Source organism: Ciconia boyciana, chromosome 19 (assembly GCF_034638445.1).
Source record: "Ciconia boyciana chromosome 19, ASM3463844v1, whole genome shotgun sequence".
NCBI classification, from domain to species: domain Eukaryota; kingdom Metazoa; phylum Chordata; class Aves; order Ciconiiformes; family Ciconiidae; genus Ciconia; species Ciconia boyciana.
In genome coordinates, this window is record NC_132952.1 from 3191054 (window position 1) to 3426614 (window position 235561).

Genomic DNA, 235561 nt, shown 5'->3' on the forward strand with positions numbered 1-235561 from the left:
TCACAGAGCCTAAAACAGTACGATGCAAAATAGTAATTCTCCATGTTTTGATTGCTTTGCCAGATACAGGGCAGCAAAATGGAAGTTTGCAGCTACAGCTGTGGATTTAGGTCAGAACAGAAAGGACTTTTGTAGTTCTGCTTGTCCAGAATTGCTTCTAGAATAAAATGATAGTGCCATCTGTGTTCTTCTGTAGATCTTGCACGTGAAAAACTTGCTTACCTAATGCAGTCACAAGTCTGCCTCATTTTACTGACAGCAGAATGCATGGGTCTGGATAAGTGTTAAATACTAGGACGCATTTTTCCCACATGAAATTACATTAATACCTAAAGTGCCTTTTTTTTTTTTTAATTGTTTGACTTACTTAACTCTGCCATTGTATAGGTAACATGTACTGCAAGGCATTACTGTAGCACAAACAAAAGCATTTATCAGCCATGCTGGACATCCAGATGTGTAAGAAAGATGTCTGGATTTTATTTTACAAGATGTGCTTTTTCTTTGAAGTTTAAATAGCTTAGCATCTAGATTTCCCACTTTTAAATGACTTCTGGAAAGTTAGACCATCATCTCAAACGCAGATTATCTGAGTGTCCAGGTCAGAGAAATGCAGTGTAAGTCTGGGTTTGACCTACAGTGACACCCAACGTTCCAAGGGGTTGTCCAGGTTTTACCTCAAACAGCAGAATTATGTGATGTAAGAACAGTCTTGAGGGCTGTTCTGCCACTCATGAGGCATGTGTCTAACAGAATTATTCAGTCCTGTCCTCTACAGGACTGTTTTCTGTTCCTGCACATAAGTAATGGTTTTGTAAGCAAGGGCCCATGAAGAGCGTGGGTGGAATCAATTTATTGCACTTCTCCAGAATTATGGTGAAATAACTCTTATGCCAATAACCTTTATTTTACATTTCTTCAGTAGCAACTCCAGCAAGAAAACAAAGTTGGTCAGGGTAGGCAGAGAACAAGTTGTACAGTTCTCAGTAAAATATAGGTAATATCTGTGCTAATGGGCTGAAGCAAAGTATTTCTGCCTCAGCATATCACTGCATGGGTTATGGGTTTTTTTTTTTTAAATACTACCTGCATTGTTGGTGGGTTGTTCAATCTTTATTGGAGTGTGAAGGTGAACAGCATTTTTATAAAGACTTGAGCAAAGAGGCATGAAAAAGCATTGTCTTTCCTGAATTGTACTGGCTGTGTGCTAAAGACAGTGGGCAGGGGGAGAAAGCTCTGTTACTGTCTCTCATCAGCAAATTTTTTCCTCCCCAGCTTCTGCAATTTGAAGACTGAATCTGCTTTCGTTCCTGCAGCAGTCATACTTCCTCCAGTGAAACCAGGCTAAGTGTGGTAAGCGTACTGTCCTCATAAGGCTCAGAATCCAAAGAACTTGGCCGAGTTTGGTAGATGGAACTGTTACATTGTCTTGTCTGCTTACAGCTTGTGTTTGAGTTCTTAACAATTTGAGTGAAAGCTGGAGACTTGCACTTACTTTCCACAGCCTCTGTAAACTATTTTTGAGTGTGGCTCCTGGAATCTGAAAGTTACATTTGTTCACCGAGTAATAATGTCGGTAGTGCCAATAGCAAAAGGAAGTCCACAGTAAGAGTTCTGAAATTATATAAAAATAGTTGGGTTACAGCAATAAATAACATCATTTGTGCTTTTAAAAAACCCGAAGTTCTGATTCAGTGTGTTTTGGAATGCTAAATGAGGCAATATGCTTCTTTCAGCTACGTCTGTACATCACTCCTTGTGATCAGCACTGTGTGTGTTGGCCTTGTCTGTAGATGAGTGAGCAGCTTCAGCCACCGTACTCAAGAGGAGCACAGTATCAGGAACAGTATTGTAACATACTAGAACAACCTAAGCCAGTTGTGGTCCATGGTACTCATACACATCTAGGCTAGTGGGTACACTCTTCAAAGGTTTAAATAATGTTCTGTTTAATCATCAATCACCAACAGTCAAAAGATCAGGTTAAGCACAGTCCAAAAGAAATACACAAATTGGATCCATTATCTACTGTGGCTCCCTCACCCTGAGGGAGTGTGGGTGTACTGTCAGACTCTCAGTACTGTCAGACTACTTGACAGTAGGTCAAGGGTGTCCTGTCAAACTACTTTTCAGGTGTTTGCATGTCAGCTCCTTATATAATTGTTACAAAACTGAAGTATTCAAGCCATTCTCCTGTAAATCCTCAACACAGAGCTGTGAACTACTTTTTATTTTCCTTCCCCACCTACTTAGCATCTTTAGCAGCTAGATACTTGCTGCATGAAAAAAGAATTTTACAGGGGAAAGAAGCAGGGAGTCTTGGTAGCAGAGTCCAACAGGACTGACATGTTAAAGCACTGTTGAGCCAATGCACTTGTTGAATTCCTTATTTTACTTGAAAATTATACAGAGAAATATCCAAAAGTGATGCATTAAATCAATCAGTCTCATTTGTGTAATGGACCTTTACAGATTTTTGATTTCCAGTCACATTGACCAATACCACGTTTTCTCCTTTGACAATAATCCTCTGCCTTTCACTTTATAGGAGTTGAGAATTGGTTTAATTCTAACCTTCAGTTTAAAAATATTCTTGTAGGCCTTCATGAAAGGATATTAAAAGGTAAACTAAGTTGAAAGTAAAGCTATAGTGAGTCAAAGGTTTACAAAAGAACGCTTTCAGAATGTAGGTGACTCAGCAGTTTAGGGAAGTTGTCTATTCCCACTTAAACCTTGCACAGCAAAACGCTGTAGTGCATGCGGATGTTCAGTGCCAGTTGCTGAACTGTCTCCAGGGAGCAAACATGAAAATGAGATTTCCTCGTTGCTGTGATTAAAGGTATGTAAGTACACTCATTCCTCAGTCTTCAGCTTTGTTAAAGCTGATGAGACAAATACTGATTTGATGTGCAACATTTGAAAAAGCGTGTTATTTTTATTATTTCAAAAAGTTTGATTTTGAAGAGGTTGTCATGAAGACAAATGATGCAGTGATTCCCTGTCCCCCCCACCCCCTGGCATTTCTAATGCTAGCAGAATTCCACACTAACCAGCCAACTATATACACTTACTCAATCCGAGTGAAGCGAAAAACTGAAGTTAAAGATTCCAATTTCCAAGGCTGCTCACTTGAGGTATTTTAAAAACAACTTAGAAGCAGGGGCCTTCAGAGGTGCAGACTTTGCTTGGAGTGCTGTATTCAGAACAGAATCAGCTTCTTGTTTTCCAGTATTTTGAAAATGTAATTTAATTAGTGAGCCCTTGCTGCAATATTTAACAAAATGCAATTTTTGTTAAAAATGAGGATGAAATTTCAGTGGAACACTAGGTATACGTGCATTTAGCTGTACTAGTGATTTAAGAAAAAAAAAACAACCAACAACAACCAACCCCAAACAATGCACCCTAATCACCGTGTTAAAGCTCCAAGCCACAGGCTATCTGTGCTCCAACAGCTGCAATTAACTCTTAGTTTTATTTTCTTTTTTAAACGTTTATCTACATTCCTGCACTGTGAAAATCAGCTTTCACAAGCAAAAAAGAGAGAGAGAGTGGCTAGTTTTCAGGTAGTGCAGTAAGACTCAGTATAGCTCCTTTAATTTCTTTACACAGTAAACAGACTTCTATTTATTTATACCAACACCCCAGTCTGTACTTTCTTATTTACATGAAACACTTTTACATATATACATGTTAGCAAAATACAGGGCTTCTCCCAGAACCAAATACATTTCAGCTATATCTTTGTTGTACAACTAATGTTTAAAAAAAAAAGCCCTCCTCACTTGTTTTCTTACACACAATGATTCCATTTAGCTAAATACTAAAAGCGTATTTATTTCCTTCCCATGTAGTCCTTTCTCTAGTTACAGAACTCCATCGGCTCCAGACTGATACTTGCAATTCACTCTGGCAGTAGTGAAGAGGTTTCAAGAGTCCAGCTCTAATTGGTCTTGATTTTCACTGAGTCTTAACATCAGCTGTTGTTCATAATAAAGGCTCTTTGCATAGTTTATTTCTTGAGACAGCTTTACTGCAAGAACTTCAGATTTCACTTTCACCTGCAAAAAGAAATGTGATATTTCTTAACATTTTTCTGAAATGACTGCTGTCATTTAAAGCACAATGTATTTATTTTTTATTACTTCACTAACTGAAGGGATTAGGTTTGAAGTCTCCTGTAAGGAACAGAAATGTTTCAGTGGAGGTTTCTTCTCAGTGCTGAGGCTGAAGTAAGGAGGGAGAGACAGGTAAATAGAGAGAGGTATTTTAGCATGAGAGCAGAAACATTTGCAATATTTGGAGTTATTTCCTTTGCTTCCCCTCCCACCTTTTATCTGGCTTGTCTGTTTGGAATGTAAACTGACTTGGGTCAGGGGTGAGCTTGTAACCTTGTCTGTAAAACAGAGCCCTGAGCAACTACTGTAATGAAGCAAAAAACCCCTGTAATGGGTTTTAGAAGTGAGAGTTCTGATTAACTTCTACGTGCATGACATAAACACTCTTTCCAATCTTCGATACTTTGCAGTAAAAAAATACTATGTATAGGAGGAGAAGAGAAGACTAGAGTAAATAGACAACAAAGTACTTAAAGTTTCAGGTATGTATTGTAAAGTTAAAAGCCCTTCTCAGGTAAGTTACTATAACTTTTCAGCCTGCAGGAATATTTTAGATTTTGCCTTCAGCTTTTCTCAGGAGTTTAGGGAGCAAGTTCTGCTGTTGCCTAAACCTTTTCAGCAGCAGCTCTTTTCACTGCTGACAGAACAAAGTTTTCATTGTTAGGCAGCACAGGAAACCAAACACTTTCAGCACTAGTACACGCATAAAGGGGAAAAGAAACCCCCGCACGAATTAAACAATAGGTGCTAGACCCTTACCATTGGTTTTTGTTGTGACGGGCCTGGCATTGCCACACCACTACTTGTATTAATAGCTTTCTTCGTCAACTGTATATACACGTTCTCATGGTCTTTTGAAACAAGGCAGTGGTAGAGATCATCATACTTGACTTCTAGGAAGATGGCCTCGCGGTCTGTGTAATCACCACTCTTCAGGAAATAAACAGCTTTAGATGAAATGAGAACACAATAGCTGTCTATGTTCTCCACTGCTATGAAGCTGCAAAAAAGAAAAGAAGAATTACTCACTTGAAGCTAAAAATAGTAACAAATGTCTTCACCTGTTATGTTTTGAGTGACCTTTAGAAGTCTTTCAGAAAAATTAATAGTGTAACATGTACAATTCATCTGTATTTAATTTAAACTGTTCTAAAGATCAAGCTGATGAAGTACCCTCTCACCCAGTTACAAAGATCACGCTGTAAATCAAATATTAGCGCTAAATGCCTGGCTTCTAGCTTTGGACATTAAAAGGGCATATAAAAATATCCTCTAACAAGGGCTGAAGAAGAGTAATTTCCTTGCATTGGCACGCTGCAAGTCCTAATACTTAAGTTTAATTGTAAGTTCAGTTCCACTGCCGAGACGTGAATGGCTTGCAGACATCTATGACAAGAGCATTATCCTTCTATGCACTGTAAACCTACTGTGCTTCCTTCTACCATGTACCTCCCTTGCCTTTGGAAACAAAAAAACAAGTTTAACCTGCTGCCTGGATCAGTAGCTAGAAAAGAGAAATTAGCTGTTTAACACTGGGGTGAAAGGTTAAGCAGCAAGCAGGTTTCCCCAGGGAGATTAGTCCGAGTGATGAATAGTGGAGGTAGAAAAGAGTGAGTTACGAATATTGAGCATTATGATGGCTGAAAAGGTTGATGTGTAAAAAAACAGCAGTAAGGAATGAGAAAGTGAAATAGATATATTTCACACACAAACGCTTCTCTTCCACTTCTGGTTTACTACTGAAATGAACCTCATTAGGGGTTTTTTTAAATGCTGAAAAATTCAGAACATTAAATATTAAATCATAACTAAGAAAGAGTGCTAAATGCTCTGTCAGCAACCCACAGCAGTAGAAGCCTATCTGTAAAACTAAGATTCTCCCACTGTCAGGTAGGTTCAAAGTTACTGTTTTCTGAACCGTTGCTTGTACAAATCTGTCTGCTGCGGTCCTAATACGTTCTGCAAAATGCACCACTGTCTTTGAAATCAATGAAGATTGTCGGTACTAAGAGTTTTTCAGGTAGATCAGAAAAGCTTACCATCTCCAAAACTACTGTCGGCTCTACCATTTAAGTCACACGTTGCACAAATTATTCTGACCTATATCCAAATAAGCCCATAGCTATTAATGGAATTTTAATAGCCAAAAATATTTCAAAAGGTCAGATCACGGTTTCTTTTTGTGGTATAAAAGAGTAATTCCAGTAATTTCCTAATAGTCCTTTGAAATATGGTATTCTGCACTGAACTTGTCGTTTTCCCTGCCCTACGTCTCCTAGCCGTGTCAGCTGTGACAAATGCCCTTGCTTCCATAAACTTGAGAAAGGCATACACGCTTATTCAAGTTAACAACTTACGTTTTCATTTAAATGCTGAGAAGAGCACTGCCATTCTAATTAAAAAAAGGCCTGTAATGTACTTTGCCCAGCTCTAACCTTGGATGAAACTACAGGATGGGATCATTGAATTGTGTTCCTTTAAGTAAAACAAAACGGACAAAAATGTGTATTTCAGCTTAAAAAAACCTAGGTGAAAGAGAAGGTTAACAAACACCGTTAGTGAAATTAGCAGTTGCCCCTCAGAGTTCAAACACTTCTGGGTTAAGGTTTTGCCTTTGGAACAAGCTTTAAGTAGGATGGAGAGGGGTATTTTTTATGAAGTGTCATAGAAAACTTAACTTAATTTTAAAATAGAGCAGCATTATAGCTTGCAGAATAATAGTCTTGTTCCTTAGGACAGGCACATAAAAGCAAGTACAGTGTTTGACAGAGATCCTAGCTTTGACTCAGGTCAGACTTCCACTAGAAGCGGAACCAGAGGAAACCTGCTGTTACATTGGCTTGGCTTTGCTTCTTTTCCAGCTGGGAAAGAAGATTAACAGGCGATTATCAGAAACCCCTCATAGTGTATCACTGTCCTTAGCAATTGTCCCAGCAAAGCTGAGAAACTGGAGAAGGTTTTGTATACCCACAAAAGCAGAACAGCTGTTTTCCTGATGTATGGTATTACAGCCCGCTGTATGGGGGACAGCGTGGAGACCTGAAGCACTAACGGCTACCATAAAGTTCAGTGGAAGCAACTGGGTAATCAGGCTAGGGGTTTGTATTTTCTCCATAATAACAACATTAAATATGTAATTTTCCACACAAGATCTTTACTGGTGTCATGTATGTATTTTGAGGAATGGAAAGAGAGGTCAGTGATTTAATGGTGAAGCACAGAAACATTAGCTAATTTGTAGTTCAAGTTCTACATTTTGTTCTAAGCTTGAGTCATGCATCATTACCCATTTTCTCTTGCCAGCTGTTAATTTCTTCTCTGTGTCTAGTTCTCAGAATGCCTATTTAACCTTTTAAGATACTACTTCAAGATACTACTACTTTTTTTTTTAAACCCATACGTCTACACTATTAAGAAGATCTCAGATTAATAAAATGAAAAATTAAATGAAACATGATCCAGTAGAACAAAGTAGAAGCAACCAGATCTCTGGAGAATTTGTGGGTTTCTTAACAACATCAGGAAGTAATTACACAATATTTTCCAGAAGTGAAACAGTGAGCCTAACTGGAAAAAAATGTGGAAACATTTAGTTAGAACAGTAGAGCAAGGTATTAAACCCCCTTTTATGGATTTAAGTCTGAAGGAAAATATGCAAATAATCAGGTCTTTAAATGTGTTTCTGATTAGGATACTAGGATAAAAGTCAGAGGCATAATTTTGTATGTATTTTCCATGACAAAAAATGCTGTTTTCTTGTTGAATGATGTTCTAATGGTGAAAGCCACAGTGAATGAAACAAATGTGCCTTGATGACAAAAGCCCGCTGATCTGCTTATAGGATACACTTGCAAAAAGTCGACAGTTCTTTTTTTTTGGTCACAAACTGCTCCCTTTCACTTCTCCCTACCTAAGAGACAGACTGTATATGCATAAAGACCCTTAAATGAGATGAAAACAGGATAACGAGAGTGTAAGATCACAGTACAGGCAAGTGGCAGACTACAAACTTCCTCCCAGGCAGCTGAACCTAGAGTTAGTTGCACATGGCTGTCAGAGCCTGACTGTTGACACCGGTGAAGTTAAGATACCCTGCTGAATTGGGACCTCCCTCTAGGAGCTTCACCATCAACAGCTTTAACTGTTCTGCCTTGGCAGATACTCTGATGGATAATGGATGCAAAACACAGTATCTTACGCTCTCCACTGAGAAGAGCTGTTCAGGTAACTGTGGTCGAGATCGGGTTAAGAAATGAATTATGCCTTAAGACCCCAGTCCAACCAACTGACATCTCCTGTACAAACAAATGTACAGTATCTTGCCATGCGTTCTCGCTGTATGTGGATTTTTTCATACTCGCAAACCTGACCACTAGTAACACGTATACACACTCTTTTCACTTGCTTTCATGAACCCATATCCAAGGCATTCAAACGTAGATGCGCCTTTAGTGTATTACCCATACAAATTATTCAATATTGACTTTTCTGGGGGGAAAAAAACAAACTTTGCAGGTTACTTTGGTCATTAGCTGTTAACAGCCATAGCTTGGGAATAACATGTACCACAGGCATCCAAGTTAGCTTCTCTCACATTGAAACCAGAGCCACCTCAGAGCACAGTCTGTGCAGGTCAGTGGTGATTCACATATTGCTGTCCCAGAATCACTAACCACTCTCCTAGGCTTTGGGCTGTGAGAACTAGACTAGGTAAGGGAAGAGATACTAGTTCTGCCTGTGTGCATGTTACAGAGGAAGAAGAGTACAGGGCACTTGTTGATAAAACATGCACTTGTTTTATCAATGTACATGGAGGGTTGGACATGTATGATGCATGTCAAATGGACTAATGATTACTTAGAAACTTACTGAGATTTCATCTTTTTTAATGATAGAAGGGGACCAGGGACATTAATAGGAGTAGGAGTCAACAAACCAAGCCAAGTGTGTGGTTCTTCCACAGCCTGTATGTGATGTGCGATTGATGGCAGTTAGCCACAAGTGAACCAAAGGAGCCCTGGGGCACCTGCAGTGCTGTCTGTACACAGCCGGTGGACAGGCCGCTGTGGAAGTCATCAAGTGCTCATGCTGTGCTGCTAATCAGTACCGAGAGAAAACAAATGGAATGTGTGTGTGCACGCATGCACGCGTGTGTGTAAAGTGGTTTTAGTCCCTTTTCCCCGACGACATGAAGATACAACGGCAGCAAACAGAACTACTTCAAGTAACTGTGTAGTCAGTACTTACAACTCATCCTGGATGTTGTCAGTCAGTTTGAACAGCTGCTCCTGGCCTTCTGCTTGACTTTCTAAATAGCGGGGCAAGAGCCCTTGAGGTCCTCTACAGCAGCGTGGCCTTCTCACTCTCTCTGCTTGTGTCCTACATGCAAAAATAGACGCAGAAAAATGACTTAGTGCAACAGCAGTGCTTTTCCTTCCACTTAAACCTGTCAATACACAAAGTTTTAGTTATTTCGAAATATAAGGTGCGACAAAGCCTTTAAAAATACAAGGTCTTCACAAATACAGCATATAGGTTCTGTAATACTTGATCTGGAGGACATGGTGCCTATTCATATCGTTCTACATTTCAAAGAAATTTCTGCCAGTTTTCTTCTACAATTAAGGGGCAGTGTGCTAAATGAATAGGAAGAAGCAACCTGAACCGAGCATACTGTCCACAGATTTTGGGATCTGTTTTTATCTGCAGAGTTTTACTGATTCAACTGTTTCTTCTCCCTTCCCTACAGAAAATAAAGAGTGCATCAACCTAGATAGAGCAGTGTCAGTAGTTTGCAAATTGAAGGCTTATGGAAATAGGAACATGCAGTTAAGACAAAAGAAAAAGGCACGGTTAATTAGGGTTTCTGTTAATTAGAGTTTCCGTAGTAGGGTTTAGCATACTTTACCTTTCTTGAGCGTCTGTTAAAAAATGACAATAATAAAAGACACACACGTGTGGCCTGACAGACATCAGAGGTTGATACTGGCCACAGTGCTAAAGAACTGCAGGCGAGGTACCTCCCTTAGCAGTATTTTGTTAAAAAATAATATTCTGAATTCCTCTAAGCTTTTGGAACGCCCTACCCCTGAAGAATTGTGTTACAGGCTGCCTAGCCCTGCTTCATTCTCTGTCCTTTCCCAACAGCATCACCCTGGGTCTGCTGCATGCTTTTTCATAATCTCTTTAGGCTACTGCTGTTAGCAATTTTCCAAGCCAAATGCACCATTTTTGATTAGTGCTCTCTACTTCCCATCTTGATGCCCCGTAAAGATCCCGTGCAATGAACTGCTTCTATCCTTTTTGATCAAAGACAGGAAAAATGTCCCATGTAACAACGCACTTTCTTTTTAAGCTGCTTGGCAACAGCACACAAGAGTACTTGCCTTCTAAGCTTTGCTTTCTGCAGATGTTTTCTCTGGAGCCTTGTTTCTTTGTTACCTTTCCCTTTCAGCAGTCCTGTCCCAGGCCTGAAACCCATGCACCCTTTTAAAATTTGTTTTCCTTCGAGTCTTTGACACCCTTGCCTTTTAATGGTGACAGACGTGGTTTTTTGCCCCTTTCCTTCTTGGCTGCAGTAAATGTTACTGGAACAGAATCTCTTGCATGTCATTCATGACTTGGCATCATCTTTGCTGCTCTCCCATAGGGTGACTGGCCTTGTCACTGGCAACGTATTTTGCAAACAAGGTATAGAAGCCAAAGATAATGGCTTTCCAGCACAGCAGAGAAAAACATCAGCCAGTTTATATTTGTAATACATTATGACTCTCTGGTAAGTTCTGATTTTGTTCATGAGATTATTACATCCCTGACCTGCCTAACAAATTACAGCGGCTCAGAAGTAGCGCTTATCGCTGATCCTCTTTGAGAGAAACTTCAGGAGAGACAAAAAGCTCTTGACTTCACTTCAGCTGAACTATGGTTATGCTAAGATGCAAAGTCAGTTTGTCAGCAGGGAGGATGAAATGAAGAGTGGAAATTCTCCAACTAAAAGAATGCGAAACAGAGCAGGGGCTTAAGAAACCATAACAAATATTCTCATTAATAGTGCCAGTAAAACGTTATCAGTCAAATTTTCAGTTTTACCTCTGCTGACAGATGTTCTCACTGCTTTACCTGTTCTGCTGCACTGCTTTTGGTTTTGGTTAGATATTCATTAGTTAATTACAGTGTTATGCATCCAAGCTAAAAAATGCTGGTATGAAAATTGCCATTTGCCATGTAAAGATACTTAGTTTTCCTCATTTGCAACATCTTAAAACTGTATTCTTCCATTAGTAGCATTCCTCTGAATCAGAATAACCTGAACGCTAGGTAAATAGATGACTTCCACAAGCTATGTAGGATTTAAAATTATTCCACTGACTAACAGCTGTATGCAGTGGTTAGAACTTCACTATTCAGTACTACGACTCATGAGCAAGTCACCTCTCCTGCCCCTTAGATTTTTTAGATATAAACAGGATTTGTCTGTACCAGATACAGTTACTCGACAGTATTGATACCTTTCTGAACCTATGCCAAAGGTGAAATAAGTGCCTGCTTTTACCTATTAGAGTCTTACAAAGTAGTAAACAAACGTATGCGTTTGCCTTCATGAAATGCAAAATGTTGAGGCAAAGTTCCAAATAAATTAAAGGGTTCCAACCGGTGTGATTCCCATCTTGCTGTCTGTCCTACTTCCTGACTTCCAAAAGCAGTAAAAGGGCAAAATGTCACTTATCCAATAAGCCCCCATTGGCTGTTAAACCTCTCTACAGCACCTGTAGCTTCTATTGACAAGTTGAAAGAGTGAATGTCCAAAGCTTCATGTGCAGTTTTTAATTAACTATTGGCCAATCACTAACTTTTTATGTAGGCAGTTTCTTGTTACGCATTCAGGAAAGTTAGATAACCATCCATATGGGAGTGAGCAACAACACTGCATAATAGTTTTTACATTAACCATCTTTCAGATAAACGTCTAACTGTGCTATTTTCTCTAATATTCTGTAGTACCGCGAGAAGAGGTATCTGAAGCACTGCAAGCAATACTACTGTAAATGAAGAAAGAATAGGGCCTTTTATCAGACCTATTCCGTCCACAGAAACCAGAACATCAGCAAATGCTGGTTTCTAATGTCTGGCTTAGAAGCAGGTCAGAGAGAAAGTACTAGTACTACAAAAGTACTAGGCACCCGAATGACCTTCTGGAAGGCTTGGTAATTTCTGAGTTGTGGGTTTGGTTGTGGGTTGTTCTTAGGTTTTGTTTTTGTTCTTAAGTGGAAGAAGTACTTCAGAGTACAGTGCTTACTGTCCCTGTGCTCCTCCACGCTAAACTGTTCATCCTGGTGATAAAAGATAATTCTCATCTTGGTGATAAGAAGGTCAGCTGCTTTTCAACTAAGTGCCACTAGAGCTAGCATAAATTGCATTCATTTAGTCCATCAGCCCCTTGGCAAACTGGTCTGTTTGGTCTGGACAGCTTAAAACATTCCACACGACTTGATTTTTTAATCTAAAAATTTGTTCTACTGTCTCAAGTTACATTCTGTAAATAATAAGCAATGCTGATGAAATACAAAAAGCTGAAGATTTGTAAAGCAGAATGAACAGTGGTGTGCCCACATCTGTGTTACATTAAACATGCACTCAACAGATTTGCTGATTCTTTTTTAATAAGCACACAAAGGCAATACAAGAGAGAAATGCCCTCACGTCTCCTAGTCGCAGCAGGGAAGAGTGCTGCTGAATGAAGACACAAAGAGATTGGAAATGGTGTCAGAAGGTTGAGGCACACACTCCAGTTCTTCACTGTTCAGACAAAGCTGAACACTGGAGAATCTCCTTTCAGATGGCTGTATGCACACTAAGAACAGTTAGCAGTGTTAATTGGTTGGCTTTTGCTTAACAGTTCACAGAATTATTGTGATTCAGTTTTCCAGTTTTAAGCCAGAAGTTTTGTCACCAAACGGATCACCAACCCACTGATGTAAGGAAGTTGTTCAGGTATTACTGGTGATCGTTATTTACCAACAGATTGGAAAAAACCTACAAGAGACATCACATGTTTTGCAGAATTCCTTTTAGCCTTGTTCCTTCACTATGCATTTACCCCTGTCAGGTTTACACTATCAGGTATGTAGATGGGGTTCTTGCTGAGGTGCACAAATATACAGTGTTTTTGAGAGCCGTAACTGTTACTCACCTTTGAGGGTCTTTTGGACCTAAAAAATTTCCCTGAAGTGTACCTAGATTGCTTTGACAAAAACATTTAAAAAAATAAAAATCGGAAGGTAACGGAACTTTGTATATCAACAGATAGTCTGTGAAAACAAAACATTGCACTTCTGAAACTATATACAAATAAGAGTGTGTGTGGTTTTGCTATTCCATCTTTCAGTTTCCTCAGTATCACACCTAGAATTATTATTCAGAACAAAACAACTTAAGGAAATTTAGCAACTTCTGAGAGAAAAAAAAGGCAACAAGAAAAAATCCTACGACTGACACGGCAATCACTACAACTTTTCATTTAAAAGGTGTATCTGTGGGATTTCTAATCTGTCCTCTTGGTAAGAGAGCAGCACTGGCAACTACAGACCTGTTCAAAAAGCCCAACTTGAGCACATACGCAGATTTTGATCCACAACTGGAAGAGCGCAAGGACACCCCAAGTCCTGCACAAACAGCTCTAAGTGCCAGGAGATGCAATTCTGGCGTCTGAAACCAGTATTTGATGGAAGAGGCTCTTCACAGAGACTTCGCCCGCTGTACAGCCTGTCTGCCACCAAAACCCCAAGTCATTCTCACTGACAAACACCGGTGTGCATGTCAGCCCTCCAAAGAGATCTCTGGCCACAGGGCTCTCCCCCACACTCTAGTAATAATTTTCTTCAGCTAGACCCAGTTCTTGCTGCCAAAACTTCCAGCAACTGTCATCAATGTGTCGCATTCATAAAGGTTTTCCAGTTTAACAACCTCATCATTCCAACTCATTTAAAGCGGTAAGTTACTGGTTCTGGTATAGCTCAAATTCTGTCAGTCTTTCCACTGTAAACTTGTTTTTTCAGGTTTGCATAAAATTTATTGATAAAAGCCTGCTCTGGGCTGTAACTTGGCATACTGACTTTCAGCCTGGGAACAATTTTTATCCCCTTGAAATAATTATAAAACAACCTTAGTTCAAACCAAGGAAAATTGGCAGGTAGTATAAGCCTATGAAACAATTCAATTGCTGCTAGTATTTTGGAGAAATAATATCAAACCTGTTACTTGGCTCCAGAAAAAGTCTGCTTCATAAATACAGGGAGTGCTTTGTCTAAGGAGGCTTTAGTGCATGTCAGACATTAAGAAGTGACTTAATCTGATAAGTTAGAGGAATAGCCTTACATCTTCTATCATAAAATATGCAACAACTAAAATACCTGCTACAGTTGCTCGAGTTGAAGACTGAATTGCACCTGCAGCCATCCGTAAGTATCGTCATCCCAGGCTCATACTTTCCACAAAAGGCAGAACGAAGACAGTACTTGTCTCTCAGGCGTGTAATGGGAGGACACAGTGTGAAGCATGCTCAGAAGTGCCACAGTCAATTAAATGCTGAACAATCTATACCTTAAAGACTATCCTAAAAGTTCAGCCATCACAGCAACAAGCTACAGATGATGCAGTCATACCACAGGATCATAAGGATAAAAAAAAGAAAAGAAAGGTATGCCATTCCTGAGATGGTCTGCATTGCATATCACACCTTTGCAAAATACTAAAAATCCAGTATTTCCATGATTATTTTCCTCATTGATGTACTTCCTTTGTAGTTTGTTTCAAATGTTGAACCCTTGCAATAAGCAGGAATGTCCTGAGCATAAGGTGACAGACAACATTATTTTTTATGTGCTAGTTCTCTGCGTCTGAGAACATCAAGTGACTCGGGCCCAATTTCAGAAAAACCTGTGGCAATTTAGCTTTCATGTTCCGTTGTGACTCTGCTGGCAGCTGGCAATGCTGTACTGCAAGGGGCAAGTACAGCTGCCTCCTTCCCAGAGCTGGGCTTTGGGGGTGCAGTTCCCAGTAGGCAGATAATTTCTTGAAGACCTGATGCCTGAACCCAGAGATTTGGCAGAGCTCTGTGATGGAATTCATTCACCGATTCAGACACAGATGCTTTTAAGGTGTGTTAAAAATGCACACGCAGTGCAGTCAGTCTGAGCGTTGGATTTGGCATTAGAATGTCTCAGTTAGATGCAAGAATGTGTAAAATCATGAGCCAGACAGCTCCCTGCTGACTGCATATCTCAGGAAGCTTATATGCACCGTTTATTCCAGCAAACGCATGGAATATATTGTGCTTGTTAAATGTGTTCCCAAAATGCTAGTTTCAGGCAGAAACATGCAAATAAATAGTGCCTAGGGTTAAAACCTCCCACTTACAGTCAAATCCCTCCTCTTTTGAGGGATCTATCAGCTCAGATGCTGAAGACCTTTATCTGACCCAATATACTTTTAGGAGAACTACAGCATGCTGAAGAAGCAACTGTTTATCATGTAGGCTGTTCCTGCCGACTTCTTAGAGATGGAGCTCTTCTCCCCCCTTCCCCTTTCTTTTGTATACGAGATCAAAACCAAATTGAAAACTATTCATTGGTCCTGTGACTGTATACAACTTCTCACTTCCTTGTGAACTTGGAGCCTGAAGAAGAGCTTAATTAAGACACTGAGAATCACTTCTTTAAGAACAGCAGAGCAGCAGATGTACTCGCCCAAATGGCACGTTCTTACGACATCCATATTACAAATCCAAGATCTGTGTAAGCTGTATGTGCCTGTGTACAAGACAACTGCATGGCACTTACACCAGTCACACTGCGCATCAACCAGCGTTCAACCTGTGGCACTTGCTCCACCTCTGACTGCAATAGCTGTGCCGCTGACGAACGCTTTTTCAAGCTCTTTGATATCATCAAGCTTAAGAGGTTAACAAAATGTAACACTGCCATCTCAGTTTCCAGTTCCTCCCAGACTCTTCCTGTACTGATCGCAGAGTGATGACTAGAGTTGTCACCTTCAAGTTTCCTGTCTCACAAATGTGTTGAAAAATGCTCCCATTCACCTTCTGATTCAGTGTAAAAGATACAGTTCTTAGCAGGGACTTCTTGCAAACACCGATCTGAAAAACACGAGCTGAACATGCCTTAGCGAAGATTAAAGTGCCCAGGGCCATGACATTGCTAGGCCTCGGGGCACAGTGCGAGGTCTTAAAAGCTGTGCAGTCTGCTGACAGGCAGGGCAGCGTAGCAGATGGAGCATTAGTCTTATTTCTGTGCTCACTTTATAATGGTCCCATCAAACACCATCAGTGCTGGCTAAGCACTGCCCATTTGTTGCAAATGCAAACATGGTCACCTTACTTTGAGTGGAACAGAAATGTCTCCATATTGTACTCCTATCCTTCTGGGAAAGCAAATCCTCTTTGGGGCAGAAAGCAAACGCGGAGCCCCTGCCAGCATTAGCTGCTAGGCGTGCATGAAGAACTATGCAAGGTGAACGGTGAGGACCATATGTGTTGTCTCTTCAGACCCTCCTTTATATACTTTCCAGTTAGTACAACTAGCTGCAACAGGCACAGCAAAGTCTCCTACCACAAACTTCACCTAACAAAAAGCTACTCAGAAAGTTTGTTTTGATTTTTAAAGTTAGCAGTTGCAAGAACAATTGAACTGGCTGTACTTACAAAACTGATAAAGAGCGTTCCACATGTTAACAGCAACATTAGGTGAAAAAATTATCTATAAAAATACCAGCCACATGCTAAATGAGGTGACATCAAGGCAATAAATAGCTCCATCTGTATGAAAGAGTTTGTAGAACAACCCAGAACACATCTCTGAACAAAAAAGTAACTAACTATGGATAAAGCAGTACCGAAAACAAAGTGGGTTGGATTTTTTTTTGTTAAAAAAAAAAAAAGGTCAGTTTTACATAATTTTTCTCAGATCACTTTATAAATCTGCTGCACATCAGAAATCAGACACACATGTATTTTTTCCAAGTAAAGAAAGTCGAAGGTTTACATTTTTAATAGCAGTGTGACTATTTCTGAATGGCAGCAGTATATATTACATGCAGTGTGAGAGGGTTAAACAGGACAGCCTCAACTCTTTATAAACTTTTGCCCTCTGGATATGTACTCATTGGCTGCTGTACAAGACTTGAGCTGTATTACACGCCTTCACGATATGGTTCAACTGTCGGTCAGGCTCGGGGCCTGGCAGTAGGCCAGACCGCAATCAATGGGACACAAACCTCCCCCTTTCAGATCATCACGAAGGCTCATATTATCTCCTTTTTGTCGTGCTGGTTAAATTTATGGAGCAGAACCCCGAAGCTGCATTCCTTGGCTTGGGCCGGCCCACGCGGGCCTCCCTTTGTTTGGTACTGTAAGCGAGGCGTGCTTTGGAGGATTGCAGGGTTGTTAGTTCAGGCACTGACTGTTTGCTCATGACTGAAATGAAAAGAGTTCAGTGGAAGGGCAAAAGGACAGCACAAGTGTAAAACCCCATCCCAGCAGGCCCCGGGCTCCCCTCTACAGGCTCTGGACTAGGGCTGAACAGAAAACCTCGCTGTTAATGACAAAGGAAAAAATCTGTCTAGTAACAGGTAAACAGCCTAGCGGTACACTAGCACGGACCTCGCCACAGGGTCCCTTGCTTTCAAGTAAGCCTGTAATTACTACATAAATATGCACCTCGGCTAACCTGGCTCAAAATACTGCTTGGAAGTAGTACTAGTTTTAAAGCAATGTCGTATCTTTTAATTTGAAAAGAAAACCCATCAGCACAAACAGTACTACCTGTCCAGCCGCACGGTGTAAGATTTCTGCTATTTTAATCCTGTGGAGTAACCTCAGAGAACCTGATGCCATGTTATTTAGGCTTGGGAGGAAGACACAGGACGTAATTCTAGTAAGACACAAAACTACTGAAAATGCAGTATGCAGAGGAGAGAAGATTGTCATTTTGTATATAACGGGCATTTCCTACACCTTTATATTTGGTCTCAGAATGGAAAAAGTCCACCTTTGGGTATGCTCAGGTACTCTCTACTCAGTGCTTTATTACCGTGGTAATTAAAGGCCACTTCTTGATAAAGGTCACAGAATTAAGGATGTAAAGAAACCTTTAACGTGCTCTCAAGGCAAAATCATCTGGAGTGAAAGCAAATGGAAAGACAACTTGAAAGGTGGTATTCCAAAGACACGCAAGAGAAACAAATACATACACGGAAAAACACAAGAACTCTTACTGATTATGTACGTAACGTAAGGTACCCATGTACTTATTCTTCGGTACAGAAATATCTGTGCTCGCCTTCATCGCTATTATGACTAGTAAAACTTATTCCCAGAAAGCTGCCCTAGACCTGCTGTACCAGACTTCACCCCTTTGGCACAGGCAGCACGTATTTCAGGACATGAGGTCATACAGCCAGCCACCGCACTGGCCAGCAGCTCATGCCATTGGTGCTTTAGAAATAAGTAAATAAACAAATGCTATATTCCTATTGCCTTACACCAGTTTCATCTTTCCTACTATTTTTATGAACTGAAAATATTAGTAAGAGGGCCAAAAAGATATTATAAAAACCCACAGAATGTGTATTAAATTTTTTTCAATTCTGGGGATCAAGTCCGACTGGTTTAATGCAGTCTGATCATTTGTCCTGGTACATTCCAACAGACACGTCTGTTTTGAATAAAGCTTTCCTTCGTTTCTGGTGCGCATACGCTTTCGACTTATCCCACCTAATTCTAAGCAAGTAGATTTGTGAATGGAAATTGTGAATACTTTATTGCCTGGTCTTCGATGACTTTTTAGTTTGTTCTGTTGATGCTAACGCACAAATATAATTTTTTCCGGTTTTTCAAAGTCTGTTCAGTTCCATTCTAGGAGATGCCATTGCAGACTAGTTAAATCTGCAGCTCTCTGTACTTGTTTCAACCCAGGAAAACTCTCACACAGAATCCACTGAGACCACAGCCTCAGTTCGCAGAGTGCTTGCTGAATAAGGAAGCATCTAAAAACCCCATGAATGCCAGAAAACTTACAACACAGTAAAAGGTGTTCCTTTTACTTTTTGGCCTTGGTGTCCAAAAGCTTTTGCTGAAATATAAGATAATTAGACAAAATATGCAGGCGCTAGAAATACCAGTATTTCCTAAGGAAATAAAAATTTCTCCCTGTCTAGATGCATTCCTTGTGGTTAATAGCTAAATACTGTGAAGTGGGCACGCAGTATACGAATTCCATTTTGTGGAACAAATGCAGTCCTCTTAATCGTCACTTAAAGTGTAAGTAGTAGAATAAATCTGTGGTAAATCCAGCAAAGGATTTATCAGCTCTTTTCAGAAGGAAGTTCATAATTGCTTGAATTTCTGATGGACTTTGCCAGGCCTACGTGACAGTGCCTTGGATTTAACCTAAGTGGAAAGCGTTGGTTACCTATTGCAAACGCCTGCCTGTCCCGAAAAGCAGCAGCTTCCCCATGCCTTCAGAAGTGTCGCATTTGAAAGGGAGCAGGTGTTGCACCCGCGATGTCCATTTTCAGCCACCTCTCAGAATCACAGAGGTTGGAAAAGACCTTTAAGATCATGGAGTCCAACCGTAAACCTAACACTGCCGAGCCCACCACTACACCGTGTCCCTAAGCACCTCATCCAAACGCCTTTTAAATCCCTCCAGGGATGGTGACTCTCCTTTCGCACCAGACTGGCCTAACACAACGTAATGCCTTTTCCTACAAACTCGCACCCTTTCCAAACCAGTTACTGTACACAATGAAACCAAGCCCAGTCTGGTTCCTGTTCTGAACCTGGCCATAGCAGCAGTCTTTGGTTTAATGCACAAGCCACCCAAGTTTCACTCGCTGCAGTACCCTGTAACCAGTGACGGAAACACACTTGCCTCTAGTTGTATCTTACCAAGGCGCTAGTAAATATTTTGGTTTTGTGGAGGCTATCACAGCAAGAACTCTCTATTCATTTTTTCAAAATTATTTGTTGCTAATAACGAGTGAACATCCGAAGAAAAACATAATTTCACAGTTTATGCTCGGCTAACTGCTCAGCATTATTTGCTTTAATTTTCTGTTTTCACTCATCTGTCCTCCCCTCGCGATGTTCCTTTCCAGTGCCCCATCCCTTTCTGTCCCTTAACCAACAGTCTGAATGCATCCAGGGTCTCTTTCTGCCCTCAAATGTCAAGCTAAACACTGATGTTTTAGTGCAAAATCCTTCTTGCTTACAAAATAGACGCTGGTATTTAGAATGACAGTTCAGTCCCTCATAAAGTCTCCCTTTTTAATGATAACAGACACGTTACCAATGGTGAAAGCCAGTGACCACACAGTTTTCTTAAACCAGGCTTTTGTTCGGTTTTAACAGTAGGAATATATCCTGTCATGGCAAAGCAAAAAGGCTTTAAACAAACTAAGTTACACAAGTTTTAACTAAAGGCTTAGCACTCCCTTCTGGAATTTAAACCATCTAGAACTTCTCTGCTAGTATGTAGGGTGCATAAAAAGCCAGAAGTAAAATGCAAAGGGGAGCTCTAGTGAACAGCCTCAGCACCTTCAACCCTTGGGCCTGACAAAGTGTCTTTTATAAAATAGCTAAGGTGTTTGTTTTCGAGTTTTCCTATCTCAGACCCTGCTCCTCGAAGTCTAGCTCGTAAGCTCCAGAGGCTATTCAGATGTATGTAAAATGTAAGACCTGTATGATTAAACATAGCCTAATGCAAGCCAGTAATTGCTTTATTTTTTTCTAAAACCTGTCACTTAAAAACATTCACATACAGCAGATGTGAAAGTAACCACATCTATACAATATTAATGAAGTATTAGGTTGCTACTGTAGGTCCAAACACTGTGGTTTTTTTCTTCCCCTCCTTCCAAATAGTTAAATTCAGTAAAGTTCAAAAAAGGGGATAAAGACAATCGACTGTAAAGACAACTGATTTCACAAATACTCCAAATCTAAATGGTATCTAGTAGTGCAGATACCTAGCGATAACATCCTGGAAACATTGTTCAGGCGTAAAGCAAGGTACTTGCAGTAATGCATAAAAAGGCGTTAAGAGTTTGGGTTTACAGCAGGGGCCAATCTATGTCCATGCAACCCTCTGAAAAGGAAAGGGAGAGGGATATGTTAGCGCAGAGTTTGGATTCTCCGTATCAGCTGGACTTCTGTAGGAAAGCTAACAGTGCTTTCCTACAAGGAACAATGTGGGAACACAGGAAACTGCGACATTTTTATACATGCAGCTCTAAAATTACAGACTCTGCAATAAAATATGATTAAGCAAACTGAGTGTTTTAAAGGTTCATCTTCCTTCTACTATATCCTGTGGATTAAAAAATCATGAAAACTACACGCATCAGAGTTATTTTCTTCAACCACACATACCAAATTCTGCTTTATTGTGAACAACAGAGGCTGTGCTCCCAAGTAATTATCCTTCAGCTCTTTGTCCTAGCGGGGGAAGGCAAAGGGAAGAACTGTGAGGTGCCCAGCCTGTCAGTGCTGGAGGAGGGCACAGAAAAAAAAGAAGAAAAAGCTGTCCCCCCATATTTCTCTCTCACACAGAGAAGTTCTTGGGCTTAACTCTACTATCCTTTATTTCTAAAGTCAGACCACTGTGAAAATTATATTTTTATTTCCTGAAATAATAAGTTTTATTAACTAAAGACTGACTTCTTTAGGATTAGTCACTGTATGAGTACGTAGAGATTCAGAAGTGCAGCGAAAGGGGGGACGGCAGCGCACTCCATCCTCAATTCTCATGATTTTAGGCACTCCTGAAGAGTAACCACATGCCTCAACTGCTTGAATTCCTTCCAGAGAGCTTTAAGGGGAAGTAGGCCGGTGGAGTGAATACACAAAGCAATCTTGACAGGATTCCACTCACAGTCAAATATAATCATTACTTGAGACTTTTCTGACAAAAAGCCCTGTTAGGTTCTTGATGTACAGCATGTGAGACTTACTTCTGTGTAGTCTAGGGAAGACTGCACTTCTCCTACCCTGAGTCATTCCTTTGGAAAATAATTCTGAGTAAGAGCAAGGAAAAAAAAATAAAAATCATTCTTACAGAAAGCTGTAGAAAAGAAAACCATAGCCACAACTACAAGCCAGGAGTGTCTCATGGCAGTAAGAAGCACTCTCTGAATAGGCAAAAGGAAGAGAGAACCATTTTCTGTTCATTCTTAAGGGTAGCTTCATTTATTTAGAAATCATTTTAGGTCTTAGATGGTGGATTATTGTCTCTTTCTAGTTAAGAAACTAAAATAGCTGATGTGCATTTTCAGAAAAAAAATTAAGGTTTCGAGATGAAATCATCCATGCTGAAGAGGTAAAGGGCTGCAGTTTGAAGAACTACTTCCCCCACAAGAAAATCTACAGTCGCATATGCAACAAGCAAGAGTAGACACTGGAAGAACAGAACAGGATCTCCAACAGAACTACACAAAGATACCGGTGGAAAATTAAAACCCAACAGAAGAGTGCTGAGCAGGTGAGACTGGTAACACAAAATGATTAAAGCAGGGAGAAGTGTCTGCTGAGGTGCTGCAGAATGTGTGGGCACAAAACCAGGCTTTCTTAACTTCAAGGATCTAGTAAAAGCAGCATGTAAAATTATATTTGGAGAGGACAAACTGAGAGGCGTTTAAAACTCCAGTGAGGACAGTGAGGCACTAAAGAACCTGAAGAGGTCAGAAATATGGCAGGAAATGAAATGGGATTCAACCTACAAAATTGCAACCTGGTTCATCTGGGGAGAAATAATCCAGAACACAAATATTAAATGACAAGGAGATACTTGCAAAGCAGTAAAATAAAACAAAACATTAAAAAAAAAAACTCTTGGGGGGGGAATAGCAAGCAGAAAACTGGATATCAATTTGCAATGTGATATGGCAGTAAAACCAGCCAACACAATTTTGGATGACTTGCAGAGCACAGCTTGTCACAGAGCAGGGATATGACGGTCCCTTTTCACACAATACTGATGGGAACTTACAGACTGGGGGGATTTCAGAGTAACTCAACAACAGCAATGGAAGAGTCTGGATAGACTAATGACAGCAGAATGTAAACCCATAAAATCAAGTTCAGCAGCAACTGAAGACGGGAGGTAGGGCTAGCGCTGAGGAAAAGCCAATGTTTACAGCCATTTAACAGTGCCACAGGAGTAAAATGGACAAGTTTGCTCAAAAGAAAACAGATGATTTGAGAGAACAGTTCATTATAAAGACCTGTTATCCCACTGGGCAAAAAAGAGGATATGAAGGAAATCACACTGCCCAAGTCATTTACCGATTAGACCAATAAATCAACTGAACTGTCCTGTCTGCAACATTTCCACATTTCCACAACACAGTGAATACTAGCCAGTAAATGTATTCTCTCTCTGGCTTCCAGGAAAATCTTAGGTAGGACTTACCAGGAGAACAGCAACGTCTCCTTCCCCAGAGTCGTGGCCCATACACGACTGACATTACTGTAAAGACTCTTGAAGTCAGATCTAGATCAAGTCCAAGGTCAGGACGGAATGTGGGACACATACAGAGGGTGTTAAGGTTCAAGCAATATTTATCTTTAAAACTTGAGAACCTGGAGAATATACTCTTTGCAGCATATTAGCTGAGTTGCTGTTCCATACAAGTAGGTATATATTTTCTACTACTACTTCTCAGTGTCACTGATACTCACACTCTCAAGTCCACTGCTTTTGACCTTACAATCGAAATCATAGCGAACAGAGATGGGTGCATAAAGGAAAAAAAAATAAAATCACCCGCTGTTGACATTGTCTCAAACTTTGCAACCTCACTGCACGTTTCCAAGTGATGGCAAGAAAAGTGGTGAACAAAAGAACAACTAGCGCAAGCTGCTTCTTTCCAGGTGAAGTACATTTAAAATAATCAAATATTTACATAATAATTTTCTGTGACCATTAATGGCTCGCCAGTCTCAAACTATTAACTAATACAGTCTAGTTCCCTGACAGAATTCATTAGAATTGGGTAGGTCATGAGGTTATCTCCTTCTAAGTCTCACATTCTGACTATCAGAAAAGAACACAAACCCTTGCAACAACCGTTCAAGAATAATCTTCAACTTGCACTGACCTGGCAGAAGCCTGAGAGAAAGCCATAATGGCAGTTTCCTGCACTACTTGTGAAGTTAGACACACATCTAAATATAAATGTTCTTTACTTGTGCTGCACTAGGACTTAAAACACGTTTCTAGGAGAGAGCTTTCCAAGCGTATCTAGAGACATAACAGCTTTCCTGTTCTGAACTGGTCTTTAAGACTTTTGGCAGTATATGACAAATATGGAAATAATCAGAACTCTTGTATGTGACACTAGAGTACTTGGAACACATAAAACCCACTCAAAAAAAAGGTATCAAGGCACAGACATTTACTGTTTATAAATTAGATGTATGCTGCATTGTGAACAACTATTTTATGCTCTCCTCTGCATTAAAATTTGAAAGTATTAAGGCAGCTTTATTCATAAATAACAAGCGTAATAAATTATATTATTACATAATAAGTTCTAAGATTAGCCTTAAAAAAGTCCATCCTAAAGTCAGAGTTAAAAAATATCTTCTTGTACTTTAAACACATCACTTCTGAAACTACCACCGTAAGCTATGAGCCATCGTCTGCATCTCAGCTGCGTTAAGTTTGTCTCCATTTTCCAAACACAGGGTTTGTGCTGGCTGCATGAGTCCCAATACAAATCAATACATTTTGAAGCCAAAAGAGACTTATGTCCATGTAGCCTGAGCACAGTAACGCAAGCTACAGAGTCCTCCTCCGTGTTCTTATTCAATTCAGTGACTTTGCTGGAATTAGAACATGCCTTTTAGGGAAACCTACAACCTCAGTTAAAATTCCTCATCTCACTCAAAACTGATCCAACGGTTGAAGTCAAGCAGCTTAAATTCAGGGCTTTTTAAAAACTGAACCATGTAATTAGAGAACTGCAAGGGGCCTATAATTTACGGTTATGTATCATGCTATTTAAATGCAACTGTAATTAACTGGTTGACTCAACTTCGCACCAATACTGGAAACTCACATATAGGCTGTCAGTCTCAAGATAAGGTCAAGATGGCTCTCGCCACGCTTATTAACTCACATCCTTCAGTTGTTCAGAACTACACTTGAGATCAGTTACTGCCATAAACTTATATTCATCAGGGTTAGCTGTTTTTGTGTACTTAGCTTGGAAGAGCCTACATGGCCCAGCGTGCTTAAACAGAATATTCAACTGGAGCCAGCAGCTTGGGTTTGGAACACTGTTCTATTTTGATTCCAAACCACGCATATTTGAACGGTTAACAAATGCGGCAGGGGGATATTGGTACACAGCAGTCTAAAAAATGTACAAATCCTTTGTTGTTGTTTTTTTTTTTTTTAAATACACCTGAAAGAACAATTTGGTTGCTTCATTATATAAGCACATTAAAAAAAACCTTTACCAAAGAAGACATGAGTGCAAGGTTGCTTATAGGTATGTTTTTGGGGTTTTTTTTCCCCTCCTACATTATCTACATATTTTCAAGTACATTTGTTTATCTAAAATAAGTTTTGATCAGATTTTGTAGACTGGAGAAGTGTAAGTGAGAAAGGTTCTTCTTTTTGTTTGGGGTTTTTTTTCCCCTTGTAGAAGGTTGCTGGGTTGGAAACTTTTTGCAGAGTGTATGTAAACACTAAAATAATTCCACAGTGCTTGTCTATGACAATAGTATTTCAGAATCTAGTGGAAGCAAAAACGTGGTTCAGCTCATCTGTCTTAACCTCATCCCTTAATTGACAGTTAACAAGTTAAAGGGAAATATGTCACATAGGCAAACAGAAGCTAGAGATAAGGTTGGTTGGAGGCCCTCTCCCAGTTGCTATCTTGTTTGTCAGCTGTTGATAACATCATCACTACTGTGCATAGGCTGTCATGGAAGTATGTCAAAACATGAATTTTAAGTATATGTGTATCGTGAAACAAACTATAATAAAAACACAGGTCAGCTGGTAAGCCAGCTAACAGTACAGCCAGGTATGTTTCTCCCCACCTTTAAATAAATCAACCTGTACAGTCACAAAATGAAGACACATACACAACAAAAGAGTAGATGTGTTTTCTCAGGGATGCACTTAGAGTTCTCATGTAATTTTATGTATGCATATGTACTTATCAAATGGTAATCCTTGACCTCTTGGTTTTACAGATCAAGCTAAGTACCAAATACATAAGGCATACGTGTAAACACTTCCATTTTCACAACCAAGTACACCTAGGTTCACTCTTCAAAGTTTCCTGCACCTCACTCACACTTCATCAAGCTTATTGTTCTTTACTGAAACACTGATGGTAGACACTTCAGGATGCCAAGCATGACATAATAAAACACAGGAAATGGAAAAGCCAAATGGGAAGACAAAACAACGAGAAAACCCAACATTTTGCAAACATTTTTCTCTAAGCTTTCTGCCAATAAATTTACTTAGGATTTTCTTTCACTTCTTCAGCACACAGGATCTCACGTACATACAACAGGACTTCTTGGCATAGTGCTATCATATAAAAAGTAAACTCTTGGCCACAAAGAGTAAAAAGAATCTTCTCTCAGAGCAGCCTTTTTAGAACTTACCCCTCTCCCTCTTCCCCATTCATAGTCGGTGCTAATGAACATTCATTTACTTTAAACATAATCATTATTTTGTAGAGACCACATTACGTTAGTATCTGAACACAGGAAGCAAGCTAAAGTATCCGTCCTGATGTGATGACACTTAACATCCACATACGTATGGGTAAACAGATAAGCACGTGGACATATATCCACACTTTTTGCGAGAAAGAACTATTGTACAAAATGAAAATTAGAAGATAATGACACTATATTGATGCCAGAACTCTTCAAACCTTTGAAGAATTGTTCTTCTACACAGCTAAAAGGAAGCTGGAGGTAGAGCAGGGAGAAGAACTCTTCCATTTCAACCCTGCATAAGGATGCCATGGTGGAAGTTTAATCTCATTATATATAGCCTTTTAAAAATTTTGCTTTAATCTAATGCTGTAGCTTAATAATTCCCATTTTACATTGCAGCTTTTCCGTGCAAATTTCACTCCTGTACTGTAACAGGAGTTATAGTAACCACATCAACAAATGCCACCTATTAAAGAAAAAGCAAATGGAATGAAACGGGCTACACCACTAATAATAGCTCATAGTAAACTTGATTAAATTATTGTTTCTTTGGGTAAGGAAAGATGATCAGATTAGAAATTGCAGCAGGTTGCAATGCACTTTTACAGCATTATTGCACTTTTACAGCATTATTGTTTGGAAATAGAAACTGCTTACTGACCTGGGGCCACTTAGAGTGGCAGTGTCCCTGACTGCCTGTGCAGTTTCCGATGCGAAATCCAGAGCCCCAGCCACAGGTTTGGTTACCGTGCCGACCAGCCCTTTCCCAAGGCCTGATATGAAACCACTGACGCCTCCTTCAGTTTTCACACCTTCAACTGTTGAAGTTATTACACTTGTCAATCCTCCAATGATACCTAGCAAAGACAAGAACAGCAAGGTAGGCAAACAGAAGTATTGCCTCCAAGAATGACAGAACCTTGTCACAGCTGATGCTGTCTGCCTAAATGATTTACTGTCAAGCTTGATAGAAATGTATGCTGCAGTTAATGTAATACAAAAACTGTTTCACAACTGATTACATTACAACTTTATACTTTGTATATGTAGTATACACACGCATGTGCACAGACAGTACTATCCCACAGAAAAATATTTCATTCATTATTAAATATGTTTATTTTTAAATGTGTCTATACTGTTTTATTTCCCAGCTGTATTTACACAAACAGTCCTCATCTATTCCTGAGGTGAAGCGGTTACTTACAGTGTGACAAAATTCTATTACCATAAAAGCTTATACAATTTGAGACAGAAAATCAAAAAGTGCATTTCTCCACCGGAAAAAGTCAATTATTTTAAACTGGCTTTGTGTGATTTTAACTGTGATGCTGCCAACAGACATTTCTGCGCACATTTCCGTTGCTGAGAATCTGAATGCTGTGAAGAAATCAAGAACCTACTGAGGCTTCAAAAGACTTGGAACAGTTCATGTCATCTGAGAACACACTTTATAGAGTTCACATGTCCACAATTAGAGTATCACAATTTTTAGTCAGCTGGCTTAAGGACTCATTTAAAAATGCTTACCACCATTTGGCTCTTCAGCTTTCAGCAGCCAGGTACTCTTTTAAGGTCTGTAATCGAAGTACAGACCAGGCAGCATCTTAACTTTCAAACTCGAGAAGCACGAAATATTTAAATCGCTTCTCTTGAGTAACTGTAATTCATGGTTAATTCCTACATTTCAACAGAGATGATTTAACAGTTATTCGCTTTTTTGAAAAAATGTAATGGCAAGCATTTAAAAACTCCACAGAATTAAACTAAAACAGTCCCACTAGTTACTGGATCATACAAGACAATGAAGTGCTTTTATAACTGACTTTTCAGCAAAGACTGACATATTTCAGATTTCCTGCATTTCTACCAATATAATTTATATCAGCCTTTACAGCACACTGGTGAGAGAGAAACCTCTCTCATGACCCATTTAAATACCTACAGTGTCTCTTTATGACAAAAGTCCAGCATATAGACTTTTGCTCAGCATAGAAAAGATTGTCGTTTTAGTGAAAGCCAGATTATCTTTACACAGGCTGCAACAGTTGCACTAGAAGACTGACATTTAAACAAACTGAGTCAAGATGATGCAAAATATAAATATTTGATTTAAACTTGGCTTGTATTGATTTAACTTTCTGCAACAGATAAATCATGAACTAAATTGATGTGAGATTCTGGCCAAATTAAGACTTGTCCACTGCCTTTTACACAAATTCATTTCTGTAGTTCTTAGCAGACTTAAAAAAACCAAAACAAAACCACAAAATAACCCAACTGGTGAAATGTTACTTTAAACTGATGTACTGATTCTGAGGAAACTCAGGTTTCTGGAACTGAAAGCAAACATAAGAAAGCTACAACCCAACCATACTAATTTTTGTTTTAATGTCTGGCCCTCAGAAAGACTGTTTGCATGGGTATTTTATGACTCTGCAAAGAAACTGAAGTTTTGGATGACCTTTCTTTGAAATTTCATTTTAATTTGCGAAAAAGCTTTTACTTACAGTTACATGTGAAAAGACCTTATTCTTAAACGTAGTTTCTGTCAACTTAAAAATCAAACCATCCCCCTACCCCAACATGCAAGCATTCAAATTCAAATACAAAGCCTATGATAGCTCCACTTCCCTGGCTTCAAATAATCGCCCAAGAGTAATACAAACTGTTCTTTTCAATCTGATCATTACTTTTAGAGAGAAATGAGTTAAAATTACAGCTAAAGGTTACCATGTGCAAGTCCATGGATTCCAGCTACAAGATGTTCTCCACTAGTTGCAGCGTGATATCGAATGTATTCTCGTTCGGTTTGATGTCTGTTATCCATCGTCTTTCCCAAACCATCTGACAAGGTCCCAGCAAACTGTAAGAGAGCAACCTTTTCTGTTATTTAAAGATCAAAAGGTCTTTCTCTTATGTAGATTTACTGAAGAAAATTCCTAGATTCTGTTTGTGAAATACAGATTTATACGACTCATTTTGTTCCACATAGGCAGTCACTCCAGCTTTTTTGCCACGAAGAAAGCTCTGAAGTATGTTAACCTGTGCTTTCCATTGGTGCAACTTAAATCCTGAGGCGACAGTCAAAAACCAAGTAGGTGCCCAACTGCAGTGGTCGAGCCAAAATAAATGAAGTCTGTGAAAGATGTACCAAAAGAAGTGCCAGTGACCCAACTGTAACCTTTCAAAAACTCACAAGAATGTTATTTAGATACAAAGCTTTTCTTCTGCAAAGATATGTGAAAAGCTTCAAGGCAAATATGCCTGTCATGAAACTAAAACATTTGCAAGAGTTAATTAAATTCTTTTTAGTAACACAACGTAGAAACGGCTCTACTGTGAACAGAGCTGGCGGGGGAGCCGCGCCTTGTTCATGGCAGCACATGGGGTGATCCGCTGAAAGATGGCTGTGTTGATAAGCGTCCACAGGTACTCCACGCTGTAAAACAAAAGTCTAAGGGGAACCCTGAATGTGTTTGTGTGGAGCACTTTTACTCCTTACACTTCCCTTCAACAGTATGGGGGAAGACGTGAGACGCGCTTACAGATAAAAGAGGATATCTAAGTCCAAACAGGATTTGTTCTGAGAAATCTGACCATTACTGAGTACCAGTCAATGAAAAAGCACCAAATAAAAGTGATCTGTTGTGATCTGTTGACCTTTAGTTTGACGTAATCAGATATAAAACAGAAGCTTGGTGGAGGGAGGGAGGCAAGAAAAGGAGGCAAAAACCCTGATACCTTACATCGTATTCAGGATTTTATTACAGAAAAGGACTCCTAGCAGGCATTTTCCTGGGATAAGCTCCAAAAACTAGCTATTTTTTGGTTATGTGTAGTTGTTCATCTTCTGTACCTCCCTCAACTAGCATCAGCATTCTTACAATCTTCTCCTTTCAATAAATGAACTTTTTTCTTCCCCCCAAAGGAAAGATAATTTAATGCTTTGTTGTGTCTTAGACTAGGGCTGGGAAGTGTACCAGGTGCCACAGGAATGTCAGAGATACTCGGTGGCTGCAGCAACGGTGAAATCATTGCTGTCCTGCATGATTACAGCTCCTCTATGACAAGTACTTCATTGTTTAAGAACTGTATATGGACACTGCCCTTTCCGTTGCTCAGCTTAGCTTTGTTGCATGTACTATCTCCTTTGCATCCATATTAGTTATGTTAAAAAAGCCTATGCGATTCAAGTGTGCAGCAGAAGACAACTAAGACCTGGTGTGAAATTCTGATTCTAATACGCTAAAGATTAAAGAAGAAACAGACAAACAGTTAATTCATGTGCTTGATGCAATGATCAAGTTCCCTTCCTTTTTCTGTCACTTTTTCCAAGGCTGCATTTCTTTTTCACTAATGACATGATTTCCTAGTTTTAGATACTTCTTTCCAGCTCAAAGACAAACTAGTCCAGTGGCTCCAATTACCTAAACAAGTAGACTTTAACAACGTGAATGAAAATTAAATCCCATGACCCTTCTTGTGACTTGATCACATGGACACTAAACAGAGCATAGTGATCAGGGACTGAATTACTCCTGACCTCTTTGTGAACTTAAATGTAGATGTTTTGTTTTTTTTTAAATTAGCCTAGAAATACAAACCAACCTGAAGCTATCTATTAACCGTGTTTCAGGTTGGTTTTTTTCCTGGACAAATACTTTGCTTTAAGAGGATTAGAGTAGTTGCTATAAAAATTAAAAGGCTCAATAGGCCTTCAAAATTCAAACCTCATTAAGACATCTGTCAAGGCCTGAAAATAATTTTTCAAGAACACATTTTGAAAGTTACCTCAGTGCATGATCGGACAACCAGCCAGCAGGAGTAAACCAATTTACTAATATTGATCAAAATTAGTAAGCACTCCTTACAACTTTGGCTTCCCCCCACCCTGTCCAAATGGGCCACCTCCACTATACCAGCTTTCCCAGTAAAGACAATCCAGTCTTTCCTCAGATCTTCCTTCCTTTGTGAAGCACAATCTGACACCTAATAGTAACAATTCTGTTTTAGTGTATAGAAAGAATTTTAATGTAATAATAAATTATTCTCTTTAAGGAGGAAAAAAGAAAAAAAAAATCACATGCACACAGTTTAAAAGTCATACTCCATTAACTGTAAAACCAAAGTTAAACAGGGACTTTTTTGTTCGTGTTATTTAGAAAATAACACTGAATTACAGCTGTAAGTAGAACAACTTAAGGATTCTAATGTACCAAATGTACCATGGAACGTCTCCATTTTGCCCTGTCACCTGACTCAGGTGACAAAATCTAAACTCAACACACATTCATTCCAGAACATGAACTTCATGCTGAATTACTTTTTGACATGCCTCCTCCCCCGCCTCCCCAGGTACTGTTTGTTTTCTGGACTCATTTAGCAAAGACTGAAGCCAAACTTTTGTAGTCATCTGTACCATTTGTACCTAAAACAAGGGGTTACCTCAACAAGCACAAGTGAATAGGTCCCTTCTGAACCATTTCCAGGTGGGGACCACTGCAGCACTCTTCCTGCTCCGAGGTACAGAACGTAACGCGACTAAGTCTGCCAATCAGAGCTAAAATGCCACTGAGGATAAAACAACTGAGACGTTTTACAGGCATCAGCAAGTCACGTTAAGGTCTGCCAGGCAAGCGAGCCACTCACCATTTTCTGCTGTGAAGTTTAGACTCTTATTTGCAATAAAGATTCAGACCGTAGTGTCAGCATTATCCCGGTTCCTGATCTGAACAAGACCTACATCATCTCTCGTATTACCCAATACAGGTAATACCACGTGAGTGAAATAGCTGCTGAGTATCAGAAATTTTTAACCATCCTTTTCTGTGCACCTCAGAAATACTTTCCCTGAAATGGTTTCTGAAGCCTGTTTCAGCAAAGAGAATCGTACCTACCTATATAAAAAGGAAAAATAAAGATTTCTAACATAAAAAAAACCCCAACCAACCAACCAACCACAAACCTGCACAACACCTTATGCCCAGTCTGTGTAGATTATCATCACTGTACTAAGAAGTTATTTCAGGATCAGAAACTTGAGTAAGCGTCACGAATTGAAGCAGTTTAAGTCCAGCTTAAACTTTAAAGGGAGATTTGAACAAGTTAAAGCACAAAAGCAGACTTGCCTGTTTCCCCCCCAATATCTTGCTTTTAGATGCCTCCTTTGAGAAGTGCAATATTAGATACTGCGATTCAGATATTAAGACTTGTGGAAAAGCAGTGATGGTGTCTTATTGAGCTGTTAACCCGGTCATGCAGAAAATAGTCTCCAGATAAACAAAGGTGACAACAAAAGTGTGATCCACCCTTGTCTTCCTTAGCTTTTGTTAATAAGGTGTGACCTGATAACTTCAAAGCCTACTTAAGACCATGTAAATGCCAACATAACTGAATACAACAGTCTGTGGAACAAACATAAAATGAATCAAGGGACTTCTAAAAACCAGTCCCTTTCCTTCTCCATCCTAATTTTCATAATGAGTTCTTTGTCTACTTGCCGATGAAAAAAAAGAAATTAATAACTTGGTCTTTTATCTCTGCATTTTTCCCCATTTCAGATATCCTTTTCCTTGAAACAGAATTGCAACACAATACATCAGTATCAGCTAAGGTAAGTTACCTGCTTCCTAACCAAAAGGCACCGCAGCGTTACTGAATGAAGCCAGTCTACACATTAGGTACGTGTAAGAAGCCGGGTATTTTACTTGTCAACCTGGCATCTCCAAACAAAGCAAAGTACGGGTCTTCCACACTACTAATTAAAAAGTCTGTCATTTCAGGTACTAAAAATATTTCAATTTATCATTAATATGCATTGCTTAGTCCTCTGCCTTATTCATTCTGCCTGGACAGAAAAAGGAGCACCTCTCCAAAAAGTCATCTGAACATTCGTCCACCTTCACCCACAGATACCCTCTTTCTCCTCCGACTCTTTTTGTCCCCGAAGCAGATGGCACTTCCTGCATTTCCCCTCTATGGAGGGGAAATTTTGACCTTTTCTCCCAGGTCTACGTTCTACAGACACTTGATCCCTGGTTTTCATCCTACACCGGTTCATGTATGATGTGAAGCTACCAACTGGTAATATACTGCAAGCAGAGAACATGACCCACTGCACTTCATTAACTTAAGCCTATATGGTCTAACATAAACCAATCCTCCTGAGGAGGGTGAAATACAACAACTTTCACATGTCCCTCCAAATGCCAGGACATTATGCTACTGTGAACACTATCTTTGGAACAACATGTAAACCACTCTCAGCACTTCCCGATTACTGAAAATGTTATTACACTCCCATAAGCCTGGGGCACACTGGCCTTAGCCGCCTCCTCTGTAGATTCAAGTACAGTTGATTCATCGTTTCTTGTTTTATGTTTACATAGTGTCACCAATCAATATTAACTACCTACCACGATCTGCAAAAGCAGTTGATAGAGTATCTGTACAAGAAAGTAATCTACTCATGGTTTGGTGTGTTTGTTCGTCTTTCTTTTACAAGGCCCAATACTTAAGGAAGTTTTGCCACAAAAACTTTTACCACTGACCACGTATCCTTTGCTGTTTCAAGCAATGGAAGAAAACAACAACACCCCTATACAGAGTTTGTGAATCAAAGCTGGTGCCAAACAATAAGGCTTATGGGGCACCAGGAGAATTCAAAGCACATGAAAACTAATTCTAGACTTTGTACTGCATGTTCCCTCTAAGCCAGATGTATGAAGCACACAGCATGGAAATAAGTTTTAAGTAATCTTTTAAAGTCTTTTTAAGCTCTTGGCACTGCCTGGTTCTCTAAGGACATCCCAAAAGGATAAACAGACAATTATGACTTTAGTCCAAACATTCCATTGTAATTCCAGCATCAGAGTATGGTACATTTACAAATATTATTGACTGAGCAAAGCAGAACATTTGAAGATGGAATTTTAAGGGAGAAAGTGATGAAATTAAATACAGGTCAGTTCTAACTTCTGTGCAAACCTCACAACAAACTGCATTTAAATTAGAAATCACAGGGTTTACTCAGTTCTCATCTTTGCTTGGCAGAACTCCTTTAAAAAGGAGTTCTTTGTTGAACTCCATTCAACTCTTGCCCCAAACCACCATCTTTTAAAGAAACCTTGACCACCACACACCAATGAAGTCCATACTTTTATCTCCAATTTAAAAAGCTGGTTCTCAGAGACGAAAGCACAAATTTGAGTATGTTATTTCAGCAAGGTAGAAGAGAGTATTTAACATTTATTTAAGTTAGAAAGTTTAACGTAAACTGTGAATTATGTCATCTTCAGTTCTTACACACACTCTTACATTTTCCAAAACAGGAAAATCCCTAGTGATGATGATTAAAAGTCATTCCACAGTTTCAACAGTAACTCCCCTAAATATAATTAACTGTCCACGTGAAAAAGAAGAGCTGCTTATCGCAGGAAACAAAGGCTGTATAGGTAAAGAACCAACAGTGATTATCAGATTTCTGAATGTGAGTTCTGTTAAATACATTCTTCCTTACAGCCCTAAGCAGGAACACTGGTTTTGGAACTTTGTCGTGTGTCGTCCCCCCCCGTCCGTCGTTCCCCGCCCCCCCCCCCCGCTACCTCGACATTTACCTTCTTTCTGAGGTACTACCAACAGAAACAACAGGCATCACAGCACAGACGGCTTGAAAGGAATAAACATCTCCGATCAGTGCATACTGTGAACCTAACAGTAAAACCCTAATACACACACATACAGTAAATATTAGCTGGAAAATACTGACACCCCTCTGCCCCGAAATATATATTCTTATATAGTACAAAATGTTTTACGCAGAACATTATTTTCACAAGTTTTAAAAAACACACTAATAAGCAGTCTTTTTAGCATGAAACGATGATCTGATTCTTTAGCTATTATCTAAATAAATTTAAAAGAAATTGTCAATGCATTTTATATATATGTAAAACAGTTGACATAAATCAGCTATAAATTATATAATAAACTCAAGTAGATTGATAGCATTAGAAACTAGAGGCTACCTTCTTTTGAGTTGTTTTTGTTTTTTAAAAAACCCCGCATCCACTCCCTTCCCTGCTGAACAGAAGTTTTGGAAGTACTGTTCAGCCAAGTGATTAAATACAATGGACTATGTCTAAACATTTAATACATAGCTGTAAGTTTAATCCCTTGTGGTTACTTGCCTTCTAGCAATATCATTAAAAATCACCTTTATTTCATACATCTCCCCAACCTGTTACAGGTATTTTAGAGGAAGCCAATTTTTACGCTGACTTCCGACAGTAAAATACAGCAGTTCAAAATTAAGCATTTATTTTGCTATATGAAGGCAAAAATCTTCACAGTGTACATGTTATAGGCTAAGCAGACATATATACATGCTGCTAGGATTTGTTATGGTTAAAAAAAAGTTTTAGAGCAGTTAGCTATCCTCAGATCTTGGTGTTATTCCTTTGAAAGTGTAAAAATAAAAAAGACATGCAGTATTCTTGGATATACATAATGGCTAGGTGCAGTGGGACAGATAAACTTGTCTAGTAAATTCTTCAGCCTAAGTTTCCTTGCTTTTATTGCAATGTATTAAATCTCAATCTTGAGGCATTTCTGTGACTTACCATAACAGTAACTTTTAGAGCAGCTTCTTTACTAATCGATACATGCATTGTTATGGAATGGAAGCACTAGATACTTAATTTTACAGACTGGACATCAGTAAGCAGACAGACAATACAGCTTCCTCCTTTCACATCACTGTGGTCAACTGTGCATTATACTTTGACTAAAAAAGGAAATGCTTTAAGTATTTGAAAAAATAGCAGGTGTTTATTTGTCAGATTTAAAAGTCCTAGCTATCTGAAGTTGTTCCACAAAATACTTTTACATGGCTTCTGTCAGTCTCTTAAGAATTACTCAGATACTTAAGCAGGACAGTTTGTGAATTCAGTTAAATTTATACGCCATGTACTTTTACACTTTCCTTTACACATTAATACATACCCAGGTCAACTGGTAAATACAGAAAGGATGGTCCAGGCCGAGCCCAAAACGCATTTATAACCAAGTCAAATTGCACAGAGAGAAACGTGTAATGGAACTATGAACAGAACTGACACAGTCTTAATTTAGAAAATACTAAATCAGCGAAATGCTATAATCAGCTTCTCATTTTAAGAGACACGTCAACTTTGACCCTCCCTAAATTACTGACAACCAAGAGGAGGCATCGGCTTTTCCCACTGAACAAACATACGCTTCTTGAGATGCCGTGCAGCGTTCTCCACCCCTGTTTACGTCACAGAAGCCAAGTAAAGGAGCTTTAATTAGCTCACATCCCATCGTTAACTGAGCTTCCTAATGCATCCTGACAAGGGCACGCTGGCCGGGCGATCTGTGGAGCCCCCCGATGCGGGGCCTGCCTGGCTGCCGGATGAGCCGGGTACCCGGGGCAGCCCCCGCCGGCTCCATCGCGCAGAGCCCGGCGGGTCGGGCCGCTTCCCCGGGGACCTCCCGGGAAGCTGCGCCAGCAGGTGCCCCTTGGCAATAGTTTTGTGTTACAGGGTTGAATGAGTGATCCCTGCAGGAACTGCCGGCTGTTTTCGCAGACACAGAAGGCAGTCAAAAGTCCACAGCATGAACTTGGAATGACCCCAATTGCAGAGTCACTGGCGGGTTCATCTGGAGGACAACTGCGCTTTATTAAACAACTAATACTCTTAACAGATAATTCCCCTCCCCCAACTTTAACTCTTACACAGCTTTTGGGTCTTCCTGTTTGTTTATTTTTTGGGAATGGAATCATTTGCCCTCTTACACCCCCGTCCTGAAAAACCCCTCTATATACTGAAAACTTGAGAAAAAGCCTGAAGAGATCTAGTCCAGTTCCTTGAGTTAATACGTAACAACAGTGTATTCAGAGGGCAGCAGACCAAGTTTGCTTTTTAACATCATCTTTACCAACTCTGTTGATTTTTATTTTCCTAGGGCATTTCCTTCAGGCCATACACCCCAGCAGTCACCCTCCTTCCACTCACTTTCATCATCTGCCACAGCCACCTGTGACCACGCTTCGGATCTGAAAGCACCTCCTATTTAAGAACCCACAGGTTTTCTGTGCTCCATTAGATTTTTGAAGGAAACCGAATGCAAACACATTAATTCAGCCTGCCATCATGTGTGCAGTCTAAATGGCGAACAACTCTTTGAGAGATGACGCGGTCGGATCTGTTGAACTGATGCCAATCATCTATTGTTACGGCTTCAGAAGATACCTTGGCCATCTCCCGTGGGCATAAAAATATTGCAGGGATACACAGCCAAGGAATTCCAAGTTTAAATCTGTACTATTGAACATACTCTACACAACTATAGAACTTTATATACACAGTAGGGAGGTGTAGTTAGCCTTTTGTCAAGACTGAAGTCATTAATTTCAAACCCACACCCCATTCTTTCTCCTTCAGATGCTAATTGTGATATATGGGATATATGTGCCTGTTCTCACGACATGCTAACCATTCAAAACTGGAGGTTAAGATCAAATTTCATTTCATGTCTATGATAAATGTTTATTTCTAATTTCACAGTTGGTGCTTTTGGCAACATTTTGCATACCACATTTTAAATTCTCCTTTTTTCACTTAATTCCCCAATGAGTCAGCAAAACAGGAACATTGTATTTTATTCTGCAAGAAAATCAGCTGGTAAACCCCTTCAAAATAAAGCTCTAGAGCAGGTGTAAAACTTAAAGCTTTCTAACCCCCTTTTTCTTTTAATTGTCAAGATGGTCACTTGTAGATTTCTAAATACAGCTAAGCAGCTCACCATTTGCAGTTGTTGCACTGTTGCAGGACTCTCACTGTTGACTGAATAATTTCTCCTGAAAAAGGCTCATTCAAAGCTACCACCAATGTGTCAGTTTGATTCTGAATGTGCACACTTAAGACATCAAGTCCAGATTAAAACAGTTCTTCCCATAGAATACATCACCACTTTTGTTTGATGTTACCCATGCCCATTACTCCACATAAAAATATGCTGTAGTCAAAGCAGGTTCACAAACACTTTGTGTAAGAAGCTTTGTAAAAGAAAGGCTGAATTTAACCTGAATTGCAAAGAAAACTTTCCACCGGGATGGTGGCCGCACACATTTTATCCCATGGTACAAATGAAAAACAGGAAGAACAAAATAATGCTTCAAACTTCTCAAAGACGATCCTTTATCCCAAAACCTCTTTCAAAGGTACTGATCACAGATACCAGATGTTCTGCACATAAAAAGTGACACTTTCCATAGCTTTTGATTGTCACTAATTGGCCATAAAGCTTGCTGTCTTTTAAAACTACTAGGAAATGGCCTCATCTATAATGCTCCTCCCAGCACTGAAAAGTTCTGCCTGGGAATTTCAATTATTTGCCATCTCTCGATATGCATTTTCATACAGATTCTCACTGCTCGGCACTTGAACCTGCACATGAACTGCTGATCTCTGAATGAAATGCAAGTTAAACTGAAGATGATCTGCAGTGCCACCTGGATGCATTACCTGAAGTAGCCCCTACACAATACTAGGGAAGACACAAGGAGAAAAATCTTAAGATTACACTGAAGAAAACACAGGGAAAGCTACATTTGACCTGAACTGTATAAATAACTTCTACGAATAGAAAAAACTATTTATGGCAATCGCTGCTAGATCCCACAACCTCAATACCTAGACTACCCTTGTAAAGGATGACCGTCAGCTTTCCCAAAGTAAACCCCAAATTCAAACCTGTGACGTTGCCCAGAAAGACGACATGTATTCCAGCCTTCCTCATTTTTATCCAGTATGAGAGTGCCAGTAATCATACACATTCTGCTGTTAATAGTTAAACAGATGAGTAGGGAATCAAAAGAAAATTGTGAAAATATAGAATGGTAGGAAACTCAGAACCCGAATGCCACTATGATCTTTCTATGTTACCAGTTGATTATTTTGTTTAATACTCTCCTGAGGAAAACACCACCATGTACTTCTTTCCCAGCCTTCACATACAAAGGCTTTTGTCAGAAGTTCCCTGTCACCAAGATATGATTCTTTTTTTCAGCTACTTGAATTGCGTTTTGAGCTAATATTCCTAGAACTACTGAACCACAGTGTCTCCAAAGATGCGAGAATGCCAGTTGTTCTTGCTTCTGAATGGTATCAAGTAAGAGTGGTTGGTTACATAAACTAAGAAACTTTAAACAAAAGGGAACCATCAGCTTTGATCGCTTTAGAAACATTTCCGTCTGTTCCTGGGTAGAACCTGCTTAAATTGTACCTACCTTCTGTGCTCTGCTATATCCACTTATCTTATTTATTGCCAGTTTTGTTAAAGTTAACATTCATACAAGTCAAACACTTGTTCATGATTTGTTTTTAAATAATCCCTTTATTACTTCCTCTTCATTTTCCATTCAGTTATCTTTATTTTTCTGTCACTGCCAACCACTTGAGATTCTGCTTTGATTTACCTTACAATGAGGGTTAAAACTCCTGTTTCCCTTTGTGTTCCTTTCATGCTCCTTTTCTACAAATGCCTCCATGTCAAACACTCACCTGGAACAATATTTGTATCCTTACTAGTCTTACAGTTTTCTTACCCGGTTCCAACACCCTACCTCTTTTCCTATCTCTATTAAGCACTTCAACACCTCTGCAACCACTCTGAACTGAATTAAAATAAATATATGGAATGAAAGTCCAGGGCAGAAGTTCATTTGTGCCTCTTCCTCAGCCATAAAAGAAAACACACACCCACCATACAATTTGTTGCAAGTCCTCTATACTTAAGTTTTGGCGTCTCAAGTGCCTGCTCCCAGGCTTAAGGAACCCTGCCTCTGGGAACTCTGCAAGCTTCCACAAAAACCTAACAAGGAAATGCGGCCATGGCTGATGGTTTACCTTTCCTTAAGAAGCCTAATTAAATTTCTCACTGGAAACGTCAAAGTTCAATATGAAAATTAAGCTCTTTCAAGAAGGTCATTAAATTAGTTTTTTCGGGAGGAAGGGAGGGACACAACAATTATTTCCATCCAATATATATATCTATATCTATATATATCTATATATATATCTCCAGAAACTAAGCCTACCTGCAGAGTCATAACAACTACATTACTATGTGCTCATAATTCATAAAAGATAACAGAATTCCTTGTAAGGGTTGAAAGAATCAGACAAATTCAATACAGTATTGACAAGCTGATTAATCTTTGCAATCTTTTACTACCAGGAATTCCATTATGTCAGCACAACACCTCTTTGCCAGTAATATACAGCCACGCTTAATTTTCCATTTGGAGAACACAAGCTACAGAACATTTTTGTTCAGATGCTAATTCACTGTTCAGTATTCATTTCTAATCGGAGCACCTCTGAAACAGGAATAATTTAGGATTTAGTACTATCATGCCTAACGGGGGAAATAAAGTGTGGATGCCAAGAATGCAAGACGTTTCTACGCATATGGCAACTATAGAAGTCTCCATTCAGAAGGAATGAAATTCCCTCAGGTGTCTATATTTAGGATCAAAGAACTTTTAAAATACAGAACTTAGAGTCTCCAAGGGATAAAAACTACAAAACTGTCTGTAGTGAACTTTATTTAACCTAAGGTTTTGTGCCAACTTAAATACACTGCAGCTCTCCACTTGAAAGAAGGCATTACCCACTGCGTGTTCTGAAATGCATGGAAAAGCCATTACAGGGATAATCAACACAACTATAAAATAGAAAAGCAATAAAATGACAAAACCAGATACAACTCAAATAGCTTACTTTTCAATTCAGTCAAGCAGTGTTACTTTTAAAGTGATGATTATAGTATTAAAGTTTGTTTATCTATCTACTCACACCTTAAAAGCTAACTCATCTTAAAATCTAGGCTAGATTTTTATTTAAGACACTTTCAAAGTCAGGTAGTCAGAACAACCAAAATGGCTATTATCAGTTTCTATACAGAACACGGGCTCATCTAGTTTGGGCTGCATTAGTTACCAGCTCCACAGAGTAAGCTGCAAAGATGAGGACCTCTGTGGCACAGCTAATTCAGGTGAAAATTTATTCAGTGAAAATATACTTTAACATACTTTCCCTACAGAGCGCACCAGTAGCAAGATGAAAATGATCTATTGTTTCAGTCATGTTTTTCTCGAGTAACTGGAATTATTTCCCCCCCCCCATTTTTTTCTTTACCAAAACTTCACATATCCGAGACACAATCATAAGGCATATACATGGTAGAGTAGAAAGGAGTAAAAGATGAAGTTCTACGCTGTACCATGTACATAATACGTCACAAATTGTACTTGAAATGTTAACTTTTTTCATCATATGGACATTCCTGGCTTAGTTTTCTAGCAGATTTAGATGCCTAAAAGCAGTGCAAGATACAGGAAAGAATTCATCCTGATTATATGAGCCTTTTTTACTGTTGTCTTCTATGTAGCAGAATTAAGATCCATCCTTTGGAAGGAGGATTAATCAAGGAGTTCCATGATGGACTATTAAGCCTTCCTAAAGGATAGAATTCTCTCCTCGTTCTGAGAGGACAAATACATAATCCATATAAAAAGTTTTTAAAAGAGAACTGTGTGAGACTTGCATCACAGACATTTTGGATGTATCAAGGAGAAGAAAAAAAATACCTGGGAAGACAGATAAATAGTACATGGGGTGATTTTCAAAGGTATAAATGGGAAGCAGGCACTCAGCTCCTGTTGAATTTTGAAAGGAGTTCAGCATACAACTGCCCTTCTGCCTTTGAAAATCTTCCTTCACAAAACCCTTGGTTACAAATGACTCCAAAGTTCAAAGAATGACCTTGCCCTTGTGGGAAACGTAGGAAGGCTCGTGCCTTTTAAAGAAAGATTTATGAGACTGTTGCTGCAGATGTGACTGCAGTGAGGAAACAACACTTTATAGAAAGGAAACTCTAAAGAAACATACTCTATTGGGTGGAGTGGATGGGTCACAAGAGACTAGAACCACGAGTAGAAAGTATGGACAAAAATACTTATTTGCACAGATGGATACTGCCTTACAGAAGCTCAGTAAGTCTTCTACCAGATTGCTTGGATAAGCTTGTATTTGCAGTGCTGATAATCACAGAATCACCTAGGATGGGATCAAGACAGGAATATCAACAACATGGTGTTTTGTTTGAATTTCATGAAATTGTCCAAAATGGGCTAATGCTGGCAACAAGATAATTATGATAGAGGAGGTGTATGTCATCTTTCCTCATGGTTCAACTATCTGGGTTAGATATGCTCACAGCTATGCACTTGGTGATGGACTGGGGATCTCCATGGCAGTTTAACTAGGTTTATAACATTAGTCTTGAGCTATCTGTAATTATGCAAACTCTACATTTCACCTTTCTCATCTTCTGAATTACCTTTTCCCACTAATGCAGGGAAAAAAGTACATTTCCTTGTATACAAATGAGCGGAATAGGTTGTGAAAGGATGAATCACGATAATGTACATGTACAAACCTACCAGTTTGGAAAATAAAAATAATAGGAAGGAAAGAATTTTCACAAAAACAAATTTTAACAACACGTCCTTATGTGAAGAAAGCATTATTCCAATTCTACCCATGATCACAAAATTCACTTACAGTACATGTTTACACACCATGTATGTAATGAAAAATATTTCAAGGGTTTTTTTATCCAAGCGAACATAATATTTATTCAGTATCAAGCACAGTATCAACCATGATCAAAACCACTTCCTATTTTTGGCTGCTGTGTCAGATCATACCTCTCTCAGACACTAAAGACAGTTGTTTTCACTGATAACACCGATATAATTGAACTCTCTCAAGAACAAAAAGAATGTTCACCACGCAGAGACTTTGGAATTACACTAAAGATAAATGTGTAGCAATCTAGGAATTCCTTAGTTTGTTGCTATGTGGCATAGAAAAAGAAAAAACAAACTCAAGAATTAGCATAATAATTGATATTCACATCAGCTTAATCACTTTCCAAAAATAAAAGTTAATTCCTGTTATACTAAATAAACCCTTAAATACTCCAAATTCCTATAACGCTCGCTCTCTATATATATATTCTATACATAATAAAACTTTGTTCATTTGCACGTAGGAGATGACACCACACTTGAGCAACATTTTAGTTCTCACTCTAGTTAACTACTGTATTCAATCTGCAAAATATATGTATATCTATCATAAGGCCTTGAGTGGTTTCACTGACTCCTGCAGGGTTTCTGGTGTCCCTGAAGTGTATATATAAAGCGTTTAAAAAAAAAAACCCTACACTTCAAACACAATTTTTACAAAACAAACAGGACATAAAGCAATTTAGAGATGGTAAATAATTCTATTTGACTTGTTTCCTGACTGTTTTTTGCTTATTGTTTTAGCAAACTTTAATATCACAGTTATTACCTTTGCAGCAGAGTTTGACACTCCATGTGTGACATTTCTTATGAGACCACCAACATTGCCGTACTTTATAAGTCCAGTAACGCCTTCTGAAAAATCATTCAATAGACCCATAGGGTTGCCAAGGAAATCCACAGAACCTAGAATCCTTGCTGCCTGACTAAGCAGCTCCTGTAAAATCAACAGGAAGAATGAAATATCACTTATGGATCATGTTAACACCAGCAAGGTTCACTAAAAGGAAAAAAAAAAAAAGTCCCACCCACAACAAAAGCATATACAAAACCAGACAGTTTTAGTGAAGAAATGAACAGTTTTAGTGAAGAAATGAACACACAAATACTGGTAAGATCAACAATAGTTTCATCTTAAAATGCAGTGTATTCTGAGAAGCATTGTGATGCTATTTTTCCGTATACCAAAGCAGCAATACAGCACTAACACTTAAGTAAATAATAAAGAAAGGAGTTCCCACACCCTCAGTAGAGAACTCATCAATCAAGAGAAGTTCGGCCTTTGTCACAATAAAATCTGTATGACACTTACCTCTTGGAAGTGTTTCAGAATGTCATTAATGATAAATTCCCGAGTTTCATATGGATGGACCCTAGTGAAAGGATCCAGATTAATCACAGCATCTTCAAATCGGATTAGAGGAAATCCCAGTGTGCTTTTCAATGCCTAATTAAATAAAAGATATTGCTACTTTTAATTTTTCTCTCTACTTCTCATTCACAGCACCCAAATGAATTAATCTTTAAGTGGGTAACAAACCAAAATTATCTGAAGCTGCTGGAGTAGTTTACCACTGCCATGCAGACACTTTGATATAGAGGGCCATCACTACGTAAACCTCTTACCTGTAAGCATCATCAATTATTAGAACTGCATTTCTTGAGTAACTAGTTAGTCATTAAACACTCTTCCTGATGCAATCTGTTTCCTACACTTGATAGGAATATTTCAAAACAAAATGTATTTAATATTCCATGCTTAGCACTTTGCTATAACTGCTCTAATATCCAATCAAAACAAACCCTAAATGAATTTCCTTGATATGTAGTGAAGATAAAACTGGGTATTTTCCACCCTGCTGAAGTTCTATGAACGGATTAAGTGTCAGGATGAGCTGGAATAACATACATAATTTCCTACAAGCCTGAGGCTCATTTCTTAACATCATTCGGTGTACTCAATTTCTTTAAACCAGTTTTTTCAATTATTTTCAAGGAAGAAAACTGAGACAATAATTAGCCCATGGGCCATCTGTAATCTGTACGAGCTATACATAAAAAAACCATACTTAAAGTGGGCAAGCTATGCATCTATATATACACACACATAAATAAAATAATTTTGGAAAAAGTAACAAGAAAACTAATCTTTTAAGAAAGAAAGAGATCGCTTCTATTTCAGGTCTTGATAATGGCATCTGCACAGTCACCAACATCAGAAAATCTGAAGAAGGCAAGAAGCCCGATACTCGTGTTGTATCTTTCTAGATTAATCACTAAAGCATACTTGGTAGTAAGTAATATGAGTTCTTCTGCCATCTGCAGGCAATTAAGGTAAATTACAGGTCTGATTTAAGTTTGCAAGTAAGAAAGGACCTATTTATTTTTTCAGTAAATGGATGACTAACTAGAGTAGTCTTCATTATTCACTTGGGTAGGAAGTAATTTCCTGTTTAACTATCAGATATTATATAAGGCAACTTTGTTAATACTGGTACCTAATAAAAATAATCTGTCTACACCAAATTACCAGACAGCAATGTCCAAGCCAGAAACATTAGAGGTAGTTAGAAAAACTTCTACAAAGGCTCTACTGTGATTACTCTCTCCCTCCTACCCTGAACTCTCCTGTGCTACAAAACTGAATGGAACTCTTTCTGTGAAAGTTAATATACAGAATACAGTGAGTGACTGTTATCATTGGGGGGGGGGGGAATGTATACGCCAAGTTTTCTCTTGGGAACAATGCTGGTGGCTGCCAAGACATATCCATCTGCAATCATATACCAAAGGTGGTAGGAAATCCAAACAGAACAGTGCACATTACTAGTTTCTTAAAGGCACTCATCACTAACACTGTTTTCTCTAAGTTTGAGATAATCGGATGATAAACATTTTCGTGTTGAAGCTAAAGTGCAAACACATTCAAGACACTGCTGATGTTGCTGAATGGTAAGGAATATTCCAGCTAGCTATTGAATTGTCCTCTTTTGGACAAGGAATTGCTAAAAGCAATACAAGCATGCAGGACTGATGATATGCTGGGTCATCTTGGTAAGGCTCCATGATATACACCCATTCCACAAAACTAAACTTCCTTAAAAGCTTGCACATATGCCCATAATATCAAGGGCACAAAAAAGCCTGGTCAGTGTCTCAATTTTGTTTTTTGCACACACAAATTGAATAGGGAGCAGCTCAGTTCCTCCACAGCGGGGAGGGTTTTTTATGGTTGGTTTGGTTGGTTTTGTTTCAACTCCCCCATCTTGGAGGAAATTAGTTGTATTAGCTCAGAGGGAACTGAAATATTGCTGACTGTTGCTGCCTTAGTATGTCCAGGAAGGTCCCAACACACAAGTTGGGAACACTGGACAAGACTATCTTCTTGCTATAATTTGGAATCCCTGGTTCACTTGAACGACATGTATTACCACATGAAAAGGACCGGATTTTCTACCTAAGTCCATACTCAATCTGAATTCACTTTAATATTCAACCAAATTGCACAGTGCTCATGCAAACCCTCCAGTTCGAGTGAGACAACCTTTTTTGGATGAAAACACTCAGAGTCGTCCTGTATCTCTGCTCCCTAAGTTAAGTAACTTCTGACTTTTCTTCACCCTCACCTCAGCCCTCCCATATGATAGTCATTCCCTTTAAGCCTCTTTACACTACCATTAATGTAACTAAGATCCTTTGTAAAGTAGTGAGTTAGTAGGTGAAGTTGGCTGTGCTTCAACTGAAATTACAAAAATGAAAGAATATTACAGAAGAGACTGGAAATTATGCAAATTAAAAACCAGAAGTTATTGGAACTTCTATCATTTGTAACTTAAACAATGGAAGAGTAAATGGAAATTAACAGTAGTAAGTTAAAGCTTCTGTTCCCTTTTCCTCCTGCAATACAATCTCTTTACTTGGAAGCACACTCTGTGAATGCATTGGCGTACCTTGAGATCCAAAGGTAGCTTGTTGGAAGTGAAGACACTCAACTTTATTTGAGGCACGCTAATTTTCAGATTTTCAAAGTAGTATCGCTTTTGTCCTCCACCTTGTTCAACAACCTTTTCATGTAGGTTTTCGTCATACTTTTCAACTTCTGCATCCAGACAAAACACAGGAATCAGAATAGATGATATATAAATACATATGGAGTTATGAATGCATACTCTTTACAGAGTTAATAGTTTCTCTGTACAAATAAAAAGTATGTGCAACTGCTAGTGTAGCCAGCAAAATTACTCATGCCTTGTGACATGAAGTTGACCTTTGAGGTTCAAGAATTTTTTTTTCAGATCTGCCTGCATCTCTAAAACCTGAGTGTGTTTGTAGCTAGATTAAAAAAAAAAAGTCATCCAAATTTAAGTTATTTGAGCTTTTGATCTCGCTTCTAATTTATGTTTGTCAGCATACAGAAGCAAGGCGATACAAACATAACTATGCAATGTTTCCTACTGTGTAGTCATGGTCTTACAATATGTTTTCCTCTCTCTACTTTCTCTATACTTCCTTACATGCTCAACTATCAATATAACGTACAAAGCAAGCAAAGCTGACAATCTTTTCAATTGTCGCTACAGAATGGACAAAATGCCTACCTGGAAAACATTCAATTAATCAATTTATGTACAGAGTGAGCCAAATCTTGTTGACACTAACAGGATCACATGTTATTTGTAAGGGCATCTTGGTGGCGTGAGAAGGTAGGGGGAAAGACGAAAGATGACAAAGTCTTATGAACTCAGGTTGAACAATTAAACATGTTGAATGTAAATGACAAAATAATTTTTGTCTGATTCTTGGATGACATCATCAGCACTAGTGGATAAACTATGAAGAGTATACAGTGAGTAAGAAAACAAAAAATCAGCAAAAGCATCAGGGTAAACCACAACAAAGGACAGATCAGTAAACAGCATAAGAGCAAAACTCAAAATCTTTACTTCTTGTTCATCACTACAAATCTAAGTGTTTAAGTCCTCTGTAAAACTGGGAAACTTAATACTTTATTTTTTCAGAGACAATTCAGAAGATACTGTGGATTAGCAAGACACAGCACTCTTGAGCATCGTCGGTAGGCTTGCCCACATTTGGAATCATGCCAAAAATAGTTTTTCCTGCAACAGTTATTTTATTATATAACCCTACACACCCTACTGCATAATAAAAGTTACTTTTTCAATTGCCACTCCAAAACAGACATTTCAGAAAGTTTCCAAAGTACAGATAAACCCTAAAATAGAAGGATTAGAACAACATCTATGAGATTAGAAGATTCAAGAACTCTGTCTTGCCTCACTGAATGGAAGAAAACTTATATTACAATTAAAGACAGGGGTATGGATGCCACAACTAAAAGGTCAGCCAGCCAAAATTTTCCTCCAGTTAAGCAAGAGGAACTGCCCAAGGAACAAATGAACAGAGATCCCATTTCTAGCCCTGGGTTTAAATAAACAAACATTACTAAACAAAGTGGTTTGCTAAATTAATAACACAATTTCTTTTATCCCAATCTAGATGAAGCCAGATGTAGGAACTTAAGATGAATACTAAACTCCTTCCCATAGAGCCTCAGCTCAGCTCAGTCACCGTGTAGTGGACAACAGCATGTTACATGGGTCACTACCTGAATACTGTAACAAGCACAATACACACGAACAGCTTTATATGAGCCATTGAGAAATTAGCTTTCTGTTCAACAGTGGAAGTTTCCAAGCAGCTAAGAGTTTGCTAGGTGTTTTGAACTTATTTTATATGCAAAGATCACAATAACTCTGTATACTGTAAAACTGGTCTTTGTAATTTTATACTATACCTGATTCAGACTGATCATAGCCAAAGAAACTCAACAGCTTCAGAAGTAGTTTCTCCTCAATTTGAACTGTGAACTTTCGAGCAGTGATCATCAGATGCTACAAAGATAAACAAGTCTCAGTTTACAGTATTAACGCTAGAAATATGATCCATGTAAGCCATTAAATTGGACAATGTGTTGTACTTCAACAGAATATTTTCACTGGAATGGATTCGTAGTAAGATTCCCACCTTCAAAATGTCTTTGGTAGTTTTCTTCACTTAAAGTTACCTACAACTAGTGATGCCTGTTTCAAGTTTTTGGAAGGTATTGTGCTTCATTACCTAATACTAACACTTCAGAATCTGATACTTAGCCGTTTTCCAACACCGAAATCAGCTGTTTTTCAAAATAGCGTCAAAATACATGGGTAAAGATTCCAAGTGAGAAAATAGGTCTTGATAACCAACTCAGTTTTGCCCTCACAATGCATACCACAGCTGGTGGATAAATTTCCAAACATCAACAGCTGCAGTACACAGATCAGGGTTTATGCTGCAAGATAACAGCTTACCAGAGAGAAGTAATAACCTTGTACACAACTCATGAAAAGCATAGCATAGATATTCTGGTTCACTATGCTACAATGGTACCTATCAATTCTGAGGTGAGAATAACTGGCTTGAAAAGTAAAGTCACAGACATGAACCGACAGGGGTCTGGCCTAATTTGTTATATTTTTGAACATATTATCCTGTTCATCACTGTAGTGTAGCTGTAAACACCATACACATGAGAAGGTGGATATAGCATCCTTTAAGCCTCACTGTTAATTCAACAAAGTGTATTTCACAAATTATTTATTTCAGATTATTAGTAAAAATTAGGAACAGGAAGGGTCATTTAAACAGAGTAACACCTGCATGGCACAATCAAAAGATTATGGTTTACCTTGTATATATCAGTCAGTGCATTTTTACTGGGAAATTTCATTGCATTTACTTGCACAGCAGGACCAGTCTCCATGGGTTCATTTTCACTCATCTTAGGCGTCAGAAAGAGCATAAAAGGCTGTGTGGTGCCAATAAGCTGGTTGTCCACCTACAGAGTGGACAAGACAGACAAAAAAAATCTGAACAGGTGACAATAAACAGCAAAATTGATCCTCTTTAAATGAGGACTTAAAATCTTTCAGAAATACATGGTCCCTGAGCCAGGGAGATACTGAATATACTTGGTTATTGATCACCACTGAGACCACACCAAAAAAATACTCAGAAATGTCCTCCATTAAAAAAATGGTTATAGCTACCAACAAACAAAACCTATAACAAAATTGCTATGTTCTCTGTGATTTTTTTTCCTTTTTCAAAAAACACAGCCAAAAATATTAAACAACAGCAGAGTTAAGCTACCCCTGCACTGAAGTTTGCCTGATGCATTTAAGTATCCATTTATCTCATGTAATCTACATCACTACCCACAATTCCCCTTCCAAGGAAATCCTACATATTGGGAACAGAATTCTAGTAATTTAGAGGAGTTTTTTAGTAGAATAAAAACAGTCTTTACGGTCTTCAGTTTAACTTGTGAATTCTGAATTTCAAAGACTGAACTGAAAACAAAGGTAAAGCCAAAACTCTGCAAAGTCACAAACAAAATCTAGTTGGAAAAAAACGAGAGGTTTATATTTGTCTTACTTGTCTACGATTCTATGATTTAGAACGCTGCGGTACTACCAGCATTAGGACTCCTGCTTTCAATGTCTGCTTTTTTGTTATGTAATGACAAAGAACCAACAACCAGGAAGGGAGAAGCAAAATAAAGAAGATTCTCACTTGCCTAATAGAAATCAATGGCATGATATATAATATATCATTGTCTCAACTGTTACTAAGTAGAAAACAATGAAAAAAGGAAACATTGATGCTAATCGAAACTTCTATGATACTTAGGAATTGAAATCTCAGTAACAGCTCTAAATGTTTTTCAAACCTATTATGACAACAAAAAATGCAGAAAACCCATAAGCACATAAATTTGCTTCAAAATGGCAAATACCTGTATGTCTTGCACACTGAGCTCCAGCACCTGACTTGTTGACAGTTGTGTGTAGTGGACATTAATTCTTGTGAGGCTTGCAAATACTAGCTCTTCAGGAACTTTGTTGACCAAAGACAATCCTATTCCACCTTCCAGTTTCACAAGCACCTGAAAAAAGAACATTTGAAGAGAAAAAAAAAACCCAACACACTAACAAACCAACACTGAAAAATACCTGTGATACTGAATACATACTTCCGCAAAGAAGTTACTTTTTTAGACTCATCTCCAGAGAGGCTGAACAGCTCATTGATGATTAGTCTTCCAATAAAGAGGTGTTAAGACACATAAACTCAACTTATAAGAATGAGGAGATTTAGCAGGAAAATCTACAAGTTCGTGACAAGCTGAATATGAGCCAGCTGAATATGAGCCAGCAGTGTGCCCAGGTGGCCAAGAAAGACAACGGCATCCTGGCTTGTATCAGCCATAGCGTGGCCAGCAGGACCAGGGCAGTGACCGTGTCCCTGTACTCGGCACTGATGAGGCTGCACCTCAAATGCTGTGTTCAGTGTTGGGCCCCTCACTCCAAGAGAGACATTGAGGGGCTGGAGCGTGTCCAGAGAAGGGCAACGGAGCTGGGGAAGGGTCTGGAGCACAAGGCTGATGGGGAGCGGCTGAGGGACCTGGGGTTGTTCAGCCTGGAGAAAAGGAGGCTGAGGGGAGACCTTATCGCTCTCTACAACTGCCTGAAAGGAGGCTGTAGAGAGGTGGGGGTCAGTCTCTTCTCCCAAGTCATAGGACAAGAAGAAATGGCCTCAAGTTGCACCAGGGGAGGTTTACGTTGGATATTAGAAAAAATTTCTTCACCGAAAGAGTTGTCAAGCATTGGAACAGGCTGCCCAGGGAAGTGGTGGAGCCACCATCCCTGGAGGTATTTAAAAGCCGTTTGGATGAGGTGCTTAGGGACATGGTGTAGTGGTGGACTTGGCAGTGCTAGGTTAACGGTTGGACTTGATGATCTTAAAAGGTCTTTTCCAACCTAAACGATTCTGTGATTCTATGGCGAAAAGCTAAAGAACAACCCCTCTGACCTCCCTTCTAAAATCTAGAAAGGAAACTGATAAATAAAATAGTTAATAAATAGTTGCAATATCTTACTTCTAATTCCTGCTCTGTATCTGGATTTTTTAACTTGCGTAGATCTTGTTCTGTAACTGGAAGTTCATCTCCTTCACTGGATAAACGATCATTTCTACGTTGGTTAAAATCCGATATCTGATAAACAAATAAATTACTACAATGATCACTTTCCTATTTATAAATAACAGCTATATTGTCCTACCTTAGATTTTTTTTTTTTTTTTAATAAGCACAATGAAAACTTTTTTTGTAATTATTTCTGGCTTATGATATTCCCCTCCTCCTTCATGCCATTATAAAGTTAACTTTTTGTAAGACTTTAGAGATGCAATGCATAAAAAGGTATTTCAAGTACAAGCAAATAATGAAACTGGATTCTAGTTAATGAAGGACCTTCACCTGTAGAACTCTAGTTGGCCCATCTGGGATGACTCTAACAGCTAGTACTCCTGACCCAGGCCTCATCTTCTGGTTTATGAACTGCTGTTCAGGTGGAACTGGCCCCAAAAGTTCAAGTGAAGTATCAGGACCAAGAACAACTTCTGCTCCATCATGAAGACCTAGTATTCCTCCCTTTGCCTGGAGAAAGAAGTAAGAGTGAGGAAAAAAAAAAAAAAGTGATAGGTAAAGGCTTCAGTTAACTATTTACATGCATTAATTTAGAAACGTATTTTACTTTCTTCTCCTTACACAGCTGTCAGTAGTAGAAGAAAGTCATTCGAGACTCCATCCCAGACCGAGTAGTCTGGGTGTGAGGGAAATTAACACATTTCTTACTCTTTAGAGCTAAAAGAAAAGCAGTCCAGCAGCATTTTACTTGATATTACTAAAGCTTCTGGGAACTCATGTTTAATCTGCTTGGCAGCTAGAAGAAACAGCTGAGATCAATAATTAAGTATTCCCACTGCATGTTCAGAAACTGAAGCTATCATATCATGATCGAACATGGGAAGTCCTTCCTGAAAATATTTTCAAAATGATAGAAAGCTTTTTAAAAGATGAACTCTGGATCTGCAGATGGGAATGTAAACCCTTACTGAGTCAACATCTTAAAAACAGCAACGCAGGGCTTTTTGGTTGATTCAAACTGACAAGTAGTAACTTAACTAAACTACAGTAATCTGATCACAAAATGATCAATGCAACATCATGGGACTAAGTAAAATATTTCTCTCTAGGTCTGTTTTTTGGTATTAAAATTGAAACATAGCATTAAAGGTGGCAAAGGAACACTATATTGCTGCTGTCCTTACTGTATCTATTCTGGAGGCTGGAACCCTCTTCTACGGCTACTACATTCCTTTAAAATTAATCAGAACAGAACCACAAATACAGTCTTAAAAGGTTATTGTGAAGCCTTAGGAGTATTTTCCATACTTTTTCTTCTTCGCTTACATCAGAACAAGCATCTGAAACTTCAAAATTGGTTTCTGCAGGATATTTCTAGTTTCACAGAGGACACAGACCATCCTGCTATTACAGAGTGAGCAAAATGACCAAGATGCTGGTTTTCTGTCATTGCTGTTCTGTTTTAAAATGAAGAAATATCTGAAGCATTACAAGGAATTTAGAAACAAGAAAAGGCAGGGGCGGGGGAGATATCTCCAATAGAACATGATGGTGTCCTATTTGTCCTATTTGCAGGATTTTCAAAGTGATATTATCATTCGGTACCTTACAGAACCATTCCAGATTCATTGTGGGCATAACTCACTTTCATCACACAGCTAACATATTCACTATGGAGGTACTTTTTCCACTGAATTGAGGTTGATAACCATTGACATAGCTGGCACAATTTATTTTTAAAAATAAAACATTAGAAATAATTATTTATTACAAACATACTGCTATTTCAACAATATGCAGGATAACTTACTCAAATTTGGTTGTAAGCAATGGATAAATATGGCTGAAATACTAAAAAAAAAATAATCAAAATTCTTTTGACATTTAGTTCTAGAATTTGTAAAAGCAATCCAGGTTTCTGTGCCTACAAATTCTAACATCAGCAGGCAGTATTATCAAATAGTTTGCAAGTGTTAGCTGTCTGCAGGCCAGAGTTTCCTGGAACGCAAAGAAAGAGCAAACAGTTCAAATGGCTTTTAAAATTCTTACTACTAAAATGTTAGAACCCTGATTCTGAGAAGCGCTGGTCATACACAAATCTTGACTTTCATCAGTGACACTAATTGACACAACGTGTGAGAATATCTCAAGGCCCTATTTATCACTATACTGTTAATTTTCAACAATGATGTACTATTAATTTTCTAATTATTTACTTTCAAATTAGTAGTTTAATTATTTGAAATTGATAAGAACATTCAAACATGAATTTAAACCACACAAGCTGTTTGTGCAAGTCTGGTTTCCTCTGTATTCTGAACTTTGGCCTCAAAGCTTTTAGCTCACTTCCATACTAAGCCCAAATGACTCTGCCATCTATATTAGCAACAGTCAAAACAAGTTCAACATATAACCAGTACTGACCTGGACAACAAGTCCATGAATACCACAGGTCAACTTTCCATCACGAAAACTCCAGGTCTGGGTCGTACTGCGCCGTCGATCAGGCTTTCTCAACATCAGGGGCTCGTACCTGCAATGAAAGCATGCCACCCAATACTTAGAGGATTCCAGCTTCTCAGTTTTACTCTTGAGATGTGCTAATAGCGAACACTTACTCTAATTTTGTTCAAGCTCATCTTCCTAATCTCACTTCTGAAGTGCTCTTTTAACAATCTGCTGCTGAAAATACATTAGCCATGCTTTTAAAAATAATTCCAAGTCACAAAAGTGACCATGAGGTCTGTTCACAAAGACAGATAAAATCTAGCTCTTCCACATGCCTTCAGAATCATTTATTTCCTCATTCAGAGAATATCATGTTAAGTATGCTTTCAAAGACATGGTTAGAATCTACATCAGTTTCCTGAGAAATTGTATTTGCAATACCTGTTATCCGTGACAGCTGCCAGACCTGCAATATCTAAAATCATACAAGAGTCCACAGACCGAGGAGAAGGTTTATGGGGGTTATGAGGAACTGAAGAACCTTCATGGCAAAGCATTCCTGTGCCCATCATTCTCCAAAGCTGGGATCGTTTTCCTGGCTCCTGTTGCATAAAAATTCAACATTTAAATGAACACAGCAGTACAGAGCAAATATGTCTGTTCTGTTTTGCTGTCAGATGCTTTGAATTATAATTCTTGGAATGACTTGTGTAACTTCAGAGGCCCGAATTAGAAACTAGTTTGTATAAAAACTTCTAATTCAACTCTGATATTCAATGAATATGCATCCTACATTAGCATTGTTAGATGCAGAGCTGTACTTACAAGCTATTTTTAATCTCAACAATATTTAAATACAGTTTCTATTTCTTAAGAGCTCCAGAAATAGAAGACTTAGCTTACAATGCAACCAAAAAGGAAGCATGCCCTACCTTGTAACTTCATTAGAACCTCCAACATACAACTACCACGCTTGGTTGTTTCAGAGGCATTTACAATGTTCCTTACTACTTTTATTCCAGTTCTCTTTTCTGTCACCCTTATCCCCATATAATGGGAGCACCACCATAATTCAAGCAACCTGAATTGCAATAACCTGTCGCTTTCAGTGGAGTATGTCTCCACCCTTTAAAAGTTGCCATGAAAATGTTTTTATTTCTTCCTTCTCCCAGCACATGGTTTTACTTCAGCGCATAGCAACAGCATTTTAATAAAATCAAATGTGTCTCGGTACCTTCTTTTTCAGTACAACTCGTTGAGTCTTTGGAGAAACATCAAGGACAAGCTCTGCATATGCAGCATCCTTATTCGAAGCAACGGGTCTTACACCTGGCTCCTGTAAACTAGAACACCAAGAAAACATCATCGTGTTTATTCAGAATAGCGGTTTCCTCTGTTGACTGAATTAGATCTGTACCAAAATCCAATCCAGGAACTTTACGCTTCCAATATAGCCAATCAGACAAAAATTTATATTGGGTTTTCTCCCTCTTGTTATTTTTGGAATTACCAGTGTAAAAAGTCAATTTGAGCACATTCTTAAAAGGGGCTTTGATTTCTCACTGCAACTAGGAACTTCACAGGCAAATAAGATGAATTCCAAAGAAAGTTTTCTAACTTATATTGAGGAAAGCAAAGCATGTATCAACCTCCCGTAGCTGTTTTCAACAGCATATAAACTAGTGCAAGTTTAAAATTCACAGGCATGTCATAAATAGGTATGTCCTGTAGTCAAGTGTTCTTAATCTACCAAATGAAATTAAGCCCCCAGACGTGACCCTAAACATCCCTGCTCTTCTAAGATCAGACAGTGGGGTCACAGCACATGCCGTATGCTAAATCTTTCTCACTATGTGACAAAATAAACAATGGCAAGCTGCATCTATAAAGCTAACGACCAAACAAGCTAAGATACACAGCTTACCGACTGCCAGACTCAACTTCTGACTTTTGGCATTTCTTCTGCTAGCTACAAGGTTGACACAAGTTTAGCTGCATTTGAAAAACTTTCAAACAGCAACCATTAAGAGAATATTAACGTAAAGCCTAAAGAACACCGTGAACACTCAAAATATTTTCACATAATATATAAAGAATTACCCTGAGAAAGTATATGTAGCAGCAATATAAATGAAGTTTTCATAGTAAAGCTGCTTGCTATCTTGGAAGTCATTCATGCTACAGATGATTTCTGAGGAGCCTGCCCCTTTAACTGTCAGCATTATAAAGGGTGGTAGAATAGGTTCATCCCATGCATAATCCAGAGAGGTCATGGGCTTCACTTCAGTGTATAGTCTTGGCTCGACAACACTGTGCTGATTAAAAACAACTGGGACCTGTAACAGTTATGAAAGAGGATTTAGTTTCACAATGGAATTGTTAATCAGATTTTTTGCTATTGATTTGTTCATTTTTCAGGAGTTGATCACGGAAACATGTTCAGCTCACTTCCCCCCCCTACCCCCCGCAATAGTTTCATATGCATTTTCTTCCATTCGAGCCTCAATTAAAAATAGTCTCAAAGGGATGAGAAATGTCATCTTTGCTTTTATCTGTCATCCGTGGTTCAAAATGTCTTTAGTCCTATGGTAGCATCTCAAACCCTCCTAATCAAAATTAAGAGACTTGCCCAGTTTTAACAGTTCAGTACCAAAATACAGAATTAGAACCAATAACTATTAAGAGCTCTGTCTCCTGCTTTGATCACAAGACAGTCAGTAAGTTACTGTAAAATACGCAAAGTAAATTCTCCAATTTTTATAATCACTGACACGGAAGCCCAAAGACAGAGAGAAAGCACGTGGCAGCAGTAGCCCAAATTCTTTTTACAGGTTGTTCAAGTGCTGAAAATAACACAGAACAGATTACAAACTATCACCCTAGCACAAATTTCTCATCAGTAATAATGCTCTTCCTTGTAAGACTTACAATGCACTCATGAAAGCCACAGTGTCAGCATTATTATTTGAACAAGATGAAGTAGTTGAGTACTACCAATTTTTACTTAAACTTCAGAAAATTGCAGTTATTATATACAAATACCTCTTGCTACACACACTTCCATTTTATTTCATTACGCAAGCTAGTCAGCTCCCTCTTGTAACAAATATAAAAGAACTTGTACTTCTCTTTTCTTACTAAAAAAAATAAAAGCAAAAAAAAGTTATTTTTTGCTCTTTTACCTTGGAAAAATTGTCTATGCGGAAAGGTGGTGGTAACTGATCTGTGTCACTGAACGCAATGCGATATGTGGCTCCTTGAAGAGTAATTTCTACTCTTAAAAAGTAACATTTTCCCAGGGTGTCCCTGAACAAGAAGAAACAAGTGCAAGAGAGGTAGGCTTCTGATCTGCATTACCTGCAGTCATAAGTGTTAAACAGCTGCTTCTATTAAAAAATTGAAGTATGCTACAGAAGATTTATCTATAATAGCTACCTCATATTAATATGGAACGAGTTGTTTTTGTTGACCTCAAAGCCCCCAGACCAGATGCAGTTTGGGACATCCATTAGTCTCACACATAACAGTTGATCATAATCGTTACGTGGCCAGTGGAACACGACGCTGGAACCAGGAAGTGTGGAGATATAGCCATCAGGATTGGATGTTCCCTAGTAATAGAAATTGGTAAATACATATCCTACAGGTATTAAAAAAATACAGTATTAATCTATATACCTCTCAAATATGAACACAGCAATTATTCTGTTAGGTGAATGCTGGTATTAGAATAATGAGAAAGATCCTCATAACCAGCCAACAATACTTTCCAGTATAATGTTTGTGTTCTTTTTGGTTAGAAGGATGCTGTGACTAACTACAGGTATTGTAATAACAAGTAACAAAAAGGAAGCATCTTACCCGACCTCTGGCAAATTCCCGCTGAACAAAGGCAAGCTTGTAGGTTGATTTATTGTCTAATAGGTACCGGGGCGCAAATGTTACCATGCATGTATCAATGTAACGGCCTCTGCCTTTTTTAACATCAATACCTAGTAATAAAAACAAATAAAACATAAAGCTATTATTTACAAGAGAAAACAAAAGACATCTGCCACAATATATTTCACATAACAAAAGTTCTTTTTCTTGGGTTCCTAAGATGCGCTGTTTTTGCCATACCACTGCCATATTTTGAAACGTTATTTTAAACAGTAAACATAATTTTATGCCATCTGTTACCCTCTGTTACTCAAGTACAATTTAGAGATCATAAGCACTGAAGATAAAAAAACCCCACACTATTTCCAATCACAAGTAAATCAATGCAAGTCATTATTCTACTTCTAAATATATGAAAAATTCCTCAAAAATCAACTTCCAAACTGTCATTTAATTAAAAACTAAAAGCTTCCAAGGAAATTGTACTTCATGTACACTAGGAGCACAAGGAAGACAGAAGTTGCACTCCTCCAATCAGCCTACGGAGGCACCACAAAGCAAAAACCACAGAAGTAGCACATGGCTGAACGGTTACAGTATATAGACACTCAATCAAAGACAGTAATGCGGTGGGATTTCAAATGTACTTGGAAGTAACATACAGGGGGAATAAAGACACAGGAACAGAAAGAACAGTTTGTAAATGCAGTTATTAACACTCAATGATATGTAAAAACAAAAATAACTGAAAACTGATTTTTAAGCTACTGAAGTTCAAAATAAAGACATAAAAATACTTAGAACACTATTTTTTGTTTAATAATTTTCTCTGGACCCCCAAAACCCTTTAACAATCTATGTTTCCCTGCTGTAATTGTTTTGTTTCTGGTGTCACTGACATCACATCTTACCAAGTTCTACGATAGTTCTCAAATGTTCCTATCAACACATACCAATGTTATAAATGAGGCCTGGCCGGTTCCCATGTTGGATCACTTTAAGGGCTCTGACACCACTACCACCATCCAGGGAGAAACCCTGGCACCAGCCAGGCATACCTTCAGGATGGATTCCTTTTCCAACCCGCATTGTACAACTAAGGGTAAGAAGAAAACACAAAAGATTTACTCATTTAAATGAAGGATCAGATATCAACATGATGCTGATGATCAAACACATACCCAGACACAAAAACAACACCTGTGTTTTAATATAAAAGCATTAGAAGCCATGATAAATCTCTTCTTGAGTAATTCATTCTGCATTTCTACCATAAGCTCTTTTAACATACTGGTCAAGATTCAGTGACCATTTCTTGTAAAAGGCTGGGTAATTTTCAGACTGATTAACCACAACAACATTTATGTGTCTTTTTTCTTTGAAAGAAAAAGAAAAAAAAATTTGGAATAAGTTTTTCTGATAAGTTTAACTGTTGTCCATTTGAGCAAAAATCCCAGAACGTTTCAGATAAATTTACTTTAAAGCATGTTCTTTTTTCTTATTTTCATGGAAAAAGCAAGTTCTCTCCATGATGCCAGTTAAAGTAGCTGAAAAGTTTCCTTTCCAAAATCCTGCCATTTCCTTTTAGATCAGAATCACAATAGGCCTGCTGCATGTGGACTTCCTACTAAGTGACTGCTACTACTTCTCTATTAACATTCAGAGTTTAGAATTAGGGGTTTGGAGTGGTTTTTTTTAGTGGTAACAAAGTAATTTATACAACTCAGTACGTCTCTTCAAAAAGGTTTTTGATTTTCTTACAAAAGAAGCATGAGTTCAAAACATGTAAAATAAAACCAAAGCACCCTGCAGACACAACAGAATTAACCAACCAAGGAGCTTTCAGTAGGAAATGTCTAAAGGTCCAGTATGCTTATTTTAGTATTTAGAAAGTTAGTAACTTAACAGGTCATCTTAATAGGGAAAGACTTTTCCTATCTGATATTCATACTAGTATATAAGCACCCAATCTTCTGCTAATTACTTTAATACTTTGTAAGGTTCCTCCTTGTCTGCTCTTCTTGTGGTATTACTTACAGGTTTGGCTGTTCTTTATCAGCATAACAGAACAGAAGTGGGCTGAGGCTTCTGGCAAGCTCATGCTCTTCAAACTGACCTGCAGCATCTGTTCTTGCATTATCTTGTCTGAAGATAAGTGGTAATCCTTTAAGTAAATACAAAAACTGAGTGTCAAACTACACTTCACCTTTGCACAAATTATGGTAAAGAGTGGTAAAAACTACTTCAAATTAAGGAACAACCTAAAATATTTCAGTTGTAATATTAGCCACTAGTCTGCAGGCATTCTCCCTCTCATTTTCCGTCTAACCTGTTTAACGGCTAGACCTATTAACAGCTGCAAGCCATGGAGTCTGGTCCATGCAGAAAAGGAGTTCTTGTAGCTCTGAAAGTGCCAATGGATGTTAACACAGAATAACTGCAATTTAGACCTGTTGCTTTCTCAAGACATTTCAGTCTTTGAAAACCACAATTTTAACAGTGATCCAACCTATGTTGGCTTATTGAGAGGTACAATAGCTCCTGTTTGAAAATCTGCAATATAGCAACTAAAATGTCTAAGTTATCTGCTCTAACTTTCATCAAACAACAGCTGCTGGCACTGTAAAAAAAAAAAAAAAAAGAAATCCTGCAACTTTCATTCCTCTTAAGCAGTGTTTAAAAGCACTATTTGGCTAGAAAGCAAATCAAAACACTGCATGAAATCTTATTTCCTAGTTCATTATTACAGCTATGAAAGAAAATACTGTAAACTTACCTGTTTTGTTGATTAACCAATACGGTGCTGAAATTAGTATTTTTAGAGAACCTTCAGCACGACATACAATCCTTATGGTCAAATTTAGCAGTCGTTTGTTGACATCATACAATCGCATTCGCACCATATAGTTTTGTGTCCCAGGAGGAATCAACAGCTCCTTGCAGACTGGGAAGTTTTCTAGCAATACCCCTACGAAAATAAAAGAAAACAGAACCAAACATCACCTACACAGAAACATTAGTTTCTGATAAGTATACAGGCTGGTGTTTCATATGGCTTGATCTTTCTGAATATTTCATATAGCTTACCCAGATTAACTTTTACATCTGCCCAGTGTAGTAACCTCTGACCTCATGAAGAAATGCCTCAATTTAAGTCACAAGCAGCAAAAAAAGTTCTGTAAAGAACCCTGCTTAGGGCCAATTACTGCCTTAGGCACCAGAAGTCCAGCCAGTGTTTAATAATTCCATACGTACTCTCAACACCAACTTTTTCTGTCAGAAAGAAAACAGCAACACCACCCAAAACATCGTTGGGAACTTATCTGATCTATTCCCTTCTTTATCACTGCTCTCTCCAGTTTCCACTCTCAGGAAAATAAGAAAAGAGCTAAATAAGGAACAGAGCAAGACAGCTGACAGATTTGGGGGAATGATGGCAATACTAGTATATTTTTTGGACGCGTGCACTTGGTTATTAATGATAAGAAACCCTGCAACCCGATGAAATAATCATATAAATGTTTTCAGTTTTTTAATTTTTCTATTATTGCACCATAGTTCCTTGTACAAGCAACAGTTATATTGAGGTACTCCTCCAGGAGGATCAAAAAGTGGTATCTGAAAAAGAACCTTACCAAGCTCAATGTTCTGAGATGTATCAGCTGTGTGCAATGCTGCCTCTTTGCCAGGTTTTAAGGTCCCATTAATTGGCATTCCTTTAACATAGAACTCAAGTTCACAAGGTAGCAAGTTACAGATTACCACCGTTGGCAAGAGATAAATAGTATGCCCAGGCTGTCTGAAAATCTGTTTAGCACTGTCAGAAAATATGTTGGAAGGCATGTAATCCGGATAATTTTCTTTCTTTATAGCCACACAAAACCTGTGAAGGCAGACATATATGAGAAGTCAATGAACTCGATGGAGTAACTGAACCCAGCCTTTGTGTATTGCACTAAATCCCACAACATGCTGTAACTTCAGGACTGATAGCAAAAACAGCATTTAGAATTGTTCTCCACATAATCACTTTAGAGTTCGACTGTAAGGTATTTTGTATTTATGCCTAACATTAAGACAACAGGAGTTTCCTGATTTTAAGCAAAGAATTAATTTAGTCACTCAAGAAAACTCATCTGTTCAGAGACCTAACAGAAAATTGCTTTTACAGATTACCAACTTTAAAAACAACTTCCATAAACTCACAGAAACATCTTATCAACTATTACTAAAATGAGATTTTCACTATTAAAGTAAACTATAATCATGTTCTTAAACATAAATGCCGAACATGTCCTTCTTCCCAGCAGATATATCCTTGCTTTGGCCACCTGATACTTCAGTTTTTCATTATTTAAGGTAAAAAAATGAGTCAGTAAACCTTCATTTTAAATAATTTGTTAATTTTCCTCCCTGTGATACATTCAAAAACAGCATATTAAGAAATGAACTATGGAACTGACACAGAGCAGTAACTATATAGTATGCAAAGGTCATTTCCTGAAACAACTTCCATAATGTCTATCCTAGTATTTCCTAAATTCACAGCATCCCTAAATCCATCACTATCAGGTAAATTCAAAATTCCATTAAGCCCTCACTATGCAGCGACATTTTTGGGCTTAGAACAGAGTACAGGACATTCAGGACAAAGAATAAGTATTTGTGAACACACTATGGCAAAGCACTCCTTATTCTCAGTGAGACAGACTAGATAATTTAACGTTAAGTCCACATTCTATTTTCTTACCTTTTCTTTTTTACAATAAATATTAATAGTGTGCCTACTTTGTATTCTCAGACATTTGCTAACAGGCCCTGTCAAAGGGGCTTCAAGGAGCCCAGCAAAAATACAGCAGTTATGCTTCAATGCTTTCTCATTATTCAACAGACCAAACAAAACATCCCATTAACTGCAGAAGCTTTCATCTCTCTAAGTATTTTCTTTCCTGTTATTCACTTTCACAGTATCTCATTTATCAGAAAAAGGTAACACAGCTTACAAAGAAATAATTAGGTCTTAATTACCTGAAAAATCGGCTATTTTCAGACTCCATTGAATGACACTCTCGCTTGCTGCTGCATACTTCTGCTGTCTTCTGAACATTAGTCCAATGAATTGGAGTCTTACAAAAAAAGACTCCTATTCCTTTTGGCCTGGCTTGCAAACGCCAAGATGTAAGATGTAATGGAACAGCAAAGGAATCTCCTGGCATAACTGCTGGAAGAACTACAGGTTCTGCAACCAGATAAGAAAATACACATATATCAAAACAGGCCCCTTTACTGAAAAGCATAAAATTTTCAAATAGCAAGTCTCAAATTTTTGAAGAAACATGTTCCGTTTTAACATAAAACACTAGCTACTTTATGTAAGTTTCAAACACCAACCTGTTGTTTTAAGCCCTGTTAACAATCTGGCAGTAGACAAATTTAGGTGTGCAAATCTGAAACTGGAAACAGACTAACAACTTGCTGGAATTCAAATTCTTTTTCCTTGGAGGCTTTAGTGAAAATGCTTATTTCAAAAAGACTTCATTCATTACATTTTGGGTACATTATCAGCATATCACTACATTTCTAGACTGCACCTTTGCATGCTAACACCTGAACCTTTCTAGACTACTGCTAAAAGGTACAACATGCTACGTACAGAAATAAGATTCAGTCTTTACAGAGTCTCAGCTTTCCCTGTTTACCTGAACAATAAGGAAAAATCCTACTAGGTTCTCTAGCTTACCCTGCTGATCATTTTCTTCTTAGCCATTAGATTAGCCATTTCCCTTCCAGGGAGGTATACTTTGTTGTCAACATCAGAGGCAGTGGTGAATCTTCTCAGGGAGGAAGCTAAAGATTCCCCATAGTATGGAAGGAATATACTTACTGTCAGGGGCAGAAGGACTATCTAGTCTTAGTTCCATTGGTGTTTCTAGCTTGTTCTTCACAATCAAGGCTGAGCGCACTGTTATCACTTTCCGAGCGCTACCTTCCATGGTAACTTCAAATACCACACGAACTGGAGGCAATGAAGAAAACTGGAAGATATTTAAAAGCATTAAAAAGCTCAGGTAATGATTATACCTAGAAGAGGGACACCTCAATTTTGAAACAGTAACTGCTGGAGTAAAAACTTGTCAACTGAGTCCAACCACGTGGAACACCTAAGGTATATATAGTTTCATAATAATGATTTATAATCCTGTACCCCCTCCTCAAAACACAATAAAATTAACTATGAAAAAGCAATTCTAAATACTACTAACTCCATTATCTTTTTAAAAATGATGCAAGTTCAAATAAGAGCAACACAGACCCTAAAAGAACACTTTATACGCTACCTCACTATTACATTATTTTATAAATTAATGGAGTTTGAATTCCAAGCCTCATATAATTAAGTCACTCATCATTCCTATCTGTCAAAACTGAAAAATAAGGTGTAACTTTCTTAAAATATTCGTACTTTCTTCACTCTTAGCTGCCCTTCTACTGTGGTGTTTTATCCCCTACATTACACTAAGTCATTGCCACTTCGATCCTGAAAACCACATTTTATATGGGCTCACATGCTGGAATTCACACACTGCAATTTAAGACCCATTCTTCAAACAACCATTTACAGGGGTGAGGAATGGTAAGTCATGTTAAATACTTGTTCTGATTTGCAAGTTCGTTTTGTTTGCTTGACTTTTGTTTCCTTTCTATTGAAAAGGCTCTAGAAGGATGGAAAAGCCAGTTCACTTGTAGAATTATGCTAGTCTTATTTAAGTAGCTCTCAAAAAAATGGAAATATATACTCACGTAGACTTGTGGATGTATTATATTTGTTCTACTTATTGGGCTTCCAAGCTGGGAGAAAAGTAAACAAGAAAGTTAAAATTGTTCAACTTTTAAGATATTACTCTCAGTTGTAATACGGAACATTACTACAGAAGAATAAACTAAATACTTTAATCCCTTTGTGTTTCTGATCTTCAATACAGCTTGGAAAACATGTCAGAACTATATCAGCAAAACCTGTTGTAATACTGCTTTAAAAAGAAACAAAGCTGAAGGAAGAAGGTTTGTTGAAAAAAAATTTAAAAAGCTACAGAAGATATTCCTGAACAGCAATTCTCATTAATTTGCATCCTTTTCCTTCAAGAATCAAGTTAGAGAGAGAGATTATGCTTTTTATGCTTCAATATGAAAACATCAGAAACGATTCAAATAACAGACTACTGGCTCTTGTCAGTAGTATCATGAAATAAAATTATAATCCTATTTTATACCAAAAAGTTCTCAACTTCCAGTTTCTCCAGTGCTCAACAATTTTCAGTAGCTACTCTCAAAACTTAACTAGTTTTGAAATCCACAAGATCATTTTTATTATTAAGCCTCAACAGCCAGCCTGCTGATTATTAGAATTGCATTCTTCCTTCATGACAAGTATATTTTGTCTAAGCAGCTACGTATTTCAACAATCTCTAGACTTACAGGAAATTGCCAGTGTGGTTTATTTTAAGTAAATTAAACACATGAAAAGCATTCCTGCAATAGAAGAAATAAAAGTAGCTGCTGAAATGCTGTACTGATTTAAAGCTCAATCTCCATGAGTCCACGACACTGTCACTAATATATTAGTTCTGTCATTGGAAGCTCTGACTGCTAAGCACAGACTAACTGCTGACTAGTCTGTGTTTTTGTTATGCATAAAACTGCCAGTTAGGCAGCATCTCCCAGCATCTCCAAACTCTACCAATCCAAGCTAACTGGAAAGATGACAATCAGACAACAACAGCTGCTTTGAGATCAAAATCTTGGAGACATCATTACTCTCAAATTACACATTCTATTAAAACTAACACTCCAAATCAGAACTTACAGTAGAAGAGGATGAGTTCTTATCTGGTGCAGCATATCGGAAGAACGTTCCAACTTTGTCTACAGATACTGGACTGACTTCTTCCCAGCCATTTACTCTCACTTGCAACTGATGAATTCTTAGATCATGTGTGTGCCTACCAGGTTAGATAAAGTTAAATTACTATTAAGCATTATTATACAGTGTAAATGCCAAACAGTTCAAACCAAGAACATCCTCTGGATTCTGAATAAAGAATCTCACTGAAGCATTTAAAAAAAAGTCTCAAGAGTTTTTCCATTTCATGGATAAAGACAGACCTTATTTTACATCTGTTCAATTGTTCCACTTTCCCTAATGAACATACAGAAGTACAACTATGTCATACAAGCAAAAATAAAAGCATGCTATGTATTTGTTAACAAGTTCTTCTAGTTCTTAATCTTGATAACGCTTATGCTCAACAACCAACGCACCCCCCACCCCGCAGTCCTTTAGAATAAAGGACATACGATTTGTAATTGAGGCCCCCGAGTCTTTCTAAAAGCTCATAATGATCTAACTCACATCTAGGAACGGCTGCCACCAGTAGCAATATATTCTGTTTACTAGACAACTGGTAATTTCACTCTATACATGAGTTTTAAATATTTAAAAACAAAACATTAACAGGAGATTTAAGAAAATATCCACTTTCTATTTAATATCTGCTAGTGTCCTCACAACTATGATCCTATGTGTTCCACATATGACTGTGTCAAAACACATCTCACAGCCTGGTCCCTTCACCTGTGTCTGAGTTTTCCTCTGGCTTCAAATTCAAATGGAATCTCTTCCCCGGTGATCACTTCTTGCCATTCACTGACATTATGGGCATCATCCAGCAATGTCCCGTTTTCCTCAGGAACAACACCTGGACTCCCACTGTGAGACAGTGCAGCCCTGTAAAGAGAATCACATCATTTTACAGAACGACAAAATAACTACTTCAAGTAACAAGTGCTTTTTCATCTGTCTCAGTCTACAGAAGTCCTGCAGTAAACACATATACATCATGAATGTATCTGACTGGTTTTCAAATTCTCTTAGGTCTCTTGAAAAAAAATAATCTTTTTCTTAGTAGTACAACTATCTCGCTGTCAAAGAAAAGGCTCTTAACTAAGAAAGTCTGGGAGTTGCCTATGTTTCTCTGCAAGAAAACAAAAGCACTGAAAACGATAGGGTTTGGCTGGCATGTTAGAGAAGCCAGACAAATATTGTCAAAGTGATCCCACAACAGCTTCTTACCGGGTAGGTGTTGTAGTTAGGGTAGCAAACCACAGAGTGCATCCAGTATGATTTCTTAGAGCAAATGGGACAAACGGCTGCCTACGTTTCGGAGTCTTCATTTCAGCTATAAAACAGAATAAAGATTTGCCTAAATGCTTATGAGAGAAGCATTCATCAGATGCTAATGTAGAATGAGACACAATGGCTGGAGAACCACAACCTGCACTAACTAAAGAGAAACGGATCAAAGAAACAGGATAACAGATTACTAAAAACATTTAAAAATTTAGTAACTATTATAGAAATGGTACAAAGCAAACAGAAAGTCTTCCCCTACATCAAGCCCCCCAGGAACTGGGCTTAATCTTCATGTTCTTTTGTTTCTTCATACCAAGTCTTACAAAATACTATGCCTCCAGTTATAACTAACATGTAGAAAACCTAACTAAAAACCCAGTAATCAGTAACTTTTCATGTACTTCCAAATGCTCATAAAGTATTAAACACATATTCACTTATAATTAAGATTTATGCTCTGTTTAACATGATGAATACAGGATTATCCGGTACCCTCTTTAAATGGGACTTTTATCCTCAAAGACTGAACAAGTAGAAATATTTTCCTATACAAGAGAAAGCCTAGTAAAAAAAAATAAAATAATTTCAATGCAAACAAAGGCAATCTGGTTTTGTTAAAAAGCTGGGACAGCAAAGCCCCAGAACAAGAAACTTCACCTACCATGTCTGACTTTTTGCAAGTATGCATTACTAACAAGCACACAAGTGATACTCTCGTCTTCCATACTGCAGTACATCATACCTGTGAAAATACTTACTGTGTTTGGACAGAAAAAAAAACCCCTGTCAAATTCCAGTAACTACTTAAAAAGGAAGATAAATGGCTGCTCCCTAAACACATACATCTTTTTGTATGAGAGAAGTAGAAAGAAGGCACACACAATAAATCAGCTGCTTAAAGAAAAGTTAAGACAGAAGTGAAATCTACTGCACAGAATTTATCTGCAGTCACTCCAAAGGCTGACTGATATCAAGTTAAAGTACTTCATGTTCTGAGACCCGTTCTTCCCACTACTACATGTGTCTAAGAATAACTTAAGCAGAGGTTTACAGAGGCAAGAAGGGATAGCGTGGGGTGGGTAGGTAAGTTTTTGAAGGAGTTATTGATGATCACATACAACTTTCTTCCAAATCAATGACAACAAATTCCTATATACCTTACGTTGTCACTGGAGACATAAATCTGATCCCTCTAAAGCTTACAGAGAAAGTTCTTTCCAATTAAATTGCAAGAAGATGAAATTCTTGAAAATGAAAACTCTGATTTTTGCCAACTGCAAATAAAACAATCTTTTTAGTGTTGAGCTTGACTTTATACAATTTTTTGGCTAGCTCAGGTTCTACAAAATTACAGACCAGAAGCCAAATAAACTTTTACTCTGGCATTTAATCGATTGCCAATTTATTTTTTGAGACTTTTAAAAAAGAATTTTTGGGACTATGGCCTGCTTTTCAAAAGAAAACATAAGGTAAAAGTTGTGTTTTGGGACTACTGCCTGAAAATAAAGTTTACCATTACAAGGAGGTTTTTTTCATAATTCGTTTAGTCATTTAACTGCAACACCCACTAAAAGCCAAGCAATACATATTAAGAGGTTTTGTTGTTTGTTTGGTTTTTTCCACACACAAAAAAAACCTTCCTGAAAAATACCTCAGAAAAATAAATTGTTCTATCATTTTCTGGGGGTTTTTGGTGGGTTGTTTTTTTTTAATCTATGAACTGTCTGCAACCACTCAGAGAAAATGTTTCTAACAGGCAGTTTGAATGGGCCACAGATGTCGATTTATAGAAAGCTTTCTCTCCTCCCATTCAGCAACTTTTCTACAGGGGCAACATATTTATCAAGTGTGCTGTTTTGTCTTCCATAATGTCACAAATCTTAAAAAAAAAATATCTTAATTGTTTTGCCCAAAGACTGTACTGTCAAATACAAAATAAACAAATTAACAGGATATTTATGAGGAATGCCTTACTTCCTAAGGCTTACTGAAAACAGATTGTTCCTTCTGAAGGCATCTTAAAGTTTTAAGTAGCTAAATGGACATGCTGCATTCAAGCATAAGTATGTATATCAAACATATACTGTTGGATATTTTTAGAATATAAAAATCTTGTGATTTTATTACACTATTTTTAATCATAGTATACCGTCTCTCTAGAAAAGGGACACTGAATAGTCAACAATTCATATAACCTTCCTCAAAAAGACAGTCTTCCTACATAGGATTAGTTATACTTCTCCTTTCTTTCCTGAAGGACCCAGAGAGGAACACAAGAGAAAGACAGGATGAAATACTAAGTTAAGCAGCTTAAAAGCAAAGTAGCTGTTATGTCATTTGAGTTTGGGTTTTTTGTTTGTTTAAATATAGAGGCCAATCTACCAGCAAGTAACACATACAACACAGTACTTATTGTAAAAGACCCTTCCAAAGAAGAAGAAAACCTTTTTGTCTCTCTCTGCTATACAGTACCTCTAGCATAGATTTGATGCTCTAGGTTAGTCAAACTGGCTGTACTCCTAGTTCTAAGGTAGACAAGAGGAAGGCCTGGCAGACAGGAAAGACAAAGTTAGCAGGTAAGAAAAAACACACAAGTACAGGTAGACTCTTCCCCATCATGCATCAGGACAGACAGACAGCTGGCATCATGCAATCTGTGTATGAGTCTCTACCCATTTGCTTACACTAAGTTGGCATTTGAATTGCTCAAATTTCTTCCAGAACTAACACTGGGAGAAAAGAAGCTGAAAAGACCTGCCACATATCAAGGGCTATTACTTAGAGAATTGTTTCACAAATATAACAGCATTTTTTCCAGCAACTCAGTCATTTAGGTCTTAGGGAGTACAGAAAGAAAAAGATCACCTCTGAACTGCACACACCCTAAACTCAATACTCTTATTTAATCTTTGCCAGAACAGTCACTTATTAACTGAGAAAGTATGACAAAAAAAAGAAAGCAGACCTAGCAGTGCAAAGTTCTCACTCAAAGCTAAGTAGCCAGGAAGGTTTTTGTTTAAAGAATTGAACAGAAAATAGCATTTTTGTCTTTTTTGCCAAATATCTCTAACAATTCATTGTATGCTATGAAGACCAAATACTTATGTTTGTAGTACATTAGACAGATGACTGTGTACGTCAAACTGTTTCAAATAAAGTGTGATTAATGAGTATCATACTCTGCCCAAAACCTGGTGGATCCACTGAAGAACCCGTCCAGTCTTCTGAACTGATTACATTCACTTCTTTGTCCTGTTTACAGTAATCTTCCATCCATGACTGTTTGGTACATGTGTATTGTTCTAGAGGAATATAAGCATAGACAGTAAATGTCTCCAGGGTGGCAGTAAACTAAGTAATTGAAAAGTATGTTAAAATCATAACATTAAAGTTACTCCACTTCAATGGCAAAAGTTTTACTTCACTGCTTTTTCTACGAGCCTCTTACATAAGTTAAAGACAACAGGTCATGAAATCACAGCATTGTCTTCAAAACAAAATTTTTTTATATTCTTAAGATTTTTTTTTTTTTTTTAAACTTTCAGTGGAATTCCATGTTCTTAAGATACTCCCATGGCAATGTAAGAGCTCTCCCTGAGGAGGCAATTAACCTTAAATTTTTTCATGTTAGAAGGAGTTTCTAATTTGTTTTTCTTTTTAAGAGGTACATGCACATTCCCGCATAAATATCAAGACACGAACAGAGTCGTCTGGCACAGTATTAATCATAAACTAGCCTTACTACTTGTTATCACCAGTTAAAAAGCATCATGGGAACTCTTAGGAACCACTGATTTGCATCTTTGCCTCCCACCTTGCTTCCTCTTTCTGCCAGCCCCACAGGCCTTGTGGGAGAAAGGAATGAATATTCAAGGAACAAGAAAGGCTCTTCTGTTACATTTGCAAGCTCAGCCATTTACATTTTTTTATTATGACCCTCAAATTATTCAGATTTGTATACAGAATAAGCAACAATATTTCTGGGAAATGCACACAATCATAGTCTTACAACACAGAAGCTTATATGAAGTTTGAGTTAATGATGAACAAATATTTTGATTTCCTGAGGTGGGAATTGATAGCTCAGGTTTTCAGAGACTGCAGAACTGAAATGGGTAGCTCCCCACTATACCTGTCAATGTATTGAAACATGACGAGTTTATCAAAATATTTTAAAGTACTGTAAAGTATGGAAAGCTTTAGATGAAAGCCTGTTTCTGATCAAAAATAAATTTTAAGTATTGAACATATGAATTTGAACATATGAACATATCAAACATATGAATCTGATAGAATTCATATGACCAGAGAAAAAATTCCTACTAACCTCTAAAATATGTAGCTCATGTCTTTACACTTTCACAGTATCTGATAAAATACAGGCTGCCTAAATGGACACCTGTGTACAATATCATGTGACATATCTAGGGACTTGTGCCAAAACTCCCTCTCTCCTTCTATGGGACCCCAGCAGGACTCAATTAGAAATGTCTGTCATTTTCAGTACGGTGAAAATTAGACTGTATAATGATGCTCTCAGAGAATGCTCCTACATACCTATGAAGACAGACGTAATGTTTATATCCAAACGGCGTTTAGCCTTTACTTCCAGCTTCAGTCGGGAAGGGTGGAGGCGGCTCGAAGCTTGCTGTTGCCAAGAAACTGAACACGGCCATGGCTCAATAAATGGCTCCCAGCCTGAGAACAAACAGAAAATGTCACGTGTATTACACATTTGAAGGCCACATTGAAATGCTGTTTACATACCTAAGTATTTAATAATGCAACTTTAATAATGAGATCCTTTACTTTCAATCTGCGTTCAAGATGAACTTGTAAGCCTACAGATGTAATTTACTAGCTAATACAAAGTTGCTCCAGCTCCTCCATTTGAAGCAGTGTATACTCTACATAGGGCCTTGCAGAAATATCTTAATTCCAAGGAAAGCATTAGAAGGCAATTACAGATTCATATTGAAGTTAGCTGGACCTAAGTTCTCTGAAATAGTTTTGAAAATTAGTTTCACACCATAAGTTGGCCTGCTATTCAGTATCACAAAAGACAAAGGTCTAAAAGCTATTTAAAAAAACCCCACCTTACCTATTTTTAAAAAACAAAAACACTACCTTGTTATTGACAGGTAATTCCTGAGGTTGTGGCCACCAATTTTATAACTGAAAATTTAGTTTCTCAATTCAGAGAAAACACACAACTAGATTATGTCTTTTGTCAGTGGCTGACCTGTATTGAGGCATAACTTGCTTTTTTATATCTAAAGTATAAATTATGATGGTGTTCTTATGTTAATCCATTGTCTTCAGCCTAACCGCCTACCCTCATGCACTTTTCCTCCCTGAAATAAATAACAAATTGAATGCATCAAAACAATTCAATACTAAAAAAAGAGAAGTGAATACAGAGACAGCAAGTTACGTAACTGTCATGGTCTTAGATAACCTTTTTATGCAATTACATTTGCAAACTTCAATGAAACTTTCATATCAGCAATCTCTCTACTTTCCACATCCCTCCATCCAATACCAGTTAGGATATCTTGTCTGGGATCAAATGTTGTCGCATACACATACACACGATCACAAAAGTCAACCTTTTACACTCCCTTATATGCATTTCACGTTGGGTGAATTTCAGGCTACTGTAGTAGGCAAGGCTGTTTTCCTGAACATAAAGAAACAACAAACCCGCCAGTATTTCACCTGAAAGCTCACGATTGTAATAATCTCCAGAGAGGGTAAAATGAGCGTAGCCTTCAGGGTTGGCTCTCAAATGTTGGAGAAAATTCAAACCTGCAAAAAAAAAAGTGAATGTTATACTAATGCAAAACAATCAAGTTTCCTGATTTTGTGAACTGTTAAGTAAGCAATAGAAGGTTTTGTCTTGTCTTATAAATTGAAATGGTACAAAAAGCATATCGTAAATACTTTTCAAATAACATTTATAGACAGCCATGCTTTACAACACAGAGCCTCCCTAGGGTTCTGTTCAGGACAGATTCCATTTGTTATGTGATGTATTAAGGGGAAACCAGAATCTTAACCCTACAAAGACCATAATCTTAGAAACAAAACTTAAAACAAACAAAACCTAAAAAAAAAACTAAAAAAAGAACCCCCAAAAAACCCAAACCCCACACAACAACCACCACCACCACCACCGAAACACCATCAGCTGAAATTTCACAAGTCCTAAGAAATGAGCATGGTGCTGAACATACACAGTAACTGACAGTAATTTTATGTAAATCACTCAGCAAAACAAGATACCAACCTGAAAAGGTTAACTCAGCAAGGGGAACATCACAGTCCATGCAGTCATCAATAAAGCAAATGCATATACTTTCTGCTTTTATTTCCACTCCAGAGATGAACTGAAAAGGCACAATCCCCTGGCTATCTCGACCAGAAGAGGTCAGGGAAACCGATTTCAAAGGTTCAGCATTCTTAAATAACCAACTCGCTGCTTTTTTCAAGTCACCTTAGATAAAACCAAACCACCAGTCAATCATCATCTACTTTCTCAATGAAATGTACTTATTTAAAAAACATATGGAAGCAAACTAATTCCCTCTCTCTTAAGAAGTATAGCAAGACACCAACAGTACCTTGAATGTGTTCTATTTAATAACATAAATATGAGAAGATTATAAATACATTGGTATTTTCTAAGAATAAGAAATGTGTTTTGAAGTTTGCAAACCAAGTGGCAATGTAATATAAATCTATATTAATACCATGAATGCCTCTAAATAAGGTAGGAAACATGACAGTGCTAAAGAAAAAGAATCACTTGTGTTAAAGCTTCATCTTCTTTTCATGTATTGCATGTAGAAGTAGGTAAAATACATGATTCAAAGAGGGAGAGACGAAAAGACGTACTCTAAAGAGAAAGAGATGGATAATAGCAAGAAATGGGTATACCATAAAAGGAAAAAACAAAACAAAACAAAAAACCACCAACGAACCAACCCAAACCCCCAAACAAAAATGCACTCAAACACCCCACACATGACATCCCAAAAGGGAAGAAGAATCTTTGGGGAGTGGGTTCTACACAGTAGTAGAACAGAAAAATGAGAATGCTTAAGATTATATGCCAACACAGAGCCAAAGGAAAGAAGAGAAGTACTGCCTGTGCATCAGCTACCTCACAGCCTGAAAGTTTTTACTTAATCGGAAGCTAGGTAATACGAACAATCTGCAAGGCCAGCTAAGAATATTTGAGGTTACCTTGGCAGATCAAAAGAGCTTTACGACAATCTTCCATACTGAATCCCAACTCCTGGAGGCGAGCCAGCTGTACCTCTGTAATTGAACAGTTAATCAACCATAAACCCTTGACAGTTACCTACTTGTTTTCATTTCTAAAATTAAGAGATATCTGTATGAAAAATGGGGTTTTGTTTCTTTAAGATTGCAACTGTAGAAAAAGCATATGATTCGGCACTGCTTTTACAAAACAAACCCGAAAAGCAACCCCCCAACCCATAATGTTTACATTCTCGAATATATGGGCTATTTTTATTCTCCTACAGGAAGCCAACGTACTCCATGAATTTCAGTTGGGACTAAGTTTTTTTTTTTTTAAACCAACCCTTCATTCAGAACACAATTACTTATTTACTTTGAACTCCCACAAGGCTCTCAACTGCAGTAGCAGAGAAAAAAGCCTTTTTCACTAGTGTGTATTTCCTCATTGTTGTCAGGCAGCGGTTCCGACCACACACAATTTTTAGTTTGTAAAAAAGCAATGTCACCAAAACAAAAGATTGCTAGATATGAAGAGATAACTGGCAATTATGATGCTTTCCATTTCACTATCAGTTTAATGAGTTTGAAGAGATTGACCCTCTCCTCCTTTAAAAGTTGGCTACCTAAGTACTCTATCATGATGATTTACAACGACAAGCAATGCTAAATAAAACTTACTATAAAACAACCCACTGTCATACTACAAGCAGAAAAAACCAAAAACAAATCTACTTTTTTTTTTATAGTATCATCAGTATAATGCCATCATCAGATAATTCAAATCAATTAAGGGTTTTACGTGATGCAGATATCAACATATTTTGTGGTTAGCGTATAATCTAGCTTCACACTGCAGAAACCTTCTTTAGATATTAAAAATGGCTTCACTCCAACAGTTAAAAACATACCAAGAACAGGATCCAACACACGTTTGGATATCTCTCTGTTTTCATGTGTCAAGGAGGAATTCTCATTCACCAGTGCCAAACTAGAAGGATTAGCAGTATTTTCAGCAATCGATACAGTCGAGTCAGGCATAGCTGCACTAGTCTGTTGAGGAATTGACTTTGCAATTGCCAAGAACAGTTGAACATCATTGTATGACAGTCTGATATCCAGCGCTTGCAACTGAATCTAAAGGAAAAATTAAAAAATAAGATTCAGTTACCCTTTCCCACATATTTTTCTTGTATACTTTGGATATTAACAAAGCTTTTCCCAAAGGAAGACAAAATTTAATATTAAAATATGATGACCACATTGTTTTAAAGCTCCAGTACTAAAATTACCAAACTTGTTATTATTTACTAAAAACCATTAAAAGCATTATAGATTATATCTATACGCAGTATGTATTATGCATTAAAAGCATATATCAAGAAAAAAAATTTCCTTTGGTATAAGGGTAAAAAGAAGTCTCTAAACAGATTTCCCCTCTAATAAACACTAACGAGATACAGAAAATAAACCTTTTTCTTTCAGTTATTAGTAACTATCTAACACGTCTACATTATCAGCCCACTTTTTTCCCCCACTATTAATCTCTATAGTATATCCCAGAAATAAATCCTTTGTTACCACTAGGACCACTTTCTGCATGCTTGTTTCTTTGCCTTTTCCACTTCAGGAAAAATTTATCTTATTCTTTTCTTACTCATTTGAAAGTATTCTACTGAATCCTTGGGCATTAAAAAAATCTGTGCAAGATCATGATCTAGTATTCTCTACTGCATATAGTTTTATTCAGGCCTTTAATATTACCTCTAGAATAGGAGGAAAATCCTCACTATTGAAAGCATCCAACAGTCCTGAACCACTTGGGTAGGAAGCATTCCCAACAAGCTCCATCTGAATTTGTACTGGATCAATAATTGACAGTGCGGTCTCTTGCTCATTTCCTAACCGGCATGAAAAAACCTAAAAATTAAAAATGGTTTTAAAAGAATTAGGAACCAAGGGAACAGGCCTGGCAAGACCCTCTAAATCAAAGACTGACTCTCTATCACAAAACATGAACTATAGTCAAACTGTTCCCTACAGATAATTCCTTTGTCAACTTTAAGACAGCAGAGATTTCAAAATCTTTCCAGACAATTTATTCCAGTGCCCAGCTATGCCGTAAATTCAGGAAAAGAGATTCTGATATGCAACCAAATATTCCCTTTACTGCTAAGCTTAACTCTACTACTCCTCCTACCACAGATGTGGAAAACACTTTGTTCTTCGGTCTACAATAACCGTTTAGGATTTACCACATCTCTGCACAGCCTGTTCTTCTGAGCAAGTTCTTTTAAACTTTCCCAATATATTATGTACCCCTCAATTCTGAGTGTTTTTGTTGCTCTCCTCTCAATTGTTCAGAGCTTCTTCAGCTCTGTTTCCCCAAGACTGGAGGCCACAGCACTCCAGCTGTGGTCCTGCTCTGCTGAAGAAGATGCAAGGATCACTTTACATACTCAAAATTCCTACTCGCAAAAGACCCCCTACCTGCATGTTCCAATGGCCTGATACTGCTTGTTCACCTCAAGTCAGTTATGACTACAGCTTGCAGGCCTTTGCTGACCACGTGAACTTCTGTCTACCCAGTCACTTCTCAGCTTTCAATTAATTTGCCAGTTTATGGCTGGAAGCTAGGTTAGTAACTAACAATATTTTGAGATTATAGTCAAGTGTTTCAATGTCTTAACAGGAACAATATAAAACCATTCATAAAACTGCTGGAGAATGAAAGCATTTGATGAGGAACTAACAATCTTCAAAAATCATCTGTGGACTACTCCTGTTGTATATATATTTATAGTAAAGTATCTTCACAAGCTTCTCTAATTTTACATGTTTTACAAAAGCAAATTTATTTCTTCTTACCTCAATGCCAAACAAACTACCAGAGAAAGGACGATCTAACAACTTGGGCTTGTAAGTGAGAACAGTAGTCCCCTTCAAAATAATTGCATTGGTATCGAAACAAGACATGTCTTCAACAACCACAAATTCAGTTCCTTAACAAAACAAAATGACAAATATAAACAAGGCAATTGGAAATACCATTAAGGTATTTTAAGCATTTGTAGCAGGTTTCTTGATTTTCTGTCCTTTAAAGGACCTTTTTTTTCCACTAGCCCAACATAGCTTTTAATCAGAAAAGCTCCTAAAAAAGCACCAGAGAAGAATACACTTACCTGTCACGTTAACCTTAACTTCCAGCTGTTTTTCTGTAGACACACGTAGCGATGAACGTTTTGTAACTACTCCACTTTTCACTGTTTTTGGAACTACAGCTGTTTCACTGCTATAAGTGCGTTGCCGGGAAGAAGGGTGATTTTCTCGCTTTTTGCTGTCTCCAGGAGTATATAAAAAGTCATGAACAAGTAACAACCAGTCAAATATTAGAAATACACGAAGATTGTTCAGAACAACTGTGAAACTGGAGGAATCCTTAGTAGACCTTTTAAGAAGAGAGAAGCATACATATGAACTTTAAGTCTTGCGTATATTTAAAATTATGCAGAAAACTATCAGTATCTAACACATAAGAACTATATGGAACTTTACATGGATACACTTAGTTTACAGAGTGTCTGGCCTTTAAAATACATATATATGTATATATATTTAAATAGATTGAATTTCATCAAGCTGCTGTACCCACAGAAACCCCACAGATCTTAACTGCATGAATTCTAAGCTGTAGTGACACAAAAGATGAATTGAAAAAATCTATGCAACAAGAAATTAACTTATAAAAGCTCCTTTAATACATTTACTTTATTGATACTAATTTGCAAAGTCTCAAATTTTAAAATGGATCTTTTTATTATTATTTTACATCTGTTCAGTATCAAACCTAACGTACCACGTGTGAAATTTAGACCTGGCTCCATAACCCTCAGATTAGACATTCAATGTGTTTCCTCTCACACTCTGACAGCATTTTGCAGCACAGGAAGCTTCTCTGTCATTTAGAAAAAATGCTAGCCTTACTGAACTTTTAGGATCACATTTTAAATATCTGGCTAGGAGGGATAAAAGTGTTTGGCTTCATGATCTGGAATACCAATTATATTTGGTCATGCTAACTGGAAAATAATCTATGTGCTTAAATACCATGAAACAATTTTATATCCAACACATTCTGAACTATAAAATCTCTAAAGAACTGTAACTCCTTTGTGAGAAGCAGCCTGCCTGCATTGCTTCCAATAGTAAAAGCCTTTAACCCTCCCTGGCTCTCCAGGATATTTCCAAAAGGCACGAGCCAGTATAACACTATCATTGAGCTCTGCAAAAGCTTACATCTAGTGCCAAGGATGCTCTCACCAGTAAAAACATAACACATGCTTATGTGGCTAAAATTTAAAAGCACAACAGTTGGGAACAAAATTCCTGAAACTATCACTCATAAACCAGATTAGGCTATGCTGTGCAAACTAACCTCCAATCTAGGCAGATACTGGATCAACAGTTACATGAAAACCTTCCTGTCCCCCCCGCCTTGGTAAATCCCGTGGCATTTTAGTTTTTATTCAAATCAAAATCTGGTTGTCTTTCTGAACACAAACTTATTAAGTACTTAAAACCATCATGCATTATCCAAATCTATACAACAAATTTCTCTCGATTGCCTGAAGTTTGTTTGTTTGTTTTTTATGAACAAATGTCTTCAAGATTTGCTGTTGGACTAAAACAGTCCACAGATCTTTTTCTACATTACTCCTGCAACTGCTTCAAAAGGTATCATACTTATAAAAGAGTTAGAAAGCTGAGTTTGGTCAGTCAGCCTGATCAAAAGTGAAAGCAACATCGCTAGTCATCTCACTTCACCATCTTTCTTGTTAGTTAACATCCCTCAACAAAACACCATGCTGATACAGGTAAATACTGACATTATACTTTATACTCCCGTCGTCAATATGAAATGAGAACGAAACAGATATCCACTGTGATGCCTTTAAGCATTCCAAGAGGTTTGGACAAGGAAAAATAAACAGGGTAGGATAGAATACAGAAGAGAATGTGGAGATTGTTTTTTGAAAGAGGTGCCATTTCTGTATTTATTTGATTCTCTCAGAAAGGCAAGTGTGACACCTACTGGAAAACAGCTTTTGTGCAACATATATTAAAAATTCTACAATACGGTTTTATGCAAACATACAAGTGATAGGCCAGACTTAGCAAGCTTCAAGCACTACTGATTTTAGTAGGCCAGAACGTCATCCAATACATTACACATTCAAACCGAAATTTCTTTTATTGCAACAATGGGGGGGAATCCAACAACCTTCAGTTAATTAATAACTGCAGATTTCAATCTATCAAGCATCACTGACCACCCCAAAAATGTCTTCACATCTAAATACAATGCCAGCAAGTTTATCTACATTAATAACAGCTGTACTAAAAACAAGACAATCCTGGTCGACTATGTCATTATTAAAAACAAACAAACAAACAAACCAACCCCAGAATTACCAACCTGAAGTGCAATTCAATCTGGATTGCTCCTGGACTACTAGTATTCTTTGATGACTGAAAGATGCAATTGAACACATTGGGCGTGCCTACAGCAGACTTCTGTCCAGCATAACGTGTGTCAAATGCCATCATGGAATGAGAAACCAAATTTACAGACTTTGTTCCATTTGAAGAGCTTTCAAAAAGCAACTTGGATTTCTTAAAATCAAACCTAGGAGAATAAAAAGCAAAGCAATACATTTAAGAGTCTTGTAGCTCATTTATTTCTAGAAGCCACTTCTTTTAAAAGTATGCATAGTATACTGCTGGTATCTTTTATTTACACATTTTCTAAACAATTATAATCACATCTCATGTCACAGAGATAGAAAGTAGATCTATACTGTATGTAATAATATTTTCCAGTGATACAGAAACTTCTGGATTAACAAAAAACTAAAACAACATAGCAGAAATCTGTTTTTTTTACAATTACCTCTCAACATTTTCTTAATTAGAACACCATTTGTCTTGGGCAAGTGAACTGATTACTCAACTGTGATTTCAAGGACAACTTGAAAGACACAGATGGTACCTTTTGAACAGTGTCATTCCCTTTCATCTTTCAGATCAGCTGAAATGCTCAATTTGGACTCTAATTAAGAAATTATATTTCATTGCATTATTAACCCATAATTTCATGTATTATGCTAATTCCTGTCCTATAATCTCTCAGATGAGCACAGAATTTAGGATAAGGTATTCAGTAACAAAACAAAATTCATACCTGGCTAAAGAGGTGCATCCATCTTTTCCTTTTGGATCCATCAGTTCCAGACTCACATTAACCATGTCAATGAGGAACGACATAGAAGTATACACTTCTCCACTCAAAACTGTCTGAAAGTGGAAAACACCAACATTCTTTATAAGAGCACCTGTTTAACTTTCATTCCTGAATTTTATTTCAGACAAATGCAAAGAGCTGTTGTGTTTCTCCTTCAGAGTTTCATTAACCATTGCTGGGCAAAAAAGTTACGTTTCGCAACAGTGCAGCTTTCAACTTGAAAAATGTCTATTAACCATTTTCACTCTACTGTTCTATAGCTTCTTTGTTCTCAACCAAAATGTTGCTGTTGTCATCCTCCCAAAAAACCAAACAGCCAACAATTCTTTCAAACTGTTTCAGGTAACTTCTATTATTAAATCAGGTTTGTAGTTTCTGAAACTTTTTTTTTTTAAATAGCTTTAGGTGAAAAGCCTGACATGAAGAGCATACTTGTATTAGGAGAACGTTACCCATTCTTTCCTCTGATCCTAAAGAGAATCCTAGATGCTTCCTAGCAATTTTTCGCCCTGCTGTGGTCACATTTGCTTCTTAAGCAAAGATTAGTCATGCAACATAGACAATGCTTAGAAGCCCCACAAGATCAAGAGAAAACATGGTATTCAACAACTTCCCTTCCCAGTAATAAGGATAAATATTGATTATTTCCAGGTGCTGCCCACATTCTTCCTGAAAGGATAGTGTTTGACAACAGCCAAACAGGCAATACTTGAGAATCTGCTTAAAGAAAAAAAAGAAAAAAAAAAAGAAAAAAGCTCAGCTCTAAAGCTTTTATCACTTGGGACACCATGGGAAAGGAATCATCGCCCTGCATGTGATTACAGGATAATCTTCATGTCCTTCCAAAAAGCTCCACTCAAATGGAAAAATCTTAAGCTTGTTAATGTACCAGTAATATACTGCAATAGCAGCTCAGCTTAAATACTTTGGGGGGGAGAAAAAAAAAGTAGAGTTTTTGTAGATTTAACTCTTCCCCACTGATACATTTCAGCAGACCCAAAATGAACTAACAGATACAAGCAATGATGGCTGTTTCTCACACGTCCCTTCTGAAGGTTAGAATCTCGGAAACATGAAGCAATCGTAAGAGCAAGCCACAACGGTAAGCTGAGACAAACCTGAATTCACAGGAGTATCTACAGACAAAAAGGTTCCTTTGCTGTCTGTCTACCTAAATTTTTTTATTATTATTATTTTTTTTAATATACCAATCCACCTGGTAAACTACAAGAAAATAACAGATATTTAGCCTAATCAGCAAAACCCCCAGACATTTCAAGACAGAATTTCAACTGTATATAGCTCCTCTTACATGAATTCTTGGATCCTGCAAGTCATAAGGCCTCATGAACTCTTCTATAGGCTCCCCAAGGTTGTTCTCCAGCAGTCCACGTATCAGTTTATACTTATTCAAATCCAGAGAGCAATGGACTGATGACAGATTGCCGTGGATCGATATGTCTGCAACTGCATGACTTAACTCTCTACAACAAAGGAAAACACCTCAGTATTTCAAGGTGGTATAACACAGCAGGCAATACTTCTAAAACACAATAAAAGGCATCTAAAACACTGGCTTTAGACCAACAGCATAAAGTGAAACTGTTTAGATAAACTCACTTGTCTAAGTTTCTCTCTACTTGTAACTTCAGTCTGAAAGGTTCTGTTAATAGGCTTCCTCCTGTCTGCCTCACAAAGTAAGATGGAAAGCTCAAGTCCACGCTTGTATCTTCCACAGCCTTTGAATACCCTCTCTGATATCTTTCCGCAGCAAATATGTCCATGTCCTGCAGATCAACCACAATGCAGTCTAAGAGGCAGATGTGATCCTCTGCAAGCGCACAGGAGATAACATTAAAAAAGAAAAAAAAGAATCTGTACAAAACTAATGCAACTTGCTTTAAAAAGAAATCTAGTTTCTCCTGGAAGTTATTATGATTTTTTTTATTATTATTCACACTTATCAATACCTGTAACTACCAGATACCAAGCTCATTCACAGGTAAATCTAAACTCTTAATTAAAGTCAAACTATACTCCTTATATGTATGCAATATGCACCTCAAAACACGCCCAAATTGCAGGATTGTTCTTCCAGAAACTGAGCTACAATTCCCTAATCTTTTAAGCTGCAAAAATCAACCCTGAAACCAAGAAGTAATTTCTTTTTAAATCTACCATCTTTAGACCCAGAGCCTTACTTTTTCAGTGTCACATAAGACACAAGCAAAAATGCACTGCGTTATTTTACAATGAAAAAGAAGAGCTATAAGGGGTTTCTACTATTTATCACATACCTGGGCTGTCAGGGTTTGGTACAACAGGTAGCTTTGATTGTTGCCCTTGTTGCTTACTCAGTGTATTCAGCATAGGCTCACTCTTCAGCCTAGAAATGTTTGTTCCTGACGATTTTTTCATGAACAACCCTTCCATCGCTACTTTTGATTCATCAGCACTTGTTGTTTTCTTCATGCTATGTTTCGGGGTTCCCACAGGAGATGAAAATTGAACTGAATCCTGCTAATGAAAGAAATTTTGTAATTAACAATAAATTTTTAATTTAAATTCTAAGGAACCAATACACCAAGGTTTAAGCTGCAACAAATTCCTGTCAAAAACCTAGTATTTTATTTGAATGCCAGTATCTTTTACTGTAGAAAGACCGCCAAACTTTTTTCCTATAACCTTAACAGATTAAAACATTTTCTTTTAAAAAAAGTTTATTTCAGCAACATTTTAAAAAAAGCTGTGAAATCTGTTCAATGAGAAATTAATTCTAAACCAGTGGTTTTTGCACAAAACCAAAAAAAACCCCCATGTAAATGAAATTAATACAAAATAGAGGAGTAAGACTGTCAAGATATTAAGCATTTCTGTAGAATAAAGATTGTTAAATATTTAAGCTGTTTTTCAGAACATCTTCAGATGATAAAAACAACATATGCCGTTATTTCTGCAAGATCACATCAGCAACTTAGTATTTTATTAGACTATGTGAACAAGCACTTCTATACATGAAGTTATCATTTTATGCACTTTAAATACTTCAGTCATCATACTGAAATGTGTCCCCAAATTTTTCTGCAGTAGCTAAGTTTAAGATAGAATAAATCCCTACCCTTGTTAAAATTCCCACAGGTGAAAAAAGAAAAGCTCATTCATATTGATGTATAACATTTTAGACATTTCCCCACCACCACATATCCAGTGGAAATCTTTTCCACCTTCATGATGCTGTCTAGCATCAAAAAACGGCAAAGGGTATAGTTCGCTAGTACATTAGTCACATCAACATTAGGAATTTGTTCTCCCAAAAACATATGTCTGGTGGAACAGGTTTACACACCACCTTAATACTCCGAAGCCAATTTCAGGGTTCATGTAGTCTGTCCTGATTTAAGTTTATTAACCTCATGTTTCAAATCTACTCAGCTTCACATGCCCTAGCAGATAGCAATCATCTGTCTTTAGTGATCCACTTGCCCCTTACTCTGGGATTGCTCACTTTACCCGTGACTGCAGTATTGTTACGATCACTGTCCACCTTCTTTCTGTATCTCGCTTCTGATGTCACTGTACAATCCTTACCCATAAACTTTCATTTCTCATTTTAATTATTAATCTTACTTGCCTTACGTGGGTTTTAAATATTATTTATTGGAAAAATTCATTGCAGCCATGATCAAGGATTTTAAGATTAAAAATTTGAAGCCATTAACATTTAACTTTCTACTGTAAAGACAAGACTGAAAAGTACATGCAAAGAAAAGTCATCACATCATCTAGAAATCTATGAATTTATGCAATAAATCCAAATTAATAGCTCCTCAGACATGCATAAAGAGCACACCACAACAAATTTAAATCCAATTCTTACAGAATTCAGCAGAGGCTTTAGAACAGAAACATTACTTTTAACATATAAAGGAACTTTTAAAGTGCTAAATTCCACAAGAAAATTTCATTTTTTTTAATGAATGAGCAGCACCTGAACACTTCTATAAAGATGTGAAATACCTCAAATAAAACTGGATCCTTGTATGCATTGCCTTGTAAAATCAGATCCTCAAAAATAAACATAGGACAGAGAAAAAAATGAAAACAAAACAAAACAAACCCCCAAAATCCCACCTGATCCCATTTCAAACCCCCAAATTTCTACAGTGCTACATAACACAGTATTTTTAAGTTGAAATAAAATTACTATGCACACATCCTTTCTTTTAACTTCTAACATTAATTTAGGAATCTACCATTTACAAACCTTTAAATACATCAGCACACTAGAGTACAGAAGACAACTCAATATTACAGTCTAATGTTTCCTTACAGTAAAGACACTGGTAGGTATAAATCAGAGGGAGGTAACAGACACACCACAAAACTGCTGCAGCAATTTAGTCCACCTAATTTCTATGCCCCTTTAAAATGGGGTTAGGGGGTTCCCAGAACAATTACCCACTTTCTTGCATAGGTTAGATATAGAAAGCCATCCAAGATGGATCTTCCTTACCCCAAATTTTGTAGCTGCACCTCTCAACAGCAACATCAACTATATCCTGTCCTGCACCTAGCCTTATTGTTCAAGCATTCACTGGAAACCCTTTCATTAGGTTTAATGAAAGCAACTACACACACTCAGTCTCATTAAGAGCAGAAAAAAAAAGAAGAATTAAAACCAGTTCTGTTCTCCAGTGTGTTCCAACAAGTCTCAGCCAATACAGATCTCCATTTTCTGCTACTCACGCTTTTGAAATTTTGTTTCGCAAAGAGTTGAAGAAGCCACTAAAGAGGGTTAGCTGAAAGCCCATTATGCTCCCACGTTCAGGTGTGCACCCAGCTAGGTCCTGCTTCCTAACAAGCCCAGTTCTAGTGAGTTCCACAGAACAGTCTCCCCTCTGCCCTGAAGGTCTCCAAAAGCAAGCCCAGGTGCAGGCACAGAGGGAGCAGCTGGGTACAATCAGCAGCAGGCCAGATCCAGAGGACTACCCAGCACACTGCCATGGACTGTTTCGCTACTAGTAGTACAAAGCATATATATATAAAGTAAAATGTAAGAATCATTTTCCTTTTTGATATAGAGATAAAATGCACAAGAAGTAGAAAAACCACAAGCTGCTAAATTAAGTAATGCTCTTACCTTGTTCTTTAGTGAAAAAGTACCCGGCATACCCGCAAACAGAAATCTGTTCTTGACTTTCAGTTTTCCAAGATTAGCCACAATAAGACTATTGGACTTTGAACTTTCAGGTATAAGCAGAACAGGAGCACCAGCCTCAATATCCAGAAGAACTCGGGAAGCTCGCTGTGCTTTATCTCTTACCTGGGAATTGCAAAAATTAATTTAAAAAAAAAAAATTTAAAAAATACAGGAAGTGGATGATTATTTCACACGGATTAGTACTGAATTCAGGAACACTATTCCTTGATTTACAAAATTAAGATGTGATAAAATTTTATTAAAAAAAAAAAGAACTCAAACTCTTGTTTTAGGTGGAGAATAAAGGCTAGGTAAAAAAGGACTGTGATGCAAACAGCGCACACCTGTGCAACAGGTGTAGCAATCAGGAGTGAAGCACACTGTCACCACCGAACTAAGAGGCATAACAGACACTACTCAGCTCACTACTTACTGAAAAGATTACTTAAGAAAAAAATTATTTGCAAAAGGAAAAAAAAAATTTAGAACAGATGTTTCAAAATCAGATTCAAACTTCCCAACTGATGCACAATGAAGCATTTTAATATATGCAAGTATCAACTGTCTTTCTTCCAATTACGAGAAGCGACTTTTTAAACAAGGCTATTACTATTAACTACATTCACAACTCCCACATTAGGTTTTGAGCAAAATAGGCTATGACTGTCATGACTATTTATATACTCTATTGTGTAGAAGTTCAGCATCTCATTTTCTCAGTCTACCAGCCATTACACTCAATCAAAGACATACACCTGAGTAGAACAGAAGGACTTCTCACTTGGTTCTCCTTATTCAGGTATTACCACTACCTGGTGAACAGTGGAGAAAAAGGCAAGATAAAATCTTGAGCCCTTTTTGTCCAGCATCGCAAAGATAGGAAAACACCTGTATCAGTGCATGTGGCAGGATCCAGGTGACAAAGTTTTAAGTAATGTGCAAATCTGGTATTCTACACTTTCAAATAGCAGCAGGATGGTCCTAAATAAGGTCTTTTAAGTACAAGATGAGTATGAGCAATCTCCACTAACATCAGAACTCTAAAACCTCCCATTCATTTCAACTCACTGAGTTGATGCTTTAACATACATTTTATACTGCATTTCAACTTCCAAAAGTAGGCTATGAAAGAACAGAAAAAACCCAGACATACTGTTTGTCCTTCAATTGCTGCTCTTTGCCGCCCCAAGACATCCTGAAGCTGAGTAAAATGTTGGATGAAAGACACCACTTCTGCCTGGAAACGCTGAGTATGTACATACTGAACAGATGCCATGCGTAGAGTGACACGAATATCACACTCCCTCTGTAGCAATGGATCTGGCCTCCCGTATCTATGATAAAGGTTGAAAGTAAAATTTAGCTATCTTTGCTACATTTTACAAATAGTGCTATTCATTTTTTTGCATTCAAAATAATAATATAGAGGATTTAACTGATGATCACAGTATATAAATTAAAAATATTTCAATTATAGATATGAAAAACTGGTTTTATATTAATTATTTCTAAATTACATATATTTAAGTGCTACTGAGTTTTAATTAAGCAAACAGGAAAATTCTGCATTTGGAATGTACCTCTAATATCCACATCTAACAGATACACCTTTGGTGATTTTATACATCTGAGCAGTGTCTTATAAGGTAAGTACTCTACTGCATAATAATATGTAGATTCAACTCTGAATCAGTGTGCTGTTACATTTGAAATTAATTCCATAACATTACTGGGATAATTTCTAATCTGATTAATTCTAGTGGGTGGAGGAGGGGGTGGAAAAGCATGAAACATCACAGGATAAGAACTATTGCTTTACACAAAGCAGAAGAACTTCAAGACTACACTATCACAAAAGAAAACCCTTAATTCCAAAATTAAGGAGCAACGGAAAATCTATTTCATCAGTTGAAAACCTCTTCCAACTTTTAAAAAACAACTACTATTTTATCTAGAAACAAACTATCACCCAAATACTTTCAAGAACAGCTTTAGAGGGAAATAAAAAACTACTTTTCCTGATAAGCCATGTACATTGCAGTGCAAAGAAAAGCTAAAACTCATAAGTTTATGACTGAAAATGTTCAAAGTCTCATTTACAAGCATCCAAAGCAGAATCATGCAGACCTGACAGCTGTGGGTTTTTAGGGTTTTGGTTTGGTTTTTTTGGGGGTGGGGTGTTAATGGTGTTAATATCAAGTAACAAGAAGTTTAAATTCATACTTATAGACTTGGAAAATTAGTGCCTCTTCACCACTTGTAGTGAAACGTTCTCTGTAAAATTCTCCATGAGCTGTAAGATCACTTAAGGACAGACTTCCAATACTTCCTTGCAGGGCTAAATCTCCCTCTGCAAAACAAAACACAGTCAATTAGGATCCTCAAACACAGATAAGTTACTGAAACCAAAATGTTTCTATTAGTGGGATAAACTCATTACAAGTAATTAAATAAATCACATTCAATTAAACATCAAACCTCATGTTCAAAGAAAATTGCATCTTTCTGCTACAAAGTTTGTATTAACCCAAACGTAACTCTATGCTTTACATAAATAATGTGATCACACCACTTTGATTTCTGAAAACTTAGATAGAACTCTTTTCTTCTCTAAAACAGTAATATACACTATTGTTCTGCTCTGTGAAAGTAAAGTATTAAAATCCTAGCCAATCTCAGCAAAAATGATCAAGGGTTCGACAACTGGGGGGGATGCGAGGATTTAAAATCAAGCCTGGAAAAGCAGAGGAAGAAGCAGTGGGAAGAGAATGTGCATCTTCCCCAGGAAACAAACACACAAAAGACCCAATGAACACCAAAATAAAAGCATTTCAAATCACAACTCCAGTGCACACCTCCTTTTATTTTAAACTGCATACAACCTTAGCCTTCCAATCTACTCACCAATCACTTCCAAGTGAGCTGCAAGTTTTGATACACTGGCTTTAGCAAGCTCACTAGTTGTCTTATTCAGTACTAATGATAAAGAATGGACCTGGTCAAACAAAAAGGAACAGGTTGGTGTTAAACAGTATGACTTCATAGCTGGAACGTCTTGTTAGTTTTTTTCAAGACAATTGCACTGTAACACATAAATAGCAAACAAGAATTATCTGATTGGGAGACACTGGAGGAAAGTAACCTTTTTACTTCCTTGTTTGCACATTAACGGGTCTCCCAAGCAACTTAGAACTATCAGGTCATCAACAAATCCTAGCACTTTTATCTTCGTCCTTTTCTCTTTCAAGATTTGTCATTTTTAAGTTAGACTGCAGGACCTCTGGGCAAAGACTATCTATATATACATATTTTTTTTTTAAAAAATACATGTTTATACATATATATGTATAGACACACATATATATTTATAAAAGTATATGCTTCTTTTTTTTTAAATAAACTCCATAGTACCTAGACCAGCACAGTGCTAATTTCAGTATGTCAGGTCTTTAATATTGAAGCAACCTTATTATTTAAGGTATCACAGACATTTAGACTGTGCCCTGTGTTATCCCAGGGACATAACAGTCACTGCCCACAAGACTTACACTTTCCTTAGACTCTCAGGCACAGAGCAGACTGGATGGGGCTGGGGGAGTGGGTGTCAAACTCTACCCCTGAGAGCTCCACTGGATGAACATGGAGCACTCTACTTCAGCCTCCCTTCAAGTGGCATACACGTGTCTAAGGAGGGTCACAGAGCAAGGGAGACAACCATTTTGCAAATGTTCCGCTTTTCTCTAACTTCTGCACTTTTTTAACTACATCTACACACACTTCAAATCTACTGTTTCTGAATTTATGCACATTCTCCACTAGAATAGAAAACATTTGATTTAAATGTCACCTTAAGTTTCTATAAACCAGACGTTTTATGACAGACAATCCAATTACTATTTTGCATCTCAAGTATACCTTCAGATCCAGCTTAGTGTTTACAGGCTCTTGGGCTTGACAAGCTGACAAGGTATTTATTTCTGATTTGATTGTTTGCTGAGTATCTTCAGGTTGCAGCTTCATAGCATGGTTATCAGCAGTGGATCCAATCCCAAAGAAATCCAGTATCACTACCCAAGTTTGCAAAGTTATTAAGACATCTAGACAATTAAAATCAACATCTACACTACGGTTAATTTTGTTATAGTGAGAAGAAAATTCAGGATGTTTCCTATCCACTAGAAATATATTGATATGAACTAATGAATCATCAAAGTTACTTTTTCCACAGGGCAACTTGGATCTGTCTGCTGTTGGAGAAGGAGGTGGAGTCAGAGGATACTCAGAATCAGCATCTTCTTTTTGCTTCTTACGGGAGGCACAAACTGGTCTTTGGTATAGCTGAAAGACATTAGGTGCTTCTTCCATATGGGAAGGTAGGGAACGTGGCATATCTGGATATTCTACGTTGGATACCGAGGGACAAGACTGTGAAAGATATTCCTTATGTGCTAAACTGGATGGCTTGGGTGCTCCACGGGACACCATGAGATTCTTATACATAGAGTCTGGGTTTTTTTCCAGAAGATCTTCCATTAGCAGAGAACGCAAGGCAATCTGAACAGACAAAGTCTGAGGATGATCTTTAGCAAACTCAACATCAAAATCCTGAAACTTAAGGCTGACAAGGCCTTGTGCACCAAGTGTAAGATCACCACTTAACTGAACCTGGAGCTCTGAGATATGAAAGTTTGCTTGAATCTGAGTAAAAGATTTTGTTTCCCTGATAGCTAACGACTTGTTTTGAACAGAATTAAAACTAGAATGGCTGAATAAGCCATTTTCCTTCCGTTCACTTGAGAATTCTGTGCCCGTACTATGAAGTGATGCTGAAGGAGAAGTATGACAAGTTGAAGATACAGAAGTGGATTGAAATTTGTTCAAGTCTTCACTGTAAATTATATTATCCAGAGTCTGAAGGACTTGTTCATAGACATGTTTTGCTAACACCACCTACAATGTAGAAAAAAGAAACAATCATCACATTAGAGCTCTCTGTATTAATAAGATCAGTACATATATTTTAAAACTCACAAGTGGAAAGACTGTGGAATTTCAAACCAGACAAATTTTAAGTTTGTCCACGAGTAAAAAATAATCCAGAACAAAGTACAATGCAAACTTGAGCAAAACAATTCTTCTGTATTAGCTCTGTAAGATGACACAATCTGGAAACATACAGGATAGGATCCTAGAATAGGATACCTTGTATTCCTAGGCAAAAAGTATCCACACAGAGTTAGTTAAAAATAAGTCAGCATACAAACTAGCCTTAATTTACCATGCTGAGATTATACCGTAATATATGGAAAAAACATTCTACTTAGCCATCATCGCTTGCCTCCTTACCTGAAACTTAGAAGTTTCAGTTTCCTCTATTTAAAATCTCTGCTCCTGCAGAGATTTTTTCAAGATATTAGCATTTTAATTCTTAGTTTCTACTAGAACTGCAAATAAACATATTTGGACAGTGATGCATTTATTTTTCCTTCTGTGATACGTGTTCAAGGTAAGTAAAAGTTAGATTAAATTTTGGTCGTTGTTATTATGACTTAAGACTGTCTCTTCTAACCACATGTATACGGATCTGATTTCTAAACTACCAACATGTTAAACCTGAAGATATTTGCCTGAAGAATACTTATCTTCTGTGCAGGGAAATACTTTTATATTGATAGTGGAAATACTACATTACTATACCTGAAGAGGGTTCACAAATTTCCCTTCAATCTTCATAATGCTTGATATTCCAAATTCTTCATTACTCAGAGGAAAAGTTAAATCCAAATCTCTTTCTAGTGGTATCTTTTCCAATTTAAACTGGATGGTGGTGTTATTCAGAATGTGGAAAGCTGTTAAGAGAAAGTGAAATTAAAACAACATTATATGAAGTGAACTAATTATCCTATAAAGACTGTACAGCAATGCTAAATAAGTACATATGGCTATGGTTTGTTAAATTTCTGCCGGAAAGGCACTATTCAGTTTTTGCTTAGGAGACTAAAAATGGATATAAATAAAATAACATGTCAATTGTAATTAAAATTGAGCAGTATATTTCAGGAGGATGGGTGAGACAGAATAGACAATCAGACCTATGGTCAATACACATTTTTAGTACCATCTACTACTCATATTAAAATAATTAAGAGTCCTCTGATTAACATACCATGGCCTTTATGTAATGATTCAAAGAAGTCATGACGAGTAAAATGGGATTCTTCCTGACTACTAATACTGGCAGGACCTGAAGAAGAATGCAGCCCATGAGATATTTCACTTGCAGGCTCCTTCTTGCTTGTAAATTGACTGCTATTTAAAGAATACATTTTAATATCTTTAATTTCAACTTGCAGTCTATCACTTGTAGATTTGTCTTCTCCTGGTACAAAATTCTGAATAGATATTTGTCCTAGATGACCTACCAGCAGTTCAGAGCTACCAGGCTTTCGAGGTATTGAGACAATCGGTGATTCAATATTTACATTTAATATAAGCTTAATAGTATCAGTTTTGAGAGGCTGTGATCCAAATGCATAGCCTTCATTATCTTCTAAGTTGGCAACATCTCTTGACCGTGGTGTCGTATCAAACAAAGAAACCATTTCACTGTATTCAGCAGTTTTAGTTGCCAAGACTGTAGTAACTTTTGAAGCTGCACTTTTCAGCATGCTGCGGAAATTCTCTTCCAATTCATCCATTGACAAAGTTAGTTCTTTCAAAAATTTAGCTGAGTGGTTGTAGTGTAAGGAGGCCATTTTGAGGTTGAGAGAACATTCCTCTTTTGACTTTTCTGTGAAAGTGAAACTTAAAGCATCTGGAAGGCTATTTCCATCATCAAGCCTAAAGAATAAAGATTCAAAGTAATCTACATCACCAATGAGATTTTCATACCTTACTGTATTCCCTATGCTGACAACATACTGGTTCTTAACACTATCTTGTGTTAGGTCCGTAAGGTGAAGGCAACCAAGAGAGCCATTTACATCAAACTTACTACACATGGAGACATTTACTTTGGTGCCACCAATACTGGCTGTTGCAATTTTTCTCCCATATTTTTCTCCATTTGTCATGCCAACTGTCCTGAGGAGGAGTATATTTAACCAGTGAATATCAACTGCTACCTCTGTATTCTGTACATAAGTAGACTGGAAGGTTTCCTGCTCCCTCCAATCTCTTTCCAAGTCAGTTATTAAAGGCTGAGGACTACAATCTTCTTTCTCCTTCGGGAAAGATTTCTGGAGAAACCCAATCAGTTCAACAATAGTCTCTGGATTAAGGATGATATCCAGGTTGTTCACCTGTACAGAGATCACCTGAAGACTGCTATCCAAATTCATTGATGGGCATTCTGCACTCACAAACTGATACTCTAATTTTATCAGGGACTCTTGATCTTTTCCATTGTTACCAGATGAAATATTTGAGGCTGTAGTGCATCTCTCTGCCAAACTAGCTACATCAATGGGACGCGCATCATATGGTCCATAAACTGGGGACTGAGCTCTGCTGTCTCGAAGACTTCCTGTTGGCACATCAAAACTCAGATTCTTATGAGAAGCCATCAAAAGATCAAAATCCGTTCCATATGTTTGCATAGTATCAACCAGTAACAGGCCATGAACAGTCAGGGACACTTCTGCATCATACGGCCTTTTCACAAAATGGGCATTGGTGCCAAAAACCTTGAGTACAGAGATGTATCGTCCATTACTTTCAACACCCAACTGCATACAGTTTACTTTGAATTCAGCCAAAAGCAGCTGAGATTCAACAAGAACTTCCCTGGTATGTTGCTCCAGCATTACAACACTCTGTGTTAGATTCATTACAGAATCATGCAAACTGCCAAGCTGCTCTACCTCAGCAAAAATCTTGTCTTTCCCTAGATGTAGTGCATCAGAAGACTTAGTTTCAGATGTACTCAGCTGTGTACAACAGTTCTTCAAAGCCGATATTTTGTCTTCATTGATATGAATTTTCAAGTCTGGCAGAGTGCCAGACAAGACAGCTCCTGGGTATTTTGGGTCAGACGTGTATATCAACCTGCGCTCCAATTGCAGGTGAACATTGAATTTTTCTACCACATGAGTTGGACCCACATCACTATCTTGAACATGTTTCCAATTGTCTTTCACTCGGCCCACCATGATCTGAAGGTCCATAAATGAAAGTGTGTATCTCTCATACATTTTTTTACTCATTAAGTGTGCTTGTAGCTGCTCTTCACTTATTTCTACTCCAGTAAATTCAGACATTTTGATGCCACTATTAGTGTTAGATTCTGGTGGTGGAGTATTGGGAGGAGTTGCAAGAGGTGTTTTATATTCCTCATCACTCAATTCATTGACTTCTGAAGAAAAAGTATCTGCGCTCCTTTTAGATTCTTCTGTGGATTAAAAAAATAACAGTAAACAAACAAATAAACAAAAGTATTCTCCTCCCTCCTTGGATGTTTCCCATCATTACCTGATCATCCTGTCTGAAGTTGTATTTAAAAAAAACCACAAAGCATATCCGGTACTGTCCTTGCCTCCTTCCACTGTCACCTTTTTTTCTCAACAGGAAATCTACTACACTTCTTTTACATGCATGCAGATGTCAGTCACAATGCATTATAGAATCTATTAAAAGACACTATTGTCTCATTTTTTAACCCACTTACTATTACTACAAGATTTACTTTTCACCAAGTTGTTAAAAAAAAAATCCATTACTCTGCCTATGCAATTCTTTAAATCCTCAAAACCAACTGAAAGGGAAGAGCTACTTAATTACAATATATTTATGATCAGAAGTTTTTGTCCAATTAACTTTACTGCTTAATATTAACTTTCATTTTATTATCATAAGAAAAGGATTTCTTCTACTTCACAAAGCAGGAACACCTCCCAAAACTTTCCTGTACTTTTTTACCTTTATTTTTTTCCTTTTTTTTTTTTTTTAAGCTCAAGCTACTCTAAACAGCCCAATGCCCCAATTTCACAGGGAAATACAAATCAATCTTGCATAAACAATTTGTGTTCTTTTTCTAGTTTGCCATAAGACAGAATTTACTAAAAAGGAAGCTACTGAAACCTTGCAGAGATTAGTTGGTGCTAGAAAAGATTAAATCATTCAAAGACATCCAGAGTAAAAACATTCCACTGTAGACAATTTTGGGCTTGACACCTCAACTTTCCACTGCACCACAAAACAGCTCATCCTACAGCTGTACTGTTTAAAAAAGGAAATGAATACCACATAGCTATCTCTTCCAATTTTTTTTAACATATCCTCACATACCATACAGTTCAGCTAGATTTTAAGTAGGTCTAATGTTATTTACAAGTTCCACTGTACTTTCTTTTCAATTTTCCTGCACTGTTTTCTTAGTGGAAGAGGAAAGCAGCAATGACTTGTTTAAGAAGCAATGATCTTAACTTTTGATACAAAGGACACCAATTTCCCTTTCACTTTTATTCAGCTAGCTACAGACACATGTCCTAAGAACAAAGATGCATATGACTCCAGAATTGGAGGACTTACTCAAAGCATACTTTCACTGGGAGCACTGTCCCAAAAAAGCATTCAACAGCTAAATCTTCTATCACTCAGCCAAAATCGTATCTATGGTAAAGTGCCTGGCACACTAGCTTCACGCATGTTCACAGCCATCAAGAGGTGCAAGATATCACAGGGGAGCGTTTAATTTAAATGTTAATCCCAGAACAACCCCAAACCCCCAACAAAACCAAAATAACCTCCCCCCCCCCCCCCCCTTTTTAAAACTGTATATCAATCTTAATTAAAAATTTATCGATAATAGCAGAATTATTATGTGAAACTCTATGCATATATAGGGGAAATAACCTTAAGCCTTCTCTACTTTCAACACAGACTAAAGAGTTTCTGGGAGAAGGTGGAAAGAAAAGGAAAGCTGCAATAATTCTAGATCATACCTTGAGAATTGGTAAGTAATATTCTTCCCAGATCTACAACAACTAACACTGGATCCACAAATTTGAAATCATCAGGAAAGATCACCTGAGGGGCAGAAATATCAAGGCACACAGTCCAGCTTTTGCTGTTTTCCTGAAAGTTAAGAAGAAAAATATAATAGCCCATAAGAAATAGTTTCCCCTCACATACAAAAAAAGCCACGTCAAACAAATCAATCTAGTTAGCCACTTTTCCACCCGAAGAGCTAACTTTCACAAACTTCAGCCATACTCAAGTTTGGTAGCTTGTTAAACCACAGACTCCCATTACTATCAATGAAGAGACATATTCAGTGGGTAAAACATCCCATGCTAAGGTAGATGCAATAAATCCCTCTCCAGGGAGACTTCCCATCTCTAAGCTGAGGAGACTAAGTCTACCTGCATAGCTAAGAGAAGGCATCTACCTTCTACACGACACTGGATCAGAAAAATCCTTGTCAAGGCTATCCATAAATACAACATGCGCTAGACTGTTTTATCAAACATCAAACTATTACTTTTTCAGAACAAATATTTTTTCATTTCACTGAAAACAATATAAAACAACTATCTTGCATCAATATAGCTAACTCCAAAGCTAGGGATTTATGATACTGATACATATACTAATATTACTTGAAAACTGAAGAATGAGCAAAAAACAAATAAAGGTGGAACTATTTTTTAATTTATAAAATAATCTTTAAGTAAGTTACACACAAATTGAATAAGTTTGATGTAACAGAGCTCCAACACACACTGAAGCCAACAAGCTGGCATGAAGTCATCTCAGTCAAGAACAGAAAAGTACTATTCTGCCGTTAATCACAACAGGTCTGCACCACAAAAATGGATTGTTTGACAGCAAAAGGAATACTACAGTATCACATGTAAAACTCCCCACTTTCTTAAAAAGAACACCACACAAACGAACAACAAAAAAATCCCACTCTTTAGAGCTTCAAGTCCTAAAACATATGGCAAAAAAGCCTACATAAACATTTTGGGGGCAAAAACTTACAATGAAGTCTCCTACTAGTAAACGATCAATAGTTTGCCTGATTTCAGCTTTCGTCTGCATTTTCAGTTTGTTGTACTGTCTTCTGGCAGCTTCAGCCACTCTTGCCTCTAACTCAGACTGATATCCGAAACCTGCACAAGAGATACAAAACCGACTAGGTATAATTTTGTTCATCTGTTATTGAATCAAGGAAAAAAAAAAAAAGAAAAGAGAGAAAAAAAATATATATTTTAAATTTTAGCAGTAAAATATAGGACAGGAAAACATAGCAGTTGAAAGCCACTGGCTGCACCTACACACCAGGCTGCTTCACAGAAAAAAGGAAGTGTCTAAGCACAAAAAAATCCCACCAAAAAAACATGTTTCCCAAACCTTTTTCTGGTCTTTATTTGACAGTCCTTCAACCCGAGTTACTACATTTGAGGGAGATAGAAAAGGTGGTAAGTGTGGCAACAGAGGAAATTCTGACTAAATGTCAAGAAGTTTGTGGAATGTGTAGGCAGTCTTTGTTTGTTTGTTTGTTTTCCTAGTTTGTTTTAAACTTTACCACTAACATTTATGGAATATTCTCATCTAGTGAGAAAAGATAAGTATCATCCACACCTTTATGCTAGGTAACTTAAATCTTTTGGTATTTGCCAAAATCAACAGAAAAAGAATTGGTACTTTAAGAACATTTTAATGTTCCTTATTCTCACTTCTCATCTCCTCAGAAATTGAACTTTAACAACTAAAATTGCAAAGGCAGTCAGTCACTTTATAATGTTACAGGCTCAGGTACTAGACTCCTAAATCTTGCTGTCCTTAGAAGCTTAGGGAAGCAGTATGTTCAACATCTAAAAAACAAGGTACCTCAAGCAGCTGTAACAAAGGTCAGACTGAATTTAACCACCAGAAGAGATACAACAGGAATTAAAACACAATTTCCCCTGTATCATTACTATAGAAAATATTCTGCTTTTAACTGTCCTCTCAAAAAACCTGTTGCTCTCCATCAATTTCCAGGAGAGATTACCGAAACAGGCCTCCTTATTTATGCATTTTAATTTAGGCAGCATGAACATCCACCATGTGGTAGAGTAGCAACTTGCAATTTTAAAGTCGAAGTTTCAGGAGCCTGCCCAAGCAAAATCCCTGATTCAATTAAACAAACAAACAAACAAACAAACAAACAAAATCATCCAGAGAAGACTCAGAGTATTGCTTAATTTGAAGTGGAGATTATTTGATTAGTGCTTTATATTTCTAAGAATGAAAATAAATAAAAATCAAAGATAAGAAAAGATATAATACCACCAAAAAAAACCCCCAACCCCACCAAAAAAACACATTAAAGGTTAACCTGAGGTATGAACCCTTCCCTTGTAGAAGAAGTCAGCTACTTTCTTAATGGCTTGTGGATTGTAAATAATATTTAGAGGTCTGGTACTGACTTCCAGGCGCCTCTCAAAATTGCTGTGGACAGGATTTCTTTCGTAAAGCATCTCAAACACTGGGGCATCAGGATCTGCAACTGAATAAAAAATGAGTTACGAAAAGCAGTTGTAAAAAAAACCAAAACAAACAAATGGACAAAAGCAAAAAACAAACCCCAAAGAATTTAGTAACTAATTGTTAAGTGGTACTACTATGAAAGTAATACCTGTCTGAAAATTATTCAGCAACAGAAAAGCAAGTGATATGATCAACTTCTACAATAAACCAAATTCAACATGGGATCCTAATGTTGAACTCCTAACAATTTTTTTCCTTTTTTTAAACCAAGACAAAGAGCAAGTGCAATTCCCATTGTCTTGAAATACATTTTTTTTCTTACTCTCTTTAAAGTCAACTTGCACCCTTATGTCTGAACAAAGCTTCTATGATTTTATCTTTACTATTTCCAAAAAGCACTTGCATGAATTCAAATTCTAGGCACTCAGTTTTGAAATTCCTGGTTTGTAGGAATTCTCTCATATGCTTGTTATCATCAAACATAAAATGAAATCTTTACCAGTGTTCTGATTAGTCATTTCTGAGGACAAACTTTGGAGTCCAAAGGAAGACATGCAGCCAACCTCCTTTTGCTGATAAGAATTTAAAAGAAAAAGATTGTTTAGATAAAATCAACCAAGCCACCTGATATAAGCATAAAAGTCTTTTCTGTATTAGTCTTGTGGTCACTTTGTAAGTGAATTATACATATAGTCTGAGATTATTATATGCATTTTTTTCCCTGATGTAGTCAAACAAGAGAAGGAAGTATGACTAAGAAGCTAACGCTATCTATTCATGTAGCAGATAGACTGAAGTCTGAAGTGCCAATTTCAGACAGTTCTCTATAAATTACAAAGTACAAAATACATGGGAAATTCTCATGGAATTAGGTTCAAATTTTGTTTGCTCAGAAGATATATTTGAAACCTTTTCAGCAATTCATTAGGAAGAAAAAAAAAAGTTCTGTATTTGTGTTTTTACTGTAACAGTATACAGGTGAAATAAAACCTTACTTGGACCAAAGAGCTTTATGAAAAAGAACAATCACTGATTAAGCAGCAATGCTGATCGTTCCAAAAATCAAATCTTGTTCAACAACTTGTCTTCTTCCCAACACATATAACTGTGATGTTAAAGTCACAAGCAAACAGAGCAAACAATGAAGAGTTCTACGAATGATGTTTGGAAAGGGAGGGGAAAAGTAAGTTCAACAAGTAGAAATTTTTCTTCAAGACTTTTGTGTTCTCTTTCTGGCATAAGACACAAACCAAGAAAAACATGTGTTGAGCTTTGGAATATAACTATTTTCACACACACTTATGCATCCTACATAGTAACTTAAAGAGCTTTTTTTCACCTACAGGATTTGGGAAAACAAGAACAGGAAATATGGTCCCTTCTGTTGCCAAATCCCTCAGAAAAAGACCACCAAGCTGAACTTTGAGAAGGGAAGAATTTCTGCGAGGAAGGGATTCTGCTAAGATCTTTACACCTGGAATACAAATACAAAAAATGCTTTTATTTCTTTTAGTACGCAGCATAGGTTATATTTAAATTTTACAGATAACAAATATCATCCAACAAACAAGTCTTTTGGAAGTGCTTAAATATATTTATTTCTACTAAAAAAATTAAACATGGCAATTTGGAATACATTACAATGATTGTGAAGCATGTATTTCTATAGTTGTCTTCCTTTCACACGTAACAACGTCTAAAATTAGACTTCTGTGTTGAAATCACTCACACATCTGGAGAGAAACTTAGTTTCACTTGATACATCAATTTCCGCAAGCTGTTTTCATATTTTCATTCTGAACTTTGTTTCGGTATAGTAATTTAAAGAATTAAAAACAAAAATCAAAGGAATGTCTGAAGGCAGACAAAGCTCTGGTCTTTTTTGAGAAAGAACAGAAATTGACTTAATACCTGAAAACTCCAGCTGCATAAAAGCAGTCTCCTCAGCATGCACTACCTTCTTCTCCTTATGCAACAGAGTAAAAGAGCCACCCTGCAACTGTAGATTTAATTTAGCAAAAACATGATCTCTCTTTGTAAAGGTATTCATGCTAGAAGCATCCGCAGCAGGATCAAAAAATTCATCTGCACCTAATTAAAAAAAAACAACAAAACACAAAACAACGCATTAAGTAAGTCAAGTTTCTGGAAGGCTACTGAAGAACAAAAAGGTTTCCCTGAATTTGAAAACAAAGATTTCCCCAGCTCTAGGGAAGAAAAATAGAAACAAAAAATAAAGCAGACATACCTTCTTCCTTAAGAAAAGTGAATATTCTCTTTTATTTCAATTAAGGTAATGTAAACCTAAATTTACGAAGACCCCAACAAACCAGCACTGTTAATGTTATATCCAGTCACAGAACGCTACGTGACCCCCACCCACCTGAACAGAAAGAGTCACAAAGCTCTTTACCATAAATACCTATAATAGTGGAAGCAAATGTATTCCATGTATCGCTTTAGAAATAAGCAGGTACACCAGGTACTGAGATTTTTTAACAGGTTATTAAGCTTTAGACAGGCTCTGCTGCCTAGGTACCTCAGTTGATACATGTAACCTTTTAACAGTACAGAACCAAAGAGCTGTTTCTGTTCACCTTTACCAGCTATCTAACCATGGTAGCGTTAACAGCCTTAAAAAGAAACAGAAACCCCGATATTTCCATACCTAGCATGTCTTCTGGATTCCACTGTTCCTTTGGGTCTGGCAGCAGCCCTTCAAAAGGTTCACCTTCGTATGTTTGCTGAGCATACCCATACCAACCTCCCCAACCAGGAAACCAAGACTGAAGATACTGCAGCATTCCAGTTCTACTGCCATGTGCAGATTCTGCTGTAGGGGAACCTCCAGGGGAATCGGGCAGCGGCTCTTTAACACTCTATGTTTGAACATTGAAGACATACGCATTACTGCTGGTAAGTGAAAGAATATCACAACTGTACAAAAACATCACAATAAAAATACAATTCCATCTACTATTTACTCAGCACTCTTCAGTAAACCAGCAGTGGTATTTTCAATCAATACTTAGCCTATTAGGAGAGCAGCAGCAAAGAAATAACAAACATATCATCAGTTAACTGCTGCACATTCATATATGAAGCCATATGGCACTATTTAAATCTTAGTCTAGAAACACTAAACCAAGTAAGAAGTCATTAGACACCATAAAACATAGCTCTAAATTTTAGCAACTGTATTTGAAAGATAGACGACATAGTACTGTTACAGAGATTAGTCCATATTCTATGAAGTGTGCTCAGAAAGCCATTCACATGAGGCTTACTTCTGCGATATATTTATTCTGCGAAAATACTCATTATAGGCCCTTATTTCCACTTTTTGGTTTTAAGATTAAAAGTACTTGCCCTAGGAATTCTGGCAAGGATACTATTGAGGAAGATCATCATATGACTAAACAAAAGATTTCACTGTGCCAATAACACAACAGTAAAAACTGCAGGAACTTAGCATTGTTTGCAATTTTAGCATTAATGCCACATTTCTAAATCAAAGCTAATACATGCTAACACTCTCCAGCAGAACAGAACACAATACCTCAGAATAAATCACTTGAAGATTCCAAATATTACCCTGTGTGTAGAGTGTTCCTCACCTCAGCTAGGTCATGAAATTTATCATGAACTATCTCATACAGTATCTTCAACTCTTCGTAAGTTTGCTCATCCTCAATACGATGCATTTCTGCCTGCAAAGACAAAAAAGGTAAAGTAACTGCACTAAAAGGATATAGCACCTTGTTCACAAACACGTCAAACATCTCTGCACTGAGTAAGTTAGAGATTTATAGAAAAAACTAACATGGCATTAACGATAGTATCCAAGTGCCTAAGCACAGGAAAATGAACAGAAGTCATGTGGGCAACCGTAACGCTGACATTCCTCCATATTACAAATAAAGTTTATTTGCATTGTAAAATACATTATTTTAACACTTTTCATGGCAAAAATTCCTTGCCCAACGATATCCTCCTATCATGCATCAGAAGCCAGGTTTGCAGCACAAAATTTAAGCCATGGAAAATAACCAGATTTAACAGAATGCCTAGCTTAGCCAGGAGCAAAAAAAGCTTCTGTCTCAAGTAAGGAAGGTAGAGGAAATGAATTGCATAAATTAGGACATTGTCGTATTCATATTCAGTTACTTAGGCATGTTGTCTTTTAGCCTCCACTGATTATGAAGTTGTGGAAGCTTATGATTCACCCAAGTCTAAAAAATATATCATGGAACAAGAAAGCAAAAGACATTTTCCTAGTCCAATGGCATTGCCCTTGTTACATTTCACAGCTCTGCTGAAGACAATACAAGCTGTATGAAAGTAAAAGTCTCCTGCTTTGCCAGGCACTATAAAATTTCCAGTACATTGCCCTACTCCTGCAGTTCATGTGTAAGTAACACAAGTAAGGATTACATACAACTTAAGGTATCAATAGAATCACACCTGTAATTACGACAGGTGAGCTACATGGTGCCCTGAACTGATTTAACGAAAAAGTCCCAATACACCTAAAGATAAAAAGCACCTAATTCTAGTTCACAGGTTTTTTTCTTTCTGAAGTAGGACACAGGTTCATTGTTAGGGGCACTTTCCCTCTAAATTCTTCATCCTAAAATCAACTGTGGACAACAAAAACAAAAAAACAACAAACCCCAAACACACTGTCAACTAGCCACAATTTTTCCCAAATTATCTACCCAACCATATGGGTGACCTGACACACTTCTGATATTTAAATACTTTTTGAGTCTATAGAGAACAGGACTTAAGAAAGCATGTCACCGACTGACATGAGCATTCTATGCGAGTTAATGATATTTTTGGTGAAAACCAGTTACAGCTCAAAAAAAAGACAGCTTTTTGCATAGCAAGACAAAAACACAAGAACCCTGCTGCACACACACCTCCCACAAGCCCAGGTTTTAAGCATTAAAAACTCAGTTGTGGTCAAAAGACAGTCTGTTCAGTGAAAATGGCCTGCAGCAGAACTAAAGATGTTTCTAAACTAGAACAGATTTTAAATTTGAGAAGATGAAACGAATCAAATGTAAGATGATTAATCAACACTGTAGAAAACTCAAATCTAAATACCTGCTCTGCAGTAGACAGTGGTTCCCCCTTCAACTTGCTATAATACATGTCAGTGTAAGATACTGCATCTTGGGCCCGATGTAATGCGAACTCCCAGGTAGAACGTTGTCTCTGCTCCCTGATCTCCGAAAGATTAGCATTCAAAGCAAAGATCCACCATTCTCGGCAGCTGAAACATTTTTAAATTACTGTATTACCAATATTTTAAAAAAAACCCACAAGTGCATGTCAAACTGGTGAAAGATCCAGGAGAGGTTCAGTGAAAAAACAGAGGGCAACTGGTCAGAAAAAGCATCAGTATTAGAGACAGCATATATGGGCTAGTTCTACAAATTGTGTAGGACAGTGGTCTGCAAAGTCCCAACCACTTTAGTGGGATTTAGTATAGCTGTTATGTATCAGGGATAGACAAAATGTTGAGTTACATAGACCTCTGGTCTGAACTGACACCATCTTTCTTATTTATCAATAAAAGAAACTTAATAGGAGCTCTTTGCACAAAGAAAATTTCAGAACTCCACAGTGTGCGCATGGGGGTACAACTGCCAACTTAACTTCAGTTCTTGGAAGCTGTGAAAGAAGGATTTAAAGCCTCAGGTAAGAATAATTTTATTTAAAGTTTGAATTACATCTGAATATTTAAAACTGATTTATGAGGTAGGGGAACAAAACATGAAAACTGAAACTCTAATATATGGTTATTATCTACCTTTTTATATTTGTCTTCATTCTAGTCTCCCCACTACAGTTTTTAGTATCATATTAACAACACCACATATGTAGATATACTTACTTCTCAGTTACTGTAACCTTTGGTCTCCACTTCCTGAATTTAAGCTGGCGTTCCTTCCTAGCCAGTTCCTTTAAAAATCCCATGATCTGCCGATACTGCATCTTTTAGTAAAACAACACACAGATCAATTAGGCAATATTGGAGTGCTTTCCAAAGCAAAGGGGAGGAAAAACCAGAACAAAAAATTAACCACAGGCTTAGTTATCTGCATCAATGGCCTGCATATGGCTTCAGAATTAAGATTAATGTTAATCACAACTCATAATTTGGTTCTGTAGTGTCACATATCTTCTCCCAGTAGCTAGTAGTTAATATGTGACATTCAGTTTACAGGCTTCCTTATTTACAAACACACAGAATGAAATCTCCTTCCATGTCCGATTATCAACCTAACATCAGCTGCTATTGTACATTCTATAGACTAAAAAACACCATATGCATCCCCCTATTACTACAATAAACAAACAAGAATGTAATTTTTTTGCAATAATCAGTTGCAGTAAAATAATTAAATAATTTGGAATGTTTGGTTTTAAAACAAACAACTTCTTTAGTATATCCCTTTCAGTTGCCTCTAAAATTAAATCTTTAAGACAGTATTATTATGCTACAATAATTGGTATTTAAGCTGTTACAAACACTACCACAGTTTTATGACCCTTACAGGTATTTCACTGTTTGAATCAGCAACTGTTTTCTTAGAGATAGATAATTCAAGATGGCATTTTACCAGCAGAATCTTCAGAAGCACTAACATACAAACAACAGTTGCAGCAGGTGGGAAGGAAAAAATACACTCTATGTCAAACTACCCATTTGAATTTGTAGACATTGGGATAACCAAAACATAAAGGAATATCTTCTTTAATCAGTCATTTTGTTAGAAACTGACATAAAGTAGTGTGCAATACAGCATACAGATACCCAAGCAATCTTGAAGACTAACTAGTTTGGACAGCCAACGCAGACTAACATAGTTAACAGCACACAGTTCATGACGGCCTCATTTTCCCTGCTTCTCAACAGTCTCTGTTTCAGATATTGAGAGTTAAATGAAGATGGTTGGTATTCACCTGTGAAAGCTTCAAGGGTATAGTCTCAAGCTGAATGTCACACTCAAGCCGTGGAGTCTGGCGTGATCTTAAAGGCTCCTTAGAACAATTTCGCTTAAGAAGAGCAGAAGTGCATACAGGTTCCATGATGTAATTATGATCACGACTTTCCATACTTCTATCCATTGCTTCCTGTGGGTTACAAGCAAATTTATTCTATAAGAAATGAGTGTACAATACTTATTAGGATGCACTGGTTTCATATACTAGACTACGCTTTATAATATGCCAGTCCATTAAAAAAACCTCTTGAACACGCTCTCTCTTCAAAGGTAAACCAAGGTATTTCACAGCACAGCCTTTGTGGGTTGCACATGTATCCTATCATTATAGCATGAAACCATAAACTTCTGTTGCTCTTAAAAGCACCAGATCCAATAAATTCTAAGTCAATTAGGTCTGCAATATAGAAAGGAGACTAACAACAACAACAAAAATCTCTCTTTCCTATGCAATATCTCTCTCTCGTACCTGTAGCTGACCAGGAGGCAGGTCACCCAATAAAGTGCAGTTGGTATCCCAATAAACACTGAAGTCAGCAACATCCAACTGTTTTTTCCGCATCAGCTTCTCTACCTGAAGCAGAAAAAGTGGAATAAAGTCAAGATCACACACCACATGCCATGTAGTTTTTAGTTCTACATACTCAATAAACACTATGAAATGCCCAGAGTCAATTTATTACAATAACCATAACATTATTAAAATTCCACACTTTTTACTAAATATTTACGAGCACCCATAAAATACAGCATCACATCTTAGCTGCCATGAGTTCTTGTACAAAAAGTTATACTTACTGGCTCAAATACTGCGTTTTGCATCGATACATTTTTGATGCATATGCCAAATGCAAATGGCTGCAAAGGATTTGTGACACCATCTTCAAACCTCAAATGGACATCCTGAATTTTTAACTAGACAGAAAAAAAACATTACTAGAGACAACTATTTACATCATTAGATTGGACAGCAATACTATTCATTAATACTGAAGCAATTTAATATTTAATTTCTGCAATTCTTCAACAAATTTCTGGTAGTTATTTGGAGCTTATAAAAATCCTATTCCTCACTTCTGGTTTTGTACTCTCTGGTTCCGTCTTCTCAAATATCACTAGTCCCTGTCCTCCTCCCCAAAAACAACCAGCCACCTTCCCAAGACAGTGTATTTTATTTTGCTATCCTACTATTATTCTCCATTTTAAAGGCAAATGTGCAGTGGCCAACCGAAGACTCAAATTTGTTTTATGTACTGGAATCATCAGCGTGGACCAGAATTACAAACCAGTAACAATACAAGGTGACCCGAACTAATTTTATATTGGCAAAACCTTTGAGAGCACTGAGTTACTGTGGTTTCTCAGAGAATGTAGAGTCCAGGACTGAGGAAAGCATAGATACTCTCGCCTTGAGCTCCTGCACCAAATACATTCTTCTCAAACATATCAGGAAAAGCAAGCAGTCTGAGCTATCTTGCTTCTAAATTGCCTCTAGTGAGTTGAAATGCAACCAAATAATATAGTCAGTCCATCTGCACATGAGGAAAAAGGATAGTCCTTTCATGTAGGCAAGCAGACAAACTTCAGCAAGTAATACATAGAAAGCTGCTGCTTCTTAAACACAAATGATTAATGATGTAAATGTTGCTAAAATGTCATTAACTACATTAGGACTTCCAAAGAGAAAAAGCAACAGAGTGTAACAGCCATACTTTTGAGTCATTTTGATACTTAGGAGGCATATGGCAGATTTTTATTAATAGTAGAAAAAGAATAATTAAAGAACTTGAGAGACAAGTCAAATAATCAAATCATAGACCAGCAGAAACTCTGAGATTTGTATCTTTACAAATTATCTTTTTATCAAAACAAATCACGCTCTGCTACTTCATAAGCAATTCAGTATTTCAGTGGGTTTATAACTAAAAGAATTAAAATGTGAGCAAAAACCATCAGACTTCATGCAAATTCATTATCCACCTACTGTTACAAACCAAAAAAACCTGATGTTTTCCCCTTGGTAAAAGCAGGATGGAGGGTTTTTGCTTTCCAGAAGTCCCCATCAGGACTAGTTTAAGACTGAGGTTATGAAAGTTCAGTCTGAAAAGGGACTGTCCTCTGCCAAACATCTACCTTTGATTTACGTATTTCTTTTCTGAGGACTACACAATGGGAAGCACAGTGGGCACAGGTAATTCTTAACAAGTGGGAAAAGCTCTACAACGCAAAGGCTTACTTCAATGTTTTCTACAATTCTTGTGACTACAGATGCAGTAACTGAGTACCAGTAAGATTCCCCTTTCTGTTGTCGTTCTTTCTAAAAGAGAAAATAGGGATAAGCATTAACCACCACTGTAACAACTGGTCAGGAAACAATATACCTTGTTATACTGAAATTACTGTGAACAGGGCGAAAGAGAAAAAAAACCCAACAATTTCAGTATCTCCAATATATGTGGGACACACAACATGACAGGGGTGGGGTGGGGCAGAAATTGCACAATGTGAGCATGTATGAATCAAATTCTAACTTAGTTTCCTATACATTTGTTCTCCCACTTTTTAGGTGACTTAAATGCAATCCATCTACTGTAGCAGTTTCTTCACCATGAAAGACAAGTGTGACTCACTTTCCATTTTTCTTCAAGGGCTAGAAGAAGGGCTTTCTTGTGTTCTCTTTCTTGCAACTTCTCCCTTTCCTCATCAAAATCTTCTTTTTTTTCTGGTGCACCAATTAAGTGCAGTTTTGAGACAGATATCACCCATGGATCCACATGTGGGCGATAAAAAGGTATCTGTAGTGTTATTTTGCCAATGAAACCTAGATATACAGAACAGAGATGCTATCAGATTCTGTGTAAACGTATTTTATCATCCTTGGAAAACCTGCAAGAAAAAGTGGTAAGAAACAAACTCTTACTAAAAGTAAGAAACAAACAAGCTAAAATAGAACTGGATTACCTGAAAACCAGGTTACCTCATTTGTTCAAGCTTCTGACTCACAGGTAAAGGTTCTTCTAAAATATGTGGTACTTCCTGTTTATAAATATTTGTCCTGCACACACAAGCAAAATACAAACCTGCCTTTACTTCAAATGGTAATTCCAGTTCCTTCAAGGCATCTTTCTTTAGCGGCAAGTTTTCCAATTCAACAGCGCCTATACAAAGCAGAAAAAGAGATGTCTGTTAAACAAAGTTATGTTAAAGAATGCCAGCTTGAACATTATAAGCCTAAAATGACTAGCATCATGTTTTAAAGGAAAAAAAAAAACAAATAGGATTTCATGAGAACAGCCAACCTACCACTTCAAGTTGCGTTACAACTGTAATGATTATTTAATATAGTTGCTAATTTTCCAATGCCATATGCTCAAACTATTTGATGAGGTCATCTAGAAGTGATCTTCTGCAAGGTTTAGATCTGAACTTTATTGTAACCAAGGAGAAAGCTTCTACTCTGTCTTTTCAAAGAAGATACTTCAAGTATTTTCTCAGTATTACAAAAAGCATGCACAAAAAAGCTTTGAAGTGTTATAAAATATTCTCTCCAAAAATAGCAGATAATAGCAGCAAAAGGTAAATTAGAAAGCATTGATTTGAGGACTCTGTAAAAGTACAAGACTCGTGAACAGAACATGACGTCACATGACATAAACCATAAGTCTTAATTACAGGGTAGTAACTACTAGCACCAAAACATAAGAAGTAAAGACTACAGAATACCTCCTGCCACAGTCCCTCAATAGGAAAGTTACTGAACAGTATTAAGAAAAATTACATTCAAATATTATATAAATTAAACATGCTGATAAGATATGCTAAGCTTACTTTTGAAAGTTTCATATGAACTGGTTTAACAGTGTTGATAAAAAGCAACACAGATAGGAACAAAAGAGAATTTACTATTCATTGTAAAGTGCTAGCACAAAACTCTATACTAAAAGGGTTTATATAAACGTTAAACACAGTATTAAGCGATTGTTTCTATTCCACCTTCCAGTTATCACAAAAACATAGCACTTTTTTTTTTAAATCACAGTATGAAAACACTATAGAAAATACCACAAAGCCTCACCTTTTAGAAGAGCAACTGAAAGTTGGTCTGTGTTCAGGTTATTGACATATTTGCCCAAATAGGTGTTGAGGACCCAGGCTACCAATCCTTCCAACATGACTGTCCTAGAAGAGGGCAACTAATGTTTTTCTGTCATTTTCTAGATTTCTGTTCCATAATTAGTCTCGCTCTGAAAGAAAAAACATGAAGAAAATGATTGTCTGAAACATACTCTCAGCAGAGCTGACATACTGCTATCACTGTAATTCTTACTGTAATCAATCTAAAAAGCAGTAAAAACACTAAGCTTGATTTCCACCTTAAAAAAATGCTTTATGCTATGTCCTTTAAGTCTCAAATCAGAGTTTCATATAGAGCTTTGATGACTACAGACCACTCCCATTTGCGAATTAAGTTCATCTTTCCATCCTTTGTCTAATTAAAACACTGCATTTTGTTGCAATAATCAAGAAGGCCAATCTACAATCCTCTTCCAGAAAAGAGAAGACTAAAATTCCACATTGATCTGAAGCAGCTCTGCACCGGCCTCCTCAACTTCTGCTGCCAGTATTTTCTTCAAGTTGCCAGCATTCTGGTTTGGGAAGCCTGGTCTAAAGTAACAGCCCAGAGCCTTCGACTGTATTTCTGTAGAATTCTTATGTGACATCTGTGAAACAACTCACCCTACCCAAACCCCTTTTTTTGGAAGAGCGTGTATGTGGGAAGTAATCAGATACAAGTCCCATAAATAGCTCATCAACAGTTACTCTAAGAGGTTTTCCAAGTGATAGCATAGATTACTGCATCAACGAGGGGAAAAAAGCTACATTAGAAAAGCAACACTGGTCAAACACATGAACATTTCCCTTCATACTCTTCTCCAACCATTTCTGTTTCCGCTTAGGTGGTAATCAGACCATTAAAACCCCTACGTCCCTGTTCAAGTTTTTAACCAGTGAATTGCAAAACTACTATTAGCTTCTGCAAGGGCAGGATCAAATATGTTATTATAGTAAGGAAAAAAGCATGCAGGCCATATCTTCTGGTTAGAATGCAGTAAATATATCAGTTCTGTGTTTAGAAAAGTCTCCCAACCCCACATCCCTCCCTAAGCCAGTATAGTAAGATTGAGTGCTACAGAGCAGAAAAGCAAGATATGTCAGACTTATTTACATCTGACAATAGACGAAAACAACTTCAAGAGTTACATTTTAAATTTTATATTAAGATGCAGGGTTTTCCCATAATGAGTTTTGTTTTATTTTAGGCACCCCCATTTAAGCCTTTATTTCTTTAAAAAACAAGCCAGTGAAAATATGTAACTAATACAGTTAAATAAAATAACCAGAATTAAGCAAATAATGAAAGGCTTTTTCAAAAGGCTGAAAAGTCTGTCATGCAGAATGCAACACAAACATCATAAATAAGACAGGAAGTTACATTTAAATAAAGCATATCTTCATGTTAAACACGTTTAACATTTTTATCTTTGCAAAATTTGTCAATGTTTTTCAAAAGTAATAGTATCATTCCACATAATAAAGACCAAGCATTCGTACAAATGGGGCCACCATCTTATCTTATAGATTTTTATTCTAATAAAATTGACAAGAAAGCTGACGTTCAAACAAAAGCAAATACAGTAACTCTTGTCATGTTACCCCTAAAAAACATAAGTAAATAAAAAAATAAATCTACAGGTGTTAGGAGCCAAATCAGAGGAAAGATCTTGAAGAAACATTCAGAAGCACAGAAGAGGTTAGCATCCCAGAGACTGAAAACCTCCAGTGCATGAACAATTCCATGCCTGAAGTCATCACAAGAACTGTAAATAAAGCAAATCACCTCCTTAACCTAAACTCGTGGAACATAAACAACTATTGAGGAATCTTTCAAGTGTTTTAAGGCTTTTACATTTATAACTTTCTAGTCCACTGCTGTGCCACGGGAAAGAAAAACAAAACACTTCTTTTCTGTGACAGTGTTTTTATTCTCTTAACATACATAGTAGAAAACGAACAGTAAGCACTCAACAGGGTGAGAATCACAGTCCAAACCTGGACCTCACTCAAAGCTGGCTCACTTTTTCTGGAAAAAGATGTAATTTTTCCAACAGGGAGGACGAGCCAGGCCCCGAATTGAGGAGTGGGGCCTGGCTCAGCTGGCCAGGGGCTGCGGGCAGCGCAAAGGCTGCGGGCAAGGAGGGAAGACAGCTGGGACGATGTCGCCTGTCAGTGCCAGGGAGAAGGGGGGCATTTTACTCAGCGCCCGGTGACACAGAAAAAGGGCGGGGAGCAGCCTTCAGGACGCTCTCCCGTCTCTCTCTCCACGCAAGCAAACACATCGTGGGAGGAAGAGATACGCAAGAGAGGAGACCTGTTGGCACGGAACGCCTGTCGGAGTCGAAGCGAAAGGTCACCTTGCCCAGAGGCGGCCGGAGCGAGCTCCGAGGAAGCCACGGAGAGGCCGGGGGCAAACGGCCTGCACCACGCGGGGAAGGCGCCCGAGGGGCACGCTCGAGGCCCGGCCACGGGGCCGAGGGCGGAGGCGCCACGCAGAGCCCCGGCGGGGGACCGCGCTCCCCTCCCCGGCCCCGAGGCGCAGGGACAAGGGGCTGCGCCGCTGCCCCTCGCCCCCCCCGGGGCCGGGACGGCGGGGCGGAGCCCTGCGAGGGGCGTGAGGCAGGGAGGGGCCCCTCAGGGCCGGGCCCGCGCCATGCAGCCGCGGTCGAGGTCGGAGCGGAGGCTGACGGAGGAGGAAGCGACAGCCGGGGCCCGGGGCCGCCGTCGCGGCGCCGCCCCGCCTCCCCAGCCCGCCGGTACCCACCTGGGCTCCCGGTGGCGGCCGCCTCCTCGATGGTGCGCGGGGTCGGCGGACCGCCCGCCAATCGATCGCGAGCCAACCGACGGGGGGACGCCTGGGTAGGGGAGCGCCGAGCTATCGATGTGCGCCTCCCTCGCCTCTTCGAGGCGGAGCCGGCCCGACCGGCGGCGGGGCGGGCGGGGCCGGTCTCGCTCCGCGCCGCCTGCAGGGGCGCCCGGGGAGCGCTGCCCCGCCGGCCGCGGCGCCGGGGGACGCGAAGGTCCCGCCAGCGGGAGCGCGGGCCGCCGGCGTCTGCGCGCCTGGGGCCCGCCCTGGCAGGGCCCGCCCGGGAGCCCCGGCCAGAAGCGTTTGTGGGGCCGGGGTCCTGACGCGGGGCCCCTCACAGCCGCGGTCGTGTCGAGTAGGTGGCAGTACGCAAAGTCTTCTGGCTCTTAAAAGCGTCAAAGGTCCATTTGCCCGGACTGGAGGGCAAGATGACGACTCTGTTCATCTAGGCTGAAGGCACAGCGGTGTTTGTTGAGAGAGTCCGCTTCAGCGTAGTGCCTGTGCACGGGCTGCCGTGGAGCACTCCTCTTTTGATTAGGCGGGAACAAGAGGAAATAAAATTGCTTGGAAAGCAGCAGCTTAACCTATGGAATGAAAGAACCCGCTCTAAAAATCAGAATTTTGTTTAATGGAGAGGTCAGGAAACTTGAACATATATGTAATTATAAAAATACAGGCTGGGTTGGTTTTTTTTACTTTTCATAAGCAAATGCAAGCACATTTTTCCTACTTCAACATATAACTTGGATTTTCCTTCTGTCACACAGCTCCATAATTTGGAAACCCAGTAAATTAACTGCTGTAGCGAGATCCTCCTTTTTAACATTTAAAAACTTCTTCAAAAACCTTCCCCTGCTTCTTCACTGCGGTCCCAATATGGGGAGCTAACAGACAAGACATGAAAACACTCAGTACAGTGCAAGAGGTTCAAAGCGCTGTATAAAATTAGGTTCTTTTCTTGCCTAAATCCTTCAGTTTTGTAATAGTTTCAGTGTGCCCATTTTCAAAGTCTTTTCTGAAAATCACTTTCAAGTACAAGTTTAATACACAGTTGTTAAAGGTTTCTTCATAGTAGAAGTAAAGACCTGTTTGGCAGTTCTCAGTTCCGGAGACAATGTCAGTAAACTTCATAGCTTTTGTGGAAGTTTAAAATTTGTATTTTAAAATCTGTATCTCTTCTGCAGCTGTAGAATAAATGCTATTGCAAAATATCCTTTTTCAGTCTAAGGCCTCAGAAATAACTACTGCATTTAGTTGCTCTTGAGGTAGAAGAGATCAGTGGAAGGGAGGTGCAATGATCATCTAGTCCAACCGTATGTTTTTATGGCATAAAAGAAGAAAGTTATGCCTACTGTATGACTTCACTCAAATGTAATTCAGACACTGCATTGCAAATTCTGGTTGAATACACACGCCACAATTGCTGGTTAAGCCACACATGTAAAATATAATGGGAAATGGGATCCTAAAAATCGACTTCCAAAACCAAAAGACTCCCACTTGACTCAAGGAGAACCTCTACTGATTTTCTGTAAGAGGTGGTTGGGTCTTCAGTGTCAAGCAAGAAGTGAAGGAGAACAGGATTTTCTGGTTCTGAGGTTTGAGTCAATTCCACTTTTTACAGATTATGCTATGCAATCATCAAGAGAGTGCCCTTTTGCTGAGGTCAATGGGCATGAGCTATCTGGCGTACATAGTTACATGGATCTTCTCTAATATTCACTGGAACGTAAGGAAAAATACTTTAGGTTTATGGTTAACCTCAAAAATGAGGTCAGAATCAATCAGGGAACCATATTAAATCAGCCAGGACACAAAGATGACAAACTTTAGAGCTGTCAATAAAAGGAACTTCCTACTTCCTACTACAAGATAACAACTATTTAATCTAGATTTTCTTTTCTAAAATAAAATGAACTATGTACAGCTAATGAAATGCTATTGTTTAGACATAATAGTTGTAATCTAGTAAAAAAAGCTCCTGTAAAAGATTTCACTCCTTGATATGCTTAAGGATGATTTGAGAAGTTTGGTCCAATAATGAGCAAAAGCAAACTGTAATAATAAAAGAAATATCTGGGAGGATGAGGGAAAGTATGTCCATAAAGATATGGGATAGGAAATTGAATGCAATAGTTTTAAAATTAAAATCAAATGGATAATTCATTAGCATTGAATGAGTGATAATTTAACTCCAGTCTCTTAATTATGACATGGCTGGTCACAGCCATGATCTTGACAGGTGGCATACCTGAACCCAAATTATCATCACAAGAAGTCTCAGCAGAAAAAAATCAACAGCATAAAGTTAGAACAATGTTCCTTTTCAAATCTGGTGAAGGTCTCTAAGGTATCACAGAAAAAAGGGAGGAGTTGGCCATTTGGTTTAAAAGAAAAAGCATTCACATTTTTTTAAACTGCAAAGATCATCCTTCGACTCTCAAAGCTGACAAAAGAGATTAAAAACCTCAAAAGCATCAATGTCTATATTTGTCTGAAATTTCAAGTCTCTGTAGGAATGCTACATTTAACATAATGTTTATTTTAGAAGATAAGGAGTTGTTTGATTAATTTTATCAGTCAATCAGTACAAGATCTGTAATTTCCTTTAACTGGTTTTCATCCCCGCATCTTGAATACCCAGAGGAAACTTCTTTTCTTCTGGAAGTAACTCTTGAAGTAAGTCATCCTCATTTTCCACTGAGATCTGAATTTCAGTTTCTTTTTTCAAGGGGTTTTCTTCTTTTGAAAGGGGAATTCCTTCCCCTGTTGGGGAATAATAGGGAGCGTTTCCATAATCCATGCTAGTTGAACTAGTCTGTTCTGGGAACTGGGAACTGCAGTCTGGACTACACACTTTAACAATACAAGTCACATTCACCTGCGTTCCTCCGTTACCAGAATGTTCTGTCAAATAAACAGAAAACACATTAAACATGGAAGAATGAAACCCAGAACAGGACAGTTGGATTCTTTATCCAGTTTTTGACTTAAAGTTAAAATAGACACTAAATATCTTCTTGCTTCACTTCATTTAGGTAAGCTGGGGGAGTTGGTTCTGTAATGTTTTAGGGTTTTTATGGTACCATAAAATCCACATGTCATCCCAGAAATAAAAAAGCCATAAAAATTAATAGAGCCCTGGATCACAGCCAACTCCCTACCCATCTGTTCCCATTTCCAATGCTTTTGACAACGTTCTTTTGTTACTGCTCCCTTTGGCTCTTACTCCCACTCACAGGCAAGTGCCTACCGTCACGCTGATCCCCTAGTCTGCAAATAATTTTTTCTCAATTCAGCACACTCTCTTTACTGTCTCAGGCTGACAACTTAAAACAATCGCTTTTTTCTTTTCAAAAGTTACTCTCTCTGCTGAACGTGGGTCTGATGTTTTATCCTGCCATTTAAACTTCGGCTAAAAAGACTCATAATTGATAATCAAAGTTCAAGAGGTTCTGGATCATTCCGATACATTCTTACCTGAACTTGCAGAGTTGTGTCTGTCTCCACTGTGAAGCTTACAGCCTTCTGCAGCTGAATGTTGCTGCTGAAATCCTTCTGTTTCTTTCTTTTCATTGTTCTTGTTACTTATTACACTGACTCTTGCAGACCCAGTTGGATTATTCAGGGAGCTACTGCTGGACCCAGAAGTTTCCAAGAGATGCTGTTCCTCCTGTTCAGAACTGCTTGAATTTTGTGATCCTGTATTTCTCACTTTTTTGTCACACTGCTTTTCTGTAGGGGAAAAAGGCTGGAACATTTGCAGAGAAATGCAAAACATTAATCTTTTTAAAAAACACTAACAAAGAACTGGTCAGTACTTAGGCAGCTAAAGAAACCACTGATAATTGCCATTTGCATAGGGATGACTGTAAGTAAAATTCATACCACCTCATTAGGCGTTCAAGAAAATGAACCTGTCTCCTGAAGGTACCCACAGTGCTTCCCTGATTACCTAGGGAACAAAGGCTCTAATGTCTGGTCTTCTGAACCACACCTGTGTTTTATGGCTAATATAGCCTAACATAAAGCGAGGACGGTACATTATGTAGGTTACGTAAGGTACATCTTACACACCAAACCACCCCATTCTCACTCCAGTTGTCTTTCTGCTGTGCAGTTTTCTTCTCCTTGCAATTAGATATGACTGCATGATTTCTATATAACTTTTAAAGAAATGCAAAAGATGGAAAGGAAGGAGTGCCACTCACCGAATCTGCTTCTGTAGTTGGTGGAGAATATACAAGGGCTGCAAGTGAGCAAAGACACTAGACATTAGCACCTAGATTTGTTTCAGCTGCAAAAGTTGTTCTCTTAACTAGTCTGAATGATATCCTCTGCTGCTGGAATAAACTCCAAATGTACATTTTTCACACAGTGTTTGAAAATGTTGAAAACTATATTGTATTAGTTTTGTAAGGTGACTTAAATTTAGCCAGAAAGCAAAGACGATCCTCTGCATGAATTAATAATTTTTCTAGTATCGTGTCAGTGAGAAAAGGTATTGATGACAATAAACTACGGTCATGACTGTTTAATGATAACATTTGATAATGTCTAATATTTAAATTATGAAGTACAAAGTATTTTACAAGCTCCAGTAGGAGTACAACTGTTGTACAGTTGTCCAGCTCCACTGGGATGTTGTATGTTTAGACAATTATCTAAAAACTGAGGAACAAGGGAGATTTGAATGGGACATTTGCCTCACTGTATCGAGACGAATTTCACCCCATGTGATTTAATAAAGATACTTTTACTTTAAATACATATGGAATTCCTGGAGTATTTTTTCAAATTCTATTTTTTCTGTAGCTGCAAACCTTATGTGATCAAGCTGATTTGCATGAGTTTTCTCTTAGTCTCTCTTTTATTGACCTTTGAACCCTTTGGCCAATTTCACCCCAATGTAACAGAGGAATGGTGTCAAAAGCTCCTCAGGGTTTCATGAAGCTATAGGTTGCCAGCTAGTGAGGCAGAAACCTGTAAATCATCGCCTTGTCCCCTTGAAAAAAAAATAAATTCATACATTATTAGACACCAACAAATCTTGTTAGTGATACTTCATCCATATCCAACCATGAGAAAAGCTTCAGAGAGAGCTAGTGTCTTCTAAGACACTAACATCAGTCAACCAGTAGGCTCAAATTAGTAGGAAATAAGGTTTCTAATATTTACAGATCTGCTTGTTTTCACTTCATGAATCTTACCTTTTTTTTTGGAGACTAAGCAATACCCCAAAATAGTTATTATCAGGACCAATAACAATGGTCCTGCTACTGATCCTGAAAATAAATTAAAAAGATAAATTATTTAGCAGGTTGATCTGACAAAGGATGTAATTAGAAAGAGGTAGTTTTGTAGTTTCTGTCCATGGCTACAAAAGCTAAATTTGCAAGTATCAGGTGTGTCTGACATTCACATTTGATGCCTCTGTTGTTGGATACCAAGGTCTCATTTCAGCCTCCACCACTTCATAAAATTGAATTTTCCTGTCCTGAAAAGTGAGGACAGACTTTTGGCCTCAGTCACAAAAGATATCTCTCTAGGCTAGCAACAGCTTGTTAAATACAAGGCCAGGCAGTCCAGAATGCTTCTAAACATATATGCCTTCAGGATAGGTTGTGAACAGGAGAGAATACATCCCCACTTGTGAATGCTATAAGGAATTCTTGTCTTTATAGGACCTTCCTGTCTATAAGGACTGTCCTGTCCTTATAGACTTCCTGTGAAAGGCTGCCAGTAGGCTCCAAAGACCTCTCACCAGGAGGTTTATGAAGTCAAGCTTGCCTCAGTCCAGAATCTAAGATACAACCTTTTCTACCAGCTCCTTCATAGTAGCAATTCTCAGGAAATGCCTTGTATAATCTAGTTTGGGGATTTTTAGAAACATTTCCAGAATTACAAGGACTGTAGAATGCACTGGGGTAGCGCAGATGCAGAGGTAAATATTATGCAACTCACTACAAGCAGTGTCATGCTGAATTAATTCAGCTGTTCTGAGGTTCTGCTTGGGTACAGGTAATCGGTCTTAGAATGAAACTAAGAACTAAATATAAAACTTGCTTCCTAGCCAGACAAAAATGACTTTAAATAAGTTAATAGCTCACCGATGATGTGAGACATGTCAGGCACAGAGTCTAAGATGACAGGTCGAGTTATTATTTCAGGTTTGTCAGAAGCCGAGCTTTGGGTCAGGAGCGGGTTCAAAACAGTGTGAGGTAGAACTGTGGCAACTGCTGTTCCTGAGTCACTGCAAACAGTGTCATTCACGCTGTTTCCAGGAACAGCCACTGATTTACAACTGCAAGAAACAAAAAGAAAAGTTGGTAAAGAAAGCAACCCTGTGCACAGTTAAGGTTGCTATTAGGCAGAAACACTGGCTTACACTGTATGTGGTATACAGCTGGTATCATAAGATTCCTCATGTGAAAAAGTGCCAGGAGGACAAGGTTTACATTCTGTATCTGTGCTATCTGTCCCTTTGAAGAAACAGAAAAACTCCAGTTAGTCATCGAGTGAGGAACAAGAATGAATAATCAAGGTCTGTGGTACAGATCCTGGAAGTGATACAGAGGCAGTACACAAAATACAGTCTTTAATTGTCACAGAAGAGATTAATTTGAAACACCCAACCCAAACACAAATCAGAAGATTAATCGGCTGTTAGTTTGGTGCCCTTGATAGTTGGTCTTTTTCAAAGACTGTAAAAACCCACCAAAAGGTTAAAATGTGGTACTGTGGACAGACCTGAGCTTTTTCACTTGTCCCTGACAGGCTGACCACCTAGTCCATTCTGTTGGAGATCTGTATCTTTTCAAATCATTCTTAATTTCTTAAAAATATGCAGTGTTCCACCTCTTTGAATATTATTTATCATCTTAAGACAGCTACGTTATCAGTGATGACCTTCATCATCTAATAAAGACAGATTAATTCTGCAGGACAGCGTAGAGTCATCATTACTTACCATAACCAAAATTCAACCTGAAGCCCTGTTTCAAGGATTTAAGCAGGAATTAAGTGGTCTTGAATCCGAGTCACTTGTATGGAAGAAATCACACGGTAGAGCAAAACAAAGGAAGATTAAGTTGGATTGGGGAACTTTATGATATATGGTAGTAACAGATTGCAACATGTGTCCTTTTGGATATGCCTCTTGAGAATACTGTTGCTCTAGTTACTGCCTACTTGCTAAGATAATGCTTGCACTAAAAAGAATGCATAACTGTAGGGAATTAAAAGACAATATTCCTGTAATTTACTGAGTTGGAGGCAGATTCAGAAATAGTTATGGACTATTGGTGCAAAAAATAACCCTCTTCATACAGTAAAACTATTTTGTGTGTAGTGTTCAGAATTAAATTACCTCTTCTGGAAACTCGGTAACCTTTTCCACATTTTTTATGCACTTTACATATTTTGCAGTACTCATATATTTTTGAAATGCAGTACTCATTGGGTGGGCAGCTGCAGATTCTGTCCTGTGACTTAGTGCATGTTTGATTCTGCACAAACCCTGTTTTTAAAACAAGAATAAAGCAAGATGTCATTAGCAACATTTAAAATCATAGCCTGCAATGTTTCAAGTGAATATGAGGTGACATATCACAAACCGAAGACAATTTTGCAGCTTCTGGCTAGTATACCATCATAAAACAAATATGTTGTATGCCCCAACATCTACATTTTCAGAAGAGTTTCCTCTCTCTCTCTCTAGGAAAGGACAAATTTGCATCCGTAGAATTCACACTTGACACTCTGTACCTGCAGTTGCATTGTATTGTATCATAATCATAAATATGCACGTTTGTGTTACCTGTGCTCATCACTGCAGTATCTGCAGGCCATACTAAATTTGCAGTCTATACAGATCATGCAACTGTATTTGAAGTGATTGGAGACCTTACTACAGACATTTTCATACTGTAATTAACCAGCTTCATCAGATTATCTATTTAGGTGAGACCAAAGGTCCTTTAAACAACTTAGACTGTATCCTTAATTGCCAGTGAGTCAAGTAGATAATTTTCTACACCCGTTTCTGTTAGAAATGATGGGCAACAGTATGACTGAATTTGTTAATGCACATGATCTATTAGACTAATGTACAGATGTTGGTACAATGTACTACTTTATATACTGGTAAGCTGCTTTAACGAACTGAACCAGCATGCTCTCACTGACTATGCTCCTTTGCAAAAGAAATAAAAACAATATAGGAATATCACAGCATGTGTTTCCTGTTGTCAGTTCAGCAGACAAACCGAGGAATGACTAGATGCTGAAAATGTAATTATCCATTTACCCCTGTGCAAGTCAGGTCTTAAGCTCCCTTGGATGGAGAGTATAAGCAGGAAGTTATTCTACTGATGACATTTGTACCTATTTTAGTGATGCAGTGCTTTAGTTTCCAAGAATGTAAGATTGGTGTCACATTTTTAGGACTTAGAAAGAAAAAGGGGCAGGGCCCCCTGCAAGACTTTTCCCTGATTCTTTTCCCCAAATCTTCTGAGTACCAAAAGCATGAGAATGGGACTATACAAGTGATAGATAAAACCTCCTAGTTTTCTTAGGAGAAAAGACTAGGTTAAACCAAGCCCACTCTTCGAGCAGGCTGTTAAAGTCACAAATGCCTCTTTAATAATTCAAGTCTACCTTTCCTGCAGGGTGGTGAGCAGGCAAAGCACTGAGGAGACCGATTCCAGATTGCTGTATACGTGTTAGGTCTACAGGGGCTGCACTTTGTGTCCACACTGTGACTGCAGCTCTCTGTCTTATATTCACCTATTGAAAAAAACAAAACAAAACAAAACAGAGAAAGCATCTCATTGGAAAAGATCTCTAGAAATTGTTTAAGGTAAGTTTCATTCTTAGCTGTAGTAACCCTTTCCCTTCACTGCCGCTATCAGATTGGTAACTTAAACCAAGAAAATATTGATTTAAAGGAGGACTACGCGTATACACAGAGAAACTCTGATTTCTTTTATGTTATTCATGTTTGACCCCTTTTCCTACATTCAGTTCAGCAAATTCCAGCCATGTTCAAAACAAGGCGACCTCAATCGTGAACAAAACCCCTAGCATATACTTAGATGCAGCTACCACGGTACATAAAACAACCTTTTTACCCTCACAGAAGCTGTGTTTTATGGTGAAACAGGATGGTGTTTCATGCTGAAAGTCAGGCACGTGCTAGAATGATGTGTCTGGGTGAGGCCCTTACGACCTTTACAAGCAGCAAGTGAAGAAAGCATAATAATGTATTACCACAAACAGACCCAAATTAGAACTTAACCACTCATGTCCCACTGAAGGGACATGAGCTGACTCTTTCTCCTTCACCTCTTCAGCCAGCCCTAACATTGTCAGCCAGCCCTACCAGATCGAAGCAACAAGTTTCTGAAGCCACTGGCATTCCAGACAAAATCAAAAGCTATCAGAGGTAGTTTCTCCAATGCTTCTCATCAACAACAGCATTCAGTACAGTGGTGGGAATAAGTAAATATGAGCTCCAACATATCCATTTTGGAGAAAGGAAAACACCTCAGTTGCCATTTCCCCCTTGCTTGAAAGGAGAAGATAAAAGTCAATGTCTCATATCCTGTACAGAAATATCCTGGAAAATACACTCAGAAAGCAGGAGTAATACTGAGAAAGCCTTTGGAGCTGCTTGGAGAATCTCTGTTCTCCAAAAGAAGGGGCCCTGGAGGTGAGCCATAGAAATTATTTCCAAAGACTTTGTTTTTCCATGTACTTACTTGAACCTTAAAATTCTGCCTCCCACATCCTGCTAATGATTTAGGCTTCAATTTTGATAAATTATGGTTAAAAAAAATTCAAATGCATAGTAATAAAAAGAAAGATTTCAGAATTCCTACAACTTGTTGCCCACAGTGTGTTGTTCTGAAAAATTAAAATTAAGGAGAAATAGACTGAACAGTACATACCACAACACAAAAAGGTTTTACCTATGAATTATCATCTTTCATCCGTTGTGTTTTTAACAAAGGAAGCTTGACAGATCTATCTAGACATTTTCGGTTAATTCAAGCAACTGTGGCTGCTTCAGCATATACTGATTTCCTGCTTCAGCTTCCGGATCTCTCTGACAGAAACTCAGCATTTATGGAGACAAATTTTGTTTGCTCAGCATGTAATGAGACAAATAGGCAGTTTTTTGCTGTGTCTGATATAACAGTGTAATGACAACTTATTGCAAAAACGCTATTATTAAAATACCCAAACAGCATTACTACCCCCCAAAAAACCCCAAACCCACATAGCCACCTTTCTGCAGTGAACAACTTCTGCTAACAAAAGATCACTAATAATTATCACTGGAGTGTAAGACATGACACCTCAAAGCAGACAGTTTCTGTAGCCTTGTACCCAGTCTCTGATAGTGGCGTGCAGTGTCTGATTTGCAGTAAATGACAACAAAACTCCCTTAATGAGCAATTATAGATTAACCTGTCAAATGGAAAGACCCTTACATAAGTGATATTATCAAAGTACAGAAACTAAGCTCTTCCTCATGCCCTGTTTTACAATACATTCGTTATTAGTGGGCTTGGGTCTGACGTGTGTTGTCTAATTTTTGTAATTCCCTTAGTGAGCTGTTGCTCCCTCCCCCAAACGATGACTTAAAAATACTTTAATCAAAACACCATGCAAAGATGTGCTTACAAAAGCTAAGCACAAAGCCGTGCTTATGAGAGCTCAGCTGCCTACCTCCTGATAAGCCCCAGCCAGGTTAACCTTGTAACAGGATTCCAATTCTGATGAACAGTGTGTCTCTTTTGCAGATATTTTTGCAGTCACAGCTTTTTATTGTCTTCCAGCTAGACAACAGCAAAATTTCGATGCTCTTAAGATGGATAAATAATCAAAACGTACTATGCTCATCTGAAAATTGACTGAATTTGGCTGTGTAAAGTAATAGTTTGAATTATAACCTACCTGGAGGGCACTGGCTGCAACATTTGTTAAGTTCTTCTTCATAGAATTCAGTGCTGGGATCTTTGCATTGTGCAAACTGTGGTGTATAAGGCAATGAATATTCCTAGGAGAAATTAAAGGAAAATCATTAATCACAAGTTCATTCTGACCCTAGAGTCAGAAGATTCAAGGGAGACAAACACTTAAAGATCAGTGCAATTATAATCACCTTCCTTTCCAAGACACTGATGTAGGCCTGATGAAACACAAAGCAGCAGATGCTAAAAAGTTGAAGGAGAACGCACAGCTTATAAGCTACTTGAGACCATTTAGAGGTTCCTCTGTTTTTCAAAGATCTGCCACAATGAATAAAGTGATTTCTCCTGGTTTTATGTTCAAAAGAATGCAATGGAACTATGGGATTAGCATCACACCTGGTCACTACTGCATCCCCTAAACCAAAGGGCTAAGTACCTATTCTCAGTTGCCATGATTCAAACAACCTTTGACAAAACACCAGTGAAACCTAAATTCTTACCTGTAGGTTTGTGGGGAGAAGCATTTTCTGCAAAGTGGCTATGTTAAAAATGATACGTTCTTACTTAGTAGGTCTACTCCCTATACACATTTAGAGCCCTATCTGAAAACTAGAAGATTGACTTTGCTACTCATTAATTCCCTCAGGCCTCCTGAGCTGGTGGAAGAGGGAGCTGTAGGTCTAGCACTACTGCAATGCTTGAATGAAAACAGAATGTTTTAATCAGTGGGTGCAAAGGACACAGGACACCAAGTTCAATTCTCTGTTGTGCTTATGTTCCTTATGCCCTCACTTACACCCATGCAATATCCAGGCAAGATAACCCGTCCCTTCAGTCAAAGACCCTGCACTATTAGGACTGTTTCACCACAGGAAAGGAAAAAAGGCTTTTATCATTCCAGATACTTTGTGATTCCTTTCTGAATGAGAAAGGCCTTGATGTTTTGAGAACGATGTCTCCAAAAACTGCACTGCTGCTTCTGAAAAGGAGTGACTGGCTACAAGACTTAAAAATAAAAAACCTACCTCATATGGCAGGTCAAATGCATAAGAAACAGTCATGAAATACAGTGTACCTAATTTTCAGCTCATACCAATCAACACAGCTCAGTGACTTCAATGAACAAGTGTCAAAATATTTGAGGACCTGCCATCTGCTTTCAAAGGGAAAAATATACTCACTCAAAAGAAAAAGGCTAATGTTAGGTAGCACAAGCGTAGGAGTTTCCTGCTAGATCAGAAAGATGCTGTTCAAAAAGTATGTGACACTGCTCAATTTTCTGCAGTCTGAAGAGACTGCTCCATGTATAATCTACATACATTTAGAGAAGTACTTTAAAAGTTTTATTAAAAAGAGAAATCAAAACAGGAACAAGCTCCTTGGAGGCCGGTAATGAAAATATCCTTCCTCCTTGCTGAAAAAACATGTTGATTATCTATTGTATCTTCACATTACTGACAAGGTTGACTAACACTTCCCACTCTCAACAATTACTTAAAAGGAACCCAAGATTTTCTAATGCAGCTTGTTGAAATATTTTACCTCTTATCTAGCTGTATATCAGAAACAGGATTTCACCCATCTACTCAATGGTCAGTGTCAAAAAGAACCTTTCCTGAGAATGTGAAGGCAGAGAAGGGCCTTCTTGAGTTTCAATATTCATTCCAGAAAAGAAAAAAGGAAAGCAAACTATTTAAGTAGAAGTTTCACCACTCCTATTTAAAACACTATGAAAGCTGGTAACACTGACCAGACATCAGGACAATTCCGATCTCTTCTGATCAGTCAGTGGAGTTAAAGACTCAAAACCAGGGAGACTGGGGATGGGTTTCACCAATACCAGACCCATTCTCTCACAGCCAGATCAACGAGAAACAGTCAAATTGCAAATTGAAGAACAAACTTGTAAAGGTGCTTTTAACAAGCTAGAAACTGTGGTGGGGTGGGGAAGGATGACAAAAAACCCAAAAAAATCATTCTCCTTAAACACTAGAGCAGGTGAAGTAAGAAACAGCTGCTGAGCACAAGCTGCATTTTTCAAATTCTGCTCTTTGTCTTTTGATGAAAAGAAAGCCAGTTTTGCAGGAACCATGCTGCAGCCTCAAATATCAGCCTCAAATATCACCAAAATCTACTTTGGCCTCTGTTTTTGCTTTCCAGTTAAGAAGGCTTATTTAAAGGGGGCTTGCACAAGGATTGAAGACTTTGAAGCAGAACCAGGAGGCTGGCTTCAGCATTACCAGTTCCATCATTATTAATGAGAATAATATCCATAATAATTCAAAAAGAAAACCAAGGCTTTTCAATACCTTCTAGGTTCAGTAATAACTGTTAACGCTGGACTTGGTATTACACCCTCATAGGATGGGCAACAATAAACCATACCATCTGCAAATGTGAACTGACACTAAAATCTAATGAAGGAGAAGAAAAGGGCTCTGCTCTCAAAAGTATTTTTTGTTAAGTTACTTTCTTGTTTATTAAAAGAAGAAAGATCAAGATCGTACATTTTGTAGTGACTATGATCAACTTCATTAAAACAAGCACTTGAGAGTCTTTTTAAAACATAAAACTTCACTGCAAGAGCAGACACAGGAAAAAAAAAAAAAGGGAGAAATACAATAAACCGCATCACAAATTATCCTGCTGGTGAGGCTTCCTGGCAAAAAATGTTCTTATCTCATTCTCTGCATTGTCTGTTGTAAATATTGCCCTGTGAGTTAAAGACACAGGAAAACCTGTTGGTTGATGGGTTCACATCTATTTCTCTTAAGTTGTGCTTGAAAGGATATGTCTACTGTCTGATACAATCTCCCTGAAATTTTATCTGATGAGCTGTGGCTCTCAGTGACATACAATTGACAATTTCTTGCCAACTGGTCCTCAAAGAACATTATGGGAAACTAAAAGGGACTTGTAACTCACTTAGATACAATTTACATACACACATGAACTCAGCTTTGTTTGAACTGGAAGGATGCCATTAATTTTAGTAGTTACTTCCAATGTAAACTAGTTTAATTAAAGCTGTCAAGGCCAGCAGTCAAACCTCCTACTATGTCAGAGGAAGTGTAGGCCTCTTACTAGGTATAAAACTCTCTTGGATTTCTTGGCTACAAGAAGACCCCACTTTTTCTAGCCGTCTCACCAATTTTAAGGTCTGAGTTGGGCAGAACAATATTTGCTGCCCAAAACAAAACCCTCTGGCATCCAGATCCATTGGCTATTGTGGGCTGAAAGACTGATGAGCAGGGGCCAGATTCTATTCCACAATCTTTACATTTTGTTACTGTTTGTATCTCTCATAAGTCCTTATTTTGTCTTCTGCTTTTACTGTGATTCAATGTTCTGCAAACCGATTGCGTGACGGAAAACCTGATGCTGCATCTTTTGCGTTATAGCCTTAGAACTTCTCACGTTAGGTAGTAGTGTCTAATGGCAGAAGACTTTTAAGACACTTATACGGACAAAATGAAGGCTTTGGAAGACTTAATTTAATTTGACAGGTACAAGTAGAAGTAAAATGCCTACCTATCTAGCAGCAGAGGCACAAACATCATTAAACATGAAATTTAGTCTAGCTCTATGCACATCAATCAAATTAAGCAATATATTTTGGCATAGAAACGGGTAAACTATGCTTGCCTTTGACTACACAACTCACTAGGGAGATTTTTGCAATGCCTTTGTATTAAGCAATAACTAAGAAGTTACACACAAAAAGTCAATGACTCAAGACTCTCTCCAGAGTCCTTGCATCGTCTGAATCATTTTCCCATCTGCACCACAAACATCCAGTAGAGAGGTGACCTAATTTGTCACTGGAAAGGAGCGAGCTAACAGCAGCCTCCATACCGAGAGGTTAGTACAGACTCTTCTAAATACGTATGCACAAGCACAGTTGTTTCCAAGATTCCCTATATCCTACCCACTGGAAGATAAAACTAGCGGAGAACATGCTTGTATCTCACGATTTTCAGGCCTGCAGCTGTATCTGTGCCATGTGGAGCAGCACTAATGAAAGGAAAGGGCCTGAGGGCTGTCCCCTCCCACAGTCGTACAGAGGCCAACCACAACTGAGACCCTAATGTCTGTACCAGAGCTGAGCCTGAGTCATGAACTACAAAACAAGATTTGCATTCAGACTTCTTCAAAATTAGAAGGGCTTAATCCAATGCACCAACCTGGCTCTACCTATTGGTGAGGAAGTCCAGGTCTCAACTACTCACAGGATGTCACTATGTAATGCATTCCCCCTATGTGCTGAATATTAATTATAATGAACATAATTTCCTTGAATTCCTGCCTTACAGCTTGTTCCTGTATTCTTAGACTTAATGTGTAATTAAATTTAAGTATCTTCAATAATAGAAATAAAACATACTAATATAATGGATGAATATATATATTAATCCATTCACATAACATTCATTTTCACTCAAGGAGGACATTTAAAAAAAGGTATTTAAACATATATTTTAATCCTAACTCACATGTCTACATTTTTATTGATCTCCTTTTCATACAGTTGCCTTCTTCAAACTCAAGCTGTCAAACAAAGGAGTCTGAACAGGAACCACATCTGGCGTATAACGTTCCTTTACGCATATGAAACCACAATGAAGTCACCAAGGACTCTGACGTAAAAATCTGTTGCTATGGAAAGGACTTGAGGTAAAGAGGTAATGTTTGCTGAGCTACCAAACCTGCTGAAGACAGGAAAAAACAGAATTCTGTTCAAAATATTTAAACTGGTCATTTACAAAAACATTTCTATTGAAGATTAGTTATCAGATAACAGCAAGTCTCACCAAAATCAGCTGGAGTTGTATCAGGCTGTACCAACTATACTTAAACCATAAAGCTTCTCTTAAAGCTGCTTTCCTGCAAAAATCTCGCTAAGATTACGGGTCCATTATGTGAATTGTTCTCCCGTCCTATATTGTACTTTACTTCTGTAAAGCAGGAGTCCTTGCATAGCCACAAACAGATTTACAACTCCACATTCCCCCTCCCTGAGAAAACTGTATCTTTTTGCTTACTGTTAGGGATTCTACCTCATTGCCACTCACCACCGTAATATGAAAACATTTTCCCAGAATGAGATAGCAGAAGGCTGCATAGAATATGGAAGCTATTCACAACAGGCAAAAATTATAGAAGCAGGTCAAAGTTTGTAGGAAGACATAGTATATTTTATTATACATGTGTTTGGAAAAACACACACATTTTCAGGAATACCAGCTCTTCTGTTTCAAAACTTCAGGCTTATGTATCCGAAAGTTGGTCTGTTTTCCCAAAGGTTGCCCTAATAAAAGATATTATCCACTAAATCAAGATCTGACACTTACAGTAATGAGCACTGTCAAAGCTGATGAGCCTTAAAACCTACAGTTTCCCTGTGGAAAGCAAAGATATTCAGGCAAACAAGGAGTGAAAGCAAGAGGAATAACAGATTGCAGGCCTGAGGGGCAGGAAGACAGGTTGTATCTTTATCACTTGTCAGAGAAGGGCAGTGATGAGCAAGTTCCCAAGGAAGGATCAGCAAGTCAGGATTGGCGACATTAGGTTTGACCTTACGTGGAGACATCCTGGAAGATGTGCCTAAGGGAGACAGGGCAATACCTAACACTGAGAGCAGAGCAGGAAAGGAGAAGCTGTGTGAGCCCTAAGTGTAAAGATGGCAGATGAAGAACCTTCCCAAGATGCCCCAGGTGTACCAGCCAAAAACACTGCCAGCGAGGATAACTCTTTCTACCTAGGCCAAATGCCAGAATTGGCATTTTTCTATTCTTTTGAAACAAATAATTTTCTTGGGATGGTTGCTTGTATCACAGATGGCTTTTGCAATGCTCTGTTAAGACTTTCAGTCATCGTGAACTTTGATGCAACAATCACAAGCGTGGGTATGTACAACAGCAAAGCTGCAGGTCACCCCCAGCCCTCCTAGCTCTGACCATAAAAAAGCAGAGACATCTGAGCAGTCTGCTCAGTTTTATTTCAGGATTTTTCCACAAGATCTCGTTTATGCTTGTCCTTTTGCAGTTCAGAGTGTGTGCACGGTTATCAACACACCTTCCATGTACCAGCAGCATTCCCCTACAACCAGTCAGCAGCATCCAGAGGATCTCTGCACGCATCAGCATCTACACTGCAGAGCACACGGCGCTGCTCAGCAAAGGACAGTTACTTAGGTTTGAGGCTATTGGGAAAGTTTCTATTAAAAATATCTGGTGACTGAGTTGTTCGAAATGGCAAAAATTATGTTCAGTTCCTGTGAGTAACACAAGGGCTTAGGCTAGAATCTTTCAGATAATTTCAGCTGAATGAGAAAAAACAAGAAAAAGTGTCACTCAAGAACTATTGCTTTGCCAGTTTCCTCTCCCTCAAAACTAAAATACGTTTTCTTTAACTGACCACTTTTAAAAATTTATATAAGAGGCAGGGTTTTTTCCAGCTCTGTGGCAGATGTGGTATTTCTGAAACTACTGCTTTTGTTTTCTAATTTATATATGGACTTTTCTTTGGTTTGTCACAATGCAAAAAGTGATGCTGAAAATTTTCTTCATGATTTCCATTATTACGTTTAGGGTGAGAGGAGAGTTCATTCCTTTTGAATCAAAGCTCTTTGCTCAACAAGAAGCATGACAAAACTTTACACTTAAATTTTGGTGATAAGGTCTGTCTGCTACAATTCTGAGACTCTCCCTTCTTTACCTGCTCTACCCTATCCACTCCAAGGTGTTCAGTGAATCAGGTTCAAAATACAGTCACCTTACAAACAAGGGCTGTATTCAAAAAGAGTGAGAAGCAGTTAAAAATATTAATTTAATATACTATCAACCCCCTATAGCACCCAGTACTCCTTAAAACACCACTGTGTAATTCCAGGTTCAATATACATTCTGACATCCTCACCTAGTTTCACTGAACCTTTGTCTTACCAGGGCTAAATTAATATGATTAAATAAACATGTAAATAACACACACATCCCATGAAAAAGCAATGACCTGGACATCTCAGCAGCATTTCCATATTCATCTTCACAATCCAGGACACTTTGAAATCAGATAGAAAAATGCTAATAATATACCAGTACAGCATACACACAAAGTCAAAGAGATCCCATCAAGCTCTTTGGTTTAAACAGTTAAAAGCATACATTGCCAAATAGTGCTACAGCTGGATGTAAGAGAACAGTCACAGCTGCATCACATCAGGTCTTATAAATTAAAGGGCTTTTCTATGTAAATAGGGAATAGTTTTAGGGATCCAACAGAGCACAACAAGGTCTTCCTGTTTAAACAATGGTGTAAAACGCATACAGATTTACACACTGCACTTGCCAGGACACTCACAGTTTTTGCAACTATTCAAACAAGCCTGAAAAATCAACCCGTTTCCAGTGAAAATCCAGGAAAAACGATTAGTCATTGCTTTAGGAAGCCAGGAAATAACAACGACATAGCCAAAGGGAGCAGGACGAGCTTTAAAGAAGTCCCAGAGTGGGATTTGAGGCTCCTGTAGAGATCGCACCGAGTTCAGTACGAGCAGAGGGAGACAGGTAACTCGAGGGACTGCAAGCACAACAGTAAAGCGATGCCCGCTTGCATTACCTCCGCAAGCATAACAGTAAAACGATGCCCGCTCGCATTACACCTTGCGTGGCACCAGGCGCACTCCCGCTTTGCAGCCCCTACAGCCACAGAAGCCGCTGGAGCCCGCAGAGCGGCGGACCGACCCCCCGCCTCCCCTCGGCAGGGCACCGCAGGGGCTGCCCGCGGCCCCGCACTCACCCGGCCGCCCGCGGCGTGGAGCAGCGCGGCGAGGAGCGCCCAGCCCGGCCCCATCCCGCCGCCGAGTGAGGCCGCCGCGTGAGGCCGCCGAGTGAGGCCGCCGGCGGGCGCGGGGCGGAGCTGGCGGCTGCCCGGCAGCGCCCGGGCCCGGCCCGGGGGCACCGCCCCAAGGCAGGCGGCGGCGGCGCGGGGACGGGGCCGGGGAGCTGCGTCGGATGCGGGTCTGACCGCCGCTCCCCGGCTGAGATAGCGGTGACGCCTGCGGCCGGACGCGAAGGTTACTTCAGGGATCTTGGAAGAGGCTCTCGGCAGGCGCAAAGGGGCTCTTCAGCCGCGTTTGTGCTCCTCTAGCCCCAAAATACCAACTTGCCTCTCGCAGCTTCCGAGCGGTCGCTAACAGCCACCCTGCCGCTGCACCCTGTTCGCTCCTGTCTGTACACGCTACTGGGATGGTATAGAGAGGCCTCGATGTAAATTCAGACCTGCTCTGCTCTTGAGAAAAACTCCACTCGACTAATGGCTTTGCAAGTTTTGAACGTGTCTCTTGCAAAAATATCTTTTCTGCAACTGATACATGTACTGAAATTATCGACAACGAAACGCTGACATATCAGACAAGAAAAGTGGGGCTATGGCTTAAAATCCATGTAATTTTTAATTCAAACATTACCAGCATTATTAAACTAACCATAATACATCTAGCGGGTTGCAATGCATACAATTCATCTAGAAAGCTGTTCCAGTAAAAAAGATTAATTTATATACAAAGCTGAAATATACAATTACCTGTCATTCCAGAACATCCTTGAACAACCTCAGCCAGGTGAACATGGTTATTCACAGTGTGTGGATACACAAATTGGTGTTCTCTGCAATGAAGCAGAAGTTCCTGTATTTTTCTAGAATGAAGCATATGCACTGGAAAACAATGAACTACCCTGATGGGAAGTGAGGAAAGGGTAACCAGTATTTGTCCTACACAGTTTTTTCTTCTTCCTTGCATTGCTATTTTATGTCAGTACTTGGTGACTTGACTATCTGTTGCACAACGAGCACTTAAACCAAAAAATGTTAATTCCGTTTCCTTCTTCACCTCACGTCACTGCCACTAACATGGCAATACTGACAACCAAAAGAAATTTCGATCTGAGCATTAGGAGCAGCTTATCTTCTGAATGAAATAAAACAAATACAAACACAGAAGTACACAGAAAGGATTTACTAATCGCCTCTCTAGCAAGACTCAGTAGACGAACTAAAATACATAGTGGTAGCAGTTGTTTTTAGAAACTATTTTATGTTCTGGACTTGCAGAGAAGAGTGGAATTCAGGAAGTAAATACTGGAACTAACAACACTTGAAATTACAGCCAGTTTCCAAATGTAACTACAGGTAGATTATCCACTGATCAAAGTCAGTGACTAGATCCCATAATGCTGAGATTCTCCTACTTCATCTCTAGGGCTGTGGTTCTAGAAAAGTATGAATTTGTCTGGATTTATTTCTTCAGTCACAAAATCTTGGTAACATACCCTCTCTTATATTGTGAGGCTTAATCGACAAACAAGATCCAGTGGACCTACTACATGGAGATTTTCAAAAAGCCAGCACCTACTACATGGAGATTTTCAAAAAGCCAGTGGGCCTACTACATGGAGATTTTCAAATGAGGTTTCACACCTAAGGTGGTGGAAAAACAAAGTTGTCACAGGATTGGAGGAAAGGTCATTTTACAGGTTTGCTAAAAGGTTACAGGATACAAAAGTTATGGCTGTTTAAAAGGCAGGAAGGAAAGAGCATGGCATAATGGTAATTTTTCAGGATAGAGAACAGTTAGCAGTGGGGATTGGTGAGGCCAGTTCTATTCAATATCTTCAGCAATGATCTGGAGAAAAGAGCACCCGCACAGTGAAGGCAATACTAAACTTCTCCAGGTAGTTACATGACATACAGAAGGCAAATAAAGCCAGAAGGAGCTAATAAAAAAGTGGCAAATGAGCTTCTACATAGGTAAACACAAGGCAATACATTTAGGGAGAAATAATCTAAACCAGGTGTACATGGTGCTGAATTGGCATCTAGCAGCTGTCACTCAGAAAAGCAATCGTCCTTGGAGTCATCCTTGATGGTTCTCTGAAATCATCTGCTTCGTGTGCAGGGGCGGCCAAAAAAACCAGACAAAATGGTGGGCATCATCTAGAAAGGTATTGAGTACAAAACAGAAAGTATAATTTTGTCACTATTTAAAACCTTGGCCCACCCTTCTTCTTCAGTGCAGTGCATGGTTCTGGCCTCCAGATGTCCAGAAGAATGTAGTGAAGTTAGAAAAGATGCAGAAGAGGTCAACTAAAATGACCAAGGCAGTGGAGCATCAAACTTACATGAGAAATATAAAAAGATGGGAACTCAGCTTGGAGGCTAAGGAGGATACAATCAAGAATCATAAAAGCAACTCAGTATTGCACTAAATTCTGTAATACAAGAACTAGTGGCACTCACTGAAATAAGTAAGAGGTCATTTTAAAAGTGGTAAAAGTACTTCTTTACACAGTCAATGGTAACTCTCTGTAATCCATTGCCACAGGTGCTTACGGAGGCAGATTGTACCAGGAAATTCAAAAGAGACAAGAAAAATTAATGGCAATATGAATGAATACTAAAGGCTGGGACAAACTCTTTAACATCGTTCATCCAATTGCAGCCGATGCTGCAGAACAATGAAGAATGCAAACAGCAGATATTAACCAGGCTTATGTGCTCTTCCTAAATAACATCTCTTAACTGCAACTGTCAGAGATAAAATGTTGGGCTCATACTACTAGTCTGGCCCAAAAAGGTGGGGTTTTATGCCCTTATGTTCCTTTTGTGTGTTCTAAGACAAAAGATGCTGAAGTTGCACAGCTGTTATTACAGCACTCTGTCCAGCAAAAAACTACAAAGCAAGTAATTGGTTTTGTGGTTCCTTTTTTTGACTATTAAGGCACAGTTTGTCATCTTGCTCATTTTCCATTGTCCTGTGCAAAAACATAGTCAGCACTATTACATTTACAGTTATCAAACAAGCAGCATGAAAGATCGAGAAATAGCATAACACAAGCGAGGTGACCACAAAACAGATTTTTTTTAAAGAATAGATATGCAAGTCAGTGTCACCCTGATGATTATGAGCAATTCTAAAACAAGCAGGTATCAACAATGTTATAGGAAATAACTGCTGTGCCTGTTTTTCAGTCCTTCTGTTTTGTAGAAAACTAGTTTATTTTCTTCTTTTCCCTTTTTACAGACTCCACGCTGAGCTAAACCCATAGTTCATCTGAACATCCAAATGTTCAGCCAGTTTGGCTTCCATCAGAAGAGGCCATTTTGTACACTTACTGATGATTTGAAGTAGTCAAAAAACATGAGTCAGACTTCAAAAATTAGAAAGAATGGCCTAAAGTACAGTGGACTTCAATTAGTTTTATTTGCCTTCTGTTTTCTGAGCCTGTGTGACACCTTTTGATCCTATTTCCTCAAGAAACACGAAGTCCACAAAATTAAGAGTTCTGTTTGTCTTAGGGAAAACTGAAATAGTCATTACTTCTACTCAAGAGTTGAGGCTTTAAGAAAAATATCAGATGTTGCAAAATATACGACACAATTGGACGTGCTGGTAATACTGGAATAGAAACAACATATGAAACATGGCTGGGTCTCAAGCTTAACTCGGAATTCTGGCCAGAATTTTCATAGCTAATAGAAGTAATCAGACATAGTTTTCAATCCATTCCTTCAGGCAGAGAAAGCAAGCTGTGAAACTTGAGTTGGCATCCAGATGTCCTCTGAATTTTGTAGCTTTGATTCAAATTTGTTTCCAGCATGATACTGGGAGAGAGAGGGAAAGAGAAATATTTGACGTCAGCTATGAAGGCCAATGGTTTGGAGAATTCTCTCATTTGTTAGATGAAATAGGTTCTAGCTCTCCTTGTTTGAATGTGTTTCAGTGTTTTACATGAGTTTTCAGATAATCTAAGGCACTATGTGTTTACCTCCCTTGTCATAGATTCAGGCTTAGTGTCACACTGGATGTTTCTGTAGCTTCACACATCTTCTCAGTGGGTTATCACTTTTCAGTGGCAGTGGTGGGGTGATGAAATTCCTTTCCCTCCTCTTCCACAGGAACCATTACATCATTCCCTGCAAAAGACTCTGTTTCCTGCTCTGGATAGTGCATTGCCAGTTCCTCTTCCATGTTTTCCTGGGCATCAACATTACTTTCACATCCTCTAGCAGCACAGTTCTTGCCACTAGGCACTTCTGAAATGGACCCCACAATAACAGTGTCGGCATTCATGATGTATATTTTTTCTGAGGAAGGAAAAAAAATAGTGCTGAGCGTAGTTAACAATCACTGCTGACCCTAGAGATGGTTCCTTTTCATGCAAAATTTTTATTTGGTACTCAGTTTTTCTCCTCTCCCCCCCCCCCCCCCCCTTTTTTTAATCAGAGGGATGTAGCTCAAGCCCATCACTGTGAAAACACAGAATTCACTAACCCACTAAAGCTTTTGGAATTCACTATGAGTTGTCCATTTCATTATTTATAAGGTGCTTTTAATTTTGAAATCAAAGCACTGAACATACTAAGGGATAAAGAAGGCTTGCACATTTTATACTACACTGTCTGGTTTTGGACCGCTGTCAAGGGGACTCTGGGCATTTTAGATCAAGTAGATCTAGCTCCAATGTGATGGAGCCACTGCGCTATAGCTAGGACTACAGGAGAAAGACAAATTAGAAAAGGCAGTAAGATAGAGTCTGTTAGAAGTCTGTTAGAGTCTAGAGTCTGTTAGAATTAACTGGGATCAATTAACTGGGATCTAGGGAAGATGGATCTTGGATGGAGAATCCAAGGTTTATGCCCCTGCTCTTTCAAGAAGCAACAATACCTGCATTAAAAGCAGCCTTTGGGCAAGGATCAGCACTATACAGAAATTCTGGGTAGTTATCTGGGGTCTTAGGACCAGCAAACAAATTAGTTTATTTCTACAAAATTTTCTGGGATAGACTTGAACCTTGTGTCCAACTTGTTGACCCTACTCCTTTACAAAAGGTAAATAAGGCCTTTGATATGGCTTGGACCACTACATCTTATTCAGGATGCTGCAGATCAGACACTGTAGGTTATTGTTCAGAATTGCTTGGAGATATTTCAGTATGGTAAGTTAAATCATCACATTCATCCCAAGTCCATCGCTCACAGAAAAAACAGAAAGGGCATTTAGTAAGGAAAGGTAAGCTCTAGTAATACCAAACCACCCCTTCAAATGCCCTCAAAATTGGGTTTGGAAACATTGCCAGAATGTCTTATGTAGATTGTGCCTCAGTTAACAATTCTCCCCCTGTGAGTAAGCTTCCTTGCCTGACTTTATCTCCTACACTATGCCATGGTCAAAGACTTTATGGGAACATATGGGATCCCGACACATTTCAAGTTATTACTGTGAAACCAAGAGAAGAAAATGATAGCTGGAGACACGTGAAGTACAACTCTCATTAAGTATTACAGCATCGTTTTCCAGCTGATATATTTTGGATTTCAAATTTCTTCTGCAAATTTACATCTTCTGGAATAAAAAAGAGGAAGAAGAGCAAAGCATTTTTCTGTCAGGTTCATAAGTGACTAAGGAAAATGTGAAAATAAGAAAGCATTATATTTGAATGAACAGATATACCAGAATTTGTGTGTCAAAGGTTCTGGAGATTCAGCCCCAATCTTTGTTAGAAGCTTTGGACACTTTGCAGCTTACTAATAATCTCAGAATGACATTATGTGGCCACAGTTGAAAAATTGAAAAGGCAAGAGGAAAAAAAAAAAAAGGCAAGACTCACCAATTCGATTATTTGTGTGGTCTCTCACTCGAGAATCGATAGGGCAATCTGGGGCATTTCCATTGCTCTGTGCCACATCAGTCACACTCAGATCAGGACTATATGCTTTTTCTGTACTGGAGACCAAGTTATTGTTGGTTTCCAAAGGGAGGGTTCTGTCAATTAACTCCTTCTCTTCTCGCCCACTGTCAGTAGTCCGTATGATCTTCTGGCAATACAAAGAGGAGAGAAGAAGTGGGGTGAATGTAAAAACAACACTGTGAAGATTGCAATAGGTCTACAGAATCCTTCTGTGGCAGTCAGACTAACATACTGTACTTCATAGCACCACTGTCACAAGGAGTAAAAAATTCCAAAGTGTTTCTTTGAACTAGGTTCCTGCATCACTTAAGGCCATATTTAAAAATATCATTTCTAAGCTAAATTCACAGATTTTCAATTACATTTGCAAGAATGTACCTCACTTCCACTGAAATCCAGTTTCCTGGACCTGCTTGGATGCTTTGGTAAATTCCACTGCCTTGTCTGCAATTTAGACGCCGATGAACCTTTGTAAATTCACCTATTTGTCATTTTGACTTTTTGCCAAAGTCTTATATTGTATTGCCAAAGTCTTATATTGTATAAAGTCTTATATTGTATGCTCTGTTGCAGAGTCTGCTATCCTGTAATATAGTAGCAGCTGCATTCTGGGGGGCTGAAGCTCAGTAGCACTTTTCAGCAAAAAGTATAACACCAGTGAGAAAGATAGATGCTGGAGGTAAGAATTTTAAGGGATTTGGCCAGAAAGAACTTTAACAAGATATTTTTCATATTTAGTTGTGAGATAAGTATCAGAGGACAAACCTGTACAGATGTGTAGTCATATGGTGAGAGAGTCAAACAGTCAAAACTGAAAATATATGGTTTAACTTCCTCTTAGATTTTGCAAAGACCTACCACGCTCCTATGGAAGAACAAAACAAGCCAGAGGTTGAACTGGTTGAACTTCAAAATGGAATTGCCCCAGCAGAACCTCAGGTACGATAAACAGGCTCAGACTAGCTATTATGTGAAGAATTAATTACAAACAGTCCTTTAAAAGAGGAGCCAGAATCTGAGAGAGGATAAAGGTCCTGCATCACAAATTTCTGATGGTTCCTAGCTCTGCTTCTGTTTCCACAAGGTTGGAAAAGAAAAAAAAAATAGTAAGATTTTGAAATGTGTAGTTTAAAACTCTTGCTCATGTCTGACTCGCTATGAAAGCAAGAGTGGAAGCTCCCCACAACTCAGCAATTAGAAATGACACACTGAAATTATGATAGCTGATTGCAACCAGATTTATTAGAATAAGTATTATCTTGTATGTGTGCAGATGTACAACATTTAAAAGCAAACTGATTTAAAAAAAGAAAAAACAATCTAAAGAGTGTTTTAGCAGATATGGACATTTAAAGATAACAAGCCTAATAAACTGAGAAGACTCAGAGGATGGAAGTTGCTATAATTTCACTGGAAGTGGGGGAATCAAACAGAGCTGTGATGATTTCAGCAGCTGAGGAACTGCTTTCTGTTGTTACTATATTGACTGATATTTGTCTTGTTCATCTGCAAACTATACTGTTAAACCAGAAGCTGGTCCCGGTGGAAAGTCTTCCAGACAAACAATACCCACTGTGTACCCATATTACAGTCATTCCAAATCCTACAAAGAGGGAGGCAGAAGAAGAGTACAAATCCCACTCGTGTGACTGGAGCAGTAAGATAAAATGGGACTGACAGACAAAGTTCTCCCAGAAGTTAGAAAAGGCATGTTCATCCTGTGATTTTGGATCTTGTCCCATAGAATGCAACATGAATGGCATAAGACCAAACCAAATACTCCCTTCACAAGCAAGATTGGCAGCATCACATTATTTAACACCACATTAAACATAGCCCAAGACATGAAAGTAGCAATTCCTAGTACATCTCATCACTACACCTAGAGGATCATGCATTGTAGAGGACAGTCCAAACAAAAAGACTGGCACTCTTTAACAGAACATTTAAAAATAATCATTATTTACATTGGAATGGAAAGCAATCTGTTTTGGAATATTGTTCACACTTACTGCGTATTTGTTCCCTAGATCAGAACCTGCAATGGAAAAAGGAAAAATTAGCAGAAGAAAATTCACAGCAATCACAAGAATGTTAATATTTGCTCTGAAACATCACCTAGGCATGTCCTAAACTACTCTACTGCCCAACCCATCTGCATTATGCTTTCTTTACCACTGAGGGCACACTTACATGACATGGCTGAGGTGAACCAGCAACATGTTGCTGCCAAGAGTGGGAGGTCCTGCTCTCCCCAAAGCCCTTTGTGGCCATCCCTATCGCTCTCCCCACACCACAACTGGTATTCATCTAATGAAATGATGAACTGATTAAACTTTCTAGATAAGCAGAAGACAGGCTTATTAAAAAAAAAAAAGTTTAAAAATGTTAATAACTTTCTACTAGATTAACAAGTTGGATCAGTTCATCATGTGGTCAGATGAATATTAAGGGGATGGGATTTTATGCAAGGATGGAGGAAAGGAACACTGGGCCAAGAAGAGAGTTGGGAAGAAGGGAGTGTACAGCATCCTTCTGCAGTACCATGAAGCTAGACAGGCTTAGGCCTACTACCTAATTTCACCCTGACATGCAGCCCCCTTTATTTTCAATGCATCAGCGCTACAATGCTGCACAGTAAGAGTTTCTATTGTGTAAGGCAAGTGAGGAAGCAAAAATTCCATTTTGAGAAAATTAAGCTGCACACAAGAGGTGTTAAGTCGTATTCCTGAATAAATGAGTAGAAAAAGCTCTGATGTGTGGTGGTTAGGAGAATCTAACACAACAGAAGAGAATGGATCAGCCAATGGAAATGGAAGCGCTGAGAGGGGAGTAGTTAATTGGGCAAAATGTGCGTACTCTAGGGGATCTGTACAGGTTGCTGCGGCTAACACCCACTTTTTCTGGAACACGTCTCCCACATTCGAGTGCCCAGAAGTTAATCGGGCGTTTCTGCAGGAAAGCCTCCCTGCGCTGACAGAGCGCCCAACCGGTCAGGTGCGGCGGGAAAAAGGCGCCATCTAGCGGCTGGTCACATCCAGCGCGTCACCGGCCTGCGCGGGACAGGCGGCAGCCCTGGCCTGCGTGTCCGCAGGTAACACACATCTGACATGGAAACGTTCCACGTTTTAAATTCAAATTCTGTAAAATAAAGTTCCATATTAAAACTAGCCACTTATTCTTTAGACATATGGATTACAATTCCTGGTCCATCAGTCACTCACCTTGAGATTTGAGCCCGCATTTGTGTGAAGTGATGGAATGCAGATGTGCTGATAAAAGAAACCATTCATTTAGCAAGACTCATCATGGAGCATATAGGCTCTAACAGCTTTACCACAGCCACGAGTCTACAACTAGCCTACAACGTGCATGTACTGCTTTCCATAAAAGAGGGAATGTGGCTCTGCAGGCACACCCCACATGTAACTCTAGGCAAAGCTACAGAGAGTCAGCATCAGTAAAAATCACTCTTCCTCTCACGCTCAAAGTCCAACCCTATCCCAGGAACCAACAAATACTCACAAAACACTTCAGGTATCATTTAATATTAGTGTCTGTACTGAGAGAAGAAACCACTGGTTACCCTTTCCCCACCCAGCTTGCAGCATCTTCCTCCATAAATTCACAGCTGCTTCAAACTTTCTCTCATGTTCTCCAACACGCTGCATGAACAGTTTGCCTAGAACCCTTATCTGGCCCGCCTCCACCAGGCAGTAGTCAACATTCTCTTCCCCAGTGACCTCCACAAAATTTTGGGATATTTGAGTCCCCAGTTGGCATATACTTGGAGATCAAACAGCATGCTATCTATCACAGCTTTAAAAACTCACGCTTTCCTTTGAGGATGAGGATCCGCTTCTTGCAAACCTTCCATTTCCAAAATAACAGCATGCCCACAAGTAGCACTATCACAGAGAGAACCACTCCCCAAAGAACTAGACCTATAGCACAGAAAGGGAAAGGGAGTACAGGAAAGGCTCAGAAAAGGCAGAGGGGGAACTATTAGTAGATCGATGTGTTTGGACATAGAACCATGGACAACATTTCACAAGTTGTAGGAGATTTGCAGGAAGCTCCCATATCAAAATTGCATTTACCAAAGATATATCCAAATAAAACACACTAGACAGAGTAAATGCTTTATCTTTGTTACCTCCAGTTGTCGTCTCCCCCTTGGCTGAGGTGGGAAAAGTGCCAGCCAGAGCTTTGTCCTCAGGAGTTGAACTGGGGTTTTCAGTTGCTGTGGCACGTAAAAGAACACTAGCAATGGTCACCAGGTTCTCCTCAAACCTCCTTAGGTCAGAGTTATTTGTTTCATTGCTGAATCTCATGGACAAAGTGCTTGGGGTGAGGTAGGTGGGCAATTGGTCCAGGCAAACCTGATCGTGTGTGGCATTTCCTTTGCTTAGCGCTACTTTGTTTAACTCGGCACAGCTAGGGAATGAAAGAGAACAGCGTGTCGGTGCTAGAGGAAACTTCCATGGTACAAGATAAGAGTATTTTCCACATGACAGACATCCCTTTGGTCATTTTTGTACCACCTGCATTTATTGCTTTCAGTGAAAAAGCCATTAACCTTCTTCTCACCCGTGTGGCATTAATTCTTGACCTGGATGCAAACCTGATACTCACACGCGTCTATAATTCCACTGTACTCAGTAAATGAGGCAAGAGGGATTCCTTCCTTCCTCCAGTACAGAGCTGTGCAACAGGTATAAAGAGAGGCCTTCTAAACTCTGCACATAGGCCCAAAGCTATCCCATTGCCTCTAAGATAAATTTGTAGACTTTGCACCAGAACTGACAGGTGTCCCTTTTCATCCTTTCTTAACTTTAATTAATTAGTTAGTCAATTTATGGACTTACTTCGTGTGGGGCTTGCAGATGTCAGTGCTGGAGATTTGATCAGAGAAGGTCCCAGAAGGGCACTCTTCACAAGTAACATCATTTGTCGAGGTGCCTGAATAAAAATAATGACTGAGGACCAACCAACCAAAATGCATCAGGTCCAGGCCTATGGCCAAGGTCAGGAAAGGTAAGCTAGACAGGTAGGAATTCCTACCTCTGACTTTGACTCCAAAACCAGGCTTGCAAAGAGTGTGCTGCTGGCATCGTATGCAGGTGTTCAGAACAGGGGTTTGACAGAACAGGCCTGGTCGGCACTCACACACGCGGCTAGAATTGAAGGAACAGGGTTCTTTCTCCACAAGGTCAGATTCTGTGGGGAAGAAACAGATGGGGTAACAAAGGATCACCCTGCAAGGAAAACTCAAAGCAGGGGCCAAAGATGAGCAACATCAGTTCGAAGGCTCAGGAAGCAGAACAGGCTGCTGGCACTCTTGCAATGGCAACTTAAGTCATGAATAATTGGAGAAGCCTATAGACAATGGCTTGTAATATACGACAGAAAGCAGAAATCAGACTGGGATAGCTTTGGATGAGAGAATTTTTAGGTAGTCCCAGGTCATACAGGGAGCGATACTGATTATGTGCAAGGTAGCATTCTGCTCTCCAGATCAGTAACCAAGGATGGATAATTTTGCTGCTGGAAATTCTAAATGAATAAAATATAAAATGTAAATAAAATATAGAGAGACAATATAACTGTGAGATATGGGTGAGGGAAAGCAAACCTTTTGTGCATGATACACAAGCGTCACATCGTGGCTTTTGGAATTCTTCATTAACATATTGTTCAGGTCCACATCTCATGCAGTCTTCATCTGGGTCCCTAGGACATGCTTTCTTTTTAACATAGCCTAGAGAAAGAAAAACAAAATATGCAGGATACCTGTTCAGAATCACAACAGGAAACGACCATCCTGAAGTGTTCTTCTATGCCCATTTCACAGAATCACAGAATCGTAGAGGTTGGAAAAGACCTTTAAGATCATTGAGTCCAGTCTTCTCTTTGTACCTGTCATTTGGTTTCTCTAGCACATTTTTGCCTTTGCCATTCACGTGTGAAGGGATCACCACTGTCCTGTTACAGCAACACTATGCATGGTATTATCACAGTCAGTATGGATTGCTGCAGAATGGGCACATGGCAAGTCGTTTGCTGACAGGCAGAAAAGACCGCCAAGTCTGCAGTGAGGGCAATATTGTCCTGCCATTACCAAGTTCCCAGGCAACTGTTTTTCATGTTTTCTTCTTTCTTCTTCTATAGCAACCGAGTCCTGATATTTTGCTACCTAAGGCATCACTTTTCCTTTCAAAAGCTGCCAGAATCGCCTAGGTGCACATGGATTCATGCAGGGACAACCCCATCTCCCATGTTCAGAATAGAAGGTTACAAGATGGTACTTCTTGAGCTGTGCCCTATATACCCCTAGCAGGTTTGCAGTAGGTTGCTTTCTGAGCAGTCCTGCTAGTCTTACAGTTGCCTCGACAGTTGTGAGATGGTTTAATTTTCCAATTGTTTTCCTTTAAAAAAATCAAATTACATATGTATGTCTTTTTGATGCTGGATGTATATGCTACACACTTTCTCTGCTCAACACTTCCAACTCACCTGGACTCATTGCTCACAGTTTGCAAGCATACTACCCTGGATCTCGCAGACCTTCTGTGTATATGCAGCATGCATGAAGTGGAGCAGCTGCCTGAATTAGATGGCCTCTGGAGGTCTTTGCCAAACTTAAGCTATTCTATGTTTATGTCTGGTAATCATTTTCTAGTCACTAGCTTTTAAAAGCATCCAGCTGGCAAGCTGGGTACAATAACCAGCTAGGAGTACGGGAAAGGCTGGGACAGAAGCATTCCTAATGTTTCAGCTCCTGAAGCGACAGATGAGGTATTCTACCACTGGCCATAGTGGCAAAGAAATTAGAAGGCACAGTGGTCAGATGTGACCTTGTGGCCTTGCTAGGAGGTGGAAATAACTACCAGAGGGTAAGGAACAGGGGCAGTTGCAGAAGCAAAAGGAAAAGCTAAAGCAGCAACATAAAGATAGAAAGAGTTGAATGTTTCACAGGTGGGAAACAGAAGGAGAGAAACGAACCCCAGTTTCAGCATCCAGCCTGTATCGCCCGATCACAAAGAGTTAACCGCAGGGAGGCGGAACCTGGCAGGGAAATAATTCACCTACTATGCATTTTGGCAAGCATGGTGTAGGAGTGCAGGTAAAAACATCTGTGCTATATTTGGCCCACTAAATACCACCAGACAAGCCTGAACCACGTCACGCCCACCTCCTCAAAACTACTTGTCTGAGACTATTCTTTTCAAGATGGGGGCTGATTGCTGAATCTCAGCACTCAGGCTGCACACATGTGTACCTGCACGTGTGTGTCATTTTCCCCTTCCTCCCCCAACAACCCAAAAGCTTTAACTTCAGTTATTTGAGATTTCCTGTACACATGGGTCCCTCCCTTGGGGGATGTGTGCCCCAGGTACAGTAGCTTTGAAGCTTGCCTAACAGTGTCTTCCAGTGCTGTTCTCCACTGATTGTGTTCATAGCTCAACAACCAGATAAAAGACTGAGTGGTAGGAATACCAGCTGCAATCACCTGTACAGAAAAATGTACTGAAAGTAAGTAGATGCAATAAGTGTTTTAAGTGTTCTTCTTTTGTGAGTATGTGTGTTCATTCACTCCTGAGGATTTGCTGTTAACTGTGGGTGGGAAATTATTTTGAGAGTTGACTGCAGCACTGTCTTGTGGAGCTGGATATCTGATTTAGAGTCTAAAACAAAAAAACAAAAAACCAACCAAACAAAAAAGGTAAAAAACCATAAACAGAATAAACAGAAGTGAAGTGGAATACCAGCTTCTGCATAACATGAGCTCTTCTAGCATATACCATTATTTCCCATGAAAGTCTCTGTTCCTCCCCTTGACAGGAGGGAAATATTTTGTTCTGTGATGACAGAAAGAAAATATTCTTCTGGTATCCCAGGTATGAAGTCTCATTTTACCTGCACAAGAATTAAGTACATGAGAAGAGATGTGGCAGCTGTAGAAATTGATTAGAATGATCTTTTGAGGTTTGATTTGAAGTTTATCTTGAAATTGAACTTGAAATTAACTTTGAAACAGAAGATGGCTGGCATGTGGGCCTGTGTGCTCAGATTGAAAGCTGTACATCTGTGGGCTGGAACACAAGGAAAGTAAAGCCAGGCTGCATCAAGAGTTTGAGATGCTCCACTTAGATTAAATGGAGTTTCAGAAAAGCTCCTCTTTCTTTGCAGGGAGCAGTTGAGTTAGTAGCAGATATGAAGAGGTTATTGCTTGAAGGAGTAGTGGAAGATTAAAATTAAAAAGGATTCTTATAAGTTTCTGTTGTGAAGGAGGCCTTGGAGGATGTGAAGAGATGTCCAAAGACTGACATGAGGATGTGTCAACGAAATGAGTTTCAAGAATAAGCAGAGGTGAAATGATTGAGACTGGTGGCTCATTACAGCCAGATGTAAATCAGATCTCTGCTTTTCACAAGACCTCATTATGACATCTGTCACTATGGGAGCTTTTGCAAAGTATGGTTTTGAAGGAGAAAAGAGCTTTTCTTGGGAATGGCTCAGAGTTGGATCCCCGCCCCTTTTCTTCTTTTATGGGACCAGTTTCTCCATCCCTTGGTCTTGTTTACTTATACAACTTCTGAAGGATTCTAGCGGTGTGGCCAGCAGTACAAGATGTCCCAGTGGGAACCCCAATGTAACTCCATGCAAATGCTAGCAACCAAGCGCTAAACCCCTCTTTATTATTAGAGCACAAATAAACGTCAAAAATTTCCTTTAAAAAAAAAAAAAGAAAAAGAAAAAGAAAAAATTTCTATAAAAAGAGATCGATGATGGTGAAGTACCATAAAATGCCCCACCCACTGAGGGGTTTTTTGGCCAATAGGGGGAGTTTCAGACATTTCCAGAACTCTTGTCTTACCAAGGTGTTTCCTGCTTCTGACCTCATGTGCCTCTGAGTCACAACTAGCTTCCGGCAAAGCTCACTGTGTCCTCTGACAAAGGGCTGTTCCCTTTCTCATGTGAGACGCTTTCTAAAGTGTTTTGACTATGAGGATAATGACAGATTTTCCACACCTTCATTTTATATTTTTTGCCTCTGATCAGAAACTTATTTAGCCTAATTTTACTGCACTATTTCACACCGTGAGGCAAGCTGAAATGAATTCTTAGACCTGCCTACTTCTAGCTACTTCAGAGCGTCAAGTCAACAGATAAAAAACACATTAAAAATTCTAGGAAGTTATCTTGTTTGCAATTTACAGATTGTTTGCATGCAGACTGAACAGGAGCAGGGCAGTGGAGAACAAGTTCACATCTGGATCCACGCTAGATAGTGATTCATGAAATTGCACTTTTCTTCAGGGACAAAATGCAACTCTGCAGATATACATGGTTCCTACTATCTCTACGAGAAAGGCTCCATGTTAATTTGACTGAATTCTAAACATACGGACCTGAGGGACACTGGTAACAGCAGCTTCGTGAAGTTTCATCATAGAACCAATTCCCAAGTGTATCACAGGAATGAGATGGGCTTAATGATGCCTAGAAATTGAAACAGACAAAAGACACAATTAGAAAACAATTAGCTCTGTATCCCAGTATCTGTCTCAAGTGGTGGTAGTTGCAGATGGTAAGGAAAAGCCTACAGCTTTTTGAAAGTTCAAGTATTCCCAAAGCAACTAAATTACTGTTGCCCATATGCTTAAGCAAAGATTCCAATATTCAGCGTATTTAGCAATAATTCAATATGTATCTTCACTCAGCAGGCTTTTTTATCTGAAAATCATTTAAACACAGGAATGGAATACTGTAGCCCAACCTGTGTATCAAGCATTTCAGTGCTCAGAAACTAACTCCTTGTTTCATACAATAAAAAGGGTAGTGGCACTGCCCTACAAAAATGTTTTTCAGCCAATGCTCCGAACACCCTTTGAAACCTAGCTGCAGGATCACTAAGAAAAGCTTGTCTGTTAGTCTGCATCTCCTTTGTAAATCTTGTAGCAGTTAGCAAATAAATAAAAAGCTAAAAATCGCTGTCCTGAAATGATCCCATGTTAATTTGGGATAAGGATTTTCTGGAAATTAAGAAAAAAACAAAGAAAAAAATCCCTGACATCTGTAACAGATTTCCAGCTCTGTGTGCACTGGACTATGGTGTCATAGTCAGCATCATCTAAATCTGACTGGATTGGCTGTAATCCACAAAGATAATTCTTGTTTGCAGTAAACAAGTCTTTCTGTTCAGTTATTTATGCAGTCATAATGCTTGAATTTAGCAACATAAAGATGTGTTTATTATAAACCAATAAATTGTTTTACTTATCATTTAGAGACAAATCCTACACTGAGAACAAGAGGTTTTTGCCTTGAAAAGAATGCTGCAAATACTCACACAATGAAGCCTTTATTCAAATAACTAATCCCACTTCTATTGTGAGTGAAGGTTTTCAGGAGCAACCTTTGGTTTGACTACATAACTGATACTTGTTTAGTTAAAAAAACCCCACACAACAGTTCTAATATTAGCTTAGAAAATGAGACTCAGCTATGAATTGTATCAAGAAGCATATAATAAGACTTCATTTTTGTATGGCAGGTCCACTACATGCTCTGGGAAATTACAGTGCTACAAGTTTTCTGATGAGAAAATCTGATTTTTGAATTTGGCATTTCCCTTAATAATCCCCTAAAAATGTTGTTATCAGAATTTCATTTTCAGTATTTGCTAGAAGGTATAAACGGCAATTTTTTGTAAAGACTCAATCAGCAGATTCCCCAGAGATTTTCCCACATGATACTGATAGAGCAGTTAAATATTTCAGAAAACCTACATTTCACTTTCTGCAGATGAATTTCCCATTGGCCTTTGAAATAATACCTACTGTCTTCTACTTCCTTTATATGCAGTGCAGAAATCTTACTACCTAAGTAATCTCACAGCCGTATTCTCCTGTTTAATACGCTGTTCTGTTCATGGCAGGACCATAAAACACAGAAGTTATTTAACTTGCCCCAGGTTACATCAGAAAACAGGAACTTTCAGTCCAGGAGGAAATTAACAAAAGGACAAGAAATAGAAACATATTGAAACCATTAAATTTCATCGAGGTCCAGTAACAGAACCGAGAAATCCTGCCTGACACATTTCTGCACTAACCACTGGGCCACACAGCCCCCCTGCAAAGCATTTTTTCTAGCTTACTATGTGGAGGAAATAGCAGATGTCTGCTTGCTCAGCCTGACTCAAATCAAGTTTACAAATGTACACCCTGTATTTTTCTTTTCTGAAGAGGAAGCCCTAGACTGTAGGAAAAGGAAGTGGAATCTCCTTCCATCTGCGCGGAGAAGCACCCTGGTTAGCCAGCCACTCTGAGACTAAATTGAATAACAGGAAATGACACAACGAGACCAGTCGCTTGACAAAGGGTCAGTCAGGAGTCACTTCAGTGATATGAAGTGAATTAACTAGTTTTATAAAGAAAACTTAAGAAAGAACAGCATCCTGGCTGTAGCTAAATCATTCTGGATTAGTTTCTCTGTAAGAGCTCCTGGGAAGTCACCACAAAAATCTGATCTTCTCCTCCTGGGCAACCAACTTTAGCTGCAAATGATGTTAAATTTTAAATCGGGGTGGGAACAAAATTCTTGAATGATTTATGCAGCACATAAGCTTACAGCTTATTTAATTGTTGCTTTTAGGATTTAAATAAAGGAATAGTGTCTGTGTAAAAGTGTGAGGGAAGGGCTGCTTTTTAAAAAGTTACCTTGTCTAAAATATTGAAATCAGGAGTTTAGGATTAGATTCTGCTCTTAGTTACAGCAATGCAAATTCTGATTATGAATTTCATAGAATCATAGAATGCTTTGGATTGGAAGGGACCTTTACAGGTCATCTAGTCCAACCCCCCTGCAGGAGCAGGGAATTTCACCTGATGCTAGTGCTGTGATAAATTACTGCATGAACTAGGCACACATACTGCACAAATTATGAAAATATACGTACGAAAGAGAGTACTCATCTTTTTTTAGCCTTTCCACAAGAGGGCAGCTATATACAGCCAGCTACATAATACATGACATCCACAGCTTCACCACAAAAGCTGCTTTCAAATTACAAGCACAGCTTTGTAGCCACCTTTACTGTTTACTGAGCCAAGCCCAAGGTGCTCTGCTGTAAAAAGAAGTCATTTTAACAAATCACGACATGATTTCTATGGCTGAGAAACCACCTTCTGAAGACCCCACCACTTCTAATCTGCAGCTACCTGCAAAATGTCTTTAAGAGTTGCCATCTGTTCAGTAGAGGTGTTTCATGACTATGAAACTTACTATAGATCCTTTCAGTGATAAATAACGTACATATCAATGCCCAGCATCAGTCATCATCTCCCCATTCTTGCCATTTTTTTCCCTCTAAACCCTAAAGCTGTTTGATTCTTAATATGACCTGTAACAGCAACGCAATGATGCAAAGTTCTGCTCTTAAACTAAGCAGAAAGGCTGCCCTTTGTAGACAGCATACTTTAAGGTAAGGACCTGAGTACAAACCAAGCCCCCATACCTCTAGCACTTCAGGCTTAAAAGCTCAAAATACATTACATTAGCAAAACTGGCAGTGTGGAAAGGCAAGCGTCACTAAAAATGATATGGGCTCTGCCTCTTAACTTATGCAAGGCGTTTTGTAAGCTAAATTTAAAGTTTTCATGCATCTGGAATAAAAAATCTTGCACTAAGAACCCACCAAAACTTCCATGAGTTTTTGGGGGAGAGAAACAAATTGGTGCCGAAAAGCAAAGAACATGCCTTGAAGAAATGGCAGAGGTGAAGGGCCAAGGTCTCAAAATGTTTTAAGTCTTCCATAAGAGGATGGTGCCAACTCATTTTCTGCAGAGGTGTGATTAGGCTACTTTTGGGAAAAGGGTGAAGGAAAGTCAGCCATACAAGGATAATGTAATTTTCATTTCTCTGTCCATGTGTAATGAATATCAGGTAGTAAGTTAACTAAAACAGAAGATAACCAGCCAAAGATAGGAAGTGAAAAGGGAACAAAAACGTGCATTATTAGCGGGTAGCAATAGGCCTGAACTGAGGTAATTTACCCACTCAACAACTGAACATGTGAGTTACCTCAGTTTCACCACCTGTAACTACTCTTCCCACATGTAAAATACCACCTCTGACGTGTCATCTACAATTAGGGAAATTAGGGTGCAAGTTTGCAATAAAATATTGCCCTGTTTGATCTTTCATTTTGATCAGCTCAGTATTTCTAATTAGGAAGAGATCACTGGAAACAATTCACCAAGAAACAGAGGGAATTCTAGATTTCATATTTTCCAGTCTCACTCCCTTCACGACTCAGTGCTTCTGGAAAGATACCTTATGCATTTTCTTGATTTGACCATCATCTTAGATCTCTGTGTGCAAGAAGACTCCAAGTGATACGATTGATGGTTTTGGGATTTTTTTGTTCCTGAGCTGTTGGCTACTCCTTTTTAACAGCAGACATCTAAATATCAACCATCAAATCCATCCACATTTGGAGGGACCACAAAATACTTAAGGCATATTTGTCTTGCTGTTCCTGGACAAAACAACAACTGAGTGCTGGAATTACAAATTATTTTAATGCTGATTAACCAATACTGTTAAAAGCAAAAAATGTTTCAGTGGCTTGGCCAAAAACAGCATTAGGTTTCGACAGAATTATGGAAGCAACGTATGTGTATAACTTCCCAGAAATTAAAGCTGTTTAACCGACATGTTTATTTTCAGTAATTTCAGCAATTTATCGTTTCTATATAGTGGTAAGCCTACTACAAACTGCAGCTGGAACACAAACTGGATTTCTAATCCTCACCTGGTAAATATAAAAATGACTTGGGTGAAATCCTGTTGTCTGAATAGTCCCGTACTACGCCTGGACCTCCAGGCTCACTCTGTATAAACCCATGGCAACGTGACAGCAAGGCCACCACAAAGCCGAGGCAGGAAAAGGCCCTGTAACTTAATGTTCAAGGTTGGTGGTTCTGCTCCTGGCTCTAACATTGCTCAGCCTTTACTGATGTGTTACTTTAAAGCCCTTGCTGTACTGGGTCCAATGTCTACCTACAATTATGGGTATTTTTGTGGTGGTAGCACCAGGGAACCCCAGATAGGCTCTGTAAGGGCATATAGGACATACTGTCCCTCCAGTCCCACTGAGTCCTCCACTTTAGATTTGCTTGCTTTTACCAAATCTTGTCCAAACTGTCGCCAGTGGTGCTGTGAACATTTCTTATCCTGCCAACACTCGCAGTCCAATTGCTAAGGGGAGGACAACCGCTACCAGGATACCAGGATAGGTCAGTCTGCTACAGTGGAACTTACAGTTCACATTCTCTCTAGCTTTTCCAGTGAAATACAAAAGCATCTTTCCACTCAAAAACTTGGGTAACCAGTTTTCTCAGGAGGACATCACATGCTATTTGTAATCAAAACAGGCAGGGGAAAAGCCATTTGTCTTCTAACACTGTGGCTACAAAGGAATCTGGTGACAGCAAAGAATGATCCTGTTTAGATGAGGGAAATTCTGACAAAAATTCCCACCAACAATAGCAGCACTGATCTTCCCAGCACAGATACATACTGTTTTGAGCTGCATAGACCTGTTTTGAGCTGCGTTACCAACGGCTGCAACTGTGGCAGCCTACTATGTACTGGGTTTCTGGTATTGTGATTGAGATGATGGTAGCCAACAGTGGAAGCTTTTAAAGAAAATATCCCTCTTGTCAAGCCTTAATCAGAACAGGGATCACCTAAAAGAAGGGAGGGAATCACAAGGGCAGAGAGGAGAAAAGGGAAAAAAAAATCATGTAAAAAGTGGTACTTCATCATATGAGGGCTCAAGAAAAACACAGCAGGAAGGAAAACCATATGTGCTCTTACTGCTCTCATTGCCAACAAAAATCTCAGCATCAAGACATTTCTAATATATTTCCGGTTGTGAGTGCTTGGACAAAACCAAGCATTATAAAATATTGAATAAGACACAGAAGGTTTACCTACAAAATAGTGAAAGTCTTCTGCCTTGGACCATTACCCCATTTGTTAGTATGAACTTAAGTCAAATAATCCTTTTTTGATACATTCTAGGATGACAGTGGAAATTTAACCCTGTCTCAGAAAAAAATATGAACTTAATTACTTTGACTCAGGATTGTGTGAATATCACTAATAAAAGTCATTTTTCCAGAGCAAAACCAGTTTATTTAAATTAAGACTCTTTGTTAGACAGAAACTGAAGGTTAAGGTTTGACTTAGCAGGCCCTAGTTGCTCATAAATAGCTCTTGAAATGAAAGGGAGGGATAAAGCAAAGGAGACAGGAAAAAGTTTCAGCCTTGCATCACAAAACCTCAACACTATCACCTTCTTACAGAAAAGCATCAGCTGTGAGTGTTGGGGTGGGGTGTTCACCTTCTTGATTCCATGGTGCCTGCGTGTAGAGGCCCACAAAAAAGAAAGTGCTAAGAAATTCTCCACTTACAGTGTTGGCCATTACTCCTGGCTCCAGTACTCTTACAGAAATTGTCAATTAGCCAGTGAGAGACGATTCACTTCATCATTTTTGTCCCTTACCACTTATTTGGTAGGGAAGGATTTGTGCGTAAGAACTTTCACTTCTATCCCGTTCCCTCCTCTTCTTCCTGAAATACCTAGAAACACTGAAGAGTGTGGTATAATCCATACTCAGCAACAACTAGCACATGGCTTTGCTTCATCAAGGAAATGTCCAATAAGTTTTACAGAACAAACTCTCCTCATCTCTACAAGGAACAGAATGAAATGCAGTAGCCTCAAAATCCTGTTTAACCTTCAAAGTATTTTTCTCTTTCATCTTTTGACTGTCCCTCCTCCTTATCCACTCTTGTCTGAATCTCAAGACAGACAGAAACAGAACTCAGGTTCTGCCAGGGAAATTCAAAATTCTAGCACAATTTCACTTTTTAAGGCATCATTTCCTAGTGTTTCCTGAAGAAAAGAGAAGGAGACATTGTACATTTCCCTGTCAGCTCTCCAAAAGATAATCCAGTCTCAATGAAGAAATACCAATTTAATCCCAATTACATACAGTATTGTCCATTAGTACTTACAGTTCTGTTCAATAGTATGTATTATTAAAAAACCTTTAAAATTCAAGGAAGATCACAGAAGTATTGGTGGGTAGGGGCAAGGAATCCAGCTGTGGTGGACAGTAGGTCTTTGTCCTTCCCTCTGATTCTGAGGAAACTTCAAATGGATGGATCTGTACTAAGAATGGATTAGCAAAGTGGGAATATGTGTCTTTTACAGCTATGCTAATCCTGTGGCTCTTGGCCATCCAAGGGTGCAATCCCACTTCCCCTCTCTTGCCTGTACCCACATTTTCCTTCCTCTCTAACTCCTTGATTGAGACAGAGCAATTGTGTTTCCAGAGGATGAATCAGTTCTAGGAGTTCATTTGACTGAAAACTCTGCTTTCTGAATTTGTGAAGTTGCTTTTCAGGGGTTACTGCACTGAAGCAACTCACTCTGTGGCTGCACAGTCACTTGCACTAAATTCAATGCAAGAAAGTTGGTGGCACTGTGCAGCCAGGAGCAGGGCTTTCCCATTGTGTGACAGGTCTCCGCTGACAGGCAACCTCACAGACATTATTTCTGCTTCTGTATACTATAGCAGAACTGATTTGATCTGGACTGGACATGAGGACACAATGCAGACTTAATACTGCTTTATGCCAGCTGTAGAGGAACAGATAAATACTTAAACTAACAAGAAGGTAAGCTGGTATAGTAAACAATAGCCAGTGTAGCAGAAAGCATGCCGCTACAAAGTTAATCTGTCCACATTTTTCGAACAAATTTGAACAAGCCATGAGTCTATAGCAGACCAGTAATTTGCATCTGGTTTTGCTCTAATACAAGGAGTTCTTAAATTGGATTCAGTGTACTGTTCAACTGGAGGGAGACAGAGACTGAATTTGACTAATCTTTTCCTGCATGCACTTCAAACAAAGGTTTTTGATTTAGCAGGAGCTGGAATACATCTTGTGAAAGAAAAGACCACAATACATATCCTATTCGGACTGCTCTGTAACAGGATGGCCAGGGATGCCTTGGCTTAGTCCTTTCATTGACCTACCAGGGCAACTACTTTTTTCTTTTTTTAAAGTGTTGCAGATCAAGGCCCAATTAAATAAAGCAAACATATTTGATACAAAGCATTTGGGTTTTCCAGTGCTTGCTTTTGAGAATTTGTTTTAGAAAATGGGCTTTTTGTAGCTCTTCTCGCTTTCCTTGTATCTACAGAGATGTTTGCTATTCCAATTTAAATAATGGTAATTGTAAAGATGGTGCTGAATTCAGTGGGCTACTCTGCAATTCAGTCAGGACAAGGTTTGACTCATTTATTTATGGTCTTTTGAGCTCATAGAGAAAAAGTGATGGTGAGGCAGAGTAAGAAATCAGCTTGCTACAAATGAGCTGTAAGTCAGGAAGAAAGCATATTACGGTAAAAAAAAAAAAAAATCTTCTACCAGCATTGGCTATTCTAGAACTGACTAATGCTGTAGCAAAACAGTTGACTCTCTTTCAAGCTTCTATCCAAATTCTGACAGTACAAAAGAAGCTGATAATCTAAGACTTCAAGTAGTCAAGCTTCATAGTAAAGACATTATTAACAAGTGAGAGTTAACTGAATATTAAAACAAACAAAACCCAAACTGTGGACTCAAGTGAGGTGGAATATAGTTTAAAATATGACCAATAAGCTGTGACTTGCTCACATTTAACAGCATCACTTGTACTCCAGTAGCAGTAAAAGCAAGTGTTGCTGTGATAGAGGCAATACAGAAAGACAGTGAAAAGCCAGTTGCTTAATCCAGCAAGATCTACATATTTATTCCAGGTAACTGATGATTTTGCGAGTCTGAGTGTTGAGAATGAGTATCAGAAAACCAAATTTTTTCTCTCTGCCCCTTTCATTTTGTGAACAAAACACCAAAGTGATGCCAAATAGCAAAAATACCATATTTTTTTCTATTGCCTTTCATCCTAAAGCAGTTTGCATTCAGCAGACTGGACAAGCTTATTTGAATGCCCTCTTAAGTATTCCTCAGGTGAGTGAGGACTACAGGCTCCAATCCTATAGAAGAACAGTGATCCTTCTGTATTTCAGGAAGGAGACAGTGGCAGGACAGATAACCAGGGCAAAGCAGAGCAAACTTGCAATGTGGGAGGGGAATTTACAACTAAAGACACAAGGGAAAACTCCTACTCTTACCAAAAGAGCCAGGAGGATCTTTTTCAAATGTCTATGAAGAGGATGCAGGACTTGGTTGTTTTCAAAGATCTAATCGGAGTCAGTTTCTTGTAAAAAAAAATCTCCTGACAGCCCAAGTGATGTGCTACATCGCTCAGTTACAATGTATAGACAGGTGTCTTAGGCTAATACATGTTCATATTTCCACTGCAAGGGAAAACAGCCAATTTCAGGATCCAGTACAGTGTGCAGTTACTCACCTACTTGACTTTACCTGTGCAAAGAGCCTCTGCAACTGACCTTTTGTGTGTGTGTGTGTGTGTGTGTGCATAAGTGTCAGCCAGGGAAATCACCTGGATTTATGCCAGGTGCTGAGGGCTCGCTGCCACGTGATCCACTAGGGAGGAGGGGGTAAGTGGCGGGGGGGAGCAAACCCACAAGAGCTGATACGATCTCAGCAGGGAGCTAGCTTGCATCTACAGCATCAGCTGAGTGTGACTAGTGGGCTATGTCTATTTTAAGTCAATTTGATGCAGAAATAATAGCCCATTCATGAGGAAGTCAGTGTCAGAGGGGTGGGCGGTTGTAAAGAGGAAGGTATTTTATCGGGTTTTTTGCCTTTACACCTTTCAATTTGCCAGCCCTGACTCACATCAGCAGAGTGAGCAGAAGCCCTCTGAACCAAGCTCTGCAAGGAATGTGCCTGTCAGAGCACCTGGCCATCCAGGCAAAAATAAAAGCCACTCACCCAAACAAATGAGAACAGTCCCCCACCTCTATCAAATCTTTCCTCATTCCCTAGCTGTGATGTGCCTGGAGGTGCAGCAACACTAGCAATGCCAACAAAAAGATGCAGATCATAGCTTGTATCCCCTGCTCCCGCCTGCAAAGTTCCCAGAGAGGGCAAACTCTCCTGGCTGCTCTGCTTTATACCTTCATCACCCTGTGTTGCACAAAGCCTGTTTCTGTGGACGCCCACTACCCAGCACCCCGCCTATGGGCAGGATAGCCCTGCAGCCCAGGGTGTCCCCAGACCTCTCCAGGCTTCTGCATCCTGAGGTGCTGCAGGATCCTGGTGCCACCCTGCCTTACCTGTGGGGCTGCCTGGGTATCCTGGAAAAGCAGCAGGAGCCACAGTCCTTGTGCCAGGCTGCAGGCAGCCATCTGCAGTGGTGTTAAATCTCCCTAGCTCCCAGCATCGCAGGTTAGACAGCCACGTTGCTCCTCCTGGAGACTGAGATCCTCCCAGGGTCCAGCCCAGTCTTGCTCTGTGTCTGTTCATTCAGTCCAGAGCCATTCCAGCTGTTCAAGACAAGCAGGAGACAGGCTTTGAGACTAAAGCAAGCTGAGAAAACGATTTAGAAGGAAGGGGGAGGGGGGGCTGCCCAAAAGAGAAAAGTAAAAAAAAAGAACAAAACAAAACCGCGTAAATCACTAGTCCCAGAGCTGTCGGGTTTCTGTGAGTCAGTTGCATACATCAGGGTTGTCACCCGAGGTACACGGCTGGCTGTGCAGAAATGCAGGCTCCTGAGTCATCTAAGCTGCCCTCAGAGAGCACTTCACCACCTCAAAGCCTTGGCCAGGCATGAGTCCAAGCCCTGCCCCATCCATCTGCCACACTCTCAAGAGCTGCAACCAAGCCTCAGGAGAGTTCCCAGTAAAAAACACTAATTTTTTCAGTACAGTCATTTTACTCCTGTTTGGATGAGCGTGCGAAAACTCACAACCAACAGGGTGACTCCATGAAGGTTTAGGCTTTACACATTGCCATTTAAACACCAACATACCGCAGACCACCCTCTTGAGAATCCTTCTCTTTCCTCCAATCTCACTTGAAATAAATTCCTGTTGCTGACAATCATCCCTTGGACCGCTACTCGTCATTTCACTGGCTTTCATTTGTTACTCTGGATAACGTTTTTTGGCTCTGGTGCCTGGAAAGATTTCAGTTGGTTTAAGGTGTCATGAAGCTTTCTTATCTGCCCTAAAAGTTTTGTCAAAAGTAAAAGTTAGCCACTTCAAAAAAGGGCAGACTGCCTTGAAAACCTCTCTGAGGTGCTCATTATTTTAATGAGAATTTTAATTCTCACACCCATGGTTTTTTGCTTCTCAACCTTATAAGCAAAAACAAAAACAAAAGAAATTATAAAAGATTGAAAGCCGGATAATTTTTTATTTTATTAGAGACCCACAGCTACCTCACTGCCATCACAACAGAGTACCAAAGAAGAGAGCATTCCACAGGGACCCTGGGATGATGTAAATTTCTTCTTTAACTCACAGCTGTAACTCTTTTCAATAAACTGCCTCTCCTTCTTTCTCCAGAATACCATCTTATAAAAACCAGGCATTTTCAGAACCTTGCATACTGTCTATCTGACACATAAATCTAACCTCCTTTCTCCACTCTGTGAGGTTACTTCTCAGTTTCTAAGCTCTCTTAGCTATAAAAGCTGATTGTGGCCTTTAAGGTCTAGAGACAACTAAGTATTTGAGCATCCAAATATGACATTCTTGTTTTTCCTAATTAAATAATGGGCTAGAAAATGTCTTAATCTTGTGTAATAATATGCCATTAGGCAATTCTCCCAATTTATGAGTGCAGTTTCAAATGACATAGTAGTCAGGGAAATTGGTTTGTCTTTTTTTTTTTTTCTCATCAGCTCCTACCTAAGCTTTTCTAGCAAAAGGACAGAAACCAACATAAGACACAGCCTGGAAAGCTTTAGCCTCTGTAAGTTATACTGCTGAGGTCAATGTATCTGAGACAAAAACTAAGTATCCGAGTACAAAATATCATGCGTAAAAGACTTTCCCAGGACTGGCAACAGGGAGAGTTTTCTGGCCTGTTTTCCAGAAAAAATAAGACTGAAATGAGCATACTGAGCACTTTGTATATATACATATGTGAGTTCCTTTTTAATCAATGGTGTCAATAATTTTTAACCCATTGGGTAACTTCAGTAAAATTTGGCTGAGGATGCAATGTCACTAAGTTTTACAAAGTTTCATGGAAGGAGATGACTTGGATAAAGAGGAAAGATTCCTCTGTAACTCACTGAGGGAAAGGCTGCCATGGGAGACCAGTGCTCCTCAGAAGAATCCATCTCATACATCCAAAGTGAAACCAGGCTTCCCAGCCGCCATCCTTCTTAGAACTTCTTATTCTTAAAATCATTCTTGATTGAACTAGATATTTAAAGGGATGGGAAGTGGAAAGTGCTTATTGTTGCTGCTGGCTTTTAGGAAACGCTATTACATCAGTACAAGTCTGTAATAAAAGCAACAGCAATGAAAAGGGTGAAGAGCTTGTGTTTAATAGGACCGTTCCAACCTGCATGCATTTTTAACTGAATGCATTAATTTCAGACTTTGTGTGTTTTGATTTCAAATACAATGAAAGGGGCTTTCCAAAAGAAGCCCTATCCGTAACTGGAAGAAGCACCTCCGTTTTATAACAAACCCACGCTACTGTTCTCTAAACGTTGCCTATATTTCCTAGAAAATAATCCTCTATGTTAATATGAAAAAAAAAAAAAAAGGCAGAACAAATAGAAGCAAACAAACAACCCCTATTTCTCTCCTCTTCCATCAGAGGACAATGTCTATCAGGAAAAAAAAAGGGGAAAGCCCCTATGAGCATGCTATTATTATTTACAATGTTTATTTGATTGCACGCATCTGCCTCTAACATCTGAATCTCCTTTTGTTTTAGGTGTTAAAGGTAGCAATGCCCAAAGACAAGGTTGCTTGGCATTTTCTATTTTAACTAGTTTAATTAATGCTGAGCTTAGCTAATGCTTAGGTAATTTTTACACTGGGTATCTGATCTGTGCTGATCATCTGTGTGTGTTGCATGGAGTTGAGGTGGAGGGGATCAGATAAGGTCCTGTAAGTCAGTGGTTATTCAAACATTACTTGATACCTGGAGCAAAAGAATGCAGAGACCCAGCTAAGGCATGAGGGAAAGTCTTTTTAACACGTGCCCAAGACATTCCTTCAGCATTGTCTATTCATTGTGCTGCTAACAGTGACAGCCTAGTAAAAAAAGTAGTAATGGAATACTGTAGAAGTAGCATTGTTACACACGCTCAAGCAAAAGTACTCATTACGTTTTCTAATTTTGAAGTGGCTGATTTTAGTCTCATATTGTACTTTTAGCATGGTCCCTTGTGTTTTTTTGACATCTATGTTCAGTTAACGTATATCTAGCTGTATCAGTGAAAAAAAAACACTGAGAGAAGTGTCATCTCTAAACATTTGTCAAATAGATAAATGAGACCATTGAATTTAAAAGGTTACATACCAAGATAACCTTGTCTAAAATCTGTATTTCAGTGTCTGTCAGTGTTGCTATTTAGAGCATTTCAGTACACTGATGCAAAATCACTAAACTCTTGTTACTTAGCTAGGTGAAACAACACCAGACCCTAAAACTTCACTAGTAGTCTCAATAGTACCAAAGGCAGTGCTTGTTGGGATACATGCTACATACTATAGGGAGTACAAATAAAAGGTGGTTAACAAATTAACAAAGAAAAATGAAAGCATTTACTGTAATAAAAAACATGGTTAAAGGAAGGAAAACAAGTAGTCACCAAGAATTACTTTCTTGACACCTCTCTTGATCTGTTTATGCATTTTAGCCATTGGAGAGCTCTCTTCCTGCGGATCTTGGAAAGTGACACTGAGGTAACAACACACAGGGAGAGCATTCAGGATCCCAAAGATTTTAGGCATTGTAACTGAAGCCAACATACTAAAATTCTCTGGAAATCTTTCAGTAGCCCAAAGAGGACAGATGGGAGGGAGGGCAACACTGGTACAATGTGATCTCGTTGAGAAACTCAGTTTCAACTCAGTGAGCAAGGAATCGGAGTTTGAACTAGCTGTAGCTGACAAAGTATTTCAACTTGTCTGAACGTGTAAAAAGGAATAAAATCTCATTTATGCCAAGTATGCCACAGATTGGCAAATCCCTCTATGCCACTCTGGTACTGATACTTATTTTCTGGTACATACACTTTTCTTATTCTTAGTATTAAGTATTTGTCAATCCATTTAATTATGTCCCATCAATCAAACCACTCTGCAATATGTTAAATACATTGCAGGTGCTCTTGATAACATGATCTGCAGAGCTATGTTGATTTAGCAATTCACCTTGGTATATTTGTCCACTGTGATCAACAAGGAAGATGGTATGAAGCTCTTGTTGCATACTTGTTGAAACATAGCAATGGCTTAAAACGAGAGTTGCCAGCAGGAAAAAACCTGGTTATAATGAGCTGGGGTCATAATAAAATCCCAATACACAGGGGAAATCCCAAGTCAGTTCAGTAACTGTAGTTTCAGTAGATGGACATTCTCACAGGGTGTTTCTGTTCTCTAGTAAAAATAATAGAAAAACAAAACAGCTTCCCTGCTTTATATATAGTTTCATACATATGCAAACTAGCAATCTAAAATAAAAGAACAGACTAGTTCTTGTTTGTTTGCAACTTGGGACTTTTGTCTTAATCAGCTGTGTTCTTGCTGAGCACAGAAAATTTCTTGGCAATTAATGAACAATCGACGGAAGGAGATGCATCCTGGTCTGTTCCCAAGCAATGATAAGGTTCCTTTTTTTAAAAAAACATTACAGAATATAACATCAAAAAGTACTTATGTGAAACAGCCAATTCCTGACTGTGGGAAGCTCAGAAATGCTGTCAACAGTTAATTGTTTTGCTAACTCTGAGCCACAACACAGCTGTTGGAAGAGCACTCCAGACAGCAGAGAACCTAGATGTACTGGGGAAAAAAGTATCTTCTCAGCTGATTTTAGTCTTACTGCAAGAATTTTTGCTTCAGCCAAGATCTATAAATCCCCACACGCAAAGCCCATTGACTCCATTCACGTTCCCTACTTTTCATTCCAATTACTTCCACTCAAACATATCCTCAGTTTAAATAGTACAATATATGGCAGTACTACACTCTGGCCTTCCAGAGGCAGCAAAGTTACTCTTAGTAGTTATGCTTAAAAAGTCAAATTATCTGGAAGTATAACCGTGCATTTCTGCCACCAGAGATTTGGATTCAGTGTTTATATGCAATACAAGATATGATGATAAGCCTGTCATTTTATTCATTTTTTGATTGGCTTAAGTCATTCAGAACTTTGACTGAAACAAAAATTTAAGCAGCTAAAAATGTGTCAGACTGATCATGTTAATAATAATGATAACATGGCTTAATTTTCAGTTAGATTTCTTCTACAGATCTCATTTACATAAAGTTGATGTGGATAACAAAATCTTATAACTCTGTTTTTGTCATCTCAACTAATACTACTACCTTATATAGAGTGATAAAATAACTAATGTAACCAAAAAAAATCTGTATAAAATGTCTTTTTTTCTGGTGCATAGTAGCTTCAAAACTAAAGTGCATTTTGAGTCAGACCGAAAAATGAGAAGAGCTGACAGAGAACTCAATGCTCTCAGGAAAGACTTGGCTTCCATGAAAGAAACCAAAACCGTATCACAGAATTACTATGCCCACAGGCTGGCTGAGAGAGAGAGAGATGATCTTAGAAGAAAGATCACATCATGTCTGTACTTTCAGTAATTCTGACTACAGCTTCTGGAAGAGTGGTAGATTTACATATCGTCATTCTCCATACACAAAGCTCTTGACAAAGATGTTATTATTTGAATGTCATTTGTACTATGCCCTTTCTCCCATACCTTGCTAGAAATGGAGAGGCTCAGGGGTGAATATTCCACCGTTCAGACAGGATAGCCACTTATCCGACAGGATAGCTGTAAAGAAAGTGGTGGGTAATAAAGGTTGGACAGGTAATATCATATGAAGGCTGAGGCCTTTTAAAGATCCTTCATGCCCTTTCTTCACACCTCCCTAGCACTGGTTTAATTTAAAGCAAAAGTCTTCTCTGCTGCTTGTTTGCTGAAGTAATCATACTGTAAATCTACATGACCCACAACAGCATTATTTGTTTTAGGGCCCGCTCCCCACCCCAAGCCTTTGCACTGATACAAATTAATCCATGAGCACCAGCTTTGAGTTTAGCTCAGTCTTACCTCATGTCAAAGCCTTTGTCTGCAGTTCTGTAAAGCTCATGGTTTCCCCTACCTAACCAGAAAGTGCAGGAAGGCTTCTATAAAGGCATCAGTTACATGAAAGGACTGGTAAAAGGCAAGAAGCTAAGTACATACTTGCCTTTAGCTAGCAAGTTTCTAAACATACAGTATGTCCATGCAAAGACCTAATAACCAGCAGCCAGTTTGCAGTATATTCATACCATTTTTATTTCATAGTAATTCCTCCATGTAGAAAGTTGCTCAGGGCCCCACTTGAAATCGTTCTTCTGGGTCGCTTGATAGAAAGGGCTTACAATCAGACTGTAATTTGGAATATGCATTCTCCAAGTAGATTTTCCAGCTGGAACCAGGACAAACAGTTAAGTTATAGTCAAAGAAGCATGTTCAAGGCTTACATTATTTCATTTTGACTGCATAGTTATTCTTCACAAGTCTGGTGTTGAGCTTTATCTGGCACTTAGATCTTGTTTTCAGCTACTTACAAGCCAGTCAAACTCTGAAGTGTTAGAGCAGAACATTGTCAAGGCAGACATTTGCCTCAGTCGGAATTCTTGAATTACCCTACTACAAGGTAACTCTTGTATCGGGAATGTGCCTTTTGAGAAGCCGTGAAAGCCTGCCAAAAACTGACCAGCCTAAAGCCTCATAAAAATCCAAACCTTGCACAAACTTGATGGTGAATGCATTTGATTTTCAGTGGGGAAATCTCTTAATAAATTCATTCTCTCTCAGCATTCTCAAGCCACTCACAGCTCCCAAAGTTGCCTGTTGTGCAATATCTTCAAATAATTGAATTCCCACACGGAGTTTCAGAAGCAAAACCAGACTTTCTCTATAGCAATTTCTCCTCATCAGCATATGACCAGGAACTGGAACTGAGAAGAGGAAGACTATCTCCTTTGCTTTCAAGGAGACATTCAAAGTGAAGTTTTGGAAAGAAAGTGCGATATAATTGATATAGAGGACAAAGAGAGAATCAACCGAAGGGATGAAAAAGCTGAGACTAGAAGAAACTCACAACTAGGACTGGAGAGGAAGGAGACCAGCTCACTAGGGCAGAAGACAACTGGTGAGGGAAGCTTGTAATGACTGGATACTGTAAATAAAAACCGTGTTAGAGGGAATGGGCATGTGCAAAGAAATTTAATGCTAGCATTTCTTGGATTTTGAGTATCAGACCTAGCATTTTTTTATAGTCGTCTTGTACTCCAGTCTAGGTGTTAATTATTTGAGATTCATTAAAACTAAAATCTACCCCATCAGGTCCAGTTTTCACCTACAGTTTTTGGAAGATGTTATTCAACTGTGAACAGAATCAAACCAGAAAGTATACACAGGCACTCAAGAATTCCAGTCTGTAAACTCTTGGCAGAAGATGCTAAAGAAAACTTCAGTGAAAGGTACTATGAAGCGAGAGATCAAGCATAGGACGGAACCAAAGTGAGAGGTAAAAGAAGCTTTTGCAGAGCCTTGTCATTACACAAAATGTCTACTTTCAGATATTTTGCATGCATGAACTGACAGACAGGTCTTTTGCAGCCAGGTTCAGTTATCTCAGCAAAGCATTTAACCCGTAAAGTTCATCTGTAAGTCAATAAACAGTTCCCAAACAAACCAGCTGTTTCAGGATGAAACACTACTCTGTCACTTACTGGAAATTATTTATGATCTTACTGCACTCCCTATATTAACTTTTTTTTTCCCTTCACTTTGGGTATAAATACACCTTTTTAGCATTATGAATTATGAGCATTTCACTTCCTTCTAATAACAAGAAATTCTGCTCACATTTACACAAATATAAATCCAAACAAACTCTAGTGAATTCAACAGAATAACTCTGGATCTCTATTACTGGAAAGGCAAAGAATCTTACTAAGTGCAAAATAATGAGATATGCCTGAGTTTTCCTTGTTAACTACCCTTTGTGCAAATATTTTACATTTGTTCACTGAAATGCAATTGTTAACATTATTGTTGCAACTGAAATGTGCTCTATGTATATGCCTGGGAAGTCAAACAAGGAAACTGAAAAAGCACCATGAGTTCCAATTCTATATGTTTTAATCAAAAATCAAAAATAAAAGGTGAAAACTGGCCATGTGCTTAACACACAGGAGTGGGAGTCATTAGTTCCCAGTACTGGCCCAGACTTTTTGGCTAACTCACATCCTTTCTTGGTACTTTGGTTCTCCTCATCTAAAAGATGAGAGCTATAAAGCTTATCTATCAAGAGAAACAAGATGAGTTTTCCTTTGCCAACACAAACAAAAGAAAGTTGGGAAATATTAAATAATTTTTGTGAAAGAAACAAATGGGAAGATTTTCAAACACACATTTTTTTCAAAGAGTGTAAAACTTTTTTCTACGACTATAGCTGAGCATCTTAACTCTGACAGTTTAGGGTCTTATTTTCTTCTTCCTAGCAGCATGTTTTTGCTCTGCAGAAACCAGTGGGATACACCAGCTGAAGCAGAAAATGAAGTCCTTACGTTTGGTCTGCCATTACCCAGGAAACTAGTGAAATTGAGGTTTTTAACTCTGAAGAGAAGGGGCAGAATTTATCTCGTGTTTTCAGATTTGACACACTCTGAAAACAAATTCTTCTGGACTTTGAAAACACAAGTTCCAAAGAGATGAAAGCCCCCAAAATCAAAGTTTGCAAATCATTCAAAAATCAAGCTCATGACACATGCAGATGTTTCACCTGAGGGTTCTGGAGATAGTAATTCCTTGACATGCTGATAACTAAACAGAATGAATAAATCAGCACTACATTCACTCACGACTCTTGATATTAATTCTTACAATGTACTGACAGCAAGAAACACCTGATCCTGAGACATCACCAAAACTGTCTTACAATAATCCTAGAGGAAGCAAACAGACAAAACGCTGATGGCAGTCTAACACTGTTACTGAGAAGCAGATGAAGCTACGTTTTAAAGGCTGAACTACACTTCTCTCTTAAAACCAATCACAAATGCATTACTTCCTGTGTCTAATTTGTTTAATTAAGCCAAGCTGGACTTCCCAGCTTATGAATCAGTGTTATATACGTGCAATATTCAGAAAGGGGAACTAAACCACCAGCTTTACCATCAAAGCATTAGGCAGTCATGACTCATGCCAAGAGAACTAACACAAATGGGCACACCATTAACAGAAGACACAGCTGCACAGACTAAGCCAGCATGTTCCAAGTGCTATGAACAGGAAAAAAAAAATCCAGGTCAAGTCAAGAACGCTGGGCTTCACTTTGGCTATTCCAGCTTCTAGTGACATTGAAGCGTGAGCAACATAGTAGCTTCCAATTTTGCCAAATATTCTCCCAGTAAATTCTTCCATGGTAATCACACACATCAGTCACACATCAGAGTGAAGGATCCCTGCCTTCTCCCTGAGGGATTTTATGCCCCACTGCAGGAGGCAGCTGGGAATAGACTGCCACTTCTCCATGGGCACATTTGAGTTCTCTCTTCCCACCCCTAGCTGATGAAGATAACAAAATTTCATCTTAAAACCATTACAACAAACATTTCCTAGTCTCTAATGTAATGGCAATGCCAACAAAGCCAGGCTTAAGCAGATCCTTCCTCACCAACTGTTGTAGACAATTCTTTCTCCCTGTGCATCTTAGGCATTAGGGGGACATACCTTCCTAAATCTTGGCCACAGGCCATGCAGCAGCATGACTACCTCCAGGAACGGGAGACAAGCTATCTCAGAGCCCTGTGCCTGCACAACAAAGTTCAGTATTTGTATTATTTTTTGGCTAAGGACATAGCCCTGGAAATACTGGTACACTATTGGGAACCCTTCCTTACCCACACCATTTTGAACCCCAGATCTGCAAAGGTCTCCCTCCACCTCACATCTTACATTCTTACTTTCCCAATCCAGCCCTCCTCTCCACAGTCCCAGTATTTCACGCCCTTTGCCTCCTCTCCCAACACATCTCTCACCACTCTGGCTTCCTACTATATATTCCCACAGTCTCACCTCTGCCTAGCCTCCCCTCCAGAAACCCCCGGCCTCAAAACGTTCCCGTTTTCCTAATCCACAATCCCGACATCCCCCGCACGCTACCCCCACCCTCTGTTCTCCCCTGGAAGTGCAGATTCCAGCACTTGCTCCATCACAGCTCAGGTTGCTGCAGAGTCCACGGTCCAAGTGCAGAAGCTGCTTTAACACTGGATGAAAAGCAATTTTTCAACCAGTAAATAGATTTATTCCCTTACAATGTACCCCCAGGTGACATCTCAGTCACCTTCCTTCATGAAACGGTGTATTATCTTGGATTCCATAACACTTACTGTAGGACACAGCCACTGTGCAAAACCTTGTTATTACACTATAACTCATTAATGTATCCACACCCAAACTACTCCTCACAGCACATGGTTCAAAGGCATCTTGTGCAAGTCTGTTCCTTATCATTACTCTAGGCTGGATAAAACTTCCTTTGCCCATCTTTTGGATTGAGATTTCATCTCATATTCTGTACCAAAAATAAAAGAATCTGGTTCTCATAAAGCATGACCTCGCTTTCTAGAAATGACTCTTCTGTTGTTATTCCTTGCATTACTGCTGTTCAAATTAAACTAACTAGCATTTGACATCTTGAATACAATCATCAGCCACATCGTTCCGCACATAGCCTTACAGACCTCAGCAGAGTGATTGTAAGAAAACAGATGAAAGGGGTACACACATTAACCTCAGCTGCAGGTCATGTGAAATTAGAGCAAGCAACTTTTGGGTAACTCTACCATGAAGTGAGATTATGATCAGAAGCTTGACTATACGTAAATCACCTTCTTTAGTAGGTGAGGCCTCCATGCACATCCATGGCCAGGTGTCCTAATTAAAAAAATACGGGTTTACTCACTTTCAGACCTCCTGTCTCTCTTCCAGAGAAACACTGCAGCTATAAACAAAGGACTCTTGATTAAATTCTGGATCATGTGTCAACAATATTAACCAAGTTCCAACTGCAAAATCTCTTTCCATTCATAACTGAAATTATCAAAGACCACCAAGCTGGCCAGCAGAAAAATCTGTTTCCATTTACTGTCAACTACAAACTGACCTTGGCGCTACTCAGAGTAGGAATTTCAAAACATACAGTCTGCTTAAGCTCTGCTGGAAAACCTGAGTATGCCGGTTAGATTCCCTATCCAAAAAAGATCATGATAGAAGCTTATTCTGCACTGATATGGAGACATAACTATAAAAACAACATAGAACCATCAGGTCATTCTCTAAGTTAATAGGCAAATCAGCTTTTCTGCTCTGAAAGAGTAATAAACAAAAACAAAGAGGTTCCATAAACGAGTAGCATCTTCAGTCTGTTTCAGCTTGCAAATGAGGGCAGGATCAAACAGGCCAGAACCAATATACAAAGAGACAAATTGAGGTTAACGTGGGTAAGCAGGTGCAGTGCCACTGACTTCTTTCACCCGTTTCTAGTGGAGGAAGAGAGTCATCATCACACTTTAAATACTTTCACAAGTGTAAAAGATTGAATGTATTCCTAGCTATCAAGAGGCATTTTGAGTTCAACTTTGATTCCATCCTGCATTCACCAGATAGATCTCACAAATTACTTAATCTTACAGTGCTTCATTTTCTCTGTTTATAAAGTGGAGCAGGCTTGCTGTAATTTGTTTCAGGATAAATTAAGAAGAGGCTTATGACTTCTAATGTTTTGGGGTGAAGGCAAGGTAGTAAAAATCTTGAATTTGCCCTATTTAGTATAACCTTTGGCAGCTAGTGTTTTCTATTCGCTAGATTAATTTATTTTAAAATTAGTATTTTCAATAATGGAAATAACATGACCAATTCCATTCACTTTACCCTACATATGCACAATGCAAAGCTAAACCAATCAGTCATACTTTTCATTTTCCATTCTAAGTCTCACATTAAGATTTCATAAACTTGCAATATTCCTTTCCTTGCTCAAAAAAAGTCTGTTTATACATTTGATTTATAAATAATGTATTTGATATATAAATAACAGTGAATGCCAAGAAGCTGAAAATATCATTGGTGTAAACCCAATTCCTTCTGTCAAGTTAGCTCCCAGAAATAAATCTGATCCAAAGTTTTGGAATGCAATTGCTAGTAAAGATTTCACAATAACGTACAGAATTCTTAAGGCAGGAATTTCTGTTTCAGGCTATTACAAGCCAAAATGAAACAACAGTTTTATTTTTTTAGACAAGGAAAGTAAGATCAGTCTATACAGTTCAAACAAATCACACTATTTAATATATTTTGTTTTGGTACAATTTAAAAACTCCAAAATGTTTTTGGTTTATCTCCAAAAAACTTGGAAAAGCAGAGGCAAGCATAATTTGCAAACATTTTAAGGCATTATCTAGCTTTTTGATGAATAAAACCTCATTTTACTTTAACATGCTTTTTCACATGCATAATTACTCTGATGTAAGGCACCCTGTAGCTACAGACATTGCACTGAAAATAAACGGATTTGTTTTAACTAAATTATTGAGTAACTCAAGTTTAAGGGACAAGCAAATTATGTGTCATGTTTCAAACATTTGGAAATTAACATATTTGTATGCATTCCACTGAACCAGGCCATTCATAGGCTAATTCCTCACCCTGGGATTCAGAGTTAACGTTACACTTGTGGTTCACTTAGGTGAGGCGGCAGATGAACTCTGTTGCTACAGCTGCCCTAGTGGTAACAGTACCCCTTAGTCATCCTGTACACATCACTTTATCCAGCCCTAGGTGGGAAAGCTCATGCATCTGCTTAGAAGTAGCTGCAAAAGGCAAAAAAGAAAAGTGAAAAAACCATATATGAGAGTTTGTACATTCAGCTATGTGTATTGGTTGCTCACATATGTGCACAACCATGCAAACCAGGAAAAATCTGTTCAAAGATTTATTTTTATCCAAATAGAGTTGTTTCCACACCCTGCATCCATCCCTTCCCCAGGGCAATCAAGTCAGTGGTTCACAAAGTTGAGGCAATCGGATTTAAATTTGGAGCTGCTCTGTAGTGTCCAGGCTTGGTTTGCTCCCTCTGCTGAGAAGCACTGCTAAATCCGAAGCGTGTCAAGTGGGTCAGGTTCAGAAGCTGGTCAGTTCTGGTTCCTCCTGACACTCTGGACACTGAGTTCTGGAATCCAAATGAAGAGGATATTAATCAAAGAATGCCAAAGTGACTTTTCCCATTTGGATGAAGACTGGTGAGCTGAACAGGCTTTTGCCTGTTATCCAGCTCCATTTGGTTTTTTGTGTCTGTGAAACACTAGTTTACACAGCAGCAGAAGGAAAATGTTTCCCTGTGGAGATAAGGAGATAATCTTCCAGGCATTTTTCTCCGCTCAGCCATTGATAATTATCATACCCTTTAGAGAGACAGGATTGCAGTTCCCATCTGTGCAATTTACAGCATCTCCAGGGACTCTTAACAGGCTATTCTTACCAGGCGAGGATGGTGAGAAGGCTTCTCTTCCAGTGAAGCTCGCAGATCCAAACTGCTGAGCGTGGGGTTGCTGGAAGGGATGATATTTTCCCAGCCAGCCAGGCAATGCTGTGAAAAGAGATGGGAATGCTGCATTAGAGTGCTTTACCCTTTTTAATCTATTCCGGCTGGTTAGTTCTAAATAACAACTTCTGCACAGGGAGGTTTTAGCAGGTAATTAATTGATTTTTGAGGAGTTTTATATGACTAACAGGAAAGACAAGAAATCTCTAATGAACCAAAAATGCATAGTTGTCCCCTCTTCCACCTTTCACTGACTAATTATTTCTAAAACGATCCCCTGCTTTGTGAACTCAAGCACCCGACCTCTCTGAACCTGTCTCAACTGACTCATCCAGTTCCCTAAACCTCAAAACCAGACTTCTTCCCACCTCTTCCCTGGAAATCTCTAGCCCAGGGCTAGGTCTGATTAGTAATACTACCTGCAGCATTGCCTAATGGCTGGAATACAGGACCAACTCTACAAAACCAGTTTTGAATCCAATCTTGCCACTACTGATTTTGCCTGGCCCCCATACACTGCAAATACTTCACAGAAGCTTGTCTTCTAGACTTTCTAACATCTGTGGAAAGAAACACAGGCACTCTTAGGTATGGTTCATCGTGTTGAAAGGTCAATGCCTGAAATAAGCCAGCTGAATCATGCCCCAGAAGTATACACCTCCATATAGCACTTCCTTTTTCCTCAGTGTAAAGCATTTGGAGATATGTCATATATTTTATGGCCGTTACACAAAGGTATGAACACAGAAGCACACACTAATGGCTTTTCTTGCTATCTCAGTGACGCAGATCAGAAATATTAGTGGAAACCCTGTCAGGGGAATGAGTCCCAGATTATCTTTCCTTCTTCTGCTGTAACAATGCCCAGCCTGGGCTGTGCCGTCAGTATCAGCAAGAAGACAGCAACTTACCAAAGGTAATGCTAGATTGTCTGCCAGTTCAAAGCTCTTCCTGCGATGGGCTTTGTATTTGTAGGCAGGCATAAGGGTAGACCTGGGAATGCTGACCCTGCAACCACACAAAGGAAGTAATTGCCTACACCTTCCACAAGGCAGAGGAAATCTTCCCCTATGCCTTCCCCACTCAGAATCTGAGGGTCTAATCCCAAAGTGAACCAAGCGAAACAGTTTTGGATTAGGGCATTAGACACTTAACATGTATATTCAGATTCTGGACCAAATTCAGACAGAACATGCATTTCTCACTGACGTCAAAACTGTTTCTTATGGAAACTGCTTATGGAAAAGATCAGTAGGGAGTTTTTAAGCAAGAGATATCTCTGCCTTGAGAACAGCAACTTTCTACAAAGCTATTTTGATGCTGTTTTCTCCCTCACATGATCAGCTTTTTCTTCCTCATTGTTTTCTTGAGTTCTGCATATTACAAAGCAGTAATTCTTACCTACCTGACATAGGCTGGCTCTTCCAGTACCTCTGGGGGCTGGTTAGCACGTGGGATCTTACACACGGGGCAGGCAGATTCTGAATCCACAGGGACAGTGAAGAGGCGCTGATTTAATCGGTAACAGTAAACACCTGCCGCAGAGTAACGAAACATCATGGTATATCTAGTTTGTCAGAAGGTTCCTCAACCCAGTCAACAAAGCTGTGTTCTACCACAGTGCCTCACATGCATTCTATAGAAAGAGCTGCTTTTCCTGAAATATCTTTTACATTTCCTGTCCCCAAATAAGTTCCTAAAAAGCAAAACCAAAACTTCAACCTCCTCAACTTAGAAAGAGAACATTAGCCAATTACAAGAAACCCTGACAAAATAAGATGACACTGATTGAGAGAGGATCCCTAGAAGACTCAAATATCTTTGGAGTAGGAAGTTGAAACTGGTTTAGAAGCTGCAGCTAAAAACCCCACATTCTTCCTTGTCTTGTGTGATGTGGGGCTCTCCCAGAATGACAGGCAAAGACTGCTCAGTTGTTTGTTCACAGAAATTGGATTAGGAAGAAATCTGATCTTACACTTATGGGAACTGGTTATCAAATCTGGTTCTTGTTCAGGAACTATGTAATCCAGAGCCTTGGGCCTAAAGAAACATGCAAACAAACCAGTTAGTGACAGGGGGTCAGGCCCTCTGAACAGCCCCACCTTTTACAAGCATACATTTCTGATTGGGAGGTAAAGGCCTACAAAGCTGCCCTTACAATTTCCCACTCCAATCAGACCACACTTCTCATTATTCTAAAGGGATACATTGCTGCTTCAGCCCATGCCCACTTACTCCAGGTGCTGCTCATGAATACAAGCTTCTTTGTTGGCCTGTCGAAACTCGTGCAGCTCAGCAAAGTATTGATCAGATTTTTCTGCTACTGAAGAGTTTGTATCTAGGAGTCCTGAGAACACCAAGTAAAGAGAAGGTCAAGGATTTACCAAATTTGGGAAAGCACCAAAGCAAGCCTCATGCAACACAGTCGAAACAACCAAAGGTTTGAAGCACCAACATGGATAATGAGTATGCCATCACGTTGAGCCAGAGATTTACTGCATGGTTTGGGTCCCTTATTGCATTCATTCATTTTGGTTACTTGGTATCCCCTCTGACCCCACTCAGCTTTGCCATTTGTTGCCTGGATTCCCATACCACTGCCACTTCACCGTTCCAGGGAAGCACAGGTCACCTCTGGCCTGGACAGGGAATGGCTTCTGACAAAACTGCAGCTCCTCTGCTGAGACCTGCTACCTGCGCTCTAGGTCTGCAGTTCTGTCACACCCCAACTTAAAGGGGTCGTAAACTGTGTTATAACTCTTCATATTACCACATCATGCTGAGAGCTTTGCTTCAGGTTTAGGATTCACCTGCAATCCAGTCATAGCCCAGGAAAGGACGCACGGACCAGCTGCTCACAGGTATGGTATATTCTTCAGGATCAGACTGATAAGTCACACGACCAGCTTCCTTCTGGGAAGACAACAATTCATAAAGACTTCCTATACATCTAGCAGAACATTCAAAGGTACAGCTTAGGAGATAACTGGCAGCTGTTCAAATGGGACAGCTGTGGCTTAGTTTAAGGCTGGATTCTATCTATGCCTCTACCAGTAATTTGCTCACCAGCCCTTTGTCTTCTCAATTCATAAAACAGAAAGAGGAGGCAGGGGACTTGCTCACGCTGAGGCAGTATTTTTCAGGGCTTTAAACAAAATGCTGACTTCCCTGCATCACACATCCCCAAACATCAGGCCACCTGTGCTGCCTTGGACGATCACAGCAATAGTCTACCCGTCACGCTTAAGGAAACAAGCTATGCAGCAGCAGCACTGCACCAGGCTGTTCTCCCTGGGCACATGAATCACATATGCAAATGACAAGGAGTCTTACAGTGAAGTGTTACAGTTTTCTGGTCTTTGGTTCAAGGGCTAAGGAAATCAGTGGCTGAACAAACTGCCAACAGCCCCTGGCTGCTAAGGCTGGGAACAGTTCTGACCCCAACTTCCAATTTACACAGTGGGAACAGGGTAAGTGATGTTCTCCTGGCCCTTTCTCCCCATCCTTTTATCGACTTATGAAAATAAGCAAAGCATTGGTTTCACCATTTACCGTCAACTCTTTGGACTGAGATGTCAGCAAGACTGATTTACGGATTTTGGGCTCTCTAATAACCACATGCTGCTTGCTGGTCCCTTCACTTTGTGTGCTGCTCAATGACGGGTCCAGATGACCCTTAAGCTGCTTTTTTTCATGGAAACCATGTAGCAGAGTGGACTGTTTTCTGTTCTCTCCATGTCCCAGAAGGAAGGATTCTTTCTCTGGACCTCCTCGAGCATGGCCATCCCTATCCACTCTGGAGGTTTCTCTGCCACACGTAATGATTGCAGACACTGGCATAACATTCTTCTCTTTCCCAGAAAAGCTTGAATCCAAACCTACTGCTTCCTGAATCTTTGCTTGTTGTTGCTGTACCCCTCTGTCATTGCTGCTGTGTTTAAGAGACAAACAGAGGGCTGCTCTGGCTGCGTAAGCTCCAGGTTCCACAGACACCAACATTGCAGGGTCAGCTGTAGACTTCGCAGCATCAACCTGATTTTCCTTCTGTAAGGACAGAGACTCTCATAACACATGGCATCATTCAGATTACAAATAGCTTTCATTAGGACATTTCACTCAGTAAGAGAAAATCAACCTCTCATTCTAGTCTGCTCACCCCTTTAAATTCTTCTGGGGAAAATAGCAAAATCCTTATATTATTCATGAGAGATTATTAAGTGTTTGGAGAAGATAAGAAAGGGGTCCACTTCCAGCTAAATGCAGCTTTGCTCAATTTGAGGAATGCTAAACATTCACCATTTGTGCTTAGAAGAAACAAAAGGATTATGTTCCACAATGTTAATTCCTATCTTAGATTAAGAAATCTACATTTCTTAGGCAGGAACTGATCTCTGAACCCTTCGCAAGGAGAACATATTTGAGACCACAGGATAAACGATAGTCTAGCTACTTTTCTAACAGTAGCTAGACTGTTAGAAACTAGACTGTTCCACATTCCATTTTCCACCAGCTCCTCCATGTCCATATGTCTCCTTTACCACACCACTCCATAGGCAGAGCTGCTGCCTATCATACAAGGACAATTTGCTTCCCAGCACTTCCACCACAGGCACAACACATACCCCTCTCTTGGGCAAGGGGACAGATCTTTCAGTAGCTGTTGTATTATGAAGAGATGCTGGAAAGAGGGGCTTGATGGCAAGTCTTTTTCTGATCTCTTCCTGCTTCATTCTGAACCTTTGTAGAAGGTCCTGGTTGGCCTGACGCAGCCTCTTCAGGTGCTCTAACTCCATCCTATGAAAACAGTTTCCTGTAAAGCCAGAGAAAGGGTGAACTACATAAATGGAAGCATTAAGCGAAGAAGCAGACTCAGGAGAAACCACTTTCAGGGAACTTTTCATAAAAACCACTTACAGCCTGTTGGAACATTGGGAGTGTTGATCATTGCTCCTGAGAAATCAGCCAGTCTCAAAACTCTTTACACTAAGAACTAGCACCACTGCATACTTCTCTCCCCTTAGGTGTACTGTCAAATGTTTTACACCCAGAAACTGGTAGCTGACTGAATAAAGAAAAGACAGTCTTGCAGAGGAAACAGTAAACATGAAAAAAGTCACATCAAAAAGACAAATAAGAGACATTTGATTCAGAGGCTACTTAGGACAACTTTATGTAATTCTGCTTTAATGTTCTTTTTAAGCATCAAAATTTTTATTGTGATAATACCAGGACGCTCATAAGTTCAAAATATGAATAATGAATATGAATGTATTTACTACATGCAAAAGAAACATTGAGGCAAAACTGTCCTCCACCTTCCCCAGGCAGGAAGACTCCAAAAGGCTCAATTATGACTCAGGATTAGGGCCCAGACAATTCCAGTCCCACACATTAACCACTATGGGCCACTGCCCTTGTATTAGAAGAGGGGGGCGGGAAAGGAGTTAATAAATAAATAAATAGATAGATAAATAAATAAAACTTAGTTCGACTGGAAGGTTGTCATGCTGTTCAACAAGTTTACATCACAAGCTCCTCTCAATTTGCAGAAAATGTTTTCTTTAAATAAAACAAAACTCTAAACCCAAAATCCCATATTGCTTTTGGTTACGTTCTTAAGTAAAACTGTGAGCTTCTCTAAGACCTTTTGTTCTGAAGAATCCCTAAACCCTTCTCCAAAGTTCATCTGATTTGTTTTTGTCTGCTACCTTGGCAACTGGACATGAGGAATTAAATGCATATGCTGTACAACAGCACTGGGTGGAACGAAGAGCAGTGCTAACAATCAAAAAAGCACAACATATCTTTTTGGCACAAGAAATAAGTGAGAGGTGCACTACTGGACATAAAATAGAAATGTGTCTTGAGGCACTAAATTTGAGATCATTTGAACAAAACAGAAGTTCTCACAGTATTCACAGGACAAAGCTAACAGCATCTTCTCATCATTGCCCATCTGAAAGCAAATATTCCAAAAATAACATTAATCAAGGGACTTTCTGGAAGGGTTTTACCAGATGAGATCCACTCTTAGCATAATCTACAAGAAGCTGTTGGTCCTTCATGCTCAACCCCAGGGGCTCAAGTTTATGAAACTGCTTTAGTCTGAATCCTTTGCGAAAAGGAACTTAGCTTCTCGCAGTTAAAAAAATAAATAATGATTGTCTCGGGAACTAAGTACTCTCATCTCTGCAAGAAAGTTGTCCAACACCTATGCAGAGCTTCCCAGAGCTGTTTCTGCGCAGACACGCGGGTTCGGCTCTCCCGTGCCCATGAGGAAGGCGGGACGGCCCTGGGCATTGTAAAATTCCCCTTCCCTCTTCAAGAGGCGAGTCTGGCAGCCGACAGACAACTGGTAAACCCTCCCCCCAGAGCAGGGTACGGGGAGCCTGCGAGTCTCGCCAGGCCGAGCGGCCCCAGCGCTGCGGAACTTCGGACTCCCCGCGCTCCCCTCCCGCCGACTCCGCGTTTTCAGGCCCACCTGCGCCGCACCCCGCCGCTCCGAACCGCCGGGCGACCCCGCGGCCGGGGGATCCCCGCCCTCGCTCCAGCCGCCGCCGGGATTCCCCAGGGCGGCCCCGGCCCGGCCGTTCCTGCAGCGGAGCAAGCCCCGGCTGGGCCCGCCCCGCGCCTGCCGCCATGCGCGGGGCCCGAGGCGCCGCCCGGCGGCAGCAGCCGGCCCGGCCCGGGCCGCGGAGGAGGCGGGGGGGGGTGCAGGCAGGGCAGGACGCGGGCCCAAGCTCCCTCCTTTGGGGTTCACCAAATCGCCACAGCTCCTCGTCTGAAGGGACCAGGCACCCCCAACTCGCCCAGAAGCTGAAGGGAGCTGCTCTGAAAATTCATCACTGGAAATCTGCCGTTTGCTCTTCTAACACACTCAATGCGATCTACCAACTGCGAATACCGATTCACAGTTTCAGTCTATTAACATGCTGACCATTGCTTCCTACAATATTCTCAAGAAATCACTGATTCAATACTAACATTTTTAGTATAACTTAAGAAGGAATCTCTTAAATTTTCTATCAGATAATTCGGTATGATTGGTCTCCTTGTTAATTTTCACAGTAAGAACACAGATAAAAGGTCACTCGTCAAACATGCAATTCACTACAAGACGGCAGCATATCATCATCTGAATATATTATACTTACACTTGAAGACTTTGTATCACGACACGCAGAACACATCAGGAGAAATATTTTTCCAATTCATTTTTATTTTGGTTTCCATTGTTTACAGCATTGATACAGGAATAATTCATGCAAATTTACCACCTTAAATACAGCAGAGAGAAAACTCACTGGTAAGAGTATTTCAAAGAGCTCCATCAACATAACACAATGAGAAAAATAAGTAGCAGCAATAAGATAAAGTGCATTTAGCTGATCTTCTTTAATAAGAGTTTGGGGAAGATTGTTTTTGGAATTACCCCTTCTAAGGATTAGTTTATCATTCTTTATGGCAAGCAGAAGAGAGCACTCTCCTTGCCGATAGTGTTAATTCCTCCGCCACTCTGAATTAAAGAAGTACAGCTGTATTTTGTTTCAGAGGAATCCAGCTCATAGGCCTTTCTGTTAAAAGCTTGATTCTCGGTCACTCGGGCTTCTAGGGACAAGGCTTACACACATACTTAAAAATTCTTCTCTCCCATGTTAGCAGTTTTGCTTCTTAAAAAATTCAGGTGGTTCTTTCCCCCATTCTATAGGTTAGGTTTCAGCACTACAGTGAGAATGCCTACACCACCAAAATCTGAACAGTGTCAGAAACACACATTGGCAAGACACCAGATTCTAAGAACCCGTCAATCTCTTTTCCCTTTACAGAGCAGACACTGGCTTAAAGATCAGAGCATTTATCAGATTTCCCCTAAAGGCCTGCTGAAGAGATGCCAAGAGCACACATCTTCAAAAGCAAGGTCAGCATTTCAGGTAGCCTAGAGCTGCTGAGCAGTAGTACCTCATCATCTCCCTCTACCTGGAATTGCCAATTTCCTGGTGTATTAGGGATGTAGTTAATATTTTAACTCAGTAGCATAGTACATAGCCTATTATAAAGGTGTATGTTAGCTAGAGATCCAAATTTATTCACATAATACCTGCAGCAGAGTAATAGTGGACAATTTCACTCACTCCACGGTATACTTCACCACAAGCCTAGAGGACACATTTCCAGAGGCAAGGACTCAAATTTCTCTCTTACTCACTCTCAGATCTGATCCTAGCCATATTTATGTCCTGGTGGTTGCCTGAGCAAACTGACCAAGGCCAATGAAGCCCTCTGATGAAAATGGCTTTTCAGTCTGGGTTGGATTCAAAGCTGTCTACTGGAACCAAAAGGTTTGTTTGCTTCCTGCATTCCAGGGACATAACAAGTCTCACTGCCAGCTCCCACATAATCAAGATACTTCAAGTCTTACTGCAAACCTTAGAACAGCCTAAAATACCTACTGACATTTCACTATTTTTACTTCCTCAAGTATCAGGCAGCTTCTTTCTGGAACTTTCGCAACACACAAAACAGGAGACTTGTCACAGGCACATATATTCCTACCTGAGCATGAACAAGAAATCCTAAGGCCAGCTGATGCCACTTTCAAGTGAAAAGTCTCATTGCCAATAAGAAAAAAAGGAACACTCTTAGTAGTTCTGAATTCAGCTGGGACCTGCTCAGAGATAGCCCATATTCTCTAAAGTCTGATGCTGAGTAGATTTAGGTTATCACTAACCTCACAACTACAGGATCCGATTCTTGATTCCTCGGGCATTTTGTGGGGAACAAACGTTATACCCAACACATGGCAAAATACTGACCCAGCAAGCAGAAAAGAAACTTTGCAACATAGGAACCTAATCCTGGTACTACTGAAATCAGTAGTAATTTCTCCTCTATCACTTCCAACAGGCAGAGACTCAAGTCCTTACAATTCCCAAATCTTATACTCCAAATTCAAAATTGCTTCAGGGCAAAACTCAAAGATTAATTTGATCTATTTGCAAATAAATGTTTTTAAAAAAATAAGTTGCCTTAACCCATTCTTGCCCTGGCATGAAATACAAGGGACAGGTCTGCCCCCCACCCTAGAGGAGCTGCACTTGCCAGCTCCTTCTCATACTTCTAACAAACAAGAAACAACAACAAATCATATTACTGCATGGGAACTCTACATGAAGCAAAATCTCTTACAGCTTGTAATCCACATGCTGTTCTTGTGGCCAAATAGTCGTAATGGAATTCCAAAGGCCAGCTTCCAGAAACACAGCTGTGCATTTCCAAAAAAACCTACATTCATCAACTTACCTCATAAGGCAGTTCATTACATTCTGTCAGCTGGCTTTTCTTTCCTATTTTTCTTCCTCAACAAGCTGCCAAATTATCAGCGCTACCTCCTTCACAGGAGCTAATTATGTCTTTGCAAACTACTTGTCCATGACGTGAAATGGGCCAGACTACATTATTAAAGAGCTCTTAAGAGGAAGAAACTAGCTCCAAAGACAATAAGCTTACCAAAGCAAAATCTTAGTCCCTCTTGCTCTGGAAGAGAACTGGGTTTTGTTCATAAGTTTAAACATACTGACAATAATAAACCTTTCTATGAAGGGACACGGTGATTCTGTCATGTTCTATAATAACGGAATATTAACCTAGGAGACAGGCCTGCATGGGCTATAAATGCATTGTGAAACCATCACTATGTCTGTGTGCATGGGATCTGTGTTTAGACAAACAGCAGCTTGTCACACATACATACACTTGGGGCTTGGAAGTCAAAAGTTCTATCTTCATGTAGTAAAACGAATGACTCCATAAAGACGGGTCAGAATAACTTTTAACCTGACAAACATTTGTTTGTTTTAAATTTGTTACTGTACCTGATTTTGCATTAAAAAGCCCCCTGTAAATGTATGAAGCACACATTCCTTCTGAAGTAGCCTGGTCTCACAAGAAGGAAAAAGAAGAGTTATAAACAGCTAGTGTTTAGAGGTGGGACACAAAACAGGGAAGTAGAATCCCATTGTTCACACAGCAACTGGAAACATAGCAATAGGCTTTTGCTCATTCCCTTTAGGGAATTCCATCACCCACCACATTCTCTGCAGTAAATAAGAGAGCACTCTTATTTAGTGTTTTTCTCTTCTTCCCAAACTATCTGCTTTGCTGCAGGTACTGATGCGTGAACATGTTGAGCTCACTGTCAAGCCAACCCGCTTTATTCCTGCAAGGACAGAAAGTCTCTGTTAGGTGAGTAAAATAGCTCTTCTCAAGCCAATCTGAAAGAAGCATAACTAAAATGAGTAAACAGCAAGGCATGGAGAGGAGTGCCAGGGGTCCATTCCAAAATGCAGCTACCATTCCTTGCCCTTCCTCAGGTCAGGAACACTTGCCTGCTTAACAGTCCCTAGGCTTTGAGGTTCAAACCGAGATCTTGGTCACAACTTCACATTGATCTTATTGTGTAGATAAGGAATGTTTGAAAAATTCTTCCCAACAGCCTTTGCAGGGTGAAGAAAAACATCAGACAACTGTGTACAAAGGCGAGGGTGAGACTTTTGCATAATTTTGTAATAGCCTGAAGGAGTTTGTAGGAGCAGAAGACTGTATGTTTTGATAAATGGAAAGGAACTGTAATTCCACAAAAACCAAAAACAAGAAGGAAAAGGTGTTTTGTGAGACAGAAGATTTAAATGACTGTTGACAGTACATGGGAAAGTACATAGTGAAAGGGAACATGACTTGGTAGGGAAAGATGCTGATGTCTGCACATCAGACACTATGACGGAAGAAGGACTGCACTCAAAGATACACCCCAATACGAACATCTCAGGGCAATCACATGAAAAACAATCGTATGCAAATATCTATGTATATGGGATAATAAAATCTCACCTGAGCAGTTTTGCTTTGCTCTGTAGTGAATCCAGAACTTCGATTTTTTTATTCATGGCAGAAATTTCCTGCTCAAGATTCTCCCGTGTGACATCTACTTGCTGACACAAATGAGCAAACGTTCCAGCAAGCTCTCTGTGAAACAAGAATAGTTGGATACGACAAAAAGGAAGATCAAGCAGCAAATTCAAGGAATAAATCCCTTTGATGTATAATGATGATACTGACTCAGATGTTCATCTTTCCACTTCTGCACAATAATATGTTAGAGCATCAGAGCAACTTGATTTGAGAGACCAAAGTACATTAAGACTAATGCTTAACAGCACCCAAATACTACATCAGTGATTCAAAAAACTGTAATATTCTTTTAAAACACATGTATCATTACACATTTTTAAATCTGGAATTCAATATGCAGACTTATCTTGTTTTAACAAGGAATATCATTAAAAAAACCCCAAACAACAGAATTTAGATAAGGTTTTAGCTGAATATAGGCAACTCACTGTTGGACTTGGTGGCTGCAATTAGAACCTGTATAACTGACGATGAGCTGCAATTTCTCACCAGCATACTCCACAAACTGCCGTTTGAAAGCTCTCTCTTTCGCTTTTGTGGTCCAGGTGAGGCGCTCATATACATAAAGGAGCCCATAAAGGCCAAAAGAGAGCGCAATCAGTCTCCAACCCACAGCCTTCCAGACCTAAAAAAAATACAAGGAAAAACAAATGACATGATCATCATCTAGGAATGATGCTAACTCCTAACAATGGTGGACAGAGCATTGCACTTATATTCTAGGCACGTGAAAATGAGCCAGATAATAACCCTGACTTGCAAGTGGTTTCACTGGTCAGACAGCTCACTACTGATGTCCAGTCTACAAAATAAAAATACCTAACCTAAACTATCGGGGTTCTGTATGGGTTAACCTTTCCAGCACCTTTAAATTACCTCTGCAAGTGCAAACAAACTTTGCCTGGTTCACAGAATCCCTGCTTCTGAAATAAAAGACGTTTTTAAGCAACCATCTCCCCTTTGTGAAATCGTTCACCCCTAGATGCTGTGACACTAGAATAGCATGTCTGTATGGAACTGGCACTACAGAAACTTAGATTCTTCCTGCAACAGGAACCAGTTACCATGCAACTTGAGTTAGATCTCTTATGCCTCTGCCGTTCGGGGAGATTTGAGATTCGAAACACTCGTTATTTTCAAAAGACAGAAAAGCAGGAAGTGCTGATTTTCTCTGAAATAAATTAGGCATAGTATCTAAAATTAAGTGCTCTCTTCCCTTTCCAGGAGGGAAGATACACACAATCAGAGGCTCTTGGTAGATATTTCTGTCCTGATTCCTCTGTAAATGGGAAAAGAAAAATACCTAATTTTCTTTTGTTCTCACAAAAGAATCAGAGACTATTTAATGCTTTTATAACATACTTCGAAGGGTTATCTTCACAACAACCCTGGCTCCAAGCCTAACTATTATGCAAAATAAGCTCAATATTTATACTCAAGTGGAAGATCAAAGGAGAAAGTATTTCACTATCTGTGAACAGCAAATATCTACAGGACTCAGCAGTGCAAGCGCTTTTAAAGTCAGTGCTCCATTATTATTTATGCTGTTCAGATTGCCAACGCACCACGCCACCAACCACGATGATCCCCATGGAAGTTCGGGAAGTTAATGAGGCCAGTCCAGTCACCATCGACACCATGAGCTCTTCCTGGGTCATAGAGCCCTGAGGCAAAGGAGGCAGACTGGGATTTGCTGGTGTTAAAGGGCGTTGAACCTAATTAGAAAAGCAATGACATAACAAAACAAAAACAAAGTACAGAATAAGAGAAGGCAAGCCACTGCCCTTCGCACCAAAAAGACTTCAGCAGCCACCGAAATGATGAATATCACACCTACCCCTGACCACTCAACGAGGTATCTTACCTGGTCATTATAGCCCATCAAGGCCCGACGACCATTCTTTGGTCCCAAAAACCTGTTCACCAGCATTGTCCATCCAAGAGAGAAATGGAATTCTATGTCCTCTTGGAAGTCGGCACAAAGCTTGTCACAGTTCAGATCATAGCTGAGCATGAAGCACTGTCGGGGAATTAACATGTCTATCTGGCCCCGCAAAGAGACTGGGAGAAGGGGTTTTAAACCATCTGCGCAGACAGAAAATAAAAACATTCAAAAAATGGCTATTGAGTTCACAAGAACTAACCAGACTGCATTCTCTAATCAAGGTAGTTATGGGTTGTTCCATCCTCCACACTTATTTTTCTTAGTACCTTCAATTTCCTAAAGCCAATGTTGCAAAGCGAAAGATACATCATGAATTACTGTTCGACTCTTAGTTCTTCAGACCATCTCAGAAATAAATCTTGCCATGGACCCTCTCAAATCCTTACAGGTAGCTGGTGAAGTTTACAGTTTAGCAATAGCTTAGAAAACAGAATCTGAAGGCCAGTTCTAAAAGTGTTCAGGCACCATACTCCTATTAACGCTTATATTCAGACAGACACCTAGTTACAAGTGATTCCCATTTCATTAGGATCTTGGTCTCAGAATCTCTCAAGTTTCTAAAGTCACAGTTCCTCTCTGTCATGAAGGATTAAGCTGATTGTATGTATCCATTAGCAAATCACTGCTCCAGTTCAGACACAGAGTGGAAAAAGCAGGAATAACTAGTCCTCTACACAACAGCATTGCTAATCAAGATGGAAACTAAGATGATGCCAGCTGCACACCAGCCATCAGATTAAAGAGAAACCCAGAACATCTACCTAGTTCTTTTGCATTACAGTTAAAGGAAAAAGAAAGGGAAATATTGCCTGCTGAACTGACCTATCATTTCTTGCTGCATTGTCTGCAGGGAAGCTGTGATTGCATTGGAGCAACGATCTGACATGTTACGGCCCAGGCCTTCTTCAATGTGTTTATGCAGCTCCTGACAAACAAAGAAAGGGTTATTAAGCTTAAAATAAATGTAGGTAAGATGCAGGCTGCAGGTGCTAGAACTTGCCGGTTAAAAACCCTCCCAGAACAGGAGCACGCATTCTGTCTGCCCACGGTTCTAACATTAGTTTAATTTTTTTCCCCATTCTTCAGTGAAGGAGAGGAAAAAGCAAATCAAGAAATCTCACATGTAGTCTGTAGTCTAGGAAAAGTTCCGTTTGAGCTATACAATGTGATACATCATATGTGTATCAATTTATCACTGAGATTAAACAAAAAAAAAGGAAATAGATTTTTTTTTTAAATAAAGATGTTCACTTTTTACAGAAGCTATCCAAACGCAAGAGACATTCTAACAAGAGATTTTTCACAATATGAAAAGCTTAGCTCATATCCTAGTTGGAAGAACGTTAAGCATGTCAAAGAGCTGGCATAATAACTGACTCAGAGCAAAAAAAGGCTTCTTTAAATTGCTTAAGCAATCCGTAAGAAGCAAACATCACTTACACTCTTGTAAACTTTAAGAACTACTTGAGATGGATGGAAGTCGGCTTGGTATTCATCTACCAACACTGAAAGCCGTCTGATTTCTTCTGCCATTGCATTTGACACCTAGAGAAACAGCACAGGACAGAGTTTCTATGTATTCTGTCCTAGGGAGAGACAGAAAACCACCACTGAAGACATGCATTTCTTAGTAGCACTACTGAACACTAGGCAGTATGATTGTGCAGTGCCATGTGGCCATCATGTGCCAACTGCAAAATGCAATATTGGTGACCTGCAAACAAAGAAGATGGCTGAGAAGTATGTAGATCTATGATCTGTGTAACAACGCAGACAGAGACTGAGGCAATATAAGACTTGTGAAAAATGAATAGGCCTTTTCTGTATATTCATAACAGTAGAAGTGGCATGTTATTATTCACAATAAGACGACTAACATTATTCTAGACTGAAATAATAAGGAAACTTATCTGAAACATTCTAGTATTTTAGGAAGCATTTAAGACTGAAATATAGTAGCAAGAATAGTTCAAACATTAATTAAAGTCTCATTGTTTATTTAAAGCATCTTACATGAGTCTCTCTGAAAGTTTCCCCCAAGCATTCTATTTTTCATTTTATTACCTCAAGGAAAAAAAAAACCCAAACAAAAAACAACCAACCAAAAGACTTATTCTGAAAGCATTTCTTCTCTTCCCATCTGTAACTCCCACATTTCTAGTACTTCAAACCGTTGTCAGCACTTTGCATTTTTCCCACCATGCTGGTAGCTGTTTCAGACAACCCCTTTTTCTGCAGCCACTCCTCCTTACCTGTCTCTCCACTTCTTCTGTGATCTGTTTTATTTTCCGCTTGTAGTCTTGAGTAAGGAGCTCCAGCTGTTTGTCAATAAAACCCAAACGTTCCTGTCGTTCCTCTCGCATTTCCAGACAATAAACTCTGGTGAAAAAAAAGTGCTCACTGAAAAGCCAGACAAATGTATTTTTGATCTACAAATATAATTTGAATTCCAGAAACAAGATTCTCCTGCCCGAGAACAAAATGCGTCAGTATCTACAATACATTACATACACATGGCACAGGACAAAAAAAAAGAGGTTCTTTTCCCAATACTTTCATGATTCACAAAAAGCAAGAATACCAGTACATGTCCTTCCCACTCCCAAACATGCTGTATTCTGCTTTGCATTTTAAATGCTCATATTCCCTTAAATTTCCCCCAGAATACAAGCTTCATTTACGCAAGCACCAAGCATCAGCTCTCCTCACCGCTGTTCCTGGGCGGCAATATGCACAGAATCCATGATGAGACGAACATCTTCCGCAATTTGCTTTGCTCTCACCGTATGCTGCTCAAATTTTGTTTTTACTGCTGACTGTGAGATGCATTCCTGTATACAAAAGGCAGCCAAGATTAGCAGCAGGGAGAAGCATACTCACACAACTTCTCCTTCCTGTTTAATCCATTTCCAAAATGTGGTCCCGCTCCATGTTTACAAACTCTAGTCCCCAGCCTTTCAGGAGTAAAATCTAAACAGAAGGTTAGCACACATAATGCTCACCTCGAATCTTCTCTCGAAGTTCTGAAACTCAAACATTCTTACTTGAAATCCATCTGCCAATGCTCCACCTGAGAGAAGGAAAGTACAAAACAACCACTTAAGTTTTGAGAAAGCAATCAGGTGTTGGACATCAGGAAATGCTCCTGCTTTACCTTGAAGCCAATGCAAAAGTGCTGCTAAGTCACCTCTTTGTTTTTGACTGCTCTACTAATAATCTGACCCAGCCCAATTTTATCCATTTTTAGAACAAGATAATATCTAGTTTCTTCCCTATAAAAAACCGGAAAGTTTCTGTTAGCGTTTCTCACCTCCTTCTGGCATCCCTTGAGCCCTCTGAATCCTGGCATTCAGCACTTCTTTCGCTGACACAAAGAAAATTCGATCCCCTGCCTGGGCTCGATCCACCACACCCAGCTCATCTACCAGGAAACTGGTACACCGCTCCATGTGCTGTCGACGCACCTGAGATAAACAGGATAAACCCCACATGCAGTTAAATCCACTTTCCGCTCCATCTCCTGAAGGTTAGACCAGGAACCCGAATGCCCTCTGCTGGTCTAAGCTACCAATGCAAAAGAATAAGAAAAAAACCTGCTGTTTTATGGACTCTTCCAAAGGTTATCTGAGTGATCTAACTTCAAAAGGCCCCTGTGAAACCCTTGATTTCCAGCTCAGAAATTTCAAGAGTCATGTCCTGATCATTGGTCTATACTCCCTCTATGATAATAAAAATCCGAATTGTAAAACAATCACATACAACACTTTATGATTCTACCCACAAGGACCAGAGTCAAAATGGACTCTATAATATCCATGCAAAGAGAAGGAATTTAAACACATCACAAACCTCTTCCATGTATTCTGGTTCAGAGGCAGATGCATCCCAGCGGTTATTTAAAATAAATATATTGGGTCGAGACAGACGTTCATTCACTTTGTGAAAGAACTGTTTCTCCTAAGCAAAACAAAACAAAACCTCTTAAGATTAGTATGTCAAAATTTTTAAACTTTTAGCCAAATTCACTGAACAAGTGGACTTGAACATACAGTTTGCATCAACGTTGATTCAGAATTTGCCACCAGGACAAATACATCAGCATCTAGACAGAATTTGTCAATCCAACTGTCCAGCTCTGTGGTTACATCAATGCCAGGGCTAACAATAAAAAGAGAAGAGACATTACTATGCTGTGGAAATAGCAAAAATAGAATTTAAAAAGTTAATAAGAAATGTGTTTCAGCTTTTCAGGGCATTGATTTCCCATGTCTGAGCTACACTGTCCTGAGGTGACATAGACTAAAAGGAAGTACCAATCAAGAGAAACTCTGACTGCTAACTACAGCAGAGGACTTTAGTCACTGTCATAGATTAGAACAGGGTCAATTTCCTTGATGTTTGTTAAGTTTATATTTGAGGACATTTCTGTAATCAATCTGTGATCAGCAGGAAAGGAAAGGAAAGAAAGGTTTTTCTCACCTGTCCATCAGCACCAGGTCATCCTTTAAGAGAGGACATTTGGAATTGGGCCACATTACGCTGACTAGGCTGCCGGCATTCAGAAGTTCATCTTGATGAAGGGCATGAGCCAGCTGGTTTACTGTCTATTAAAAAGATGGCTAATTTATAACATTGCCTGTACGCTAAGACCCATTAACACAATTATCTCCCCTTCAGGACTGTTCACAGACAAGTTAAGATAAAACCCAACTGCTAATCACTTTCTCCCTGGTAGGTTTTCCACATAAAACTTACTTGAGTCTCCTAGCCAAAAGGAAACCACCTAGTGAGAGTTTATGAGAAATTTTCCTGTCAAGAAAGGCTACTGAGGAGTTACCAAGAAGTCTATGTCTTCTGTCAGTCATACAGAGCTCAGAAGTTCCTGAGTCATCGTTTTGGTTCCCTGCTATCACTAACAAATACAATCATCTCATCTTTTTCATATCATATCATAACATACAATCTTTTTCATAAAATGAACAAGTTCCATCTTGTCACTTGCTCCATTCCTCCTTTCCTACATCTAACAAAAACCTGTTCTTCATCTCTACTCTTTTAATGATTAAAATCCTTAACTGTGAAATTTATTCATAGTGCCTTAATCTTCTTGTTCCTTCCCTTTTCTGGCACTTCTGAAGAGCTCTTCTCTTATCTTATGCTTAAGGAAACTGTACCTTAACGCTTTTCTTTTCCTCTGAGCCTTCAGTAAGCAGGAAAGCTTCATGTCCATCTGTCCCTTCTACACGCAGGAAACAATTAGTGGTGTGTCCAATTCCTGAAGGAAGGACTTTGTCCCATAGCATGGCATTTATCACCGTGCTTTTCCCATTGCTTGTCCTGAAGTCAGATTAAAGAATGGTATAGCTAGGCTTCTGAGAGTCAGGTATGCTCATTTCGATATTACAGAAAGCAAGTTCTCTAAACCCAAGCAGTATCAGAAGCATTAACAATTTAGGTGCCATAGGCAACTTATGAAAAGACTTTTCTATTTTCTTTTTTTAAGAATTCCACCACATCAAAGAATTATGTGCCACAATATTTGTTTCCAGTTTACAAGAGGACTAGTACCAGGGACATGCACATTACAAGCAAAAGCTGGAGCACTAGTGTTTCTATAAATATTTTTTACTGGCTACAATCCTAAAGATGCCAGTTGCGTTACTGAGTGGGGAGCGTAGGCAACAAAGCGTGTGACTCACCTTCCAAAAAAAGCAACTTTCATGTGTCGTCTTGCCAACACTTCACTAATGCCACTGACTTTTGACAGATAGCCTTTGACTTCCAGTACCTGCTCTTCTGTGGTGACAGGATCAAGCTCTATATTCTTGTGTGTTTCTAGAATCAAAATACATGTCTCTGAATTCCAGAAGTCACCTGTCTCGGTACTGGGTGAAACACCTCTTCATGATGTAACACACATAACTAAATGTTTATCTGTGTCCCAAAGACTGTGTGGGTAATCTTGACACACACAATTACACCCTGAGGCAATTCTGCATCCACATTTATCAGCTGGTCTCTTTTGTGTATCTAATAACCATTCTCATCCTTAGGACTGCCTTAAATGGAACACAGCCAACACTTCAAACACTCTAACACCCTTAAAAAAAATAATGTTCTGTCTGTGTCTTAAGCTGTTAAAGCCAATTATTAGCATATGCTACATGCCAGTAGCAATGACATGTCTAAGCAAGAATATTGAAAGAATTATAGGCATAAAACATAAAGGGTCTTGAAGAGTTTATTAAAAAACTCCCAAACAACAAAAAAACCAAGCATCGCTCACTAACTAGCTCAGTTTCCTAACATGCATGAACTTGTCAGCTTTAAAATATGAACCCTGAACTCCACCCAAATTCAATAAAATAGTTTTCTGTTCTTCTTATAAATGTTGATATCTAAACATGCATGTATAAATAAGCACGCGTTTAGCAGTACCATTTAACTGAATGAGGAGGTTTTGGTGTGTGTTTGGGAATTGTATGTGGGCAAAGCACTGTTACACACTTGTAGTTCAAGAATTCAGCTTACCTTCCAGGAACGAGGAGCTCTCATTGATGTATGCAGCCAACTGTTCAAAGATACCATTGATTTTCTTCTTTGCAGTGACAAAATGTTTAAGTGGAGAAGCATTTACCTCAGCCATGTGTCTTTTATCCTTCTTCACTGCAACTATAGACTTGGAACGAGTAAACAACAGGGACATTGCGCTACAGGGAAAAATCCAGTAAAGAAAGGTGGCTCACCAAGTGCCAACAGCTATCCAACTAAGCATCCTACCAAGAACTACATAAATACACATCTTAAAAACAACCTTCTTTCTTTCACAAATAAATTGTTCCACTTTCTACAACTGGAAATTACTCATATAGCAGAAATTTAAAAATTCATCTTTCCTTCTCCCTTCCAATAAACCGCTCCCCAGCAATCACTTCTCCCCTTCCTCCGCTTACTTTCAGGGTGAGTTACGTTTTCACAAGTCAGGCATGGTCAGCTCGAGTCCCTCTTGAACATGAACGACTGCAGTTTTCCTGCCTTCTCCCTCGCCCTGGCCAGACTCCGTCCCGCAGCTCTTTCAGCGACGCCGACTCCAGCCTGTCCCCGTCCCTGCGGCAGAGGGACCAGGGGATGAGGGACACAGGCTGCCGAGCTCCCCGGCCGGCCTGGCTCTGCTCCCCCGCCATCCCAGTGCCCGGGGGGTGCACTGGGCAGATGCTCCGGGCGGCGGCCGTCGCATTCTCCTCAGACCTCGGGGGGCAGGCGGGCCAGGCGACGGCCGGCGCGCGCGAGGCAAAGGGCGGGAAGGGCCCCTCTCCCGCCCCCACCGGCCGGCGCGCGCCTCGGAGCGGCGGCAGGACCCTGCTCCGGCGGGCCCGGCCCGGCCCGGCCCGGCCCTCCCCGCCCCCGCCCCTGCCGCCCGGGAGGCGACCCCCCGAGAGTCCGGTCCGGTCCGGCCCGGCCTCGAGCGGCTCCCACCACCCCTATCGTCAGGCACCGCCCCACCTCTCACCTTCACCACCCCTCGCGTAAGGCCGCCATGTTACCCCCGCGGCATCGTCACCCGGGAGGCGCGAGGCGGCGCGCGTCATCGCCAGGCGACGGGCGGGCGCTTTCCCGGGGCACCATGGGAACGGTAGTCCGAGGGCACCGCCCCGCGAGGCCGCCCGGGAGGCGGCGGCCTCGGGCACCCGCCGCAGGAATCAAAGGCACTGACGGCGTCACCGTGGGGTAAGGGTTTAATGCGAGTTCCCCTGTTGTGATTGTACATCTCGTGTGACAGACTCCTAACTAATTCCGATCGCCATACTGAGCAGGGGAAAGACACGACAAAATAAGTGAAAAAAAACCTGCTGAATAAATACATACACCGTTTTGACATCTTCTCAACGATTGGCCTATCGAGTCCCTTCATTTGGTAACAGATAGTTCTGGATTTCACCTAACAAGATTTATTACTGTTTTACTTTTCAAACTGATTGTCCCTGCCTGGATTTTTCTCCCCTGGGCATGCCTGAGTGTGTCACCTTGAAATAGACCTAAAAACGCATGGAAAGCAGCGGAAAAAGGTCTATGTCACCTTCCTCAGGTCCATTCAAATGGCATGAAGTTCCCTGCCAGAATTTATACGTCTAAAGCTATTCTGCCTGCATTAATGCAACCCGTGCTAGATGAAGGGGCTCTACACCTGACAATTAGTTCCCTGTGGCTCCAGCTTCTACTGTCTAAAAGGAAGATTTTTTTTTCCTAAGGGCAATCATGATGTGAATTTACTGCTTGTGAAATATGACTAGTCTGGCAGACTCAGAGCATAACGGTGTCTGATAAGCAGAGCAGGTATCTCACAGGCAACAGCAGAAAAGGTGTCTCCCCCTTCCCTCTATAACCATGGGTCTAGTCTAGACAGATTTTTACACCTACCAGCTCACCACAATCTCTCAGCTCTTTCCAACCACTCATTTCTACCAGCCTCAACCCCACTGGAGAAGTGTCTGCAGTGGAGTGTTTTGGTTTGGAATCTCAAATAATAGAAACGCTGAATAATGAATTCCTCTAAGTACCAGAGAACAGCTCTTTGATGGGCCACTCAAATTAGATGCAAAGAAAATTATCAAAACAATCTCTGAGAACTAGAATGAGGCCACCAAAGACCACTGGGACCTCTGGGTTGTTATCCAGAGATTGATTAGAGCTCTTGACAATCTTAACATGGGATAGAACAGAGACAATTCAGCAATGAAGCCCTCCTGACTCATTTAGTGTTCTCAGCCTTCCCTTTCTTAGATTTTATCTACACATACCAACATGGTCTGAATTTGTCTGGGTATGCATGCTCCTTTTAGCTGCAGTAATAGAGGACAGGGAGGCTATCTTTTATCTCTTCATTCTAATCCCAGAGGTAAAATCCTATCATTAGCGGACCTTCCTTTAGCTAACCAGAAGCACCTATATTGCCACTGCTGCTGCTTTCAACTTTGTGATATGCTTCCAAGGACTGCAAAGAGGTAAGGAATCAGATGATCTTCAGGCTCTTATTACTGAGTTTCATCTGGTAAGACATTTAACTGTTATGACTCCTGGAGTCAGCTCCCTGATTGGTTTATATTTGGAATAGTATCCAGGAATTATTGTCTAACGTCCAGTCCCGTATATGCTGTGGATGAAAATGGGCTTCCAGCTACTTGGAGATAGAGCTTGTGACTTGCCTCCAAAAAGCTGGATTTCCAGTCCAAGAAAGCATTTTTGTAAAGCCAACCAATCAGTGAAGGTTCAAGTAAATCGCATGTCCAAGAAACAGCCGATGAGGAGCAGAATCAGCAATGAAGGCACAAAATCTCCTTCCAAATTCTACAGCAATATTCCTAGATATTACCTGCAGTATCAGAGAGGGAGATCTTCCAGTAGTGGAGTCTTAAAATATCATTAAAAATCAATATCCAAATAGCTTTGATCAATGCCTTAGAAATTCTCAGCAGCATTCCCTGTTTCCACTCTAAGTCAGCAGTGAGCAGGGCCAGGGAAAGGTCCTTCCTGTGAAGCATGGCTCTAGGGGTCAAGAAAGGACACTGCGATATAACGGGTTCCTTTGGTGGTTGGAAGACCTTCATGATAGTGGGTCAGGCGTCCTGGATGCATAAGGGTCCACCCTTTCCGTGGAGCTCGAATGGAGCAATTGTAGCGCAGGAACCGGCAGCCTCCTCCCTGATGGAAACAAAACAAGAGACACGTCAGCTTGGTAAAAGCATCTCAGGGAAAGAGTCTCTGCGTTCTGGCAGCCCTTCTGAAATGTGAGAAGGCGCCTGGGGAATCTCCAGTGTTCTGATGCATTCAAAAATCTTTCTACCCTAGCCCAGCCATTAATTGCAATCCTTAGTGTGAAGAAGCCAGATATGGATAAGGAAACGGTTTTCAGCTGCCTGGACTGCTCAAGAGGCTGTACTGCATTCGTGACACCTTGGCAAACACTTACCTCATAGTCTATTCCAACTCGGTTCAAAGCAATGTTAATGGTAAAGGTGGAAGCGTCATGATGGGGCATTAAAGAAGGCTGCTCATCAGGTTTGTAGCGAACTACAAAGGCTAGCTCAAACTGAGTCTGCAGGAGAGAAGAACAAAATGCACATCATTTACGGTTACAGGGCTATAGTAGTCCATGGCTACTGAGCTGCAGAGCAGGGTGTAATATTCAAATTGCATCCCACTGCTAAGAGAGAAAGGCAGGAGAATGTCATTGGGATAAGGCAGGAGAATGTCATTGGGAAACTGCGCATTTCCTGACGCATATACTTATGTCATACTCCAGGGTCTGTTCCTCCATACTGGGAAGTAGTATGCGTATTGCTAGAGGACTCTAGCAGTCTTTTCACAAAGTTGCAACTGGAAGAGGTGCTGAGCTGGCCACGAGTTTTGAAGCTAAGGTATACATACCTTGGTATAGTATCCTGGGTACAGTTTCTCTGTGATAGGTGCAATATAGTCCAGAAGAAACTTATACCATTCTCTTTCAAAGCCAATTTGGTTCATGTGTATGTCAATAGTTGGGACATTCTCATATCCTCCTTGTATTCTGCTGTCCTGAAATAGAATCATGAAAATACCCATAAGGATGGGAACCTTGGAATTCAGAAATGAAAACCACTTGTTTCTGGTAACTACAAATAAATATGACCTTTATTTATCAGAATTTCCAGGATGGAAAACTCATTTCAAACAATAATTAAAACCTAAGGTAAACAATATTACCATCAGAAGGGCTGAACTCTGTAGCTTCCGAGGACACTAAAGAGGACTCAGAAAAATTAACTCACATTTAAGAACAGGGGCAAAATCACAGAGTTAATCAGGAACAAAATTAGAGTATTGCCTCCAGTTTCCTGGTTTAACTGTGGGATCTAATGCTTTCCTACAGGAGGCACTGCTGCCACCAAATAAGCACGGATAATGGTGCGACCCAGAAATCAAAAAGCTCCTGCTTTTTCTTACCGTGTTGTCACCTGTGGACCACTGACCATAATGCTCCATTTCTTCCACCAGCTCATCACAGGCAGTGTCAGTGAATATGGGGAACCAGTAAACATCTGGGCAGGGCTGCAGAAAGTAGACAGGTAAGAACAGCAGAAACAAGGACAGGTGCTTGAGGCAAAAGGAGTAAGGCTAAACTGACTGTAGATTGAGTCAGTTTAAGGGGAAAGTAACTAAAATATTGAGAATAGAAATTGGTCTTCTGATTTACGTGCCCCACTTCCACTTAAGAGAGCGGGAGATGTACTTCTAGAAGAATGATTTGGCTCTAAAAATACTTTCAAGGTCATGTTTCCTCTGGATTTGAAAGACTACGAGGTCATGCTGAACTGCTTACTCCTGAGAATGACAGAAGTGATGATACAAGCATTGTCCTGATGCTAATCTCCCATTCTGATGGATAAGAGCAATACTTTCTTACCATTTCTACTAATTTCCCTTTCAGAGCTGCTGTGTAGTTTTCATGGATGTACTTTTCTCTCCAGTCCTGCAGTTAAAAGATAAGCAAACCAGTCATTTCTGTGGAGCCTGGTTAAAGAGGCAGTGAAAGGCCAGGCACTCATGCAGCAGTGCTTCACAGGCTTTGAAGATCCAGATGTTATGAATCACATAAACACCCTCTCTTTAAATTCTGTGACTACGCTCCTCATCCCACCTGAGAGACATCGTTATTACAAAGCCTGGACCTTCCTTGTTGGTGAAACTAGTCATCAAATCTTCACATGCCACATTGCTAAGCCTGCTGAGCAGGCAGGTTATCTCACCTCAGGATTGCTGAATATTTGCCAGAGGTCATTGTGGAGGTGAGTTGTCTGATAATTCTCCAGGGACAGGATGTGTCCAAACTGATGCCGATTTGTCAGGTACATAAAGACTCCCTGCAGGACAGAGGAAAACAATCAAGCTTTGTTTCCAGGCCTCACATTTCTGTGAGCCACTATGAAATATAAGCACTGGACAGTTCCCCAGTGATGATGGCTCTGCCCAAGCTGTTAATTTACTCATTCTTTCTCCTGTGGGCCTTCAGTTTAATTTCCACCCTGGATATGTGGCACTTTGAAAGGTTATAGCCAGTAATTCTGTGCCTCTTGTCAGCCAGGGTTGGAAGCAGAGCAGAACAGCTGCTGTGAGATTAGGTTCTTCCTTCTTACCCTGTCAACCCCATTTAGAACAGCCCGGAATAGGCCCAAGAACAAAAATGTTACCCACATTTAGTGGTCCCTGGCTCTGTGTGGCTTCACAGCAAGATAGAAATCCCACACTGTTCCAAGCCTGCACAGTATTGAGTAATGCCAGTTCATCCTGTCCCATGCCCCGGCAGAGCTGAATGCCTTGAAACTACTTAATCTTGTCACCTCCACTCTGGCATGCAGTTCCCCTGCCAGCCTTTCTCTCCTTGACTGACCTGAGTCCGAACGTTGTGGCAGAAAGCCATGTCAGCATCCAGCTTGCCACTGTGGAAGAGATCTCCCTGGTCAAGCTCTGATCGCAGAGCCTTGGCTTTAACCATGTAAACGCTACTGATGTAGGGAACATTCCAAAGCCCACTGAAACACAGAGGTAGGAGAGTAAGACTTGAAATAGCACTAAAACAGAAACTGCTGGACTTGAGAGGATGGCAGGCAGCACTGCAGTATCAGCCAGGCTTGCCTAAATGAGCCAACTCAGAACAGTAGGGAGAAACCATACCAGCAGGAATCGTCATTCCAGAAAAAAATCACTTATATTGCCCAGAGCTTTTAAGCTGCACAAATACTAGTCCACTGTGAAAACAATTAATTGCTACTGTGTGTTTTTGCTAGGGACATAATTAATGGCTTAAATCTCTTCCCAGAGAGATCAACATATTTTTTTCCGGTGATTTAAAAAAACTGAACCAGCCAAAAGTGCATAAGCTGATTTCCAGCATTTATCGCACATATAATGGCCTAAAAAAAAAAAAAAGAGGACCCCTCAAGAATATGAATGAACCTACAACTATATTTTGTGAATCTTCCATTCAAGGATCACCTGGTATTTTATGAAGACTATCTGATAAAGATTAAACAGCACTTTACAGGATTTTAAGGATCACACTAACTATAATCCACTGGTGGGAAAACATGACATGAGTAAGATGAAGTGATTTCAGCAGAGTCAGGACTCTTAAACCCTTACTCTGATCATAAGAAAATCTGCCCAAAGCATGTTATCGTCTCTGCTCAGGGGAGAACATAGAGCAGCTTCCAAATGGGAGTACAGACTTCTTTTCCTTTTCTGTACACAAAGACAGTTGTGCTCTCTGGTTCTTTGACATTAGCTGGTTTGATGATAATGTGCTGCAGCAAGCTTTACATTTGAGGGATTATATCAGTAAGAAACACTCTGCATACTCACACCCTCCGCCTTTGAACTATATCCACATAATCTTCTGAGCGGGCATAGTATCCATCAGGGCTTAGCGCTCCCCAGAAATTTGACCACAACTTCTCATGACGGCTTACCAGTGGGGCAATCACCATCCTGTGAGCACAGGAAAAAAAGGAATTGCAGAACAGGATGTTACCACACGAAGAAAAGGAAAATATTTACAAACCACAGGACCATAAGAGTTAGATTCTCCCTCATAAGAGTTAGATTCTCCCTCACTTACAGAGTTGCTGCTTCTGTTAACTCTGTTGGAATAAAATTCCGCATAAGAAAGGGCAAATATGATCACAGTCTCCTATCTAACGGCACCCTGCAGCAGGTCTCTTAGAATCCGATTTGTTCTAGCGACTATATAAAGACAAAACTAGGGACAATTTAGTTTTGTCCTGGTTCAAAGACCAGCTGCGCAATCCCACTGCCTAAAATCCAGGGATTACAACTACAGTAAAAAAAGACCAAATAAGAGGTGTTTGTCTAACATGCCATTTCTGACACAGTTCTCCTAGTGCCTTATGCATCTCACTGATAAAAGAGCTCACTGTATTCCTCATGTGAAAGATGACCAGTAAGGATTGCTCAGACCAAAGAACTCACTTGTTCTGTTCGATCAGGATCCTTAGAGTCTCTGTGTTCTTCAGAACTATCTCAGCATCCAGGCTAAAGTAAAAGTCACAGTCAGGATCCTTTCTGCACAAATCCCTGTAGCCAGAGAACAAGAAAAGTCACATCAAAATCCTCCTAGAACAGACCAAGACAAGGGACAGAACACCAGGAATTCCCTCACCTTGTAGACTAAACATCGTCTTCTGGGTGCTCAGAAAAGTTCAGTTTAACGTAACAACCCAGAAGGCTAGCACAGTACAAGCACATCAGATTCAGTATCCAATAGCACACACTGAGACACAACCAAAACCAACATTTAGCAAATTGTTTCCCCAGCACAAACTGAAGAGGTTCCCATTTATGGCTGGCCTAAATCCAGACCTGAGCTCAAACTCACACCTCCTGATCACAGACAGGAAGATACTCTGCCACTAGCTCTTAGTTTTACTACTACACTCCTCCTCTTTAGAGATACAGGTGCATATATTCTTTGTGATCTCTGACTGGGCATATAGACTGCTTGATGAAGGCAGGAGGTACAGGGCTATCCTTCCAATGGGGCAGAGGACCAGTGAGAACTTGGTTTCTGAAAGTGGAGAAAGGGAGCTGATACTGGGGCTGATTTTTTTCCAATATATAATGGGCATGGGGAGTTAATGCTAGGAAAATTGAAAGAAGAGGGTGACTGAAAGAAGAGAAGCATCCACTTGATAGTGACGATACTCAGAAAAACTGGACTGCCTTAGTTTGGACACAGGCTGACTCTGCTAGCCATCATGTATGGCCTCTTCACTTACATGCCCAAGTTACGCGCCTCAGCATTCTCCACCTCATCAGCTGGTCCAATCACTTTGATGGCGAGATATTCTTTGCCATGCTCTTTAACAAAAGAGTCCACCTGCGTCAAGTGATGTTGCTCCTATGCCAAAGGAAAAATAAGGAAAAACAGATGAGATGGCCTCATCCCAGGCTGCTCAGCCTCCCGTTCTTGAAAATGTCAAACCAGATGAGCAACAGTTCTTTCCAGTTCCACATCTTTACAGCTGGATGGAGCTATCTTATAGGTGCCATTGCAGATAAGTACTGGGATTATAGAGAGCCTGGAAGTCTAGTTAAAGGTTGCAAAGGTGCCTACAGTACAGGGGGAGGTATACATTTTCCCCGCATTTGCTAAGACCATCACAGGCCAACTTTACTTACATGGTTGTGAATGAAGAGCTGGATTCGCTGCTTTGGGTAATGAAGGTTACGAAGCCGCAAGAAAAACTGGGAGAGGAATGGGGTGGGCTGCTCGATGAAAATGCCAATCAGAACCATTGGCAATGCCTCATCCTACATTCAGTGAGAAGAGGAGAGAAGTGGTGGCTTAGGTACCACATCAGACACATAAGATCCCATTGTAATTGTAAGACTTGTCTTGAGAGCTTTGAATAGGCATCAGCCTTACCTTAAAACCTGTGAGGCTTCGCAGACCTTCATCACACACAGTGCAGCCAGTCTCAAATGTCCATATTTGAGGAATGTAGTTGCCCAGGTAGTTCAACTGCAGCTGCAAAAGGCAATTTGACATGTTATGCATTACAAGGCAGAGGAGTTTCTTTGCATCTACCCCCAGTGTAAGATCACATTTCATCAGAACTTCATTTACCTTCCTCTTGGACTGAAGAACCTAAAAAGCTTGACAGCCTGAGGGCCTAATTACAAGCTGGTCTTTGAACCAGACCCATCTTGCTGCTAGGGACCTGGACCACTTATTGTTTCTCAAATGTAAATGTACACAGGGAAAGTCAGTATATGGGAAGACAGTAACCTGATGCACTCGAACCTAAAGGGTCACTTTGCAACAAATACATATCAAATTTTTCCCTCAGGACGTCCACTTACCTTGGTGGGCCCATTTCCATGAATCACCACAGGCAGAGTGTCATATAACAAGTTTCTTGCTCTCACTCGTGAGTTTTCAAACTTCAGAACTACCTCATCTGGAAATGACATTGCCATCATGTTATCAGAGGAAGGCTTTTATTAATCATTAGCAGCACAATGCCTCATTTCTACTGAACAGCTGCTGAAAGAGGAAAGCATGGACATGGATAACCACGCACAAGTAGTTAAAGGGCTGCAGGCCATATCCAGAAAGGAGAAAAAAATGTTCACAATGATCCTGTGAGGTAACAGGAGGATGGCTGGGAAGCTGGACAGAGTGCAGCTTGCTGGGCTGGCAAATACGCCTTCTACTGGGAATTGGCAGAAGTCACACTGAAACAGTCTTTCAAAACTGCCATTGACAAAGCGTGCTGTGAGGAACAGCTACTGATGGCCAGGGAGGACTCAGGCCCTTCTCACCTAAGCATTCTATGCACCTGCTGTCTCTCTTTTTCAGTCCAGACAAAAGTCCACCCTCCTGGCAGAGATCCTCCAAGATGTCTCCTCAACACAACCACACAAAATCCTTTGGAAAACAGACTAGTACAGATCCAAGCTCCAGTCTATCATTGTTGTAATACGCACAGGAGCCAAAAAATACACTGCCGTTATCATTTTTTACCTGACTGGAATAAAGATGGAGTGGTGCAAGACTATAAACTGAAAATATTAGGCAGTAGTGTCAGGAGAGTAAGTAAATCACTTTTGCCAGGACTAGGAAAATCAATCAATCAGCAGGCCAGGTCAGAAGCTTGGTACGGTCAGTGAGTGCTCACAGGCAGTGTCTGGCTGCATCTCACCTTCTGTGGCATTCCACACGCAGTTCTGAAGCGGAAAGACAGGCAAGCCCTAGGCAGGGTTATGTGTTATTACTTGCACTGAAGTCCCTCCCAGTTTCAATCCCTAAGGCTAATGCAATCCGACATGCTTGGAGATCAAAGTGGCAAGGAGGTGTAAGATGGAAAACCTGACCTGTATTCCCCCAAGTGAAGAGGGAATTGCAATGAGGACCTAGTTGGTCACAGTGGAATTGCAAATAAATCCCAGAACTCTGGCAGAGGTTTTTTACTGAGGCTTATTCTGCAGGGACAGGAATTTCTGAAATTTAATCCCTTCAGCCACAACACGACTTTATTTCTGGTGTCAGCATGCAGTTGCATTCCAAGGAGAAATGAGCTTCCTTCTTCCATCTCACCTAATGCTCCATTTAGGTTTTGGAAGATCCGGCTTCTTTGGTCTAGACTGATGTTGATACTTTCCTTTAAAAGAGTGAGATAAATAATCTTAATTAGAACACAAGTGGGCATCCATTCTTTACATGTGAGAGACCCCATGCTGAGCGAAGATATATCACATTCCTATAATCATTTCCATACTCTCCAAGCTCTGAAGCCTAAACCACTCCCAGCTAATCCTCATTTTCACTTGAATCTGGGACAATTCGCCATTTCTAAAACAATTTAAAGCTATTATATTAGGCAAAACCATGCAAATAAATATTTTAAAGCTGCTGTGGGTGTGCCAATAATAATACGTAGCATATTAACGAAGTACACTTGCAGCACAGTCATATAAAACCCACGTATAATATGCAGGAATGCCAAGATATCAAAAACATCTGCTGTGAAGACAGTTTCTTGCCATCTATCCACAGGGCGAGTGTTACCCCAAGTGTTGCCCCAGGTACCGGTGTCAAACCAGAACACGGTAAGGGTGCAAGGCCAGCTCATGCAGTCTTTGTTTTTATCCCCAGCTGCAAGTCACACTCTGACTGGATTTTTGTCAGACTAAAATCCAGCTCTGACTTAACAGAGTTCAGTCTCCCTCCAGGCATGTATTTAGATTGATTACTGGAAAGGACAGCAGGGTGCTAACATCCGCTGTCTGAATGCCAAGTCAGTGGAATTACTCAGCCTTTGTGTGGCACAGGGCCAGAACTGCAGATGAGAACATTAAAGGAACTGTTCATGTTAAAATATCATGGGCCATATTCAGATTTGGGGAAGGAAAAAAGTGCAGCTGTTCTGAATTTTTCACCAGCCCTGCTGGTAAAAAAGTGCAACTCCTTCTCTAATCAGTCTGAAAGCAGTTTCCCATTTCTAATGCTTCCTCTTGACTTTACTGTAACAGTTTGACTTCTTAGTTCCCATGCATTTGTGGTGTCTCTCAGGGACAGACTGCACTGCGTAATGCAGAACGGGGCAGGGACAACGGAAGCAGAATCACCCTGTGGGCTGGATGATTCGGCCAGTGCACCACACAGTGCTGGAATGGCAATGATGCTTCCAGGGTCCATTCCAGGCTTCTGTATGATGTTACGTGGCACACTACATAGGCTGACACAGATTTTGTCAGCCAGGATCTGGAGGTGTTGCGGAAGGCAGTGGCAGCCTCTTTGTTCCAGCAGAGCTACCCACTGTGATGCCTACGGTCCCTGTCCTGTGGCACAAGAGTGGCTACAAGGCTGTGAATCTTTGTCCCTTTTACCACCTCAAATCTGCTCAGGCCTCATCTGCCCCTTTACCTACAATGTACTTCAGTGCTAGGCTGGATATGTCTAAGTCAAGCACTGCACTCTACAGGGAGGATACACACTTAAAGTCTGGGTTTCACACCCCTGGGAGGAAGCTGGTTAGTTCTGCCACACTCAATCGCTTTAAACATCAGCACATACAGATACTGGTATGAGTTTCCAGTAAGACTTGTTTTAAGACATCTATCTTCCCATTAACATTTTAAGCTTAAAAAGTGCTAATAACAGAACAAGGGGGTAGGGGCTAGAATGCAAATTTTCAGAAGGAAAATGGGTAACTAGACATACTACTGGCCTTTTTCACGTAAGGATGCCAGAGCAGTAATTAAGGGTCAATATGTATGTGATTAACTTATTTTACTGTCAACAGGGATACTGCACAGAGGATTAACAGCAATGCTTCTCAGACAACTCCCCCTAATCCCAAAATCTAGCTACACCTACTCTTTTTTCTGGATCCAAGAAGACATTTGTATAGAAGAGCTGGTCACTGTCATCGTCTTGTCCTTTCCACTCCTCCACAAGCTTCTTCAGGTTTGGAGCATAACCTATGAAGCCTGTGGGAATGAGTATGAAGAGGTGTTTCAACCCATACAACCAAGGAAGGGAAGTACTCCTGTATACACATACTCTCACTTCTTTCACACAAAGTCTCACTCCACTGTGTGTTGCTGCAGAGATACACCAGCTTTCAGCAAAGGTGTGTACGGACTGCACTTTCCAACATGGAATGACACCAGGATCAAACCCGTAATCTTCAGCATCAGAAAAGCTCAGATACCCACACCCTGAATGACAAGTCTCACTGAAAAGGGAGAAGGGATAGGAAGCAGGTTCCTATCCTCTACAGGCAATTCATAGCTATGTCCCCTCCGTAGGTAAAAGACAGGAGCATTGTTAGTCTTTCCATTACAGCCAGTTATGCACAGGGCTTCAGTTTGCACCATCTTCTATAAAGATACTTTCCACACCTGGTCCCTTGCTACTTCTCTCAAAGGCCTTCTAATAGGAGGAAAAAGCTGAGAGAGGTTCTCAGATGAAAGAAGGTTCTGCGTCTTACCTCCAGAACCCAGGAAGCGCTTTCCGTCTCGCACCTGAGGGTACTTGGCTTCCAACTTTCTGTCAGGATAGATGTAGTTCTCTGCTGAGAAGACCACCTTGCTCTTGGCTTGTTTGAACTTCTTCAGCAGTTCTGTGGGGCCCGAAGCAAAAAGTACATCATAGCTAGAGTAAAAGACAGACAAGAAAGGCACAGAAAGGAATGGAGTCAGAAAAACGTCAGCATTAAAAGTTTCTAGAAACAGCTAATCCTTTACGAACCCCTTTCTTTTAGTTCTGCTTCACAGTATTACATTTTTTGTCATAATTATAGCTAATTAAAGTCCAATCTTATTCACAGAGTGGGAGATGTTACTTTCCACTGCAGAAGATTCTACAATGGCTTGGGGCAACTTACGCCCGTTCTTATTTTTTACAAAGTTTTCACTGATGATAAAAACAAATCTTCCAAGCTGCAAAACATGCTGATCACTCCTTGCTTTTCCCCCATTTGGAACTGTGAAGCCCTGGTGCCCTCACTGTTTCTAACAACTTTTTACTTATTGGAGGAAGAATTACTCTGCCATTCCTTTCTAGACTAAAAAAACCCATAAATCATGCTTTTTACATCTTTTGGCATCCTGCCACTCTCCACTGAGCTCCCTGCAAATCGTCAGGAGGAACCTATGCTGGACACTAGCCACTGGATGCTGCACGCCAGCCGCTATCTCTTCAGTACTGGGTAGAACCAACTAATTCCCATGCAACACTCCCAGAATGAGACCTGCATTTTCTGCAAGAGGATTTGCATACTTCAGACTCATTTTGGTGAGTTGCTCATTCTAGAGATTAATCATTCCCAACTCTAAACACAAGCAGATACTCAGAGCTGCAAAAGATGATCTCCCTGCCATGGGAGCTAGAGACAGATACAGGGATCCCAGCCCTGCCTGTTGCTGGGCGTATGAAAAGACACTGAGACTCCAAACCATCCTTTTCCCTCTTCACATTTCTCTGGCAGACTAATTCTTGGCTCTCAGGATTGTGTTGTAGCCTGCCTCACCTTATAAAACAAATAATTCTGGTAAGAAAGGCCTGCATAGATCCACAGAAATTGTCCACTCATTCTCTGCAGATAGAGGCAGCCAAATTCCACGCTGGCAGAAACAGGTATAACGCTATCAACTTTATGCAAGAGTTGGAATCAGCCTATTCTGATCAGACCTTCTCAGCTGCCACAGATGCAGCTCTGAGCAACTCTCAAGCAACTGCAGAGAATTCAGGGGGAAAAAAACAGAGGAGGTCTGGACACACCTTCCAAAAGCAATCTACTTCACAGTTAATTTCTTCTTGGTAAGAACCTGTCCAAACAGCCTTATGATTCAGTTCATGGCAAATACTTTCCAACCCATTACCTTTCTACGAAAAGGATGATCAAGTCTTCCTTATCCGCATACTGCTTCAAAGCTGATTTCAAGAGACGGACCTTCTGCCCACCTCCCGCTGGCTTCTTGTCATCTCCACCCTGCCATTCCTCATCCAGCCCCAGCACCTAAAAAACGACAGGCACAGGGTCTACTGAACAGGTCACTTTCCCAGCAAGACTCACAGGAAAGGACCAGAACCCACAACCTTACTAGTCCTGATAACTCCCAGTGCAAATCACAACAAAAAAACCAGCATCAGGTCAGATGGACTAGGTATATACGCCAGCCTTTGAACCATTCTCTGCGAGGGACCGTCAGAGGGACACGTAGCACAGTAACAAAGCACTCTCAGCAACAGGGACAGGAGCACGCTGTGTACTGTGTTTTGGCATTGCAGTGGAAAAGTGCCATGGGGCTCCCTTCATCCGGAGTTATGGATCTCATCTCAAGCCACCAGTCAGGATAGAGTAAGAGACTGCTGCAGAAATACCCCAGTCACAGCATTTCTCAGACAACTGAGTAGGTGTGTCCTCTCTTGAGCTTTTATTTAATCATTTTGTGGCCAGGTCTTATCCATTCCACACTTCAAAATTCCCTTCAACCAACCACCACTGAGGCTGCTAGCCATCACCTGGACTTTGTAGTTGAAGAATTGGGCTGATCTTCTAAAGCGTTGGAATCCCTCAGTCTGCTTGGTGGCAACAGTAAGAACCAACAGGTTTTCTGCATACAGGAGAAAGCACAAGAGACACATTCAACTTGCCTTGTTTTCACAACCAGCTGTTCCATACCTAACGAAGAGGCTTTACTATCAGATACTGAGTCAAGGTAGGGATCAATAGTCTTGAAGGTACTTGACAGATTTGACAAAAGGAAGTCAAAATCCAACCACTGAGAAGCAAAATTACTTTCCCAGTACATTTAAGCTGATCACGAATCCAGCAATAGAATCCAGGAGTCCCAACTTTTGCACAAACAGTCACTGCTGTTCACGGACACGGGTTGTGTCTGTTCTATATGACATTGACAGATGTCCAGGTTCATTTTAAATCGGGCAAGGGAGGTAGTCTAGCTGTGGAGCTACCATATCCTACTGAGAAGAAAACAGCTTGCTTACACCTCACCCAATCATCTCTATGCTGTGCAATCTTAAGGACTATAGGTGTTCTCACTGCACACAAAGCTTCAACGTCAGGAAGAAAACCAGCCTCAAATCCTACTTATTTGCTGCCTGGATTTTCTTGGCACCAACTCATCAAAGATTCATAGAGGGAAAAAAAGAAAGCGTGGACATAGCCAATGTTTTACTGGAGGAACTAACTATCACAGGGGACAGAACGTGGCAAAGGTGCCCTCAAATTTCAGTGTTTGATTGAAGAACCCAAAACTAATTGCAGCACAAGCAAGACTATTCCTTTGCAGAGGACATTAGAACCTGGTTCTGGGTACAAAATGTGAGATTATGTAAAGATACAATTCCATTGCCTGAGTTATGAGCTAGAAAAATAAAAGATAATGTATTAAGTGTTTTTTTGCCCTGCTATTGAGTTACAATTCTCTTCTCTCACATAGAGCATGAAGGAAATTAAACTTGAAGATAAAAAATAGAACTACTACAAAATGCCCATTTGGAACTCATCCATTTAGTGCAATTGGCTTCCTGTTACCCACAGAGTTGCTTTTTTGTCACTCAGCATTGACTGGGTGTAGGGAAGACCAAAATTAGGCTGAATGTTATTATTCTCTCTCCATGGCTGCTCCAATTTTCTACTGCATTCTTGAGGTGTTTTCCAGATTTTTTCATACATACACAATGTGAATTTAATTCTGCCATAACTTTCATTTACATTCTCCTCCTAAACTTGTTCTTCATTTCCAGTCCCTTCAAAATGACAAAGCTAAATCCTGAAGTTCTCTTTCAGAACTTTCTCTATAGTACCACTGGAATATGATTTTTATGCGGAAGCTCTGGTTTCTTCATTGTAATGATTAAATGCTATACTTCATCTTAAAACTTCTGCTTAAGTAGGAATTTGTATAGGTTCTGGCAACAGTGCTTAAATGTGAATCCTGGCCATCCGATTTTAACATCAGAAAATACCAGGAAAAACTGAAAGCACATTTTCTTGGCTTGAGCAGGCTTCTTCTGGAACAATGATTTTTTTCAATGGACGTACCAGATGCATCTTCCTAGTGTACCCAAACTGATATTCTGTCTGATCTTAGAGAGGAAGGATCTAGGAGCTGGAGTCCTAGATAGACCTGACAAAGGCAGCAAAAGTAAAAAATAAGTGTAAGACTCCAAGTTAAGAAGAAAGAGCATGTTCCCAAGGAAATTCCTAAAATCCTTTACCTGCATCAGAATAAAAAGAGAGGAGAAATTGAGAACAGTCAATAGGAGGTCAGTTCTAATTGTATTTTGTTAGACATTCACACAAACAGACAAAGAGAGTGATAAAATAATATCAATCCTGCATTTGTGCAGTTTTTAAAGGCAGATTTTTAGACGTATGAAGTGCATTCCTAATCCAGCTTCTCCAGCACACTCCAGTTCCTTGTGTCCTGTCCAGTCAGAAGGTGCAAACAAATGAGTAAAGTATCTATGTCCTCAGGGAATATGTTAAAGCCATTAAAGTTTCTAGCCATACGATGGCATGCAGAAAACCATGGCAGCTTTATTAGATAGCTCTGAGCTCACGGTTTCTGAGAAGGTGAAGATCATATTGCCAACGAAGAGGGGGGCAAATGTGGGCTTGCCAGAGAGGAATGTAAAGACAAACATCAAATTCTAGTACCTGAAAGGAGAGGAGAAAGCATATAATAACGATAAACGAAGGAGAGAAAGAAAAGAGCTTGACTGCTATGCAATTATTTCAGCCTGAATTCTCAGGCATCTCACATTAAATAAATCACTAATTCATTTTCATGCCGCCACCCCCAGAAAGCAACAAACGGTTTATGATATGACTGCCAGAAGTTTGCTGGACGAGATGCAAGAGCTAAAGGCTCACACGGATGAAGAGGAAGCGGTGTCCCATTTCTAAGACAGAAAAGGTTTCACCGCGGTGTGAACTCACTGGGGCATGGAAAAGCCAACAGAGACAATTATCCTCCCCAGCAGAATTCAAAGTTACAGATTCCCTTCTCATTACTGGTCTGTGGGGGTAGGACTCTCAGAGACATTAAGCTCAGTCTCTGTTCTGAGAAATCTCTGCAGTAGCGAGAGCTTTCCATCCCAAGAGACATTCCTTCAGTCCCTTACTAGAAGCTTGTACTGAGCTATGCTGCCTCTGCTCCTTCTCCTTTAACCCTTTTTTCTCTTTCTCAAAGATTTTGCTGAACACTGGTGCAGCTGAGAGGTATTTCCAGAGACAGAGCAGTAAACCCTTTTAATTTCAGTATCACATGCAGACATTTTAAAACCTCCAAAAGCAGATTTATGCTTCCCTATTTTCCATGTCACAGTTACTTTTCATACGTAGAGATGGTAGCCTATTCTGTTAAGCTGGGCCTCCTGGGCCCAGAGGCTCCTTGGGCCATGCTGACAATTAGAAATCGTATACATTTAGTAATGGTATGGCTGCAAAATATGAACAGTGTGGTTAACGAAGCAAGCGCTGGAGTAGGAACCAGGGGAGCTGGGCTGTCCTGCCAGCTCTGCTATGCAACCAGGAGCCAATCTTGTTATCCCTCCGTTTTTCCATCTGTAGAATGATAATAGAGGACATTTATCACTTTTATGAGGGTTTTTGAGCACTATAGATGAAAAGGATCCTGTAGGGACAAAGTACTGGAACAGGGACTCTGATATCAACAGCACAGTGAAATGATTGGGTAGACTTCTGAGTTCTTACAAAGAGTAAAAATCAGTGACAAGATGAGTTCAGTAACAAAAAGTTTTAGAGTTATTTACTTCTGCCCTGACTCTACAGGGAAAGCACAGCTGCAGCTGCACTTTAGGACAAGGAATGAATTTATCCCTAGGCTGTACTTTGGGAAATCTTACTCTGCCGCTTCCTGTTAAGATAGTGTCCAAGAAAATACCATTAATACGGGGATCAAATAGAAAAAATCAGTGCACAATTTAATAGTGGATAATATAATCTCTGTATTAAATTTACATTTATGAAAGTTTATTTTTAAAGCTTCAATTAACTCCAAATAACTGTGCTTAGAGCTTTTGCAGAGATCTAAAAGAATACACAAGAGAGAAGATAGGTATCATTATTCTCACATTACTCCAGGGAAGCTGAGGCACAGAAAAGGTAAGGCATTTTTTCTTCGAGCCATGCCAGAAGTGATGGGTTCAGAAAGCAGTTAATTCCAAATTCCTCTTCCTAACCAACATACCTCATTCTCTTTTCCCAGCACCCAATTCTATATCTCTAGTGCACTCTAAAACCTTACTAAAAACATGGAAGATTTGGGGTGTGTAAGGAAGACAGGATAGCACAGAGAGATTAATTTCTTACTTACATTTGTCTAATAGCTATCCTAAATGCTGAAATTATTTTGCTTTAGTTATGGCACTATAGCTAAAGAACTCCCCTTCCAACACTCCCACGGATACACATTAACTGTATTAAGTAATATATATAGTAAAGGTAATTATACCAGAATCACATATCGTGAAGGGAAATATTCTAGGTAACAAGATGAAATCTCCTATTAATTGCCACTTCTCTAATGAAGACAGAGATAATTATCCAAACTTCTTGGCAGAGTGACAGTGTGCGAACCTCTTTGTCAGGCTGGCTGACATTCTGCAGCTGCCCGGATCCTCTACTGTTCCACCAACTACTCCTCAGAGCATCTACCAACTGTTTATGTGGGGATAGACCGATGTTATTTTAGGAGCATCCCGGAGCTCAGGTCGCAGTGTGGCCAGTCTGGGATCAAATGCTCTCGGTTACCTAACTCTTGAACCGTGTAAGTTCAAGAGCAGGAAGGGCCGACCCAGGGGGCATGCAACCCAAGGGGCTGTGAGTACCCTACTGGGATGAAATGGTGTCCCAGGCTCGTCTCACACAACTCGGAGCTGCGAGCGCCTGTCCGGGAACCGAGGCGCTCCAGAAGCATGTGCGGAGGACACCCACGCCAGCCCGTGCGCCGCCTCCCAGCTCGGCAGCAGGCTCCGGATGCCGCCCGGGGGCTCAGACTCTGCAGCGGGCGCTGCGCTCTGAGCTGGACCGCAACGCCTCCGAGCTGGACCGGGGCGCCACGGACGGCGGTGGCACCGAGAGCGGATGTGCCCGTCCACCGGCCTGGCCACCAGCTCCCCGTGCTGCCGGTCCGCGCCCTCTGCCCGGAGCAGACCCCCTTACCTTCCCGCTCGGAGGCACGGCCGCCCTCCGCCCCGAGCAGCGCCAGCACCGCCCAGGCCAGCAGCACCGCCGGAGGCACCATGGAGGCGACTTCCCCGCCTGGATCCCGGTCCGGGAGCCGGTACCGAGCGGGGGCGCTGCCAGCGGGACGGACCCGGCGGACGGCGGCTCCAGAAAGCTCCGGGGCTGCCGGAGCCTGTGCCACGCACCAGACCCGCCCGGCGGGGACGGGCGGAGGAAGCGGGGAGGCGGCGGCTCCTCCTCCCGGGCCGCCCCGGCCCCCGCAAGAGGCGGGGAGGCAGCTGGGGCCGCGCTGCGAGAGTGAGCAGGAAGCCGCGGGGCCGAGGCTTGTGCAGAGCCCGGCAGCATCTGCCTTGGGCCGGGACGCGGAGCTCGATCGCGGAGCTGCGGGAACGCGACCTGGCGTGCGGGGTCCAGCAAGCCTCGCTGCCGGGGGCTGTGCAGGACGCGGGGCAACGGGTCCGCAGAGAAGAGACGGGCGTTCAGCAAACGCGAGGCTGCGTGGGAGGAAGGGGCTCACTTTCCGGCCAGCTTCGGTTCGTGCTGGGCTGCATCTGGCTGACACAGTCATTAAGCGTGGAAAAAGCAAACCAGAAATGGATGGTGCACAGCTCTGGAAACGGGAAGCCCTTACGAAACACCGTCTTTCCACCTGTCATCTCACCTCATGCATGTCCTTGGTGAACACAAAATCTGCTGCGGTCTTGTTTGCTATACTAACTTTTTCTCTGGCCGTATATATGTCTTTAAGTCTTACATTTATCTCTTTGTCCTTGTGCTGGGTTTTCTTGCTCTAGCCCTGATGACTTATCCATGCATCTTTTTCTAGTTTATTCTGCCTAACTTTGAGAAGAGGCAAAATAAACCTGTCTTATAAAATTACACTTTTAAAAGAAAATTGGGTTTAGGGTCATTTTTATACTGCAGTGGATGTAAGACTTAGATGCAGGGAAACCCTTTTGAGCCTGCAGAACACCAGATGAGGAGCTAGCACTGACGCACACCTTACGTGAGGCCTTGAGCAACACATTATTTCTACCGAAGCAAATACCTAGAAGCGACAGTGCCATTTTCTTAGGCACTGTGTATAATTAAACCCAACTTTGCTTCAATTACTGAAAGCAACATTTCTTAATGTTGGTTACTTATTTTCTCTCTTGTAAGGTGCGAACAATAACATTTACTTGTCTGCAAAGAACTCACAGAATGACAAAGGCTGTATAAATGTTATGTACTCTTCTGTAAGACGTGAAGTAGATGGAAAGCAACGTCGCGGTATACTGCTGAAGCCATCGCTGAAAGAGGCACTGAGTCTTCAGCCACACCTGAGCTTGGCCCGTGGAGCACGTTACAATAGGAAGGTAAGGTGTCAGGGAGAAAGGAGCAGTACTGAGTGGCTTGGCAGGCATAAAAAGTGAAGGATGCGTGCTGAGTGATGGTGTGGCGTGTGCATTGAGATAACGAAGAAACGCAATGCCTCAATGCAATATGTATCGCTTAGCTGGTCTGGGGCTATGGAACACACAGCTGGAAACATACAGGGCATCATAAAAGCACTGGGATAATACAGAAGCCTCCCTCGTTGCAGAGTTCAGTTTTAATAAAAAAAATTGGCTGTGTAAAATTCTGAGGGCCAAGTCTGCTGTTTTCTATCAGTAAACCACCTCTTTCAATTAACAGAAATCACAGGATCATAGGATTCAGATTTTCAAAATAAAACCAAGAAGGTATGATCTTGGAGGAGAAAAAATTAAGCACGTTAGAAGGGCCACACTGTAGCTAACTAATATTCTCCATGCTTCATAATAGCATCCTCCCAAAGAACTACCATTACTATTTGTTTGTTCAGTGAGAGTATTCCTGAGTGTGTTCAAAGCACTTTTGTATCCATTCCCTCTCCCCAAAGCAGGAATTCCCTCACCAGGCAAACAGAACAGTCCTCATGCTCAAATGATGTACTACAGGCAACAGTCCAAGGAAATACTAGTTCTCCCTAAAATGGTGATTTCAGGAAACTTCCTTTTGCAAAGCTGCCAGTTTCACTAAATAAAAAAAGAAGAAAAAAAACCCCCAGACTTTCACTTTAGGTTTCTCCAGTACTTTGCAGGCCCGGATGAAGCCCCTGATAAATCTTTAGCAGCCTCAACACTTTAAGCCAGGAGCCACAGCAAAGGTGTTCAGCCCCTCACCCTCAAACCTCAGACTGAGATCTGTGACTCAATCTAGAATTTAAAAAATTGCAAGTTTCTCATTTTAATGACGTCAAGTCTCTCCATTCTGAAAAGAAAGGGGTTTTGCACACTAGAACTCATGAATGCATCATTGTTTATACTGCTGTACTCCGGCTGTTCCTATTTGACAACTCTGTTTGCATTCTGCAGCTATGCCAACCCAGCAAGCATATTTTTTTCCTGTTTCTATGTTTGTACTGCTTTGTGCGCTCTGGCTGGAGTCAGCTGCCTGTCTTTCTAAACAGAGGCAGCTGCCAATGCAGATGTTCCAACGAGTACGTGCGACACGTGCTCCAAGCAAAGCAGCAACTTCCTAAAGACTCAGAGCTCCGTTTCTAAAGCAGCCTCAAAACACACCAGACCTTCTGAGAAAACACCAGCCCCAGTGAAACGTGCAAGGGACAGGGGCTCACCCACCGTTCTACTGATTCCAGTGCCCCCCCCCGCCCCAAACGAACAGCTCATTTGCAGGACGAAGTTAAGATGAAGCAGCTCTCTGCTCCTAAGCTGGACTGCTCCTAAGTCCACTAAGCTGGTTCACCGGCTCTATCTGGTCAGGAATTTCACACTTCATTTTAGCTCACAGTGTTTCTGTGTAGCTTGCTGCTGTCTTTGGAGAGCTGCACCGGAGTACAAAGCTGTCCGTGACTTGACGTGCACATCTAAGTCACATCATAGAGTTTGTTCCTCTATTTACTACACAGTGGAATAAAGTTTGATAGAGTATAACTGCCTTTCCCACACTAGGCTCTGCTGTGATACCAGCAGTCAATTGCCACTGGAATTACGGAAAACTCCTCCAGGCCCGCTCCACACTGTTCCCATCGGTGCAGTCACCCGGGCGGGAAAGAGAAAACCTCGGCCGTGTGCTGAAACAGGCTGAAGCTGCTGGCTGACACCCGCGGCTACCTCGCCTGGGGCGTCCCGCCCCTCCCTCTGTCGGCAGCGGGGCAGGGGCAGCGGCGGCCCGGAGCCAGAAGGGGGCCCGGAGCCGGGGCGGGGGAGCGGAGCCAGAAGGGGGCCCGGAGCCGGGGGGGCCGGAGCCAGGAGGGGGCCCGGAGCCGGGGTGGGGCCCGCCTCGGCGGCGGCGGGGCGGGCCGGGGCTGGCCGCCAAGCGCCTCCTCAGGGGGCCCTGCGGCGGGGCTGTCGCAAAGCGCCGCAAAGCGCGGCAGGGCTGCCGCACGGCGCGGCGCTTCCGGGCGGCGGCAATGGCGGCGTGAGGGTCGCTGCGCCGCGGCGGGCTCGGGGCCGGGGAGCGGCCGCGGGACGCGACGGGACGGGACGGGACGGGACGGGACTCCCGCGCCGGCCCGCCGCCGCCCATGTGGCTGCAGCAGCGGCTGAAGGGGCTGCCGGGGCTGCTCTCCAGCAGCTGGGCGCGGCGGCTGCTGCTGCTGCTGGCGCTGCTGCTCGTCGCCTACTGGTACCTGGGGGCGGCGCGGGCGCGGCGGGGCGCGGGGCGGGGGGCCGAGCCCCGCGGCGCCGCCGCCCTCTGCCTGCAGGCGGCCACGGGCGCCTGGCGGGCGCAGGCCGAGCGCGGCGATGCGCTGCCGCTGCCCGAGGAGGCGGCCGGGGGCGGCGGGCCGGGGCCGGGGCCGGGGCCGGGCCTGGCGCTGGCGGGCAACGGCTTCCTGCTGCTGGACGTGGCCGCCGGCCGCCTCTGGGTGTCGGCGGCGGGATCCGGCGGCGGCCCGGCGCTCGCCACCGAGTACCCGGCGCTGGTGCGGCTGAGGGCGCTGGGCGGGCGCGGCGAGGCGCGGGCGGCGCTGGCGGCCCTGCGGGACGGCGCCGTGCGGCGGGTGCGGTGCGTCCAGACGGGGCCCGGGGCGGGCGCCGGGGACTGCGTGACGGTGCGGGAGGAGGTGGTGGCCCACCGGAGCCGGCCGCATCTCTACCTGCAGCGCATCCGCATTGCCAACCCCACCGAGCGGGTGGCCGCCTTCGAGGCCTCGGCCCCAGCTTCTGCGCCCTCGCTGGGCGGCCGCTTCGCCACCAGCCTGGAGAAGGCGGAGGAGCGGCAGTTCCTGCTCTCCTCCGGTCGCCTGCTGCTGGCCGGGAGCCCCAAGGTGGTGCTTATGGTGGTGGCTGCCAAGAAGCTCGTGAGCCGGGTGCAGGTTGCGCCCAAATCCCACTTCGACGAAACCGTGCTCTCCGTGGTGTACACCTCGGAGCCCATCGAGGTCTCCAGGCTGGAGGAGACCTTCAGCAAGCTGAGGGAGTCGGCCAAGAAAGAGATGCTGGAGGTGATGCAGATGGGGGTGGAAGATCTTTTCCAGGAGCACCAACAGACCTGGTCAGACCTGTTCATTTCAGGTAAGGGAAGTGATGCTCCACTTCCAAAGGGTTGCTTTAGAGGGCAGCTGAAAGCTCAGTGACCTGGTTGCTGTAAGGTCTCCAGAGGCTCCACGCTTCCTGACGGGTTTCTCTCAGGGGCCAGAAGGCACGTGGTGCGATAATAAAACAGCATTCCTGGTTTGGAACCCAGCGTACTTTACAGAAGTGGAGTATTCCTTACTGCATAAAGGAAATGATAGAAGAACACTTCTAATCAAAACTCTGGATGTGCTGGCTTTCACGTCCTCAGGAACCTTACTGATTTGCCCAGCATGTCAGCTCTAAATTGGAAATAGAGTTGACCTCTAGTGACAGTATAAAGGACAGATTTCTCCATGGACTGTCCTACAAGGATGCTTTCTCTGAAGATTTTAATGGCCTCACATAGAAGAGTAGCTGCCCAAGTAATGCAGAACTTGCTGTTTTATAGGCAGTAAAAAGATAGACATTGACAGATCATTCTTGCGGAGTCATGGTGACAGCTCCGTAAGGCATCTGTATATCAAACTAGCTTTGCCTTTAGTGGGAGCTTGGCGTTCAAACTCCAAGTAGCAGAGAGAGCGTCTGAGAAAATACAAGGAAAAATTTCACTTCAGTGTTTCATAAGCAAAGGTTTCTTAGATGTTCTAAAGAATGCCTGTGTATTGAGCGACGACATGCACATTTTATCTTTTTTTCCTAGTTAATCATATGCACGTGTGATTCTCTGACTCTTGGTTGTTTTCTTTTATTACAGGGGTTGAAATGAGAAAGATCACAGATTCACATACGCCATCCAGTGAGACTGTTAACATGACCCTCTACTATGTGCTGTCAAGCGTGCCAGCTCCTCTGCTAGATCCACTCATTAGTGGTGAAGACAGAGAAAAAATGGAAGCCAGCTTGAACTATGCTGACCACTGCTTCAGTGGCCACGCGACCATGCATGCAGAGAACCTGTGGCCAGCAAAGCTGACCAGTGTCGCCCAGATCTTGCAACTCTCAGACCTGTGGAAGCTAACTCTCCAGAAACGGGGATGCAAGGGTCTTGTGGCAGCTGGAGTCCATGGACTTATGCAGGGAATGGTGCTTAGTTTTGGGGGTCTGCAGTTCACAGAAAACCATCTTCAGTTTCAGGCTGACCCTGATGTACTTCATAACAGCTATTCCTTACGTGGGATCCATTACAATAAGGACTTGATTAATCTAGCTGTTCTGCTGGATGCTGAAGGAAAACCCTTCTTGCATGTGTCTGTGAAATTCCAAGACAAGCCAGTTAGACTGTATGCGTGTGAGGCAGGCTGTATGAATGAGCCTGTGGAGCTGACCTCAGAGGCACGAGGTCATACGTTCCCCGTCATGGTGACTCAACCCATCACACCACTGCTTTATATATCGACGGATTTGATCCACTTGCAGGACCTGAGACACACGCTCCATCTAAAAGCTATTCTGGCTCATGAGGAACACATGGCCAAGCAATACCCAGGTTTACCCTTCCTGTTCTGGTTCAGCGTGGCCTCCTTAATCACATTGTTTCACTTGTTTCTGTTCAAACTCATCTACAACGAGTATTGCGGGCCAGGAGCCAAGCCGCTCTTCAGGAGTAAGGTATAAGGCTGCTGCTTTTGGCTGCTGTCCACTGAGTGTTGTCAACCTGATTTTCTGTCAGCTGTGCCTAGGGAGGTTCTGTCTTGGACTGTGAGGATTTTCAGTCTCTCTTGCAACAAGTGATCTGTGACCTCTTCTTGCAAGAAGCAGGATTAGGGCAGGGATTGGAGTGGTAGGGCTCACAAACATTAGAAAAGGTAAATCCATCGTCTGCCCTTCTTAAACATTTGTAAGGCTGCAGATCGAGGCAGACACAGTTTTTCTGTCCTTTTTCCACACATTGGTGTAGGACATTGTTTGTTTTTAAGCCAATAGTTGCAGCTGCGTCACGAAATGATGTTTCTTGTTATGCAGTACCGGAATGCTTGTGGGAGAGCTGCTATACTTTACTACTGTGTGGGAGACGTGCACGCTTGCCTGGTTTGAATGTGTGATGCGTCATCCAAGAACACAAAATGCAAGCTAGTGTTCTTAGGTCAAGGTGCTGACTTGTTAGAACTACTGGTAAATGTTCGCAGATTTATAGACACTGTGCAGTCCTCCATCAAACGACATTTACCACCATCGTTTTGGGAACGTGCTGAGCTAGTGTTTCTCCCATTCAGACAAAATACATAGCTGTGTTAGGAAAAGTACTGAGTGCTTTTTACTGTGAGTTGGAGGTTCTGACTTCAAGCTCTACTGCATCTCACTTTGGTGTAAAGGATTTGAAATTCTTGTTTTTGAGTTGCCTTAGAAAACTTAGTTGCTAGTAAAAACTTAGCACAGAATAGACAATAGAAGGTGATTGCTGTTCTTAGTACTGGTACTTTCTGGTTGTGTGTTGATACAGAGTGGAAATGAAAGATGAGACTGGATTTACTGTGTGAGCTAGCCATATGGTTCAGAGGCATCCTTCCTTAGAGTTGAACAGAGTTAAATGTAGCTTATGTTTAAAGAAAAAAAGAAAAAAAATAAAAAGGACATAGTTAAATAGAGCTGTCAGAGGAAAAGTTCTAGCTTTAGATTGCCCTGTTTTTCCAAATTATAAAAGCAAATTCAATTTTGGATAGCTAAGGCTAGACAGAAGGTACAGGACTAAACGTGACAGTCAGTATGTAAGGGGTGTTTAAAGTCAGCTGGCGACTTCCCTGTGAGCTCACTGGCTTTGTAATGTTGAGTACTGGAGATCAGGCCTGATCCCAAGCAGGTCTGAATACCTGTCATCCGTTGAAAGAATGAGAATGGAAGGTGCTTGTGGCTAGACAAACTAACCTAGGAAGAGGTAGGATAGATATGTATATCAAAGACAACTGCAGTTATAAGCCTATGATCATGGTCAAAACCTTAGTGCAAAAGGAGGAAGCGGTCAGGAAGTACTTTCAATTATTGTGTATACAGCTGCACCCTGACACACATCCTGAAATGTGTCCTTGAAATTATAAAATTATGTCCTTTTTTCACTGCTGTCTATCGGGTTGCCTTTGTCATGTACAAAACTTGCCTTCTGCCTTTTACAGAATTACTTGTTAACCATTACTACAGGTAACTGTCCCTGACACTATTCACTGAAATGCCGAGAAGCTTCACAGCTACGCACCAGGGCTGACGTAACACCTCTTCCTTCTTGACACTGCAAAAAGCCTTGCAGTGTACAGCAAACAAGTCTGTTGCCTCGTCTTAATTGGACCTACTTAAAATGAAGATGATGCAGAACTTGATTCCAGAAACAGGGATGAAATGGAAGCCAGCTGAAGCTCAAAATCTCTGTAGCAGTAAGCAAGATTAATGGTGTTGAAATAACACTCTGTTTTATTAATTGAATGGGAACATCCCAGTGTCCAAGTGAACTTAGTCGTGCTTTCAGCCTCCATTTGCACAAGACATCTGACAATTTTGCAGCTGAGAACAAGGACCTTTTGAAAGCAACAATCCTTTTGTGCCTTGTTAAGAGAGGAACCTGAGACTTGGAAGGTGTGGTTATTCAAGAGTTTATCCCAGAAGCTTCTGTAACAGATGTTTCTTTTCCTTGTAAGCTGTTCCGTTCCCTAAGAGTAATCCATTTGGTGAAAATACTTGAAGATATACCAAGTCCTTTGATATTTTGATTTGTTTTTTAATTTTACAGGAAAATAAAGAATGATGATTCCCTTCAGAGAGTTAACTTAACTAGAAAACTTTAGTGTAACCTCCTTTCTGGTATACATTTTTTAATTTATTGCTTGGGGGGAGGGGGAGGATGTTAATAATTTTGCCTCCACTTCAGTAACAACTCAGTCAATTGAACTGTAGGTATCTATGTGCTGGTAACAGGTTTTTCAGCCTTTATGATTGTAGAGTGCAAAACCAAGTTAATGAAATTGTTTTCTGGATTTACAGTTGGAAATGCTGATCTGCAGGTTTCCTATTCTAAGCATATTGAGACTTTGTGCATTGATTTGTTTTGGCTATGGGAGGAGGCATCCCAGTTTCTAGTGATTTAAAGGTTGTTTGGTTTTAAAATACCAAAGCTGTTGTTTCTAAATAAATATCTTTCAGTCTAATCTGATCACCAAAGTGTGGTTGTTTTGTTTTGTTGGGGTTTTTTGTTTTGGGGTTTGGGTTTTTTTTGTTTGTTTTTTTTTTTTTTTTTTTTCCCCTGGTCTGTGTTCTCTCCTCCCCTTGCTCCCCACCCAGTTAAAACAAGCAGAGCCTTATGTTACATCTGTGGCCAGTATTGACCACAAAAGTGCTTGGATTAAAAGGAAGTACGGTGTGGAAAATAATACATAAATGGGTCTAAGCTGGGAACAGACAATTTGGAAGGCACAATAAAAGACTGAAATACACAGGGTGGTGCTAATCTCCATTTCCCTGCCTCTGTGTAACCTTGTTCTATCTTGAGGCATGTAGGCCAAGCTTTAGTTTTAAGAACACACAGAAATTAACCCAGAGAACAATCAAGTAGCAGATTTAATGGCCATCCAGCAAGTAATGAATCCGACACATTTGGTGCTCCCAATGAAAAGCTAGGGCAGGATTTAACTTTGAATTTTTAAATAGGTTACTGTCTAGTTTCGGATGAAAAACCTCTCCCTCAGAAAAGTAGATTTCAGTGTCTGTTACTTATCTACAGACCATTCCACTTACTAATTGGTCTAGCATAGTTACTACCCTACAAGGAAATAGACTAAAGATAGTGAAGCAATGGAGTACATTATAAATTGTACACTAAGTACATTGTGTATTGAAAGAGATATTAGCTATTATGCTTTAACAGAACATACCAGAAGTTCCTGCTCTTTCTTATTGAAGTTCCATGAGCTGCTTCCTTTCTGTGAAACATCTGGCATGAAGATGATAAGAGCTTCTAGGGAGTTGTTTCCAAGCCACCATGGTATCAGCTGGAGGCTGAGCCTTTTGATGTTCACTTGCAGAATTGCTAACAGTATGATGCCCACTGAGTCCAACAAAGGTATTTCAGCTTATTTAGACTAGACCTGGAAAAGATGGATAAGCAATTGTTACATAAAGCAGGAGTGGAACAAAAAACGAAAAAAACAAAAAAGCTTTGAGAGTGTTTTACATTAAAAATATGATTCTTACGAGCCTTCCCCCCATATAATAAAAGAACTGTTTCAGAATTCCTTTACAAAGAAGAAAGGGAAAAAGAAAGAATAGGGTTTCTCTATTTACAGTGTGCAAGATAGCAGAAGGTTATTTGTGAAATGATTGCAGAAATGCTTAAAAAACTACACAAAATCCCATGTTTACAATCCCATGTTTACAATCCATGTTTACATAAAACAGGGAAGTTGAAACAGTAACTGAACGTCCAAAATTTATACTTAATTTTTAGTTAGTATTCAATAAAAAATGATAATGGCATGGAAGTTAACTGAAAAGCATAGTATGTTGTTTAGCTTATAAATTCAGACATTAAGAACAGAGCCAACTAATTAATGAAAAAAAAATTTAGAATCTCAATTCTGCACGCAGTTAATCCTGATTTATACTTTTGTCAGATAATAAATACAAGATGCCGGCACAGAGTTTGTCTGATTCCATTTGAAATTCAGAATGCAGCTTTCTCAAGTGCTATTGTTTAGGTAGGATAATGCATTCTTGAGAAGCAGACAAAACAGCAAAGCATTATATATTTCTGCCTTCCACATGTGTGCTCCAGGCATCTTTCATCCAAAGCAGTACCTACTGCTGAATGGAAGCTATGGAAATCTGGGTTTTTGCTGCTTGTTAATACTGACATTAAACAATAGATTTATTTCAGCTTTTCTGAAACCTCTAGTTTGGTCTGTATGTACAATGCAACTCTGGTTACAAAACTGGCATCATGATATTTGTTTCCATTCTAATAAGTTTGCTCCCTATGAGTGGCCTGGCATATGGGACAGAGATGTTTGTTTTTTAAATAACCAGTAACAGTTTTTCAGGTAAAGAGTAGGCGGATGGAAATGTGACAGGGGATGGAAAATTCCCGTAGTAGAAGAAAAAAAGGAAGAAAGAGACACAAAGGTAAGTGTTGATATCAAGTCATTGATCTCAAATGTCCAGTAATGAATTAGAACACTTTCTTTTGTGGCAGCAGCTCTGTAGTGGTCTAAATGCCTGCTCTTGCCTGGTTTGTCCTGTTGGTGAAAATGGTTTACCCTTTTTCATTAACAAGCTCAGACTGCATTATACCACAGGTCAGCATGCTGATTTGGGATGTAAAAATGCTCATTTGCAATGCTACAGGAACCCTGTTCTCTTCCAGGGATGTGCTACTGATCTAACAATTAAAGGTAAATAGGAAAGAAATGAAGTCTGGCTCACCGTGCTACACCAGTGCTTCTCTGTCATCACGGACAGCTGGTTCTTTGTGTTGCTTGAAACATCTTCCACTTCAAAGTGATTACAGCTTGTTTTATTGAAGAAGTACGGCAATGCTGAAACACATGCAACTCGATCTAGAAAAGAAGATACAGGTTTTCAGTCAGTACAAAGTGGTAGTTTCCATCAGTCACAAAACAAACCAGAACAAAATAAAGCTTCAAGCAATCACAGAATCATACAATAATTGAGGTTGGAAGAAGGCCTCCAGAGATCGTCTAGCCCAATCCCGCTGACACGTCTGAATCTATCACTGTCTGAATGTATCAGACACTGTTACTGCTGACATACCATCAAGTGTTAGAATAGTTCATTTAACATTTTCCTTCTGAAAACACCTTTGTAATGAACTTTCAAGGCAATGGGAAAGCAAACAGATGCTACAGATAATATGCAACTCAGTCGGAATTTTTTTTAATCAAGTTGTTTATATAGCCTGGATCCAAGGTCCATCTAAACTGGGGTTTTTTAAGCACTTGTGCATATAAAAAATTATCCCACAATTACACAAGTTTTCCATTGGTATCAGAATAGCACTGCATTTTGAGTCATACATCCCAGAGATAAACGATAACATATAAAATGGCTTGCAAAGCAGAGCCTGCAGCATACAGCTAACCGGCATCATGCTTGGAGTCCTCTTTGCTGTGTTGACTCTGGCAGCTGCAGGTACGTACCCCATTTCAGCATTAATTTTAAAGGAAAAATGAATTAAAATCTACCAGCAACTTTCCTTTTTTAGGGAAATGAGACATTCTGCAACAAAGCAGAAAGAGATACAGCATAGGCAGTTAATTAAAAAGTTCTCTCAAAACAGTAACTAGGTGCTGTGCTATTCTGCTCTTATTAACAGGGGCTCAATTAGCACTATTGCTCTCAGCCTTTAGTAAATTCAAAGTTATTTTACTTAGCTTGAATACACTGAAATACAGTTAATCCACATCAAATTGTTGCATTGGCTAAGAGCTGCATCTCAGCTGACACATGAGGATTTGGTTAAGCCAACTTGATTCGATTATCTGTCAGAAAAATTAAACCATTCAAACAGGCTTTATATAACGTTGGTCAGTTTTGACTGATGGCTGTATCTTCACTTGTATCACATTAAATCACAGCCTATATTTGTACCTTGCAATGTTCTGTACAAACACAGTCTATATTTAAAAAAAAAACCCCTCTCTTACAGACATTTTTTTTAAACCTCCTACTTTTAAAACACACATCCTGTTTTGTATGTGTTCTAGCCCTTGGCTGCGGGGTTCCTGCCTACCCACCCGCTATGTCTAGAGTTGTTGGAGGGGAAAACGCAAGACCTTACAGCTGGCCCTGGCAGGTTAGTCATTTTGTGCTTTCCCTGGAACAATTAGGGTGTGCTACCCTCACACAACATGGCTGAACAAAACCAGGTCTTACATGTCATTTGATGCGTCTTGCCTGTCATGTCTTAGATTTTGAATATTGCATTCTGATCAATCCCAAAGTTTCCAATCTTTTTAAGAAAGCTCTGGATGTGCCACCTCTTGCTGGTTATGCAGGCTTTCATGTTCTTTCAGCAGTCTTGGGCACCATCCCATATTTAAGCAAGACTCTGAAATTCAGTGGAGCATACAATGCCTGCTGGAGCATAGTTGTACATGGAGTTAGAAAATGCATTTCTGAAGCAAATGAAATGCTCTATTTGGGCCAGGCTTAGCGAGAGGTTTGGAAGAAACAACATTTAAAAAATCAAGCTTTTGGATGATAGGGAAGGAGGGAAACCTTTTCTGTGGCCAGGAGTTGGAAACATTGCTTAAAAGCCTCCCACCACCTTCCAGCAGCAAGTTGTGTTCTGGGTGCAGGAAGAAAGTGCAACAATGAAAAATCAGTAAGCAAAAATCTGAGCCTTACTTGATACGTTGATCCTAGGCCTCCCTTCAATACTTTTCAAAAGGCAAATGGCATCACACCTGCGGAGGAACCCTCATTGCAACCAACTGGGTGATGACAGCTGCACACTGCATCAGGTAATAACGGAGTTAAAGTCTGTACCCCGGAAGCAGTGCATAACCAGAGACAAATGAAGCAAAACCGTATTAAAGCCAGTTCACCCTTTCCCAATTAAGAGCTCCAAGTTTCACATCATATCTTTTGATTATAACTAATAGGTCAGAAGAAGAATGACACCTTTTCATTTTCTTAAAATAAAAGTAGAGGTGAAAATACCCTTATACAATTACCTGAATTATATACTCTACTACAAACATCATTATGTTTTCAAGTTGCTATTAAAATTCAGCTGTGTTGCCTGTTCCTATAATGTATGTGGCAGTGAGATCCACAGATTAGCTAACCAACCCACTCCCTCAAGAAATAATCACAAATGCTTTGAATATACCAGTCATTTGCAGTAAGCTCTTCATATCATGGGGCAATATAACAAAAAAAATGATCAGGTACAGCTATGCCCTTTCATCAACAAAACTGTTTCCACAAAGACTGTTCCCCTATTTTGGTTTGGTAGCATATCTCCTCGAATATGTATGTACGGTTCTTGGTTATTGTAACACTAAGTTGTAGAAAATGTCATAATATGAAATAAGAAGGATTGGCTGCATGTTATTATAAATCCTACATATTACATCTATCACACAGCTGTTTATCAGTGAAGCTATTGCTGTCAAAAAAGCAGTCCAAATTGTTTACTTCATTGAAGAATGTGAGCTGAATCCTGCAAAGATTGAAGGCATCTTGAGTTTGTTAATGAAGCCTTAAGCAGGAGTTGACAGGGCAGCTTGGAGATGAAATGATTATTAAGCCTAGCACACAATGCTTTGTCCTTAGCAAATCAGTCAGACCTTGGTTCAGCTCCAGACAAATCACGTGTGTGATGTGAGATTAAGGACATTCTTACTGAATATCTCAGGTGTCAAAGATGCAGATGCCTAAGCAGCAAGCCAGCAGCTGCATAACTGAGTGTTAGTCCTTTTCTTGCCCAGTTCTTCTAAGGAATATCAAGTATATCTTGGAAAATACAACCTAGCAGCTGTGGAAGAAGGATCAATTGCACTTCCTCCAGAAAAAATCATTGTCAATGAGAACTGGGATCCACAGAATGTTGCAAATGGGTAAGTTGGTGGCAAGTATTTTTTCAGTTATTAGATGCAGGGCAAAAATCAAACTGCCTGAATCCCACCCACCCTGAGTTGTGGCAGCTAAATGCATACATGTTTAGAGCCTCCTGTTACAGCTTACAGTGGTACCTCTAGATGTTTGCTCACAGATGAGAGTTGTGTCTCCAGTTTGTACCTTTCTCCCTCAAGAGAAAATAAAGAACTTTCAATATTAATTGCTTATTGATTAATTGTGTTTTCAGATGCCATTTTGCATGTTCATGCTTGGGTGCGAAGCTGTTCTATGCAATGATTTCTTTCATACAGTGGAAGGGAATGAATTAATTTATACAGCACTCTTTGAAGCCCTCTTACGAACAGCATAAACACAGAGTATTCTTGATCAATGGTATTAATATCTTTGTTGCTGAAGGCTCCTATGTCCTGCTGCAGGCTAAGGGCATTAGCAAAGAAATCCCCTCAGTTTCCAGGTCCTTGGAGTTAGTGCTAACACGTGGTTGGTTTTGGGGAAAAGAACCTATACGAGGCAATCTCCAGAAAGCTGCCAGCAGGAAAGTGGACAGTTCTGCAGGGAATAGTCTTCCAGTCCATGGATTTCCCCATTGCTTTGAGGGTGGAGGAATCTTTACTGCTTATGTACTGGCCTCCTTGCTCCCTTGCATCTCTTGAATAGGCCAAGTACTGTATAACTGCGAAGTATTCATGCTACTGCGTCTTAATCTATTTGCAAACCTCTTCACCCCTTCCTTTTCCCTTCCCCACTCTCAAATGTGTGCATATGACCACAGGTACGACATTGCTTTGATCAAGCTCACCGAACACGTCACCTTAAGTGACCACATTCAGCTGGCCTGCCTGCCCCCTGCACAAAGCATCCTATCATCTGACACCAGCTGCTATGTGACAGGATGGGGAAGACTGCAGAGTAAGTACTTGGACATTTGCAAAACTGTGGAACAAAATCTTTTCGTAGTGCCTTCTCCTTTCAGACTGATTGGAAAAAGGCTGTTGATGGTCCCCAAGATCCCCTCAACCTCAATGTAGGGAGGTAGTTTATCAGGCCACACTTCACTCCCACAATATGATTTTTCTCTGCTTTCCGTTTATTTTGCTTGTAATAGGGCTAGTAATGCACTAGAGGGCCCTGTACTAAGCTTTTAGAAGCTATCGTAACACAAATTGTTACCACTATGCAGACTGGTGAATTTGCTAATCCTGACATACCCCGCTGAATAACTGAAAAGACACATAAGGGAACAGATGTAAAGTGAAGAAAATCTCAGAGACTTCAGCAGAAGTGTCAGCTCGGCTCAAGAGGCAATTCCTAGAGTGAGAAGTAAATTGCAAACTCCTGAACAAAGAGCAGACCTTTATTTCTCTAACAATGAGACATTTTTAAATGGAATGCAAATTATTAGTAAGTTAAGGCCTTTTTTTAAAAAAAATATATATAAAGGAATGGAGCTAAGGAATGGATTATACAGCTTCTCCTTTAATACAGCCCCTATGGAGTCGCTTACCTGGAGGGACAGTACCCAGATCCCAGGAGAAACTTAACAATGCACTTTTGTTCTTTCTTCGGTGCCAGCTGGTGCCATGACTCCTTTGTTTCTATTCCCTCCCAGCAAATGGAGCTCTTCCAGATGACCTGCAGCAAGGCCTTTTGCTGGTGGTGGATTATGCGACTTGTTCCAAGCCTAGCTGGTGGGGAAGGACAGTGAAACCCACTATGGTTTGCGCTGGTGGGGATGGAGTCACCTCCAGTTGTAATGTGAGTCCAGAGAACACTGCTCTTAGGGCTTGGTTTCAGACACAAACAGGCCTGATGGGAAGGAAAGCTTAGAAAAAAACAAGGAGGAGCTATTCACACTATGAGTGCCATTAACTGTGTTCCCCCGTCCTCCCAGGGGGACTCTGGTGGCCCACTGAACTGCCAAGGTGCTGATGGCAGGTGGGAAGTACATGGTATAGTCAGCTTTGGCTCTGCTCGTGGCTGCAACTATTACCACAAGCCTTCTGTCTTCACTCGGGTCTCTGCTTACAACAGCTGGATCGAGCAGGTAAGGTTCTAGGTATTGCTGCTAGAGAATACAGACATGTAGCTCTTTCTGAGGTTCTCACTGATGGACGTTTCTGCCACCTACTCAGGGAGCTGTATCACTTTTGATTCAAATGCTACTTTACACACAAGTAACCTCTGTAGATAAGCCCTTACCAGTGCAAAAGCAGTCTCTGCAGAAAAATAAAGTATCCTCTTCTTAAATAGTTATCCAAATTATTTTCACTTTTAAATAAGTCTCGATGTTTAGGAATGCATTCTCTCTTTATACTAGAGCTATATTTATAGTCATAAAGATTTTACTTGTATGACTTCAGAAGTGATTACTCAAATTTGTATTCATCAATAACACCGACTGTTGCAACTGCATCCTAGAAGGCAGCGCATGCTGCTCAAGTCTGGAACATAAATTATTTTTTAATTTAATATAAACTTTAATCTAAGAAGTGACTGAGAAGCAGAAATCTTATATTTCAGTTATTTAAATCCTGCTTCTTGGATGCAACATATACTATTCACAAATTCCTGGGTCTCATGATCTGTTTTTTTCACTTGTTTTACATTTTTGTAGGTTATGGCAACCAACTAATCCAAAGAGAACTGGATGATAGATGCCAAGAAGAAAAACAGTTTGAATAAAGTCATAATCTTGACACCTTTGATCACAAAGAGCTGGGAAATTATGCTTTTAACAGCACAAGTATTATACCTAACCATACCACAATAAACACTATTTTTCGCAAGATGAAAGAAAAACACGCGTCCCTGTCACTTCTTCCTGTGTATTGTCAGGACCAGAGCCTGTATTTAGTGATAATGCTGGATAATGCTAGTGATAATTTCACAGCCTTTCCCCTGCCTTGGGCTGGACCTTGCTTCTCTCACCTGGGGGAAGATGTGAGTCTGCTGTGAAGAGGCTGGGCAGTAGGAAGAGTTACAGAGCCACAGCACAGCTCCGGGGGTAGGGGTGAGACAGCCCGGCACTGGCAGGGCTGAAGGCAGCAGGCAGGCAGCTGTCGGGACCCCTGCGTCTGCAAGCGGGACTCACCAGAGCAAGCAGGGGCAATGCCCAGCGGGAAGGCAGCACGGGTGCAAGCAGGTCCACGCAGGTGAGTGTGGGCTCGCTGCAAAATGCTTTTACAGAGAGGTTTTTAACACCCTGTGACCTTGGGACTTAGCAAGGGGAAAGGTAAAATCCTGCAGTGAGTGCCGGCAGCGTCTCTGCAGAGCTATCTCCTTCACGTCCCCATTGCTCGTTTTTAAGTCATTCAGATGCCAGGTAAAGACGTCTGAACTGTCACTGTTGGCTGACACACAGACACAAATGGGGATTTTTTGCAAAGCACAAGCAGAATCACCACCTTTTAGCCTGGTACTCCATTAAAGCCCCTATTTATATTTCTTTCATTGTAATAAAAGGTAGGCAGTATAAAATCAAGGTGGATTTTTGTTGTGTTTTTCTTCTCCCTCCTGGCATATATTTTGGCGGATTAAAAAGTAAAACGATTGATTAAAAATCGAGGACAAGCGACTCAAAGGTAAGCAGTAGATAGAGTAAGGGAAAGATTGGAAGTTCATTGTGAGAACAGAAATGCATCTGGGTTCAGAGATAAATTTTTCTAGGTTTGCGGTTCCTTTCAGTCAGACATTTTGGAGTTGTTACCTTTGGATTGAAAACAAACAAACAAACAAACAAACATAAATTGTATTAAATAAATAAGTTTATAATCTTTGGGGATTGTACTTTTATTACTTCTACTTTACAACCATCGACCACCATTCTGCTGCGAAGAGCCCAGCAGGAACTTGTTTTGCCTAATATCAGCCTCTGCTGAGAAATCGCAGACTTTATTGGGTTTTTATTTATCTTATTAAAAATGTAATTTCACCTATCTGAAAAAGCAGGGGATCTGAGGAGGGCTTTTTTCAATCACCTCTACTATGTTGAGGAAAAGAGGGGAAAAAAAAAAAGGACTAAGCTGAATGGACTGATCAGCAACCCAGACCCCTGGTTTGTTCTTTACTAGTGGAAATGAGGGTTGCCCAGTTATTCAGGAGTCACCAGCTTCAGCATAACATCCTGAGTTGTCTTCATGAATATCACTAACATACAATTGTAAACGGTTGATTAGTAGTTCTGAAAATGAAAATCGTTAGAGGTTACTTTGCTGTATGGAGCATGGATGTCAATTATGTGCAGCATGAAAGAGAAGGACAGAAAAGGTAATCATGAAGCTCAAATAGTAAAAATTGGATACTTATATGCTTCTGTAAAAACTGAAATTTGATTCATTTTGCTTTTGAAATATTTAGACAATATTGTGGAAACTTCTGGGCTCATTTGAACATATCAACACAAATTATTAATTATCTGGAAATTCCTATTAAGAACAAATTCTAAAACTTTGAGTAAAAAAATTCAACAGTTCCAGTTTGTGATCACTGAAATAAGTAACCCATCTTTTCACGGGCTTCTTTAAGATTTGAATAGAAGTACCACAGAGAGTAAAACCTGCAGCTAATGATTTTATCAGTCTTAATAGTCACAGAAAAACTGTATGATTTAATTCATATGTTTTTGCAGCTCTGAGTGTGTCACGGAAACAGCCTCTTTACTACACCTTTTCTTTTAAAATAAAATGTCACGTGAAACAAAATATAATATGTCTTTCAATAACATTCAGCTAACGCATGATCCCTGTACTTTGTTTCAGAATGGATGTGAATTGTTAAATATCACTACCAGCTCCAGTCATGTTTTCAGGAGCTGCAAGAAACACCCCAGGGATCAGACACCCCCACTTTTTTTTTTTTCTCCTTTTTTTAGATGTTCTCCCCCCTCCAATGCTGGTGGTAGAAAAACAGTTCGAAGGATTTTGACAGCATGCATGGTCTCCCTCTGCAGCCTCCTTGGAGCCATTTCTTTTGATTTGAGCAACAGCTTGGAAATATGGAGAAACACAGGGAAAGCCCTTCAGGAACTTGCCTCCTGTGAAAACCTTTGGGCTGTTCGCTTCATCTATCTCCTGCAGGAAGAAAGGCACAGCTGGCTCTTCCCAGCAGCAGACAAGAGGAAGAGATCATTTCATGCTCAGCTATTGGGGAATTTAAACTCGCTCTGTAAGGCAAGTGAAGCAGAACTGTATTGTGAGAATTGCCAATGCAAGAAGGAGAACATCCCCATTTGTAGATTTTACATCATTGACATGAGACAAAAATTAAATAGCACAGGGGATACTGAAGCCAGCCAGGTGCTATCCAGAGTGATCTCTGAACTGCTGGAGCATTTTAGTAGTCCCCATGAAGACCTCAAAGCTATGAGATACAATCCTGACTGGGCAGACATAGTAGCTTTTAAACTCATCCTTCAAATAAGAGAAGCCATGCTTAAAACTCATTTAATGCCAGCATCTACAAGCTTTCAAACAACACTGCATCAATTTTTTGCCATTCTGAACTATGCTATCTTCTCATCAGAGAGCGTACGTAGGTGCTGGATGGACAACGTCAATCTATCACTTCATTTCACCCACTATAAAGGAATCTCTTTTTTCATCCCATTCCTGGGCTCAGATGAATTTGTGTCCATTGAAACCTTGGTAAAGGGACTGCATTATGTACAGAGCTGTCTACTGCAGAAGGGACAGGAAAAGCTCATCAAGAAATCTAAAGAAATCCTGTCCACAATGAGCCTTAAGATCAGTCTGTTAGTGATAGCCTGCCTCATTTACCCCATAATCCTGCTGTCCTTCAAGCAAATGACAGATTGGATACACAATTATGCCAGGAACCTCAAGGAGAAGACAGAGGACTTGAAAAGGGAGAGGCGGATAGCTGAGGACCTCTTACACCAGATGTTGCCAAAATCTGTGGCCAAGCAGCTAAGGAAATGCCAGAAAGTTGAGGCAGAAAACTACGATCAGGTTAGCAAACAGAAAGAATGCTGTCACCAAGGACAGAAAAGTATTCACCTAAAAAGGCACCTACCTTGCCACCATTTTGAGGAACCTGGTTTTGCACCCACAGTTGAGTGTGGATGGAAATCCAAATATTCGCGATGGGTTTTGGAAAGAGCTGTGCAATGTGCCACGAAGCACTTAGGCTGATGGGGAAGGAAGAAGAGCTGAAATTTCCAGAAGCGTAGCTTTAGATGTCAAAGTTCCTATATTGGCAAGTTGTCTTCTTTGGGTTTAAGAGCCTACTCATGAGAGCCAGCCAGCATCATTAGATCATGAGTACGTAAGAGCAAGAATGAAGTTTCCTCCCTGTAAAATGGGAAGAATCACGAAAAAACAACATAGGACAAATCCTGTCTGTACTTGTCAGTATGAGTCCATAAACATAACTGAGAGCATGGGACTTGGAGAAGGATGGGAGGGACGGATGATCTCGTAGCCTCAAGTGTGTACCTGTAACAAAGCCTGTCGACATAAAAACAAGGGCAGAGTTTGGCCAGGCACCCCTTTATTTGCAGCGCTGCCTCACAGCATGCATGCTGCTGTCAGTGCTGAATTTAGCAGCTGTGCTGCATAGCCCACAGCCAAAATCCTCATGTTAAAGTAATTGCAATTCTATTCACTCTCTTTCCCCTGGATGCTCCATTACTTTCAGCTGTGAAACACAATAATAAATGTTTGCATTTAATTTGTAGGTGTCATTATCAAAACAGCAACCTGTAATTGCACAATTAATTATAATTCACAACAGTCAGGACATCAAAAGTAGCTGAACCAAGCCAGGGAGTGAAAAGGTGGCTCTTCTGGATTAATTGGTATTACCAAGGACGAACAAAAGAACAATTTTAGTTTAAACACTGACAAAGTTCAGGCAGCACAGAGAAGAAACACTTAATTCTTTGCCAACAGCTATAACACACATTTCCCTTCCTCAAGTCAGTTATTATGGTTTCTGTTGTTCTTTATTTTATAAATTTGATTTTTTTTACAAGTTAATATCTCTGTATATTACTTGATCATAACAAAGATAAACACCATTTGAAAAGAAACAAAATCTGGTTAATATTTCCTAATTCAAGAAGAGCAGAGACAGCAGTTGAGTTTTTATTTCGCAGTTTGTTCAGATACCTAGTTTTGATCTCTACCACAGTTTAAATTGCTTTAAAAGAAAGATCAGGCCCTAATTCTGTAAGAAGTCTGTTGGTCAGTGGTCTCAAGATTGAAAGCATTTGACTTTCAGTCTCCCATCTAGCACAAGGTATTCATAGAAGCGCAGATGATAAACTTTGGAGATAAACATAATTTTATCTGTCAAAGAAATAGAGAACAATTCAGAGCCAGAGCTTGTTAATTTAGGATTTTATCTGTTCAGTTCTGCAACACTGGTTCTACATGCAGCCTGTGCCTTATTAGGCTGTTGTGCTCAGAATTTCACAAATCCCCAAACTCTTCAAAGGCTCTGCCACTGTTGCCTGGAGACCTTAGCTTCACACTTTCCTTCTCCCTGTGACAGGTGACTATCTTTTTCTCGGACATCGTGGGGTTCACAAGCATTGCTGCCTCCTGTACTCCCCTGCAAGTTGTTGAGATGCTCAACAATCTGTACATCTGCTTTGACAGCAGGATTGAGTCTTACGATGTTTACAAGGTGAGTACAAACCTGCAGGGAAGGAATCTGGAAGTTGCTGAAATTGTACTTACTTTGTTCCCTAGTGAATATCAAATACACCAGGCCAGCTGGCCAAAAGCCATGAAATCCAAGATCCACCATCACACAGGGACCACACTGCAGCTTGGCAAGTGGTGGACAGTGAGATATATTTTATTCTGATCTCCTTTCGAAAGAAAAGCTTGGTGCCTGCCAGTTAGTGACACGTGCCCCTTCCCATCAGGTGGAAACCATTGGTGATGCCTACATGGTAGTGAGCGGCCTGCCAGAGAGGAATGGCACCAAACATGCTGACGAGATTGCCAAAATGTCTCTGGATCTGGTGGCAGCAGTTCGTCAGGTTGTGATCCCTCATATGCCAAAGGGCAAACTGCAGCTGCGGGCTGGGATACACACAGGTATGTGGGCTGAGGTGGAAGCATGAGAAAAAGAGAATAGGACACAGTCTAATTGTGTGAGGAGAAAAGAATTCAGCATTTCTGTACGAGCCATTGACTCTGTGCAGGACCCCGGGATGAGTATTTCTCCCGGTTCCAGCAGTAACAGTGGGGTGAAATGACTTTTGCTCTCGTCAGCGTGGAAAGGGCTGTGAAACAATTTAGTATTTGCAAAGTGCCTCTTCCCCTGATATCAGCACCAATTAGCTACAGCTAATCAAATCGTGACTTCTCTCCTTAAGTAAATACTGTGCAGCCAGGAATACCCTAGATGCACTGGGTATTCCCAATTCCCATTGCTCTCTGAGGGTCCAGAGTGACTAGCAAAGGTGTCTGCATTTGGCATCTCCCTGCACTTTTTCCACTTGTTTCTTATTGGGGTCTCTCTGCCTTGTATTTCCTCAGGCCCCTGCGTAGCTGGAGTTGTGGGGTACAAAATGCCTCGGTATTGCCTTTTTGGGGACACTGTAAACACGGCCTCCCGCATGGAGTCCACCAGCTTGCGTAAGTGACGTGGGCACAATCTGTGCGTTCCTTACATGCCAGTCAGGGTCACACCTGCACTCTATGTCCCTTAGGTACTGCAGTGAAAGGAAAACCCCTAACATCCCCTCACATCGGGCACGGCCAAGTGTGAAATAAAGTTCGTACAGGAGAAGGAGCATTGTCTGTGGCATATCCCAGGCTAGAGAACTATTTACCACAGATTTAAAGAACCAAGCACGTGCATGACCTGCAGTCCCCGCTATCCCTGTACGTACACTAGTTATCAAATAAGCTAGAGAAACTCTCATGTATTCACATGGGCAAGTAGAGTCACATCCCTTATGCCATTTCTGGAAAGCGATTGGAAATAAGAGGAGAAAGAAGGTGACAAAAGCCAAATAGCACAAGGTAAACTGAGTTTGATTTTAAGGACTTTAACACAAAGGCATTAGGTAGTGACACCATGACTACATAGAAGAGGTCAGTGCATGTTTTCTGGGTCCAGCCTTTTATGCTGCCTTTGCTACCAATACCACCTATTTTTACTGCTGTACCATGCTGTTGTGCAGATACCCAGTGCAGCACTGCAGTCATGTCAGCGGGTCAGTTAACCTGCTGAACTGCAGCTATGTTTTAGCCGACATCTGTGTACAGTGTCGCAGAATCCTCAACCAATGTTTAAGGCATCTTCCCCTTCTTTGTGCTTCTTCCTCAACCTGACATTTTCCAAAGAGGAGGTGGAAACACTGGGCTGATAAATGCAGGAGGGCTGGTGTGTGGTCTCTGGGAATAGGGGAATCATTCATTTCTAATGCTTTGTTCTGAATCCTAGCGCAGAAGATCCATATCAGTTCTGCTACATATGATGCCCTTCTCACAGATGATGCATATGAAATTGAACCAAGAGGAGAAATTGAAGTCAAGGTAACAGCTTTTCTGTAACTTTGCAACAGTAAAGGAGTTTAATGAGATAGGAAGGAGATATGATAGATTTGGCCATTGCTCTTCTGTGAATTGCAAGTCAATTTTTAACTGTGGCCCCAAGGTTCTTTTGCTAATTCAGTTGGAAGTGGCTATACGTTACTCCTAATTGATGCAAAGTGTTGCTGTGTGCTTTGAAATACAGCTGCTATGTCTGCACCGGCATGGAACCACATGAATATGGGTGAAAGTGTTAGGACTCGGTTACAAAGACACATGGGTGTAAGGCTGATTTTAAACCCTTAGCAATGCTGCCAGTGACCAGCGAGGCCTTTTTCTGAACTGAAAGAATTATTAGCACCCAAACTGCATATAAATTACAAATCTCTCCCAAAACAGCAGCCACTTACGAGAGAAGGAGAGGTAACAAATGCAGTACAGGTAGCGCTCCACTATGGCAGCGCTGGCCATAGTGATTCTCTGCTATGCTTCATATCCCATGAAAATAGCTGTTTTCTGGTCTCTCCTTTTTCTTGACCCAGGGCAAAGGGAAAATGAAAACCTACTGGCTTCTTGGTAACAAGAACTACAGTGTCCAGAATGACAGCCTGGTGTGTCACTGGAATCCAGCAGTCTCCAAGAAAAAGAAGATGGAAAGCAGCCAGGGGTCTGTCCAACAAGTAAGGAGGTGAACATTTAGCAGGGTGAGACTTCCTGGATAATGAGCTAGGGCTAAGACACTAAGTGCTAAGACATGTAGAACTTGCCTCTTTGGCCTGCAAGTAGAGGGCTCTGCTGTGTACAAATACAAGCTCTAATGTGTGCTCCTCTCTGTCAACAGTGTAGTGCAGGCGCTGCGGGAGCAGCACTGGCTGAGCAGAGCCCTGCAATGCCCTGGGATGAGCTGAGCTCTGACAGTCACACTCAAGGGACTTCCAGACCAGCCTGGACCCCTGAGAGTGCCACCCATGGAACGAGCCAGAAGCAGAGGAATGGCTTTCATCAAAGCTCCCACCAGAGCCTCCAGGAGAACCTCACTTCATTGGGCTCGCCTGCTTTGGGGGAAGGTGACAAAGGTGCTGGTTTAGGTGACAGGGCACAGCTTGGAGACCGTGTTATTAAAGCAATGCAGAAAAATGAGTTTCTCCCAGGTTTTGTAGATGAGATGTGACAGGATAAGAAATGACTGGACTGCCCCAGGCACCCACATTTCTTTTAAATAACATTCTCTTTTTGTTCTTAGCCACAATTCACATTTTTAACTAGTATGTTTACTTGGGAACCTAAAACACCAACAGAAATTTAGAAAGGTGTCTCTAAACAAGGAGAAGCTACAGAAGTGCAGGTGGAGTTCCATCAGGAGCACGAATGGTAGATAAAAGATGTACAGCAATGTGACTCCTTTCACTCCAGTAAAGCTATTCTAGATTTATATTTGTAGGTGACACAGAATCTAACCATCGAAGTCCAGATATAATGAGGACACTTTCAGAACCTGAGCCGCTTATTTCGAGCTAGCCTGTACATCTCTCCAGTAAACTATCGCTTGCAAGGCATGTATAACTGTAGATAGTAGGAGAGGGAGTAGTGAGAACCAGATGGAGAAGAGGACAGGTAAATAACTCTTTTTGATCATTGTTTCAGAGATACAAATGAAGTGGGAACAATATTAAATTCCTTCTGTTAAGTCTCTGAAGCACTTTGTCTTTCCAGCTCTTCACTACAGAGGAATCTCTTCTCCGTATGTGTATTTTTTCCCCTTATCCAGTCACCAAAGGAGTAG

At 40.0% G+C, this 235561-nt stretch overlaps 8 protein-coding genes across 17 annotated transcripts; 2 read left to right on the forward strand and 6 right to left on the reverse strand.

Moving 5' to 3' along the window:
* Window positions 1-1964: 1964 nt before the first annotated feature.
* Window positions 1965-113394, reverse strand: VPS13D (vacuolar protein sorting 13 homolog D). 5 transcript variants are annotated; one of them, XM_072884143.1, is made up of 69 exons: window positions 113277-113394; window positions 110472-110640; window positions 109477-109554; window positions 109027-109217; window positions 108633-108713; window positions 107195-107311; window positions 106866-106970; window positions 106356-106526; window positions 105283-105383; window positions 104490-104658; window positions 102995-103087; window positions 102046-102256; window positions 101289-101468; window positions 100721-100851; window positions 99877-99949; window positions 99226-99396; window positions 97884-98014; window positions 96842-96974; window positions 93067-95289; window positions 92598-92749; window positions 90816-91850; window positions 89805-89895; window positions 89124-89250; window positions 88054-88234; window positions 86841-87023; window positions 83998-84217; window positions 83321-83531; window positions 83013-83184; window positions 81641-81753; window positions 80876-81085; window positions 78582-78847; window positions 78268-78401; window positions 77164-77319; window positions 76311-76536; window positions 75382-75456; window positions 74423-74629; window positions 73852-73941; window positions 72691-72831; window positions 71313-71435; window positions 68074-68203; window positions 67576-67728; window positions 66808-66943; window positions 65745-65792; window positions 64828-64978; window positions 63972-64182; window positions 62579-62826; window positions 61720-61911; window positions 60981-61107; window positions 59897-60039; window positions 58923-59053; window positions 58497-58672; window positions 58244-58367; window positions 57162-57397; window positions 56296-56404; window positions 55503-55663; window positions 55038-55146; window positions 52944-53123; window positions 52563-52679; window positions 51420-51569; window positions 50310-50459; window positions 49380-49476; window positions 47515-47663; window positions 44877-45011; window positions 44334-44501; window positions 29614-29746; window positions 27542-27737; window positions 9366-9497; window positions 4878-5118; window positions 1965-4061 (listed from the first exon to the last, which is right to left on the reverse strand). In XM_072884143.1, exons 2-69 carry the CDS (start codon window positions 110566-110568, stop codon window positions 3930-3932), a joined length of 13134 nt encoding a protein of 4377 aa, XP_072740244.1. In that variant the 5' UTR covers window positions 110569-110640; window positions 113277-113394; the 3' UTR covers window positions 1965-3929. The 5 variants fall into 5 exon arrangements, with proteins under 5 accessions (XP_072740244.1, XP_072740247.1, XP_072740243.1 ...); XM_072884146.1 differs by having other exon boundaries at window positions 68074-68179; window positions 71325-71435; window positions 83998-84220; XM_072884142.1 differs by having other exon boundaries at window positions 83998-84220.
* Window positions 113395-113925: 531 nt separating this feature from the next.
* TNFRSF1B (TNF receptor superfamily member 1B) lies at window positions 113926-132238 on the reverse strand. 3 transcript variants are annotated; one of them, XM_072884160.1, is made up of 12 exons: window positions 131915-131967; window positions 131309-131356; window positions 124489-124540; window positions 124281-124383; window positions 121977-122105; window positions 120688-120837; window positions 119707-119800; window positions 119429-119622; window positions 118529-118603; window positions 117530-117567; window positions 116799-117069; window positions 113926-116225 (listed from the first exon to the last, which is right to left on the reverse strand). In XM_072884160.1, the coding sequence occupies exons 1-12, from the start codon at window positions 131950-131952 to the stop codon at window positions 115927-115929; spliced, it is 1491 nt and encodes a 496-aa protein (XP_072740261.1). In that variant the 5' UTR covers window positions 131953-131967; the 3' UTR covers window positions 113926-115926. The 3 variants fall into 3 exon arrangements, with proteins under 3 accessions (XP_072740261.1, XP_072740262.1, XP_072740263.1); XM_072884161.1 differs by lacking the exons at window positions 131309-131356; window positions 131915-131967 and adding an exon at window positions 128226-128270 and having other exon boundaries at window positions 124489-124515; XM_072884162.1 differs by lacking the exons at window positions 124489-124540; window positions 131309-131356; window positions 131915-131967 and adding an exon at window positions 132095-132238.
* Window positions 132239-132654: 416 nt separating this feature from the next.
* TNFRSF8 (TNF receptor superfamily member 8) lies at window positions 132655-170163 on the reverse strand. Of its 3 annotated transcripts, XM_072884164.1 has the most exons (15): window positions 170029-170163; window positions 163597-163736; window positions 163022-163096; window positions 158078-158274; window positions 157383-157592; window positions 147462-147552; window positions 143681-143806; window positions 143110-143265; window positions 142914-143007; window positions 142202-142482; window positions 141879-141989; window positions 141270-141317; window positions 140058-140083; window positions 137965-138172; window positions 132655-136441 (listed from the first exon to the last, which is right to left on the reverse strand). In XM_072884164.1, the coding sequence occupies exons 5-15, from the start codon at window positions 157452-157454 to the stop codon at window positions 136197-136199; spliced, it is 1458 nt and encodes a 485-aa protein (XP_072740265.1). In that variant the 5' UTR covers window positions 157455-157592; window positions 158078-158274; window positions 163022-163096; window positions 163597-163736; window positions 170029-170163; the 3' UTR covers window positions 132655-136196. The 3 variants fall into 3 exon arrangements, with proteins under 3 accessions (XP_072740265.1, XP_072740266.1, XP_072740267.1); XM_072884165.1 differs by lacking the exons at window positions 158078-158274; window positions 163022-163096; window positions 163597-163736; window positions 170029-170163 and adding an exon at window positions 159350-159548; XM_072884166.1 differs by lacking the exons at window positions 157383-157592; window positions 158078-158274; window positions 163022-163096; window positions 163597-163736; window positions 170029-170163 and adding an exon at window positions 148842-148980.
* A 139-nt stretch (window positions 170164-170302) lies between these two features.
* MIIP (migration and invasion inhibitory protein) lies at window positions 170303-177580 on the reverse strand. Of its 2 annotated transcripts, none has more exons than XM_072884158.1 (10): window positions 177406-177580; window positions 175547-175734; window positions 174477-174968; window positions 173735-173837; window positions 173160-173271; window positions 172900-172964; window positions 172330-172459; window positions 171836-171932; window positions 170862-170969; window positions 170303-170552 (listed from the first exon to the last, which is right to left on the reverse strand). In XM_072884158.1, exons 1-10 carry the CDS (start codon window positions 177563-177565, stop codon window positions 170388-170390), a joined length of 1620 nt encoding a protein of 539 aa, XP_072740259.1. In that variant the 5' UTR covers window positions 177566-177580; the 3' UTR covers window positions 170303-170387. The 2 variants fall into 2 exon arrangements, with proteins under 2 accessions (XP_072740259.1, XP_072740260.1); XM_072884159.1 differs by lacking the exon at window positions 177406-177580 and adding an exon at window positions 175839-175957 and having other exon boundaries at window positions 175547-175758.
* MFN2 (mitofusin 2) lies at window positions 175883-191424 on the reverse strand. Its single transcript, XM_072884151.1, has 20 exons — window positions 191348-191424; window positions 190791-190944; window positions 190369-190547; window positions 189537-189672; window positions 189012-189174; window positions 188317-188441; window positions 187887-187995; window positions 187687-187794; window positions 187148-187301; window positions 186840-186907; window positions 186547-186668; window positions 186090-186216; window positions 185278-185382; window positions 184660-184762; window positions 183757-183977; window positions 183458-183607; window positions 182321-182517; window positions 181812-181946; window positions 178079-181140; window positions 175883-175986 (listed from the first exon to the last, which is right to left on the reverse strand). Exons 3-19 carry the CDS (start codon window positions 190541-190543, stop codon window positions 181071-181073), a joined length of 2268 nt encoding a protein of 755 aa, XP_072740252.1. The 5' UTR covers window positions 190544-190547; window positions 190791-190944; window positions 191348-191424; the 3' UTR covers window positions 175883-175986; window positions 178079-181070.
* A 131-nt stretch (window positions 191425-191555) lies between these two features.
* Window positions 191556-210352, reverse strand: PLOD1 (procollagen-lysine,2-oxoglutarate 5-dioxygenase 1). Its single transcript, XM_072884152.1, has 19 exons — window positions 210117-210352; window positions 205424-205515; window positions 204781-204917; window positions 203388-203551; window positions 202772-202884; window positions 200990-201053; window positions 199753-199850; window positions 199316-199417; window positions 199069-199200; window positions 198666-198787; window positions 197860-197964; window positions 197233-197358; window positions 196262-196403; window positions 195621-195734; window positions 195278-195343; window positions 194818-194922; window positions 194263-194409; window positions 193805-193930; window positions 191556-193536 (listed from the first exon to the last, which is right to left on the reverse strand). Exons 1-19 carry the CDS (start codon window positions 210196-210198, stop codon window positions 193381-193383), a joined length of 2193 nt encoding a protein of 730 aa, XP_072740253.1. The 5' UTR covers window positions 210199-210352; the 3' UTR covers window positions 191556-193380.
* A 3187-nt stretch (window positions 210353-213539) lies between these two features.
* Window positions 213540-218819, forward strand: KIAA2013 (KIAA2013 ortholog). Its single transcript, XM_072884157.1, has 3 exons — window positions 213540-214681; window positions 215439-216292; window positions 217817-218819. Exons 1-3 carry the CDS (start codon window positions 213691-213693, stop codon window positions 217841-217843), a joined length of 1872 nt encoding a protein of 623 aa, XP_072740258.1. The 5' UTR covers window positions 213540-213690; the 3' UTR covers window positions 217844-218819.
* Window positions 218820-221766: 2947 nt separating this feature from the next.
* LOC140661660 (chymotrypsin-like elastase family member 2A) lies at window positions 221767-227010 on the forward strand. Its single transcript, XM_072884167.1, has 8 exons — window positions 221767-221809; window positions 222385-222473; window positions 223046-223143; window positions 224116-224244; window positions 225039-225175; window positions 225876-226021; window positions 226158-226310; window positions 226881-227010. Exons 1-8 carry the CDS (start codon window positions 221767-221769, stop codon window positions 226896-226898), a joined length of 813 nt encoding a protein of 270 aa, XP_072740268.1. The 3' UTR covers window positions 226899-227010.
* Window positions 227011-235561: the final 8551 nt, after the last annotated feature.

Coding starts and splice junctions, on each gene's coding strand:
- LOC140661660 (XM_072884167.1), top strand. CDS start 221,767: ATGCTTGGAGTCCTCTTTGCTGTGTTGACTCTGGCAGCTGCAG. Junction 221,810..222,384: donor GTTGACTCTGGCAGCTGCAG/GTACGTACCCCA, acceptor TATGTGTTCTAG/CCCTTGGCTGCGGGGTTCCT. Junction 222,474..223,045: donor CTTACAGCTGGCCCTGGCAG/GTTAGTCATTTT, acceptor CGTTGATCCTAG/GCCTCCCTTCAATACTTTTC.
- MFN2 (XM_072884151.1), bottom strand. CDS start 190,543: ATGTCCCTGTTGTTTACTCGTTCCAAGTCTATAGTTGCAGTGAAGAAG. Junction 189,175..189,536: donor AAAGTTGCTTTTTTTGGAAG/GTGAGTCACACG, acceptor ATCTGACTTCAG/GACAAGCAATGGGAAAAGCA. Junction 185,383..186,089: donor CAGAAGAAGTGGAGAGACAG/GTAAGGAGGAGT, acceptor CTGTTTCTCTAG/GTGTCAAATGCAATGGCAGA.
- MIIP (XM_072884158.1), bottom strand. CDS start 177,565: ATGGCGGCAGGCGCGGGGCGGGCCCAGCCGGGGCTTGCTCCGCTGCAG. Junction 172,965..173,159: donor ATTCATGAGCAGCACCTGGA/GTAAGTGGGCAT, acceptor ATGTTTCTTTAG/GCCCAAGGCTCTGGATTACA. Junction 171,933..172,329: donor GAAGAGCCAGCCTATGTCAG/GTAGGTAAGAAT, acceptor GTGTGGTTGCAG/GGTCAGCATTCCCAGGTCTA.
- TNFRSF1B (XM_072884160.1), bottom strand. CDS start 131,952: ATGCGAGCGGGCATCGTTTTACTGTTATGCTTGCGGAG. Junction 122,106..124,280: donor TTGCAGCCAGTGCCCTCCAG/GTAGGTTATAAT, acceptor TTTTTTCAATAG/GTGAATATAAGACAGAGAGC. Junction 118,604..119,428: donor TGACATGTCTCACATCATCG/GTGAGCTATTAA, acceptor ATTTATTTTCAG/GATCAGTAGCAGGACCATTG.
- PLOD1 (XM_072884152.1), bottom strand. CDS start 210,198: ATGGTGCCTCCGGCGGTGCTGCTGGCCTGGGCGGTGCTGGCGCTGCTC. Junction 202,885..203,387: donor GCGCTTCCTGGGTTCTGGAG/GTAAGACGCAGA, acceptor TCATTCCCACAG/GCTTCATAGGTTATGCTCCA. Junction 199,201..199,315: donor GAAGCCTCACAGGTTTTAAG/GTAAGGCTGATG, acceptor CACTGAATGTAG/GATGAGGCATTGCCAATGGT.
- VPS13D (XM_072884142.1), bottom strand. CDS start 110,568: ATGTTGGAAGGATTGGTAGCCTGGGTCCTCAACACCTATTTGGGCAAA. Junction 89,251..89,804: donor AGCTCACTTGGAAGTGATTG/GTGAGTAGATTG, acceptor TTTGTTTTGCAG/AGGGAGATTTAGCCCTGCAA. Junction 58,368..58,496: donor TCGTTCCATATTAATATGAG/GTAGCTATTATA, acceptor CTTCTTGTTCAG/GGACACCCTGGGAAAATGTT.
- TNFRSF8 (XM_072884164.1), bottom strand. CDS start 157,454: ATGGCTGCCTGCAGCCTGGCACAAGGACTGTGGCTCCTGCTGCTTTTC. Junction 147,553..157,382: donor ATACCCAGGCAGCCCCACAG/GTAAGGCAGGGT, acceptor TTCAATTTCTAG/GCATCATTAAGCCCATCTCA. Junction 142,483..142,913: donor ATCTGCAAGCCCCACACGAA/GTAAGTCCATAA, acceptor TTCATTCCCTAG/CTGTGCCGAGTTAAACAAAG.
- KIAA2013 (XM_072884157.1), top strand. CDS start 213,691: ATGTGGCTGCAGCAGCGGCTGAAGGGGCTGCCGGGGCTGCTCTCCAGC. Junction 214,682..215,438: donor GTCAGACCTGTTCATTTCAG/GTAAGGGAAGTG, acceptor CTTTTATTACAG/GGGTTGAAATGAGAAAGATC. Junction 216,293..217,816: donor AGCCGCTCTTCAGGAGTAAG/GTATAAGGCTGC, acceptor CCATTACTACAG/GTAACTGTCCCTGACACTAT.